This window comes from Hyperolius riggenbachi, chromosome 1 (assembly GCF_040937935.1).
Source record: "Hyperolius riggenbachi isolate aHypRig1 chromosome 1, aHypRig1.pri, whole genome shotgun sequence".
NCBI lineage: Eukaryota > Metazoa > Chordata > Amphibia > Anura > Hyperoliidae > Hyperolius > Hyperolius riggenbachi.
In genome coordinates, this window is record NC_090646.1 from 359,755,893 (window position 1) to 360,044,250 (window position 288,358).

At 42.8% G+C, this 288,358-nt stretch overlaps 3 protein-coding genes across 9 annotated transcripts in view; 1 reads left to right on the forward strand and 2 right to left on the reverse strand.

Moving 5' to 3' along the window:
* Positions 1 to 2,221: 2,221 nt before the first annotated feature.
* On the reverse strand, positions 2,222 to 4,642 carry LOC137550769 (uncharacterized). Its single transcript, XM_068271290.1, has 3 exons — positions 4,562 to 4,642; positions 4,331 to 4,432; positions 2,222 to 3,116 (listed from the first exon to the last, which is right to left on the reverse strand). The coding sequence occupies exons 1-3, from the start codon at positions 4,573 to 4,575 to the stop codon at positions 2,246 to 2,248; spliced, it is 987 nt and encodes a 328-aa protein (XP_068127391.1). The 5' UTR covers positions 4,576 to 4,642; the 3' UTR covers positions 2,222 to 2,245.
* A 108,607-nt stretch (positions 4,643 to 113,249) lies between these two features.
* TRABD2A (TraB domain containing 2A) lies at positions 113,250 to 229,813 on the forward strand. Of its 4 annotated transcripts, none has more exons than XM_068271291.1 (7): positions 113,250 to 113,773; positions 148,691 to 149,251; positions 193,580 to 193,726; positions 198,750 to 198,924; positions 206,909 to 206,999; positions 210,619 to 210,879; positions 229,479 to 229,813. In XM_068271291.1, exons 1-7 carry the CDS (start codon positions 113,534 to 113,536, stop codon positions 229,648 to 229,650), a joined length of 1,647 nt encoding a protein of 548 aa, XP_068127392.1. In that variant the 5' UTR covers positions 113,250 to 113,533; the 3' UTR covers positions 229,651 to 229,813. The 4 variants fall into 4 exon arrangements, with proteins under 4 accessions (XP_068127392.1, XP_068127393.1, XP_068127394.1 ...); XM_068271292.1 differs by having other exon boundaries at positions 210,622 to 210,879; XM_068271294.1 differs by lacking the exons at positions 113,250 to 113,773; positions 148,691 to 149,251 and adding an exon at positions 185,591 to 185,634.
* A 31,518-nt stretch (positions 229,814 to 261,331) lies between these two features.
* HOOK3 (hook microtubule tethering protein 3) overlaps positions 261,332 to 288,358 on the reverse strand; it is a 125,961-nt gene continuing 98,934 nt past the window's right edge. For 2 of the 4 annotated variants that reach the window (XM_068234215.1, XM_068234216.1), the window contains 3 exons: positions 286,902 to 286,973; positions 273,390 to 273,526; positions 261,332 to 266,023 (listed from right to left, as the gene is read on the reverse strand). In XM_068234215.1, coding sequence (XP_068090316.1) covers positions 266,008 to 266,023; positions 273,390 to 273,526; positions 286,902 to 286,973 — 225 coding nt within the window. In that variant the 3' untranslated portion in view covers positions 261,332 to 266,007. Of the gene's footprint in view, positions 266,024 to 270,995; positions 273,527 to 278,365; positions 278,632 to 286,901; positions 286,974 to 288,358 lie in introns of those variants that run through there. The other 2 variants (XM_068234217.1, XM_068234218.1) reach the window with 2 other exon arrangements.

Sequence of the window (288,358 nt, forward strand, 5' to 3'; positions counted from 1 at the left end):
GATTAATTCCAACATGTTCGACCGTGTTTCGATGGATACAGCCGTCGATTTTACATATGAAGTATGCATAATCGACGACTTTATCTATCGAAACACGCTTGAATATGTTCGAAATAATCGAATCGATGGAATAGATACTGCGATTCGCACGGGAAACCACAACGTGTGTATCCAACATTCCACTTTTTTTTGTTACATGTGGCAGAGACTAACGTCTCCCATTCTCTACCCAAGCGGTATGCTTCTGAAGTTAGGTGGCTTCACAGTCCCCCAAACTGTTCAAAACTCTATGTAGGCAGTAAGATCCAGTTCACATTTGCGTTTTATGTCAGTGAATGTGGTTTTGGATTAACTTGATCCGGATGGTATGTGGCCTGTTCACATACTGAAAACTGAGCAGATCATTCAATGATTGCATCCGTTTTCAGTAGACAAATTCATATCGTTAATTGTACAACAGGCAACGGAAGATGCTTCCTCGTCTTACACAGAGAGAACAAAGCGCATGGTATGTGAAAAATAGGGACTGTAGCAGTTTCAGGATTTGGGGGACTAGAACATATCTCTAACAATGGGTTTTTGTGAATAGATCCATTTGTTGAAAACACTTACTATTTAAAAACTGCAAATGTGAACTGGCCCTTACCGTAGCAAAGATATTTTAGACAGGTCATGATAACACCTTACCTGGTCTTTCAAACCTGTAGTGGTTGTTTTTTTTGTTTTTCAGTGCATTTGGATACAGCAATGTTAGAATCACACATGTCGGTTGATAATAAACATAGCTGCAGTGTGTTGTGGTTTAAAACTACATAGCAATCCCTTCACCGTCCGCCATTTGCTTCATATTCTTGCAGATGTACCGGTAACTTGCTTGTACCTCCACGGCCTGTGTGCGTAGTATGTCCTTCCCTCTTCACTTTTGGATGGCATGTAGCGATTGTCTCAGAAGCACGGTGCCTTATCTGCGCTTTGTGTGCGCTCCATTACACCAAACGTCAATTGATTGTCATGTGAGGCTTGATGAACTGGAGCGGACACGAATCACGGATTAGTCAGAGGGGTCAGCGTGCCCCTGAGCCGATCACTATTTGCCTGCCAGAAGTGAAGAGGGAAGGACGTACTTCGCACGCAGGGTGTATTTTGTCCGGGTCAAGGTCCAATCAAGTTGCTGGAACGCCGACATGAATATGACACAAACAGCAAAGGAAGGAGCAGGAGGATGTGTCGCTATGTAATTTAAGAGCCCCCCCCCAACACACACTATAGCTATATTTATGGTAATTTGTGGTATTGGTATGCTTTTATTGCTCTTTTCATTTAAAAGGTAGAGGGTACTCAATAAAAATGCCTACCTTGAATACTGAAAAATGTGTATATGTAGCACTTTCTTCAAAAAATTTTTGGCGTTATGCTAATTTGACATTGTGTTGTTATTTTTGTTATTGTGCTGTTTTTTGCAGCTGATGTTTGCATTTTAATAATGTTCGATACCTTACAGTACGTTACTGTACACTTTTGCACTGTTGCAGACACTATTTCAGTGTTTATTTCTCTAAATAAAAAAAAAAAATTTGCAAATTTTAACAAGCAAATAAAGAAAGGTTATGTTTACCCAAGTGTATTGTTTTTTTATATCCAATTGTTTACTTACAAATTGGAGAACAACATGTTAGATTTCCTTTTCGATCGTTTTCCGAGCATTTTCGGATCGATTTCCTATTACAGTGCATCGGAAAATGCTCAGAAAAAGATCGCAAAGCAAATTGGATATGTTGAAAATAATCGATATGACAGTGAATAGACCAGAAAATCTCCTAGTGTGTACCCAGCATAATGCTGTGTACACACGTTTCGATTTCCCCACTCGATTCGCATTATCGAATGGATAAGTCGATTATTTAAAACATGCTTAATTGCATTTCTATCATTCCTGACGTTGCTTTTGTATACTTATCATGCAAAATCGACGGCAGGACCGTTAGAAATAAAATCGAGCATGCTTGAAATAATCCAATTGACTCATTTGTTCACGCGAATGTAGCGGGGAAAATCAACGTGTGTGCGCAGCATAAAAATACAATATCACACATATGTACAACTTTTTCATACATGTTGTTGGTAGTAAGTAAGGAGGAAAAGTACAGAAAAATAAATGTAACTTCTTTTATTTCATATAATAACCAGAAATTTATTTTTTTATTGCAAAAAAACCCATGTAAACGTTTTCTGGACTTGTCAGTTTTTAGTCCTTGTACTGCCAACTACGTGGGTCATCATTGATGAAATAGAATAACAGCTCATCCCTCAAGTTCAGTGCTGAAGATGATCCTCTGGGGATTGGTCCTGCAATTTGTACCAACGGATGTTCAATAATCTCAGGCACAATCCCACCTTCCATGTCCCGCAAGTAGTTGTGCAGCACACATGCAGCTTTGACAACATGCACAGCGTTTTCTGGATGTAACTGCATGCTGGTGTGAAATACACGCCATTTATTGGAGAGTATACCAAAAGTGCACTCGACAACACGACGTGCATGGGTCAGTCTGTTATTGAAAGCAGTCTTGTGCAAGTTCATTTTTTTTTGAGAATATGGCCGCATGACATTCACACTCAACCCAAATCCTTCGTCAGCAACAAAAGTGAAAGGCTTCGGTTCGGTTCTTCCGGGCCAAGGTCTCGCTGGCGGAAGGTCCAACTTTCCGTCATTCAGACGTACACCCAGTTTACATCTTTCAAATATGCTTGCATCATTGCTGCTGCCGTAGTTTCCAACATCTATATATGTAAAGCGGTAGTCTGCATCTACGACAGCAAGCAGTGTTATCGAAAAGTATTTTTTGTAATTATGGTACTTACTACCACTGCAAGGGGGGCAAATCAACCGGACATGCTTACCATCGATTGCCCCAATGCAATTTGGGAAGCCGTGTTTAAGCCAGAAGTTATCGGCAATTTCTTGCCACTTTTGACTAGACGGGAATTTCAAGTGCCTTGGTTGTAAGACTGCCCAAATTATACGACAGGTGGAATTCACAATGCCTTGAATAGTTGAAATCCCCAATCTAAATTGATAGTGCAAAGAGGTGTAGCTGTTGCCAGTTGCCAAGAATCTAAAAATGAAATTAAAATACAAATCAACTCCAATTGCCCAAAAACAAATGTTACCAATACTACAGTTTACTGTCATGTACTATGTAGAGCACTGCTAACCACAGTTATGTGCTATACATAGTACATAACGGTTGTATGGGTTGAAGGTAAGTAACCAAAATCAAAAATACAACACACCCACAAGGGTTATGTACTATGTAGAGCACTGCCGACCACAGCTGTGCTATCCACAGTACATAACACTGGAGCACTCCTAACACACGGTTCTATGGGTTAAAGGTAAGTAAAAAAACAATCAAAAATACAACACACCCACAAATGTCATGTACTATGTAGAGCACTGCTAACCACAGTTATGTGCTATACATAGTACATAACGGTTGTATGGGTTGAAGGTAAGTAACCAAAATCAGAAATACAACACACCCACAAGGGTTATGTACTATGTAGAGCACTGCCGACCACAGCTGTGCTATCCACAGTACATAACACTGGAGCACTCCTAACACACGGTTCTATGGGTTGAAGGTAAGTAAAAAAACAATCAAAAATACAACACACCCACAAATGTCATGTACTATGTAGAGCACTGCTAACCACAGTTAGGTGCTATACATAGTACATAACGGTTGTATGGGTTGAAGGTAAGTAACCAAAATCAAAAATACAACACACCCACAAGGGTTATGTACTATGTAGAGCACTGCCGACCACAGCTGTGCTATCCATAGTACAAAACACTGGAGCACTACTAATACACACACACACAGTTCAATGGTTTGAAGCAAAAAAAAAAACAATACCATGTACATGTATGGAAATGAACACTTGCTTAAAGTGAACCTAAAGTCTGGCCAAAAAAAAAAGAGATGAACTCACCCGGGGCTTCCCTCAGCCCCCCCCCCCCAGCCGATCGTTGCCCTCGCAGCCCCGCTCCGATGGCCATGGACCCGCCGGCGAACACTTCCGGTTTGGCCGTCACCAGCAGACAGAAATTGGAAAGCGAGTGAGTGTTCGCGTTCCCAGCCTGTATATCGCCGCATATGCTGCTATTGCGGCCTCCTGGCGGGTCCTGGACCATAGGAGCGGGGCTGCGAGGACAATAATCGGCTGCAGGGGGCTGAGGGAAGCCCCGTGTGAGTTCATCTCATTTTTTTGGGCCAGACTTTAGGTTCACTTTAACATACAATAACACATTACATTACATACTCACCGCAATGTGATGACTAATCTCTCAACCGGTGATATTGGGTTCCGGAATGTAGTAGTCTGCTTTAATAGGTCACTGTGGCACATATCCAGAAGTGCATCAAAACTGTAATATAAAATGAAATTACAAAAATTATATAAACCTTTTTAACACACTACACACACACACACACACACACACACACACACACACACAAAAACATGGGCACATTACATTTTATGACATTAGGCTTACCTGGGTATTGTCATCCTGGTATAGTTGAAAAATTTTTCTGGATGGCTCCTGAGGTCAGCATACAGCACTCTGAAAGCACCCTTCTGTTGTCGCTCCATCAACAATGGATGCACCCAGTACCTCCCCCTTTGAGCTTTTCTTCTTAATTGCATAATAGCAATTATAAGGATTAAAGCTAAACCAACTTCAGCATACATTATCAGAAAGTACAAACTAACACAGCTGAAAGAACTGATTACTCCTCTACTACAAACCCACAAATGACTATGCAAGTAACTCTGCTTTATATACACTTCTCTACAACCAATCACTGGCATTCAAAATAATTAACCAATCATGTCACCAGAAAATGCATTTGTTAAAGTTAAAAAAACAAACCAAGATTTGTTTATTTTTTAAACCAATCACTGCCAGGCTAGTGTTTCTAGGCACCATACACTGAATGATATTCAAACAACCAATCATTTCTCTTTAATTTGCATTTCACACTATTCAAAATAGTAAAAAAAAAAACGCTGCGTTTTCATACTTGCGTTAACGCATTGAAAACGCACTAAAACGCATTCACTTGCGTTGAAAACGCAGCAAAACGCACAACAAAAAGTAGTAAAACGCAAACAGCAAAAAGGAGACTTTCAGCTTTTCTCAACGCACCCTGTGATGTGAAAGAGCCCTGAGTCTTTACAAGCTATGTGACTACACAGAGCCAGCCCCAACAACCAATCCACAGTTAGCCAATACAATGTAGTGGAAGCAATTTTTTTGGGGCCTTTAGCAGTGGTGGTTTGTAAGAAGGAGAGTTACAAGTTTGGATTTCTAGGCAAGTCTAGCTGTAATCTAACTGAGGTGCAGTTAGATGGGGCTGGGTTTCAGGTTTTTCTTTCTTAAAGCATGCCTGAAGTGAGAGGAATATGGACGCTGACATATTTATTTGCTTTTTAAAAATTGCAAATTGCCTGGCTTTCCTGCTGAGCTTCTGCCTCTAACACTTTTAAGCCATAGACCCTGAACAAGCATGCAGATCAGGTGCTCAGAATGAAGTCTGACTAGATTAGCCACATACCTGTTTAAGGTGTGTAATTCAGACCTACTACTGCAGCCACTGACAGGCAACTAGTATTGTTTTAAAAGAAATACATATGGCACCCTCCATTTTCTCTATGCTGTATTGTCTTAATAAAACACATTTCCCGCATTTGAACTCTGAAAAGAATGCTAACCTGTGTGACTTCTCTGATGTCTACAGGCTCAAACCCACTAGAAGCCTTTTCTAAGCGCTAGTGATTTGAAAAAGCTCTTGCTAATGCAATGCTATGGGGGATTTTTATAAAATCACATCACTCAAGTGGGATCACACCCATAGCATTACATTAGCAAGAGCTTTTCAAATCACTAAGCACTCCGAAAAGCACTCCTAGTGGGTTCCAGGCCTAGCATGGTTTACTGTATGACTGAAACATTTCTTACACTATGAACGTACACTTAGACTATAGATTTGCTATACACCAGCGGTTCTGGATGCGGGCCTGACTTAAAGGGGCAAAAATAAATAATTTGTATATTCAGTAGTGGTGCATTGTGGGTAACCACAAATTTTTCACTTATAGCTGAATTATTGCAAATTTCCTTTTGTTTTAACCTCCCTGGCGGTATGATTATTTCAAGATTTTAGGGTCTTTTCTGTACATTTCAGACCCTAAAATCAGGAAACAATCATGCTGCCAGGAAGCCAGCAGCAGCCCCTACTCTCACTCACCTCCTTGGGCTTCAGAGCTGCAATTTTACCTCCATCCACCAGGTGGCGCTGTAACACTTTAGTGAGATTAATGACGGTGATTTCACTAGAGTGACTCAGAGCCTCTGAGGACAGGAAATAGAACAGCTACCGATGTCTGGATCGCCCAGGAGGTATGTAAAAGCTCCCTGCTGCCTCCATTCAATTTCATTACGCCTCCGGCGGCTAGCCCGAGCTCAGCTCGGGATTATCGCCAGGGAGGTTAAGAAGGCAAATCACACTAAGCATTGCTTTTTAGTAGGAGGGCTTTTCGGACTCTTTATCCCCCTATACATTCCTAGTGGTTTGGGTCACCCCAAGCTGCTTGGTTACTTTGTTGTACAGGTCCAAGCCCTATCCCATAGAGCCACATCAAACCCTGCCATGTACTGATGAGGACCAAAAGTCTGAAGCAGGCTGTCTACATGTGTGTTTGAATTGGCTGTGTAAAATTTAAAGCTATTGGCTTGCTATACACCAGCGGTTCTGAATGCGGGCCTGGCTTACATGGGTGAAAAGAGATAATTTGCATATTCAGTAGTAGTGCATTGTGGGTAACCACAAATGTTTACTTATAGCCAAATTATTCCAAATTTATTTCTTTTTTAAGAAGGAAAATCACACCAAGCATTGCTTTTTAGTAGGATGGCATTTTGGTCTCTTTTATCCCCCTATACATTTCTAGTGGTTTGGGTCACCCCGGCTGCTTGGTTACTCTGTTACACTATGAACATAGAGAAGATGGCTTGCATGTAATAAAGGTTTACTCATGCAGATTTGTTATATTATTACAAGTCACATTACAACATACAGATAAAATAATTTTTATGCGTATAATAATTTTTTTTTATTTTGTGGGAACAGTTGCCAGGAACTGTGCATGGAAATCCATTAATAAAATGATGCAGAGGGGCCCTGTGACTGTTATAAATAAAACAGGGTTTTTTTTATTTTTTCTTTGTTATCCTGAATTGAGCTTTAAAGAGATTATACACATAGGTTTTGCATGGCAATATTTTTTGCTATTTAGCAAAGAAATAGTCTCCTATAAACCATAGGATAATGCTCAGATATGATGAGTTACAAATTATATAAGTGAACCACTAGATGGCAATAGAGAGCTCTATCAATTAATGTATAGCTTTATTGACAGAAAAACCTTAAAGCTTTATGATCAAAAAATAAATAAATAAAAAGCAAAGGTTTGAGCAATATTGTGGATTGAATGCTGCTTAATTAAAATTGCATGCTACACCTTAATGATATTTTTCTAATTAGTTTAAAGAAATCACAAAATCTCAGCATAAACTTTGTAAGACAAAAACAAGTTTCCAAAAGTAGTCTGCAATATATTATTATAATTATGCATTTATAAAGCACTGTCATCTTCCCCAACACTTCCAGAGTATATGGCCATCTCTCTTAGGGGTGCTCACAATTTAGTCCCTACCGTAGTCATAGTGCAATAACCCTTCCATAGTCTAAGATCAATTTTGGGTGAAAATCAGTTTAAGGGAAAATGAAGTGAGGATATGGAGGCTGGCATATTTATTTAATTTTAAACAAAGCACATTGCCTGGCTGTCCTGCTGATCTTCTGCCATTAATGCTTTTAGCCACAGACCCTGAACATGCAGATCAGATGTTTCTGAAAACAATCTGACTAGATTAGCTAAATGCTTGTTTCAGATGTGTGATTCACACACTGCTGATGCCAAAATTATCAGCAAGACTGCCAGGCAACTGGTATTGTTTAAAAGGAAACAAATATGGCAGCCGGTTTATATCTCTTGCCAGAGACAGATGAAGGAAAAATGGGGCCCTAGGCAAGTAACTACTTTGGACCCAAGGCTGATGGCCACTAGCTTTTTTCATAAGATTAGGTGGGGGCAAGTGTCAAACAGGCCCCTAGTTTCTCTCTCCTATCCTTAGGCACCTGTCTAACTTGTCTTGTGGATGATCTGGCTCTTAGTGATGAGCTCGAATTTTGCATAATCATAATTTTGCATCGTAATTGGCAATTATGATGCAAAATCGTAATGCAAAATTTCATCCATTATGATGCGTAATTACGTGAAATTTTGTGTCATTTCAAGCCGACTTTAGCGGAGATCATTGATTTTGAAAATGAAAATGAAAAATGTTTTTTAAACTCAGAAGAATAACATTTTAAAAATCCTTTTTCCTTTGCATTTTCAAAATCGATTATCTTAACCACTTAAGGACTACAGGCTTACACCCAGGGCCGGATTTAGGCCAAGGCCACGTAGGCCATGGCCTAGGGCACCACAGAAGCAAGGACACCAAAGCAGCAAGCTAAACTGGTGCAGGATTTGCAAGCTTGCAAATGCTACAGTGCAGGGAGATCAGGCAAGTGCCTGACTGCGGTACTCTGCTGCCAGCCGCCTGTGCAGCAGCCACCTTGCTCTCTGTGCCTCTGTGCACGTTTGCATTGTGGCTGCCGGCTATTGACTTGGGCAGCATTGCAGAGTTACAAGCGGAGGATGTACTATAGCAGCCGACAGTCGCTCACATCTCCGCTAGTCTTCAACCTAGAAGCTTCTTCTTCCCGTCTGACTCACTGGTAACATGCTGGAAAGGCACAAGTGAAAGATGCTGGTTGGAGGGACAGATGTACAGCAGTGGCTGATGGAGACGGAGGGGAAGAGGAAGCTTCTGTGCTGGAGACAAGCGCAAAGGTGACAATGATGGCTACTGTGGTGTGGAGGCTGGCTACCTATACTGAAAGGGGGTGGGGGAAGGAGGGATTAAGGGAGACATCTGGCTATCTATACTGGAGGGGGAGGGGTCATCAGCTACCTATACTAGAGGGAAAGGGGGAGGGGTCATCTGGCTACCTATGCTGAAGGGGGGCAGCTGGTGACAGTGGCCTTGGGCGGTAAAGAGTACAAATCCGGCCCTGCTTACACCCCCTAGTGACCAGGCTATTTTTTACAATTATGTGCTCTGCAGCTTTAATGGCACGTTGCAGACTCACACAACCAAGAGAACAAATGAATCCCCCCCCCCTTTTCTGCCCACCAACAGAGCTTTCTGTTGGTGGGCTCTGATCACTGCTGCATTGTTTATTTATTTTTTTATTTGTTTGTTTTTAAATAAATGTAACTATTTTTATGTTTATGTTTACAAATCCCCTCCCTCCCCCACCAGCGAATCACAGCATCAGCCTATGAGAGCCGATCGCTCTCTGAGTCTGTCAAGGGCACAGCTGAGTGACACGGCTGTCTCCAGTACAGCGCTGCCGTAGATCGCAGCACTGTGCAATGTAAATAGATGACGGTTTTGCCGTCTAGCAGTCTAACAGCGGTGATCGCCACTGTTTGATGATGGAGTGGAGCTCCGTCATTCAAGCGGGGATGCGCGCATATGCGCGCATCCCCTGCAACACCTTGCCCCAGGACTTGACGCCTTTTAGCCTTGGGCTTGAGTTAAAAACTACAAATTCTTTTTTTGATTTGTTCCCAAAATTCCCCTCAACATACGTAGCAATTTTGGTGATGATAGCATGTATGGGGGCCTTGCTATTAACCGCTAAAGTCAGCACTAAATTACACAAAATTTTGTGTAATTATTCAAAACTATAGATGGATTACGCAAAATAAATTGCATGTCCAAATCGTAATTACATATAATTGCAAAAAAGTATGTGAGATTTCATGTAATTGTAATTAGCAGACTTCACTACTAGCTCTGCCTCTTGTTTCAGGTTGCCTTTAACGTAAAGGACATCCAAGGTGACAGTAACATATTATGCTTTACTTGCCTGGGACTTCTTCCAGCTGTGTGATCCCTTGATGCAGTCCAACTCTCCTCCAGTGCACAGCTAGCCCCTCAGTAATGATCGCCAACCAACCGAGTTGGCAGTATGTTACTGTCACCTCGGATGGAAGCTGGATTGCCCAGAGGAAGCCTACACAATCGTAGTAGGAACATACAAACTCAAAAGAGATAGTTTAACCTCCCTGGTGGTGCATTTCTGTCTGGATTTATGGTTTTAAAAGCGATACATTTTTTTTTTCAAGAATTTTAGGCCTCAAATTCTTAAGTCTTAACTCACCAAAATATATCAGAATAAAGGCCTGGTAGACATCCTGCATATAAATAAAAGACTGGGACACAAAATTGTTGGAAATTATTAAATTTATAAAATAAACTGAAAAAAATTGGCAGTAGGCAGAGAGTAGTCAACAATCAGGCAGATGTCAGTCACAGTAAGACAGAAGCACTTAGCTCAGAAGCAGTTGGGAACCAAATGGCTATATTGTAAACATCATGTGCTTTCAAATGAACTTATCTGCCATGGCAGTTGGGTGGCACGGGGGAGAGATCGTATTACAACTTGTGATTAGAGACAAATGAGGAGGAAATAGACAGGCTAAACTCTCAACATACATACATGCACCATTTCTCTGTTTACCTTCTGTGCTGCACAGATCGGGTCCAGATGGGGGGGATTAGACAGGCTAAACTCTTATCATACATACTGGGTGCATTTCTCTCTGTTTTTCTTTTGTGCTGCACAGATTGGGTCCAGATGGGGGGATCAGACAGGCTAAACTCTCTCCATTCATACTGGGTGCATCTCTGTTTTACTTCTGTGCTGTGCTGCTTGGGTCCAGAGGGGATATTGACAGGCTAAACTCTCTCCATGCACGCAGTGTGCATTTCTCATTTTCATGCTGTCCTGTGCAAGAGTTCGTGACCACTTTAAAATTAGGCACCGCTCCGTCCCGTGCACCGCCGCTGATTGGCCACCGGGATCAAGGAAGAAGAGAGGAGATGGGGTGGCCGGCAATAGGAGCCTGGAGTCCCGGTGGACAGCGCCGATTGCGCGCAGGACCCAGTTCTGCGGCATTGATTTAAGCTACCCCGAGCTGAGCTCGGGATTACCGCTCCTGGCTAATTTTTCCTACCGCCAGTTAGGTTAGGTTAATGTCCAAGATTCAAACCTGGGATCCTAATACTGTAAAGCAGTACTATCCATAACACCACCACACTGCACAATTATTAATTTGGGAATGTCATATGACAGTAAAAACATTGGGCAGTATGAAAAAACTGAATATATAAAGTCAGCGCAGGTCTATAGTAATACAGCTTTCGTCATTTTCTGGTATACAGGATCTTCGAACAAAAAGGTAAAGAAGCAAGGCTTACCAGATTCCAACAACCCACATTATAAGGTTGTAAACGAGTTTGATAGATGGTCCGCAGAACTTTCAAATGGTGTCGTTTCACCAGCGATGTTGCACACCACAGATTCCTCTGGAATATATTAGATATCCTGAGGTCGCAGAGACTCGCCAAAGAGGAGTCCAGTAGGATAGTGACATGAAAGAGATGTACGGCACATCTAAGTGTAAACCGTCTTTATTACATAACAAGTAAAACAATTTAAAAACAAGGATAAAAGAAACTCACATATGGGGTCCGTGCACTGGGAACCCCGAAAAAGTAGCGCCCATAAAATGGTCAATAGAAGACCTCAAATAAAATGGTGCCACCTGACGCCTTCCCGGCACCATTTTATTTGAGGTCTTCTATTGACCATTTTATGTGCGCTACTTTTTCGGGGTTCCCAGTGCACGGGCCCCGTATGTGAGTTTCTTTTATCCTTGTTTTTAAATTGTTTTACTTGTTATGTAATAAAGACAGTTTACACTTAGATGTGCCGTACATCTCTTTCATGTCACTATCCTACTGGACTCCTCTTTGGCGAGTCTCTGCGACCTCAGGATATCTAATATATTCCGGAGGAATCTGTGGTGTGCAACATCGCTGGTGAAACGACACCATTTGAAAGTTCTGCGGACCATCTATCAAACTCGTTTACAACCTTATAATGTGGGTTGTTGGAATCTGGTAAGCCTTGCTTCTTTACCTTTTTGTTCGAAGATCCTGTATACCAGAAAATGACGAAAGCTGTATTACTATAGACCTGCGCTGACTTTATATATTCATTGCTTGTGTGGACTTTTGGACATTGTCCTTCTCGGCTGCGGTCGCCTTCTGCCTTGGCGCTGACACTTGTTTATTTCAGTATGAAAAAACTAACCAATCTGTAATGGTTTTCAGTGCATTTTGATCACTTAAACTACACAGGTGTCAGGCATGTCTGGTCAATAACCACAGTTCAGACTGTATGCCCATATGACTGACCCAGAGCCCAGCCCGTAACACCTGTGCAAACTCCTGCCTAACACAATAGTACAATACACCCTGCAGGTAGATGTAGCATTCAGTCTGACGAATAGCTAATTCACCAGATAATAACCTGATAAATTATGGGCACAATATATATATATATATATATATATATATATATATATATATATATATATGTAAGATAGTCACCTGAGACCTAGTGAGTGAGGCTATCCAGACGAGTGAATCAAGTGGCAGAAGAGCCAGGAGTTCCTGGTGACAGCGAAGGAGTCCAGATAGGAACTTTCCAGAGGCAGCGTAGTCAAGTCAAGCCGAAAGTCAGTCTAGGCTGGTTCATGCAAATCCATATCCAAGCAAAAGGTCAATTCAGGTGGCAAGGCAAAACGTAGTTGAGGTACAAGGCAAGGTTGGCAACAGGAATCCAACAGAGGTTAAGCATGGTCAATACAAGGCAGTAGTCTGTAACAGGAATCAAGCAGAGGTTAAGCGTGGTCAAGATACAAGGCAGTGGTCTTCAACAGGAATCAATAATGATAGTGAGCGCTACCCAGTAGCAAGCCAAAGCTAATGCTATCACGGGCGATGACTGGGGGCGTTCACCAGGTTTAAATACTAGAACTAACCAATCAACATAAAAATTGTTTTACCAAAAAGAACTAACCAATCAACAAAAACCTGAATTGAAAACAAACCAATAGCAATCGAGAGTGTCAGCTGGATCAGCTGACACGCAAGCATGAACGTCAGAGTTACTGCTTACATCTGCGGAGCGTGTACTGGGAACGCGTCCTCCGCCTATCCAATGAGGTCTGAGAAACCTCCTGCTTGCCGAGACCCGGAAGTTGGAGCTGCAGCCCTAGTCTCGGCATTCCGCCGCTGACCAGGCACAGCGGATCTTAAAACAGGGGACTATATAAAAATAAGCCAAATTGATCTCAAAATGTACGTAAAGCTGGGTTGACACAATGCTGTTGAGGCAGCATATCCATTTAGCACATGGAAAAGCATCCACTGTTCAAATACTATGGACAAACCTGAATGCTGTGGAGATGGGTGTGTTTGAACAGGTCTATGCTTTCCCATAGGAAACCATAGGTCTGTTCTACATGGTCCACTGCTGTCCCCTCAGGGAATCTATCATAACCTATCAATTTTAATAAACATATTATATTTGCAATATACAAAGTTTTATGCATTGTACTTAAACCATGTTTGCATTATTAATTGTTTATATCCTGGCAGGCCAGGCTTGAAATGTTGTCTCACTATGTCAGATGCAGCTTTCTTGAGACTACAACAAGTCTACGAGCCATCCATACTCGGGGTGGAGCTGGAAATGCACACAAGCTAGTATTTTCCTGTGGACACAGACTCCACCCATGCCAGCTTCTCCATGTCTTTTACAGGAGGAAGCAGAAGGAGGAGTGGGCTGGGTCAGGTGATTGTTCTGTGCTGGGTAAACAACTCCCACACTCTCGGCAGCAACATACTTTGAGCACACACACTGGATTGTACGACTGACTTTTCAGTGGGAATTTTTCTGAAGCAGCTGCATCAAATATGAAAATTACATAAATAATGATATTGCCAACCATTAATCTTTGATGAAAAATAAAGGAAGTATAGCTAAGGTTTTAAAGAGCATCAACACAGAGCCAGGGAAGTGGCATTTCTCACAGGAAGCCACCAATGGAATCCATATTTTTCTCATTTTAGATTTCTATGTCGCATTCTGTACATAATTTTGCAGTTCAGTTAGTTTCATTATAGGCTTAAAAGACCAGTATCGTGGAAAATTGTAAAATGTAAAATACATGTGTACACATACATACAAGAAATACATTGCTTCCAGAGTAAAATGCACTATAAATTTATTTTTTCCTGTGTCGCTGTCACACTTTGCTTGCAGAACTTCCTGATGACCCATCTGTTCTGTCAATGAATCAACAGGGATGTACAGCACATAAAGAAAAAGCTGCACCGCCAGATGTTTAGATGGAAATCACTGCAGCCATGTCAAGCAATATAGCAATGGCTGGAAGTTATATAGTGAATTCCCAAAGCGACATTTCAGGCTATAGGCACACTTATGGCACTTTTTGTTTAATAAGTCTATTATTGCAGTTTTTCTGAAGCTGTGGATCCACTCCTCTTTAATAACATCAAACAAAAGAATGTATGTGTTCTTATGTAGCAGAACACATGTAGAAGTTTATCATCAGTTTGATCAGGTGATAGATTTGTAGGGCTCTGATTTGTTGTGATCACTTCCTGATTTTGCCCACACAAGAACATGATCATAACAAGAAAATCAGAGAGAGAAGAGTAGTACTAATCTGCTGAGAAAATCCATCTAGTGCCTGAGACTTATTTATCTGAGGGTGCATCCAACTGTGGTTGCTGCTACAAATATTTCCTAAACTGACATTATGATCAATTATTTTACAACCAAATTAAAACCCATACAAATACCATATTTGCTTTTGTGCACAAATAATACTGTCTGACAACAAATTACAAATGATCTGCTCGGAAAGCTGCCATTGCATTTTTTTTGCATGGCTGCTGTATGTATATATTAAAATCTACCTAGTGATCACTTCTCAGCTGCACACATACTAGAAGCAGAGAGAGCTCAGTTTGGGCAGTTTGCTAATGTTTACAAAATATATCTGACAAAATAATGTAAATAAAAGATAATGTTATCACCTCTTCGGACATGGCCAGACGCTGCCCACTGAAGCAAGGAGCTTTCCACTGAAAAAAGTGCTGTGTTTAACTGTTTGAATGCTGTTCTGCTACTTTTTTGTGGCAGTAGATTTTATTCTATTCATCTGCCTCTCCACACTCACTTTTACCCTTCACTCCTTCCCAGAGTCCCCACACTCACTGTTACCCTTCCCTTCTACCCACACTCACTTTTACCCTTCCCTCCTCCCCACACTCACTTTTACCCTCTCATCCTCCCCACACGTTTAGCCTTTCATGCTTCCTACACTAACTTCATGGTTCAGCTGCTTACCTCACCTCCGTGCAGCAATTCAACTCTGTGGCTAGCAAGAGACCAGAGCGTCTCATCAATCCTCACTGCTGCCACCCAGTGTCTGTACAGACAGAAAGCATGCTGCATTACAAATTACAGACACCAGGTGGCAGCAGTAAGAAAGGCTGCAGAGGGCTATGCTTCTCTTCAGCATCCTGTTTAGTACAGTGACGCTACTCTCGGCGTCTCAAACTCTGTGCAGGCAGACGGGCACAGCACGGCTCAGCACAGCTGCCGACTGAGGGTTGGGGATCCCTGCATACAGTACAACACAATACCCAAGTTGCTCAGAGTGACTCAGAACCACTGTAAAGTAAACCCTTGACCCTGTAAATGTGAGCATGCAGTGCTAGCATATCTCTGCTTCCTGGAAAAGATAAAACCTTTTAGTGTCACACACAGACACACACACAAATTCATATATCATACAGGCAATGTACATATAATGTATATTTTTGTGTATTTACTGTATGTTCCATACACTGCCAGAATGTCAAATAACTATGCCATGTGTTGCAACATTCTTTATTAATTTGTATAACATGAACTCTATCATGGTAGCAGATTAATTTAATTACAAATCTCTTAGTAATGTTCTTGCAGCCCTGTTCTGAGTAGTGTTGGGCGAACAGTGTTCGCCACTGTTCGGGTTCTGCAGAACATCACCCTGTTCGGGTGATGTTCGAGTTCGGCCGAACACCTGATGGTGTTCGGCCAAACTGTTCGGCCATATGGCCGAACTAAGAGCGCATGGCCGAACGTTACCCGAACGTTCGGCTAGCGCTGTGATTGGCCGAACGGATCACATGTAGTGTTGGGCGAACATCTAGATGTTCGGGTTCGGGCCGAACATGGCCGCGATGTTCGGGTGTTCGAGCCAAACTCCGAACATAATGGAAGTCAATGGGGACCCGAACTTTCGTGCTTTGTAAAGCCTACTTATATGCTACATACCCCAAATTTACAGGGTATGTGCACCTTGGGAGTGGGTACAAGAGGAAAAACAAATTTAGCAAAAAGAGCTTATAGTTTTTGAGAAAATCGATTTTAAAGTTTCAAAGGGAAAACTGTCTTTTAAAGGCGGGAAATGTCTGTTTTCTTTGCACAGGTAACATGCTTTTTGTCGGCATGCAGTCATAAATGTAATACATATAAGAGGTTCCAGGAAAAGGGACCGGTAACGCTAACCCAGCAGCAGCACACGTGATGGAACAGGAGGAGGGTGGCGCAGGAGGAGAAGGCCACGCTTTGAGACACAACAACCCAGGCCTTGCATGAGGACAAGAAGCGTGCGGATAGTAATTTGCGTTTTGTCGCCATGCAGTCATAAATGTAATACAGATGAGAGGTTCAATAAACAGGGACCGGAAACGCTAACCCATCACAGATGTTCATTGTTCATGTTACTTGGTTGGGGTCCGGGAGTGTTGCGTAGTCGTTTCCAATCCAGGATTGATTCATTTTAATTTGAGTCAGACGGTCTGCATTTTCTGTGGAGAGGCGGATACGCCGATCTGTGACGATGCCTCCGGCAGCACTGAAACAGCGTTCCGACATAACGCTGGCTGCCGGGCAAGCCAGCACCTCTATTGCGTACATTGCCAGTTTGTGCCAGGTGTCTAGCTTCGATACCCAATAGTTGAAGGGTGCAGATGGATTGTTCAACACAGCTATGCCATCTGACATGTAGTCCTTGACCATCTTCTCCAGGCGATCGGTGTTGGAGGTGGATCTGCACGCCGGCTGTTCTGTGTGCTGCTGCATGGGTGTCAGAAAATTTTCCTACTCCAAGGACACTGCCGATACCATTCCCTTTTGGGCACTAGCTGCGGCTTGTGTTGTTTGCTGCCCTCCTGGTCGTCCTGGGTTTGCGGAAGTCAGTCTGTCGGCGTACAACTGGCTAGAGGAGGGGGAGGATGTCAATCTCCTCTTTAAAGTCTCCACAAGGGCCTGCTGGTATTCTTCCATTTTGACCTGTCGGACTCTTTCTTCAAGCAGTTTTGGAACATTGTGTTTGTACCGTGGATCCAGAAGGGTATAAACCCAGTAATTGGTGTTGTCCAGAATGCGCACAATGCGTGGGTCGCGTTCAATGCAGTCCTAGGCCGAAGAGGTCATAGCCTAGGGTCACAAAAACCTGTTTATTTGGGCTATTTCAATGGTAGTGATGGTGACGTACATAAATCTCAGCCATGGCCGTTAGCAACGTCTGAATTTCACGAAATGTCTCATGCAGGTAGAAGACATATTGTTAGACTTGGATTCCAAAGATGGGGTCCCTACATCTCTGCAAACCAGAGTTACAGGGGTCCAAAATTGGTAAAATCCCCCATAGGCTTTCATTGGGCCTCCTATTTACAGTTCCAAAATCTCACATCTTTTCAAAGGGCAATTGATCAGCAGTGGCAAATTTTCTAGCATTGTAGGGACCCTTAGGGGGAACATGACTGGTGAGTTTCGGGCCCCTAGGCCAAAGAGGTCATAGCCTAGGGTCACAAAAACCTGTTTATTTGGGCTATTTCAATGGTAGTGATGGTGACGTACATAAATCTCAGCCATGGCCGTTAGCAACGTCTGAATTTCACGAAATGTCTCATGCAGGTAGAAGACATATTGTTAGACTTGGATTCCAAAGATGGGGTCCCTACATCTCTGCAAACCAGAGTTACAGGGCTCCAAAATTGGTAAAATCCCCCATAGACTTTCATTGCCTCCCTATTTCACTTTCCAAAATCTCACATCTTTTCAAAGGGCAATGGCTCAGCAGTACCAAATTTTCTAGCATTGTAGGGACCCTTAGGGGGATCATGACTGGTGAGTTTTGCCACTGCTGAGCCATTGCCCTTTGAAATGGTGTGAGATTTTGGAACGGTAAATAGTAGGCCCAATGAAAGCCTATGGGGGATTTTACCAATTTTGGACCCCTGTAACTCTGGTTTGCAGAGATGTAGGGACCCCATCTTTGGAATCCAAGTCTAACAATATGTCTTCTACCTGCATGAGACATTTCGTGAAATTCAGACGTTGCTAACGGCCATAGCTGAGATTTATGTACGTCACCATCACTACCATTGAAATAGCCCAAATAAACAGGTTTTTGTGACCCTAGGCTATGACCTCTTTGGCCTAGGGGCCCGAAACTCACCAGTCATGTTCCCCCTAAGGGTCCCTACAATGCTAGAAAATTTGGTACTGCTGAGCCATTGCCCTTTGAAAAGATGTGAGATTTTGGAAAGTGAAATAGGGAGGCAATGAAAGTCTATGTGGGATTTTACCAATTTTGGACCCCTGTAACTCTGGTTTGCAGAGATGTAGGGACCCCATCTTTGGAATCCAAGTCTAACAATATGTCTTCTACCTGCATGAGACATTTCGTGAAATTCAGACGTTGCTAACGGCCATAGCTGAGATTTATGTACGTCACCATCACTACCATTGAAATAGCCCAAATAAACAGGTTTTTGTGACCCTAGGCTATGACCTCTTTGGCCTAGGGACCCGAAACTCACCAGTCATGTTCCCCCTAAGGGTCCCTACAATGCTAGAAAATTTGGTACTGCTGAGCCATTGCCCTTTGAAAAGATGTGAGATTTTGGAAAGTGAAATAGGGAGGCAATGAAAGTCTATGGGGGATTTTACCAATTTTGGACCCCTGTAACTCTGGTTTGCAGAGATGTAGGGACCCCATCTTTGGAATCCAAGTCTAACAATATGTATTCTACCTGCATGAGACATTTCGTGAAATTCAGTTGTTACTAACGGCCATAGCTGAGATTTATGTACGTCACCATCACTACCATTGAAATAGCCCAAATAAACAGGTTTTTGTGACCCTAGGCTATGACCTCTTTGGCCTAGGGGCCCGAAACTCACCAGTCATGTTCCCCCTAAGGGTCCCTACAATGCTAGAAAATTTGGTACTGCTGAGCCATTGCCCTTTGAAAAGGTGTGAGATTTTGGAAAGTGAAATAGGGAGGCAATGAAAGTCTATGGGGGATTTTACCAATTTTGGACCCCTGTAACTCTGGTTTGCAGAGATGTAGGGACCCCATCTTTGGAATCCAAGTCTAACAATATGTCTTCTACCTGCATGAGACATTTCGTGAAATTCAGACGTTGCTAACGGCCATAGCTGAGATTTATGTACGTCACCATCACTACCATTGAAATAGCCCAAATAAACAGGTTTTTGTGACCCTAGGCTATGACCTCTTTGGCCTAGGGGCCCGAAACTCACCAGTCATGTTCCCCCTAAGGGTCCCTACAATGCTAGAAAATTTGCCACTGCTGATCATTTGCCCTTTGAAAAGATGTGAGATTTTGGAACTGTAAATAGGAGGCCCAATGAAAGCCTATGGGGGATTTTACCAATTTTGGACCCCTGTAACTCTGGTTTGCAGAGATGTAGGGACCCCATCTTTGGAATCCAAGTCTAACAATATGTCTTCTACCTGCATGAGACATTTCGTGAAATTCAGACGTTGCTAACGGCCATGGCTGAGATTTATGTACGTCACCATCACTACCATTGAAATAGCCCAAATAAACAGGTTTTTGTGACCCTAGGCTATGACCTCTTTGGCCTAGGACTGCATTGAACACGACCCACGCATTGTGCGCATTCCGGACAACACCAATTACTGGGTTTATACCCTTCTGGATCCACGGTACAAACACAATGTTCCAAAACTGCTTGAAGAAAGAGTCCGACAGGTCAAAATGGAAGAATACCAGCAGGCCCTTGTGGAGACTTTAAAGAGGAGATTGACATCCTCCCCCTCCTCTAGCCAGTTGTACGACGACAGACTGACTTCCGCAAACCCAGGACGACCAGGAGGGCAGCAAACAACACAAGCCGCAGCTAGTGCCCAAAAGGGAATGGTATCGGCAGTGTCCTTGGAGTGGGAAAATTTTCTGACACCCATGCAGCAGCACACAGAACAGCAAGCGTGCAGATCCACCTCCAACACCGATCGCCTGGAGAAGATGGTCAAGGACTACATGTCAGATGGCATAGCTGTGTTGAACAATCCATCTGCACCCTTCAACTATTGGGTATCGAAGCTAGACACCTGGCACGAACTGGCAATGTACGCAATAGAGGTGCTGGCTTGCCCGGCAGCCAGCGTTATGTCGGAACGCTGTTTCAGTGCTTCCCGAGGCATCGTCACAGATCGGCGTATCCGCCTCTCCACAGAAAATGCAGACCGTCTGACTCAAATTAAAATGAATCAATCCTGGATTGGAAACGACTACGCAACACTCCCGGACCCCAACCAAGTAACATGAACAATGAACATCTGTGATGGGTTAGCGTTTTCGGTCCCTGTTTATTGAACCTCTCATCTGTATTAAATTTATGACTGCATGGCGACAAAATGCAAATTGCTATCCGCACGCTTCTTTTCCTCATGCAAGGCCTGGGTTGTTGTGTCTCAAAGCGTGGCCTTCTCCTCCTGCGCCACCCTCCTCCTGTTCCATCACGTGTGCTGCTGCTGGGTTAGCGTTACCGGACCCTTTTCCTGGAACCTCTTATATGTATTACATTTATGACTGCATGCCGACAAAAAGCATGTTACCTGTGCAAAGAAAACAGACATTTCCCGCATTTAAAAGACAGTTTTCCCTTTGAAATTTTAAAATCGATTTTCTCAAAAACTATAAGCTCTTTTTGCTAAAAAAAATTTCCTCTTGTACCCACTCCCAAGGTGCACATACCCTGCAAATTTGGGGTATGTAGCATGTAAGGAAGCTTTACAAAGCACGAAAGTTCGGGTCCCCATTGACTTCCATTATGTTCGGAGTTCGGGTCGAACACCCGAACATCGCGGCGATGTTCGGCGAACGTTCGCGAACCCGAACATCTAGGTGTTCGCCCAACACTAGTTCTGAGCCTGGCAACTCAGAGCAACTTTTTTAGCTTGGCTGCAAAAAAATACAGAAGAAGACCTTTGGCTTAGGGACTGCACCTAGGCCACAATTCACAACTGTTCATTAACCACTTGAGAACCACAGTCTTTTCGCCCCTTAAAGGGGAACTGAAGAGAGAGGTATATGGAGGCTGTCATGTTTATTTCCTTTTAGACAACACCAGTTGCCTGGCAGCCCTGCTGATCCTCTGCCTCTAATACTATTAGCCATAGCCCCTGAACAAGCATACAGCAGATCAGGTGTTTCAGTGGTTCAGACTTATAAGTCTGATCTGACAAGACTAGCTGCATGCTTGTTTCTGGTTTTCATCAGATACTACTGCAGAGAAATAGACCAGCAGGGCTGCCAGGCAACTGGTATTGATTAAAAGGAAATAAACATGACAGCCTCCATATACCTCTCTCTTCAGTTCCCCTTTAAGCACCAGAGCCTTTTTTTCCATTCAGACCACTGCAACTTTCACGGTTTATTGCTCGCTCATACAACCTACCACCTAAATGAATTTTACCTCCTTTTCTTGTCACTAATACAGCTTTCTTTTGGTGCTATTTGATTGCTGCTGCAAGTTTTAGTTTTTATTATATTCATCAAAAAAGACATGAATTTTGTCAAAAAAATGACTTTTTTAACTTTCTGTGCTGACATTTTTCAAATAAAGTAAAATTTCCTATACATTTGAGCACGAAAGTTATTCTGCTACATGTCTTTGATAAAAAAACAAACCCATTCAGTGCATATTTATTGGATTGGGTAAAAGGTATAGCGTTTACAAACTATGGTGCCAAAAGTGAATTTTCCCATTTTGAAGCATCTCTGACTTTCTGACCACCTGTCATGTTTCATGAGGTGCTAAAATTCCAGGATAGTATAAATACCCCCCAAATGTCCCCATTTTGGAAAGAAGACATCCCAAAGTATTCACAAAGAGGCATGATGAGTTCATAGAAGATTTTATTTTTTGTCACAAGTTAGCGGAAAATGACACTTTGTGACAAAAAAAAAAAAGTTTCCATTTCTTCTAACTTGCGACAAAAAAAAAATGAAATCTGCCACGGACTCACTATGCTCCTCTCTGAATACCTTGAAGTGTCTACTTTCCAAAATGGGGTCATTTGTGGGGTGTGTTCACTGTCCTGGCATTTTGGGGGGTGTCTAATTGTAAGCACCCCTGTAAAGCCTAAAGATGCTCATTGGACTTTGGGCCCCTTATCGCAGTTAGGCTGCAAAAAAGTGCTACACATGTGGTATTGCGGTACTCAGGAGAAGTAGTATAATGTGTTTTGGGGTGTATTTTTACACATACCCATGCTGGGTGGGAGAAATATCTCCGTAAATGACAATTTTTTGATTTTTTTACACACAATTGTCTATTTACAGAGATATTTCTCCCACTCAGCATGGGTATGTGTAAAAATACACCCCAAAACACATGATACTACTTCTCCTGAGTACGGCGATACCACATGTGTGGCACATTTTTGCACCCTTACTTAGAGTTGGGCCGAACGGTTCGCCGGCGAACGGGGTTCGCGCGAACTTAGGTGGTTCGCGTGCGGGTACCGCACGCGAACCTTTTGCGGAAGAAGTTCGGTTCGCCCCATAATGCACCTGAGGGTCAACTTTGACCCTCTACATCACAGTCAGCAGGCCCAGTGTAGCCAATTAGGCTACACTAGCCCCTGGAGCCCCACCCCCCCTTATATAAGGCAGGCAGCGGCGGCCATTACGGCCACTCGTGTGCCTGCATTAGTCAGAGTAGGGCGAGCTGCTGCAGACTGTCTCTCAGGGAAAGATTAGTTAGGCTTAACTTCTTCCTGGCTGCATACCTGTTCTGTTCAGTGAGCCCTCAGCCCACTGCATACCTGTACTGTGATCCTGCCACTGCATAGCTGTTCAGTGATCCTGCCACAGCATACCTGTTCTGTTCAGTGAGCCCTCAGCCCACTGCATACCTGTACTGTGATCCTGCCACTGCATAGCTGTTCAGTGATCCTGCCACAGCATACCTGTTCTGTTCAGTGAGCCCTCAGCCCACTGCATACCTGTACTGTGATCCTGCCACTGCATACCTGTTCAGTGATCCTGCCACAGCATACCTGTTCTGTTCAGTGAGCCCTCAGCCCACTGCATACCTGTACTGTGATCCTGCCACTGCATAGCTGTTCAGTGATCCTGCCACAGCATACCTGTTCTGTTCAGTGAGCCCCCAGCCCACTGCATACCTGTACTGTGATCCTGCCACTGCATACCTGTTCAGTGATCCTGCCACAGCATACCTGTTCTGTTCAGTGAGCCCTCAGCCCACTGCATACCTGTACTGTGATCCTGCCACTGCATACCTGTTCAGTGATCCTGCCACAGCATACCTGTTCTGTTCAGTGAGCCCTCAGCCCACTGCATACCTGTACTGTGATCCTGCCACTGCATAGCTGTTCAGTGATCCTGCCACAGCATACCTGTTCTGTTCAGTGAGCCCTCAGCCCACTGCATACCTGTACTGTGATCCTGCCACTGCATACCTGTTCAGTGATCCTGCCACAGCATACCTGTTCTGTTCAGTGAGCCCTCAGCCCACTGCATACCTGTACTGTGATACTGCCACTGCATACCTGTTCAGTGATCCTGCCACAGCATACCTGTTCTGTTCAGTGAGCCCTCAGCCCACTGCATACCTGTACTGTGATCCTGCCACTGCATACCTGTTCAGTGATCCTGCCACAGCATACCTGTTCTGTTCAGTGAGCCCCCAGCCCACTGCATACCTGTACTGTGATCCTGCCACTGCATACCTGTTCAGTGATCCTGCCACAGCATACCTGTTCTGTTCAGTGAGCCCTCAGCCCACTGCATACCTGTACTGTGATCCTGCCACTGCATAGCTGTTCAGTGATCCTGCCACAGCATACCTGTTCTGTTCAGTGAGCCCTCAGCCCACTGCATACCTGTACTGTGATCCTGCCACTGCATACCTGTTCAGTGATCCTGCCACTGTATACCTGTTCTGTGAACCCGCCACTGTATACCTGTTCTGTTCAGTGGACCCGCCACTGTATACCTGTTCTGTGAACCCGCCACTGTATACCTGTTCTGTTCAGTGGACCCGCCACTGTATACCTGTTCTGTGAACCCGCCACTGTATACCTGTTCTGTTCAGTGGACCCGCCACTGTATACCTGTTCTGTGAACCCGCCACTGTATACCTGTTCTGTTCAGTGGACCTGCCACTGTATACCTGTTTAGTGAACACGCCACTGCATACCTGTTGTGTTCAGTGAACCTGCCACTGCATACCTGTTCTGTGAACCCGCCACTGTATACCTGTTCTGTTCAGTGGACCCGCCACTGTATACCTGTTCTGTGAACCCGCCACTGTATACCTGTTCTGTTCAGTGGACCTGCCACTGTATACCTGTTTAGTGAACACGCCACTGCATACCTGTTGTGTTCAGTGAACCTGCCACTGCATACCTGTTCTGTGAACCCGCCACTGTATACCTGTTCTGTTCAGTGGACCCGCCACTGTATACCTGTTCTGTTCAGTGGACCTGCCACTGTATACCTGTTCTGTTCAGTGGACCTGCCACTGTATACCTGTTTAGTGAACACGCCACTGCATACCTGTTGTGTTCAGTGAACCCGCCACTGTATACCTGTACTGTTCAGTGAACCCACCGCATCAGTGCGCATACCTGTGCAGTTAAGTGAACCCACCTACCTACGTGAGTGCACGCAGTGTGATATACCACTCCGTGCATACCCGATATGGACAAAACAGGTAGAGGAAGAGGAAGAGGTAGTGGCAGAGGCAGAGGAAGGCCACCCGGCAGGTCTGCGCGAGGTCGTGTAAATGTAATTTCGTGTGGACCTGGCCCACAGTACAGTGCTCGGAAGAAGGCACGTCCCATCACCTCCCAAGATTGTCAGGACGTGGTTGAGTATTTAGCGACACAGAACACCTCATCTTGCTCAGCCACCAGCGCTACTACTAGCACCACTTCCGCTGCATTTGACACTTCGCAAGAATTATTTAGTGGTGGTGAAATCACTGATGCACAGCCATTGTTACAGCCAGATGAATTTTCACCAGCTCATATGTCTGCGTTACGCGACAACACTATGGATGTAACGTGTAAGGAGGATGAAGGACCTACACATTTGGATTTTTCTGAGGCAAGCGAAGCTGGGCAGGATGATTACGATGATGACGATGATAGGGATCCTCTGTATGTTCCCAATAGAGGAGATGAAGAGGGGGACAGTTCAGAGGGGGAGTCAGAGAGTAGTAGGAGGATAGAAGTTGCTGAAAGAAGCTGGGGCAGCTCTTCGTCAGAAACAGCTGGTGGCAGAGTCCGGCACCATGTATCGCCAGATTCGCCACCTATGTACAGCCAGCCAACTTGCCCTTCAGCATCAGCTGCTGAGGTGCCCACATCCCAGGGTGGCTCAGCGGTGTGGAAATTTTTTAATGTGTGTGCCTCAGATCGGACCAAAGCCATCTGTTCGCTCTGCCAACAAAAATTGAGCCGTGGAAAGGCCAACACTCACGTAGGGACAAGTGCCTTACGAAGGCACCTGCAGAAAAGGCACAAACAGCAATGGGATGGCCACCTGAGCAAAAGCAGCAGCAGCACACAAAAGCAAAGTCACCCTCCTTCTGCTCTTCCTCCTTCAGGTGCATCATCTGCTTATGCCGCTCTCTCCCTTGCACCTTCACAGGCACCCTCCTCCACTCCGCCTCTGCCCTTGAGCGGTTCCTGCTCCTCTGCCCACAGCAGCAGTCAGGTGTCCGTGAAGGAAATGTTTGAGCGGAAGAAGCCACTTTTGGCCAGTCACCCCCTTGCCCGGCGTCTGACAGCTGGCGTGGCGGAACTGTTAGCTCGCCAGCTGTTACCATACCGGCTGGTGGACTCTGAGGCCTTCCGTAAATTTGTGGCCATCGGAACACCGCAGTGGAAGATGCCAGGCCGCACTTATTTTTCCAGAAAGGCCATACCCCAACTGCACCGTGAAGTTGAGAGGCAAGTGGTGTCATCTCTTGCGAAGAGCGTTGGGTCAAGGGTACACCTGACCACGGATGCCTGGTCTGCCAAGCACGGGCAGGGCCGCTACATTACCTACACAGCCCATTGGGTGAACCTGGTGGTGAACGATGGCAAGCAGAAAGCGGCGGACCAAATTGTGACACCTCCACGGCTTGCAGGCAGGCCTCCTGCCACCTCCTCTCCTCCTGCTACATGCTCTTCGCTGTCCTCCTCCTCCTCCTTGGCTGAGTGGCAGTTCTCCTCTCCAGCTACACAGCCCCAGCTCCGCAGGGCCTATGCTGCATGCCAGGTACGACGGTGTCACGCCATCTTAGACATGGCTTGTCTCAAAGCGGAGAGTCACACTGGAGCAGCTCTCCTGGCTGCTCTTAAGAAACAGGTGGATGAGTGGCTGACCCCGCACCACCTGGAGATAGGCAACGTGGTGTGCGACAACGGCAGCAATCTGCTTGCCGCTTTGCATATGGGGAAGCTGACACACATACCCTGCATGGCACATGTCATGAATCTGGTGGTTCAAAGATTTGTGGCAAAGTACCCTGGCTTAGCGGATGTCCTGAAGCAGGCCAGGAAGTTCTGTGGGCATTTGAGGCGCTCTTACACAGCCATGGCACGATTTGCAGAAATTCAGCGTAAAAACAACATGCCGGTGAGACGCCTCATTTGCGATAGCCCCACTCGCTGGAACTCGACCCTCCTCATGTTCTCCCGCCTGCTAGAACAGAAGAAAGCCGTCACCCAGTACCTCTACAACTGGAGTAGAACGAAACAGTCTGGGAAGATGGGGATGTTCTGGCCCGACAACTGGACAATGATGAAAAATGCATGCAGGCTCATGCGGCCGTTTGAGGAGGTGACCAACCTGGTGAGCCGCAGTGAGGGCACCATCAGCGACTTAATTCCCTACGCGTACTTCTTGGAGCGTGCTGTGCGTAGAGTGGCGGATGAAGCTGCGAATGAGCGTGACCAGGAACCGTTACGGCAGGAACAGGCATGGGACCAATTTTCATCAGACCCAGCTGTTTCCTCAACACCTGCGGCAGCACAGAGGGGGGAGGAGGAGGAAGAAGAGAGGTCATGTGCAGAAGATGAGTCAGACTCAGAGGATGATGAGCAAGGTGTTTCTTTGGGGGAGGAGGAGGAGGAGGAGGGGACAGCGGCAGGAGAACAACCGCAGCAGGCGTCGCAGGGGGCTTGTGCTGCGCAACCTTCCCGTGGTATTGTTCGCGGCTGGGGGGAGGAGGTTGACTTACCTGACGTCACTGAGGAAGAGCAAGAGGAGATGGAGGGTACTGGATCCGACTTTGTGCAGATGTCGTCTTTTATGCTGTCCTGCCTGTTGAGGGACCCCCGTATAAAAAACCTCAAGGGGAATGAGCTGTACTGGGTGGCCACACTACTAGACCCTCGGTACAGGCACAAAGTGGCGGACCTGTTACCAACTCACCGGAAGGTGGAAAGGATGCAGCACATGCAGAACCAGCTGTCAACTATGCTTTACAATGCCTTTAAGGGTGATGTGACGGCACAACGCCAGCAAGGTACCACTGCCACTAATCCTCCTCCCGTGTCCACGCAGTCAAAGACAGGACGCTCCAGCGATCTCATGGTGATGTCGGACATGCGGACGTTCTTTAGTCCAACGCCTCGCCGTAGCCCTTCCGGATCCACCCTCCACCAACGCCTGGAACGGCAGGTAGCCGACTACCTGGCCTTAAGTGTGGATGTAGACACTGCTGTGAACAGCGATGAGGAACCCTTGAACTACTGGGTGCGCAGGCTTGACCTGTGGCCAGAGCTGTCCCAATTTGCCATCCAACTTCTCTCCTGCCCTGCCGCAAGCGTCCTCTCAGAAAGGACCTTCAGCGCAGCTGGAGGCATTGTCACAGAGAAGAGAAGTCGCCTAAGTCACAAAAGTGTTAAGTACCTCACCTTTATAAAAATGAATGAGGCATGGATCCCGGAGGGCTGCTGCCCGCCCCAAGACTAAGTCAGTCCCCGCACATACAGCATCTCTGCCTGCACGCCGTGTGACTGGCTGCCTGGCCTGCCCCAAGAAGACTAAGTCGCTCCCAGTCCCTCCACACAGCATGTCTGCCTGCAGGCCGCTTCACTACCTTCTCCGCCACCACCAACAGGGTCCGGGACTCCAGGCGGATTGCTGAATTTTTTAGGCCGCTGCTAGCAGCGGCCGCTGTAATAATTTTTCGGGTGCGTGTACATGACTGCCTAATTTTTCTGGCTGCACTGCGGGCAGCTGCAACAACAAAAGAAAAGGCATGAACATGCGCCCATTCCCCTTCGTGATCATTACCTTGCCGTGGTGAAGGGGCTTGCGTATCACAATGGAGCAATGACCGGCGCCTAGATGAGTGTCTCGGGGGGCACACCCACGATAATAAGGTCGTTGCCTCATTGTGGTCAGACCAAATTTGATCAGCTGGACAGTCACTGTTCTGTCATTCAGCTACATCAGCCAGGTGACTGACCATATGGGCTGTAAAGCCACCAAAACCTGCACTCTCGCCATGGTGCGCACCAGTCCAGCACGGCCGTCACTACACAAACAGCTGTTTGCGGTGCGTTACACGATGAGTTTGGTGCGTCAGTGTGAAGCAGTACCTTAATTACACTACCTGATTGATGTATACACATGCAAGATGTTTGAAAGCACTTTAGGCCTGTCATTTAACATTCAATGTGATTTCTGCCCTTAAAACGCTGCTTTGCGTCAAATCCAGATTTTTCCCGGGGACTTTTGGCATGTATCCCACTCCGCCATCCCCCCCTCCAGGTGTTAGACCCCTTGAAACATCTTTTCCATCACTTTTGTGGCCAGCATAATTAATTTTTTTTTTCAAAGTTCGCATCCCCATTGAAGTCTATTGCGGTTCGCGAACTTTAACGCGAACCGAACCTTTCGCGAAAGTTCGCGAACCCGGTTCGCGAACCGAAAATCGGAGGTTCGGCCCAACTCTGCCCTTACTGCGCTAAGGGGCCCAAAGTCCAATGAGTAGCTTTAGGACTTCACAGGTCATTTTGCGACATTTGGTTTCAAGACTACTTCTCACGGTTTAGGGCCCCTAAAATGCCAGGGCAGTATAGGAACCCCACAAATGACCCCATTTTAGAAAGAAGACACCCCAAGGGATTTCGTTAGGAGCATGGTGAGTTCATAGAAGATTTTTTTTTTTTGTCACAAGTTAGCGGAAATTGATTTTAATTGTTTTTTTTTCACAAAGTGTCATTTTCCGCTCACTTGTGACAAAAAATTAAATCTTCTATGAACTCACCATACTCCTAACAGAATACCTTGGGGTGTCTTCTTTTTAAAATGGGGTCATTTGTGGGGTTCCTATACTGCCCTGGCATTTTAGGGGCCCTAAACCGTGAGGAGTAGTCTTGAAACCAAATGTCGCAAAATGACCTGTGAAATCCCAAAGTAGTATAATGTGTTTTGTGGTGTATTTTTACACATACAGATGCTGGGTGGGAGAAATATCTCTGTAAATGACAATTATTTGATTTTTTTTTACACACAATTGTCCATTTACAGAGAGATTTCTCCCACCCAGCATGGGTATGTATAAAAATACACCCCAAAACACATTATACTACTTCTCCTGAGTACGGCGATACCACATGTGTTACACTTTTTTGCAACCTAGGTGCGCTGAGGGCTCTTTCACACTACAGGCAGCGGTGAAAGGCTAAAACGCTGCGTTTTGGCTGCAGGCGTTTTGAAGGCGTTTTAACGCCTCTACATTACAGTCAATTGTAATGAGAAACGCCGCGGTAGGCCCAGAAAAAGCGCCTGGGAGCGTTGAAACGCAACGCTCCAAAACGCAGCGTTTAGTGTGAATGGTAAAATGAAAGTCTATGGACTTTCTTTTACCTAGGAAAACGCCAACTTCGGCCGTGGCGTTAAAACGCCGAAAAAGCCCTCTGGTGTGAAAGGGCCCTAAGGGGCCTAACGTCCTATTCACAGGTCATTTTGAGGCATTTGTTTTCTAGACTACTCCTCACGGTTTAGGGCTCCTAAAATGCCAGGGCAGTATAGGAACCCCACAAGTGACCCCATTTTAGAAAGAAGGCCCCCCCAAGGTATTCTGTTAGGAGTATGGTGAGTTCATAGAAGATTTTTTTTTTGTCACAAGTTAGCGGAAAATGACACTTTGTGAAAAAAACCCCCAATACAAATCAATTTCCCCTAACTTGTGACAAAAAATAAAATCTTCTATGAACTCATCATACACCTAAGAGAATACCTTGGGGTGTCTTCTTTCTAAAATGGGGTCACTTGTGGGGTTCCTTTACTGCCCTGGCATTTTAGGGGTCCTAAACCGTGAGGAGTAGTCTTGAACCCAAATGTCTCAAAATGACCTATGAAATCCTAAAGGTACTCTTTGGACTTTGGGCCCCTTAGTACAGTTAGGCTGCAAAAAAGTGTCACACATGTGGTATCGCCGTACTCAGGAGAACTAGTATAATGTGTTTTGTGGTGTATTTTTACATATAACTATGCTGGGTGGGAGAAATATCTCTGTAAATGACACATTTTTGATTTTTTTACACACAATTGTCCATTTACAGAGAGATTTCTCCCACCCAGCATGGGTATGTGTAAAAATACACCACAAAACACATTATACTACTTCTCCTGAGTACGGCGATACCACATGTGTGACAATTTTTTGCAGCCTAGGTGCGCTAAGGGGCCCAATGTCCTATTCACAGGTCATTTTGAGGCATTTGTTTTCTAGACTACTCCTCACGGTTTAGGGCCCCTAAAATGCCAGGGCAGTATAGGAACCCCACAAGTGACCCCATTTTAGAAAGAAGACACCCCAAGGTATTCTATTAGGTGTATGGTGAGTTCATAGAAGATTTTATTTTTTGTCACAAGTTAGTGAAAAATGACACTTTGTGAAAAAAACTTTAAAAATCAATTTCCGCTAACTTTTGACAAAAAATAAAATCTTCTATGAATTCATCATACACCTAACAGAATACCTTGGGGTGTCTTCTTTCTAAAATGGGGCCACTTGTGGGGTTCCTATACTGCCCTGGCATTTTATGGGCCCAAAACCGTGAGTAGTCTGGAAACCAAATTTCTCAAAATGACTGTTCAGGGGTATAAGCATCTGCAGGTGGTCTATGAGGGGGCAAAATTTGTGGAACCGTTCATAAGCAGGGTGGCCTCTTAGATGACAGGTTGTATTGGGCCTGATCTGATGGATAGGAGTGCTAGGGGGGTGACAGGAGGTGATTGATGGATGTCTCAGGGAGTGGTTAGAGGGGAAAATAGATGCAATCAATGCACTAGGGAGGTGATCAGAAGGGAGTCTGAGGGGGATCTGAGGGTTTGGCCGAGTGATCAGGAGCCCACACGGGGCAAATTAGGGCCTGATCTGATGGGTAGGTGTGCTAGGGGGTGACAGGTGGTGACAGGATGTGATTGATGGGTGTCTCAAGGTGTGATTAGAGGGGGAAATAGATGCAAGCAATGCACTGGTGAGGTGATCAGGGCTGGTGTCTGAGGGCAATCTGAGCATGTGGGCGGGTGATTGGGTGCCTGCAAGGGGCAGATTAGGGTCTAATCTGATGGTTAACAGTGACAGGTGGTGATAAGGGGTGATTGATGGGTGATTGATGGGTAATTAGTAGGTGTTTAGGGTAGAGAACAGATGTAAACACTGCACTTGGGAAGTGATCTGATGTCGGATCTGCGGGCGATCTATTGGTGTGGGTGGGTAATCAGATTGCCTGCAAGGGGCAGGTTAGGGGCTGATTGATGGGTGGCAGTGACAGGGGGTGATTGATGGGTGGTAGTGACAGGGGGTGATTGATAGGTGATTGACAGGTGATCAGTGGGTTATTACAGGGAAGAACAGATGTAAATAATGCACTGGCGAATTGATAAGGGGGGGTCTGAGGGCAATCTGAGCGTGTGGGCGGGTGATTGGGTGCCCGCAAGGGGCAGATTAGGGTCTAATCTGATGGGTAACAGTGACAGGTGGTGATAGGGGGTGATTGATGGGTGATTGATGGGTAATTAGTGGGTGTTTAGAGGAGAGAACAGATGTAAACACTGCACTTGGAAGGTGATCTGATGTTGGATCTGCGGGTGATCTATTGGTGTGGGTGGGCTATCAGATTGCCTGCAAGGGGCAGGTTAGGGGCTGATTGATGGGTGGCAGTGACGGGGGGTGATTGATGGGTGATTGACAGGTGATCAGTGGGTTATTACAGGGGGGGATAGAGGCATACAGTACACAGGGGGGTGGTCTGGGGGGGGGGGGGGTCTGGGGAGAATCTGAGGGGTGGGGGGGGCGATCAGGAGAGAGCAGGGGGCAGTTTAGGGTTAAAAAAAATAGCGTTAACAGATAGTGACAGGGAGTGATTGATGGGTGATTAGGGGAGTGATTGGGTGTAAACATGGGTCTGGGAGGTGGGCGGGTCTGAGGGGTGCTGTGGGCGATCAGGGGGCAGGGGGGGAGATCAGTGTGCTTGGGTGCAGACTAGGGTGGCTGCAGCCTGCCCTGGTGGTCCCTCGGACACTGGGACCACCAGGGCAGGGAGCAGCCTGTATAATAGGCTTTGTATACATTACAAAGCCTATTATACATAGGGGCAGCAGCGATCCGGGTGCTAGTAACCCGCCGGCGCTTCCGAACGGCCGGCGGGTTACAGCACGAGGGGGCGGAGCCAGTCGCCGGCGGCTGATCGCGTCACGAATGACGCGATCGCCGCATAACCAGACCCGCAGCCGCCCCCGCCGATGGGCGTATTGCGGTCGTTTAGGCCCGGTCTTTGCCGCCACCCATCGGCTGGGGGCGGTCCTTAAGTGGTTAAATGAGATCTTAAGGTGGCCACACACCATACAATTAAAAGATCCAATTTTACACCAATTCGATAAATACTATCGGTTGTTCCAAAAAATCAAAAGGTTTTTTCTTAATCTGTTCAAGAAATCGGATTGAATTTCCCTTTTTATTCAAAAAAGAAGATCGGGAGTGTATTTTTCTGATCAATTTTTATCAAAATTGTATGGTGTGTGGTATATTGTCAATTACTCGATGTACAGACTCAAGCAATTTTTTCTGAGTTTTCAAACATTTTTTTTCATAATTGAGGAAAAATTTAACACACATTTGTGGAACATTGGTCAGATTTTGAAATTATACAATCAGTCAGAAAAAATTATTTCAATTCTTGAATTGAAAAGATATTTAAAAAATTGTATGGTGTGTGGCCACCTTAAGTCTTGTTCAATAATTGGAACTTTTACACCAGTTTAATAGAACTAATGTATTCGATCAAAGCACCGATCGCCACTGTAATAAATCAGATCCTTCTTTACATTCGCTGTTTCTTTTTAACTAGGTTCCTTGACAAGCAGTCAGTTTAGCCATATAATCTACTTAATAGCCAGGCACCTATAAGCAGCTTCATTTGAGAGGTCATCAATGGCAACAACGTACAAGTTGGTGTCATGACAGGTTCACTAGAAAAGATTGGTCATACATATGTGTCCTAGTTTCAATAAGGAAAAAAAAACACTTCCATTGAAGGAAACCAAGAAATACCTTGTTTCCTTCATAGCTGCTGTAGTTACCAAGGACACACAAGTACAAACACACAATACTGTTTCCTACCAGCTTTTAGACCAGCTGACGAGTGAAATATAGCACAATTATAGCCTTTATTCATTTCCTAAACACTGCACAGCTTGAACTGTTGTAGTCAATAGCACACCCCACGATCTGCTCAATTACTGTGCAAATATCCCAAGTAAGAAGGAGTACCAGCAAATGTATGTGCTAACAGATCATCTGTTTACTGTGGGATAAATAGATGGCTCTTTTAACACATCTTTAACAAGTTCATTATGAGGCAATCATTACCTTTTTAAGGTTAAATGGGAGAGCCATTCAAAAGAGGAAATCAGTTAATGAAATCATTTACTTACATGGATTTATACACCTCAGCTTATTTCCTTCCTGCAAGACCACTTGTTGCCCTAACTTTGCAAGTGTATGGCTTTTAATGGAGGATTAGGTGATACTAGCCAACATGTTGGTGCACTTCCTGTTAAAATCAAACCAAATAATGACTGCCTTCCTTTAGCCAGTGTTAACAGAAGATGTCAATTCCTTTAAAAATGTTGCTTGCTTAACTGTTGTAATGTAATGATCCTCGGCTTCTAAAGCTATGCACAGATGATCAATTTCTGTAAAGCCTAATGATTGTTCTGTTAGGGCCGCAGTTTTTGAAATGAGAGTGTACAGACAGTGGCGTAGCAATAGGGGTTGCAGAGGTCTCGGCCACATCGGGGCCCTTGGGCCAGAGGGACCCAGTAAGGCCCTCCCTCAACTGCAGTATTAGCTATTTATTGGTCCTGTGCTTGTAATAATCACTTCTCTAAATGCTTTGAATGGTATATATCATTAACAATCTGTTCCCCATCCTCTTCTTGCACCTCAGACACTGTGGCTGTCTTTTGGCAGGTTTTGGTGCGTCGCACCTATTAGAGCTTGATAGGGGCCCAAAGTAAAACTCGCACAGGGGCCCATAGTTCCTTAGCTACGCCACTGCGTACAGACATACTGCTCGGCTATAGCAGATCAGTCTGTTTCATTCTATGAAGGTGGAAGGGAAGCTAGTGGTAGACAAACAACCCGCGCCATGTGAAAGGAAGAACAAGACAGCAGCGCTGGTTTTCCATTTAGCAATCTGTCAGACAACATAAGAATGCTGTAATAGAGTTTTGCAAGAGACAATCATAATTATTATTATGTAGTATTTATATAGCGCCAAAATCTTCCGCACATCTTGCTGATCCCTGAATATCTAGAGCATCTCTGGGTACCAAAAAGAGTGTAGATGTGGTAGATGTAGTAAGAGTGGGTGTGGCCACAGAATTATGTCAACCTAGACTAGGTCTACGGTCTGCAGTAATGTGCCACACTCCCTTTACTCAGATATTACTGGACCACAAGCAAGCATCATTGACTGTCATTCCATGGTATCATAAATCAAGAGGTACATTTGTACAAACTTAAATAGTAGAATAAATAAAGACAGAAAGTAACTAACTTAGCAAGAACAACAGGCAAATTCCAATGATTTGAAGATACTAGCAATAACATATACTAATGACACACAGATATTATTGAGTTGAAAACCCTTAAAGGGAACCTAAACTGAGAGGGATATGGATGTTTCTTTTTAAACAATACCAATTGCCTGGCAGTCCTGTTGATCTCTTTGACTGCAGTAGAGGCTGAATCAAACACCTGAAGCAAGCATGCAGCTAATCCAGGCTGACTTCAGTCAGAGCACCTGATCTGCATGCCTGTTCAGGGGCTGTGTCTAAAAGTATTAGAGGCACAGGATCAGCAGGAGAGTCAGGCAACTGGTATTATTTTAAAAGGAAAATCAATATCTTTCTCAGTTTAGGTTCCCTTTAAAGGGTACCAAAAGTTAAAGAAGTGTGCTCAGTTTATCTTCCAGCTCCCTCTATACTGTAGTCCTTCTGTTCCCTCACTGTCATTCTGCTCTGTTCCTTTCAGCAGCTGTGCCCCTCTGAAAACTGTCTGACTGAGACAGTCACGTGCTACTGTGCTTGTGTGGCCCTGGCTGCATGCCTCCTTGATAGCCGACGCATGTGAAATTGCAATTTTTATGAATTGTGCAAGTGCAGAATGCTCTGCCTCTTGTCCATGGGAGCACAATTGAGGAGGGATTGGGTCACACATGCAGCTTTCAGAGGGGCAGACCTGCTGAACAATGACAGCAACAGGGACTACAAAGATTACAAAGGGCTGGAAGAAACCCCAGGTAAGGTAAACTGGAAACCGTTATTTAACTTTAGGTTCCCTTTAAGATAGAATATAGGCCAACTCACACATATATGCACAGTTCATGTTGCTTTCCCAATTCCCCAGTTGGTCAAAGTGAGTCAATATCTGGTTTCATGTCCTGGCTACTCATCTCCCAGCACAATGTGGCAATTACTACCACACACAGTGGCGTAGCAATAGGGGTTGCAGAGGTCTCGACCGCATCGGGGGTCTTGGGCTAGAGGGGCCCCGTAGGGCCCTCCCTCAACCGCAGTATTAGCTATTTATTGGTCCTGTGCTTGTAATAATCACTTCTATAAAAGCTTTGAATGGTAGATATCATTAACAAGCTGTTCCCCATCCCCTTCTTGCACCTCAGACACTGTGGTTGTCTTTTGGCAGGTTTTGGTGTGCTGCACCAATTGTATGTTTAGAGTGCTTGGTAGGGGCCCAATGTAAAACTCGCACAGGGGCCCATAGCTCAGCTACGCCACTGACCACACATAATAACTGATGTCACTGCAGAAACAGGTAGATTGATGTCATTGCCCAGGGACTTAGTTGTGTTCATTAATATTCATTTTAATGTGAAATCATCAAGAAGTTATGAGTGCTGCTTACGTGCCCCTGAGACATGAGTATTTAGATAATGGACTCATGCTAAGTCAGGAAGGAGAGTATCTGGCCAAAGCTACCCTGCAGTAGATTCAAGTGTAACTGTCAGGCACAAAATCAAAAATCAATTCTTTATTTTGATCTGATAAACAAGTAATAAGGATGCTAACCAGGCAATCCAAAAGTTAAAGATCACTCTTACTTTTCTTCTCCATAAAAGATAATTCCCTAGTTTCCCTGGCTCTTATTTGGTACATCTGCCACTCAAAGGAAGTTGCAGGGCATGCTGGGTTTTCTTTTTTCTCTTCTTTACTTTCCCCTTAGGCATAACTAATGCAGCCCGATTGGCTGAAGTCTCTGTCCCTCCCGTTTTCCCCTCCCACACCTCCGTTCCTCTCTGATTGGCCAATATTTCTCATGCTGAGACAATGCACTTTCTTTTGCAGAGCTGGGTGGAAGTGCCTGAAGACTGGGAGGAGGGCGGGCAATGATACACAAACAGAGTAAGGGATGAAAATGATGTTAGAATTGGCTTCAAGATAGACTCAGTCAAAATCCTAATTCTTAATATCTTAATAATCCTAATATCTTTTTTTACCATAGAATAATCAATAAAATCAAAATGTGGACAGTGCAATACATACCGTATTTTTCGGACTATAAGACGCTCCGGACTATAAGACGCAACTAGGTTTAGAGGGCAAGAACCAGGGAAAAAAACAAAAAACTAAACCAGCTGTGTCTATGGTCCAGGGGCGTCTTGTAGATGTTTTTCCCCTAATTGTGTCCTCCTCCTGTCCCCTTGGTGTCCTCCTAATGCCCCTTTATGTCTTTGTATCATCCTGATGTCCCTCTTTGTGTAGTCCTGATGTCCCCCTTTGTGTCCTTCTGATGTCCAACTTTCTGTCCTCCAAATGTCTCCCTTGTCATCCACATGTCCCCTTTATGTCCTCCTGTTGTCCCCTTCATGTCCTCCTGTTGTCCCCTTCATGTCCTCCTGATGTCCCCTTCATGTCCTCCTGATGTCCCCTTCATGTCCTCCTGATGTCCCCTTTGTCCTCATGTCCCCTTTGTCCTCATGTCCCCTTTATGTCCTCATGTCCCCTTTATGTCCCCATGTCCCCTTTGTCCTCCTGATGTCCCCTTTGTCCTCCTGATGTCCCCTTTGTCCTCCTGGTGTCCCCTTTGTCCTCCTGATGAGATGAGTGATGCCCGCGGCTGCCGCAGCTTCTTGTATTCACAGAGGGGGAATCCATCAGGACACCGGACACACATGGAGGACAACACCAAGGACGAGAGGGGGCCAGAAGCTCATCACCGCGGGCTCCAGCAATGAGGTGAGTGACAACGGCTGCCACTGCCGTTAATTACATTTATGCAGGGAAAGTTCAGGAGGACACTGAGAAGTGCAGGGAGTCCCCGACATTGCGGTTCATATCGGCGGGTGATCATTAAGTCGGGGACTCCCTGCCTTTGGACTATAAGACGCAGGGACTTTTTCTCCCTACTTTTGGGGGAGAAAAAGTGCGTCTTATAGTCCGATAAATACGGTATGTTATCGAAGTAGAGCAAGTATTTATCTACTTATATATGTTTTTTTTTCTTAGATAGTATGGCTAACAGCTCCCCTTTCATGTCCCAGCTAGCTGTGTCTCACTGCACCCAAATTTCAAACTGTGTGCATGAATTGCATGGTTGTATCTTGGTATGAGTGGACCAATCCAAAGTAGGGAACCTCGACAATTTAAGTGGGCTGGCTTAATTTGAGAATGCTGCAGCATTTTTGGAGAACTAAGATCCTTTTTTCTATTTGGCAGTGTTTGTTGCTGTGTGCTATGCATTGCTGCAAGTGCAAACTTGAGTCCAAGGGTTAATATTGATTTGCATTTGATTTAAATATTGATGGATATTGCATATTGATTTATGCTTTATTGCATTTGGGGTAAAACTCATCAACTATCTTAGACAAAATGAATAAATAAACTTGCATTTTTAGCTTAAAACACAATATAAGACTGTAGGATTCCAGGAAAGTACTATTTAAAAGTAGGACTGTAGATACAATTGTTTATCTTATCAGTTTATTTTCAGTACAGGTTTGCTTTAAAGGGAAATTTAAATTCTAGCATACAGCAAAGTCCCTTGGGAATATAATGCTGGTGTACACATTTCTGAGATCACTGTCGCCCTTATCTTCTAACCACAGAAACACACAGACTAATACTGGGAATACACAATGAGTTTTTTTTGGCAGATTTCCTTTCCGATCATTTTTCCGATTGATTTTCCAATCGTTTTTCTGATTCATTTCCATTCACTTCTATGAGTAAATCGTTTAGAAAAATTATCGAAATCAGATTGGGCCTATTAGAAATTATCTATCGAGCCCTCTATCTGCCAAAAAAAACTCATGGTGTTTTCCCAGCATAATGTCATGTTGGCCAGTGGACTTTGTTGTATGTTTCAACATCCATCAATATCCTTTAAGGTGACATTACTGAGAAGTTACAGGTGGCAAGTACCTGTCCCTAGTGCAATGAGATGTGAGTAACCAGGATGTGAAGCGAGATGCCAGAAACAGTGAATCAGGCATGAGAACTGCTGGCCAGAGCTCCCCTGCAGTGACTTTAGATTGAGTTGGGGAAGTGGGAAAGCAACATGAATAGAGATTTTTTTTTTTTAACACAGAGTCAGAGGTGCTAAAGTTTGAAAGTGATACAGACAGTACTTTGCTGCATCTGAAACAAGGATAAATGTGGGATATTAGTTTTTACCATTACCGACATATTACATTTCCAGATGACTTAACTGATATTATAGTTATCTCTTGGAAAATACTTTTTAATCCCATTTATCATTGCATGCAGAGATCTTTTTAATACTGTTATCTTGGAATATTTATGACAGACTGAATGTTTGTCTGATTAAAGGAACGGCACCCTGTATCCTTCTTATGATGCTATTTATAGAGTGCATATTAGAACATCTATTTTTAGGATACATTTATGGAGGACAAATATTTACAGTCTTATAGTTTTCTATAAATTAATTATTGAAGTATAATTTATGAACCAATAAAGAATTGTCTTTATAAAAGTATAATTTTTGTGTAGATTTGTTATAAACTGGATTATTAAATGTTAATTGGTGTTTACCTTTTTTACAATGAAGCTAGACAAGGATAACCTGTTATCTGTTAACAGAATACCCAAGCAGCTAGGGGTGACCCAAAACCACTAGGAAAGTAGAGGGGACTAAAAGAGACCGAAAAGCCCGCCTGCTAAAATGCAATGCTTAGTATGGTTTGTCTTCTTAAAACAGAAGGTATTTGCAATAATTCTGTCAGACCTGTAGGAATATCCACATACGAATCAGCTCCAATACCCCAATCTACCTCCACACGCTTCACCCTATGTGGCGCGTCCCCATATGAACAAGAGAAGAGAGACAACACCTACCCGACTTCGGTTACACCCAGGCCTTTAGTGTGCAAGGTATTGGAGCTGAATGCAAGGTGAGCAAATAAACTTTCAGGCCTAAACAAGAATACAGGGTAGCAAAGTCCAGCAACAGTCCAGGGTCATACACGGGTAAACAGATATATCGCAGTACAGGAGGACTAGGGAGGAGAAAGGTCAAAGAATGTATCCAAGGTCAAGGCAGGCAGCAGTCATAATGATAATCCAGGCAATTAATCGGTTCAGGCAGCAGACAAGGGGAATCCAGTAAACGGGCAGAGGTCAAAATCCAGATGATCCAATATAATAACAGCAGGTAAACAGAGCACCCAGCAACCAGCAAGCTAGAGCTAGCGCTATCAAGGGCAACATGCAACTGTCATAGCAAGGTTTAAATACTGACAGCATCCAATCAGTAGCCGGCCCCATGCACACAACAGCCAATCACATGCAGGCATTAATCTTGTTTAAGTAACAGCTGAGAGAGAGATCAGCTGACACAGGTGGCAACAGGCACGTGCAGAGGGGGGTGCTCTGGGTGCCCAGGCACCCCCCCTTTTTAAAATCAGCAAAAAAGGCCCCTCTGATCGCACAAAATAAGCCCCGCCCCCTACCGCGATAAGCCCCGCCCACCCGCGAGAAGCTCCGCCTCCGCCTGGGGCACTTTCAGGTGAAGAGGCCTGGATAGGAATCCTAGTGTGGCATACTGACCTCACCCTCCACCTAGGACCCATACTGACCTCTACCTCCCCAAGCACCCATAGTGACTTCTCCCTCACCCACAGGGACCTCTCCATCCACCTTGCACCCACAGTGACTTCTCCCTCCCCAGCACCCACAGTGACCTCTCCATCCACCTAGCACCCACAGTGACCTCTCCCTCCACCTAGCACCCACAGTGACCTCTCCCACCACCTAGCACCCACAGTGACCTCTCCCTCCACCTAGCACCCACAGTGACCTCTCCCTCCACCTAGCACCCACAGTGACCTCTCCCTCCACCTAGCACCCACAGTGACTTCTCCCTCCACAGCACCCGCAGTGACCTCTCCCTCCACCTAGCACCCACAGTGACCTCTCCCTCCCCAGCACCCACAGTGACCTCTCCCTCCACCTAGCACCCACAGTGACCTCTCCCTCCACCAGCACCCACAGTGACCTCTCCCTCCACCTAGCACCCACAGTGACCTCTCCCTCCACCAGCACCCACAGTGACCTCTCCCTCCACCTAGCACCCACAGTGACCTCTCCCTCCACCTAGCACCCACAGTGACCTCTCCCTCCACCTAGCACCCACAGTGACCTCTCCATCCACCTAGGACCCATACTGACCTCTCCCTCTCCAGTACCCACAGTGATATCTCCCATCACCTAGCACCCACAGTGACCTCTCCCAGCAGCACCCACAGTGACTTCTCCCTCCCCAGCACCCACAGTGATCTCTCCCTCCACCTAGCACCCACAGTGACCTCTCCCTCCACCTAGCACCCACAGTGACCTCTCCCTCCACCTAGCACCCACAGTGACCTCTCCCTCCACCTAGCACCCACAGTGACCTCTCCCTCCACCCAGCACCCACAGTGACCTCTCCCTCCACCTAGCACCCACAGTGACCTCTCCCTCCACCTAGCACCCACAGTGACCTCTCCCTCCACCTAGTACCCACAGTGACCTCTCCCTCCACCTAGCACCCACAGTGACCTCTACCTCCCACAGTGACCTCTCCCTTCACCTACCACCCACAAATACCTCTCCTTCCCCAAATCTAGCAGTGATCCTGCCTACCCCAGCACCCACAGTGATCTTTCCCTCCCCCAGAGGCTACCCTCCTGTCCCCTGCAGCACTTACAGGGACCTCCCATCCCAAAAGCAGCGCCCACACTGATCTCTCCCAACACACAGCATCCACAACTACTCCCTCCTCAAAAAAACTACAATGACCTCTCCTAGCACCCACAGTGACCGACCCTTCCACCAGCAACCACACTGACCTCTACCTCCCCTAGCAGCAACTATGCCATTCATAGCAGTACCCACAGTGATCTCCCACCCCCTGCACCCACAGCAATCCCCCCAATATTCAGCACCCACATTACACTCAACCAGTAACCCCCACTATAGCATGCACCCAGTACTTGCACCAAACAACTTTCACCCAATACTCACATCCGGCCTCAATATGGCACTTAGTACTTGCATCATTCACCCTATAGCTGGCACCCAGTACTCACACCCACTTGGCACAGTACTTGCACATTATCTGAACTCACATAAACCAGTACTAGCACCCGAAGTACCTGCACTCAGAATCCACATGACACACAATGCCCACCCATAGCTAGCACCCAATGCAGGCATGGCACCAAGTATTTGCACCTATGTGATACCCAGTACCTGCACCCAACACCCACATGTTTCATCTGCAGTAGTTCCAGTTGCACTAAGCCTCCACTTAGTGTCCAGTACAAACACCAAGCACTCACATATCACATCCAGTATTTGCACCCAGAACTCACAAGGGACTGAGTACCTGCAATCAACACCTTCATGATAGTTGATACACACCCATACAGCCAGAATCCACATGACACCCTGTGTCAGCACCCAGAACCCACATGGCACCCAGCATCTGCCTTTAGCACCCACATGACAACAAATACCCTACTATCCAGCATCCATCACCCATATGCCATGTACTCACTCCTAGTACCCACTTGGCACCCAGTATTTGTATCTAAGACCCACATACCCCCATAATCAACACCCACATGGCACAGTACTCGCATGTCACCAAGTTCCAAAGCCATTATATGCACCCAGTACCCGTCCATGGCCAGGACCCAAATAGCACCCAGTACCCATCCTTGGTCTGAACCCATATGGGAGAGTACTCTACCATGGCACACATCCATACCACACATGGCACTCTCTACTCACTCATGTACAACACTCACATGTCTCCCCGTACCAATTAACACTCACATGGCACCCACTATTGTTTATCACCATCTGCTACTCATTCAGCACCCAATACTGCATAGCACCCACTGCAAATAAACACCCAATACAAACTGGACCTTGGTACCCACAGCAGCTTGACACAGACTGTACTTTGGCATCTCATCACCCACTGCAACTTAACACAAAGGGAACCTTTGCATCTTACCACCCACTGTATATGGGCACCCGCTGCACCTTGGCACTTACTGCAGTTTTGCATCTACTAATGCTTAGCAACCACTGCATATTGGCAACCACTTCTTCTTTGCCTGAAAAGAAGCTTGGGTGCTGATCTAGAGGGACAGAGGTCCCAGTAATGAAAGGTGAATCCATGCCTACATCAGGCTCCACTGTGCCCACTCTAATAGTGCGCACCTATGACTGCTGATTTGAGGGTGGTGGCACCAAAGAAGTTAGTTGGAAGAAGACACAATGTATGCCTGATACTTCTATAAAGGTGTGTGTGTGTGTGTGTGTGTGTGTGTGTGTGTGTGTGTGTGTGTGTGTGTGTGCGCGCGTGCGTGCGTGCGTGCGCGTGTGTGTGTGTGTGGTGGGGGGGGGGGGTTAAGACTGCCTAGTGCTTTCTGGAGAAGGGGTATTACATACACAATTTAGCACGATTTATCGATTAGGGCCCCTTTTTCAAATTTGAGCACCCCCCCCTTGAGAATCCTCTGCACGGCCCTGGGTGGCAATACATGTCAGCTAAGTAACCAGCACTAACCAGCAAAACCTCCTGACTCTGTGTCAGCTATAGCATAGTGTCTAAGAGCATTGCCTCCGATATGAGAGACCAGAGTTCAATCCCAGCCAGGGTCAGCATCCATATCTTATTATTTAGTACATAAACCCCTGCCTACGTCTCAGCTGACTCTACCTCTGTCGCCGCCACAGACCATACTGCGGCCGAGAGGAGTGATCCCTTACAGTACTCCCCCCTGAGGAGTGGTCTCCAAACACTCCAACCTAGGTTTATCTGGAAATTTACCATAAAATTCCTCAATAAGACGGTTGGAATGCGCATGCCTGGCCAGAACCCATGACCTCTCCTCTGGTGCATACCCTTTCCAATCAATGAGAAACTGAAGAGAATTTCTTACTATACGAGAGTCAAGGATTCTTCCTACCTCAAATTCCTGTTCCCCATCTATCTCAACTGGAGTAGGTGGAGACTTGGAAATGTCAACATTAACCTCCTTGGCGGTAACCCCACGTGTGACACAGGGTAAGCCGCCGGAGGGTGCCGCTCAGGCCCTGCTGGGCCGATTTACATAATTTTTTTTTTCAAACACGTAGCTAGCACTTTGCTAGCTGCGTGTTTGGTTTGATTGCTGCCGCCCGCTGCCGATGCACCGCTACCCGCCGCGATACAGGCCCCCCCCCCCCGCATACCCCTTGCGCAGCCGGGCCAATCGCCGCCAGGCTGCGCTAAGGGGTGGATCGGGATTCCCTGTGACGTCATGACGGCGGCGTCGTCGCTGATGTAACTCCGTTCTTCGCCATGGCGACGGGGGAAGCCCTCAAGGAAATCCCGTTCAGAACGGGATTTCCTTATGGGCAAGCGCCGCCGGCGGCAATTGGCGAGTACGGGGGGGATGCCGCAGGGAGGGGGGAAGCATGAAGCTAGCGCACATATCATACCACCAGGGAGGTTAAAGGGACTTCGAGCTCTGGCTAAAATAAAAATTTTCACTTACCAGGGGCTTTCTGCAGCCCAGTGCTGGTCGGGACGTCCCACGCCGGCCTCCTGGCTCTTCTCCCCACGGCTGTCCATATAGGGCTGATCGGCGGCTCACCGGGCGACACTGGCTTAGTGTCAGGGCTCCTTCTTCCGCAAACCTCATCAATGACGTCGCACACCGGCCGTCTCGCGTCATCATGGCGGCCGGCGTGACAGCACGGCGCATGCGCGATTAAATCGCGCATGCACCGTACTGTCACGCCGGCCGCCGTGATGACACGAAGCGGCCGGCGTGCGACGTCATTGATGAGGTTTGCAGAAGAAGGAGCCCCGACACTCGGCCAGTGTCGCCCGGGGAGCCGCCGGACAGCCCTATATGGACAGCCGTGGGGAGAAGAGCCAGGAGGCCGGCGTGGGACGTCCCGACCAGCACTGGGCTGCAGAAAGCCCCTGGTAAGTGAAATTTTTTTTTAGCCAGAGCTCGGAGTCCCTTTAACTGCAGATTTCAATAATGAGATATGAAAAGTATCAACCCCTCTTACAGAAGATGGTAAGCCTGTGCTCAGGTCGGGCTGTCACAAATCTGCCTCCTGCTATGTTGAACTGGGTCTTGCGCATGATCAGCGCTGCCAGTGGGACCCAGGCTGCTCCCCGCAAACCTTTTTGGCCACTTTTTCGGCCGCTGGGATCCCCGCCGGCCAATCAGTAGACCTTAAGATGTTCAGGTCCAAAACTAGTGAGTATAAAAGAAAAGAGTGAAATCGCCCTGTGTATCGGCAAACATATATATATATATATATATATATATATATACATGTATAAGCATGTATATACATGCATATACATGCATGTATATATATGTATATGTATATATATATATATATGTATGTATATATATATATATATATATATATATATATATATATATATATATATATATATGAATATATATATTTATATATATTCATATATATATATATATATATATATATATATATATATATGTGGGTACATGTATGTATATGTATGTACATGTATGTATGTGTGTACATGTATGTATGTACATGTATATATAGAGAGAGAGTTAAGCCTCATTTGTCTCTAATCACAAGTTGTAATTTGATCTCTCCCCTGTCATCTGACTGCCATGGCAGAGATGGCAGAAAAGCTTATTTGAAAGCACAGGATGGTTGGTGGGGCTCGGGTGTATGTTCCCTATGGGCCCTGAGCCCTACCGAAAGTGCTCCTGATCTACTTAATGGAGTTATAAAGAAAGGTCTGATAGCTGTACACGTGGAAGTAACCACGTGTCTGTAAGTTTTCTTTTTTGGTGACCATGTTTTCAAGTATATATTCTCTTACCTGGAGTCTGTTGTGCATAACCTTACACTTCATAATGTGATGTGCATTATCTCGGTTGACACTGCTGGTAAACCGTAGATGATTCAATATCCCATTGTAACACATTGCGATGTCTTTACTCTATTCCCTGTTGTAAAACGTTATAAAATGCTTAAATAAAAAATCTTTAAAAAGAAAGCACAGGATGGTAACAATATAGCCATCTGGTTCCCAACTGCTTCTGAGCTAAGTGCTTCTGCCATACTGTTACCGATTTTTTTTCCCTGATTTTGACAACTTTCTGCCTGCCGCCTGCATCGACCTCTGCCCTGATTTTGACTACTCTCTTATTTCTACAGTTTCAACATTTTTAATGGTCTTCATAAATTTAATTAATTCACAAAATTTGTGTTCTAGTCTTTTATTTATATGCAGGTATGTCTACCAGGCTTTTATTCTGTCATATTTTGGTAAATTATGACTAAGAATTGGAGGCCAAAAATTCTAGAAAAAAATGTACCGCTTTTGACTCATAATTCCAGACACAAATGCACTGCCAGGGAGGTTAACCAGATTATTAGCTGCAAATTCAGCAAATGACAAATATTCTACCCAATTTTCTTGGCAGTCAGATACAAAACACATTAACTATTGCTCCAAAGTTTGGTTCATTCTTTCTGTCTGGCCATTAGTCTATGGATGAAAGCCAGAGGAAAAGGACAGAGATATTTCCAGACAGGAACAGAATGCATGCCAAAATTGGGAGACAAATTGTACACCACGATCAAATACCCCATTTTTTGGAATACCATGTAACCTGACAATATTATCAATGAAAATGTGAGCCAGTTCCTTGGCAAAGGGTAACTTACATAATAGAACAAAATGGGTCATCTTACTGAATCTATCAATAACCACGAAGATCACAGTGAATCCCTGAGAAACAGGTAGATCTACTACAAAATCCATGGCAATATGAGTCCACGGTTTCTCAGTAATAGGTAAAGGTTGGAGGAGACCCTGCGGTGACTTTTGTAGACACTTGCTACGGGCACAAACAGGACATGCTTTGATGAAGGCAATAGCATCATTGTTTAATGAAGGCCACCAGACCACCCGTCTGAGCAACTCTAAGGTCTTTTTCTCCCCGGCATGACCAACCGATTTGCTTTCGTGGAATTACTTCAAGACCGGTAATCTGAGGTGTAAAGGGGCAAATAATTGATTTGCGGGTTTGGCTGGAGGGGCCTCATCAACAACTGACTAGACAAATCAGGAGACAGATCACAAGTTACAACAGCTGCAGAAATGCATTTCTTGGGTAAAATGAACCCTGGACCTTCAGGATCAACTTGTTTCTCAAAGGACCATGACAAAGCATCAGCTTTAACATTTTTAGAACCTGGTTTATACGTTATGATGAAATTGAAATGAGAAAAGCAATGCCCACCTCGCCTGATGTGAATTTTATCATTTGGCATTCTCAATGTATTCTAAATTCTTGTGGTCAGTGTAAACAGTCACAGGATTAGTGGCTCCCTCCAACCAGTGCCTCTACTCTTCAAAAGCCAGTTTAACTGCTAAAAAGTTCCCTATTGCCGATGCCATCATTTTTTTCGCCTGAGGAGAACTTCCTGGAGAAGTAAGCACAGGGATGAAGTCGTTCAGTTAACCCAGCATACTGTGACAAGACTGCCCCCACCCCTGACTTGGAAGCATCAACAATAAAGGCTTTCTGGACGTCAGGATGTACCAAGATGGAAGCGGAACAGAAGGCTTGTTTAAGGGAATTAAACGCCTGGACAGCCTCACTGTTCCAAACAGAAGGATCAGCTCCCTTCTTGGTAAGATCTGTGAGTGGTGCCACAATAGAGGAAAAGTTCTTAATAAATTTCCTATAGAAGATGGCAAATCCAAAGAATCGTTGCAATGATTTTAGATCGGTGTGTTGGGACCAGTTAAGGACTGCAGTTAATTTGTTAGAATCCATAGCTAAACCTGAGACAGAAATTACATAACCCAGAAATGAGACTTCTTGAACTTAAAAATGTATTTTTCCAGTTTAGCATACAGACAATTTTCTCTCAATTTCTGCAGAACTTGTTTGACATGCAGCCGAAGTTGAGACAGAAAGGGAGAGAAAATCAAAATATCATCTAGATAAATAACCCCAAATTTATCAAGATAATCACGGAACACATCATTAACAAAATCCTGGAAGACAGCTGGGGCATTACAAAAATCCAAAAGGCATGACAAGATATTCATAATGCCCATCCTTAGTATTAAAAGCTGTCTTCCATTCATCTCCCTGTCTGATCCTGATTAAGTTGTAAGCCCCCCTGAGGTCAAGCTTGGTAAAGACTTTGGCACCTGCCACCTGTGAAAACAAATCATCAATTAAAGGCAGAAGGTTCTATTTTTCACTGTAATTTTGTTAAGACCCCTGTAATCAATACAAGGTCTAAGACTGCCATCTTTCTTTTCAACAAAGAAGATTCCTGCCCCTGCTGGGGAGGAAGATGGCCTAAAAGAGCCCTTTTCAAGATTTTCCTTGATATAATCCTTCTGTAACGATTGGTGTCAGCAAGAGGCACAAATATCTGATTAAGTGGTGATATACAGAATCACCACCAATGCAGATATGTTAGAGTGAAATAGTCAGTATCTTCCTGATGGTAAATCAGCGGAAGGCTCACTAACACGGTAAGTGCCTGAAATGATCTACTCAGACCAGTGTCACACCCCGAACCTTGATTATTGGGGATCCGCAGTATCGCCAATAATACAAGGATAGACCTGATTATATAGCAATCTGCGGAATTGCTAATAATGCGGGTAGAAGTAAAGCAGTGGACACACGAACAACATGGAAATAAACAAAGCAGTAAATATTCACAAGGTTGTGGAAATATCCACCACACGGCAATTCCTCAGAGGTGTGGTTACCTCTGAATGGGAACCCCGTGTGTGAGATCCCCCAAAGTGGCAGTGGAGGAATCTCGGCCTCTGGCAGTAACGGTCTGCTAGGGCCGGCGTCTCAGGGAGGCAAGCCTCAGATAATAAGCCAACAGTGGGAGACGTTCCACTGAAGGGAGCAAGGTCAGACAGAAAGAGGTTCGGCAACAGTACAGGCGGCAACAGTACAGAGACGTGAGACGAGAGAATAGTCAGGAACCAAGCCAATAGTCGTTAACGGTACGGGCTGGCAGAGTACAGAATCAGGAAGCAGAAGAGAAGTCAAGACAGGCACAGAATCATACACAGAGAATCAATAACAATAATAATCTCCTAGTCTAGGTGTGAAGTCCTTGGTTTCAACACCTGGGATCTAGTCTAAGGTCTGAGTGCTGACACAGGGTATCGCAAACACAGACGAAGTGTGACTGAAAAGCACTTCCTTATATACTGCCTGGGAGAGAAGTCTCCACCCCAGGCAGCAACCAATCAGAGCAGGCTAAAATGTCAGCTGACCTCCAGGTCAGCTGACACGCTTTCTAAGAGTATAAAGGCGTGTCTGGCGTGCGGCCGCACCCCCTAGAGGCAAGATGGCAGAACCCTGGTGAACAGCATGTTGGTGAGTTTGGAGCAGAGTGCTCGGATGGGTGTTCGCAGCGGATGCGGACGATTTTCCGCATCCCGCGTTGGAAGGTCCGCTTGCCGGACTGGATGCGACCATATTTTCGCAATCCATCCGGCGTTGCAGATTTTTCGTTACAGTACCCCTCCCTCTAGGCGTGGACTCCGGACACGTCCTACCTGGCCTGTCAGGATGGAGCTCATGGAACCGTCTCCTAAGATTATCAGCATGTAAATCACCTGCTTTGACCCAGGATCTTTCCTCTAGACCGTACCCTCTCCAATGCACCAAATACTGCACTGAACCCTGAACTCGTCTGGAGTCCAAGATCTCCTCAACCTCCCATTCAGGCTCACCATCAACCATGATAGGGTGAGGCGGGAGGGAGTCCACCTGAACAGCTGGTTTCAGGAGTGACACATGAAAGGCTTTCCCCACCTTTAGAGAATGCGGTAACCTGACTCTGTAAGTAACACGATTAACCCTTTCGGAAATTGGATATGGTCCAATATACCTGGGCCCCAGTTTCGCGGATGGCTGCCTCAGAGCTATATGACGAGTTGATACCCAAACCTTGTCTCCTGGTTTAAACTCCCACTCCGCAGAGCGTCTCTTATCTGCCTGCCTCTTCTGTATGATGAAAGCCTTTTTTAAATTTTCTCCGACATTAGCCCAAATCCTCTTGAAAGATTCCTGCCACTCCTCCAGGACAGGGAATGGAGAGGTCGACACTGGCAAAGGAGAAAATTTGGGAGATTTCCCATTGACAATTTGAAAAGGCGCATAACCAGAGGACTCATTCCTGAGATTGTTATGTGCGAACTCAGCAAATGGTAGAAACTCCGCCCACTGGTGTTGGGCGTCCGCCACATAACATCTCAGGAACTGTTCCAAAGATTGATTGGTCCTCTCTGTCTGGCCGTTGGTCTGTGGATGGTAACCTGATGAAAAGGACAACGACATACCCATCCCCTTACAGAAGGCCCGCCAGAACCTAGAGACAAACTGGACCCCTCTGTCTGAGACAACATTCTCTGGAATGCCGTGTAATTTTAAGATATTTTGAATGAAAAGATCTGCTAGTTTTTGAGCAGTAGGGAAACCACTCAAAGGCACAAAGTGGGCCATCTTACTGAATCTGTCTGTGACCACCCATATGACAGTCTTTCCATTGGAATCTGGAAGTTCTCCCACGAAGTCCATGGAAATATGTGTCCATGGCTCCTGAGGGGAGGGCAGAGACTGCAAAGTTCCAACTGGAGCCAGTCGGGAGGGTTTGCTCCTGGCACAGACGGTACAGGTCTTAACAAATTCCTTGCAATCTTGTTGTAGAGATGGCCACCAGACAGATCTACACAACAATTCTTGGGTTCGGGTAATGCCAGGGTGTCCAGCATTCTTGTGTCCATGAAACAACTGCAGCACTTTGGGACGTAAAGTACAAGGGACATAAAGAACCCCTCTTGGTTTCCCTTCTGGGACTTCTAATTGAAAAGGACTTAAGAGGCTAGGAAGGTCTTCAACTATCTCAGTGGCTGCCAGGATGATCTCTTTCGACAGAATACTTTCTGAGGAAGGGGATGGAGCAGTTTCAGGTTCAAAACAATGAGAAAGGGCGTCCGCTTTAACGTTCTTACTCCCTGGTGTGAATGTAATTATAAAATTAAAACGGCAGAAAAAGAGAGCCCATCTAGCCTGTCTGGGGGTGAGTCTTTTAGCTTTTTCAATGTACTGTAAATTTTTATGATCCGTGTACACAGTAATTACATGCTCCGCCCCCTCTAACCAGTGGCGCCACTCCTCAAAAGCAAGCTTGATGGCTAATAATTCCCTGTTTCCAACATCATAATTTCTCTGCGCAGGGGAGAATTTTCTGGAAAAAAAAGCACAGGGATGAAGCTTGCCCTGAAGTCCTGAATGTTGAGACAATACTGCTCCTACTCCAACCTCTGAGGCATCCACCTCCACTATAAATGGGTAAGCAACATCTACATGACGTAATATGGGAGCAGAACAGAATGCCTCTTTCAGAGAGGAAAATGCCACAACTGCTTCTTCTGACCAATGAGTGGCATCAGCCCCTTTTTTTGTCAAATTAGTAAGCGGAGACACCACCGAAGAGAACCCCTTGATAAATTTTCTATAATAATTTGCGAATCCCAAGAATCTCTGTAGTGCTTTAAGCCCAGATGGTTGTGGCCAATCCCTTACAGCAGAGACCTTCTTGGGATCCATGGACAACCCTGATGTAGAGATAATGTAACCAAGAAAGGCAATCTCCTTTACCTCGAAAACACATTTCTCTAATTTCGCAAACAATTGATTCTCCCTGAGTCTTTGTAACACATACTTCACATGTTGGCGGTGTTCCGTGATATTTTTAGAAAATATCAAGATATCATCTAAGTAGACGATTACAAAGTGACCCAGTACCTCTCTAAAAATCTCATTGACGAACTCCTGAAAAACTGCAGGAGCGTTACACAACCCAAAGGGCATCACCAAGTATTCGTAATGCCCCTTGGGAGTGTTGAATGCCGTCTTCCATTCATCTTCCTCCCTGATACGGATCAAATTGTAAGCCCCCCTTAGATCCAACTTAGTGAAAACAGAAGCCCCGGGAACCTGTGTAAATAAATCGTCGATTAGCGGTAGTGGATACCGATTCTTAATCGTGATCTTATTTAGACCCCTGTAGTCAATACAGGGGCGCAAACCACCATCTTTTTTCTGAACGAAAAAGAATCCCGCTCCTGCAGGAGATCTTGAAGGGCGGATGAAACCCTTCTGCAAATTTTCCTGAATGTACTCGTCCATGGCCAATTTTTCCGGGGACGAGAGGTTGTATAGGTGGCCCCTGGGTGGCATGGTTCCTGGTTTCAAATCTATTGGGCAATCAAAAGGTCTATGGGGGGGTAATTGATCTGCTGCCCTAGGACAAAAGACATCAGCATATTCCTGATATTGTGGAGGTACTCCTTCCACTTGAATCTTAGTAGAACACAAAACTACATTCTGTAAACAATGTTGTGTACAATAAGGTGACCAAGTAGTCAACTGCCCATTCCCCCAATCAAACTGAGGAGAATGTAATCGTAACCAGGGCAACCCTAGTATCACCGTAGAGGTAGACATCTTTAAAACGAAAAACTGTATGACCTCCCTGTGCAGAGCTCCCACTTGCAGCGAGAGGGGAGGTGTCTGACACAGTGGGGACTTTCCTTGCAAAGGAGTGTCATCAATCGCTGTAACATATAAGTGTCTTCCTACCGGAAGTACAGGGATATTTAAACTTAAAGCAAAGCTTAAATCTAAAAAGTTAGCTGTTGACCCGGAATCTACAAATGCTGTGGTAGGAAAGTTCTGCCCTTCCCAATTTAGGGAACAGGGCAATAAAATTTTTTCTTGTTTTGGAGGTAAAACAATTCCGCTTAGGGTGGTACCCCCTACCACACCTAAGCCGAGGAGTTTCCCGACTTCCTACCACAGTTTTGTGCAATGTGGCCCTTTTCCCCGCAGTACATGCAAAGACCCTCTCTGCGTCTTCTTGACCTTTCCGCCTCCATGAGGCGCCCGTGGCCTAACTGCATCGGCTCCTCAGTCTCAACTGCTGCCGAGCTACTGGCCCCAGAAGTCCTAGAGTACATGGGGTACCTGCCCTTCTTGTTGTACCTCAGACGCCTATCTATTTTAATAGACAGCGTAATAGCCTCATCTAGATCTTTGGGTTCCGGATGACTAACCATCACGTCAGTTACTGCTTCTGACAACCCATCTAGGTATCTATCCAAGAGTGCATATCGCTCTCATCTAGAGGACACAGCCCACTTCCTAAACTCTGACGCATACTCCTCAGCAGTACTGCGTTCTTGTCTAAGGTTTTTGAGCTTACGTTCGGCCGTGGCGGCACTATCTGGATCATCGTAGATGACCGCCATGGCCTTAAAAAACTCCTGGACAGAAGACAGAGCAGGATGCTCATCAGGTAAGCCATAAGCCCACGTCTGGGAATCTGCATGCAATAGAGTCTTGATAAGAGTGACCTTCTGAGCCTCGGTTCCCGAGGACACAGGTTTCATCTCAAAGTAAGACAGCACTCTGTGACGGAAATTCTGGAAATCTGACCTTGTGCCTGAAAATTTCTCAGGAATGTTCATTTTAGGCTCGCTAAGAGCCGGGGGAGGTAGAACGTTAAGTGGTGATTGCAACCTTTGGACAGTCTCATTTAACTGTGTAATCTGAGCCTGCTGTGCAGTTACAGTAATCTTCAGCTGTTCTAACTCTGCCCTTACAGTCTGAAGCTGGTTTATCACCCCCTCCATCTTACTTCTTTATGGTCTGTGTTTCTGTAACGATTGGTGTCAGCAAGAGGCACAAATATCTGATTAAGTGGTGATATACAGAATCACCACCAATGCAGATATGTTAGAGTGAAATAGTCAGTATCTTCCTGATGGTAAATCAGCGGAAGGCTCACTAACACGGTAAGTGCCTGAAATGATCTACTCAGACCAGTGTCACACCCCGAACCTTGATTATTGGGGATCCGCAGTATCGCCAATAATACAAGGATAGACCTGATTATATAGCAATCTGCGGAATTGCTAATAATGCGGGTAGAAGTAAAGCAGTGGACACACGAACAACATGGAAATAAACAAAGCAGCAAATATTCACAAGGTTGTGGAAATATCCACCACACGGCAATTCCTCAGAGGTGTGGTTACCTCTGAATGGGAACCCCGTGTGTGAGATCCCCCAAAGTGGCAGTGGAGGAATCTCGGCCTCTGGCAGTAACGGTCTGCTAGGGCCGGCGTCTCAGGAAGGCAAGCCTCAGATAATAAGCCAACAGTGGGAGACGTTCCACTGAAGGGAGCAAGGTCAGACAGAAAGAGGTTCGGCAACAGTACAGGCGGCAACAGTACAGAGACGTGAGACGAGAGAATAGTCAGGAACCAAGCCAATAGTCGTTAACGGTACGGGTTGGCAGAGTACAGAATCAGGAAGCAGAAGAGAAGTCAAGACAGGCACAGAATCATACACAGAGAATCAATAACAATAATAATCTCCTAGTCTAGGTGTAAAGTCCTTGGTTTCAACACCTGGGATCTAGTCTAAGGTCTGAGTGCTGACACAGGGTATCGCAAACACAGACGAAGTGTGACTGAAAAGCACTTCCTTATATACTGCCTGGGAGAGAAGTCTCCACCCCAGGCAGCAACCAATCAGAGCAGGCTAAAATGTCAGCTGACCTCCAGGTCAGCTGACACGCTTTCTAAGAGTATAAAGGCGTGTCTGGCGTGCGGCCGCACCCCCTAGAGGCAAGATGGCAGAACCCTGGTGAACAGCATGTTGGTGAGTTTGGAGCAGAGTGCTCGGACGGGTGTTCGCAGCGGATGCGGACGAATTTACGCATCCCGCGTTGGAAGGTCCGCTTGCCGGACTGGATGCGAGCATATTTCCGCAATCCATCCGGCGTTGCAGATTTTTCGTTACACCTTCATGGCCTTGTCTTCAGGAGCAGAAAGATTATATAACCGGCCACGGGGTGGCATAGTACCAGGTAACAGATGAATTGCGCAATCATATGGCCTATTACTTAGAACAAACTTCATTTAAATGTGGTTGATCTTGGTCTAACAATTCTCAGAATAGTAGGAGGACCATTTGATCAATTGTTTGGACTGCCAATCAATCAAAGGGTTATGCTTAACCAACCAAGGCCACTGGACAGGAGGGTATTTTCAGACAAAATAACTTTAATGACTCAGAATGCAACACACCTACATCAATCCTGAGTTCTGGGGTCTCAGTGATAGGGAGACAATCTTATAAAGGGGTATCGTCAATAGCTGTAATACAAATATGTTCAGATAACTTATAAGAAGTTACCCCCAATTGCTGAGCTAAAGGAATGTCTAAAAAGTTCCCAGCAGCCCCAGAATCAACAAAAGCAAAACAATTATGACTCTTCTTACCCTAATTAATTGTGATGGACAGTAAGAGACGTTCATTTTTTAGAGGAAATACCTGCTCGCTTAGGTGAGTTTCCTCGGCCTCACCTAAGCGCTGGAGTTTTCCGGCTTCTTTTTGGCGGAACAGGACTGAGCGTAATGACCAGGATTTCCACAATAGAAACAAAGTCCCTTAGTGCGTCTCCTTGCTTTTTCAGTAGAGGAAAGTCTTGAAGAACCAATCTGCATTGGCTCTTCTGTACTAGAAGTGAAGGATGGAGAACTGACTGGTGAAGAAGGCACTGGCATAGGTCTCCCTTGGCGTCTTTGGCAAACTCGCCTGTCGGTGCGAATGATCAAAGTGATGGCCTCCTCTAATGTGGCAGGAACTGGATGACTAAGCAGAATGTCCTTAATAACGTCTCCATAGAGACACCATAGAGAAACTTGTCAAGAAGCGCTGAATCATTCCATTTGGTATTTACATCCCATCTACGAAAGTCAGAAGCATATTCCTCTTCTGACCGTCGACCTTGTTGTAACTCACGTAATTTTTGCACTGCACTGGACGTGATATCAGATATTCAGAATAGATCACAGCCATGGCTTTAAAAAAATCTTCAACAGAAGAGAGAGCAGGATGATCTTGAGGGAGACCAAAGGCCCAGGACTGAGGGTCTCCTTGAAGCAGCGAAATAACAAGAGACACTCTCTGAGACTCAGAACCAGAGGCTAAAGGGCGAACTCAGAAGTACATCAGGCAATTATTCTTGAAGTTGTCAAAGTTACTTCTGGATCCAGAAAACTTCTGGGGTAGGGGTAGCTTGGGTTCCACAAATACAACAGGAGGCAGAGGACGAACTTGTGCATTACTGGAGACGTCAGCAGCATTAGCAGAGGCAGGAGGATGTTGAGAAGTGACCAGCTGGTTAACAGCTCCAGTCAACAGTTGTACTTGATGACGAAATTTATCCATAATGGGTTTTAGTAGGGCCCTTGATAATGTCAGACCTGTAGGAATATCCACTCGCGATTCAGCTCCAATACCCCAATCTATCTCCACACGCTTCACCCTATGTGGCGCGTCCCCACATGAACGAGAGGTGAGAGACAACAACTACCCGACTTCAGTTACACCCAGGCCTTTAGTGTGCAAGGTATTGGAGCTAAATGCAGGGTGAGCAAATAAACTTCCAGGCCTAAACAAGAATACAGGGTAGCAAAGTCCAGCAACAGTCCAAGGTCATACACGGGTAAACAGATATATCACAGTACAGGAGGGCTAGGCAGGAGAGAGGTCAAAGAACGTATCCGAGGTCAAGGCAGGCAGCAAACAGTCGTAGCGATAATCCAGGCAATTGGTTAGTTCAGGCAGCAGACAAGGGGAAGCCAGTAAACGAGCAGAGGTCAAAATCCAGATAATCCAATATAATAACAGCAGACAAACAGAGCATCCAGCAACCAGCAAGCTAGAGTTATCAAGGGCAACATGCAACTGTCCCAGCAAGGTTTAAATACTGACAGCATCCAATCAGTGGCTGGCCACATGCACACAACAGCCAATCACATGCAGGCATTAATCTTGTTTAAGTATCAGCTGAGAGAGAGATCATCTGACACGGGTGGCAATACATGTCAGCTGAGTAACCCGTACTAAACAGCAAAACAAGAGGGTTCAATCCCAGCCAGTGTTAGCATCCATATATTATTATTTATTACAAAAACCCCTGCCTAAGTGTCAGCTGTACCTACCTCTGTCGCCGCCTCAGACCATACTGTGGCCGAGAGGAGCGATCCCTTACAAATTCAGCTTTAAGTGAACTTCTGTGGTTACCCACAATGCACCGCTACTGAATATGCAAATTATCTGTTTATGCCCCTGAAGCTAGGCTTACATCCAGACCAAAACAAGAAACAGGCTGTCTGCATGTTGTGTTGATGTGGCTCTGTAAAATTTAAAGCACTAGGCGTGTTGTACACCAGCGATTCTGGATGTAAGCCTGGCTTCAGGGGCATAAAGAGAAAATTTGCATATTCAGTAGCGGTGCATTGTAGGTGACCACAGAAGTTCAATTAAAGCTAAATTATTGCAAATACCTTCTGTTTTAAGAAGGCAAACCAACCTGTATCTGTTGTTAATATACGCCCTAAATAGAACCAGAGTTGGGGTATATAGGAGAATACGATTTAGCGTTAAAAATAACATGGATATCTTTAGAAATATTGTACAGTACAGTTTATTAGATACATACACTGTACATAAAGTAGATATGACAGATTAAAATATAGCTAGATGCAGCTGAATTGATATACCGTAGTCAGTTGCGTTGCCTGACATACGTTTATAAGAGGTCACCATGTGCTTTAGTAATGCTCTATTGCCATGCCATTAAAATTCAGTTATACAACCTGTTCCAAATTTGCCCAATGCCCAAACAAACAAAGCTCACTGAAAACTCCCTGGTATCTAGCAAGTCACCGTGTTTTGTTTGTTTGGGCATACCTTGCCAGATATCCCATTGTCCACTATAAATGAGCCTCGCTCTTACAAACCAGTCCCAGTTTTTACTTTTACATCTGCTAAGCCAAGTGTACAGGTGTCCCCTAGGCCCATGTTTGCAAAGGAACTTGACATAGAGGCAGTGTCCCTTGTACCATGTCTAAAGTATAATCTCAGACACTATCTGATTTGTGAAACACAAACACTGGTGCGTATGACAGGCAGGGGCCTCAGGCTCTACCACCACCTCAAACCCCCACCCTAAACGCAACACCAAGGGGCAAGTGCCCCAATGCTCACACCACCAGGCAATCACCCACAACTGCCCCTCGATTGAAATCCAAACAGAAGAGAAGCAAATGCTCACTCCCAGACAGTACTATCTGATTTCTGCTGAATTGATGATAATGCTATAACACCTCATCATTCTGCTCAATAAGTTGTATGAACATGTGTATGATAAACTTAAAGGACCTCAGTCGTGAAAATCTTAAAATTTTAAATACATGCAAACATACCGTATATACTCGGATACAAGTCGACCCCGTGTATAAGTCGACCCCCAAAATTTGACCCTCACAAGGTGGATTTTTCCAATTATTCAAGTATAAGTCTATAGGTAAGTCTATAGAGTCTATAGGTAAGCCAGCCAGGTATCTGCCTCCAGTATAGGTAGCCAGCATAGGTAGGCAGCCAGGTATAGTTGCCCCCAGTATAGGTAGGTAGCCAGTATAGTTGCCAGTAGCATAGGTAGGTAGCCAGTATAGTTGCCAGTAGCATAGGTAGGTAGCCAGTATAGTTGCCATTAGCATAGGTAGGTAGCCAGTATAGTTGCCAGTAGCATAGGTAGGTAGCCAGTATAGTTGCCAGTAGCATAGGTAGGTAGCCAGTATAGTTGCCAGTAGCATAGGTAGGTAGCCAGTATAGTTGCCATTAGTATAGGTAGGTAGCCAGTATAGTTGCCAGTAGCATAGGTAGGTAGCCAGTATAGTTGCCATTAGTATAGGTAGGTAGCCAGTATAGTTGCCAGTAGCATAGGTAGGTAGCCAGTATAGTTGCCATTAGTATAGGTAGGTAGCCAGTATAGTTGCCAGTAGCATAGGTAGGTAGCCAGTATAGTTGCCAGTAGTATAGGTAGGTAGCCAGTATAGTTGCCAGCAGCATAGGTAGGTAGCCAGTACAGTTGCCCCCATGTATAGGCTGCAGCGGTGGGGAGAGTGGGCATGGAGGCAAACATCTCACCTTCTATCCTCCATCTACTTCCTCTCCCAGGCATCCCATGCATTGATACCAGCGTTTCCTGTGATGACATCATCACAGGAGACGCTGGTATCAGCACAAGGGGATGCGTGGGAGAGGAAGTAGATGGAGGATAGAGGCTGTGGAAGGTGGGATGTTTGCCTCCATGCCCGCTTTCCCCGCCGCTGCAGCAGTCTCCTCTCACCATCCACCGCTGGGCGCAGTCTCCTCTCTTCTGCTCGCTTCTCCTCCACTCGCGCGGTAACTTCCGGTCCCGACGTCATGTGACATCGGGAGCCGGACCATCTCTCTTAAGGGGGCAGACGCGCGAGTGAGGGAGAAGAGAGGAAAAGAGGACACTGCGCCCAGCGATGGATGGTGAGTAACCCCTCCACACACACACACCCCACATCCATAACACACACCCTCACCCCACTCAGGCTGTAAGTCGCAAAATTTAGGACTATGCGACTATAAGTCGACCCCCCCACTTTTTTACTTTGAATCAGTCCTAAATTTTGCGACTTATACCCGAGTATATACGGTATACAAATAAGAAGTACATTTCTTCCAGAGTAAAATGAGCCATACATAAATTAGTTTTCTTCTATGTTGCTGTCACTTACAGTAAGTAGTAGAAATCTGACATTACAGGTTTTGGGTTAGTCCATCTCTTCATGGGGGGTTCTCAGGGTTTTCTTTATTTTTAAAAGCACTTAGTGAATGGCAGTTGCTCCGTCCAACTGCCAAAAAATTGTGCATCGAGCAGGGAGGCTGGCCAGCATCTTTGTATAAATCTTTTTCAGGGTATGTCTTTATAAAGAATAAAGGCCATGCTGAGAATCCCCCATGAAGAGATGGACTAACCCAAAACATGTTGGTAATGTCAGATTTCTACTACCTACTGTAAGTGACAGCAACATAGGAGAAAAGTAATGTATGGCTCATTTTACTCTGGAAGAAATGTAATTCTTATTTGTATGTGTTTTAAATTTTAAGATTTTCGCAACAGTTCCTCTTTAAATATAAAGAATAGTATATTAAAGTGTCTCCTCTTTCTTAGACAGTATCAGATGTGTTATTCTAGATCAGTGGTTCCGAACCTTTTTCAGGTCATGACAGATCATGCCAAACATTTAGAACATTTGACAACATCACATACAGTATATATAACAGAAAAATATTAATAATAATCATGAAATCAATGAAAAGAGAGTGCAATTGCCCGAATACAATTGAAAATGAAGACTAGAACATTTCATGAATATGATTAAAAAGAATCAGTGGGTCAGCTGGGTCTGATAAGAAGTACACAATTTCTGTAACTGTGGCCTAACCTTAGACAAACACACTCATAACTCCATTTCGGTATCAATGAGTGGTGATCTAGTTTTGGAATTAATAATGTTAAGTGCCTACTGCTGCCACTGGTGAAATGTAACTCCTGCTGCTGGCACAATGTAACTACTGCTGCTGCTGGAAAAATGGAGAGGGCTGCAGGGACAATATGCTGCTTCTGGCACAATCATAGCTGCTGCCTACTGCGGAAATTCTTCTCTGTGTTTACAGACATAATCTAAAATGTCTGCCAAAGGAGGTTACTTCCTTTATATATAAAAAGGGTGAACTTCGTTCATCTGCCATTGGCCTATAACTTTTTGTCTCTTCCTCCACACTTCCTCCATCTGGGCAGGTTGGTTAGAATCGTGTCCCTGCTCTGTATTCCTCCCAGCTGCTCATTTGCCACTCCACCTCCACTATGCTTATAATTAGAGCAGGGCTACAAAAATGTCCGCTGATGTCCACAAATGGACTCTGGTGGGCATTTTCTTGTAGCCCTGCTCAAATTACAAATGGAGCAGAGGGGGAGTCAGAGCAGCAACTGGGCAGTTAGGAGGGAGCAAGAGAGAAGACACATACACGCAGAGCTGGGACAAGGTCTTCCAGCACCCAAGGCTGAGACACCAAAGTGCGCCCCTCCATCCCTACCACCCCAGCCGTCACACACTGATTGCTATTAGACTAAGAAGCGCCACAGGGCCCACAACCTCCCCAACACCTTAATATCTAGTTATCTGGCTTGCAGTCACTGCCATGTATCCCCTTTTCTTATTTCTTTCTGCTTCAAACACAATTAGGAATGACAGCTGAATGAATTGTGCGCCCCCTCCTACACTGCGCCCTGAGGCTGGAGCCTCTCCAGCCTATGCCTCGGCCCGGCCCTGCATACACGCAGCTGCTGCAACACATTCAGCAAACGGATTGGGAACCTTTGCTCTAGATTATGAAATGGGTGGAGAGCAGAGAAGTGATTAAGACAAAATGTGCAGAGTATCTAACAGTTCAAGATCCTTTTCATTTTATGCTGTATTGCATCCATGAACATTTGGCTCTGCCCCTGAGCAATTCAAGTCCAGATGGTAGGAAATGCCTCCCCCGCATTTGCAAATGACCTTTATCTAATGTTATGAACAAGAAGCTCATCCCACCTCCATTGGCCAGGAGAAGGGTACGAGACTTCTGCCTATGTAGACCAATGGGAATCACTAGCAGGAATTTCAAATAAGCCCCAAGGGAAGAGATTACATTTCCTTCTGAACATCTAGAATTTCCTTCCATGGGCTTCTTTAAATTTACCATAATTGAATAAACTAATGTGAAGCTCTGGCCAGAAATTCAAAATTCTGCACATTGGATTTCTGGTTAGTGTGTTGGAAGGATGTGCCAAGGACACATGGCAGGTGGCAGCCTGCAACCATGATAAAAGAACAAGAAAAAGAACAAAGGGGAAAACAGAACTACACAAGTTCTAAAGAAGAAAGAAAAGCAAAGAAGAAAAAGAAAGAAGTGTTTTGAAGAAATGAGAAAACAGGTCGAAGGCACACAGAAGAGGAATGGAAGAAGAAATACACAGATGAAAAAAAGAGCTACAGGAGAATACAGTTGAAAAACAGAAGATGTGTTTTATGTATTTTGATAAAACATTTTTGATTGTTTCCACAATAAAGTCCAACAATTGTTTTGAGGCTGTGCAGGGCCCCCCTTTATCAAGGCATGTGAATAGGGAACCAGCAAAGCATAGGTGGGGAGGAGTTATACTGTTTATGTTAAAATGAAATACAGTCTGTGCAAGTACGATGCCTTATACACCCAGGGGTTGTGGGGAGGTTAGAGTTAAGGTGGCCACACACGATACAATGAAATGATCCGATTTTACGGCAATTTAATAAAAAAAATCGGATTTCCCGAAATATCGAATTTTTTTTTTTTTTATTCGAGCAAAAAATCTGATCGGATTTCCCGTTTTTACAAGATAACAGTTGATCAGGAATGGTGGATTTTTCTGATCAATTTTTATGAAAATCGAATGGTGTGTGGTAGATTGTCAATTTATTAATATATACACCCTAACAATTTTCTCATAGTTTCCAATAATTTTTATCACAATTGAGGAAAAATTGAACATAGGTGTGTGGTACATTGATCAGATATTTGAAATGTTACCATCAGTCAGAAAAAATGATTGCAATCCTTGAATTGAACAGATATTTAAAAAATTGTATGGTATGTGGCCACCTTTAGGGTTTGGTAGAGCGATGGTTAGAGCGAGAAGAAGGTTAGTAAGTCATTGTATTGGGCGTGATAAGCTATGCTCAGATTGCATACTTTGCTTGTAATCATGGTGCTTTGTATGGCCAGTGATATACAGTGGGTTGCAAAAGTATTCGGCCCCCTTGAAGTTTTCCACGTTTTGTCACATTACTGCGGCAAACATGAATCAATTTTATTGGAATTTCACGTGAAAGACCAATACAAAGTGGTGTACATGTGAGAAGTAGATTGAAAATCATACATCATTCCAAACATTTTTTACAAATAAATAACTGCAAAGTGGGGTGTGCGTAATTATTCGGCCCCCTGAGTCAATACTTTGTAGAACCACCTTTTCCTGCAATTACAGCTGCCAGTCTTTTAGGGTATGTCTCTACCAGCTTTGCACATCCAGGGACTGAAATCCTTGCCTATTCTTCTTTGCAAAACAGCTCCAGCTCAGTCAGATTAGATGGACAGCGTTTGTGAACAGCAGTTTTCAGATCTTGCCACAGATTCTCGATTGGATTTAGATCTGGACTTTGACTGGGCCATTCTAACACATAGATATGTTTTGTTTTAAACCATTCCATTGTTGCCCTGGCTTTATGTGTAGGGTCATTGTCCAGCTGGAAGGTGAACCTCCGCCCCAGTCTCAAGTCTTGCAGTCTCCAAGAGGTTTTCTTCCAAGTTTGCCCTGTATTTGGCTCCATCCATCTTCCCATCAACTCTGACCAGCTTCCCTATCCCTGCTGAAGAGATGCACCCACCGAGCATGATGCTGCCACCACCATATTTGACAGTGGGGATGGTGTGTTCAGAGTGATGCGCAGTGTTAGTTTTCTGCCACACATAGCTTTTGCATTTTGGCCAAAAAGTTCCATTTTGGTCTCATCTGACCAGAGCACCTTCTTCCACATGGTTGCTGTGTCCCCCACATGGCTTGTGGCAAACTGCAAACGGGACTTCTTATGCTTTCTGTTAACAATGCCTTTCTTCTTGCCACTCTTCCATAAAGGCCAACTCTGTACAGTGCATGACTAATAGTTGTCCTATGGACAGAGTCTCCCACCTGAGCTGTAGATCTCTGCAGCTCGTCCAGAGTCACCATGGGCCTCTTGACTGCATTTCTGATCAGCGCTCTCCTTGTTCAGCCTGTGAGTTTAGGTGGATGGCCTTGTCTTAGTAGGTGTACAGTTGTGCCAAACTCCTTCCATTTCTGAATGATTGCTTGAACAGTGCTCCGTGGGATATTCAAGGCTTTGGAAATCTTTTTGTAGCCTAAGCCTGCTTTTAAATTTCTCAATAACTTGATCCCTGACTTGTCTTGTGTGTTCTTTGGACTTCACGGTGTTGTTGCTCCTAATATTCTCTTAGACAACCTCTGAGGCCCTCACAGAGCAGCTGTATTTGTACTGACATTAGATTACACACAGGTGCACTCTATTTAGTCATTAGCACTCATCAGGCAATGTCTATAGGCAACTGACTGCACTCAGATCAAAGGGGGCCGAATAATTATGCACACACCACTTTGCAGTTATTTATTTGTAAAAAATGTTTGGAATTATGTATGATTTTCGTTCCACTTCTCATGTGTACACCACTTTGTGTTGGTCTTTCATGTGGAATTCCAATAAAATTGATTCATGTTTGTGGCAGTGATATGACAAAATGTGGAAAACTTCAAGGGGGCTAAATACTTTTGCAACCCACTGTATTTAAGGATGCTTGAGCATGAACTGATGTGTGACATGATGAGATAAACATACGTATATAGGTACTCGGGCTCTATTCACAAAGCATTGCCGCATTCGGTAATGCTGAAAACAGCTGATTTTACCGCTCACCTTCCCTAATTACAATTCACTAAACTGATTACCACACAGAGAATTAAGATTACCAACTAGTGAGATAAATTACCGACTTGTGCGGTATTTGCCTCAAGAAATTGCAATTCACACAGATTTCGGCATTGTGTTTAATGGGCAAAAGTGTTTGGTATTTTTCTCCAGCTCACAGCAGCCGATAACTCGCTCTCCCCATGCTGTCTCTGTGCGGTAGATTTGACAGACAGCCTTTGAGGAGAGCCAGGCAGCCAAAAGGGATAGCCACACAGCGCTGCTTCTCGCTCTGATTTGATGCAATGGGGTATCAGGTGATCTTCCACTGTAGCAAAGCAGAGGAAGGTTACAGTTTTGAGGGCTTTTCTGCATCCCTTTAGATGTAAAAATCTGTATTCTGGTATGCAGAAGAGCTCCCCCTGGTGGCTGCTGTACCTCTAAAGCAGTGTTCCCCAACCCTGTCCTCAAGACCCACCAACAGTACATGTTTTGCAAGAAACCACCAACTTTCACAGGTGGGGTAATTAGTGTTGCAGCAGAGCTGATAAACTACCTCTGTGGATTCCTACAAAATATGCACTGTTGATGGGCCTTGAGGACAGGGTTGGGGAACACTGCTCTAAAGGGATGACAGGATGCATTGGACAGAAAGCCTCCGAGTCAGACACACAGCTCCCTGCCTGCCTGCTGCCCTGCTACACGCTGGTAAGCGACACTTACCGAGCAGGGGTTAGTGAATTGAGGCATGTTTGTTTGTTAAATTACCGAACGTCTACCTCACGCAGCAAAACTTTGGTGAATTTAGAAAAAAAGTGTAAAATACTGAATGAGGTATTTTACCAAACAAAATGATTTTACTGAACTGCCATTTGTGAATAGAGCCTCTAGTCCTTCTTTGTTTGAAACCTAGACATTGTCTGAAGTCCCTTTCTGGTTTCCTGTACAGCACGTGTGAAAATCTAGTTCTGTTATCTATGCAAAAGAGGCATTCAAATAAAAAGTTAAATTTAGCTGATGCACTGAAAAGTAAATAGAAGACCTTTATCTGACTGAGGAAACAATGTTGATAAGGTTTTAGTTCTGAAAAGTTCAAAGAGTCATTACTTCTGTTTGTTTTTCAACTAAATGAAACAGATTATACACCAGACTGTCATAGAATTAATTCTTACAAATTTGATAATAAATAAAAATATGAGACTATGTTCTGTTATATTCACCATTAGTTCTACACATATAACTAATTATCTCATACAATTATTTTCAGTTTAAACCCTCTCATATTTAGTAGGCATTTCACTTTAAAAATGCTTTACAGTAGTCTGCATGGCGCTTCCACTTGTGGAGCTGGGTCACTTTAAAGTTTTCTTTTAGAGTTCAATATAATGTTGAAGAAAATCAGGCCTAAAGGCAAAATGTGTTCTAAAGAGCTGTTTTAAAGCATAAAACATTCTGTCTATATCACTTTCTGTGTTGCCGGACTGTTTGAAAATCAAAGATTGGAAACACCAGTGTGGAAAGCAAGCAGTGTGAGGAGACAAGTCCGATAGGCATGAATGGCTATGTATAGCATATCTAATTCAAAGGATTCTAAATAATAAATAACATTCCAAAGTCAACAGGGATATCTTATAATAATAAAACATAGATGGATTCGTAGCTTGGGGCACAGGGATTCCCAATTTGTCTTGTCCCTTTTGGTCTAAGGATATATATGTTAGATTAAATCTGCCAGGAGGCAAGGAAGGGTCATTTTACCTCCGGCTCCTGCGTCCCTGTCTGAGGTATTCTAACAAAACATTAGAGCGAAAAGATTCATCCAGTCTCTAACCTAGTGTAAACAGACCAAGACTGCTCTTCTGTTTACTAGAAGATACATACATAAATCAAGAAATTTGAGAGGGCCATAAAAAAACGTTATCTGACCATTCATATTAAAACAATCAGCTCCTGCTTGCATTTTATTTCCCATAGGATAAAATATAATATGTGAAAAAAAAAGACATTGGAGAATTAGGGTTGCCACAGCTGTTGCTCTGTCATAAAGACGCACACACAAAGAGTGTTTGGAGATGGTAGACCACAATGAAAAACACATTAACATTCGCAGATATTTTTTTCAGACAATGTTTTCATTTGAGTAAAAATTTCTGGTTAAACTCAAATCTTTAAGTATGAGTAACGATGAGGAGGGGTGGATTTGAGTGCAAACAATACGTATAATGATTGTTTTTCATTTTGTTATATTTACTTATTATGTTTACTTCTTACAAAGTTTTTTATTTTTTTTACATTATAGTTTTCACATACACTATGAAAATGTATTTATTGCTCTACCTGCTGGTATGTTTGGATGCTTTGTGAGTTCAGAAAGGTCTTATTTTACTGTAAACTAGTAGAGAATACATAGCTCTATAGAGAACGAAAGGGCTTAGGGCCTATTTCCACTACATGCGGATTCTGGATGCAGAAAAACTGACTCCAATAAATGCCTATGGGCCCGTTTTCACTAAACGCATTTTTTCTGATGCAGATTTCCCATAGGCATTCATTGGAGTCAGTTTTCTGCATACAGAATCCGCGTGTAGTGGAAATAGGCCCTATGTGATTAATCACCAAATTCAGAGACTTTGCCTTTGAGTTTTTAGGGACTTTCCAGAAACAGTAAAACAACTCTCACCTTACCAAACATTGCTCCAAAATGTAAACCCAGATCTGTAATATTTTATCCTTTTGCAATGTATTTTAGTGTGCAAATATGAAATAAAATTAAGTAAAACAAAGTTAAAAATAAGCATTCCCCCAAATTGCTTTCTTTTTTTTGTTCCTAAAGCTTCAATAGTATTATCAGTATGGCTGTTTAGTTTGTCTTACCTATTTCAAAATAATTGTCATTGTTCAAATACATATTACCAAGTTAGAAATTAAAATACCACTCTATATAAAAATAATATAAAGTTAAAGTGAACCCAAGGTGAAAATAAACTCAAGAGATGAACAATTGTATTTATCCAACACGCGCTAAAAGCACAATAGTACCTTTATTAAAGGATTAAAAGGTCAGATAAATCGATCAAATGAGGTCACACTCTTGGTCCAATCAATCACTCTTGCAGTCCTTCACACACACCTACAAAAGGGCCCTTCTATACTTTGCTTATAAAGATGTGCACAGAAAAAAATAAAAAATGGATAAAAAATTCCAACAATTCCAATTTGAGGTATAAAGTTCATTTAGATCTGCCAGGAAGCGTTTCCGTTATGTCCCCTCATTAAATGATAGCTTTACAGTCATCTGTTCCGTAATTTTAAAACTTGGAATGTGTCTGAAAGGAAAACAGGGGTATATATGCACTTACAGGTCCGTCTTGACAGCTCCGCTGATATGATAGTTCTTACCACCGTAGAATATCTGGTAGTAAACAGCCTCGGCGTTGCTGTACACGCTAGTGGTTCAATGCGGCATACGTCACTTCCGTATGTCAGATGCACGGGTCCGCTCGCCGCACTTCCGCCCAGCTGGCTGTTCACACTCGGCTATGGGTGACGTCACCACTGGAGATCCCCGGACCTTCGTTTGCAGGCTGCCGTTGTGCGCTACGGCGACCCGCCTTGAGTCCGCGATCTCTGCCTTTCTTTTACAATTAACCCTTGCGTCTCAACGCGTTTCAGCCCAATAGCATGGGCCTTCTTCAGGAGAATTTGCTTGAGGTTATCTGGAGCCCGTATTGTGCATACTCCTTATATATTTATTCCTCATTTATTCCGCCCACCATCTTACTGGGGTCATAGGTCACAGTTCAAAACTAGAAAAATAAAAGAATAAAAAACAGACTCTTATTCTTTATAAGCAAAGTATAGAAGGGCCCTTCTATTGTAGGTGTGTGTGAAGGACTGTGAGAGTGATTGATTGGACCAAGAGTGTGACCTCATTTGATCGGTTTATCTGACCTTTTTATCCTTTAATAAAGGTACTATTGAGCTTTTAGCGCGTGTTGGGTCAATTTATAAATCTTTTAATACCTTCTGAGGGTTAAAGGGAGCCCCCAACCAACACGCTGCTGTATAGAATAGAGGACCCCTGGCGCTTGGTGACACATTTTTTATCTCTTTCTTAATTGTATTTATCCTCCTACTCCTAAAAATTACTTTTTGTAGATATTCCATGGTTTTGTTTTATATTTAAACATTTACAAAGTAGATTGAATGTTTTGTTGCCTCTGCTCAGTGGCAGCTTATGAAGTATGCCTATGAAAATACAATATATTAAAGTGGGTACACTTTAAAGAGAATCTGTATTGTGAAAATCTTACATAAATAAATGTACCAGCCTGTTTGTTGTCTTCTCCTAGCCCCTTCTGTGACATTTTCGCCGCTTCCTGCTGCTTTCTTGGTGATAAAATCACTATTGTTTTTGTAAACAATGAAGATGGCCACCAAACAGGAAATACATCATCAGAGCAGGTGCCTGTTTGCAGTGGCTCCTCTCAAGCCTGAATTGACTGCTGGAATGTTACTCCCAGTGTTGTCTTAGCTGCTTGGCTAGGCTTTGAGTGGATCTTTCTGCACTCACAGCTGTTCACAAGGTCACAGCTCCTGAGCCTGCAGATACGCTGGCTGTGAGCAGAGACCTTGCCTGTGACTCATACACACAGCACACAGGAGAGCAGAAGGAGGCGTGCATAACTTCTCCCTATCGCATCGGAGGCAGCACGTTCCTCCCTGGGTCAACAAATAAAAGAAAATTAGATATATTACAGAGACAGTGCAACTAGAAAAGGCTGCAGTAATTAGAACAGGTATAGGAACTTATAGGATAGAAGAAATAACTAAGGCTGAAAATTTTGTTACAGAGTCTCTTTAAAATATTTTCTTTTGTTCAGTTTTATGTTTATTTTTTACAATTAGCTAAAAAATAAGTTTTAGGAAGGAAATATTACAAATGGAAATTTGATATTTGTTTAACCCTTTGCCTACTGGTTAGACTGTAAAGTTATTTTAACCCTTAGCAACAGTCTAATCATATACTAACATCCAGTGCCTTATATTTTGTTTATGTACAGACCACAAACCACATACTTACACAGACCCTTGGGCCCATACGCAATTCCCCTTTTCTCCTAAGTTTTCTCCAAGGAGATCATTTTAATCATCTGTTTAAAATAAATTTTCAGCACTTTGTAATTGAAAAAAATACCAAAACGTAGGTGAAAAAGTACTGTAAGAATTATTCAGTGTATTTCCTTGCTTCTTGATGGCTTAAAAGGCATTTTATTCACACAATGTAAAAATATCAACTTGGAAAAATCTAAGGAGAAAATGTAATTGCATATGGGCCTTGGTGTCAGGCTTGCAGTGTAGAGTTCTGACGAACATTTTGATGCCTAGCGTGTGACCATTATCTGGCTATCTCTTATTAATCCTACAATAAGTAAAACACCTTTAAAAAGGCAGAAGAAAAAATGTATTTAACAATGATACACCATTTATTATTAAGCCATCAAACATAACCATTGCTTAGTAGTAGAGCAGAGAAAAATGAATGCAATTTATTCTACAAATACAAGTACTGGCGAATACAAAAGAAAAATGAATGCAAAAAAAGCATTACCTGAAAGCAGATTAGTCCTCACTCCTCACTTTCACAGGACCACTTTACAAACCATCACAATCTCTTTCTTTCTTTTTAAAAGCAGTTGTTCATAAACCTTAAGATTATAACCGGCTTATTTTTTTTTCATTAAGAAATAGGGACATGTTTAAAATGGTTCATGCAGTTTTTTTTTGTATAGTTAAAAATGTAATAAAACAGTTTTACTGATGTTTATGTGTTACTAACATTCCTATTTTATATACGGTAAGCATATTTTGTGGGTGTAAAGTAATATGTCCTAAATGTACTTCAGGTTGCATTCACAGTGGGACGTTATGGTCGCACGTTATAAAGTCTTATAACGCAGCTTACCGCACTGCAATGCTAATCTTATAGGCCGTTCGTAATATTGTCCACAAGAGTCCAGGAGCACACAACCGGCTTCGAAAGAAATGGTGTGCCCAGGTCCTCACCCCGGTACCAGGGGGTCACAATATAACGTCCACAGCAAAGGACCGGCACCACACAATGTGATTATAGCTCTTTGAAGTTTTATTTATAGCAGCATAGTAGCAACAGCATGATAGCAACAACAGACCGCTGTTTCGGCCTTCCTAGGCCTTTGTCAAGTTGCCTTGACTCGCGTTAAAAATTTTTGAGTTCTGGTAACTCACTGCTTGCAGTGCGTTACCTCTTAAAGCAGATACATTGCGACTTTAACGTCGCATTAAAACACAATGTCCCATTGTGAATACAGCCTTATACTTTTGGGATCACTATTTCTAAATATTCCTGTGAAAGAAAACAGATTGTATATTTACGGTATATCATTTTACTTATGAGTCAACTACCTATTTGTCAAGCAAAGCAAAACAAATGGATGTCGTATATAATAAAATGTTTACTGGCTAAACGTATCCAGTACTGGAATGAGACCTTTGGTCTGGTGCTGTAAAGGTAAAGCACAAGAGGTTTTTCTTTTACTATTATTATTATTATCATTGATTTATACAGCGCCAGCTATTGTGTTGTTAAGATGAAATAAGGCAATACATCATGTTATTACAGTGCTTTTTACACTATGTGTATTCTATGTTTATTGCAATTTGTAATTGCATATGTATTTTAAAAAACATAATGGCACGAAAAATGTGCATCTTTAATAGCTTTCACACTACAGCGCATGTAGCATTTGTGCTGGGTTCAGTTTATAGTTTATTAAACTTAAAGTGGATTTGAGATAAACTTACACATTTCATAATTGTGTCCCTTACATATATTTTATAGGGCACTCCTCAAGCCAAATACTTTTTTTTAGTTTTAATGCCCTAATTCCCTATAAACTAAACGAGCTGCACCCACAGCTCCTCCAGCACCTAGGCATTCTGAGTCCCATGTAGCAAATGCTCATGGGAACTCAGTCTGGGGAGGAGGAGGAGGCGTTAACAGCCGGTTGCTGCTGAGATTTCAGAGGCAAGGGGGTGGATAGGGGAGGAGGAGAGGGGAGTGGAGTTTTCACAGGCCGAGAGGAGGAGATTCAGAGCAGCTTGACTGTATAATAATGACAAGCAAAATATGGCTGCTCTCATTTGATCACGGGAAGAAATAATCATATACTGTTGAAGCTATTTGCATCTAGATTTACTGTGTAAACCATCTAAACTTTAGTTATGATATAGAAACAAGTTACCTGCATTATAAACCCCTCCCTCTCAAAAAAAATAAAATAAATAAAAATAAAATAAAACGTATTTTCAAACAAAAAAAATGTGAGGGGACCCAAAGTCAGGAGTCTTGCCTTCCTTAAAAAGGAACTGTCGCAAAGATCTTAAAATTTAAAACACATACAAATAAGAAGTACATTTCTTCCTGAGTAAAATTAGCCATAAATTACTTTTCTCCTATGTTGCTGTCACTTACTGCAAGTAGTGGAATCTGACGTTACCGACAGATTTTGGACTAGCCCATCTTCTCATAGGGGGTTCTCAGGGTTTTCTTTATTTTTAAAAGCACTTAGTGAATGGCAGTTGCTCCGTTCAACTGCCAAAATAGTGTGCAGCTAGCAGGGAGTTTGGCCAGCATCTTTATATAAATCTTTTTCAGGGAATGTCTTTATAAAGAATAAAGGCCATGCTGAGAATCCCCTATGGAGAGATGGACTAGCCCAAAACCTGTCGGTAATGTCAGATTTCTACTACCTACTGTAAGTGACAGCAACATAGGAAATAAGAAATGTATGGCTCATTTTACTCAGGAAGAAATGCACTTCTTATTTGTATGTGTTTTAAATTTTAAGATTTTCGCAAAAGTTCCTCTTTAACCACTTCAGTCTTCAGTCGTTTTCACTTTATGCATCCGAGCAATTTTCACCTCCCATTCATTAGCCTATAACTTTATCACTACTTATCACAATGAACAGATCTATATCTTGTTTTTTCCGCCACCAATTGGGCTTTCTTTGGGTGGTACATTTTGCTAAATGCCACTTTACTGTAAATGCATTTTAACAGGAAGAATAAGAAAAAAACGGAAAAAATTAATTATTTCTCAGTTTTCAGCCATTATAGTTTTAAAATAACACATGCCTCCATAATTAAAACTCACGTATTGTATTTGCCCATATGTCCCGGTTATTACACCGTTAAAATTATGTCCCTATCACAATGTATGGCGACAATATTTTATTTGGAAATAAAGGTGCATTTTTTTCCGTTTTGCATCTATCACTATTTAAAAGCTTAAAATAAAAAAAAATATAGAAATATTTCATCTTTACATTGATATTTAAAAAGTTTAGACCCTTAGGTAAATATTTACATGGTTTTTTTTATTGTAATTTTTTTTTTTTTTTATATTAAACATTTTATTTGGGTATTTTTTAGGAGGGTGGGATGTAAACAGTAGTCTTAGAGTGTAAAGGTGTGTTGAGTTTTATTTTTTTACTTTTAGTTGTAGTTTTACTTTTTGGCCACAAGATGGCGGCCATGAGTTTGTTTACATGACGTCACTCACTAAGCATAACATACGCTTAGAGAGATGCATGGGGGACGCAACAGCCAGAAAAAGCGCAGCTTCTGAGAGAAGCTGACGCTTTTTCTGCGGGGGAGAGCAATCACTGATCGGGCACCATAGCCCGATTCACTGATTGCCAGGCTAACGAACCGCGGCCGGGAGCGCGCGTGCACGCGCGCGATCGATCGGCCCGTGGGAGCGTGCAGACACGCACATGGCCTCCTGGGCGTAGCTAGTACGTCCAGGAGGCCAAAGTAGTTAATACAAGAGACATGTTTACTACAGCAGGAAAGCAAGACACTTATTTTCAAGTCATACAAACTGGTGGAACACCCAAATATAACCATTATTTATTTTTATTTTTAGCAAAAAATGAAATATGTATTGTACAGTAGTTTATTGCATTAGAAAACAGTGCAAACAAGCACTTACAAACTTTCATCTTTCTATACACACATAAATACCATACATATTTCTGGTACAAGAATTAGTCTAAACATAGATACAAGCAGTCAAATAGAATCAAATATACTGTACATCAGATCCAGCTACCTAAAACAGGCCTAAGTGCAAAAAATCAGAGCTTTATGGTGGTGTGTCAAGCACCGTAAGAAACCAGCACACAAGTGAAACCAGAGTAGAATGATCTTGTTGCCCATCTATTCCACATTAATTTAAACTTTTTCACAGTCCATTTTGGGCTAAATACTAGATTCTTATAGGGGAGTGATCGGTCAATCTTATTTTTCCAGGTTGGAATCTTTGGGGATTCAGCAAAGAGCCAAACCAATTTCTTGTCTGCATTGAATGGCCATCTATAAACTGTCCTACTGTTTCATTATCATCCATACAAAGTAGTCATGGAGGAGGAAACAGTAGCTATTCTTTTACTATGAACACAAAGAAGATCCTGCTCACCTCCTCTGTGCTGCTGTGATTAGTCCAGAATATGGATAGTACAGAGGCTCGCTTCCTGTATCTTTGTTAATTGTACCGTTCCAGTGCTGGGTCCTTCAATGTCTTTAGAGTGCAAGTATGGGCATGGACGAGCGTGCCCATACTGCCAATGGGTGAGAGGGAAAATCAGTGCACAAGTAAGTCCCTTCCATTCTACTGGGCCTGTGAGATCCGTACTTGTGCATGCGCAGTATGGATACACACATCCACGGCCACGCTTGCACACTGAAGAAACTTGTTTGACCCAGTTTAGAGGGGCAGTGCTGGAATCGTGAAATGTACAAAAATACGGGAAGCCTCTGCACTATCCAGAGGCTTCCCACTAACAAGACAATCTTTATGGCTTCAGGGTTACTTTATTTTTATTATTATTTAGTATTTATATAGCGCCAACATCTTCCGCAGCGCTGTATAGAATATACTGTCTTATCGCTTAACTGTCCCTCAGAGGGGCTCACACTCTAATCCCTACCATAGTCATATGTCTATGTATGTATCATGTAGTGTATGTATCGTAGACTAGGGCAAATTTTATGGGGGAACAAATTAACGGTATGTTTTTGGGATGTGGGAGGAAAGAGGCGTTTCTGGAGGAAACCTGCACATACACAGGGAGAGCATATAAACTCCGTGCAGATAGAGCCCTGGATGGGATCTAAACCGGGGACCCAGCGCTGCAAGGCGAGAGTGATAACCACTAAAGCAAATCTGTAGTGAAAATAAAAATAAGATACTTACCTATGGAGAGGGAAGGCTCTGTATCCTATAGAGCCTCCTATGCCTCTCATGGTACCTGCATTCAAGCGCTTTCCCTGGTTCATATTGCCACCCCAGGAGCCCTTGGTAGGCTCGGAGATGTGAGTGCTTCCGAAGCCTTTCAAGGATCCCTAAAGCTGTATTAGAACAGTTGTCGGATATGTGCAATGGAGTTGACAGTGTTGGAATAAGGGAACCATGAGAGGAACCGTAAGGCTCTATATGATCCAGAGCCTTTCCTCCCCATATCTGACTTTTTAAAAAAATTCTCTTCAGTTATACATGAAAAACATTTATGAAGCATAGGACGTTCTAGTTTATTTCCATCTACTTGCCCTTCAGATGCCTTCAGCATGCAACCCCAACACTTTTAAAAGGGCTCCATTCGGAATGTAGATGTTGGCTTTCCAGCAGTTTCAAGTTTGGCACACTGTTTTTATCTTCTGGGCCTTCTCATAATTCAGATAGCAGCAGATGGCGCTATAAGAGTGGCTCCTGCTGCATACTTGGTCTTCTCTGTCAGGGCTCAGGAATATTATTGCTTAGACCTCATATTAACATGAAAAGGTGAGCAATTGTTCTCCCATGTCTGACTTCCAAGTTACTTTTTGCTCTGCTCTGACATTTTTTTAAATATGTATATGGAGTGAGACTTCAACAAGAGTCATAAATTGTGTTAGCTCTGTCCTCACTGAGCTGCTCCCATTGGTTGACTGTCTCTTTCTCTAGTCAAGTGATAGTAGTTGTAGGTTAGTGGGCATCAATTTTAGCTTAACCACTTTGGATGTACGGACGTTGCTCCTATGTCCAAAAAGTATGCGCCTCAGGCCGCCAGGACACGTAAGTGCACGCACATGCCCGCTGCACTACTGACCAAGTGGTTTCTCTACCCGATCGGTGTCCACTGAACCAGCAATGATCGCTGTTACAGTGCTGTAATCATTGTTGTATCATTGTAAACCGCAGCATACAGGAAGTCATTACTTCCTGTAAAGTTCTGCAATGCAAGTGCGTGCGCACGTCATGCATGGGCATGTGACCCCTACACTGACTTGTCCAAGGAATCATGTGATCCCTTGACCCTTCAGGCTGCAGTAATTGGTCCAAGGGATCATGTGATCCCTTGGCCAATCAGTGTCCTCCCAGTCCTTCAATGAAAACTATCTCTGGTAGAGACAGTGTTCATTAATTAAAAATAAATAAATAACTTAAATTGTAGAAAAAAAGGTAAAAAAATAAAGAAAAAAAATGTTTTAATCTTAAAAATAAAACATTGTAAAAAAAAAGTGTTCATGTCCCTCCAAGACAATGATTGGTGCAAGGGATCATGAGGTCCCTGAATCACTGTGCCTGAAGGTCCATGCCCATGATGCAATGGTTGCGGCATTTTTTTTTTTTGCAACAGTCTTTTTCACAATAAATTACTGTTTTTGGGATATTGCGAATATATTTTAATGAAAATTAGTTAAACGATGTTTAGTGATGTGCTGTGTTTGCGACTGTTATGACAGATCACTGAGCGACCAATCGCTCAGATCCCTGTTGCCTGCCGTGATAATTTTATCCCGATTAAACGATCATTTGTACCTTTGTTACCATGGTAGTAAAGATTGATCGTTTAACGATTGCTGTTCGTTGCTGATCCCCGATCCATCTTCATATTGGTAGTTAGCTTATATAATAACAGTCTTAAGTCATAAAAACAAGTAACAATATTAGTTAAATTGTCAAGCTTTGTTAAAAAGCATGTGCGATTGTGCAAAATCGCATATAATGCTTTTAAATGGTGACGTGCTCATTCGTTTTCCGGGCTGCAGTTAAAAAAACTTGTGACACGCTTACAATTCCCATAGACTGCTAGCAGGTGCGGCATTTTCATGGGTGCCTATGACGACACCCATTAGTGGTAGATATAGATTGGGGAAGATTAGTGTTAGCAGTCTGTGTGGGGTGGCTGGGGTTAGGCATAGATAAGGGAAAGTTAGTGTTAAGCATAAACAGGGTGTATCTATAATTGCACCGTAAGGAAAAATTGGCGCAAAAATGACGGAAATGTGCATGAAATAACAGTAATAAATTATCTGTAATTTTTCTGATATTCTATTATCCAGTATAGTAGAATGTCTGTAATTTAATCGATATTCTGCTATCACCCACCATACCCCAACTCTCACCTGAACCCTCCATGAACTATACCTAACCCTAACCACCCCTCAATTACTCCTAACCCTAACCACCCACCACCTACTCCTAACACTAACCAGTCCTTATCTAAAAGAACGGCAAAAAAGCCATAGACGCACTTTGAGAATAGTGAATTGCTGTGCATCCAGTTTGTTATCAAATGACCTATATGTGACCTCATTTTAATCATCATGAGTTGTAGAATAAATTTTGATGTGTTGTTGTCATTTTCAAAATTATATTTAAACTTGACAAAGTTTCAGCAAAATGGGTCAGTAGCTTACAAAATACCCACTTTTGAATAGCCGAGGTTGTTAGCTTTCCACAATGATGACATGGGTGGCCTTTTTCTGATGTCCTGACTCTTCTGGGGCAATGCAAACAAACGATGGCGCTGTAACAATTAGTGCAAAAAAATGGCCTACAAAAAGAGCCATATACCTCGACAATAATGGATTGCTGTGCATCCAGTTTGTTAGTGACCTCATTTTAATCATAATGAGTTGTAGGATACATTTTGATGTGTCTTATAGCTTGAACCTGTCACATAAAAAATAGGTAGTGACAAACTCAATCCATTATGAAAAAAATGTCATTTTAAAAGTTATGATGACATTTGGGAAAGGTTTAGCAAGATTGCACGAGTTGATAGCTTACAAAACACCCACTTTTGAATAGCCCTGGTTGTTAGCTTTCCTTAATGGTGACATTTGTGGGCTTTTTCTGCTGTCCAGACTCTTCTGGGGCTATGCAAACAAAGTATGGCGCTAAAATACTTTGTGGGTTGCCAGTTCTATACGCCTCAACCCAGATATTCAGGGATATCGGATTGGTGATAGGGAATATAAATTGAGCTTATTCGCGGATGACGTGCTCCTGACACTGACTAACCCTGTGATCTCCATCCCACAACATCTAAATCAGAAGCAATGTTTAGTAATTTTCCTAAGGGAATGGGTAGCTACATTAGCAATATTTTCCACTTCAAATACCAGCCGCATTACCTTAAATATCTGGGCATTAAAATAACGGTAGACCCCCTACAATTATATCAATGGAACTACACCCCTCTCTATAAAGCCCTTTCAAAGCTAATTCAATCCTGGATGAACTATAATATCTCCTGGGCAGGCAGAGTTTCTGCAATTAAAATGACTTTATTGCCCAAAATATTATATTACTTCCGTACCCTCCCTATACCTGTACATAAGGAAGAGCTAGTGCCTCTACAAAAACAAATTTTTCAATTCATCTGGGCAGGAAAAAAGCCTAGAATTACTAGATCCAACATGATGCATCATAAAAAGGAAGGGGGTCTCTCTGTGCCAAATCTGTTTAAATACTACCAGGCCTCCCAGTTGTCTTTTATCCCAACAATCTACTCAGGTCAACACACACCACTTTGGATAAAAATGGAAAATGATTGTATGGCTCCCTTGTCCTGGAAAGGTATCTTATGGGCTAAAAAATGGAACAACCTGCTAATTAAGCAGCAATCACCTTTCTCCTACTACACAATAACAATCTGGAAAAGGGTGAGGTTTAAATACCGACTGCAGTCTGACCCTTCTAGGCTAGCTGAACTCCTACACAACCCTGAGTTTCCTGAGGGCCTAAAAGGTCTTAACTTTAAATGGTGGACTAATAACAATATAAGTTCTATAAAGCACCTACTACACGGCTGTAAGATCCCCTCTAAACAAACTATGGTGTCGGATTTTTCAGTTCCACCAACAGAATTCTTCCGATTACACCAATTACACCATTACCTGGTCTCACTGGCTAGAGAAGGCCAAAGAATCCCCCTATCGACATTTGAATCTATTTGTATATCAGACCCACTACGTAGAGGTATATTGTCCTTACTATATTCCACGTTGAACGTTAAACCTCAGGATTATAAATACTCCTATCAGCTGGCCTGGGAGGGAGACCTGCAGAAAACTCTGGTTGATGAAGACTGGGACCAGTGCTTTGATACACTCTCTAAAGGCAGTCTTTATGTAACCGATATGGAAGTTTCACTTCGACTCCTTCATATATCTTACATGGTTCCCGAGCGACTACATCGCATTTATGCTGACCAATCCAATCTCTGTTTCAGGGGATGTCCAGATGTGGGCTCATTATATCACATATGGTGGACCTGCCCGGAGGTAGCCTCTCTATGGCGAAAACTTACCCAAAAACTTAAAAATATATTACTGATCAATATAGATCAAGACCCTGCCATCTGCTTGCTAGGCCTGCAACCCAAACATGTCACATTTGCACAGCATAAACTTATACAGTTTGCCATGAATGCAGCCAAAACCTTCATAGCTTCGCAGTGGCGTCAACCTAAGCTACTCTTTAGTAGAGTATTATATCGTATACATATTACAATGCTGAATGAGAAAATTAAGGCAAACCTCCTGGACAGGACTGACCAATTTGATAGGATCTGGCTCCCCTGGATACAGAATGTATCCTCCCCCGGTGTGAGAAGCCAACTGGGAGTCTTTTAGACCCCACTTTGGGCATACTGGTCTCAACTATCTACCCGCACAAGATCTAAACTCTTCCTTCCTTCTCCTCCTCTATATATGATCTGGGATACTGGGGATCAGGTGACCAACAAGTTTAATCTTTCATTGTTTATGTTCTTTGTTGTTTTTGACCAGTACTACTGGTTAGTTGTTACTATATACTAGAAATAATAAGCTTTGGCTATCCTTACCCAAGTTTGTATTCATTCTAAATCTCAGGATAACCTTTAGGTAGCTCCAGAAACTGGCTTTTGTATTAATATAACATTCCAAGAGCACGTGATGACTTGTTTTAATGCATATTTTTGTATGATTTCACCCTGTACCTAACACAAATTGGCACTGTGTGCTCACTGACTGTTTATAAGTACTACTGAACGTATGTAACATCTATTTTTCTATGGCTACCCAATAAAAAAGAATTTGAAACTAAAATACTTTGTGGGAAAAAAATTGGTCTGTCCAAAGCCACATGGACGCTTTATTGTTAATGGCATGCTGGATGCCCAGATAGTTATATGATGACATATATGGGGTATCCTTTTAACTGTGACGAGTTATAGAATAGATTTTAGGGTTTTTTGGGTTGAGGCCTATGTCTTATGAATTGCTTTTAGTGACAAACGAATCCAAAAGCAATAATTTTTTTTATTTTCATATATTCAGTACCAAAATAAAACGTTTGTAAAAATAAAACAGAGTGACAGAATTTTAAACAGAATACATAAATCATTACTTCAGGGACTCAGCTTTTTTTAATATGTATGCCATGAGGGTATACTGTTATTTTTTGCAAATGAGGGCTTGTTATCATTGCTAGGGTACAATGTGAAAACAAGAAACACAGCACAGAAAAAATACTATATTATCCACATACAGTACATTGCACTACGGACATCATTTAAAAGTAGGGATTACCAGAACAAAGGGCCAAATGACATGTGTGTGTTTTATCTAGAATAGCATTGTTTATTTTAAAACTACAGGGGATAAAAGTGTATTTTTTATTGTTTCCCTTTGAAATGCATAGAAAATAAAGTAATTACTGAAAACAATTACCACCCTCAAAAAGCCTAATTGGTGGCGAAAAAAACCCAAAAACAGATATAGATCATTTAGATGTGATGAGTAGTGATAAAGTAATTGGTGAATGAATGGGAGAAACGCTGAAATGTAAAAATTGCTTGGATGCATAAAGTGAAAAAGCACTGAAGACTGAAGTGGTTAATATAGCTCTATTTGAGAAACAGAAAAAGAATGACACCTTCAGCCCAAGGACTTTATGTGTGGGAAGCATTCATATTAACCACCACAGGTCATTTCCCTTTAAACACCAGAGCAATTTTCACATTTCACGCTCCTCCCATTCATTCGCCAATAATGTTATCACAACTTATCACACCGAAATGACCTATACATTGTTTTTTTCACCACAGAATAGTATTTCTATAGGTAGTACTTTTTGCTAAGAATTTATTTTATATGAATTTTAAAGGGACTAAGAAGAAAAAAAAATTATTTCTGCATTATTTAATGTGCAAATATAGATAAAATTCCCACATTTTATTTGTTCATTCGTCCCAATTATTTATTTTTTTCAACAAAAAGAAGTTTATTGTAGCACTTTGATAAAATAACAGATAACCCCAATAAACATACAATAGTGATGTGCTTACCAATGGTTCATGGAGAACTGTAATGATAAGTCAGGTTAAGTGCAATACAGTACAGTAAATAGCAATCCATGAGGTACAGTTATATAGACTTAGGCAACATATGTCTCGATTATTACCGTACATTTAAATTGTGCCTCTATTACAATGTTTAGAAACAGTATTTTATTTGGAAATAATGGTGTATTTTTCCCGTTTTGTGCTTCCGTATATTATTTCAATAATTACAAGCTCTTATTTGCAAAAATAAATAGTAATATGAGCTCATGATATACATATTAAAAAGCTGAGTCCCTAAAGGTAACTATTTATGTATTTTTCTTAAATTCTATGTGAGTTATAAAATGGAATAATGAGTTAATGCTCATTAATTGTAATTTTTTGATTACCTTATCTTCACTGCAGTTCCTCTTTAAACTTTATTAACCAGTGAGGCTATGTTCACAGTGGCATGTTGCGTTGCCATGCAACGTTAAAGTTGCAACATAGCATTATAACGCAATGCATAAAAAGGGTGGTAACGTACATTAATGCTGCGTTACCGTCGCATACAGTAGATACAGTGGAGCATACGGGCAATGAAAAGTATGCTTCCCTGTATCTGTCTAAACGTCTGCGTTTAGTAGCAAGGCAATGCAGCAGTGCGCTACCATAATGCAACATTTACAACGCGACTTTAACGTTGCACTGTGAATGTCGCATAGGCTTAACATTGCAGTGCGGTAACGTGTATTATAATGACTTTATACCGCAGGACAATAACGTCCCACTGTGAACGTAGCCTGAATTCTAAATTACAGAAAATTATTTGCCTTCAGTATTATAAAACCACATCAAATCATGTATTGCTACCTTGTAAAGAGGATTAAAAGAAAGAGGATTTGATGCGCCAACATTAATCAGTGGCTGACCTCACGCGTGCATAAATCATGGGCACTGTACATAGCATATGCATCGCTACTCCTAAAAGAGCAGACCACTTCACAGGCATACATTGTACTGGGGTCTTTGTTTCAAAATTGATGCTGGTTAAAAGTTTGTTGCTACAACCTCATAGAGGTCAATGTAGTTGCTGTAACGAGAGGTCCCTTTAAGAGACAGTGAGTCTCTGCAGACAGTGAGAGAGGTCGGCCAGGCCGGGTCGGTAACACAAGAGCAGATAAGGTACAGAGACAGAAGACTGATTCGGTAACCAGGACAGGCAGGGTTGGCAACAAGTAATCAGATATGCGTAGGTACCAAATCAGCGAGCAGAAGGAGGGTCAGGAAAGCAATAGGTCATAACAGATATCAAGCATAGGCCTAATCTAGAGTGTGAAGTCCGTGTTCTCAACACCCAGGAACTGGTCTAAGAATAACACAGTAATGACACAGTATCCCTAGACTTGGGTGTGAGGTCCGTGGTCTCAACACCCTGGAACTAGTCTGAAGTATAACACAATAATAACACAGTATCCCTAGTCTTGGGTGTGAGGTCCGTGGTCTCAACACCCTGGAACTAGTCTGATGTATAACACAATGACAACACAGTATCCCTAGTCTTGGGTGTGAGGTCCGTGGTCTCAACACCCTGGAACTAGTCTGATGTTAAACACAATGATAACACAGTAATCTGGCTAAGTGTGGATTCCCAGGTCCACCTGGTTCAACCACACTGAAGGATCTGACTAAGGTCTGAGTGCTAACACGTAAGCATTCGCAACGGCAGACGACCGGCAACTGACAGGGAAGAAGTATATATAGCAGAGCGCTCCTCAGCGCCGCCCAGTCCCATTCAGCCAATCATCATCGTCCAGATCAGCTGATCCCTCTCCTATTGGCATAAAGGGCTTGTCTGTTAGCGCGTGCGCGCGTAGCTCTCCATCTGTCTGCACTACTAGGCTCAGACAAATCAGGCGCACGCTGCTGTTGCGGAGAAACCGCCGGTCTGAACGCGGCTCCAGCCGCCTCGCTGTCAGACCGCGCGGCGGTGTCTCCAACATCCATTACAGTACCCCCCCCCCCCCGAGGAGTGGACTCTGGACACTTCCCACCAGGCTTCCCAGGATGTAAGTCATGAAACTTCTTTTTTAACTCCTCCGCATGCATGTGGGAATCTGGCACCCAAGATCTTTCCTCTATGCCATATCCTTTCCAGTGGACCAAATACTGCACTGAGTTCTGCACTAAGCGAGAGTCCAGGATCTTTTCAATTTCATACTCTGGTTGATCATCCACTAACACAGGGGGGGGGGGGGGGGAGGAATCCACATGCACTGCTGGCTTCAAAAGAGACACATGGAATGATCTCACACCTCTCATACCGGCTGGGAGATCAATCGTGTAAGTGACATTATTGATTTTCTTGGCCACTGGAAATGGTCCTATAAATCTAGGGCCCAGTTTGGGTGACAGCTGTTTCAAGGCCAAATGTCGAGTGGATACCCACACCAAATCTCCTGGAGAGTACTTCCACTCTACGGACCGTCTTTTATCTGCCTGTCTTTTCTGGGTTTGAAAAGCTTTCCCCAGATTCCTCTTAACCATTCCCCAGATCTCCCTTAAAGCCCTCTGCCAATCCTCCAGAGCTGGGAACGGTGTGGATGCGACCGGCAAAGGAGCAAACTTAGGTGATCTTCCTGACACTACCTGAAATGGGGAAAATCCAGAAGAGGAGCTTTTCAGGTTGTTGTGCGCAAATTCCGCAAATGGCAAAAATTTTACCCACTCGGATTGCGCATCTGCAACATAACACCTGAGGAATTGTTCCAGAGATTGGTTAACTCTCTCGGTCTGGCCGTTGGTCTGTGGGTGGTAGCCTGATGAAAATGCGAGATCCATGTCTAACTGATGGCAGAAAGCCTTCCAAAACTTTGAAACAAATTGGACTCCCCGATCTGACACTATATTCCTCGGAATTCCATGCAGCCGGAAAATGTGCTGGATGAAGAGATCAGCCAATTCCTGGGCCGAGGGGAGTCCTTTCAAAGGGACAAAATGAGCCATCTTACTGAATCTGTCCACTACCACCCAAATGACCGTCTTGCCCTCAGACCGAGGTAGTTCGCCCACAAAATCCATGGAGATATGGGTCCATGGTTCACTCGGGACTGGCAAAGGCTGTAAGGTGCCAACAGGGGCCTGCCGAGAGGGTTTACTCCTTGCACACACTGCACACTCTCTCACAAATTCCTTACAATCTGTTGCTAGTGAAGGTCACCATGCACATCTGGCCAATAAATCCTGAGTTTTGGTGGCCCCGGGATGACCAGCATTCTTGTGAGAATGGAACAATTGCAAGAGTTGTAACCAGAAAGGCAGTGGCACAAACATGACCCCATCAGGCTTCCCCTCTGGAACATCCTGTTGATAAGGACTCAGAGTGACTGTCCAATCCCTCCAGGTCTAAGTGGCTGCCAGAACTACCTTCTGAAGTAGGATGGTCTCAGGGGCTGAGGGCTGTACTGTCTCAGGTTCAAAACACCTGGATAAGGCATCGGCTTTGATGTTTTTACTACCAGGGGTGTACGTAATTACAAATCTGAATCTTGCAAAGTAGAGGGACCACCTGGACTGGCGGGGACTAAGTCTCTTAGCACCCTCTATGTACTCCAGATTCTTATGATCTGTATAAACTGTGATGGTGTGTTCTGCACCTTCTAACCAGTGTCGCCATTCCTCAAAGGCTAATTTGATGGCCAAAAGCTCCCGATTGCCTATGTCGTAGTTTTTCTCTGCGGGTGAAACTCTACGGGAAAAGTAGGCACATGGGTGGAGTTTGCCCTGCAAGCCCGACCTCTGAGACAATACAGCTCCAACCCCCACCTCTGACGCATCAACCTCTACAATAAAGGGAAAGGTGACATCAACATGTCTCAATATAGGTGCTGAACAGAACAGTTTCTTTAGTGTGGAAAAAGCCGTATGAGCCTCAGTTGACCAGTGGTGAGTATCAGCCCCTTTCTTGGTGAGACTGGTGAGGGGCGAGATGATGGTAGAGTACCCCTTTATGAACCTTCTGTGGTAGTTGGCAAAGCCCAGAAATCTCTGGAGTGCCTTCAGTCCAACAGGCTGAGGCCACTCCAGGACAGCGGAAACCTTCCCTGGATCCATTGAGAGACCGGAAGTGGAGATAATGTACCCCAAGAAGGCAACCGAGGTTACTTCGAAGAGGCATTTCTCCAGTTTGGCGTAAAGCTGATTCTGTCTTAACTTTGCTAGCACAAACCTGACATGTCTGTGATGTTCAGAAAGATTGGACGAAAAGATCAGTATATCGTCCAGATAGACCAGGACAAACTTCCCCAACACTTCCCTGAATACCTCGTTAATTAACTCCTGGAAGACAGCCGGAGCATTACACAGCCCGAAGGGCAGCACTAGGTACTCGTAATGCCCGTCGGGCGTGTTAAAGGCTGTCTTCCATTCGTCACCATCTCTGATCCGCACCAGATTGTATGCACCTCTCAGATCTAGCTTTGAGAAAATCTTGGCGTTGGTCACCTGGGTGAACAAATCGTCAATTAAAGGTAAAGGGTATCGATTTTTCACCGTGATCTTGTTTAGACCTCAATAATCAATGCAAGGACGAAGGCCTCCATCTTTTTTCTTTACGAAAAAGAATCCTGCCCCTGCTGGTGAACGGGAGGGGTGGATGAACCCTTTAGCCAAGTTTTCTCTGATGTATTCCTGCATAGCTAGTTTCTCAGGCCCAGACAGATTATAGAGGTGACCCCTGGGAGGCATACAAAAAGATCTCAAATCAATGGGACAATCGAAGGTACGGTGGGGAGGAAGTTTATCTGCTGACTTGGGACAGAAAACGTCAGCAAATTCTGCGTATTGTTTTGGCACACCTTCAACCTGAATTCCGGTATTACCCATGGTTACTTTTGCTAAACAATGATGATAACAATGGGACGACCAGCTCGTTAGCTGACCTGAAACCCAGTCTATCTGAGGAGAGTGAAGTTGTAACCAGGGCATGCCAAGAATGATGGTGGAGGTTGCCATTCGCAAGACCAGAAATTGCAGATTCTCCTCATGCAGTACCCCAACACTGAATTTCAAATCTGGAGTATGGGACAAAGGATGTCTACTCTGCAGAGGAGAGTCATCTACAGCAGTGACCAAAATCAGTTGGTCCAATGGGAGTATAGGAATTCCCAATGTTTTTGCAAACTCGTAATCTATAAAGTTAGCCGCTGAACCAGAGTAAACGAAAGCTTCAGTGGTAACAGTCTGACCCTTCCATGTGACAGAACAAGGAAGGAGCAAACGATTGTTGTCTAGAGGTAAAGACTGCGCGCCTAGGGTATTACCTCTGACTACACCTAGGCGGCAGCGTTTCCCGACTTCTTGGGACAATTCTGCACTCTATGACCCTCCTCTGCACAGTATAAACAGAATTGTTCTGTTTTTCTGCGATTCCTCTCCATCCGTGTCAACTTGGACTGGCCAATTTGCATTGGTTCTGGCGGAGGTGAGACGGGTGGAGGAGAGGCGTAAGAGACATATTTGACCACGTTCTTACCACGGGTTTGCTTCTGATACCGTAAACGTCGATCAACCCATACTGCTAAAGAGATTGCCTCATCAATAGTTTTTGGTTCAGGGTGTCCCAACATCAACTCTGAGACTGCGCCTGATAAAAAACAATCTAACAGTGCAAAAGCCCCCCACCTAGCTGACACAGACCACTTTCTGAATTCAGCTGCATAAACCTCTACTGGATCCTTGCCTTGACGCAAGATTTTTAGCTTCCGCTCAGCAGTAGAGGCAATGTCCGGATCGTCATAAATTATGGCCATGGACTTAAAAAATTCCTCTACTGACGTCAGCGCCTCGTGCCCTGTCTGTAGGCTATATGCCCAAGTTTGAGCATCTCCTGACAACAAGGTCTTTATAAATGTAATGCTCTGTGCCTCTGTTCCTGACAAATTAGGTCTTAGTTCAAAATACGACATTATACGATTCTTAAAATTCTGAAAGTCAGATCTATGACCAGAAAACCTTTCGGGTACAGACATGCGTAAGTCTGTAACTGGAGGAGATCGCACTGAATTTACAGCCGTCTGAAGGACCTGTAAGGACCCAGATAAATCAGAGATCTGGGCCTGCTGACCGTCTAGCACTCTGATGAAATTTTCCACCGAGGTGGTGAGTGTATCAAGACGGCTGTTAAGTGCGTCCATTTTGTTTTTCGTGTCTGCCGTTCTGTAACGATCGGTGTCAGAACACAGAGAGAATCTGATTATTGGTGATCTGCAGTATCACCAAGAATACAGATATATACCTGATTATTGATGATCTGCAGAATCACCAATAATACAAGTATAACTAACCTCTGGACACCTGACAAAGTGTAAGTGTTTGGTGTGGCAGTATATGAGCCAGTGATTCCCTGACTGCTGGGAATCAGACTCTACTGCAGTCAAGAAACACCTAACAGATGGAGTCCCTGACTGGATTTGCGGAGAGGTCCCTTTAAGAGACAGTGAGTCTCTGCAGGCAGTGAGAGAGGTCGGCCAGGCCAGGTCGGTAACACACGAGCAGATAAAGTACAGAGACAGAAGACTGATTCGGTAACCAGGACAGGCAGGGTTGGCAACAAGTAATCAGATATACGTAGGTACCAAATCAGCGAGCAGAAGGAGGGTCAGGAAAGCAATAGGTCATAACAGATATCAAGCATAGGCCTAATCTAGAGTGTGAGGTCCGTGTTCTCAACACCCAGGAACTGGTCTAAGAATAACACAGTAATGACACAGTATCCCTAGACTTGGGTGTGAGGTCTGTGGTCTCAACTCCCTGGAACTAGTCTGAAGTATAACACAATAATAACACAGTATCCCTAGTCTTGGGTGTGAGGTCCGTGGTCTCAACACCCTGGAACTAGTCTGATGTATAACACAATGATAACACAGTATCCCTAGTCTTGGGTGTGAGGTCCGTGGTCTCAACACCCTGGAACTAGTCTGATGTATAACACAATGATAACACAGTAATCTGGCTAAGTGTGGATTCCCAGGTCCACCTGGTTTAACCACACTGAAGGATCTGACTAAGGTCTGAGTGCTAACAAGTAAGCATTCGCAATGGAAGACAACCGGCAACTGACAGGGAAGAAGTATATATAGCAGAGCGCTCCTCAGCACCGCCCAGTCCCATTCAGCCAATTACCTGCTGCGCTGGGATCAGCTGATCGTCCAGATCAGCTGATCCCTCTCCTATTGGCATAAAGGGCTTGTCTGTTAGCGCGCGCGCGCGTAGCTCTCCATCTGTGTGCACTACTAGGCTCAGACAAATCAGGCGCACGCTGCTGTTGCGGAGAAACCGCCGGTTTCGCTGTCAGACCGCGCGGCGGTGTCTCTGACATCCATTACAGTTGCACTAAATTATATAAATTCCTTTAGAATTGTGTTGACTATAAAGAGGAACTTTAACCAGCATAACTTCATCCCAATCAGTAGCTGATGCCCTCTTTCCCGTGAGAAATCTTTACCTTTTCTCAAATTAACATCAGGGGCTCTGTGTGGCTGATATTGTGGTGAAACCCCTCCCACAGTGTGACGTTGTCGCCATGGTCATGACAATTTCCTGTCTGTCAGCCTTGTTGCATTGTGGGAAGTAACAGCTGTTCTTAACTGCAAAGTCTGCTAGGAGTAAAGATGATAAGGTGTTGGCTCAAACAAAATGCAGAATTGCACGACAAATATCAATTACTACTGTATATTTGCTGCTGTAGAAGACACTTCGGAATATAAAACACTCCTAGGTTTAGTATAATATATATATATATATATATATATATATATATATATATATATATATATATATATATATATATATATAACACCTGGTGCGTCCATGTTCCAGGAGCGTCCAAATTCTCCTCCAATTGGTGTCCTCCTGTTTCCTCCATGTGTCCTCCTGTTTCCCCTGTGCGTCCCCTTCTCCCCCCCCCCCCCTTCTGTTCCGTGTGTGTCTGTTTCAGTGTGCCTGCTCTGACCCCCGTGTGTCTCCACTACCTTCATCTCTGTTTGTCCACTCTTTTCCCCCTCCATTAGTTCACTCTGTCCCCATATGTCTTCAAACCCCCCCCCCCCCCCGTTTGTCCGCTCCCACACGTGCCTCTTCTTTTACCCCCCCCCCCCCCCACGTCTCCTGCTCCATGGTGAGTAGAAGTATAGCGGCAGCTGTTTTACCTAGTCCAGCAGCTCCTGCGGAGATTGCCATGCTCTTCCCTTGGACACTTCTCCTCTACAAACGGCTATTGATGATCACCTCATCTGTAGAAACCATCACTATTGGGAGGGGCTCGGAAGGGAAGAGGTCGACGATCCCCACGGGAGCTGCTGGTTTAGATAAGACAGCTGCCGCTACACTTCTACTCACAGGGGAAGCAGGAGACGGAGGAGAAGTGGAGACATAAGGGGGAGCGGACAAACTGAGGGGGAGGGAGCTGAGACACATGGGGACAGAGCAGACAAATGGAGAGGGAGGGAGGGAGTGGAGACACACGAGGACAGAGTGGACAAAGGGGGGACAGAGCAGACATAGTGCAGGGAGACCCCGAAAATATAGTGTGTCTTGATATCTCTTCTATACTTTTACTTCTCACTTTGCATTGTACTGACTTTTTTCCCTCTACTATTATTTTTTGGGGTAAAGTTCCTCTTAAGCACTTGGTTATACACTACTGCTGTCAGCCAGAGCTGCCAGGGGACTTTTCTCATCCCCAGCCTCATTACGTCTGCTGCATGGTCTCTGTCTTCCTCCAGTTGGCCAATAAAGTCATGTCCATATAACCAGTCATACAGGGCTTGCTTTCAGCAGAGTCTTAAACAAAATGGATCAGTGTAACATTGAAGTGAAAATAAATTGCTGCACCTATAAGACATGATGCTACTGTCCCATTTTTTCTATTTTATTTTAGTAGCTACTGCCACCAGAAACCACTGAGAATGAGAAAGAAAGTTGCTCTATAGTCTCTCTACTGTCAGAACTTCTCTTCTGATACTGATGCACACAGGTAATACTAGCCTTTCTTCTGCACCTCAGTGGCTAAGAGTCCCCACACATTACTCGAATTTCAGCATCGATATCTGTCTGATTGGCTCATAATAATGGAATCTGGCAGATACACAAGCTGAGGATGGCGGAACACCGAAACTAGTCAGGATTGGAGAATGGGCACTTGTTTTGCATTTTTACACATGCAATAAGGGTGTACTGTACGTACACATAATGCTTGATATTCTTAAAGGGCCCCTGTCATAAGGCCCCGGGATGTATCACAATGGTTTTATGTTTTTTTTTATGAATAAAAGTTTATCACTTCTTTAAAGATATACTAAGCATCTGCCTTTATGTTTTTGGTTTTGGTAACCATGTTTGTTCCGAGCACTTGGTGACTACAGAGCAACCAAAAGTGGCAATAGTTTGGAACTTAGCGCTGAGGATTGAATTGATAACTTAGTAGTAGCTGCCACCCATGGCACTGGTACCCACTTAAACTAAAAAGGTACACACTGGTCGCCTGAACAGGCAAATACTATAGAAACTGCACTGTGATCGGGAACAGAAAGCAAATTCTCATGCTAATAGTAAAGTCTAAAGTAAAATTCATATTTAAGTAATTGCTTTGAACATACAGTCATGACCAAAAATATTGGCACCCTTGCATTTATGTAAGAAAACACACCATTTCTCCTAGAAAATTGTATCAATTACAAATCTATGGGACACAACACTATTTATGCACATGCAAGTCCATCATTTTCTATTCAACTGGCACTTTGATCTTAATGTCACCAATGCCTTTGCTGATATATATATATCGGTGACATTAAGATTAAAGTGCTAGTTGAATAGAAAATAGTGGACTTGCATATGCTTAAACAGTGTTGTATTGTGCTGTGAAGGATGTGCACTGGACTCCATTATAACAATATATTGTGAACTATTTGCCATACTCAAACAAGAGCGCAATCTAGGGGATTTCTTAAAGGGGCTGGAGTGCTTTGACATGTTGATAATGTACAAATCCTGCCTGGAGCAGCTGGAAAAGGAAGAGGGGTCCACAATTTCAGTAGAAAGATATAGATGCAGATTTTTACTAAGCGTGTTTGCCATCAGTTATTTCTTGCAAATGGTGTGCTACCAGGTATTAAAGAGCATGTACATTAAAATGACAGAACTCTGTCTTAATGATGACGGATTGGGCGGAAGGGGGTGTCACAGGCTTAAATTCTTACCTGATACGACTTCATAGGGGTCACAGGTGATGCTCTGCCCCCTTCCTCGGGAACATAGTTGCTGCCGTGTTCCGAAGACTGATGACAAAGCTCTTCAGGAAAACTCCACTTGCATTGCCGTGGCCCGCCCCCAGCTTGGCAGCCATCAATTAGGCAGTGGCTGCAGAGCTGGGGGCGGGCCATAGCTGGTGTGGGCGAAGAGGTTTAAGCATAAAATTGCTCAACACTTTAATCTGCCTTTATGAGAAATAAGATGCAAAGAGCCAGAGGGTGGCCCCTTGAGCGCGTCCTAGTGGCTGCAGCTCTTGAGCGCTTTGAGTCTGGCAGGAGAAAAGCGCTATATAAATGTCCGGATTATTATTCAGATTATTACACATATACACTAATTGACTAACTTGCCACAGTGGTAACAATTTCAGTCTACCAAATTAATTGCGGAATAGCTGTGATTTGTATGTACAAAAACAAAGTGAGGACGCTGAAATAATGTTTGCCATTAATCCTAGGAATGTGTAGAGCTAAACTAAAGTGGAGTAACACCGTAAAGGCCTGCATACTGCCTGTATGTTCTCTCTGTGTTTGGATTTGTTTCCTCTAGCTGTTCTGGCTTAATCTCTCTACAGAAAAACATACTTGAAGGTTAATTGGCTTCTTCCCCATAAAATGACCTCAGACTGTGGCAGGGCCATTAGAATGAGAGCCCTTTTCTGATGAACATTTTTAGTCTTGTGACTTGTTTGATGTATTCTGTAGAATTGTTGCAGTATACTTGTGCCAATACCATCTAATTGTGTAGTAGTAATGATAGCAGTACATGGACCCTGCAAGCACAATTATCTTTATTCTGCAGTCCTATCAGTCATTTTATGGCTTCCTTTATAAAATGGCCAGTTTAGTGTTGTTTTTTTTACAAAATCTAAATTAGCATACATTTAAAAACAGTGTACTTTGTGTAGCATTACCAGATAAGTGTTTGATCTCAGCTTTGCTGATGTGATCAGTTAAATGAACTGATTTCCTTTTTTTGAAACAATCTGTTTAATCAATGACCAGCCTATTATCTGTAACTACCTAAGGATGATGTACCCAACTTGCTTCCACAAGCAGCGCCCTATTAATTCAATCTTGCACTTACTTGTTTCCCTAATACCGTTTGATAGGGAGGATTGCCATGCCAATCAGTGTTATGCACAAAATAGATCAAAAGAACACTACAAACAGTTTAGATGATCAAAACCAAAAGCAAAACAAAAGAGGTGTGATTTTTTTTATCTGTTTCATGCTTTCCAGGAACTGCCTTTTTGATTTAGATATTCAAAACAATGGTGACAATAGCATATATTTGATTAAAGTCATCAAGTCATAAAAAGGGCAAAATACGTTAAAGCTGGGAACCTGAAGTGAGAGCAATATGGAGGCCGCCAACTTCATTCTCTAATAAATAATGCCAGCTGCCTAACTTCTGTGCTAATGCTTTGCCTCTAATACTCTAAAGAGCACCTGAAGCGTGCTCAATAAAACATGTAACATTTTTAACATTAAATATTAAAATTAATTGAATTGGCAATGAAATATGTATTTTATTCACCTGCTGGCATGCAATGTAGTTAAGCCTTGCTGAACCAGCACCCAGATTTGTGGCCAACCCCAGCACTGTTGCCGCGGCGCACTCCCAGCTTGGCTTGGCAGGGTGTGGCGTTTCTTTGTTACAATTAAGAAAAATCTTACAAAAATCCCTTCAGTATTTACTGCCTGGCATCCTGAGAGCAGAGAAAGGGTTAACCTCCTGTAATTACATATTAGCACACAAAACGGCAAAGCGCGGCACACCTGAAAGCCCCGGTGCGACTGATGTCACCTGTCGGGAATTGGGCAACATTACTGGGCTGGCCTGTACAGACACAGTTGGATGACGGAGGCTATTGGCTGAGGCGAGCATTATCAGCCGCCTCAGCCGACTTTAGTCATGCGTGTGTACGAGGCTTTACACTTCCTGATAAGGCCTAGCTCTCTAAAAACACACGCACTGAAGTTCTCAGCAACTATATTTGTTCACCTTGTCTGCAGTGCTACCGTTTAGGTCTGCTTTAACTACATTATCAGCAGGCAGGTGAGTAAAATGTATTTTTCATTGCCGATTCTATTTTAATATTTACCATTACAGCCTTGACATTTATTATTGAGCAGGTTTTAGGGGCTCTTTGTGTCACTGTCCCAAAACGAGATTAAAGTCAGCTACTTTGGCCTTCTTTTCCAACCAACAAGGATTAATGTGTTGCAAACTTATGCACTGCTTAATAAAAATATTCAAAGGATTGTTACTTAATATGCTAACAAAATACCTCAACCCATTTCATGCAGGCAGCTGCAGACGGTGAACCCACTGTCAGTCAGCTGCTCCAATATACCCGCTAGGCTCTGGGAAGCATTTAGTTGGGAGGTGTCCATCTCATGGAGGCACAATTGCAGGCAGAAGGCCCTCAGTCAGGGGCGTAGCAATAGGGGTTGCAGGGGTAGCGACCGCATCGGGGCCCTTGGGCCAGAGGGGCCCCAAATGGCCCTCCCTCAACTATAGTATTAGCTCTCTATTGGTCCTGTGCTCATAATAATCATTTCTATAGCTAATTTGAATAGTGGTAATCATTAACAAACTGTTCCCCATCCCCTTCTTGCATCTCTGATGCTGTAGCTGCCATTGGCAGGTTTTGCGCACGTATCATCAATTGTTATGTATAGAGTGCTTGGGGGGCCCCATTGTAAATCTTGCATCGGGGCCCACATCTCCTTAGCTACGCCACTGCCCTCAGTGGCTGTCCGTGTGAAAGACACATACTGCAAGTCACTCTCCCATTGGGCTGCTGCAGTATCTGGTTGCACTGGTTAAATAGGGTTGTTGATGAGCAAGTGTATTGCAGTGTGGCAAAATATATGTCAAGTCCCTTAAAGGACACCCGAAGCGAAAATAAACGAATGAAATAAACTATTGTATCTATCTTCCTTCTCCTAAAATGACTTTTTAAGATATTCCACAGTTGTATTTTATGTTTAAATCTCCATTCTAAGTTTTAACTGTTTTATTGTTTTTGCTCAATGACACATTCATTGACGTATGCCAGAGCTAAAATCTATGAACGATTGGCCCTATTTAGCTCTTTCCTGCTCTCAGAAGCCATTTTCTACTAGGAAAGTGTTTTATAGTTGGAATTTCTTATCAGTGACATTCACACTGTACTAACTTCCTGTCTGAGTCAGCCACTTACATACCTGATATGTAACTCTTTCATGCAGAGAAAGAAAAAAAGGAACACAGCATAGTTATTAGTGTGCTTGGCACTGTACATACCCATGTCTATCTCATCATGTCACACGTCACTTCGGGTATTCTTTAAAGAACAACTCAACCCATTGCTATATGATGGCGGCGTTTGCATGTATGAGAGTGATGCTTAGCTCCATGAAAAGACACGTATCATCTCTAACTTGCCCACCTCCATCCATGCCGTCATATGAAGTGGGAGTAGCAGAGCAGGATCATCCACCAGGCAACGTAGGCAGGTGCCTGGGGCCTAATGGGTGTCAAGGGGCCCACCAACCACCTTCTCTTACCTCTCTCCATTTGAGCTTACCAAATGGACCACAAGGGGGTGCCAAATCTAGTACGTTGCCTAGAGCCCCATTACATCTTCATCCATCTCTGGGGAGTAGAGTGCGCCTTTAAGTGTTAGCCAGTCTTAAAACAGACATACACTACTAATCTAACACTCCTTAAAAATGATATATAACTTTATTACAGCAAAGCTGAGCCAGAACACAGACATGGTCAGGATGCCCAAAATATACCGTACAGCAGGGGTGCCCATTGGGTAGATCAAGATCGTGATCTACCAGTAGATTTTGGGCAGATCCTACACCGACCGTCTGAGCAATGTGCATGTGCTGCAGTTGTGGCTTGCCTCTACAGGAAGATTCTACCTAGTAGATCATTTTCAATTCATCATTTTTGAAGTAGCTCGCAAGCTGAAAAAGTTTGGGGACCTCTGCCCTACAGGCACAGATTACAACAACAGATCAGATTAACCTATTGCGGACCGCCGCAGTGTAAATCTACGGCGGGCAGGGGGCGCTGCGGTTCTGACCAGACGTAATCTCTACGTCACATTGACCGCGCTCCTCGCCCATCCCTGCCGCTGTCCGCGCTCGATCTGCGACAAAATCAGCTGCCCTGCCGCCTCTATGGCGGCAGAGCACTGTGAGCCGGGCAGGAGCCGTTTTCATTGGCTCCTGGCCCTGTCATTCATGTAAGCCGTTCTCATTGGCTTACATGGAGTGATAGGGTCAGGAGCCAATGAAAGCGGCTCCTGACCGTCGCACAGCGCTCTGCCGTCCTACCGACGGCAGAGAAAGCAGCCTGCGGTGGGGACAGAGCGGCGTGACCGTCGGGAGCGGCGGATTTTAGCGGCGATTCGTCGGGAAATGGCGCTTTACTGGACCAGCACCCTCTGGTCCTTAAGGGGGCAGAGGGTGCTGGTCCCGAAGTGGTTAAGGTGAGAGAGGGATGTAGCAAAGGCTCTTCTTTTACCTCAAACTACCGTCACTAGTGTGTATTAGTGACAGGTGTGCTTTAAGAGAACAGTAAAACTAAGATCTGCTTAAAGAGACTCTGAAACAAATATTTCAGCCTTAGTTCTTCTATCCTATAAGTTCCTATGCCTGTTCTAATGTGCTCTGGCTTACTGCAGCCTTTCCTAATTGCACTGTCTCTGTAATAAATCTTATCTCCTTTCCTCTGTCGTGTCTGTTGGGCTAATGCTTGAATGTGTGGAATGTGCAGGGCTGCTTGTGATTGGATAGAAGTGACACACACCCTCTGCAGGCCCCCTGCACACTCTGCATGACTCACACACTCTGTTTATGTGAGCCTATCACAAGCTGGTTAGTTTGTAAACACTGCCTAAAACTGTTAATTACAAGCCAGGATTGCAGCAGGGAGTGGCAGAAACAGCACAGAGGGGCACAGGAGAAAATAAGGAATAGAATGGTATGCTTTTTAGTTTAAGAGTACAGATTCTCTTTAAGGGCTTATTCACAATGAGTGCACTGTGTGTAGTACACATAGCGTGCATCACACATTGGGGTTGATTCACAAAAGCGTGATAACTGCTATCACAGCAGTTATCACGCGATCTGCCCCGCGCGGCGCTTTGCACGCGGAAAGCATTACTCCGCGTGATAAATGAACGTGGATCTCATGATAACTGCTGTGATAGCAGTTATCACGCTATTGTAAATCAACCCCATAGTGTGCAAAAACATTTGCTTCGTATTGTGTGTGATTTCGCACAAAGCGAAATCACACAAAATGCTTTTTAATAGCGACACAAGTAATTACCATGATTTGCGTGTTTTCTGTGTACCACATAGAATCGTAAAGCGAGTGTGATCCCCATAAATTGCCAGCAGGCAGGCCCGTTTTTAGGGCCGTGCGGCCCGTGCCGCCGCCCTGGGCGCTGTTGTGAGGGGGGCACTGTAGAGGAGCAGGGAGCCGGAGCTGCGGGGAGGGCAGCCCGACCTCTCCTTCCCTCTCCCCGGGCCGCCCTCCGTGCTCCCCCCTCAGACGCAGAGTAATTACGCAGACGGAAGCGCTGTGCATAACTACTCACCTTCCTGCGTTCCACTCGCAGCTGATCTCCTCTCGTCATAGACAGTGATACACACGCTGCTTCCTAGTGACAAAGCTGTGATACCTGTCTTTATTGTATAACGGACATTTTGTTCTAAATTAGCTCCATTTGGTGATATATGAACAAAATGTGTTAGAAGAAGGCCACATGATGTGTACATGTTCAGGGACACTTGTTACTCTTGAATATGTCATAATTGTAGATTTACCGTTATTTTGCAATGTCCTAGCTTCCTTGACTTTTAGTGGAAAAGGGGCCCCACAGACAGATTTAGACAAGTGATGTGTTGTCCAGACTGAACCACTTCCCCTTGTGAGCTTAAACAGAAGGTTGAGTAAGAGAACAGTGGGTGGTGAAACTCATTATAATATGGGTGGAGAGTTCTAAGAATTAAATGTTAACTGCTTCATGTCTGCACTGATTATTGAACTGTGATTGGTTTTTGTAACACTGACAAATATCCTGGCCAGCCCCAGGGAGTGTATATTTTTGCATACTTGTAACCCTATAAAATCGGCTGTGTGCTAATGATCTGTAGCATTACTCTGATGATGCCTGTATCAACGGCCCTTGATGCATGAATAAATGTGTTGTCTATTTCACGAGGTGTGTCCGAGTCTTCCCTGTCCTTAAACATCTTGGACAGTTTTGGTGGAGAAACGCGGGCATTGAACGATTGACTTTGTGGCACACCTCTGGAGGGACCCTGGACATCTTGAGGAGCGGAACCTTGGAGAAACAGCCGTGGAGAGGTCCAGATATCAAATCCCTAAACAGCGCTGTACCAGGTGAGACTTGATCACCTACTTGATATTTGCACCTCCCTGCTGGTTGCAACCCTACTCCGCTCAGCAGGGTTTCCGTGAGGACCTCCCATGACAACGGTCTCCTGATATGTGGTATGTCATCTTCTATTTCTTACTCTGTACTCTGTATGCATACCGTCTTTTTCTTCTGAAGTAGTAACTTAATGCTTGAGATCTAACATATGTTATGTATGCCGTCTGTCTGCTGTGATTGACTTAGTGCATGGAATCTGACTTAGTTGCTATTGTATGGAGTATAGTGTTGTGTGAGTAACGAAAATTCATTACAATAGTATATGAATGTGGATTCATGTTGAGTAATGTCATATTTCTGAAGAGAACATTCTATGTTGGTATCTTGAGTATTGGGGGTCGACAGAGGAGAGCCAATCTAGATTACAAACTCTGTGAGTCAGCATACTATTGTGTGTATAGCCCTGTGGTGCTGCAACATGCAGCTATTACACAGGATACACACTGTGGAGAAAGTTTTCAGAAGGAAACCACAGGTTGAAAAACTATAGACCGTGGTCATAAATCACAGACAGAGGGGAGATTCGCTTCCTTCAAAGCAGAGAACTTGTGGGCTGGCTCTCCCCTGAGACAACATAACTTTGGATGGGATACTTGTAGCAGGGAGATTGAACATGTGTTTAAACTGATGGTGATGTGTAATGGTGTTTTATTGGCTGCAAGGTACCTAATGTGTGCAGCTCAGAGATAACTGTATTTGACTAAGTGTTCTCTTATATGTGTAGGCAACTGTCTTCTCCTTCCCAACAAACACCAAGGTGGAATACACATTAAATTACATCACACTACGTAAAGTCTAGTGGGGCTCATCAGTGGGGCCTACTTAATTGGTGTGTGGAAAGGAGAAAACTAAACTTGCCTGAACTGTGCTGTTTTTGTACTAACCTCTACAGACACTTTAGAGTGTGCCCAGAGTGTCTCACGTCATTGGAAAAAGTACCCAGTATAGTTGAATATTTGATCAGGAGGAGAGTGACCTGCGGCATCCCCAATACCTCTCTAGACAGATACAGGCCAATTGTAATAAGGCCCTATGTGCCACGCCTCCCAGGCAGCACTCAATTCCCCTTATAGTCAACACCCTGGGAGTGTGCAGAAGTGGGTCTTGAATACCAGCCAAAGCCTAAAATAGTCGCTCAGCATTATATTTTCTATCAAAAATTAGTCGCCCCCTTAGGACCTCCCAATCCCTCAACTATTAGAGAGGGTGGGGCAGGGACTAGACAACTTAGATGACTCAGAAAATTCTGAGGATCTGGAATTAATTGTCCAATCCCTCAGAATTGTGGAGAGGTTGGATCCACTACCTGAGGGTTCTAAGTGTTCAGATAACTCTGATGGCTCACATATCTGAGACAGTATAGCCTGTGTACACCCCTGGATGAGTGAGAGAGTGACCGCATGCTCAAAAGGTCTTATCCTGGTCAAATAAATATAAATTTCTCACAGTGTGCTGTTACTTGCCCTAAGAGGGATTGTGAGACACTGATTTATTGGCTCATTGCTACAGTTAGCAGTATAATCATTCTGATAGTCTAGTGGTGTTATATCTGGTGGAAGAATTTGTGTTGTCCTGATTTGGCTGATGAATATGAGACTCAAGCTGCCTTAAGAGGAGGTTTTGAGGTTTGGCTTTGAGGTTTGTCCACCTGGGGAGGAGCTTCCCGACCACGAGAGAGAAGTCTCCGCTCAGCCAGATCCAATTCATTGCCGATCAATAGATTACTGGATGTCACAGGGATTGTGATGCACACCAGACCATTGCCTGCTAGACACAACTGGGCGACCAGGTGAGCAGTACAGCCGAACTTAGGGTTTTGCTGTTCCCCAGGTCGCCCAAGCAGACAGGTGAGCCTTTGTGAAACCTCACTAGTACTGGTGTCTTGCGGGATAATCAGGCAGCAAGGTGGGAACTTTGTAAGCTCTCACTGGGGCTGGAGGGTCTAAGTGGGGCATTGCAGACTTTTGTGACTGTAGTCGGGACTTCACAGGGATTGTGATGCACACCGGACCACTGCCTGCTGGACATAATTGGGCGACCAGGTGAGCAGTATAGCCGAACTTGGGGTTTTGCTGTTCCCCGGGTCGCCCAAGCAGACAGGTGAGCCTTTGTGAAACCTCACTGGTACTGGTGTCTTGCAGGCTAACCAGGCAGCACAGTGAGAGCCTTATAAACTTCCACTGTGGCTGAAGGGGTCTAAGTGAGGCATCGCAAGCTATTGTGAAAGTCACTAGAAGATTGGCGGGATTGGCTGACCCTTGTGTCAATAAGTGTATTGCACAGAAGCAACACAGAGAGTGTTGCTCGAGTTGCTCCCACTGGGAACCAGAGGATTGGCCACCTTTGGTGTGAGAATTGCGTGGAATTCAGGGTGAACACATGGTCTTTGTTCGGGACTTCACAGGGATTGTGATGCACACCAGACCACTGCCTGCTAGACATAATTGGGCGACCAGGTGAGCAGTACAGCCGAACTTGGGGTTTTGCTGTTCCCCAGGTCGCCCAAGCAGACAGGTGAGCCTTTGTGAAACCTCGCTGGTACTGGTGTCTTGCAGGCTAACCAGGCAGCACAGTGAGAGCTTTATAAGCTTCCACTGTGGCTGAAGGGGTCTAAGTGAGGCATCGCAGGCTATTGTGAAAGTCACTACTGGATGTCACAGGGATTGTGATGCACACCGGACCATTGCCTGCTAGACACAACTGGGCGACCAGGTGAGCAGTACAGCCGAACTTAGGGTTTTGCTGTTCCCCAGGTCGCCCAAGCAGACAGGTGAGCCTTTGTGAAACCTCACTAGTACTGGTGTCTTGCAGGATAATCAGGCAGCAAGGTGGGAACTTTGTAAGCTCTCACTGGGGCTGGAGGGTCTAAGTGGGGCATTGCAGACTTTTGTGACTGTAGTACAGATATGGACTATGGGTTTCACGGTATTTGGAGGAGTGGGAGCGGTGGACGAACCATAAATTTGCTAAAAAGGGTACCTTTAAGCCAAAAATTTGGGAAAATCTGTGGGAAACACACAAAATGAGAATGAATCGTCCTAATGAAAGAAAGGCATGGAGTAGATGGATGAAGGAGTCCATCCAGAAATCAGAGGATGTGAACATATTGACAGTGACACAATCTGCAACTGTCACAGGTGAGATGAGACCTACAACTGCAAGCACTGAACAATTGTATGGGTCAGAGGATGAGCAAATAGAGGAGAAGGAGGTAATGGAGATGGGAGCATACCAAGCTTGGTCTGCAATCATGTCCAGGGAGCTGCATGAGTCATTTAATAGAACTGTGTCACAGGACGTGAGCAATAAAGCTGCTGCAGAACCTCTTACAAGAGGCAGTGCTGCAACACAGCCTCTCATTGACCTCACTGAAACAGAGGAAGTACAGTTTCACATAGATCAGAGGCAGAGACAGGATGTGCCAGAGTCAGCAAGCCTAGGAGCTCACAGGGGAAGAGGGGAGCTAGGGAAACTGCGTCATCCCACTATATATCCTCAGCTAACTACTGAAGTAAGGACGCCAACTACCCTAGCACAGTTAAGGGAAGAATCACCACCTGCATACGGAACAGGGAGAGTGTCAGAATACACTCCCCTCAACTATGCTCTGAATACAAATGATGGGATGTACCCCCTCCAACCAATGATGACGGGCACACCTCACTGCTCCCCTTATGAAGTAATCCCTACTCATCTTAGTAATATAAGCAACTACGTAACACACTATATGCAGCCTTCCCCCTTCATGGATCACCCATTATTATCTCAAAGCTGAGTCAGAGAGAGCATTGAGGTTCGGTTTTGGTATCAGGGCATCAGGAGAGCAAACTTAGTGCCACTTCAGAGAAGAGCCCAATCAGTTAGACTCGGTCAGTTGCCATTCAATAGAGATTGTAGATGGTGGTGTCGAGGTTAGTCCATCGGGAGGGGACCCTCTATCAGACCAAGCCAGTGAAGGGTCCACTCAGCCAGATCTAAGTGTTTGTCACCCGCACAATTATTGCAGTTTGGATTTCACAGGGTTGGCAATGTTCACCAGACCAATGCCTACTGGGCAACAGTAAAGGATCGGGTGACCTGTTGGGCAGCAAGGACAAACATAACTGTTTGCCAGACCACGTGAGACAGTGTGACTATTGTGACTCCCTCTACTATGTGCTGGAGTGAGCACAATATTGCCAGACCACGTGAGACAGTGTGATTATTGTGACTCCCTCTACTGTGTGCTGGAGTGAGCACAATATTGCTGAATAACAAACATAAAACCTTGCTGTTTGCCAGACCACGTGAGACAGTGTAACTATTGTGACTCCCTCTACTGTGTGCTGGAGTGAGCACAATATTGCCAGACCACGTGAGACAGTGTGATTATTGTGACTCCCTCTACTGTGTGCTGGAGTGAGCACAATATTGCTGAATAACCTTGCTGTTTGCCAGACCACGTGAGACAGTGTAATTATTGTGACTCCCTCTACTGTGTGCTGGAGTGAGCACAATATTGCCAGACCACGTGAGACAGTGTGATTATTGTGACTCCCTCTACTGTGTGCTGGAGTGAGCACAATATTGCTGAATAACAAACATAAAACCTTGCTGTTTGCCAGACCACGTGAGACAGTGTAATTATTGTGACTCCCTCTACTGTGTGCTGGAGTGAGCACAATATTGCCAGACCACGTGAGACAGTGTGATTATTGTGACTCCCTCTACTGTGTGCTGGAGTGAGCACAATATTGCTGAATAACAAACATAAAACCTTGCTGTTTGCCAGACCACGTGAGACAGTGTAATTATTGTGACTCCCTCTACTGTGTGCTGGAGTGAGCACAATATTGCCAGACCACGTGAGACAGTGTGATTATTGTGACTCCCTCTACTGTGTGCTGGAGTGAGCACAATATTGCTGAATAACAAACATAAAACCTTGCTGTTTGCCAGACCACGTGAGACAGTGTGACTATTGTGACTCCCTCTACTGTGTGCTGGAGTGAGCACAATGTTGCCAGACCACGTGAGACAGTGTGACTATTGTGACTCCCTCTACTATGTGCTGGAGTGAGCACAATAGTGCTGAATAACATCAGTAAAACCTTGCTGACCCTTGTGAAAATCAACAGAGGGGTGACGGGATTGGCTGACTCCAGTGTGCTTAGTGGTTCACACGGTAGCAACAGGGAGAGAACCTGTTGCTCAAGTTGCTCCCAGGCGAAACCAGAGATTGGCCATCTCTGGTGTGAGAATTGCTTGGAATTCAAGGGGAACACATAGTCCATATTATGGGGACAATTGCTCAGAAGCGAGCGTCAAATCGCGGTGAGCCGCAGCATTTGACGCCGCGAGAAGAGATGTGTAGCAAGTATGGACCGTGGGTCTCCCGATACTTGGAGGACTGGGAGCGATGGACTAACCAGAAATATGCCAGAAAGGGAACTTTTAAACCAAAGGTGTGGGAAAATTTGTGGGATGTCCACAGGGTAAGGATGACTCGCCCAAACGAGCGAGAAGCATGGAGTAGGTGGATGATGGAGGCGATTCGCCGATCCGAAGACGTCACCATCATGACAGTAAAACAATCAGGCACAGGAGGGTCACCACAGCTAGAAGATGAGGGGACTGAAGACACTGATGTGCTGGATATGGGAGCACACCAGGCTTGGACAGCACTTATGTCCGGGTCTTCTCGTAGGCAGACTGACAAGGCCGTGTCTCAGCATGTGAAACACAGAGCTGCTGCAGAAGCTCTTGATGACAGTGCTGACACATAGCCACCAGTTGATCTCACTAAGAAAGAGGAAGTACAGGCACACAGCGACAACAGACAGCTAACGCAGACCTCATTAGAGACAACACACAGTAGCAGTGACAGGCTGGCCCACATACAACCTGACAGGGAGAGAGATGACTCTACATCTGTATGCCAATCCTCGTTGTATTCAGGACTGACTAATGAGTTAAACAAACCCACAGCTCCTACACAGCTAAGGGAGGAAACACCAACAGCCAGCCATGCAGGGTAAGTGACACTAACCCTTTTAAAAATGACATAAGTCTCCTTAATCAACCACAGATACAGCAAACTTCAAGTAGGCCAAGGAGCACTAACCTGTCACGATCTCCTGCTGCTCCTAGTTGGGAAGAGGGTCCTCAGTCACCTGAGCTTTTATTCCCTGTTAGAGAGCAAGTGCTATCAGATAATCAGGGTAACCAGACAGGTACTGTTAGACACCATATACCCTGGACTCCCGCAGAAATGAAGGGACTCCTGAGTACCATACCCCATCCAAGAACTGACCCTGCCAAATTTGCAAAGGGAATAATAGATACACAGACGTGCTACAAGGCCACATGGGGAGACATGTTTCGACTTATCAAAAGGGTGTGTGGGGAGAGGGACCTGAAAGAAATAGTCAGCAAGACATTTATACCGAGGGATGTGTCACAGGACTCCAGTGAAAAGGGATATTTTTGGACAAACGCTTTGGCAAACCAACTCAAAATTGTCTATCCACCTAGACCTCGTAGGCGAGGTTTGAGGGTATGTTACAGATGTGGAAGCCCAGGGCATTTCATCAAACAGTGTAGCTACACACCTCAGTCTAACTATAACTCAACACAGACAGATAGGGACACGGAGGCTGAGTTATCTGACTCTTCATCTGACTCTCCATCTGACTAATATGATTAGCTTTCAAAGGCAGGGGTCCTCCCATGATGGAAGGGCCCTCAACAGGTGCTTGTCAGTTTCTATGTATGAACTTCCTAGACCTGAATTGAAGGGCTGGACCTCCAGCCTTTCACAGATATTTATACAGCTTCAGTTATGTCAGGAATAGAGAGGGTAAGGACAAACTATGCATTAAACATTAGAGATGTGTGTATAATCATTACATAACCCATGTATACAAATTGCATGGACAAGTTGTCTCCTCTATTTCAGGTTCTAAATTCGGTGACAACTGGAGGGGAAAGGTTCTCTGGATCCATGCATCTCATTGCAAAAGAATACAGGAAAATAATTAAGGCAACTATGCCAACAGGGGCATTTATGTTAGTCTGTATGTTATGTCGTTTGTAAAGTGAATCCACAGGGACTGATAGTTAGCATGTCCCAAATCACCATCAGGAACCTTGGGTTCCACCCAAATCTTATGAAATATGGGGAATAAAAACCAAAAGGATGGGATCCATCCCACCTTCACAGGATAGAGTATAAACATGGGAAATTAGTGCCAAGATACACTGAATGGCATATCCTAGATGAACTTTGTGGCATTGCAGAATGATTCCCCCTTTCCAGGAGTATCCAAAACAGAAGTTGCAGGGAAGACCTGAGATTATTTTCTTTTTGACATATGTCCACGACAAAAATATACTTGACTGTGAGGGACATGAGGACCCTGAAGTAGACATATGTACCATGCTAGAAATTTTTTTATTACAGACCCAAATGACATAGATGACGACTCGAGCCACTTGACAGTGAAGATCTGAGGGACTTATCCAATTTAAACAATAGAACCTCAGTTGACCCATTGCCAGTAAGAAGTGACAAAGGAAAATTATATCCTGAAGACCCGACAAGAGGAGGGTATGACGACTGGAACATTATGTACATGGTATATAATGTTGGAGAGACAGGACAGTATAGGAAAATATTCTATGACCAACCCAAACCGGTGCAAGGTACTTTGTTAAATAAGTGTCATAACCTAGCAGATGGGATTATGGAGTTCCGAGTACATTGGAACTGTAAACCCTCTGACATACTTGACTCAAGAAAGAATTATGGTTGGACTGAACTGTAGTGTAGTCAAACAAGTCGCCTAGTATGAAGACACTGAAAAAGTCAGACTTGGTGCCTATTTTAGCACCCTGGTATTGCATGTACAAACAGATGCGGAAAGTAAGTCATTTGAACACACCACACCTAAAGAAGGTATAACAGTACGTCAGTATATGGTCAGAATTATGAGAGAGGCCTGTACATCAGACATTGAAGGTCATTGTATTATTGACACAGCGTACTGGTCATCAAATCAGTATCTCTCCTTCAATGGACCAAACCCTTGGAGGTGGGATGTGCTGTGCAATGGGATAGATGCACCAAAGGTAAATGAATGGATGTATGGGATTCCCATGTCTGAGGGATTGAGGGGAGTGTATCATACCACGGACTGGAAAGATTCTCATGGATGGGGAGAGTCCAGTTCCTGGTATGAGCAACCTGTCGATAAATAAAAAGGGATGGTACACATGGGAAGGAAAAGATAAAGTATGTGTAACTGTAGTTCAAGTAGAATGGGAAAAGGATGTTGTGGTCCATGATAAGGTGAGTTCAGACACATGTGAGGTCCCAGCTGTTAAAGCGGCGGATCTAATTGTTCCCCAATTAGCCGCACCACGGGCAGTGTTGGTGGGTACTCAGTTTGTTCTGTACACATGGAGAGTAACCCTAACTGACTTTAGGGTGAGTGCATGAGACAGGAGGTGTGGTGGGTATGTCAAAAATCAGATATACATGCTGAAAGGGTGGTTGGAATCAGGATATAGTCACAATAAAGTAAAAAGGGATTTGATGGGTACAGCACTAGGGGCTGGGGGTCTCGGTTTGGGAGCTTTTTGAACACTATGGATTTAGAGGGGCTACAAAATAAACTTGGAGGGTTGGCTCAGCATGTAGGGGAGGGAGTGAAGACCCATTTTGATATAAATCATCTATTGGAGAATTTACAATATGACCACATTGATGCTACAGCATCACTGTCAGAAGTAATGAAGAAGAAGTTCAAGGGTTTAATTGCAGGTCTGTTTAAACATTCAGAAGACGTCCAGTTGGCATTATCATGTACGCAGGTTCAATCTGAACTTTCACAAGATTTAAAGCTAATGATAACCTCGCTGCACACTGGCCATTTTCCTATAAATTTACGTAAACAGGCTGAAAGATCTGTCCTTGATTTTGCAAGACACATGAAAAATGGTGGCTTACTCAGTTCCATGGGTGTCAGAGCCTCACAGGCACTATTTCCTTAGTGCCTGTTGCTGGCAAAGAATACCAAGCTTATGCAGTGGTAAATCTGGGTTCTATTCTATCTGAAGGTGCGGGTTTTGCACTCCTGGGTTAACCATGAAATTTAGTGCTGTATGAAGAAGGGGAGCCCAGATTAGTAGATACATATGGGCACTGGAAAAAGGAAAAATGTTCTCTTATGTCAAGGACAACAAAATATAATTTTGAGACAGCAACGCTGGGACAAGGAAGGATAATGTTTGATGGACGCAAAAAAAAAGGTGCCGAGCAAGATGAAATGTCTGGGACAGGGTTATTGGTGCTGGTATCAGATGGAGAATGTCACTTCTTATGCAGTGTACACATTGAATTGTACTCAAGGTAGAACACTGACCCGAGGGGTGTACTGCACCATTGGCCCAGTCCTAGGGATAGATCTGGCACAGCCAGAAGGGCGAACACCCATAACACCTGAAAAGAGACTCGACATCAAACCTGATACACCTATCTATTTACAAAAGATTCCTTTAGGGTGTGGAGCAGAATTGAAAGGGTGGTTATTGGATTTTGGGAAAAAGGATGAGATCATACAAACTCTCGGAGCTTCAGAAAGGCAAGCAACTGTGCTCCTGGAGCATAATCGTGAGAAACTGTTACAGGTCTCACATGCCCTTGAGCAAGATGCTAGTGTGTCCTGGTGGGAAAGCTTATTCGGGTATAGTCCAAAAGCAAGTGCCTTTCTGAATCTCATGCTCAACCCAGTAGTGGTACTAATAGCCCTTACCGTATTGTTTGACCTTTTTCAGTTATTCATGTTTTGTAAAATGAAGAGGTTGAGCCCAAGGATAAATAAGAAATAAAAAAGAAATTCAGGGATGTTTTAGTGGTGGTATCCCCGGATGACGAATATGGATAAATGTTGTGTAATCATGGTAATTTTACCCCAATCCCTTGTAGTTAAATAGTGTGAATGGACACGAGTGACTGGAAATCGTAGGGTCCTCCAGCGATGGAGAAAACAAGTTAACATAGGTATGAATGAAACTGATAATTATACAGACTCTTCTTGAACCGGAAGCCAGCGGTCAGACTGCTGAGCTAGGGGCGGGAGGAGTCTGTTAGAAGTGAGAGGGTAGATTTATTAGGCATTGTAATCCCCTATGTGTTATTATTGAACAAATATGATGTGGCTCTATTTAAAAAAAAAAAAAAAAAAAAAAAAAAAAAGAGGAAGGGGCCACAGACACCTGGGGCTTGGTACTGGGACTTTAAAAAAAAAAAAAAAAAAAAAAAAAAAAAAACTTTTTCCTCTGTCCTGCAGACATGTTCTTGTGTTTTCCTTGTGCACCTAGGCAACAACCACATCAATCACCCTCTAGTTCTACCTTAAGATCTACCTCAGAAGACTTAAAGGGGTCCTGGCTTATCACCAAGAAGACACCTAAGAGACTTGTTGTCCATAAATGTGGCACCTACCTCATGATTTCAACTCTACCTCATGTGTCATCATATAACCTGTTATTCTACAAACCAGTGGCAAGAGGTCCCAAGGATGTGAGGAAAGAAACCCCAGCTGGACAGGTGACAGCAGCTGAATCCTTGGTAAGACATCGCTCCACATCAAAAAGGAGCACTCTTCATCCTGGTATGACACTTTGCTTCAATGGAGGACCTCAAGGAACCTTTTCTGACTCACCCTGAGGAGAGACACAATAATGCTCTCCCAGGGTGCACCACCCAACTCAGAGTTTTGGCTAAGGGTGCGGCTCTGGGGAGGGAGAAGATACTACAATGCCATCCGGTGATATCAGCTGGGGCCCCCCACCAAAGGACCAAGGAAAAACTTTTGATATAAGTAGTTCACAGGGATGAACTAGAGGAGGGAGTGACAAAGCTGTGATACCTGTCTTTATTGTATAACGGACATTTTGTTCTAAATTAGCTCCATTTGGTGATATATGAACAAAATGTGTTAGAAGAAGGCCACATGATGTGTACGTGTTCAGGGACACTTGTTACTCTTGAATATGTCATAATTGTAGATTTACCGTTATTTTGCAATGTCCTAGCTTCCTTGACTTTTAGTGGAAAAGGGGCCCCACAGACAGATTTAGACAAGTGATGTGTTGTCCAGACTGAACCACTTCCCCTTGTGAGCTTAAACAGAAGGTTGAGTAAGAGAACAGTGGGTGGTGAAACTCATTATAATATGGGTGGAGAGTTCTAAGAATTAAATGTTAACTGCTTCATGTCTGCACTGATTATTGAACTGTGATTGGTTTTTGTAACACTGACAAATATCCTGGCCAGCCCCAGGGAGTGTATATTTTTGCATACTTGTAACCCTATAAAATCGGCTGTGTGCTAATGATCTGTAGCATTACTCTGATGATGCCTGTATCAACGGCCCTTGATGCATGAATAAATGTGTTGTCTATTTCACGAGGTGTGTCCGAGTCTTCCCTGTCCTTAAACATCTTGGACACTGTTTAGCCGGAAGCAGCGTGTGTATCACTGTCTATGACGAGAGGAGATCAGCTGCGAGTGGAACGCAGGAAGGTGAGTAGTTATGCACAGCGCTTCCTGCTGCGTAATTATTCTGCAGTCGGAGGGGGGAGCACGGAGGGCGGCCCGGGGAGAGGGAGGGAGAGGTCGGGCTGCCCTCCCCGCAGCTCCGGCTCCCCCCTCCATTATGGGGGGGTGGACCTACCTAACCTATACTGGGGGAACCTGCCTATCTAACCTAAACTGGGGGCACCTACCTAATCTAACCTATACTGGGGGGCACCTACCTATCTAACCTATCCTGGGGGGCACCTACCTATCTAACCTATACTGGGGGGGCACCTACCTATCTAACTTATACTGGGGGGTAGCTACCGAATCTAACCTATACTGGGGGGGGGCACCTACTTAATCTAACCTATACTGGGGAGCACCTACCTATCTAACCTATTCTGGGGGGCACCTACCTATCTAACTTATACTGGGGGGCAGCTACCTAATCTAACCTATACTGGGGGGCACCTACCTAATCTAACCTATACTGGGGGGCACCTACCTAATCTAACCTATACTGGGGGCACCTACCTATCTAATCTAAACTGGGGGGCAGCTAACTATCTAACCTATAGTGGGGGGCACCTACCTATCTAACCTATACTGGGGGGCAGCTACCTAATTAACCTATAATGGGGGCACCTACCTAATCTAACCTATACTGGGGGGCAGCTACCTATCTAACCTATATGGGGGGAACCTACCTTATCTAACCTATACTGGGGGAACCTACCTTATCTAACCTATACTGGGGGGCACCTACCTATCTAACCTATACTGGGGGCACCTACCTATCTAACCTATACTGGGAGCACCTACCTATCTAACCTATACTGTAGGGCACCTACCTATCAAACCTATACTGGGGGCACTTACTTATCTAACCTGTATTGGGGGCACCTACCTACCTAGCTAGCCTATACAGGTGGCAACTATACTGGCTACCTATATTGCAGGCACCTACCTAACTATCCTTTACTGGGGGCATCTACCTATCTAACCTATGCTGGGGGCAACTATTCTGGCTACCTTTATTAGAGGCACCCACCTAGCTGACCTGTAATGGGGCACCTACCTATCTAACTTATACCGGGGGCGCCTGCCTATCTAACCTATACTGGGGGCAACTATACTGGCTACCTATACTTGAGGCACCTACCTGGCAAACCTATACCGGGGCAACTATACTGGCTCACCTATGCCTGGCTACCTATACTGGGGGGACCTATAGCTGGCTACCTATACTGGATTACCTATTCTTGGCTACCTATACTGGGGGGACCTATACTGAGTGCAACTAGACCTGGCTAACCTATACCGGGGGCAACTATACTGGCTCACCTATGCCTGGCTACCTATACTGGGGGCCTATAGCTGGCTACCTATACTGGATTACCTATTCTTGGCTACCTATACTGGGGGGACCTATACTGAGTGCAACTAGACCTGGCCAACCTATATTGCGGGCGCCCATACCTTGCTGGGGGGGGGGCGCAATTTTTACACCCTCGCCCTTGGTGCATTTTAGCCTAGAAACTGCACTGCCAGCAGGTGCCAGCAGTCTGTGGTGGGTCAGGCGTGCATTAAAACGCACACCAAATGCAAAAAATCGTCCGCAGTTTTACCAGAAACACAACTGTGGTCCCTCTTTAAAATTAGGCAAACAATAAGCAGGCCATACGTGATTATCTCAATAATTTAGATTTAGAGATAAATTTAGAGGATATTTTTTGTCAAATCCATATTGCAATAAACCAGAAAGGTGTCTTGAATTTTGTTCAGCTATGCACTGAATAAAGATAAAATTACGCCTGTCCTATGCATCTTGTGCTGACATACTTGATGTGTAATAGACTGATTTTTGTGTAGTAAAATCTGTAAAGCAGTAATTTCCTAATGAGCTATTGGAAAAGAACAGAATTCTTTGAAATATCTATGTAAATAACAAGCTGAAATAAAGGATCAGGATTTGGGCTATCTATTGGAGTCAGTTTATGTTTAGCAACTAGTTTGACCTGGGGAAAAAGTACCTAAGGGGTGGCTCTTGGCCTGGCTACCTCATTCTCATCAGACATGATGCAGATAGAGGAAGCATGCTCATGGAGTTCTTATTTATAATTCCCCTTTTTCAGGGTGTAACAGTTGCAATACAAAACTACAGATACACCCATGATACCTGATGCCTCCCAACTTTTTGAGATGAGAAAGAGGGACACTTAAGCCACACCCTGGATTACGCCCCCATCACACCCCTAGTCACGCATACCATAAAGATGTCATTAGAAACATATGTTGTTTTATAATTCAAACCACAATGGTCCTTTCTATCCTGGTTCATTTTCCTTCATATTAACATTTTAAAATTAGGAATATATAATTTTAAAGGATGGGAATAAAGTTTAGAGTCAATCAAACACATGTTTTAGAAGAGAAATATATATATATATATATATATATATATATATACTTAGAAAGAGGGACAAAGTCCTGAAAGAGGGACAAATGAGGAGGAAAGAGGGACAGAGGGACAGGGCTTCCAAAGAGGGACTGTCCGTCCAAAATAGGTACAGTTGGGAGCTATGCATGATACAAAACTATTAATCCTATTGCTTTCTACACCAACTGAGCCCTTGAAATAAGTAATAAAACAATGAAATGAATTCTGGGGAAATCAGTAGGTCAGTTAATAATGTTTTCTTGCAATAATAAAAAAAAAAAAGTGCTACAGCAGAGAAAGTGATATGGACAATCTCCCAGATTTTCTGAGTGACTGGTATATTAGTGCAAAGTGCCCTGCAGCTATAGCTGTTCCATATTCTGGAGCATTAGTACAACCAGTGTCTATTCTTGTATTGAGATTGGCATATAGCTGTTCCCGGGAAAGTGAGCTCGCACTCTGCTTTGTGACTGGGAACAAGCAGACAGGCAGGGTACCTGATAGCAGCACGCAACTAGCATCCTACAAATAACAGGCATGGGCACTCAGACTTTGAGGGGGGAGGAGGAATAGCCTGGAGGAGGGGACGTTACATGAGGAGAAAAGCAAATGTAGCACAGGGAAGGAATAAGGAGTTCCTTACACCTCCCACAACTTTCTACTTCACACTGAGATTGTGAATGTCCTTCCTCACATTTCCCAATATCAGTGCGGGAGAGCTGAGTGACATTTGAACTGACTATGGCAATCACTGCAGAATAAACAAAAGTGTAGCGGCTGGCATGAAACCAGCATGGCACGTTGGATGAGAGCCTTCCCTATTGGCTTATTCACGGAGAAGATTAAACCCAACAACATAAACTCAAGTCCGCTTTGAGAGCTAGATGCTCTCTCTATTCATCTTCCTACTTTGTTTCATAAGCCTGTGCAGAGCTGGGCACCGCTGGCAGTACATCATAATAACTCTTTTCCTTTCCGATCCTACTTCGTCCCGCGGTATTTGGAGCATTGAAGCTAGGATGGTAATCATTTGGAATGTATTTATACAAGCGTTTTTGCTGGCATTGGTCAAAGCCAATCACAGGAGCTCCAGGGACTCGGCAAACTGCAAGCTCAACAAGAAAGTAAGTGGAAACTTGTGCAGCACTTGGGGGGAAAGGGAGCTGTGCTTATCCAGGGTATTGTGTGCACATACCTTATTGCAATACCTTCTGTGATGCCATCCAAGATCAGCATTACCTTTCTTTTAAAAGGCTCGAGGTATTCATTGCTAGTCATAGTTATGTATGTACACCTCCATCCACTATTAATATAGTTCACAGGTGTGTTTAAATCAGAATATACAGTATTTAAAGACACTAACTAGCACAATAGTAATTATAGTAATCATTACAATACCTCATTATTATATTGTCAGTATTTGCCCTCTGCCTGTCTACAACACCATTTACTGTATATACTATATTAAGTCAACTAATATACTATATTCATAGTACATTTGGTGCTATGCAACTCGAGTGTCATTTGATTGTTGTTACAACAAATTATATCAATAATTCAAAATTGTAGCACTTTTTTTGTATTATTATCCATAATGCTATGGTGTTTTTAGGAGGGTGAATGTATAAATTTCAGTATTTTTATATGACACAATTGACATACTTGATGTGTAATAGACTGATGAATGATTAAGTTACAACAATCGCTAGCATTACAGACTCATAATTCTCTAACATATTGAAATACATATTCACATGATTTAATTAAGAAATTTGTACTGGGCAAAAATTAGAAAATTATACTCTCTGCAACGTCTTTTTTAAGATATGTGCTTTTTTTCCTGTTCTAACTAGTGAGCTTAGGCTGTGTTCTCAGTGGTGAGTTGTGTTGCGTCACCTGTAAAAATAAGGACGCAACAGAGGGGAAAAGTCTATGCATGCAGTGAGATGCATACAGTGAAGCATGCACAGAAAGCATGCTTTACTGCCACTGTTATTGCAAGCGTTATGCAGCAACTCACTCCATGTATCCCGTTATGCCTGATGGATATGTCGCACTGCCAACCCGCCGATGTGAACATACCATTACAATATAATTGTATCACGGTAGCAATGAAATTATATTGTCCAGCGCAATGCACCACAATGCCCCACTATTTCGTTGCCTTACGCTGGGAATACACCATGAGTTTATTTGGCAGATAGATGGCTCGATAGATAATTTCCAACAAGTCCAACCTGATTTCGATCGTTTTTCTGAATGATTTTTTAATAGAATTAAATGGAAATAGTTCCGAAAAAACGATTGCAAAAATCGATTGGAAACTCGATCGGCCAGTTAATCTGCCGAAAAAAACTCATTGTGTATTCCCAGCATTAGATGCGGGAGGCATTTTTTAAAGTAAATAATGAGGGGTGTTAACTGCCTAACTTTCCACCTGCTCTACCCAAGTGGTAAGCCATATTACTGAGCTTCAAATGGTGCATATATATATATATATATATATATATATATATTTTACATTTGTATTAAAAATAAAAACAAGGTCGCTCCTCAAGTCTTTTTTAAACATTGTATCTCTCATACAAGATGGTATTGGCAGAACAGCTGAGCCCACAGGCATGGGGCTCCATCATCTGAACAAAACCACGTGGTTCCTGTCATTGGTAACTTTGCAACAGAGATGCTGACATCTTTCCCACCTCTTACAAAGCCCCTTTGTCCAAATCAAGGGCAAGAGGGTTCGTTGATACTGTGCTGCAATACCCGCAACAAGTAGTGTGCCGGATTTACTGTACTTGCTCCTGTGATCTGGTGGAGGTGCTCCCACTGTCAATGTATTAGAAGTGTGTCCTTGTTTGCTAATCATCGTGCAAGTCAGGAATGTCCATTTTATTGCAATGGATATTCACAGATCTAGTGAAAATAATGTATGTGAATGGGCTAATCAGGAAAACAAGGGTACAGTCTACATGTCTGTTGATCCACCGCTACTCACTCAAAAAAATGGCCCGGCAGCAGGCCTAGTATGAACCGACCCTAATGTGCAGTCTGTTATGCTACCCATATAATAATATAGCAAGTGATTCACAGCCCCCCTCCCCTTAATCCACCCCGGCAAACTCTGAATGGATAGTAGTGATCAAGTCTACTACTCTCAACTAGACTTCAGTCAAAATCAAATGAAGATTTGATTAATCCACTAGCATTGTCCTACTTGATCCATTATCACACTATGCAGCCTTTGATTTCTCTCCATTCCTCACCCTGCCCATTTAGAGATTCATGATTGATAAACTGCCCAAATGAATGTAACGTGAATGGTTGGGCTCAGGCAAATTTACCTTTTCTCCTAAGTTATCTTCTAGGAGATAATTTTTCATCTTCTGTTTAAGAAGTTTACAGAAAGAGTACCAAAAAGTAGGTAATAAAGTACTCTATTTACTTGCTGGCTAGTTACTTAAAGTAATTGGGAATTGCTAAAAAAAATAATACAAAAATGAAGCAGATACTTACCTGAGGAGAAGGAAGGCTCTGGGTCCTATAGAGCCTTCCCTCTCCTCTCCCGGTCCCCTCGATTAAGCAATGGCACCCCCTTTTAAATCCCACACCACGGGGGACTTAGAAAGTGTTCAGGAGCCGAGTGCTCCTGAAGTCAGGTGGCCCATCTTCAGGAGCACTCGGGGGGGGGGGGGGGGGGGGGGGGGCTTCCTAAGACTTCTGAAGCCTCCTTCGCGGCAGAGAGAGAACAGTATTTGACCAAATTGGTCATATACTGCTACCGGGGGGCCAGCGCTGGAATGGGGACTGAGAGAGGAGCAGGAATGCTCTATAGGAGCCTTCCCGCTCCTTAGGTAAGTATCTGCTTTATTTTTTTTTTACTAGTTCCCAATGACTTTAAAAATGTTATTGATATGTAAAGATATCCCATAGGTAAAAACTTAGGAGAAAAAGTGAATTGGACTGGGCCCATGAGATCCCAGCCAAATTTGTTCAAAGCAGTTGAATCAGCTGAAAAAAAAAATCATACGTTTATTGTCAGTATTTGTGACTTATATGAACCATTCTGTGGACTGTTGTGCGCGTTTCACACTACATACATTGTGTTGCACACCCTAAAAAATAGAATGGTAATGCAACGGTAATGTAAAGCTGCATTGCAGCCTACAGCTGTGATGCAAGCCCTACAGTGCAGAATACAGTCCATAGACTTTTACACCAGGTACTGCATGCTGAGCATTATCCCATTGGAAATCTTTGCACCGCAAAAGCATGGAAATCCCCATTGGTATACAATTACATCACGTTGTGATGGTTGCAATTCGGTTGTCCATTAAGGCCCATACACACGTCGGATTTTTCTGAACGACGGGTCGTTTGAACGTCCCGTCGTTCAGTCGTTCGCACGCGGAATCAGACGTGTGTACGGACTATCGTTCGCGTGATAAGACTGGTTTCCAGCGATCCGCCCGGCGGATCGCTGGAAACCAGTCTTATCACCCGAACGATAGTCTGTACACACGTCGGATTTGACGTGCGAACGACTGAACGACGGAACGTTCAAACGACGGGCCGGTCAGAAAAATCCAACGTGTGTATGGGCCATTACACCCAGAAGCAATGGATTTTGTGTGAAAGCACCATTACGTTCAGTGCTAAATTACTTATTAATTACTTATTAACCATGAAAAAAGTATGAACTGAATTCAGAGTTTTTAGTTTGCTGTCCATCCAGTGTTAAAAAGTTGAGGCAACAAATTGTTTAGATGTTTATTTCACAACTTTCAATCAATTACAGGTCAGAGTAGATTAGGATTCAAGGGGATTTGCTCACAGTTTGATACCTATCCCTTTTCCTAGCAGTGGTATAAAACACCCCTGCAGCCATGGTAAGCACTCAAGTGAAAAATATAATATACAATGCTTGATTAGTGTAAGAGCTGTTTGCCAAGTAATATCATGAAAATTAAATTTGGACCATATGTTAAAAACGTACTTGACTAATTCATTAACCAGGTAGAAAGTTGGAATGTACATCAATGTTAACCACACTTATTTGATTGCTTATCATATTCATATTGAGTGTGTAAAATGAACAGTCTACTTTAAAGCCAAAGTCGTTCATACAATTGTTTTATACATCTATGTATCTTTGTATCTATAGCCTACTTGTTCCTAAATTATCTACACAGCTGACATTCTTTGTTCATTTAGAGCATGATCATTTTACATATCTTTTTTCAACTCAGTGCTGTGTGTCTGTCTATGTGTTTTTCAATTCAGCTGGACATTGAAAAAAGGCACTTTCAGTTTTGAGGCCATGTAGGTGGTGCTGTCGTCATACAGTGGTCAAAGCCTTGCCACCTTTTATGATCCAACTGGATACATTGGTCTGCAGAAACTGCCATTTTGGACAACCATCTGATGAAGAAATGGTTGTTCTTTACAACAATCGACTATTCTTGTCCAAAAATAACCTCTACCATCTGGGATGGAGTGTTTGAGTTAAATAATTCTGTCACCACTCCATCAGTGCAACACCGGACATAGTTTGTCAGTGGAAACAGGGTCAGTAGTCCTTGTTTCTGACAACTACCTGCCAGATGATGGTCTTTCTGTAGATGCTTGCCTGCCTCTTATCCTATTAAGAAAGTTGCTTATCTGTGGCTATTTAATAAGTGCTATATTATACACCATCCTTAGGCTTGGTTCACATAGAGCCTGATCATGAAAGGCCAAGTGGAAGGGGCAGTGCAGTTTACGTTCTGAAGGTGCATTGTGGTCTGGTTGGAGTCCAGAGCAGATGTGTTTCCAACACAGGCTTCTGTGGGAAATGCATGTGCTGTTCAGAGTTATTGTGCAGGTTGGGAGTTTGTGTTATGGTTGGATCTGGTGCAGACTGACAAGGATGAATAGGTCCTATTAATAGGTTCAGTTCCACTGTCAGTTTGTCTGGGATCTGGCAACATTGACAAAAAAATGATGATATCCTTTGAAGTGTGAATCGGGCCTAACAGACATCCTCCACATCTAGAACAAGGGAGAGATAGAGGGAAAAACCTTCTCTGGAATGCACTTCTCCAGATGTCTTCCCTGCTACTGTCCTTACAGTGGCTCTGCTCTCCCATATGTGAAGTGTGTGTGATGAAGGCAAAACAGAAAATAAAACTGTGGGATTTTCATCAAGTCATTTTAGAAATAGGAGGCTATGTATAATTGTTTATCTCATTAGTGTATTTTCAGTTCAGGTTCCCTTTAAAGTAGACCAGTCTGTGTAAAATATAAAATATCATTTTAAAATGACAAAAGTAAAATGTAAACATAGACGTACGTGTTAAGCTAATCACATATGCATGCGGTTTGTGACTGAACTGGCAAATATACTGTAGAATGGGTATTTCTTAGAAAATGCATAAGTTTAAATGATATTGAATAGACGGGGCAGAAATTGAATGCAACACATACTAGCTGTACTGAAATGACACCTGCATTTATGCAAGTTAATGAAGAGATGTCTTCTCCACTCCCCTGTATTTCTCATAGCAGAAATCATCCAAGTCTTCTGCTGAATACCAACATCTTGGAGGACAACATTGCCTGGATGTGCCAGTGGTACCTGTACCTAACCTGGCCTCTTTGCTGAAGATTACATGACACTCTGAGTATGGGAGAATACCCAGGAAACCTGGGCTTTGGGGAACAACATTTTGGCACAGTTTAAATAAGACCAGCTGTAGTCCTGCTATAATAGTTATTGATCATACGTCAGACAGGATAGAAGGGCAATGGTGACTTCAGCAACCACTGAGGAAGAGTACCTGCAAGAGCAGCACTAGAGAAATGCAAAGCCTTGCACTTTAAACATGCCTACCTGTTTGAGATACAGGTGTATTTACTCTATATTTTTGTTTTTTAATTCATGATTTTGCCTCCTTCCTGTCAAATAAACATCCCCTCCCCCATACTCCCCCTTCCCAGTAAAAAAATTACATATTACCAAATCATTACCTTCCTGCTTGTTGTTACCCAGCAGAGAGGACATAGCTATAATTGCAATTCTCCACTCTTACATTCTTCCCTATGGAAGGAAGGAGGTGTGGTGTTCCCAATTGTATCAGTGACTAATGTAAAATGATGGACTTCAGCTCTGCTTCTAGGTCAGTAGGGATGATCAATAAGATGCAAATACTTCCAAGTTTATGCAAGTTGATTGGTCCATTTAAAAGCTGCATATAGTTGCATACAAATGTATATAAATTTGCATCAACTCGGAAACATTTGCATATCACTGATCATTCCTATAGGTCAGGGAAAGGAGGTGAGGGAGAAAACCCAATTCAGACATCAAGAACCCACCTGAGATTCTAGACAATATTTTAGCTGGTCTTTCCAAATTGCAGTCATGGGTTATTTCTCATGTTTCCTCATAAAATCCTGTATGTACTTGGTTAATGGATGGTAGAGACTGGAGGAGACCTCCGGGTTATGTTAAAGCAGACTTGTGACTTTCATGGACAAAAAAGTTAGATACCTACCTCGGTTGAAGGGATCCTCACTATTGCAACATCCAGCTGAGCTGTTTTGCAAACTGACATCCATATATCATTTAATATGTGTTTTAGTACGTTACAAAAGAGTAATCATTTTTATATGAGCTGTAATTAGTTGATTGAGTGTATTGAGTGCATTTGAGTGTTAAAAGTATGTAACATAAAAGACATTTCATCACTGCCAAAGCTTGGAAATGTTAAAGCTATATTAAGATGACATCTGCTTTTGGGAACAAAAAGCTCCTGACCAGGAAACTGACACTCAAGCCTGTCGGTCATCCCATTCATGTAGGTTAGGTACAGGAGCTGCCACTAGATTACATTTCTGAAACACTTAAGCAGCCAAGAAACAGTGAAAGACAGCTTGAGATAAGGTTCTACTGCAGGATTCAAACGTTCAAAGGGTCATTATTCCTGCTTTATTTTACATCTTAAAGCAGCAGGGTCAGCCATACTATGCCAGGAAAAAAACCTTACATATATAAATAGATAACTACTTGTAATACTTACATAACATATGTTATATAGTAAATAAAGAGAATTCTGTTCCTTGCATTTGCCAAATTGGATTCCCTCTGACTGAAGGCAATCCTGATGTAATTTCCTCCTCCAATCTGCAGTATCATAGCTAGGTTGCTTGTAAACACGTGTGAGCCAAGCAGGGGCGTACCTAGAAATCCCCGGGCCCCCCTGCAAAAAGAAAAAATCTGTCCTCCCCCCCCCCCCCCTCAGGGACTTTTGGGGGGCAGGAGCGGTCGCAGCATAATAGGAGAGCGTGGCCGCAAATCGGTGGGGAGGGGGGACATTCTCCCCCCCCCCCCCTCACCTCGGGCTCTCCTCTCAGCGCTCCCCTCCTGCAATCATTGGTGGCGGTGGCGGCAAGATGACACATTACCTCCTTCTCGCAGGAGGTCTTCCGCTCTTAGAGAACGGAAGACCTCCAGCGAGAAGGAGGTAATGTGTTATCTTGCCGCCACCGCCGCTGCCCGCTGCCATAAATGATTGTAGGAGGGGGAGCACTGAGAGGAGTGCCCGAGGTGAGGGGGGGGGGAATGTCCCCCCTCCCCACCGATCTGAGAGCCACAGCTCTCCTCTTATGCTGCGACCCCTCCTGCCCCCAAAAAGTACCTGAGCGGGCCCTAGGGGGCCCCCCCCCCACTACGGCAGGGGTCGCATCCCCTATTGTTACGCCAGGGGAGCAGAGCATCAGGTTTCAGCTCAGCAGCTTCACACTGAAGTGCCCTCAACCAATCAGTGAGGAGCAGGAATGTGGGAGGGATGCAATGTAAGATGAGATTTCAGGCTGCATAATTTACACATTGCAGTGGGTAAATGGAATCGGATTTTGTGGCTGACAATCCCTCTTTAAAAGACAGAGTGTGGTTTGTAAACTGCAAATATGACAGAATGATTCAATGTTGCAAATGATGACAAAAAGCTATATAACTGGAAAAAAAAATAAGAGTCGGAGTTGGAGTTGGTGGAATCATAATTAAAGGACACCTGAAGTGAGAGGGATATGAGGGCTGCCATATGTATTTCCTTTACCTGACTGTCCTGCTGATCTTTTGCCTTTAAACACCGAACAAGCTTGCAGATCAAGTGCTCTGGCTGAAGTTTGACTAGATTAGCTGTTCCAGGTGTGTGATTCAGACACTACTGCAACCAAAGCGTTCAGCAAGACTGTCAGATAACTGGTACAGTTGAAAAGGAAATGAATATGGCAGCCACCATATGTCTCTCACTTCGGGTTCCCTGTTTCGCAGGTCTGAGTCTGACCTTATAAAGATAGCTTAGTGTTGCCTGGAGCTTTCAAGCACCATAAAAGACAGTCTGCACATTTCAGTCATGCTACAGCATGGTATTAACGTATACAGTCATCCAGATTACTAGAAACTATGTTAAAAGATGGAATTTTCACAATGGAACATAGTAACATCAAACCTTAGAATACATAAGGGAACCACAGTTTGGATCTCGGATAGTTTCTTTATGCACCGTAGAGTTTTGCACAGAGAATAAAATGAGTGTATACATAGACCAAGCACATGTCTCGTACTGCTGAGAAAGCATTTTCAGTACAGTAGTATACGCCGATATTGGTTCTACTCTGAAAAGCACGTTGACTCAGTAGTGTGATTAGTTATGGATCCAGGGGGCCTGTTGAGAATTTTGCTGCTACCTCGTCTTTTGTAGTTACGCCCTGCTGGTCTCATCCCGTGCATAAATCACACAATGAATAGCCAGCAGTAGAAACTTCAGTCAAGCAGAGGGAATTGAATTGCCCACCTTGTAGTTTCTGCTCAGTGATGCCTCCAGGTGCTGCAACTTTCTCTGGAAGATGAATGTTTATTTCTGTGATTTGTTGTGAAACGCCTGTATACCCTTTATTTTACTTAATGAGAGTTGCGGTATTTCTCTTTACGTAATGATTGACAGACTATAGAACCCTCTTTACCATAGTAATGGTTTCACAGTCACAAATGATATCATATTAGAATAGTAAGCAAATTGAAACTCAGGCAGAGAACTTTAGCTATGTATTGACAGATCGACTATGAGATATCTTCCTGATCTTTTGCCTGCCCATACACTGCAGACCCATTCCCCATAGATTTCAGCATGATATCTATCAGGAATGAGCCTAGTAGGCCTCCACTGCCTGCCTGGCCGCCTTCTAAGTGTAAAATGACCCCCCCCCCTCCCCCGCTCTGAAAATTCTCACCTGTCCTGCTGGCTCGACCCCCCCCCCCCCCCCCTGCTGTCACCCCTGTTACTGCAAGTGCTGTGCCATGTGGCAGGTGTACCTGGTGCCGCGTGGTGCAGGCACTCGTAGCAACAGGGATGTCAGCGGAGGACGCCAGGAGTCAGGTGAGAATTTACAGAGCACAGGGACTGGTAGGGAGTGAGAAAGATGGATATAGAGAAGGAATTGAGACGTGTTGAGACAATGTGGATCTACAGACTAAATACTCTGATACCAAATGGCTTAAATTCAGAGATTGATTTTTCAATCTATTTAGAATAATTGTATTATAATAATAAATATCGTAACCTACAGTGTATTTTGTCTTTGAGATCAATTCCTTATCTTTCCTCTCCTCTCCCTTCAAAAATTATGTATACACAATATGTCATCACAAGCACTTTTCTCTTAAGAAATCCATCTATGTGTGAAAAACAATGAGAGGTGTTTGTCTCTAACCCTATTTGAAGGTGGACACACCTTGTATGTTCTATACATACGGTGTGTGCCTAACAACCTGCTCTAGTTAATTTATGAAGATATTTCCCTTTAAGAGATTATGGTATGGGTGAAGCAAAAGGGTCCTGTGTGGATGTTTGCAGGGATTATTATTATTATTATTATTTAGTATTTATATAGCGCCGACATATTACGCAGCGCTGCACAGTGTATATATATATATATCTTGTCGCTAACTGTCCCTCAAAGGAGCTCACAATCTAATCCCTACCATTGCCATATGGCTATATTATGTAGTGTATGTATTGTAGTCTAGGGCCAATTTTAGGGGGAGCCAATTAACTTATCCGTATGTTTTTGGAATGTGGGAGGAAACCAGAGTGCCCAGAGGAAACCCACGCAGACACGGAGAGAACATACAAACTCTTTGCAGATAGTGCCCTGGCTGGGATTCGAACCAGGGACCCAGCGCTGCAAGGCGAGAGCGCTAACCACTACACCACCGTGCTGCCCATGTAGGCATATTACGCCGCCTGCAATTAGTACAGAATGCCGCCGCAAGCCTGTTAACGAGCCAACCCCGCCATTGCCACATAACACCAACCCTGAGCTCACTCCACTGGCTACCGATAAAATGGAGAATTTTGTTTAAGATTGGCTTACTGACATTCAAATCCTTGCACAGTCTGGGCCCTGGATACCTGAAGGACTTGTTGCAACTACATCACACCCCCCACAATCTTAGATCAAAAGGACGTAACACCTTGGTCACCCCCAGAGTCCACCTCAAAACCTTTGGAGACAGAGTCTTTTGTCATGCTGCCCCTACACTTTGGAACTCCCTGCCACACCCAATCAGGACAGCCCCATCCCTGGAAGCATTTAAGTCTAAACTGAAAACCTACCTTTTCAGTCTGGCATTCATGAACATCTGACTATCTCCTCTGTAACACAACCCAGCCTGAAACCCTGTATTAATCTGAGACACAGCTATGCGCTTTGAGTCCTATGGGAGAAAAGCGCTTTACAAATGTTATTGTATTATTGTATATGTGTGTATATATGCCATGTGATGAATGTCGTCTAAAGTACCTTCAAAATGATGCACGGAAACACTGACTGATATCATATCGCTGGTAGTCCAAATTCCTTTATTTTAGAATGCTGGCTAAAATGAGCAGGAAGCTAGTGTGGTATCCTGTTATCTTTGGGTGAACTCTGTAAGAGAATCCCTCTCGTTCTACATGATACACTTTACGTGAGAAGGGCAATCATACCAATATCAAAGATGGCGCTTTTGCAGTAATCATGTGACCTCTATGATGACCATATAAGAGACTGGGAAATTCTTCATCCACGCCCTACACCCTGAGGAAGGCCGTGATTGGCCGAAACATGTAGGTGGGCGGAACTAAAGACGCCAGACCTACCCACAGCAGTGTCCCACGCTGATCTCCGCTGAGAAGCCGCTGGAACGCGGATAGATCGCGGGATGAAGCACCGCCACTCATAGGGGATCCCCTACCCGACCATAACAGCCAGCAGGCACACTTGGAAGCGTGAGTACGCATAGATCAAGGCATTTATTGAAGTGTGGTGAGCGGGTAAAAAACGGGGCAGCATTGCCCGCTCAAGCAATGATGGTTGATTCAAGCCTTTCTGCCATGCTTACAATACAATACAATACAATAACATTTGTAAAGCGCTTTTCTCCCATAGGACTCAAAGCGCATAGCTGTGTCTCAGATTAATACAGGGTTTCAGGCTGGGTTGTGTTACAGAGGAGATAGTCAGATGTTCATGAATGCCAGACTGAAAAGGTAGGTTTTCAGTTTAGACTTAAATGTTTCCAGGGATGGGGCTGTCCTGATTGGGTGTGGCAGGGAGTTCCAAAGTGTAGGGGCAGCATGACAAAAGGCTCTGTCTCCAAAGGTTTTGAGGTGGACTCTGGGGGTGACCAAGGTGTTACGTCCTTTTGATCTAAGGTTGTGGGGGGTGTGATGTAGTTGCAACAAGTCCTTCAGGTATCCAGGGTCCAGATTGTGCAAGGATTTGAATGTCAGTAAGCCAATCTTAAACAGAATTCTCCATTTTATCGGTAGCCAGTGGAGTGAGCTCAGGGTTGGTGTTATGTGGCAATGGCGGGGTTGGCTCGTTAACAGCCTTGCGGCGGCATTCTGTACTAATTGCAGGCGGCGTAAGTCTTTCTTATGCAGGCCTGTGTAGAGGACGTTGCAGTAGTCTAACCTTGATGTGACGAAGGCATGAACTAGGGTTGGAAGATCCTCTGAAGGAATTAGGTGTTTAATCCTTGCAATATTCCTTAGGTGAAAGAAGGAATGTTTCACAACAGCTGAGATTTGATTCCTGAAGCTTAATTTCTGCTTCTGTTATGTCATGCTTCTGTTATGTCTGCTGCTGTATGCTACTATATCTCATTAATGCTCATGGGTTTATCGATGGATGTCAATCCAAATTGACGTGCAACTATTACCTAACATCTGCGGGAATATTGGCACAACTCCTTGCTTACTAATACCTGCTTCAACATGCATACTAACATCTATTGACTGAACTGGTCGTAATGCTTAAGAGTGATATTGGAATATGAGAAGTGCCTATTGGAATATATGCAAGGACTGCATGCTTTTTTCTTGATCCCAATGACTTGGAATATACATGCTATATACCCAGCGCTGAGAGATTTTTTGCTTGCAAGCAGTTTTTGATATCTAGGTCTGTGCAGCTCATTAGCAACCTATTGTGCAATATATTGCTGGTGTGTGAAGGGGTGTATGGAGGACCCCAGAGTGAGAATGGTGGAGGTCTGGATGAGCTTTAACCCTTTGATTTTAGTACTTTTTTAATTAGTGTGGTTTGATGTCAATTTGAAGGTTCAATAAAGCTGTTTTCTAATTTTTGAACTTGAGGTCTTTAAGCATCTTCTTTTCCTCTTCCCATAAACAGTTTATATTACTAGTTGGAGACCCAAGAACAAGTGTATCGTGTGGTAGCAGGGGTGTATAACACCCATGTACCCACGTGAACGCCATTTGTACTCAAAATAAAGAGGACTGTGTTTCTTTCATAAATTTGTACCATGTGGCAGGTGTACCTGGTGCCGCGTGGTGCAGGCACTCGTAGCAACAGGGATGTCAGCGGAGGACGCCAAGAGTCAGGTGAGAATTTACAGAGCACAGGGACTGGTAGGGAGCGGACCTTTTATACTTGGGGGCCGTGGCAAGGGGGTGGTTGCATATGTCAGTCATCACAATATTGAACGCTGTTACCGCCGTGCACCTAATCAAACACTTTCAACTGAGATTTTCCAGCATATCTGATCAATGCATTTGACCGATTTCAATCCAAAAATAGTTTTAAACATTAGTTGGACGGAAATGTTGCAGCACCGATTTTCATCCGATTCAATTAAATTATTGCATCAGATGGTCGATCGGGCCGCAAAATGGTTAGATGTATGGCTACATTAACATACCTAAGTCGAGCAAAGAGATCCATATGTATAAAAGGATCCTTGATGTCACTTGTTGCCATTGTTTATATGAACAGTCTAAGGCTCAACACACACCATACAATCTTGGTTGCTCAATCTTACCACTTTCATGTAGTATAAGAGCTTATCCAATCAGTCATTCAAGGTATTTTCAATCTGTTGGCTCTTATACTACAAAGATTTGGTAAATCTGTACAACCAAGATTGTATGGTGTGTGTTGAGCTTTAGTCTGCTTTCACACCAAGCCAGAGCGATATTGCACTTTTGAAAGGGTTTGCTGCAAGGCCTGCATTCACCCCTAAGTGAAACTGTGCTTTTGATCAAATGAATAGTAATGCAATCTGCTGTCTGTAAAAATGCATGCAGGTTTTTCTGTGGACTCAAATGGAATGGATCGATGAGACCAATAGAAAATCATTGCAGCCTGTGAACCATCTATTTTGAATTTGCTACCAGGTCTATCAAAACGCACAGCTGTGAACATAGTGAGATCCAATGGTTTAATGCTTAATACAAACGGTTCGTTCCCGCATCGAATGCGCCGCTCGATTCCCGACGAATCGATTATTCCCGAACATTTCTGAGCGCATTTCGATGATTTTTAGGTCGATTGCCATGTAAAGTATGGCAAATCGACCTAACGATCCATCGAAACGCGAATCGGACATGTCGGAAATAAACAAATCGACGGGAATCGAGCGGCACATCGACGGGAATCAAGTGCGGGAACGAACCGTGTGTATCCAGCATAAGATTGCACTATGCTATGTAAGGTTTGTAATACATTATACATTTAATTTAAACAACCCAATTGAATGAAAATCAGGTCCTCAGTTGATCAATTATTAACAGAAAACTCAATTGTAAAAGGTGGTGACATCAACATCCAAATAGCTTTATAATGCATCGAATGGTACAAATCAAGTAGTGGTGGTAATTTCACAAACTTTCAAATGGAGATCTGTTGATATGTGATTGATATCTGCCAGTGCTCTTTCTTGATATTGATTATTTGCCAGTTTGGGTGCTCATTGCATAATGTAGTATATAACTGGCATTATTCTGTGGAGAGTGAGGAGGGGCTAAATGCACTTGTTAAAAGTCCAGTTCTGGACAGTGCCGTAGTGGGTAGCACTCTTTCTTTGCAGTGCTAGGTCCCTGTTTGAATCTGGACCAGGACACTGCCTGCATGAAGCGTGTACAGTATGTTCTTCCTGTGTTTACATGGGTTTCCTTTGGGCACGCTAGTCTCCTCCAACCTCAAAAACTTACAAATAAGATAACTGACTTCCCCCAACATATTAACAATAGATTATGATGGACATATGACTATGGTGGGGACTAGATTGTGAGCCCCTCTGAGGAACAGTTAGGGCTGGTGCACACCAGAGCGGTTCTGGAGCGTTTCTTAAAATGCTTGCAGAGGGAAAACCACTTGGCTAATGAAAGTGAATGGGCTGGTGCACATCAGAGCAGTTCGTTTTTTCCACAAACGCAAACTCGGGGGCTGCAGCATTTTTTAGATTTCTGAGGCGTTTCTGCCTCAATGTTAAAGTATAGGAAAGTGGAAAACCTCTCTGAAAAACGCTAGATTAGAGCGGTTTTCCAGGCGTTTTTGTTACAGAAGCTGTTCAGTAACAGCTTTACTGTAACAATACTTGAAATATGCTACACAAAAATTCTCCAAAAAACGCTAGGCATGTTTAGAAAACCTCTCTAAACATGCCTAGAATCGCTCTGAAATCTGCTTCAAAAACCTCTAGTATTTTGTGGATCTGCTAGAGGTTTTTGGTGTGCACCGGCCCTTAGTGCCAATAGTATATACTCTGTAAAGTGTTGTGGAAGATCTCAGTGCTGTAGAAATACTCTCTCTGTCTTCCTTCTACATAAGATAAGTGTCAGCACTTGTCTGGTCATGTTTACTGTATGTTGCTTTGCAGAGGCCAGCCCCATTTCTATGGGCTTGCAAATAGTGCAATTACCCAGGGAGCCAGATTGAGTGGCAAGGAGGGGGGCGCAACGGCGGGGGGAGCGGGCATAGCGTAGTTATGGAATGTTTAAACCCTCGCCCTGGGTGCAATTTAGCCTAGAAACTGCCCTGGCAGAGGCAGATACATTTTTTTTTTGTTTCAATGTTTTCTATTGAAGTTTTGAAACAATAGTTAACAAGCGATTACTTATAGTCATAAGGGCCCTTTTCCACTAGCAATCGCTAGCGTTCACGCTGAACGCTAGCGATTGCTGAATCGCAATTACCGGCGATTCCCCGACGTTCGCGGCCGCGATTTTGCTATGCTATGCACTGCATAGCAAAATCGCGGCAAATATCGCTCCGCCGCGCGTTCGCGTTCCCGTCAAAAACGAATCGCGGTAGTGGAAATGACCTACTGCGATTCCTATGTTAAAAAGCAAACCGTAGCGATTGTAAAATCGCTAGCGGTTTGCGTTTTTGCGATTCAGCCAGCGCAAACGCGCTGGTGGAAAAGGGCCCTAAAAGCGGTTACAATAAACACAGATATAAAATAGTAACACATGGCAGAGGACAGAACATAGTCCTGCTGTTTAACTGATCAACTGTATGCAGAATTAAACATGGGTATATCAATAACGGAGAATACAGAGCTAGTGTCACTAGGGTAAACCACTTGAAATATATGCCGATTTTAATCAACCTAGATGGTATAGTTGATGGGCTGTACCAAAACGTGTCTTGTGGGATTTGACACGAATGACAGCGGGGTAAGTTTGTTCTATCTAATCCAGACGGGGAGGGGGTGGGTGGTCAAGTGGGAGAAGGGGGGGGGGGTGGGGTCGTTAGGGGATAGAGAGAGGAGGGCCAGAACTGGGTTTTAGAGTTGGCTACCAAGTTAAAGGGAGTATTAATTAAATAATAGTTGTGGGGTGATTTTATCCCAGGGAACTCTAAGGTGATCTACTGATCTCCCTGGAAGGGAGCGTTTAAGGAACAGAGCTTCCATGTTTAAGTTTAGGTCTACCTGGCTTCGGAGCTGAGTTAACGTGGGTATCTGGTTGTGACCCCAATTAGATAGGATCAGCTGACGAGCAGCATAAATAATGTGGGGTATTATTGGTCTGTGAGGGGTCTGAAATGATTCCAGACCCACTAGTAAGAGTCCAAGTACAAAGTTAGGGGGAGTGTTTTGTCCTGATATTAAGGATATTATTTTAAAAATTTCGGACCAAAATACTTTAATAAGGGGGCATTCCCAAAGAATGTGGAGTGATGAGCCCAACGAGTTACAGTTCCTCCAACATAGTGGGGAGTGTTGGGAAGAGAATTTGGACAGTTTTAAGGGGGTTATATACCAGTTGAACAATATTTTTTTTGAGGTTCTAAAAGGATTATGCATTTTGAGTAGCGTTTTAAGTCTGATCAGGCTCTTTGGAGGTGATCTACTGTTAAAGGGGTATGGACATCTATATCCCAGGATTGTACTGAGCGTTGGAGAGGGTTATCGGAGGGGGAGATTAACAGTTTATACCAAACTGATATTTGACAGAGGCAGATAAATTTAAAGCCGGACATAGTTATTGCTTAATTTACTGAGGTTAGGTCACTTTCAGTATAATGATTAGGCTTTATGGCCCATATTCAATTCACCTTTTCTCCTGAGTTTTTTCCTAGGTGATATTTTCACAACTTGTCATAAAATGCCTCTTAAGCCACCAGCAAGCAAGAAAACACTCAAAATAAATGTTTTTCACCAATTTTGGGTACTCTTTTAATTGTAAAAGTGCTGAAAAGTTAGTTTAAAGAAAAGATGAAAGTGATCTCCTAGGAGATAACTCAAGTGAAAAAGCCTAAATGTATGTTTGGTGCCTAAACTTCTAACTGCTAGTGTATCTATCCATGCATGTGCAGTTCTGTATAGGACCTTGCATACTAAAACAATCCAAAAAAGTGTCCTAAAGGTAAAAAAAAAAACTTGCAGTATAATTTTGCACACTGTGTGCATTTTCTAATTTCCTTTTTAACCAATACCAGTTACCTGGCAATCCTGCTGATCTCTTTCAGTGCAGTAGTATCTGGATCACACACCTGAAACAAGCATGGAGCTATTCTAGTAAGACCTTAGTCAGAAACATCTGATCTGCATGCTTGTTCAGGGTCTATGGTTAGAAGTATTAGAGGCAGATGATCAGCAGGGCAGCCAGGCAACTAGTATTGCTTAAAAGGAAATAACTATGTCAGCCACTCAGATCAGACATACTTTAAAGGGAGTCTGAAGCGAATCTGGAAAAATACCCCAGATACCTAAGGAGAGGGAAGACTCTGGGTCATATAGTGCCTTCCGTGAACCCTGCCTCAATGATTCTATTGAATCTGATGTCTAATCTTTTAAAAAATAAGGCAAAGTTTATGTCAGTATTGAGCTTCATCCCCATCAGTACCTGATACCCACTTTCCCACATGAAATCTTTACCTTTCCTTGAATAGATCATCAGGGACATCTGTATGGCTGATATTGTGGTGTAATGTGATGTCAGAGCCATGGCCCTGACAGATTCCTGTCTGTGAACTGCATTGGATTGTGGAAAATAACGGTTGTTTCCAACTGTCAAGCATGCAGCATCTCCCTCTGTGCATAGAACTCTCAGTAAACAAACATTCCACAGAGATCAACTGACAGGACTACATCAGAAAGATTTTACAATGGGAAAACACTAAATTATTTATAAATGAATATTGCATAAATATTGTAAAAAAAAGTAGGCATTTTTATTATGATCAGTTCCTCTTTAAGGGTGGTTGCATGCCTATGGGCGGCTTTAGAATGCAGTAAATGAGATCCTTTGGCTCAGTAAAAGTCATCTGGAGTGTGTGAGGCTTTTGTTTGCATTTTGTCTTGCTCTGCACTGAATTGTTTATTTTATCCCAACTCTCATGCCTTTGCCAAGCACCCGATTCACTGCAACCTGACCCTTCCTTGCTGCAGCCAGTGATCACATGAGGCTAGTGTCTCTAGACATAACCAGCACTGCTTCATTAGCTTCCCCTATTCCATCTCCTGTTCCCATTATTGCAATCCAATTTGCATTTTAATTAGGTAAGATTCACAGTGTGCTCTACCTTTCTTATACAAATCACACAATTAAGGTTAGAGGATCTTCTTTAACATGCAGCATCCTTTACATAGCATTTCAATAGCGTGGTTTTCCAATAGCATCTTAGCACTTCTTGTTGCACAGGTGATGCATGCAAATGTTACGTGTTTCCACTTTCACTGTGCATTTCCCTTCACAGCCTTTGATGAAAAGTCCTGTATCACTTGTGTCACAGAAAATCTTCCATTTCTCATTAAAAAGCTTTTCCTTTGTATTTATTACATGATAGCTGGATGTTAGGACATCTTCTCTCCTCCCTTACATATTGTGAAAGACACTTCCATTATCTTTTACACTCAGACCTTCTGCATTCCAGATTATTACAGGGCCAGCCAATGCTCCCATCAACCCATCTTTTGTAACCAATTTCCCCTCTCTCTTCATCTCTTTCAGTTGTCTCTCCTGTATGTTTGATGTACAGATATATATAAGGAATCTTTTTATCAGCTAAAAATAGTGGTAAGCTTTATGACCTCTGAATTTGTACCCTGCTGATTTTCAAATGCTTATTTATGGTAGTGTAGTAATAATCGGGAAAACGAACTTACCTGAAAATTTTAAAACAAAGTGGCTAGTTCGATTCTGGGCTCCTCAGTAAGCCAGTAACTATTCAGTGAATAGCCCTTGGGCAAGACTTCCTTAGGACTGGGACTCACTAGAAGCACTTTTGCTGCACATGCTGAACACCAACGTGCGTTGAAGTGCTACTCCAGTGGCACTCCACAAGCAGCAACAGGCTGCTTACATGATTTTTGGAGGGTTCCCGGAGCAATAGCATCAGTGGCTATAGTATCTATCGCGGTCACTCTGGGAATCGTAGTGAGATCACGGCACTGCCATTTCACTCAGTCTCGGGTGCTTTGCGATTGGTGGATAGCGCCCGTAGTGGGTCCCAGCCCTAACACTGCAGGGTGGCCTACTAAGCGCGCCCTTAGTGGCTGCAGCTCTTGAGTGCTTTGAGTCAGACAGGAGAAAAGTGCTATACGAATGTTAGAATTTCTACTATTATTTTAAAACTATGTTACCTGTTGGATAACTATTCATAGTACGGTATAGTCTTGTTATAATAAACTCTGATATAGTAGAATTTTGGGCATAGTAAACTAAATGCAGTAAATGTAGTGCTGTATCTTCATAAATGGCACATATAGTAAATACACTCCAATCTCCTTTGCTGCTTTTTGTTGGGTATCTTCCTCTCCCTTGCTGTCACCTCCAGCCTCATAGGTTCTCACATACGGGAATATATAAACAAAAGAGGGACAACCTCAGTGCCAAGCAAGGTATTTACTGTGACATTTGCCCAAATTTTTTTGTGATGAAAAATGCTATTTCTGATTTTATTAAGTTGGAGGTTTGTTGTGCACCAGCAGATAATGAATTGCCTGTTGGCATTTCTCCTTCACAGTATACGTCCTTTATTACTGTAGAAAACGTGTGGAAAATTGCTAAAAAGTGTACCCGAGGCGACGTGATATGATGAGATAAAGATGTGTATGTACAATGCAAAATATATTAATAACCAGGCTGTTTACTTGTTTTATTTTACTGCCTGAAAGAGTTAATTTCTACCTATGGAAGTGACAGCTTCTATCTTGTTGGGACCTTGTCGGGAATATAGTAAGCATCACTGATAAGCAAATTACAGCCATAAAAGTTTTCGTGGCAGAATACAACTTCTGAGCTCAGACGAGAGATTTAAAAATATCAATAGTTCATGTATTTTAAGCCTGGGACACTTAATAGGCTGCCACTGATTAGAGACAGTAAAACATTTAACCTACTTTGTAAATGTTTAAATATAAAAAAAACAACCCCTGGGATACTTAAAAGAGTCATTTTTAGGAGTAGGAGGATACATTATTATTCTTTTTTATTATTATTATTTAGTATTTATATAGCGCCGACATCGTAACGCAGCGCTGTACAGAGTAAATTGTCACCTAACTGTCTCTCAGTGGGACTCACAATCTAATCCCTACCATAGTCATATGTCTATGTATGTATCATGTAGTGTATGTACCTTAGTCTTGGGCCAATTTAGGGGGAAGCCAATTAACTTATCTGTATGTTTTTGGGATGTGGGAGGAAACCTGGGTGCCTGGAGGAAACCCACACAGACACAGGGAGAACAGAACATACAAACTCCTTGCAGATGTTGACCTGGCTGGGATTCAAACCAGGGACCCAGCATTGCAAGCCAAGAGCGCTAACCACTACGCCACCAGATAAATAAAATTGTTTATCTCATCAGTTTATTTTCAGCTCGGGTTCACTTTAACCACTTGACGACCGCAATGTTTACCCTCCCCTAACGACCGGGGTCTTTTTTGTTGCGCTGGGCTGTGCAGGCTTTTCAGCCTCCTGCACAGCCCAGCTATGGATCTTAGCGATCGGACTCACCTTCTTTTTTTGTCCCTAAGGGGAGATGCCGCCGGAGGGGTCCGATCGCTGTGGCCGTTTTTTTTTCCCCAGCCTCTATGAGGCTCTCTCTACCTCTCTCCCTCCCTCCCTCCCTCCTCCTCTCCGTGAACAGACTTGAACAGTACGGCGATCCGTCCTGTTCCGCCTCTCATAGGCATCAGCCTATGAGAGGACGGCGCCGGGGACCGCATCGCTGTACGGATGTAAACAAAGGGGATTTCTTTCCCTTTCGTTTACAAACAGCCTGCTAGCAGCGATCGGCGGCTAGCAGGATAATCACGGAACTCCGTTCCGTGAAGTGGCAGGGAACGATCGCGCATGCGCACAGCCATTCCCTGGGAAACTGCAGCCCCAGGACTTGACGCCAATTGCCGTTAGACGGTCCTGGGGCTGCCGCTGCGGCCATGCCCATCGGCGTTAGGCGGTCCCCAGGTAGTTAAGGTATGTAGAAACAAAACATATATTTTGATAAATAAAAGTTTTTTGAATATTGTAATATTTTCATATTGATTGAGGTTTTTTATTGTTGCTTGGGGTATATATATCGCATTTAGGCCTCCTACAGGTTTTTCTAAAACATATAGAAACGTGGCACTGCTCCTGCCTATAATGTAATTTGCAGTAATGTTCATGTCAGGACCACTTCTATGTCTCCTAGGCAGGAAAGCAAAATTGTAGTTGGCACAGTTTTTTTCAGTAGGGAATTTTGGTTTCCTGTCCTTGTTTTCCAGGAAGTTGGCTATTATGAACTCTACCACATCTTGTGAAGAAAACCCATTCTTCTTGTAGTTGTTTTTACATGTGTAGAAATTCCTTGATTAACTGATACCAGATAATTTCCTTTTGATTGGACCTTTTAGTGGATCCACTCATATGAATCCTTTTACGGTATAGGTGTTCCATTTTACCATAAGCTTAATTGCAAAGCGTGATAATCGAACAATGTGACCCATCACAACAAAGAGATACGGTGGGAGTTAAGCCTGATTCGCTCCGTCTCGGGGGGCAGCAGATATGCACTGAATTTGTGCATGTGCACATCTATGCTTTCACATGGACAATTCCACTTACTGTATATCCATTGTGGTTCTGTGCATTGCAGTACAACACAACCATGCACATTTATCCAGGAAAGTATTACCATTGATCATGATAAATAGAATGATTTATTGGTTAGAATCAAAAGGCTTGGTCTATGCTTTGTTTAGGGGGTTCAGTAAGGTTTAGGTTCCAATTTAAGGTACCAGGTTAGGGCTAGCCATCAGTAAATGGTGTGTTTAGGTAAAGCTGAAATTGTGGGAATTCAGTTTGTGTCAGCACTAGGTGACATATGGGGTAGAACTGCAAAAATTGGCAATGAAAACACAATCATTTCGATGAGAGCTTCAACAAAAAAAAAACCTATGTAGCCAATACTGGTGGTTGGTTGCACACATCAGTCTCAGTACCAGACCTGCTATAGCTGATTTTCTATTTAAATGCTGATGGTCTTGTCATGCTGATTCTCTGGCTCAAAGACTAGGTTCAGACTATGGCCCGTATGCAATTTCTCCTGACTTTTCTCATAGGTGATATTTTCAAACTTGTCAATAAAATGCCTTTTAAATCACCAGCAAGCAAAAGAATTGTAAAAATAATTTTGATAGTACTTTTTTTTACCTACATTTGGTATTTTTTGATTTGCAGAGTGCTGAAAAGTTATTCTAAATCAAAAAAGAAAAATTATCTCCTAGGAGAAAACTTAGGGGAAAACATGAATCGCATATGGGCCTAGGGCTCATATGTACCGTAATTCAGTGTTCCCCAACCCTGTCCTCAAGGCCCACCAACAGTGCATGTTTTGTGGAAATCCACACAGGTAGTTAATCAGCTCTACTGAGATACTAATTAGCCCACCTGTGCATCTTTGTGGTTTTCTGCAAAACATGCACTGTTGGTGGGCCTTGAGGACAGGGTTGGGGAGCTCTGCCGTAATTCACTTCATCACCTGAGTTTTCTCCTAGGTAATGTTTTTCACAAGTTGTAAATAAAATGCATTTTAAATCACCAGCAGGCAAAAAAATACTTGCAAACTGCTGAAAAGTTATTTTAAATAAAAGATAAAACTTTTCTCCTAGGAGAAAACTCAGCAGAAAAAGTTAATTGCATATGGACCTATGTGCGTTATAAGCATGTCTATACAGTTGTCCTATATGCATACTGCAATGCAAATGCGCCATAATTGTGTCTAAACATGGCACATCTAAATTAGCAGTTAATTAGTAGATCTCTTTGTCCCATATTGAGTGGAGCACAATGAAAAATTTGACTTAGAACAAGTTAAAAAAATGCAAAATTAATATGTATTTAAGCAGCCATCCTAGGAAGATTCGTTTGAATTTGTGGCGACTGATGACATGGTGCTATTGACTTCATTTATACCAATGCAACATTCAGATCAATTATATAATTCGACTTTTGCATGTATGGCCAGCATTAGATCTTCTGAGTCACTGACCTAGAATAAGAATGCAGATCAGGAATTTTGACTTCACCCTGGCTTCACTGGCTGTATGCCTGTTCCAGGCTTGTCATTCAGAAAATACTGAAGGCGGGAGATCAGCATGACAGCCAGGCAACTGGTAATTTTTTTAATTGAGAATCAAGATACCAGATTCCATATTTTTCTCACTGTTGCTAACTTGAGATGACAAAGAGTGGGCCCAAAGGTGGTTACCAGGATTGGCCACTTTCCCCACCACTAAAGATGTAAGGAAAGGGGGTGGAGCTTGAAGGAAAAGATTTACTTATGTAAAAATGAGTTTTTTAATGTAAACATTTTACCTTGTCAGTGCCTCACCAGGTATCTAAATGTATAATGTTAACTATGTAAGTTAAATTTTAAGAACACCGTTGCCTTTAAACTGCTTTTAGCTAGAGATGCTCAAGAAAATACTAATACTTTCAAATTGAGAATTTGATTAGTCCAATTCCAAACTGTGAAAATTTGCATGCATTTAACATAAAATGTGCATCTTCTCAAAATGATTACCATCTAAATGGGAATATACCACTTTTTTTCTTTATGGTTGGTTGTAAAAAAATTAGCACATTCTGCCAGTTTGTAATTAAATGTAGAAGTTGGAAAAAGCATAATTCTAGAATTAATAATCTTTTTCAACTTCTAAATTTAATCACAAATTAGCAAAATGTGCTATTTTTTTTACAACCAACCATAAAGAAAAAAGGTGGTATGCTCCCATTTACGTCATACCACTTCAGACTTCGAATGTTAGCTACTTACAAAATTCTCATTGCTTATAAATTATTTAACTGCAGAATTCTCAGAAGTAAGTGGTAGTGCCTCACTGCTATTTTACACATTAAATCTTCTTTTAAAACAATGTCTTTGGTCCAAGACTGAACAAAGTCAAACAATCTTCTCATTGCTGTTTGCCAACAGCTGGTTAAATACCAAAGATGAAAAAAGTTAAAGTAGACATTTGAACATAATTTAGTTTGACCCTAGAAAAAGTTTAACCAAAGCCCTGAGCGTCTGTTCTGCTTGGAATACCAATTTTATATTAGTTACACCTGGTGAGTAAGTAAACAGACAGCATAGATTGGGACCATATGGAAATGCTGATTAACCAGTAATATGGAGCAAGACTGGGGCTTCACAATGCAAGTGCATAGTTTGGTTTTACAAACTGGACATGACTAATTCTCTTGTAATCTCTACTTATGCCTTATTATCTTTTATGAATAAAACACTAACATACATAACATATGTAGTCCTGTGCAGCAAATACTGGATGTTGGTTACTAAGTCAAAATGAATGTTGTAATAAAAATTATAATAAATTGTTGACAATTAAGCACCCAGTCCATTGTAATCTGCAACATACAAAATCTTGGTGAAAAAAGAAAACTTAAAAAAAAAAATCAAATAAAAGTTATATGACTGTTCCAAACAACTTAATCACAACCTTCCCAATTTACAGTGCTGTACTACCCCCCTCTCCACAACTCTTTGATGCTTGAACACAGTTGTATTAAATTTATAAATGATCATCCAAAGCACATGTCGTTGTAATAATTAATCCTGTGACAGCAATGAAGAGCCGATGCAGTGTCTAGGTAGGCCTCTGCAGCAGGGGCTGGGTGCAGTCTCCTCCTCTATGCCCCTGAATACTACATATAGCCAAAGGAAGCATCCTCAGTTGTCACATGACTGCCACGTACAATAAGAGCAACACTGAGGCAATCACAGGGAGTAAACCTAGAACATATGATGACAAAACTGCATAAGCTGAGGATATCTACTGTGTAAAACCACATGTTATCATATACAACAGTTTTAGTGGATTAAACAGATGTAATAAAGCAAACTGGTACTGAGCATCACTATTAAGGTCAGTGAAGCCAACTATCCTATTATAGGACCAAAAGGGAGCAAAAAGAAGGCTTGAAAGGTTATCAGGGAAGGACTTCCTTTTGACACAAAGGGACTGTTTCCACAACTGTACTTATTTGCAAATCATTTTCTATGGAATATCTTTGGAGAAAAAAACAATTTTCTGTGCAGTTTTCACTGAAGGCAACCACTGATCATTCACTTTATCAACATATGTTCAGTTTAATTGCCCACTTCAAGGTCACAGCAAATTCACCCCACAGGGCCCCCAAGGTTGAGTTGCAGGTGAGTTGCAATGCTGCCAAAAACTCTGCAGGAGTCCAAGGACAACTAAAATGCTGAGGGGAGACCTTAAGGGATATGTGGCAGTGCTCAGGGGCCCTGGGGCAATTGCCCAGTTTTCCCCTATGGAAGCACTTGCCCTGGCTGAGAATCTTAAGTCTAACAACACATGATCTTCTCAGAATGCAGTATTGCAGACTACACTGACTATATTGAGCAGCCAGCATTTCCTGTCCAGCACTATTTCACATCCCATTTTCTTATCTATGAAGCTGAGGTGGCAGCCTTGTTAAGTGTATGGATGCTGACCCTGGCTGGGATTGAGCTTTGGTATCTCACGTCAGAGGCAGTGCTCTAAAGCTACATACACACGGGGAACAATTGTCCCCCGTTGCATGCGCGCACGCGACCAGGGAGCGACAGCTCCCTGCCGGCAACAGCTGTCCCACACGTCTCGCCAGAAAGGCAGAGACGCGGCGGAAGCGGTTTGTGAATGGAGCATCCCCCCGGCCGGATGCTCCATTCACTCGCGTAGGTCTCCTGTCGCTAGCCCGCATACACACGCAGGACTAGCGACAGTTCCGGCGAAGTTGCTGCGACAGCTGTAGCCGGCGATTGAACATGTCAATCGCCTGGCGACAGCTCCGACGGGCAACGGTTCGGGGTGCGCGCGTCATACACACGGGCGACCTGACACTGCAACATGCGCGTGCCACGTGGTTGCGGCGACGGCTGTACCCCGTGTGTATGAGCCTTTAGCCACTATGCTATAGCTGAGACACAATGTATGGATGCTGACCCTGGCTGGGATTGAGCCCTGGTCTCTCACGTCAGAGGCAGTGCTCTTAGCCACTATGCTTTAGCTGAGCTGAGCTGTTTCTCAGCCTTGTTAAGTGCTCTGTAGTACTGTGAAGATTTGGGGATGGCTTATCAAGACCAGTGTAAAGAAAACTGAAATAAAAGTGAAGCAGCTAGCCAGAGCAAAATCCTTCATTGAAATGTGATCACCTGCTCTTGGCAACCACACCACTTTTGGCCCATTTTTCTTTGTACCTGTCTTGATGAATGGTCCATACTTGTATGTTTGACCCCACTGAAATGTCTTTGGCCACCTTTAATTTTGTTTGACCTCATTAACCTTTCCCACAATTTGGCTTGCCTTAGACTGGCTTTGCAGATGTCTCACTAGAACAACAAGTGTTGGAAAAATCTGGTTGTGATTTAATGTATTGCCTTGGCACTAGGCTCTCCGTTCATGCTCTCAAGGACTCCATATTGCTTCTCAGGCTCACTTAAAACAAAGGTCTTGACTTCTGTGACATGGAGATATGCCATGCTTCTTCCTGCTTTCCACCCTAGTGTAGGTAGAGGTGTTCTCACTGGTCGCCTATATCATGAAGGAGTAGGGCAGAGATCTGAATCAAAAAAGTACAAAACTTTTGTTTTTGTCCAACACTCTAGATATAACAAAAAAGGATATGGAGCAGCTGGCACTGTGCTAGCTGCACAAGGTATATGGGCTATTTCCTCTGGAAATGTTTTATTTGACAAAATGTCACAGGCATAGTGTACCTAATGGCAATCAGCAAAAAATGTGTTTAATTTCGCTAGTACAGCCCTCTAGCACTCTCAAGAATGGTGATATGGCCCTTGGCCTGAAACGTTTGGACACCCCTGATGTACTCTATATAGTACAGCGTCAGCGTGATATGTTGGCATTGTATCAATATGAAAAAAAATAGATGATTTTGGCATAAGTCATATACTGCTGCCTTTGCACATGAAATCTCATAGCTGCAGTAAAGCCTTTATGCAATCAGTATACTGCTCAACATAGCCAAAGAACTGTCCTTTATAACATTTTTGACAGATGCAATGCTAGAAATTGTATATCATTTGTGCATGCTTACAGACAAATATGTATCTATGGTAACTTAGTCCTGTCAAGGGCATCTTGACTCCAGATGTCTATTTCTGACATTTTAAATCCAAATCATTGTTCAGCTACCTAACTTACCTGTACACGTATATCAGTGCCTGTGACATTTGGATCCAATTACCCACGATGCTTACATGAACTAGGCCCTGCAGCTATCTTTGTGAAGATTACATATTTTGATAAAATTACTTTCAGATTTAGTATGGAAAATGCTTGTACTCAGTTTTCAGTTTAAAGTTTAACCTGGGCCCAGGCAAGATGTCTGAGATAATACCTATACAGCGGCTCCTAGTTACATGCCTTGGAATAATAGCACAATTTGCACTCTAGAATCATTTGGAATGTTTCGCCCTCTGGCTTTAGAAGGCTAGGCCATTATTGGTTGGGAGCTAGCGGTAAATGGCTTGTTCGTTATTTCAAGTTAGCCAGCTTCAGATATATTTTAGTTCACTCATTAAAGCAAGGAATGATTCAGAAGGTCTGTTTATGGTTCAGAAGTCAGAAATGAATACGGTAATCTGCATTGGGAATGGGAAAGTCCTAATTTAACTTTTTTTAAAATGTATTTTTAATCATAGACAAAAAGTTTAGTGTCTGTTGAGCAGCCCATTCTGTCTTATGGAGAAGCAAGAGATAAGGATAAAAGGAAGTGTGTTGAAATGTATAAAGTGTGTTGAAATGTATCTTTAATCATAGACAAAAAGTTTGGTGTCAGCATTTCAAAACTGTTGAAACCAACCCACTCAAACCTATCTTTAGTGGTGACTTGACTGGTGACTGTTGTTAAGTAGCTTTTATGGAGAAGCAAGGGATAAGGATGAAAGCAAGTGTGTTGCTCTCGTCTGTAGTGGGAAATACATTGAGGCTACATTCACAGTGGGACGTTAAGTTGTGTTCCCTGTATAATAGGAATGCAACGAAACAAAAAAGTAGTATTATGGCCATGTTCTGTCGCATACAGTGAAGCACACAAAAATGAAAAGTATGCTTCACTGTACCTGTTAATGTGCGCTTTTAGCAGTGAGGCACTGCATGCAGTGTTACCATACCGCAAGCCATTTTACCGCAACCCTACCGCCGCACTGTAAACATTGCATAGGTGGTGCTTTGCAGCGCATTACAAAGCAGCCATTAGGCCTCTTGCACACTACATGTGATTCTGAATTTTAATCGTTACTGCATGCTGCGTTTTTGTTTTGATAGGATCCAGGGCAAATCAAAATCGCAAATCGGAATCGTAAATTGGAATCGCAAATCAGATTTGCAGTGTGCAGGGGGCCTTACACTGTACTGCAGCACCTCACTGTGAACAGGGCATGATGGTTGCCAAAGCCACATCTCTCAGGAGATCAGTAAACAGGAGACTGCCTGTGTGGGGGACACCTTTACTCACACTAGTATACTTGTTATAACTTGGCCAGCTAGCACTACTGTATATTGGTGCCAGCGTGGAGCTCTATAGGTATACCTGTCTTCCATCTAAAGATAATCTTAATTTAGTGTAGAAACATAGGGGAGCCTGAATATACTTTTAGTTTTTTCTTAAAGTGGACCTGAACTCAGGACCTCCTCTCTGCTCTAAAAAATAAGCAACAGCATAAAAACCTTTAAAGAAAAAATATTTCTGTGTTACAGCTTACAGAACTCTTGCATTATATCTGCAATGTGTCTACTTCCTGCTTTCATAGAAGCAGAGAAAGGGTTAACATCCTCTGTCTACATATTAGCTGTGTCTGCCGAGGACTGACAAATTTCTGTGCTGACACAGCTGAGAGATCGAATTACACATGATTATTTGAAGTTAAGGGGGAATGAGACAGGGTATTCTCTCTAAAAACACAGAGTGCATTTCTCTCTATTTTCCTTGTGTCCTGAGCAAGAGTTCAGGTCCACTTTAACACTTAAAGTCCTGGGAGCTCTGATATGCAAGTTTTGATGCTAGACTTGAGAAAATAATTTTCCATATCAGAGCACCTTAGCTTTATGGACTTTTAGTCAGCAATGTTTATAATGAAAACGTTAAGGTAAAATTCCATTTTGCAAGAAAAAAAACAGCCCCTTCTGTTACTGCAAGCATACATAAAAAGCATTGTTCCACATTGCTTACCTTGTTTTGGAACTGAGCAAAGGGTACCCATACATGTGTAAAGGTAAGGTTAAATGAAGATGTATCTTTGCAAAATCAGCTACACAGAAATGTTTGTACAAACATCACTGCACATGTTACTGGATCCAATTGTTATGTTTTTTTTTATGGGTGGGTGGGTGGGGGGGGGGGGGGTTTGGGGTAGACAGCAATCTAGTGTCTGTACAAGGCTTTACTGGTTGTGCAGTGTCCGGTCATTAGCAGCGGGGGGGGGGGGGGGGGGTTGCTTTGACCATAATCTGTTGTTGGACTCTATGGAGATGAAGAGGGAGTGCACATATCTGCTTATGCTGCCTGTGCTGTGTTTCTGCACTCTGTGAGTTTGCCTGACACAATTACTGGTCTGGACTTAATAGTGGTCAATGACCCCATTACAAACATAATTTCACGCCCAATATTCACGCTTTAACTTCTATCTCGGACATATAACTGACATTACAGAATGATTTTTTTTTATGTAAGATTTGGCTTTTTTTTTGGCCATGCAGTTTTTCAGATACATATAGTAGAGATGTAGTGATATGTGATACTGTCTATCATATTTATCAATATTACATCAGAATTTAGGCAAAAAGGGGCAACCAGTTTTGTAGAAATTGGTTCTGTAGTAAAAATTCTGTAACAGCAAGCATCCATTTTTCCACGCAGAACCAGTCATTTGGGGAATAATGAAGTTGCGCAACTTTCCCTCTGGGTGGGACCATTTGAATATGTATGTGCAAAAGGATTGGCCATCAGTGTGCTGGTTGACTAGAATTCTTTCCTTTTTTGTGGTGGTTAGGCAGTGGCGTGTGTACCTCTGATGGTTCACCCTTTTGAAATATAAAGGTTCTTCATATAAGGCAGGGATGTCAAACCGGTCCTACGAGGGCCGAGATCCTCACACATTTTTGATATAGCTCAAATTAATTGATGGTACTGAATCAGGAAAGGTGTGGTCCATCAGGTAGAACACATTCCTTTTTTTCTCAGTCCATCCTAAACACTGGCATAGATCTGGACCTCCAGGCCTGGAGATTGACACCTGTGATATAAGGTATTAAAGACTTGGGACTACTGTCATACTTGTGATATCAGCGTTTTTGTTATGAGGCTCAAATCTGCACCTCTCTAGCTTATTGCAAGTTTAACAGCTTCGGGCCAGATGGCAGTGAATGGTCGGAATTTTTGTGATCATCCCAAACTGCATGACCCTCCATGTAAAAACAAAAAAACATAGAAAATTATAATAATTATTATTATACCTGCTTTAATTTACAAGAGGCCTAGACACTATTTAGGCACTATTTTTATTGTTGTGTTAAAGGTTAACAATGATATAACAGCAAATCTAAAAGTCCCCTACCCCCCACCTTATAACATCTAACATGTCCCTTGGTATAACAGAGACTCCAACCCACCAGTATAATCACTGTCACCTAATTATGACAAGTTTGGAGTACAGTAACAGAGCATTAGTTTCCATTTTATGTATCACAAGTAGCGTACCCTTGTGTATCATGTTTTTCTTTGTAGTTGAGCCATTTGTATTGATTTATGAATTAGTTGAATTCAATGTGAAGTAGAGGGCATAGGATCTTTTGACCACTTGAGAAGGATTGCTTTCCCAGAATAGAAACAGAGGATTTTGAATAACAGCAGGAGGTTAGAACTAAGTGAAGTATCTGCATCTACTCCCAATAACACAGTGTTTGAGTCAGTCACTACTCAGTCTTCTACTATGTTTAACAGGGCACTACCTACTTGTTCCAAGCATCAGAATATGAGTGGACACTTCAAAGTAAATAATAGTATGATCTGATTCAGACTAGTTTTTGTTGTGTTTAGTGGCCCTGTAAATATAATTTTCAGTTAAAGGAGATTATCTTTTGCCAGTACCAGACCAGCATTAAAACATTCCAAAGTTTCTGATCACTCTTCTTCTGTCAAGCCTATAATATCCGCAGACTATCGCCTGTAAGCTTTGTCTAGTCATTGTGAAATATGTGGGAGCAATTCTGCTACACTTCTAACAGATGTATGGCTAGATACTGATGAATAAGGATGCCTTCTAAATTCTAAATGCTTGTTTCTAGAAACTGCGGCAACCTGCATGGCATGTGCATTTCTAGGAATGGAAAATATATGCTATTAGGTAAACTACATTTCTGTTTTAATTAGTCATGTATTAACAGTTTCCCATTAGGGGGTATGTGTTTTATTTTTTTATTTCCATGCCCAGTCCAGATTTGAGGGTCATATACCGTTAGCAGATGCATGAGGTTATGGTTACTCCATAGTGGTGTGAAAAGTAATATAGTATGTGCTTTATGGGCTCTTTTTTTTCTTTTTTGATATATCTCAGACCCTGAATAATGTTTTTATGATTTGTAATAGTACCCCCTTTATACGTAGCCAAAGGTCTCCCCCTCCTGCTCAGTATAGATGTCAGTTTGCTTCCAGAGCAAAGGGGATAAGCAAGTCCATGTTCGTTTAGAACAGTCTCTCTACTCTCTAACACCTTATTCTACCACCTTCAGTCTTGATTACACCCTGTATTGACACTGAAACAGCTCTCATATAAGTTGTCATTGATCTCCTGACTGCAAAAATGAAAGTCCGTTTCACCTTATTCAACTTACTTGAGTTTTCTTTGGCCTGTGACATGGTTGATCATGCTTGATTGCTCCAGACTCCCTTATCTCTAAGCATTAAAAGCTCATTCTTCTTGAACCTCAAGCTATCTGTTGGAGTATTCTTTTAGACTCTCCTGCTATATATTTTTTTTAAATTTGCCGATAAAAAACAAAGTTCTATAGTGTATAGCCAGCTTAACTCTGATCCATGCCTACTGTATGTTGGGTTACTTCAAGGTTCTGTTCTTAGACCTCTTCTTTTCTTTATCTACATACATAAGGTGTGCCTGTCACATTCTCTAACTTAACATGAGTGTAATTCACCTTCTTAAAACAGAAGATATTTGCGATAATTCAGCTTCATTTAAGCAACTGTGTTTTCCGACAATGTATTACTCCTTGACATAAGTAAAACAGAAATCAAGGTGTTTCCACCAGCTCATTTGTTCAGCTGCCTCTTATCAATTGTTTTTGGCGGTTCTCTGAGCCCTCTTCTGTTTTAGCCATAACACACTTCCACAGCCCTATATTGTGAAGGTCAGGCGTCCTATAAGGTAGGGTCTTCCATACTCATACCTTTACTATCACGCCATTGATTGAAACATCTCACTCTATTTTCCCTTTGAAATTAACTGATGGGCTAGTAGAGTGTAACATATTTCTGCTACATGCAAATGTGGACCATTAAACATTTTGGAAATGGATTGTTCTCATTAGTTTAATTGTGCTGTCATCTAGATTAGGAATTATGTGGGGGAGAAAAAACAGTCAAAACTTAGATAAGAGTTATGCATACATACTGAAAATGTAAAAGGGTTAACAGAGCTTGAAAGCCAGTGTATAATGTATACATATTTTAAAAGTGTGAACTATAGTTTTGCATTGTAATAAAAAAAAAAAAAACACCTGGCATTCTTTTTGTAGTTGTCTGCGACTCATTTTTTGCATTCTCTGTGACTCATTTTGAGCATCAAATTGCATCTCATTGTGTAAGAATGAAGTCTATTCAAGTTTATTGGGTCAAAGAACAGATTAAGCTGGCCATACACTAGGCCGATTCCCGCCAGATCGACAGCAGATTTGATCACTGGGATCGAATCTGCTGTCACATCGTTCCCGCAACACGCCGAATTTCGATCCATTTCGTCCGATCCCGTCGATCGCTCCATGCGGAAAATTACCGTCGATCGCCCGCGGGTAGGGAGCGCGTCGCTAGCGGTGCTCGAGTACCCGACGACCGACGCAATAGAGCCCGCATACATTATCTGCTCCGTTGGCACGACTGCCCCCGGTCACCGCTGCTCCGTCTCCGCGCTGGTCTGGTCTCCGGGTCCGGCATGCTTCACTTCTTCTAGCCCGGCAGGAAGTTTAAACAGTAGAGGGCGCTCTACTGTTTAAACTTCCTGCCGGGCAGGAAGAAGCAAAGCATGCCAGACCTGGAGACCAGAACGGAGACGGAGCAGCGGTGACCGGGGGCAGTCGCGCTGGCGGAGCAGGTAATGTATGCGGCGGGGGCGGGCGGAGCGGCGGCAGCAGCACCACCACAACAGATTGTGAACGGTTTCAGGCTGAAATCGGTTCACAATCTGTTTGCAGTAAAGGTAGCCATACAATCCCTCTCTGATCAGATTCGATCAGAGAGGGATCTATCTGTTGGTCGAATCTGATGGCAAATCGACCAGTGTATGGCTACCTTTATGCTGTGTGTGGTGTGCACAACCCCTTCTCTCAGTAAGCTACTGGGCACCAGTCATGGTTTTTGCTTTCAATCAAGGGGCGAGATATTATCTTACTCACTCAATGGTCAGTGAGTCATGTGACCTGTTACAGCTAATCAGAAACTGGCAACCGGAGCAAAAGCACTGCTGCACATTGTAGTGGTGAATGATTATTACATAAAATGTTGACCTTTTGTAAGTCACATAAAGTTATTCTAGTAATGTGCAGAGATGTGAGGCAAAGTGTAAAGTGGCTATCTATCACTGCTATATATACAAGGGTCCTAAGCAACCTAAAAACAAATAATAAGTGTAAAGCATATATTTAAGCACTTCAGGAACACTCCTGTAAAATCCTACCTAATAAAAACTAAGTGTCGCTGCGTCCAGCAGTTTTGTCCCTGTGTCCCAGGATTTTTGTTACTGCGCATGTGCGCAGTAACGGACAGCTGGGACCAGGGAGCTGGAAGGGCGAGCGAGGTGGGCGGGAGCGAGGTGGGTGGGTGTGGGTGCGCGCTCGGCGGTTGCGTGCACAGCATGCGCGCGCACTGGCGGCGGCGGCCGTAGACCTAGAGCCCGTTTTTAAACGGGCTGGGTCTACTAGTTACTCAATAAAGCATTTGTGCAGAAACAGCAATTAATAAGCATTGATAGAGACATTATAGACATGCCTAATTTGACAAACATTTTAGTGATTATTTAATGACCTTGATCTATAAAGCTGACCGAGCTTTCTCTCAAAGCTGAACCTTCACCTAACCTTCAATACTAGATCGTGAGTTGTCACGTTTGTTTTTGAAATAAATGAAATAGAAGCAGAGTTCAAAGACTTAAAAAAAGAACACTAGATGAAGCCAGCTAATTCAGAATAATCAGGGATTTGGCATTCTCTTCCAATGCGCACATGCTAATCATGAAGACCTCGTTTTATTGCATTTATATTGTAGTGATTGCATTCAACTTGTTGAGATTTTTGTATATACAGTACATTAACATACGTGATGTGATGGTATGTCTGCATAAATGGCTCTCTGTTTCCTCACGATTATGATAATGTGAAACAGAAAGGTTAATCATAAATGTCTTTTAATTTACGTGATCTTTGTTTTTCTTTCTTTCTTCAGCAAAGCCAATTGAACTCTTTTCTTTGGACCATCAAACGAGATCCTCCTTCATACTTCTTTGGCACTATTCATGTCCCATATACCAGAGTGTGGGATTTTATTCCAGAAAACTCAAAGAAAGCTTTCCAGCAGAGCAATATTGTGTATTTTGAGCTTGATTTGACGGACCCCTTCACAATTTCTGCTCTCACCAGTTGCCAAATGTTGCCTCAGGGTGAGAATCTACAAAGTGTTCTTCCAAGGGACATTTACCGCAGACTAAAGCGCCATTTGGAATACGTTAAACTCATGATGCCCTCATGGATGACTCCAGATCAAAAAGGGAAAGGGCTTTATGCTGACTACTTATTCAATGCAATAGCAGGCAACTGGGAAAGAAAGAAACCAGTGTGGGTGATGCTGATGGTAAATTCTTTGACAGAGATTGATATAAGATCAAGGGGAGTGCCAGTCCTGGATTTATATCTTGCCCAGGAAGCTGAGCGTCTAAAAAAGAGGACTGGAGCAGTGGAGAAAGTAGAGGAACAGTGTCATCCACTTAATGGACTAAACTTCTCGCAGGTAAGACAGGGGATATGCCACACTGTGACGTATACAGAAAAAAATACCAAGTTAAAATGGAAACCCAGACTATGGGTCTGTTTTTCACTACACGTGGTGCAATGGCTGCACCCAATCGCATTGAAACTGCATCCAGTGTTTGTCAATGGGACTGTTTCCATTGACGCGATCTTCCTGTCACGACAGGATGCGGTGTGGCAGAATTTATGGATTGCATACTGCAGTTTCCTGCAGTCCGTATGTGGGTCCCTTAGGGATAGTAATAAGTGACATTGCAGCGCAACCAGAAGTAGGTACATCTGTATGCAGTGCAGTGTGGCGATTGCTCCGCCAGTGGCCAGTGGAAGCAGGCCCTAAATGCGGCCAGTGGAAGCCGGCCCTAAATGTTCTTTCTTTTGTTTTAGGAGAGATTTAGGACCTCAGTCAGATTTTTGCTGTTTTTTTTGTTGAGATTTCCCTGGGCTTTCTCTACCAGGGCCAAAATATATGAACATGAAGCTATGCCGAAGCAGCTCCAATGTGCTTCCTTGTTCCTGCTATGCATCTGCATACCTCCTAGGTCCATCCAACGTGTTTCATCAGGATATGACTTGCCAGAGTTCCTGACAGAAATGTGTCAGGTTGATCTAGGAGTTATAAGCATTACCTTACTTGGATTATATTGCGGCACATCCCATCTGGAGTGTTTTGTACATGGCAGTGTATATGATGTATATCCAGTCTCAGGCACTATGTGCGGTTTATTCTGATTGCATTTCAGGGTGATCCCATGGTACTCTTGTTTGCTTTCTATCAATAGTCCAAACTGGAGAGGATAGGGTCTTGTACAATTGTGTGTCGTAAAGAACTGGTGATTCTTTTGGAGGTAGTGAACCCTTGACATTGTATATCTGTTCCAGTGGAGCGCAGTTTTTGACTTGTAATTTTGTTGCTTTCAAGTAATATCACTGCTGGCATCTGATCTAAAATCGAGTGATTCAACATAACAGACTAGGGAAACAATCCATACAAGGAAATTATTGATCATTTTTCTATCTACTACATTGTGATTATTGTATGGCCAGCTTCAAGCTGTCCACAAAGGTAAGATATCAGTGCTCCAGTCTGATCATTTTTATCAGTGAAGATCTCACATGGGTGGATGTAGCAGGTACCTCAACAAGACAAATGATCGTGGGATAACAATTCATCAGCCAATTTTTAAACCTGTTCTTATTACTGTTATTTCCCATTGATATATGCAGTACTCTGAATGTTAGCAGTTCAAATCCCCCCTGCCCTTTACTCCCTCTTCACATGCTAAGCCATGTATTTTTATGAGCCATTTAGCTTGCCAGACTAGCCTCTGGGCACACACATCATGTTTGGGTAGCTTCACTACCTCACATCCAAAAGTACCCGTTTATTTTGCCTGTTCATGACAAAAGGTCAGAGAATTGTTCAAGGTCAGGGCATCTTCTACTCCAAACTTGATTGCCGTTCTGAATGGTGCTTTCTTGGATATCTTTTATACACTGATAAGCTAAAAACAGTAAAACCCCTGTCTAATATTGTGTAGGTCCTGTTTATAATGATACATGTACAGCACACACCCTCTGAGGGTTGGGTTATCTGGTACCAAGTTGTTAGCAGCAGTTCCTTTGAGTGCCTCAAGTTGTGAGGTGGAAGATCCATGGTTCAGTGTACTTTTCCAGCACATGACACATATGCTTGATTGGACTGAGATCTGTGGCATTAAAAGGCCAAAGAAAATGTGATTCGCAAGGCCAGACCACCTTCTGTGGTTCTTGTTCAAGATCTATGGCAAACTGTATTGCTATATAATCTTCTTTTAATGCTGATGTCCATTGTGAGCTCTTTAGTCTCTGGCTATGCAGCACCTTACCCCATGCTCTCATGTCCAGCATTCAGCTTTTCAGCAATTTTGCTACTGTAGCTTTGCTGTGGGACTGGGCCAGAAGGAATAGCCTCATTATGACAACTGTGAATAAATATACATGGCAAAAGAAATAGCTGAATTGGTTACTGCTGATTTTCAAATATTTTTAGAAATTCAGTTCTTGTTATTGCCAAATTCAAAAATCAAGACTTTAACTGAAATATTACAAGTAGGCATTATCAAGGAGCCCACTAACCACACAGTTAGTGTACAGTCTGCTGTACATGGGAGAGGAGGGCCGCTGTATATGAGAGAGGGGGGCTGCTGTACATAGGAGAGGAGGACTGCTGTATATGAGAGAGGGTGACTGATGTACATAAGAGAGGAGGGCTGCTGTATATGAGAGAGGGGGGCTGCTGAACATGGGAGAGGAGGACTGCTTTATATATGAGAGAGGGGGACTGCTGTACATGGGAGAGGAGGACTGTTGTATACGAGGGAGGGGGATTACTGTACATAGGAGAGAAGGGTTTCTGTATATGAGAGAGGGGGGCTGCTGTACATAGGAGAGGAGGACTGCTGTATATGAGAGAGGGTGACTGATGTACATAAGAGAGGAGGACCGCTGTATATGAGAGAGGGGGGCTGCTGTACATGGGAGAGGAAGGCTGCTGTATATGAGAGAGGGGGACTGCTGTACATGGGAGAGGAGGACTGTTGTATACATGAGAGAGGGGGACTGCTGTACATGGGAGAGGAGGACTGTTGTATATGAGTGAGGGGGATTACTGTACATAGGAGACAAGGGTTTCTGTATATGAGAGAGGGTGACTGCTATACATAGGAGAGGAGGACTGCTGTATATGAGAGAGGTGGGCTGCTGTACATGGGAGAGGAAGGCTGCTGTATATGAAAGAGGGGGCTGCTGAACATGGGAGAGGAGGACTGCTGTACAGTATATATGAGAGAGGGGGACTGCTGTACATGGGAGAGGAGGACTGTTGTATATGAGGGAGGGGGATTACTGTACATAGGAGAGAAGGGTTTCTGTATATGAGAGAGGGTGACTGCTGTACTCAGAAGAGGAGGACTGCTGTATAGGGGGGGGGGGGGGGGGGCTGCTGTATATGGGTGAGGAGGACTGCTGTATGTGAGACAGGGAGACTGTTGTACATGGGAGAGGAGGACTGCTGTATTTGATTGAGAGGAACTGTTATGCATGGGGGGGGGGCTATTGTACATTAAATTGGAACTACTGTATATGAAAGGGATGGTTTGTGTATTGTGTTCAACCACAAAATATGGTACAACACTAGCCTGCACCATATATAGTGCATCCAGAAAGTATTCACAACGCATCACTTTTTACACATGTTACAGCCTCATTCCAAAATGGAATCAAATTCATTTTTTCCTCAAAATTCTATACAAAAAAGCCCATAATGACAACGTAAAAAAAAAAAAAGTCTTGAGGTTTTGGCAAATGTATGAAAAATGTAAAAAAAATTGAGGAAGCATACGTATATAAATATTTACAGCCTTTGCAGTGAAGCCTAAAATTGAGCTCAGGCGCATCCTGTTTCCCCTGATCATCCTTGAAATGTTTCTGCAGCTTAATTGGAATCCACTTGTGGTAAATTCAGTTGATTGTACATGATTTGGAAAGGTCTGTCTATATAAAGTCCCACAGTTGACAGTTCATGCCAGAGCACAAACCAAGCATGAAGTCAAAGGAATTGTCAGTATATTTTCTCGAGGCACAAATCTGGGGAAGGTTACAGAAACATTTCTGCTGCTTTGAGGGTCCCAAAGAGCATAGTGGCCTCCATCATCCGTAATTGGAAGAAGTTCTAAACCACCAGGACCCTTCCTAGAGGTGGGCGGCCATCTAAAGACACATGACAGCAAACCTGGAGTTTGCCAAAAGGTACCTGAAAAACTCTCAGATCATGAGGAACAAAATTCCTTTGTCATGTTTGGAGTAAACTAGGTAGCGCTCATCACCAGGCCAATACCATCCCTACAGTGAAGCATGGTGGTGGCAACATCATGCTGTAAGGAGGTTCTTTAGAGGCAGGGACTGGGAGACTACTCAGGATAAAGGGAAAGACGACTGCAGCAATGTACAGAGACATGATTTACCTATGTACAATTTTAGGAGCACAATTGTTTATACAGAATGGTATAGGTAGAAAAAACGTTTTATTTTTTATTATATATATATATATATACATTTACATTTATTATTATATACAGAATGGAAAATGTAGTGGGGTGGGGATCTACCATGAAGTCCTTCGCAATCTACCGGTAGATCACGATCTACCTAATGCTAGGCATACACCGTTAGATAGTTCTTATCAATCGAGCCGCTGATGGCTCGATTGATAAGATCCAACCTGTCCAATCACCGCAGCAGATTGATACCACGCTCGATCCACGGTGACGAGCGGGAAGCCATCCGCTCTCACGCGTGGACGAACGGTGACGCACTGGCTCGATACCGGCGCATAAACGAAGCATGTATGCCCAGCATAATGTGCATCCCCGTCCTAGATCAGTGTTTCTCAACATTTTATCGGTATGTACCCCTTTTAGAACCCTGTACTCGCCAAGTACCCCCTAGCATAGTAAACATTATAACAAGTACCCGTTGACAAATATATATTTAAATGTAGTACACTATAATTAGTTCTAAACTATTTCCAAGCATTTACTATTGCTTTTAATTAGTTAAAACACTAACTTGGTGTTGTTTTAATAAGATTTATCATTTTCTGCAACTCTAAATTTGTTATTCTTGGTTAAGTATATCAAGCCCGAGTACCCCCTGGAACCATCAGAAGTACCCCCTGGGGTACGCGTACCACACGTTGAGAACCTAGGTCCTAGATGACCCAGAAGGCTCTTGAACTCAGACTGGGGTGACAGTAATCTTTCAGCAGGACAACTACTCTAAGCACACAGCCAATATATCAAAGGATTGGCTCCAGGAAAATTCAGTGAATGTCCTTAAATGACATAGCCGGAGCTCAGACTTTAATCCAATTGAACAACAACAGATTTTAAAATGGCTGTGCACTGATGCTTCCTATCCAACCTGACTGAGCTTCAGAGGTGCTGCACAGAGGAAGGGGCAAAACTGGCCAAGGATAGCTGTGGCAAGCTTGTGGCAGCATATTCAAAAAGACTTGAGGCTGTAATTGCTGCCAAAGGTACATTGACAAAGTATTCTGCAAAGGCTGTGAATACTTATGTATATGTGATTTCTCTCTCTTTTTTTTTTTTTATATAAATTTGTCAAAACCTCAAGTAAACTTTTTTCATGTTGTAATTATGGGGTGTTGTGTGTAGAATTCTGAGGGAAAAAAATAATTTAATCCATTTTGGAATAAAGCTGTAACATAACGAAATGTGGAAAAAGTGATACACTGTGAATACTTTCTGGATGCACTGTATGTAGCCTAGGGGAGTAAAAGTATAAATACAACCCTAATTAAACTAATTTTTTGCTTGAGACTTTCTGTGAAGATAACCTCTTATTATGCATTGTTATTAAATTATGTGTTGATTTTTATTGCAGCATTTTTTTAGGCCTACTTTGTTTTATGGATTTGATCATTTGGTAAATGTATTAGTTCTAAGTACACTTCAGCATTACATTTACTAAAGAATCCTTAGATTATATTGCAGAATAGATGTAACTGTGTTTTCTTCATTTTTCATGGGTTTACTTAATTGAATCACCTGTTTCCACAGTGTTATCAGTGGTGGGCTAAGCACAGCCATCAGTTATGTAGAGATCCTAGTGTGACAGTTTGCCTAGAAGATTAAATATCCCTGATCCCCGATACCTTATCTACAAAAGGATGGTGTCACCACCTACCTCTGCACATTATCACTGGGCAGAAAGATCCACAAGACTCCTGGTGAATAGTGACAGCTGTAAAAATATTTGACTCAGCAAGGAACCTAGAAGAGCTCATCAATGGAACAGATAGGGCTGGACATTTGTGGGAAGAATAACATGGATCTCAGGCGGATGACTGAAAGCCACATACTGTACAAAATCTCTATTCAGTTTCCAAAAATCTTCTTGCTGGGTGGACTTCTCAGTAATTAGGCACTGTAGGACTGAGAGACTAAACAAACAGAAGCTCAGGGAAATGATAAAAGTGTTTGGAGCAGCAGTCTTCCTACTCATTTGAAACGCAAAGCCTGATAAAAGGTTAAACTTTTTTTCTCTAAACACAAATACATCATTTTTATTGTTCATGTGAAATAAAATGACTCTTGTCAGAATTAAAATTTTATTGTAAATGTGTCAGTAGGGCTTATGAATACATAGAGGTAACCTGTCTGATTTTTGTCATGTACTACCAGGTGGATGTACTTACAAATGAACAGCTATCACTTCAAGGTCTAATCTATATTCAGAGGAAAATGAATAGTACATATATTTGGGGTCTCTAGTCTGTAGCAGTCACTAACTAATTAAATTGCTTGGGAAGAACATGATACAATAAAAAATAAACAAATGGATTGGATTGCATTAGAGTCTGCTAACTGTCTATAGCAGGGGTCAGGAACCTTTGTGGCTGAGAGAGCCATGAACACCACATATTTTAAAATATAATTCCCTGAGAGCCATTCAATATGTTTCAAACTAAATATAAGTACAATTGGAGCGGCCGTTAGTTTTGGAGGGAGCGCAAGTCATTTAGTAGTGCATGCTACAGTAGTAGCGTGCCTACTTTGGAAAATTTTACTCACGCTGCCACACTAAGCTGCGCTTCTTGAGCGGCGCTGCTTAGTGAATCAACCTCTACTGATTTGTCTGTGAGCCAGATGCAGCCATCAAAAGAGCCACATCTGGCTCCCGAGCCATAGGTTCCCTATCCCTGGCAATATAGGAATGTAGAATTTCAAAAGTTTTATTTGATAACTTAGCTTTCTATTAACAAGATGTTTGCAATAGACCATTGTCACCAGAAATGATCAGTAATAGCGAATATTTCTGCGCATGGTACTAGAACAGGGACTGCACTTGTAAAAAATTGAAGGTGATATCGCATAGAATCGCTGCCCCGGTAAACAATTGAAAACGATCAGTTGTGCCACACTAATGGTGGAACTCCCGCTAGCCAATTCAATCAGATTAATGGAATAAATCGGTTTTTCGTATTGATCAGGTTAGCAGGAATTCAGCTGTTAATAGGCATGACCAATCTTCTCCGACCAATTACCGCACTTATCAGAAATGATCGATCGGCCACTGAATTGTACTATTAATGGGCACCTTATGGGTGCATACACACATCTGCTTTTTAATGGCAAATGATTGGCCAATTTGAACACTTCCATGAAGTATAAGAGCTTACCTAAATGACCTGTGCATAGTATTCAAACTCTTTTGGCCCTCATAAAGGTTATTATGCTGTTGTGTATCTTTTAGAGCAGAGAGGACATTCTGAGTTCAGGTCCGTATTAACCACTTAAAGACAACTGGACAGATATATTTGTCCAGTGTAGTTGTGGAGAGTGCACCACCAGTTTGTTACTAAATGAGACACGTGGTATAATTTCAAACGTTATGAGTTGTAGAATACATTTTGGTGTGTCTTAAAACTTGGACCCACGTCACATAAAAAGGTAGGTAGGGACAAACTCAATCCAACATGAAAAAGTCATTTTCAAAATTATGATCAGACTTGGGAAAGTCTTAGCAAAACTAAAAGAGACATATGTGGTAACATTTTAACCAAGATAAGTAGTAGAATAGAGTTTAGAAAGTTTTAGGGTTGAAGCCCATGTCTTGTGTATTCTTTTTAGTCACAAAACTAAATCAAAAGCAATTCAATTTTCGCAAATTCTCTACTGGAATAAAAGACTTGTAAAATGAAAATAAAGTGACAGAATATAAAAGAAAATACATATATTGTTACCTTAGGAACTTGGCTTTTTAGATATGAATGCCATGAGGGTATATTACTAATATTTTTGCAAATAAGGTTTTGTAATCATCTATAGTGTACAACAGGAGCAAAAAAACACAAAACAGAAAAAAAGACACCTTCATTTCCAAATACAATGTTGTCACCATACATTGTACTTGGAACATCATCTAAATGTTGTAATAAGCAGGATGGATAAGCAAATAAAATTTGAGGGTTTTAATTTATAATTAGCACTATTTATTGTAAAGCTATAATGTATGTAAATGGAGAACTCGTGTGGTTATTTTTTTCAATTTTTCCCCTCATTTTCCCTTTAAAATGCATAGAAACTAAGGTAATTACTAAACAAAATTTTCACACACTAAAGCCTAATTTGTCCTGAAAAAAACAATATGTAGATTTTTTAGGTGCGATAAGTAGTAATAAAGTTATTGGCAAATGAATGGGAGCAGCGCTGATAAGTGAAAATTGCTCTTGTCCTGAAGTGGTTAAGGAACTGCCTAAAGTATTAATTTAGGAACTGCCTAAAGTAATCATTCAATATATTCATTCAGTTTACCTTTCTTTACCTTTCTACTTCATAGATTTGGTAAGATTGGAAAAAAATATTAGATCATTAGTGGCCACCATTTAATCCTTGTACATACTTTCAATTATGATTGGCCAATCACTGACCCATTTTACCACCTCCATAGTATACAAAATCTGATGACCCTCATATTACATGGACACAGAGGAGCAAAGGGATGGACGGAGGAACTGGAAGGCTTTCTACCATTTAAAACCTTCCCTCTTCTTAGAGAAGTATGAAGCCTGGACTCACACCATTTGGAATACATCAAAACATAAAACATATATTAAGAAGGGTACATTTCTGTTAGCTGGGTGCAACCGCTAGGTGGCGCTAATTACTATCCCCCCCCCCCCGCAGGCCGCCATGGATAGTAGGGAAAGATAGCGATCGCTGAGGTGGCGGTAATTACTATTCCCCCTCCAGACCGCCATGGATAGTAGGGAAATATGTAACTCTGTTGCCAGCGATCGCTGGAGTTGCATCTTTCCCTACTATCCATGGCGGCCTGGAGGGGGAATAGTAATTAACGCCACCTAGCGGTTGCGCCCGGCTAACGGAAAAGTACCTTAAGAAGCAATACAAACTATCCGCTGTCGCTTTTTATATACCACCTATCCTTCACCTGGCACGCCAACCTGCTAATTCCGCTGTGTGGATAATGTCAATAATTTGACATCTCAAATGTGCAGTCTAATATCGGTTTATCATTGCAATTGTGAGTAGATGTACCCTACAAACCATGCAGTGAGTGTGCAGCCAGAGAAATGTGAGTGAAATCCCTGTATATTATAATGGGACATATCACATAGGCACTATGAGGTAGAATTTTCTTAGCCACCCTTTTAAAAATACATTGAGTGAAGCTTTATTGCTAGCTGTCAGCTGTCGCTCAGGTTACTATTAAGTGAATGGGAATGCCTGCCAGACACTTAAAAACGCTTATATGGCAGGTGTTTAGAAAGTGAAGGTTTTCTTCTTATGACTGATATATCCTTAGAATTTGGGAGTCTAAACAAGTGCTAGGAAGAGTGATAAAAACTCATTCCAATGCCAAGAAATACACTAAAAAATGCTTGGCATATTTTTTATGGCATTTGACTTGAATGTTTGTTTGCTGAAGCCCTAATGAGGCACGCAGGGTACATACACTGGTCCTTTGGGCTGTTTCCATTTAAAATGTGTGGCAAGTTTCTGTTGGATTCAGTGACCATTACATGTAAGGCGGCTGTAGCACCTGTTTATCCTACAGCCCACATTGATGGACATTCAACTGTTCTTTGTGCTTGTCTCCTAGACAACTGGCATACACAGTATGTGCAGTTCAGTGGAGAGGTAAGGAAACATGAGGGGGGAGCTGAATGCATGTGCTGGTTTTCTGTAGGGAGAAAAATAGAAATTGGACATCTGCTGACAGATTCTTCCCACTGACAGTGTGGTCATGCAGATACAGATCTATAGACCTTAGGTCATCTAACCTGGCTAAATAGTTGAATGAGATATTTTCACCCTATGTCTATTGGTTCATGCAAGAAAACCAGTGTAATGAGTGCTGTTTCCCAAGCATTGATAAGATGGTTGTGAGGCAACTAATCAAGGCATTTAGCCACTCCCACCATTAGGTACATGTAATAACCATGTATGGAAATTTTTTGTGCATGGTAAAACCAAATTTTCTTTTCGTGCCCCGGATGTGCCTGATCGTAGAATATTGATAAGGTTACGAATATTCTACTATCGCCGGATGAATTTGATAGTGGAATAACGGTAATGCTACTAACATTCTAGTTGACCTATCGTAACCTAGCTCTCAAATTAAAGGCGCGTACACACGCCATACTGCCGCCAACGACGGGTCTGTCAAACCCTCCCGCTGGGCGGACGTTCAGCCGACAGTAGCACATGTGTATGCGGCAGACTGATAAGGCTGTTTCTGAACGATCCATTCAGTGGATGATTCAGAAACAGCCTTATCAGTCTGCCGACAGCGCATACACACGTGCTACTGTCGGCTGAACGTTCCGCCCAGCGGGAGGGTCTGACGGACCCCACCCTTCGGGCATGGATCAAACACTTCCTAACAAACAGAACGCAACAGGTGAGGCTGGGAAACTGCTACTCCAGCGGCAGAACCACCAATACAGGGGCTCCACAAGGCTGCGTCCTATCACCTCTACTGTTCTCTCTCTATACAAACAATTGTATCTCATCCGCTGACTCTGTGAAGGTCATCAAATTTGCGGACGACACCACCATAATCGGCCTAATTGGCAGCAACGGAGACCAGGAATACCGCGGCGAAGTCGAGAGCATCTGCAACTGGTGCAGGGACAACAACCTGGTACTCAACACAGCTAAGACAGTTGAGTTAGTCGTTGACTTCAGGAGGAACCCTCCCCCCCTCACCCCCGTCCTCATTGGGGGAAACGAAGTCTCCAGGGTGTCATCTGTACGGTTTCTAGGCACGACCCTCACAAACAACCTGAAATGGGGACAAAACACCATCAGAATCCAGAAGAAATCTCAGGAGAGGCTATTCTTCCTGCGACAACTGAAGCGATTCGGCATGCCCCGGAAACTGCTTACCAGCTTCTATTCCGCCACCATAGAATCCATCCTCTGCTCCTCAGTCATTGTCTGGTACGCGGGTGCAACGGCCAGCGACAAACTCAAACTGCAGAGGGTCATATCTGACGCAGAGAAGATCATCGGGTCTCCTCTTCCACATCTTGATCTCCTTCACTCCGCTAGGATGATGAAGAGAGCCACCATGATCTCCTGGGATCCCTCCCACCCAGGCAATTGCAATGCAATGGAGGGGGGAAGTTGCATTATGCGCTACACATACAGTACATAAAAAGTATGCTTCACTGCAACTTAAAACACACATTGTCCGGTAACGAACAGCATGCATCTCAACTTGTCCGACAATTGTGCGGTTTAGTCTTCCATTTGAAAGAGGCCAGAACTGTGTCCTTGTCGCGCAGTTCAGCCAGTGGCAGCATTTGTAACTCCACCGCTGGTTAACACCACCGTGTGTCAAATGATGACACATGGCAGTGTTACCAAGCGGTACAAAAATGCGACATGTCATGTCTGAACACAACTAAAATACTTTTAATCCCACTGCAAGGAAAATACGGTACTCAAAATTTTTTATTTTTTAATTGCTAGGTGCTTAAAAGTTGTTTTGTAGGTAAGGTGAGAAAACTCAGGAAAAAGTTAATTGATGAAAAACTATATGTGTACCTGAGGATGCGTGATTTTGTAGTTTTGTAGTGATTTTGTAGTTGTAAGACCTCAAACCTACTAACAGGTAACAGCATAGCTAATACTGTCCCTCTTTCGAAGAGACAGGCCCTCTTTGGCAACACTTTCCCTCTGATCTCCTCATGTTTCCCTCTTTCAGGACTGATATACAGATCTGTGTAAATATATTTTTTTCTCTACTCAAAAATGTGTTTTTATTGATTATAAACTGTATTCCCATCTTTTAAATTGATATACTTCTTATTTCCAAAACCTAATATGAAGAAAAATGAACCAGGATAGAAAAGACCAGTGTGGTTTGAATTATAAAACAACATATTTTTCTTATGAAATCTTTATGGCATGCGTGAGTAGGGGTGTGTCAAAAGGGAGATTGGGGGTGTGGCTTAAGTGTCCCTCTTTCTTCTCTCAAAAAGTTGGGCTGTATGGGTCACAGGCAGGAAAAATGTTAAAGTGATCCTGTAATGATAGAGGTATGAAGGCTTCACTGTTTATTTCCTTTTAAACAATTCCCGATGCCTGTCTGTCCTGCTGATCCTCTCCGCCTGCAATACTTTTAGCCACTGTCCAGAATGAGTATGGAGATGAGACTATTTGCATGGTTTATAAGGAAATTAAAGGACTACTACAGCGAAAAAGTAAGCAATTAAAATCTGACATGTCCAACACATTTTGGACTAGTTAATCTCCTCATGGGGGATTTTCAGGGTTTTCAAAATAATTTCCTGAACAGCAGTTCAGGAAATGTAAGATGCCAGCCTCCGCTTTCACACTATTTTAGCAGTTAGACTTAGCAACAGAAGTTCAGGGAATACTTTTAAAAACTAAGAAAAACCCAGAGAATCCCATGTGAGGAAATTAGTCCCAAATCTGTTGGTTCTGTCAGATTTTAACTGCTTACTTTTTTAGCTGTAGTGGTCCTTTAATGTAGCAGTTTCCCTACCCCTCTCGCTTTAAGGTTACCTTCACAGTGGGGGGTTGCAGTGTGTTGCATCATACAGTATAGTCAGTTACCGTACATTGTAATGGTACGTTATCATCGATGTATAAGCAATGCAGTATGATGGAATTTGTTAGAATAACAGTAGACAGGCTGCACATTACTGGACAATAGTGTTGCCGCGGTATGGCGTTATACCGCGGTTTCATTTTGCATGGTAATCATACCATGCACAATCCCGTTTTACAAGTTTTAGGGGAAGGGGGGGGGGGGCGGGAGTGGCGCATTGGCGGTGGCAAAACAGCCACATCGACGGGGAGAGTGGATGCATTGGCGGGAGAGCACAGACAGAAACTACTCACCTTCCTTTGGCCACACGCGGCTACAATCTACTTCCTCCCAGGCATCATTGCGTTGGCAACAGCGCTCCCTGTGATAACGTAGCCGCGCATGTCATCACAGGGGGCACGGTTATTAAAGTGACCACACCTGGGAGGAACAAGTTAGATGCCGTGTGTGGCTAGCTGAAGGAAAGTGAGTAGGTTCTGCCTATCTATACTGGGAGGCACCTATACTGGGGGCAACTATACTAGCTATCTGTACTGGGAGGCACCTATACTGGGGCAACTATACTAGCTATCTATACTGGGAGGCACCTATACATATACTGGGGGCAACTATACTAGCTAGCTATCTATATTGGGAGGGACCTATACCATTTACTGGGGCAACTATACTAGCTGTCTATACTGGGGGCAACTATACTAGCTATCTATAGTGGGAGGCACCTATACTGGGGGCAACTATACTAGCTACCTATACTGGAGACACCTATACCTATACTGGGGAAACTATACTAGCTACCTATACCGGGGGAACTATACTAGCTACCTATACTGGAGGCACCTATACCAATACTGGAGCAACTATACTGGCTACCTATACTGGATGCACCAAGTTGGCTAACCTATCCTGGGGGCAACTATACTGGCTACTAGTACTGAAGGCACCTACCGGGCTAACCTATACTGGGGGGCACCAATAGCTGGCCAGTTTGAGTATTGGCCGGACAGATCCTGAAATTTTCGGGTTCTGGCCTTAACATACTTTAACTTTAAAGTGTGCCCGAGCCAAAGCTCGGCTGCAAAATCAGATACCTACCTTTAGAGAGGGAAGCCTCAGGATCCTATTGAGGCTTCCCATTGTCCCCCGTCATTGAGGGCGCCCCCGAAAGATTAGCAACAAGGAAATAATTGTGTAATACCATATACCGTGATACCGTCATACCATGATATTTTTTGAGACGGTTATCATATCGTCAGATTTCATACCGTTGCATCCCTATTGAAAAACATAACAGTGGCAGTGAAGCATACTTTGTATTTACGGTTTGCTTCACTCTATGCAATGTGACTTTCCCCCTCCATTGGGTTGCAGTCTTGTTTTATAGTATATGCACCACAATGTGTCACTGTAAATGTATCTTTAGTGTACATTGATAGGTGCACAGCTACAGGCAATAAAAGCTACACAATGGATTTTTAAACGTAAAAAGTCTAGTTTCAGTGGTAATATTTATAATGTGCACTAATCAACACAAAGATTTGGGAAATTTGAATTGTTCTAAGTTAGGTTTAAATGGCCTTTAGGCCTGGAACCCACTAGCAGCACTTTTCTATGTGGATAAGATTTGTAAAGCTCTTGCTAATGTAATGCCATAAAAATCACATCGCTTCAGTGAGAACACACAAATAGCATTACATGAACAAGAGCTTTTCAAATCACAAGCGCTTAGAAAAGTACTGTTAGGCCTAGTGCACACCAGAGCGGTTCGGCAGCGTTTTCAGATCCGATTGCGGATGTGGTAACGCTAGGGTAATGTATTTCAATGGGGTGGTGCACACCAGAGCGGGAGGCGTTTTGCAGAAACGCATACTCCCGGGCTGCTGCAGATTTTGGATTGCGGGGGCGTTTCTGCCTCCAATGTAAAGTATAGGAAAACCGCAAACCGCTCTGAAAAACGGCACTTCAGAGCCATTTTGCAGGCGTTTTTGTTACAGAAGCTGTTCAGTAACAGCTTTACTGTAACAATATATGAAATCTACTACACCAAAAACGCTTCCTAAAACCGCAAAATGCTAGCTGAAACGCTTCAGAAAAATAAGAAAAAACGTTTCAAAATCTGCTAGCATTTTGCGGATCTGCTAGCGGTTTTTGGTGTGCACCAGGCCTGAGTGGGTCCCAGGCCTTCAATTTTAGAACCTCTTTAAGCAGACAAATTGGGATCTCCTATGGAAAACTGGCATACAAGAGAGCTGCACCATAGAACTTCCTGCTTAGTACAACTTTGTATATTTTAATTGGAGCGTGAGATATAATGAGAAAACTATAAGTGTTTGAAGAGTTATTTTATCCAGCTGATTAATCAGTGTACGATCAGCCTGTTAACTGCTTTCTCATCACTTTATTACACCATAACCAGTGATTGGTGTCTGGCAGAGGATAAATATGACAGCGTGATGGATAGGCCCCGATGTCACACACAGGATGGTTATATCCCTGTTCATCTTTTATTTGCCTCCACTTTTTATGCATTATTGCTATTTTCAAAGGTTTTGAGCGATAATTCTTCATGTTCATTGCTTCCGAGGAATGCTGTCCTGAGCCTGCTTGTGCTTGTTGGTAATGTCTGCCTCTGAGGTTACACTCATTTTCCCTTGTTTGATATGTGATAACATTAGACTTTAGGAGGAAAGGTCCAAACAATTTCCTAGAGGCATTTGTCATTTCTGACTTAGGTTTTTTTTTCTTAAAAAGCAGACTTCTACTGTCAGCTGACGTGGTTTTTATTTCCATAGGTTACAATTGCACACAAAATTGTCATCCAATCCTGTCACATGCTAGCTACTGGAATGCAGACACTACACCTTAATGCCACTTTTCCCGAAACGTCACAAAGTACCTTTTTATCACCGTGCAGCTTTAATGTCATAGTTGGGCTTTACTGCCACTCACGGCTGAAAATAACAAGCAGATGGACAGTCATTATGCCAGAACTATCTGTAAGGAAGAATGACAACATGAGCATGCTTTTCAGGTCACATAGAAGCACTGGTGAGAGCCTAATCTGTATCATTTACATTGACAGAGATTATTGAAATAGTCTGAATAGTTCAGAAAAGCTGGTCACCATTTTCCATCCATCATACAAAAAGACCACTATTGCGTAATACTTCAAATGCATCTGTTTGCAGATGTACTGTATAAACTGTACATTTGTTCCATAGTAAAATGCACTATACATTCATTTGTTCATATGTTGCTGTCACTTACATTAGGTTGTAAAAATATGGTTTTGGAGTAGTCTATCTCCTTAAAGCGGACCCAAACCAAACATTTTTTTAATTAAAAATATTTAGTTGCACCACTCTGACACATACAAAGATAAATAAACACTCCTTCAAGCCTATGAGCATTTTAGTGCATGCTTTTCACCCTTCTCTTTTCATAGCTAGGGTTATACTGGGGGCAGCCATTAGCAATTCCTCCATTGCCAGACACCACCTACTCCAGCATTTTGCCGGATTCTGTCCCGGCAATGTGAAAGGAAGGTAGGGGTTCCTCCAATAAATGTAAAATGTTTTATATTTGTCATCATGCAGCTGAAAAAAGGCTGCTATTTATTATTATAATTTAGAAAATAGATTTTATTTCTGAAATCTTGTATTTTTAATTTGGGTTCACTTTCACCTATTCTAGACCGCCGCATGTAAATCCCACTCCGCACTTGTAGCTGTCAAAGCCTGATGCGGCGTAGGATTTACGCCGCCTGCCGTTTCTACTCCCGTCGCAATCGTACGCAATCGTACGCACCTGAGAGGAGATTAAGCTGTCATATGACAGCTGACATCTTCCCTCAGTGATCAGTGGCTCCTGATCACTACGATCGCCGGCGGATTGTAGTGATCACCTTTAGAGCTGCGGCACTCTGAGGGGAAGAAGAGGATCACTTTCCTGATGTTCCCCCGGCGATCGGTGCTCCCCTCCACTCTGGCCGGCATCCCTGCTCGCTCTGACGTAAGTGTCGGGTCCTGGCTTGATGACATCATCAAGCTGCGACCCGGAACTTAACGTCAGTGCGAGTGAGGATGCTGGCGAGTGCGGAGGGGGCTAGAGCTGCTCATCGCTGGAGTCTGGGAGGTGAGCAAAGGCTGCTGGCTACAGGGGGGACACTTGGCTACAAGGGGGTCACCATGCCCAGCAAAGCTGTGGATCCGGCTGTCTGACCCCCCCCCCCAAATGCTCCCCCCCCCACATGTAAAATGACGTAGTCCTTAAGGGGGTTAGGCAGCCGGTTCCCAAAGGGTTAAAGAGGATCTTTAACACAGGATTGAACTTCATTCCAGTCAGTAGCGGATACTTCCTCTCCCACAAGAAACTTACTTTTTCTCGAATAGATCATCATGGGGGTCTGTATGGCTGATATTGTGGTAAAACCCCTCCCACAGTGTGATATCATGAAATCAGGAAGAGGAAAGATTTTACAATGGGCAAACACTGACTAATTAATAATTTACACATGAATATTGTACAAAAATAAGCAATTTTATTAATTATGTTACTTTCACTACAGTTCCTCTTTAAAGGGAACCTGAACCAAGTAAAATAGTTTAAAATAAACACACGATGTACCTGCAAATGCATATTACATACTTACCTCACCATCAGTTTCTCTCAGAAGCTCAGCATTTTCTTCTTACAACAATTCTTTCCAGTTCTGATAAGATTTTGTTAGAAATGAAATCTATCAGTTGCTGTCAGTTATATATCAGTTGTTGTCAGTTATAACTGAAAGGACAACTGATGAGCAAGGTAATGTCCATGTTTCCCTATGGCTCAAATGGGTGATATTACAGTTTAGCAGTGTGCTGACCAGGAAGCAGTTATGGTGTGATGACCATTATCAAAATGGAGGACGGAGAATTCCATTGATCACAGTGGACAAAAAGGATGCAGGAGAGGAGAAAGAGATTGATGAGTAGACTATGTGGGAGGCCAGAATGACGTGTGTGTTTATTTTGACATCTAATTTTCAGTTCAGGTTTGCTTTAAGGGTGATTTTTAAGTTCTTAGGTTAAGTACTTAGTGAACAAAAGTTGCTCAGTTCAACTGCCACAATAGTGTGCAAGCAAGAAGGGAGTTTTTGTAAAGAAGAAAGGAAATACTGAGGATATCCCCTGAGCAGGTGGACTTGTCCAAACCCTGTCAGATTTGTCAGAGTTTTATTACTTACTGTGACTAAGTGACAGCAACATAGGAGAAAAGTAATTGTTAGTGCATTTTAGGCCTCTTTCACAGTGCGACGTTAAAGTCGCACGTTAAAACAACATTTAACGCAGAATAACTCACTGCAATGAAAAATCAATGCCCCATTCACAGTGCACACGTTGCGTTGGTGTCTAACGTGCTGCATGCAGTGCGTTATACACGTTATTAGCGGTGTTGGACTGTTTGCACATGCTCAGTAATGACTTGGAAGCATACTTTTCATTGCCTTTATGCTCTACTGTATGCGACGATAACGGGGCATTAAGTTGCGTTGCGACTTTTTTGGGGCGTTGCGTTGTAGTTTGCGTGGCGACATTACGGTTGCTTCAAAACGCAACGTCCTAGTTTTTTTTTTTAAATCTTTTTGAAGGATTTAACAGTAGCACAGGGAATCTAGACCTGTTTGGCTATTTATCAATGTATACAGGTAGCAAGAGCCTTTCTTAAAGGTCTCTTTCACAGTAGGACGTTGCGTTTTGTAGCAACGTTAGTCGCAACGCAAACTACAACGCAACGCCCCAAAAAAGTTGCAACGCAACTTAATGCCCCGTTATCGTCGCATACAGTAAAGCATACAGGCAATGAAAAGTATATTTCCAAGTCATTGCTGAGCATGTGCAAACAGTCCAACACCGCTAATAACGTGTATAACGCACTGCATGCTGTAATTTCACTTACCGTGCAGCGTTAGACACCAACGCAACGTGTGCACTGTGAATGGGGCATTGATTTTTCATTGCAGTGAGTTATTCTGCGTTAAATGGTGTTTTAACGTGCGCACTGTGAAAGAGGCCTAAATGTTGGTAAAGTGTATACGTAAGATTGTAACCTCGTAAGGGGGCATTCACCCATTGTTTTTACTGTACTGATTCTACCAAATCATCATGTATTTGTATTGTTGGTTTATTGCAGTTAAGCTGTACATGAGCTAAGTATATACTGTGTTCTCCCCAGAATTTTTTTCCAGCCGGGTGGCATGAAATAGTAGCCGGGTGGCATGAAAAAGTAGCCGGGTGGATCGAGATGAAAATGCAGGGCAACTCTGCTTTCAGCATAGGAGGTGGTGAGCCGATGACAGCTGGGTGGTCACCAAATCTAGCCGGGTGGAGAACCCGGCTAAAAGAGCCTGGGGAGAACACTGATATATCACCCACAACCACTATTGTTTATACTGCATGCAAAATATGATTGCTGTAATAAATAAAAAACGTAATAATACACAGTATAGGAACTACAATGGACTGCTATGAAGGCAGTTTACATATTTTACATTTTATTTGTATTGTCTTAGATTGGCAGAATGCTAGTCACCAGAATATTGACTTGGTGGAGTGTAAGAGGACAGATCGGATTTATCATTTTTCCATTGACTCTGCAAAGAGTATGTTGTGGAATATACCATACATAAATCATATGCGATTTCTCTGCTTTGTTTGCCTTAGTCAACATGAAATGATGCCATAGAATGGCTGATGGTGACAGGCCTTCATAACTGCTGGCTTTGAAGGCTGTTAAATGAAGGATTTCTTAGGTGGCCTCTGTGCTTGAAGGACATGTCCAGCTGTCAGCTTCAATATTATCACAGGACCTAAATCAAGGCAAGTGTATGTTACTGCTTGGTCAGGGGTCTCTCTTTTTTTCTCCTCAGCGACATTAGCATGACAGAGTCAGATTATTGACTTTCAGGGCTATTGTCCTTGCAATTCAGCTTTGTTGTGGAACACAGGGAGACCTTCATCTCAGGTAGCAGACATTTTAGGCTTGGCTAGCTATTGTCCTGCCAGCATAACTTCCCAACTGTGAGGATGAATATGAAGAAAAAGTTATTTACTTTCATCACTTTCTCCTAATACGTTTTTACAAGGTTCACCTTGTGTCTGTAACACCTAATTACAAAAGTTAAGTGGCTTTCAGCCCTTTGGCGAGTAGAGCATAGGGACAAGCGATTACGCAGATGTGAGAGTTCAGTCACTTGTATAGATCTGAGTACTGGCAGGGTGGTGATTGGTTAATTTGATTGCTTAATACTATAATGCTTTCATATGCAAAGTGAGCTTTGATCCGAGTTGGATGAAAGTTCTGAAAAGTGAAGATGGTGGCAGTGGGCCTTTTATCTGTGACAAAAAGGCATCTGTTGTACTTTCATTCTCTTCTCCATTGCCTCCCTTCCCCCTTAACTTGAGCACCCACCAGTAACTGCAAGGAACAGGGGCCAGTGTGTTGTCACTCTATAGCTAGTATATAGTATTAGTGATAAACAGATCACTTGCTATTTTTACATGATTTGCATGTTTTAATAATATTTTTAATATATTTATGATTACTTTGGTTGATCTAAAAATCCTTTACCAATATCATTATCATCATGCATGTATATGGCTTTAACATTTTCTGCAACACTTTACAGAATACAGTGGATATGTCACAAACTGTTCCTGTAATGAATGGTGTCAACACGCAGAGAGAATCCGATTATTGGCGATCTGCAGAATCACCAGTAATACAGATATACACCAGATTATGGATAATCTGCAGCATCACCAATAATCCAGGTATGTCTAACCTCTGGACACCTGAGATATGTGAGTATGATGTAACAGTACCACTTTGAGTAAGAACCACCAGAGGGGCTGGAGGTAATAATGAAGGGAATTCACCCCAGACTGTGGGTGAATCCCTGTAGCCTAAGCTCCCTAGGAGAGGGACCTAGGCTAGGTTGCAGGATGCCCTGCTGCTAAGGAGAACAGTCTTGCCCTAACTGGGTGTGAGATCCTAGCTCTCTACACCCTGGAACCGGGCTAACGAAATACAAGTACACAATGCTAGTCTTGGGTGTGCAGTCCGTAGTCACCGCACCCTGGAACTAGCCTGTAACATAACATAGTATTGACATAGTTTCCTAGGCTTGGGTGTGAGGTCCGTAGTCACAACACCCTGGAACTAGTCTATAGCATAACATAGCATTGACACAGTTTCCTAAGCTTGGGTGTGAGGTCCGTAGTCACAACACCCTGGAACTAGTCTATAGCATAACATAGCATTGACACAGTTTCCTAAGTTTGGGTGTGAGGTCCGTAGTCACAACACCCTGGAACTAGTCTATAGCATAACATGGCATTGACACAGTTTCCTAAGCTTGGGTGTGAGGTCCGTAGTCACAACACCCTGGAACTAGTCTATAGCATAACATAGCATTGACACAGTTTCCTAAGCTTGGGTGTGAGGTCCGTAGTCACAACACCCTGGAACTAGTCTATAGCATAACATAGCATTGACATAGTATGCGAGAGTAATCTAGCTCAGTGTAAATTCCCAGGGCCTCCTGGTTCTAACACACTGTAGGATCTGACTGAGGTCTGTGTGCTAAAACGTAAAGCATTTGCAACGGCAGACAACATGAGACTGAGAGGCGAGTGGTTATATAGTGTAGCGCTGATCAGCGCCGCCCCAGCCCCTCCAGCCAATGCGCATACATCCTGGGATCAGCTGATCCCTCTCTGTTTCCCATAAAGCTTCTGTCTCTCCGCGCGCGCGTGTATTCCTCAGCCTATGTGCACAGGAAGGCTGTATCACATCAGACACATGTCGCCGCACGTAAACCGCCGGGCTGGACGCGGAACTAGCCGCCACGCTGTCCGAGCATGCGGCAGCCATTCCGCAATCCTTTACAGTTCCTCAGAGGAACTCACAGTGTAATGTACCCACTGTAGGCGTAGTGCAGGCGTTCTCAACCTGGGTTCCCTGGAACCCCAGGTTTTTTTGAGGTCTTTGCAGGGTTTCCCTGGCATTTTACTCTCCTGTTACCAAGGTGGATTGAGAAAGTTTCAAAAGTACCACTGACTTCTCAGTGTCCTCTTCCCTCATTGTATGCTCACTGCGATTGAGGTGGGGGTGGAGTATAATAGAGCAGGGCTTTTCAACCCGTGGTATGCCTACCACCGGTGGTACTTTGCAGTTGGCCAGGTGGTAAGCGCCGGGTTTGCTCGCTTGGCTGCCGGCGCCGCTTGTCCTGGTCTCATCCTGTACTGCTTCTCCTCCATAAAGTTTGTCTCTCCCTCGCTCATGGCATACTTCAGACCTCAGATCAGCTGTAACCTGGCTGCAGTGAAGTGACAGCCAGGCAAACGGGGCACAATGGCAGCGCGTATATAGGAAGTGACATCACTGCTCCCTTCCTACACTTGAAGTATATGCACCGTCACTGTGCACTGTTCGCCTTGCTGTCTCTTCACAATGGCTGGTTTATAGCTGATCTGAGCTCTTAACTATTCTGCAGGGCAGCACAGCGAGGCGCGAGAGACAGGGTTTTGAACTTTGTGGTCAGTCCCTGCCCAGCTCTCTGGTAGTGGGTGGAGGCTACCTACAGTGGTGTGGAAAACTATTTGCCCCCTTCCTGATTTCTTATTCTTTTGCATGTTTGTCACACTTAAATGTTTCTGCTCATCCAAAACCATTAACTATTAGTCAAAGATAACATAATTGAACACAAAATGCAGTTTTAAATGATAGTTTTTATTATTTAGTGAGAAAAAAAACTCCAAATCTACATGGCCCTGTGTGAAAAAGTGATTGCCCCCCTTGTTAAAAAATAACTTAACTGTGGTTTATCACACCTGAGTTCAATTTCTGTAGTCACCCCCAGGCCTGATTACTGCCACACCTGTTTCAATCAAGAAATCACTTAAATAGGAGCTATCTGACACAGAGAAGTAGGCCAAAAGCACCTCAAAAGCTAGACATGCCAAGATCCAAAGAAATTCAGGAACAAATGAGAACAAAAGTACTGTAATTGAGATCTATCAGTCTGGTAAAGGTTATAAAGCCATTTCTAAAGCTTTGGGACTCCAGTGAACCACAGTGAGAGCCATTATCCACAAATGGCAAAAACATGGAACAGTGATGAACCTTCCCAGGAGTGGCCGGCCGACCAAAATTACCCCAAGAGCGCAGAGAAAACTCATCCGAGAGGCCACAAAACACCCCAGGACAACATCTAAAGAACTGCAGGCCTCACTTGCCTCAATTAAGGTCAGTGTTCACGACTCCACCATAAGAAAGAGACTGGGCAAAAATGGCCTGCATGGCAGATATCCAAGGCGCAAACCACTTTTAAGCAAAAAGAACATTAAGGCTCGTCTCAATTTTGCTGAAAAACATCTCAATGATTGCCAAGACTTTTGGGAAAATACCTTGTGGACCGACGAGACAAAAGTTGAACTTTTTGGAAGGTACGTGTCCCGTTACATCTGGCGTAGAAGTAACACAGCATTTCAGCAAAAGAACATCATACCAACAGTAAATTATGGTGGTGGTAGTGTTATGGTCTGGGGTTGTTTTGCTGCTTCAGGACCTGGAAGGCTTGCTGTGATAGATGGAACCATGAATTCTACTGTCTACCAAAAAATCCTGAAGGAGAATGTCCGGCCATCTGTTCGTCAACTCAAGCTGAATCGATCTTGGGTGCTGCAGCAGGACAATGACCCAAAACGCACCAGCAAATCCACCTCTGAATGGCTGAAGAAAAACAAAATGAAGACTTTGGAGTGGCCTAGTCAAAGTCCAGACCTGAATCCTATTGAGATGTTGTGGCATGACCTTAAAAAGGTGGTTCATGCTAGAAAACCCTCAAATAAAGCTGAATTACAAAAATTCTGCAAAGATGAGTGGGCCAAAATTCCTCCAGAGTGCTGTAAAAGACTTGTTGCAAGTTATTGCAAACGCTTGATTGCAGTTACTGCTGCTAAGGGTGGCCCAACCAGTTATTAGGTTCAGGGGGCAATTTCTTTTTCACACAGGGCCATGTAGGTTTTGAGGTTTTTTTCTCACTAAATAATAAAAACCATCATTTAAAACTGCATTTTGTGTTCAATTATGTTATCTTTGACCAATAGTTATCGGTTTTTGATGAGCAGAAACATTTAAGTGTGACAAACATGCAAAAGAATAAGAAATCAGGAAGGGGGCAAATAGTTTTCCACACCACTGTATATTGAAGCGGGTGGTGGGGAGAGGAACTTGAAAAACTAGCTATATTGGCAATCTGTAGGCTAGCTAGCTATCTAATTCTAATCCTTTTCCCCACCATGCCTCCTGCTTGTCCCCTCCCATATGCCCCCCCTTTTCTTAAGGTGTACCCAAGTCATAAAGAGTAGTAGCATTTATACTTACCTGGGGCTTCCTCCAGCCCCGTGACCACCATTGCCTTCCTCGCCGTCCTCCCTGGCCACTCCATTCGTCTGTAGTGATAGGCAAACATTGCAATCAATAGTTTGTAAATGTTTCATGAACAATCGTTTGCAGTGGCCGCCATTAAAGTCAATGCATCTGCCTGGTGGTAGTTGAACATTTTCATGTGATAAACATGATACAATGTGTAAGAAGGTTGAAGCCCTGTAATAGAGCACAGTGAGGCAAAGTAGAAAATGTTCTGTTGTTTGACAAATCAATATTTGAAATTCATTTTGGAAATCATGGATGCCTCCGGGTTGCCCAGCCGCGCCAGTGCTGATGTCATCAGCGGCGCTCTGGCGGGGAGACACGTGTTCGCAGACCAGCTTGGAAAGGAGGGAGGGCGTGCGTGCGGACAGTGTCGCGCTCCTTATACACTCAGGAAGCGTGTCAGCTGATCGGCTGTCAGCTGACACGCATGGAGCCACCCCCGGATCCTGATTCGATGGGCTGCTGGGGGGCGTGGCTGTCATGTCATCCCAGGCTTCTTTAGCCTCGTGCTGTCAGTCTCTCGTTGTCTGTTCTAGCTAACACAACCTTGTGGAGGCTCCAGACCTTAGTCAGTCCGTGTGTGCTTTGAACCGGCAGGATACCGGGGATTTCACACTAGCCCAGGCTTTATACTGTTGTTATTACTTGTTGCCGACCTTGCCTGATTACTTACTCTGATTCTGTCTCCCGATTCTGTACTTTCGCCGATCTGATCTGTTGCCAACTTTGCCTGAACACTCACTCCGATTTTGCCTACTGTATCTGTACCATGTATGCCTGATCTGTTGCCGACTCGATTGCCTGACCATTCTTTGTATCATATAGCAGTGTCAGTTCTGCCTTCAGCTGTCACTGTCTGTAAGACATTTCCCTTTCAGGGAACGTCTGATAGTTGTCTGTCTGCTAGTGCCCCTTATACACTAGCAGATTGTTACATTAGAACAGACCATATTATGGAGGAACTTTGCAAACAGGTCCAAAACCTCACTACGGCTGTTGCTAATCTGAGTAACACGGTAGCCGCGCAACAGCAGCAATTGGACGGGTTGTCGCAGGTTGTCCGCTCCTTACAACCAACAGGCAGTCCAAGTGGTTCCACCCATTCCAACGGTGGTAGAACCCAAGATGCCTTTACCCGAGAAATTCTCAGGGCCTAGGAGTGATTTCAGTAATTTTAAAAATCGTTGTCTGTCATATTTTGAAATGAGGCCTATTTCCTTAGGCAGTGAGCTTCAGCGAATCACCCTGATCACCCTAAAACTCTTACAGGGTGATTCCCAAACTTGGACATATAATCTGCCTCCCCAGCATGAAGCCCTTAAGTCTGTTAAAGACTTCTTTGACGCCATGGCAATAATTTATGATGACCCAGATATGGCCGCTACCGCTGCGTGTAAACTTCGTAGTCTCCGTTAGGGACGTAACACTGCTGAAGACTACGCAGCGGAATTTAGGAAATGGGCAAGTGCTTTTAGATGGAAAAATTATGCTTTGCTCGACCAGTTTTTAATGGGCTTGTCCGACAAAGTTTCTGAACTGTTAATTGGCCATCCTGAGCCTCGTTCGTTAGACGGGGCTATTTCTCTGGCTATAAAAGTTGACCGTAGAATTCGCTATCATCATCAGAGCAGGTCTCGGTCCTTTCCACACAGTTCCATCGTTACCCCCACTGCAAATCCTATGCATGCTGATGAACCTATGCAGTTAGGTCATGCTAAACTATCTGATGTAGAGAAACAAAGACGGAGACAGGAGGGTTTGTGTTTATATTGTGGGGAGAAAGGGCATGTTGTGCAGAATTGTGCCAAAAAGTCGGGAAACTCCTCCGCCTAGGTTCTGTCAGGGGTGTACCCCTAGACGAGCTTCAAACACCCCAAAATTTTTATAAATTGCTGCTACCCATTAGAGTCTCGTTAAAGGATTCTGAGTTCTCCTCACAAGCCTTTATAGACTCGGGTGCCGCAGGGAATTTTATCGACCTTGATCTTGTAGAGAGTTGGAATATTCCTTTAATACCTATGCAGCAAAAAATGTATGTTACGGGAATGACGACTGTCCTTTACAGGATAAGCAATCTCTTTCCCAGACCGCACCATTCACCTGTCAGATTGGTCTCTTTCATGTTGAGGAGATGCAGTTTTATGTTCTTAAAATGTCTTCCTGATCTATTGTTTTAGGTCTTCCTTGGTTGCAGAAGCATTCTCCTCATTTTGATTGGAGGTCAGGGCAACTCACGTCCTGGTCTCCTTTTTGTCAAAAAAATTGTCTGCAAAATATGCCTCTTCTTTCAGTTCAGTTGGGTTTAGGAGGTGTGCTTACGCAGTATGTTGACTATTTTGATGTATTCTCACCTCAATCTGCCGATAAACTCCCTCCACATAGACCCTTCGATTGTCCCATTGAGTTACGACCTGGCACCATGCCTCCTAGGGGTCATATCTATCCCGTCTGGTCCTGAAAAAACTGCCGTGAAAGAGTACATTAAGGAAAATTTAGAGAATGGTTTTATCCCGCTTCCTAACTCTCCAGCAGGAGCAGGGTTTTTCTTTGTACAGAAAAAAGATGGTGGTCTGCGACCTTGTATTGACTATAGGGTTCTGAATAACATTACTATTAAAAACAGGTACCCCCTACCTCTCATTAGGGATCTGTTTCCTCAAGTTACTGGAGCACAGATTTTCTCAAAACTAGATCTCCGAGGGGCGTACAATTTAATCAGGATCAGACAGGGGGATGAGTGGAAGACGGCCTTTAATACTCAAGATGGCTGGGGGGCGTGGCTGTCCTGTCATCCCAGGCTTCTTTAGCCTCGTGCTGTGAGTTTCTCATTGTCTGTTCTAGCTAACACAACCTTGTGGAGGCTCCAGACCTTAGTCAGTCCGTGTGTGCTTTGAACCGGCAGGACCCCGGGGATTTCACACTAGCCCAGGCTTTATACTATTGTTATTACTTGTTGCCGACCTTGCCTGATTACTTACTCTGATTCTGTCTCCCGATTCTGTACTTTCGCCAATCTGATCTGTTGGCATCCTTGCCTGATTACCTACTCTGATACTTGATCCTGATTTTGTACCTCTGCCGATCTGATCTGTTGCCTGGACACTCACTCCGATTTTGCCTACTGTATCTGTACCATGTATGCCTGATCTGTTGCCGACTCGATTGCCTGACCATTCTTTGTATCATATAGCAGTGTCAGTTCTGCCTTCAGCTGTCACTGTTTGCAAGACATTTCCCTTTCAGGGAACGTCTGATAGTTGTCTGTCTGCTAGTGTCCCTCATACACTAGCAGATTGTTACAACAATGCCAAACCACATCCTGTATCTATTACAACAGTATGGGCTCTTTCCCAACGGGCGGCAAGGGGCATCGTGGTGTGTTATAGCACAGACTTTGTGGGCAGCAACACAGTAGAACATGATGGGAAATCTCATGCATTGTGCAATAAAATGTTCTGCGCGCATTACATCGAAACACATAGAAACACAGCTGTACTTTGAAGGGTAACATGAAAGTCTATGGACTTTCATGTTACCATGCAAATTGCACTCTGTGTGCAGTGCGTCATAATGGACATCACTGCACACAGAGTGAATTAGCCCATAGATTATGTTGCAAAACCATTTTAATACTGTACCTTGTTTATATGCAAGCGGTTCCGGATACCTAAGTTGGCTGCAAGGGCGTAAAAGAATAAATGTGCATGCAGCAGCAATGGATTCTGAATAACTAATGCTGACTTCCTTGTGGTGGTTAATAGAATCTTCTAGTTCTATAAGCAACACCAGATTAACGTACATTTATTCCTGTACTCCATATATTACTGCTGCACTAATGATGTGTATGTGCATAAATCAGTAGTAATAAAGTAGTTGTGAGAGGGGGTCTCCTTTCTATCATATATTTAAAACAATTGATGTGCTATTTAATATTAAACATAGATCTAGCATTACTAGATGGAAGAATGATAACAAACGTTTTACATAGATGGTTTGAAAATGATTTTCACGCCAACTCTTACTTCACTTTAATATAAGTCCTCATGTGTGCCAATCTTTTACTTTACATTTCTTTGATATGTCTGCACAAATTGCACTTGTCAGAAGTGACATTTACATCTGTTTTGCTCATGAACTAGTATACGGCATTGACGCCATTGGTAATACAAATGCCCAGCAATCACAGAATAATGCACTTTCTCCCAAGCAGAAAGAAAAGGTGTTATAGACATATGTGACAGGTAAATGAATTTCATTACCCACTATGCTTCAGAAATCTTTTTAGAATGTTCAGGCACAGGGAAATAAGAAAGGAACAATGATGTAGAAGAAAATGTCCTTAAAAAGAATTGTTCATGTTCGATCTTTATTTAAAAATAAATAAATAAATAGAGTGGCCTCTATCAGCCTAGTGTAATTATCCCCCCAGTGTGGGAGTTGGTGTCATAGCTTTCATTTACAGCACACTTACATGCAATTGCTGTCGGGTCATAAGTGAAAATGGTTGTAGTAACTGGCCTAAGGACATGGACGTGACTGTGCAGCTTTGATTTATGGCCAAGGACTAGCCAGACCTGGAAATTACAGAGGAAAGTTGTTTGGTTTAAGGGTTGGATTTCTGGAAAGGCCACAGAGGCCTGGGCCTTGGATGACTACTGCCCCAGGGGGTGTCTTGACAGGGAAATGGGGTGCTGAATATGGAAGACAAGTCTGCAAACGGGAAGCAACATATGGAATAGGAGGGACGCTGCTAAAGGGAGCTGCACATGAACAGAGGGACTGTTGTGCATGGATATTACATACAGGAGAAGGGGCTCAACATGGAATGTATTCACTTCCCTAACCCATCTAGTGAATACACACACACACACACACACACACACACACACACACACACACACACACACACACACACACACACACACACACACACACACACATATTAATTTTGAAGATGGGTTTTCACAGGCATATAGGAATACTCTGCAGTGAATTATATGCTATTGTCTAAGAAACTAGCTTCCCTTTAGTGCGTAGACATCTGTAAAAAGTTTTGAATTCTTGTCTTCTGGTCAGAAATAGTTCATGTTTCAGGGTTTTTATCATACTTTCGGTACTCCCAGAATTCAGTGCACATGGGGGTTATTTTGGTATATCTGTAGTGTGTCATATTTTGCCACCTAAATGTACTACCAAAAACACAAAAATAGCAAGGAAAACACCTGAACAAATGTGTTTAGCCTTTTTATGCACGTTTCAGATATTTAGGCTAGGTTCACAGTAAGATGTTGCGTTGTGATGCAACGTTAAAGTCGCAATGCAGCATTACACCGCAACACACCAAAAAAGTGGTAGCGCACATTAACACTGCGTTACCATCACTTTAATTAGGTACTGTGAAGCGTACAGGCAATGAAAAGTATGCTTTCCTGTACCTGGTCACTTGTGCATTTAGAGGTAACGTACTGCAGCAGTGTGTTACCATAGCGCACACGTTACAATGCAATGCTAATGCCGCGCTGTGAACGTTGCATGCACATTTCATTGCAGTGTGGTAAGCTGCATTATAATGCAGCTCCGCAACATCCTACTGTGAACCCAGCCTTAAACAAATGTGTAAATGATGCCTTCAGGTTCTTTAGTTTCAAAGGTTTTTATTGGGTATACAAACAGTTTACAAAAACGAAATAAAGAGTCTTCACTTAGGGAGATACTAATACCATGGACATACATTCTTTACAGTTGTGGAAATGGGGATCTTTACAATTAGAATACAATAAAGCAAAACATTTATAAAACCAAAGTACACAAGGTAATTTAACTTGGATATTTCTATACAATTTTCTGGTATTGCGTTCTCTTGCCTTACAGCAGTAAAGTCTTGGGATCGCATCTCATCCAGAAGACTATCTGCATTCTTGTCTATCCCTTAAAGGATACCTGACCTGAGGCAAAGCCACCCGTGAGCACAGAAGTATGTTCAAGCTGGATCCATGTAGATCTGTGCATGGATTGTTCCTCACAATCACACCTTGAAAAATGTGACTTTTGGATAAAGTCAAATTCCATACAGGAAGAGGCAGGTTTACTGCGATGTTCCTTCTTATCAGCCTTTTATTTTCTCTTCTTTAGGGGAGTGAATGGGGTGGGGAAGGGGAGTGAATGGGGTGGGGAAGTGGAGGGAATGGGAGGGTGATTTTTCCTGCCTGAAAATTTGACTTTAGCCAAAAGTCAAATTTTTTCAAGGAGTGATTATGGGGGTCAAAGGGAACAAGATCAAGAACAGACAATGCACAGATCCAGCATGAACATACCTCTATGTAGCTTTGTCTTGGGCCATGTGTGCTTTAAAATTGGCCCTAGACTGCAGTCCTTCCATTAGATGTTGAGCCCCCCTGAGGAACAGTGATTTGACTTGTTCAATGTACTCTAAAAAATGCATCAGCACAGTTTAAATGTATAAAAACAATCAGGTATAAGGGAGCGCAGAGTCCCTAACCCTCACAGGTTTGTATGTTATTTGTGATGTATTACCTACATCTCTGCAAAGAAAATTGCTTCCTAATGACGCTCCTTTAGATAGTCGTCTTAATTTTTTTTTGTATTTAGTTCAAGTGGATTTCCATCTTGTTAAATGTCAAACACTAGTTCAGATCGTATGGTCCAGAACATTTTGTATTGTGCTGTATTATCCACCTTTTATAGAAATAACTGCTTTTTATCATAAATGCCTTCTGGTATAAAACAGTCATATATCTCAGGCACACTGGCTCAGGAACAGGCTGACATTTTATAAATAACTTAGAAGGACTGTTCAAGCTGAAGGAAGGTAGAGAGAGAGACATGCAAGAGGCTTGGAATGCATATCAGCTTCTAAGTCCAAATTGCCAGAGATCGTTAACACTGATGAATATGCAATTAATCAGCCAGGAAAGTAATAAAGTACTGTAATTCTTCACTTTACACAAGCCTGATTTAGCTCCTGAACACACAGAAATGAAGCCAATGCATCACTGATAGACACCACTCAGGCAGTTAGCGGCTGGCATCATTAATAGTGCAGTTGCTGTGATTAGAAAAAGATATATGAAAAAAAACAGCTCCTAGGGTAATTTTAATATGAAATGTTAAGTTTGCAGTTGATATGTAAATTTACCTTTAAGGAAAAAAGTTACCATGAATTAATGCATTAACACCAGGTATCATGTTTTTAAGATACAATCCTGAATCTGAATCAGTTGGCGAATAAAATCGATTCTGATTCTGTCAGACATGAAAATGTTTCACTTTATTTTCACCTATAAGACACCACCCATATGTGTTATGTTCCTGGCACATTGCTTAGAAGTCACAAGGCTCTGGTGAGGCATTCTCTCACAACCTACTTAGTTACTAGGCTTAGTGAGTGTCTTATAGTTACTAAGATTCCTCTCAGAGTGAAGAAAGAGTAGTAAATTAGTGTGTTGGTGCCATTGTAGTTACTTCTTTTCCTGTCCTGGAGTTGTGTGGAGAAGATCAGAACAGGTTTTTTTGCAGCAAAAGGAAGGGTTCTACTGTGGCGTACAATAGAAAGGAATATGACTACCGTATATAGGCAGTGGCGTCAGTACAGCACCAGAAACACTCAAAAGACTACTCATATAAAACTTGACACTGGGTACCAAAACCTGCTTTCCAGGAACAGCCACAGTGATAGATAGATGTAAGCATTAAATTGTTAATGATCACCACTATTCTGGACACACAAAGAGGTGATTATTACCATTTTAACACCAGTGAATGCATCTAAATGAAGGATTGAAGTGCGGTCACCAGAACAGGGACAAGGTCCTCCAGCACCCAAGGCTGAGACACCAAAGTGCGCCCCTCCATCCCTCCCACCCCAGCCGTCACACACTGATTGCTATTAGACTAAGAGGGCCACAGGGCCCACAACCTCCCCAACACCTTAATATCTAGTTATATGGCTTGCAGTCACTGCTATGTATCCCCTTTTCTTATTTCTTTCTGCTTAAGGGAATACTTAAGGCTCTCCTCAGCCCCCTGCAGCTGAACGGTGCCCTCGCCGTGTCCCTCCGATGCGCCTGGACTCGCCGGCGGGCACTTCCGGTTTGGCCGTCACCGGCCGACAGGCTGGGAACACGGCTTATTAGCGCCATCTATAATGCTATTGCGGCCAGGAACGCGGCTAATAAGCCACGTTCCCAGCCTGTCGGCCGGTGACGGCCAAACCGGAAGTGCCCGCCGGCGAGTCCAGGCGCATCGGAGGGACATGGCAAGGGCACCGTTCAGCTGCAGGGGGCTGAGGAGAGCCCCGGGTGAGTAGAAGTCCTTTTTTTTGATGACTTAAGTATTCCTTTAATACACAAATTAGGAATGACAGCTGAATGAATTGTGCGCCCCCTCCTACACTGCGCCCTGAGGCTGGAGCCTCTCCAGCCTATGCCTCGGCCCGGCCCTGGCGGTCACAAGCCTCTGAATTACCTATCGCCATGCCACTGTTACAGTCCTATGCTGCAGAGCTTCACTTTCTGTGATGGCCTGTCCTCATTTCACCCTAAAGTGTCAGAAATGGTGCTGGATGACTTAGCACCTGTACTCACATGTGGGAAAAGTGAGGAACAATAGTATGTATAGGAATACTACTTCATTTGGGTCTTAGATAGTGCTAAATGCAGATGAGCAGTATCTTGTGTTAGCCAATCACATTTTGTAAAAGGAAGCAGTGTAAAAAATTTAAGTAAATATTTTTTGATGACTAGAAGTTGTATCAAACTGGTATAAAAAGCTTTATTAGGAAGCTTGGTAAAAGCTGTTCATAACCTTTAGAGAGATTATCACTAAAAGAGGTGAACAGGGTTTTTACTGGCTTCAGTATATAGAATGTGACACCCGTGTATTGTTCTCGAATAATGCACAGCTTGTAAATTTGTTCAGAAGGGCCATTCATAATTACAGAGTGTAAGCTTACCTTGTGGAAGCAAGTGCCAGGCTGGGCTGAAAGGAGGCTGTGTAGAGTCATATGGTCCAGTAAAGTACTACTCCCACTGGGCTCTGGCTACAGGAGGGGGGGGGGCGAAGAACTATCTCTCACTTTACGTTTTTCACTTTATCTATAGAAACCTTTAAAGCACACAGCAAGCAAAAACAAGTAAAAAATAATGCTAGAAAAGTAAATGTAAAAGTCAGTTTAAACGAGCATAACTTATTTTGAGTGATTTATTTATTTCGCTTTGAAGGGGCTGAAAAGTTATTTTGTAGATAAAGTGAGGAATAGATAGGAGATAATACATGATATTTAGTTTGTGAATCAACCCTGGTAACATTTCACTTTCAATGCTACAGAGATGGGTCTCCTCGGTTTTTAAACACTCAGTGTGGTTGGAAGTTGAGGTGATGCAATACAATGGTAGACATGCCACTAAAGTTGGTTTACAATATTTTTAAGTCAATCAGTCTGTTTAATCCAATTTCAGTTCATTGCTTGACTGTGAAGCTGATAAGTTTCTGAGTGTTGTCAGATCCATAATTTCTTGTGGTTTTTAAGGAATGATCAAAGTCAGTCCTGAGGTGTCACGCTAATAGTGCTTGTAGTAGACACTCGGTTAATTATTACCTGTTATTACTCGGGTTAAAGGACACACAAGGCAAAAATAAACGAATGAAATAAACTATTGTATCTATCTTCCTTCTCCTAAAAATGACTTTTTAGGATATCCCACAGTTTTATTTTATGTTTAAATCTACTTTTTAAGTTATAACTGTTTTATTGTTTTTGCTGAATAACACATTTATTGAAGTATGCCAGAGCTAAAATCTATGAACTATTGATCCTTTTTATCTCTTTCCTGCTCTCAGAAGCCATTTTCTGCTAGGAAATTGTTTTATAGTTTGAATTTCATGTCAGTAAGGGTCCTTTTACACTTAATCAGTTGCTTTCAGTTAAAACGGAAAGAAAACTGATTTTCAAAGTAAGTTCCATTTTTCCTATGGCACCTTTCACACAACGCGTTTTAACTGAAATCTTCTTCCCAATGCACTGCTATGGAAAAAACGCGTACTAACGCATACTAACTGATTAAGTGTAAACGGGGCCTGAGGGTCACACTGTAGTCACTTCCTGTCTGTGTCAGGACTGAGCCAGCCACTTATATACCTGATATTTCACTCTTTCAGGCAGAGAAATAAAAAAAAAAAAAGGAACACAGCCTAGTTATTTGTGTGCTATGCACTGTACATACCCATGTCTATCTCATCTGTCCCATGTCACTTGCGTTGCGTTTGATGCGACGTTAAAGTTGCACAACGTGCTCCTAACGCAGCGCATGTAGGTTATGACATTGGACGTTATTTTGCACTGCGTTATGTGTCTCTTGGTCCGCCGTTTTCGCCGCATACTGATGGAACGAAAACCGCGCATGCGTTACATTTTAAGGAAAAAAAAACATTTCTGAGCCTGTGCAACACACATAACGTAGCAAATTTATTGCTAAACGCACAGCATGCAGCACTTTCTAAATATTGCTACACGTTACACACAACGCAACGTGTGCACTGTGAATGTCGCACAGACTATTGCTGTGCGTTAGTCTGCGTTATAATTTTTTATAACATGCGACTTTATTGTCCCACTGTGAAAGAGGTCTTAAGGAGCACACTTGACAATGCGTTTCCACTGTTCGCTCTGCTATTGCAGTTTCCCACTTTCCTTCGTGCTTTTTTGGAAGTGGCGGAATACATTGTAATTGCAAACAGAGCCAGATTAAGGCTAAAAGGGGCCCTAAGCAAAGTAACTGATTTGGGCCCCCCACCCCCATATTAGAATGGGAAGATGCAGCTGCTGTGTGCACAGTAACATGCCGGACACACTGGGGCAGCCGCTCTACTGGTTGCTATGGGCAACAGCCCGCTTTCCTCTGCACAATGCACGGAATAGCAGTGCCAACATGCAGAGGGAGAGATGATTGGCCGGGACGTTGTCACTCGGGGCACCCCTGTAAAGAGGGCGCCAGATATCACAGCAGCAGCACTTTCCCCCTGCATCTCCAGCCTGGCAATAACAGAAAGCTCTGGACACCGCCAACCCGGAAGCCGTTCCCCAGACAGAATTACATAACTACCTCCACCATCACCGAACAACCAATTTCCTCCCAAACTAGATAGCCACATCCACCATGCAGCCTCCACCCCCGTGAATACAGTAGTCCTGCAGAGAAGGGCAGCCGCAGTGGGGTAAAATGACAGCACCAGATGACTCACATTCACCTATTGCGATCCAAGCAATAGAGGTTCCGTCATCCGTAGCCCATCTGTCTCCACTAGAGTGCCGCTGCTCTGTTACTACTATTATTACTACTTCCTACTTCCTGTCTGTTCTGAGAATCAGGAAGTTCAGAGCAAGTGGCGGCACCGTAGAGGAGACAGATGGGTTTCGGATGATGGGACCACTATTGCTTGTATCGCGGATAGGTGAGTGGGCGTTTGTCATCTGCTGCTATCATTCCTGCCCGCTGCAGGTATGGTTCTCTGTGGGAAGGAAGGGAGGAGTGGGCAGCGCACAGTAGCAGAAGAAGGACCCAGGAGAAGAGCCTGGCTCTGAAGACAGTCAGCAGTGGGCGGCGTCCTTTGACAGGATGGGGAGGGCTGGATTATGTGCTGATGGGGCCCCTATGACTCTGAATGGAGGCCCCAAGCGACTGCTTCTGTTGCCTGGTCGGTAATCCGGCCTTGATTGCAAACACATGAATTGTGTAGAAAAAAATCGATTCCCGTGCGGGCCATTAACTATAATGGCCATTGTGGCAGTGCCCTTCTTGCCATGCGCAGCATAATGCACACAAATCAGAGTCCTTCCTTCCTAAAGTTTGACCCTTTTAAAATGAAATTTCAACTCGCAGTGCCAAAGCAAAATTTGGCTGACTCAGAGCTAAGGAGAGAAAATGTACTGAAATAATAAATACAATAAAACTAATGAAGACAACCATGATTGATGTATTCATCTCTTGAGAACAAAACAAGGTGGATGATCATTCACTATAATACTTTTATGAAATATTTGCCATTTTTCAGATGCAGAAGCCAGTACATCAGCTCTCTCTCTCTCTCTTTCATCTGCAGGGGACTCCAGCTCACTGTGGGCCTTGGTGTCATCACATTTTCTTTTACCCACTTGCAGAAGAGAGAGACAGTAGATGGAATGGCATCTAGAACTGCAATATGGTAAGTTTTCTATGCTTACATTTTGATCCGTTTTTTTCAGTCAACAGCTACTTAGAATTTTAGCACTGCAAAACTAACGAGGCAAAACAAAGAGTGAAATGCATTAAAGTGCATCAGAGATACAATAAACAGGCATTCAGATATAAAGACCTGAAATACAGTGTGCTGTATGGTGAAGCAATGAAATGTGCCACTGTTCATCTGGGAGCAGAGGGCCAGGAAACCTACTAGAGCTGATCTTACAGGTTTCTGCAGTTTGTCTTGGTTGTTAAGAACTTCATTTGACAATACTAGTAACAATTGCTAAGCAACATTTGGCCTTACAGAAAATGCATGACTACTAGTAACAAAGACCAACACAAATAAACCTGGAGAAAAAAAATACAAAATTGCCTGAAAAGTTTTTTTTTTTTGTATACAAAAGTCCCAAGGGTACCGCTGGTAAGCCCTTCACTTTCTTTTAAATTTCATTCATGAGCTGTATTGTATGGCACAGTGTGTTTTTCTTGTTATTTTAACTAAATCCCAGCTGCCAAGTATTGCAAACCAGGGCTGTGTCAGTATTTTGCCCAGACAGCTGCATTGAGCAACAGCTCTGACTCACAGAAGCCTTCAGTATTTGCAGGAACCCTCTGAAGAACCTGCAGGCAGTAACCAGAATCACCTGTCTGCATGAAAGGTCTAATAACAATTAAAGTGATTGGGTCATACTAGTTAACTTCACATTATTTTTATGCACCTTTAGTGCCATGGCAACAAACAGGAGGTACAGGAAGGACATTAGACCAGAAAAACATCAAAGCTTTGCTGCATACTTTCAAAAGGAAAGTGAGGAAAGCAGGAAAAATGGTGGAAGAAGTAGGTTCATATAAAAAATTGGCTTGGGGTAGGACTTTGGAAAAGCACTTAGTTTGAGCACCACTCCAAGACAGCTGAAGTATTGTGCGATTCTCTATACTGATGTGGATTGATGGTTTTGAGGGTTGTTATTGTGGTTGGGTCCACTGCCACTCCAGAGCAGAGGCATTGCTGCTCATCTGATGGATGGCAACAGATATAAGATGAATTAGCCAATAGGAAATCATTGAAGACTTCAGCTTGTTCCCTCAAATTAAAGAGCAACAGACATGGTGTAAACCACGCCTTAAGGTTAGGTTAGGATAGGCTAGGATAGGGGATAGTCAGAGTTTGGTGATAGAATCCAGTTAGGTGTGAGAAAACGCGGAAAAGCCGCTTCGTGTACTGGCGGCAAGGCGGCTGATTCCGCGTCCAGCGCTGTGGTTTGTCCGCAGCAGCGTGCGTCTGGTGTGGCTGGGTCTGTTAGTTCACACAGGTTGAGGAGCTGCGCGCGCCAGAAGTCAGACCTTTTATACCAGCAGGAGATGTATCAGCTGATCAGGACGATCAGCTGATTCCTGCTGGACTCCTGATTGGCTGAGTGGCTCGGGCGGGGCGGCAGAGTCCTGCAACTATATATTCAGGTTGCTTGTCAGTTGCTGGTTGTCTGCCATTGCGAATACCTATGTGTTAGCAATCAGACCTTAGTCAGATCCTTCAGTGTGGTGGAACCAGGTGGACCTGGGAATCCACACTTAGCCAGTTCACTGTATTATTATCTGTGTTATTGCTTAGACCAGTTCCAGGGTGTAGAGACCACGGACCTTACACCCCAGACTAGGAATACTGTGTATCATCTGTGTTATTCCTTAGACCAGTTCCAGGGTGTAGAGAGCACGGACCTCACACCCCAGACTAGGAATACTGTGTATCATCTGTGTTATTCCTTTGACCAGTTCCAGGGTGTAGAGACCACGGACCTAACACCCAAGACTAGGGAACTTGTGTTATCATTCTGTTATACTCCAGACTAGTTCCAGGGTGTAGAGACCATCGGACCTCACACCCAAGACTAGGCATTGTTTGATATCTGTTATGACCTATTGCATTTCTGACTTTCCCTCTGCTTTCTGATTCGGTACCTCGCATATCTGATTACCTGTTGCCAAACCCTGCTCGCTTAGGATACCGAATCAGTCTTCTGTCTTTGTAACCTTATCTGTCTGTGTGTTGCCGACCTGGCTTGCCCGACCTCGAGAGCTATCTCTCTCGTTAGAGATAGTCTCCAGACCTGGTAGTGACTACCACCCTCAGGTGTCACTCACTCACAGGTTCAGCCTACCTTACCCTGAAACTCCACCCCTTTGGAGTTCTCAGGCTACTGGAAGGTCTCTGTTCCTACCAAAAGGCAGTATCGCCCATACTGCCAAAGACTACCTGCTCCTCGGGTGGTCTTACTCAAAGTCATTACAGTTGCAACAAACACTCTCACTATAAAGGTGTCCAGAGGTTAGTTATACTTGGATTATCGGCGATTCTGCAGATCATCAATAATCAGGTATAATCTGTATTCTTGGTGATACTGCAGATCACCAATAATCAGATTCTCTCTGTGTGCTGACACCGATCGTTACATTAGGTTAAAGAGAAACCGTAACCAAGAATTAAACTTTATCTCAGTCAGTAGCTGATACCCTCTTTCACATGAGAAATCTATTCCTTTTCACAAACAGATCATCAGGGGGCTCTGTATGGCTGATATTGTGGTGAAACCCCACCCACAGGACACTGTGAGGACCATGGTCCTCGCAGTTTCCTGTCTGTGAACCTCGTTGCATTGTGGGAAATAGCTGTTTACTGCGGTTTCCAACTGCCAAAAAAGCAAGCAGCATCTCCTTCCAGTGACATCACCTGCCAGCAGTAAAAATGTCACCATGTGATAAATGTCAGAATGTAAATCAGGGAGAGGAAAGCTTTTACAATGGGCAAACACTGACTAAATCATTTATACATAATTATTGTAAAAATGAAGCACTTTTTTTATTACATTATTTTCGCTGGAGTTCCTCTTTAAGGTCAACAATAATGCAACGGATAGGTTATTGTTTGGGTTTTCTAGAGAGTTAGACTTACAGTGAAGTTCAATGTTATAGTTTTGGTAGAGAGAGAATTAGGGTTAAACTGTGTTAGGGCTATTGAGGCATAAAGGTTAGTTAGGGGCTCAGGTTAGTGCTCCGTAAAACAAAACTGGGATAGGGTTATGTAAAAGACATGAGGGGAGGGATAAGTTATATTGAAGAATTAGGGTACGTTGGGAAAGTCCTACACTGTTCTATGCTGTGGTCATTTCAGAGCAAAGGTTTGGCACTCCGATCACATAGTTCTCAAATAACAGGCTCTGAAATCATGGATTTGTTGACCAGTCTGTAGGTTTGGAAAAGACAGCTTTATACTGTGGTATTAAAAAAATGAAATAAATAAAAAGACGAAACCTTTTTGTACTGATCATGTTTCTATAGAGTCTCACTATCACTAGTAATGTGGAAAACAAGGGGCACAATCATGCAAGAATAGCGTGGGATGCATTTTCATACATAATATACTGCACGCCAAATTTGTACACTGTCAGATTTTTGGCACTGCATAAATAATTTTTGGTGTGTTTCTGCAGAATTTCCTTGGACAATCAACAGTTCTGAGACTATTAATTATTTGGCAAACAAACAGCATTAGAAAGTAAATGTCAGCCAAATAAACACTGGAAGTTGGCACTGTTTTTGTTTCGAAGAGGCACACTAATTAAAGCAATAAAATTACACTAAATAAGAAATTAAGGTGGGAGTTTTATGCGTGTTGATTTATGGACATGTACTTCTTGCATTATGATTTTCTCCTTTTTTCAACTATATTAAACATAAGATTTTGCCATACAGTATTTACTTTAAATGGAATGTTTATGCTACATGGTACAACAATTCAGATACTGAATTACTGCATTTGGAATATTTCATTATTTAAAAAAATTATGTGGGTTATGAAAAAGACCAGGAATTTATATAGTCAGCTGAAAGGAACTAAAAATGCCTTTAGGGAAGTATGCTGCAATTGGAAGACAGTTGGATAGAGGTGGAGGGGCACTGGAGAGGCTGTACACTTGCTTTTGTGTTATACAAAAAAGGATGACACTCATAGCTTGTTTTATGAAGGTTGGACTGTATGATGATACTTCAATAGTCCTCAGTTCAATATGAGAGCATTTCAGCTGAACTGGGCAAACTAATCTTGTGTCAGCAGGACCTAAATCCAAACCCTGGTGAAATCAATGGAGATGACAATTGAATGGGCATTCAGGGGTTGATTCTGAGATCATCATAATAATCACAAACACTGGTCCACATGACAGCCCAGGGGCCCCAGGTCTCTCTCACTCACTGGGGCCCCCAAACCACCATGCGACACCTAGAGGGAAGTGCGGGCAAGCCCTGGACCTCTCACCTCCAGGGAACTCACCCCACCACCTCTAAACTGAATGCCAACTGCAACAAACACAATTGCTAACTTCCAGCCAGAGCAATATCCTGCCTCTATCTGGCCAGTCAGCCAATCAGGTGCACTGTCATACACCCTTTGCCTGCTGTACCATACCTAGCAGGAATTACATAGATTAGCATTCAGGTGGGAGGCTTCGGTTGGACGCAATCGTGAATTGCGTTGTTTACAGGGACGCCCCGTGTAGGCACATCTTCCACACGGTCCCCTCCCTAACCACTCACCTGTCAACCGCATCCTAGAAGCTGCAAAAAATAAATTTAAAATCACAAACACTGGTCCACATGACAGCCCAGGGGCCCCAGGTCTCTCTCACTCACTGGGGCCCCCAAACCACCATGCGACACCTAGAGGGAAGTGCGGGCAAGCCCTGGACCTCTCGCCCCCAGGGGTCCAGGGCTTGCCCGCACTTCCCTCTAGGTGTCGCATGGTGGTTTGGGAGCCCCAGTGAGTGAGAGAGACCTGGGGCCCCTGGGCTGTCATGTGGACCAGTGTTTGTGATTTTAAATTTATTTTTTGCAGCTTCTAGGATGCGGTTGACAGGTGAGTGGTTAGGGAGGGGACCGTGTGGGAGATGTGCCTACACGGGGCGTCCCTGTAAACAACGCAATTAACGATTGCGTCCAACCGAAGCCTCCCACCTGAATGCTAATCTATGTAATTCCTGCTAGGTATGGTACAGCAGGCAAAGGGTGTATGACAGTGCACCTGATTGGCTGACTGGCGTCTGCTGGCCAGATAGAGGCAGGATATTGCTCTGGCTGGAAGTTAGCAATTGTGTTTGTTGCAATCATCATAATAATCTCTGCAAGCTTCACCAACCAGCTTGCACATACAAGTGTTAAGAACCATGTGGTAAGGTATTGCTCCAAAACAGTCTATAGCTTGCCATCAGTCTTCTGTACATTGTTGAGTTGTTATGTATTCTTTATTCTCCACCACTCTGCTGGTAGTTACGATCTCGGCCTGGTGTGGTTTAGAGTTTAATAACACAGCTACACTTTGTTTTTTTTACTCTGTTACTGTGGGTCATCATATGGGGGGAGTCTGATACTGGGGTCTCTCATAGGATGATATGTGTTACAAGGATTTGTCATAGTGGCTTTCTTTTACTGGGGGGTTGTCTGTTACTGGAGTCTGTCATTAAAGGGGATCCGAGATGAAAAACTAACTATAACAAGTAACTTGTCTATACAGCATATCTTATCTAACATTTAGATAGTTTACAAAGCAAATCTAGCTGCAAACAGCTTCAACAGTTTATGATTATTTATTCCTGTGATACAACGAGAGCGGCCATGTTCTGTTTGTCACATTACACACAGGCAAGCTGATCTGTATTTCCAGCCCTCAGCCTGTGAAAACTTCACTCCCCTCTCCTCCTAGATAGTGCTTGTGCATTTTGAAAGACCATCATGACAGATTAAATGTAATCAATGTGTTCCGTGTCCACCTTTAGCAGATCTTTCTGCTAAAATCTATGCATCCTTCTTTATTTAACGATCCCATCGCTAAAGATCGTGGAAACTTCATTCATCAGAAGTTTCTAGCAATTCAGTCTTGCTTTGGGTACTTAAACTAACTCAAAATATAGAAGGATTAAAAAAAAAATCACAATATCAACCAGGCAACAGGTAATTTAGTTAGTAGCCTGCATATTCCTTTCACTACAGATTTCCTTTAAACGGATTAGGATGCTCTGTCTGCAGCCATGAGTTGTATATGAGTTTGGAGTAATGTTCCTGGCATCATTCCACTGGTATGCCCTGTGCCCTACTCATTTCATCAAGCATCTAATTTGCTTAGGCAGCTTAGTCTTATGCAGCATCCTAATCAGCTCTATGCTCCTGTACTTTCATCAGCTTTTGGTATATCTATACTGTATATGCTGCAAGGCATGGCCCCAGTCTCAGTTTGTTCGGGGATATGTACTTTGTATTTTATCTGTTGAGTACATTTTGTATGTTTATATTTATCATCAGACCAGTTTTCAGGTCCATTGCAAGCCAGCTATTCCTGGATTTTGATTTCACTGAAAAATGGCAATTTGAACTTTCAGTTCCCCCTATGTGACATTCGCAGGGCTGAAGCAGAGGGTACACGGATAAGCTATTTCTGGTGTCCTTGGTTTGAATTGACTATGCTCTACTAATGAGACAGACTGGATGAGTCAGTGTTTTCTAACCAATGCACACAGGTTTCCGTGACCTTTCAGAGGAACCTGTGTGAACTGTCTGGAAAGAGAAACCAAACATTACTGGGTGCCCTCTGGTTGTATTTCTGCAGCTGTCACGCTTTCTGCAGTCATAGCTAAGCCCATATTAGCTGAAGAGGGTGGGAGAAGAGGGGCCTGTCAGACATTGGATTCTTTTATTTATTTATTTTTAACACAAAAGGACCCCCCCTCCTGCCTTTCTCTTTTGTCCTTGTGTGATCAAAGGGGTATTCTGCATATGAAAGGATTATAGTATTATGCAACTTAAATTAGCCAATCACCACCCTAGACCTTAACAAAAGCACTCACATCTGTTCAATCAGTTGCCCTATCTTCTCTGTTTTTCTTTTCTCAGCTCAGCATGTCAAGTCAATGCCTTCATTAGATTGTAGTTCAGAAAGTCATTCTCAGTCTTTCACAAAAAAGATCTTGGACTCATTGGAACGGATTTAATAAGGGGGATGGCAGTGAAGTTTCACTCGGCTAACTGCGATCACGCAGTTACATGTACAGGAATTTGAAATAAGCAGGAACTTCTCTGCATGATTAGTTGTTTCAAGTGATCACTGATGTTTACTATTCACCATGAGGAAAAGTGAGGCAACATCACACGGAGGATGGAGGGTGGGCAGCAATGTGCGACATTTACTGGCCTCAGCATGATCAATATTTAGTAGTATGACATGTTAACATGGTGTCAATAATTTTTGTGCATGCACGACCATTAGAGCTAGTCAATGAGATGTAGAAGTCCGCACCGCCTCTTGCGTTACCAGTTACAATAAACTAAAGTAACTCCCGAGGTGATGTGAACTTCTACATAGCTTCTACTCCAATCAAAGGACAAACATAATACAGGTAGTCCCTAGGTTAACAAATGAGATAGGTCCCTTCTGAACCTGAATCTGTTCTTAAGTCAGAACACAGTGCAATCTCTGTCCCCTGTACCCCCCCTGTGTCACCTCTGCCCCCATACCGGCTTATAAAAGTTTAAAAGCCATTTTTTCTTCAATTTTTTTTTCCAATTTGAAACTTGACAATTTGACTTGTCCCCACAGAATCTATGCTGTCCTTATCGTTCGTAAGTAGGGTCATTCGCAAGTCTGTACTTCAGTTGAGTATTATTGTCACCTGTATTTCAACCCATTTTATGGACATGCTCATGAAAAAAGCCAGTCGCACTCTTAGCATGCTGGTTTTTTTTGGACTCCTGAATTTGCCCTTGAATAATAATACTATCGTTCCTCTACACGGACTCTCACTAAGCTCATTAAAATATCCATACAAGTCTGTCAATTCTTTATTTTAAATCTCTAATATTTTATATTATTTTTATTTCCACAGGTTATATTTGCATTAAACCAGACCCTTCTGCAACAGGAAAGCCTTAGAGCAGGCAGCATGCAAGCTCCATACACAACTGATGACCTTATCAAGCATTACAACTGTGGAGACCTAAACTCCATAATATTTAACAAAGACTCTTCACAAGTATGTTTGTCCAGTTATTTCATACATATTGCTTCACATATTATCTGATCTCTAGCATGTTTAAAGCACTATTCAAAATAAGAAATATGGAGCTGTCTGAACATCGTTTTCAGTTTACCACAGTTAATTAAAAAAAAAAAAAAAAAAGCTTAAAAGTACAACGTAACTTTTTTTTTTTTTTTTGCAGATACGTGATACAGAGGCGCCAAAAAGGATAAAAACGTTTTAAAATCCGTTTAAAAGGGGAAAGTTGATGGACTTTCCTCCCTCGGAGAAACAAAACGGACTGAGACATTACTAATAATCACAGTAACATTTATTAGAAACTCCAAAAGTGCAACGCGTTTCGCTGGTCACTATCCCGCTTCATCAGGCAGTGAATGGAGGATACAGTGTCGGGTCTGTAGCGTGGCTGAGTGCCTCTGTGCCATGCTACAGACCCGACACTGCATCCTCCATTCACTGCCTGATGAAGCGGGATAGTAATAAATGTTACTGTGATTATTAGTAACGTCTCATAGTCCGTTTTTTTCTACGAGGGAGGTAAGTCCACCAACTTCCCCCTTTTAAACAGATTTTAAAACATTTTTATCCTTGTTGGCACCTCTGTACTACATATCTGCAAATATCTAGTCCACCCTTGGTGGAGGGGTGTCTCACCACCTTCTTCCTGTCTACAGAGAGTGACTTCTTAATACCTGAGTGAGGTCAGGTCCTAATTCTCCCCACCTGCCTTTCCAGTGGTTGTCTTTGTGGCAACCCATGTTTGTGAGTATAACCATTGTGCTTCTAATATACTACCACTACTGACTGAAATACTACACTATATTGGGCTCTCGGTTTTCTTGTTTTTATATCAATCCCCCCCTTTTTTAGTTTTGCATATAATAGAATCTCTGCATATTCTACTTAACTTCCTGCCCCAGTGATAGGGTCTCACATCTCTCCAGTGGGTACACAGCAATAAAAACATCAGCATGCTTCCTTGAGATGACTCTCTTCTCACTTCCTGAACAAAATCAAAATCACCTGCACTTCCTGAATCAAAAAAAAATCTGTGAGGTGTCTATAGCAGTTTGTGTCTCTACAATGGAGAGATGCACAGTTAGAAAAGCCACACACTTTTTCTAATCTTTCTATCCACATCTAAAAACAAGGATGTGAGTTTTACTAAGGACACAATTTACTACATTAGCTTCACACTAGGTCATTACATACCTAATATGCTGTGGCTAAAAGAATAGCTAGTTGCGTGTGAAGTATGTGTCTAGCAAACTGTGTGCCTCCTAATGCACAGCATTGTATTTATAGCGTATTCGCTCATCAGTCAGAGGTTTACCTCCACATAGAAATGTTTTCTGTGACCAATAATGTATTTTAAAATGTCATGCACAAATGCGTATTATCAGTCAGATGCTAAATACCATGACTCTAGTGAAAGGATTAGTGCGCATCAGTCCTCAGTTTAACTTAGGATAGCTTTTCCTGTGAGAGGCATAAGACTACTGTGCCAAGCCTCAATGTGTGGGAAGAATTTGTGCTTATTGCCCATAGCAACCAGTCATTTATTTTTGCATTTGCAAAGAAATCAGCAGTGTAAAATACCAACTGGAAGCATGATAAATATTTCAAGGGAACAAATCATTTTCACATAATTATTATTATTATTACATACACTTAAGAAGGCAAATGTGGGCACAGGCTCCCCAAGTTAATGTTTGCATGAGATATTGAAAACACTAATGGAAATATCTACAGACTTCAAACAGGAAAACAGATAGCTGCCAAGTCCTTATTAGCATCCATTACATCTGTACATGCATTCAACACTGGTACAGTTTTTCTGTAGTGTACATGAGGCAGATGGGGGGTGTCAGTTGGGACACACAGACACGTGTCCTGCTCCATGCCATGCCTCTGTGTCCTCTCTGCACTGCTCTCCCCCCCCTCCTCCGTGCGAAGACCCCCTGAATCTAACGATAGCCAGCCTATCGGTAGACTAACGGGGAAGGGGCGTCCCTCAGTGGTGCATCTGGAAGGGTGCACAGGCATGGCTTGTGCCATGGGTGCCAAGACTGCCTCTGTGCTGCACCGCCATGCCTGCCCCATGCCTCTCCGTCTCTCAGACCTCAGATCAGATTTTTCTGTTATCTGGGGAACATGGCTACTTTATTTATGCATGTAGGGTGCACTTGGCTATTTAATTATTTTATCTCAACGCACCTGGCTATTTAATTTATCATGAGGCACCTGGCTTCCTGTGACTACTTAAAGGGAACCCAAGGTGAGAGGGATATGGAGGCTGCCATATTTATTTCCTTGTAAACAATGCCAGTTGCCTGGCAGCCCCGTTGATCTTCTGGCATAAGTAGTGTGAGTCAAAACCTTGAAACAAGCATATGGCTAAAGCAGTAAAACCCGAGTCAGCTGAGTCAGAGTACCTGATCTGCTGCATGCTTGTTTAGGGTCTATGGCTAAAAGTATTACAGACACAGGATCAGGATGAGTGCCAGGCAACTGGTATTGTTTAACTACTTGCCAACTGCTCCATGCCAATTGGCGTGAGCAGTGCGGCAGCCCCAGGACCGCCCCACGCCAATTGGCGTGAACGGCCATCTATAGGGCTAGCAGGAGATCTTGCGCAGGCTGCGCGCGCATCTCCTGCTTAGAAGGAGACTGTTACACGGCGAAACCCCGGTCTAATTGCTTTGTACAGCGCTGCGATCCGCAGCAGCGCTGTACTGGGGACAGCCGTGCCCCACTGGAGATGTGGAAGTGATCCGCTGTCATAGGCTGAAGCCTATGACAGCCAATCACGCTGGTGGGGGGAGGGAGCGGGGTAAAGTTAAAAAAAAAAAAAAAGAAAGAAATGTATTTAAAAAATAATAAAATAAATATTTATATAAAATAACAAACACTGGTGGAGCGATCACACCCCACCAACAGAGAGCTCTGTTGGTGGGGAGAAAAGGGAGGAGGAATTACTTGTGTGCTGTGTTGTGCGGCCCTGCAGCTTGGCCCTAAAGCTGCAGTGGCCAATTTTAAGAAAAAGTGCCTGGTCTTTAGGGGGGTTAACACTGAGGTCCTCAAGTGGTTAAAAGGAAATAAATGTGGAAGCCACCATATACTTCTCACCTCGGGTTCTCTTAAACATTTTTATTAGGGGTCATGTGACTACTTGATTCTTTTATCTGGAAGCATGGAAATATTTGATTCTCTTATCTGTAACCGTGTGACTATTTATGTATTTAATTGTTAGGCACATGGCTACTTAATTCTAATATCTAGGGGACAATGGCTTATCAATTTATGCATATAGGGGCAGAGTAAACTCTGGTATTTGGGTAACCCAGCAGCTTAATTCTGGTTTTACAACAGTAGTGCGGCCTACAGATAAAAGTTAAACTGCTTCTCCAACAGTATTGAATTATGGCCTCCCAATGCTTGTTGGACTAAGATCTTCCGACTTGCCTTAACCCCCTTTCAACCAATAAACAGGGAGAGCAGGGGAAAGGGGGGGGCAGAACATATTTGGTCTTCTTGGGGCCTTTTATGGTCTTAATCTGTAGCCAGTGCTCAAACTAATTAGCTGTAATTATGTGGGGAAAGGTTAGTGTTAGGAGTGGGGAGGTTAGTGTTAAGGCCCGTACTCACGGGCTGCAAATGTTGCCTGTCGCCAGCACACGTGAGCGTGTGGGCGACAGGCCGGCGACAGCTCCTCGCCAGGTCCCTCTGCGTACACACGCGGAAGAGGGACCAGCGGCGAGACGGAAGCTGTCGCCGACAAAAGCTGTCGCCGACGGAAGCTGTCGTTGCGGCGACAAAAGTCCCTCGTGAGTATGGGCCATTAGGAGTGGAGAGGTCAGTGTTAGGAGTAAGAGGGGAAGGTTACAACTGTAGTGGGAGGTTAGTGTTAGAGTTCAGAGAGGGAATAAAAAGACAGATTTCAAAAAAAAGAAACTGTGGCAATATCCTGAAAAAAACAAAGGCAACCACAACAAATGTAAGCGAGAAAGCTTGCTGTTTTTAGAGGGGAAGGCTGGGGTGGAGTGGGGGAGCAATTTCAATGTTTGCCATAGGTGGCTCCCCTGGCGTCCCTTGCAGGAGAGGCACTCCGGCATTAAAAAACGCCACTTCCTATTTCTTCCGCTCTTTCCATGTCTCTCTCCGACTCTCTGAGCTCTGTGCTCTTGGATGGGAGCATCAAGCTCTGTATTCAGCATTGTGACCCAGTGGTCGCAGGCATTTTATTTTACTAATCGAAAAATGAAACCAAGCCATTAAAGGCTGCAGGAGCAACATGGAGCGCCAGTAATGGGCGCTAACTGATCTGGCTTGCCCCAGGATAACGCTGGCTCAGGTGCTCTTAAATACGAACACATAGGCTCATTTAACAGCACCATGAAAGTTGTCATAGCTGACAATATTTAATCAGGTTTCTTTGTTCAATTCAGATCAGTAAAAATTATGTCCTCCCTAGTTGCTGCATTTTACATACCATCATTTAATTCTGCACTGCACTGATTCAGCAACTTTTTACCCATCCTCCCTCTATAGTTGTCTAAAGCTATGTTCACATTTAGCAGTCTTATCATCATGTGAGGTGTCAACATGCCAGTGCTCCTGCCAAAAACATTACTCTGTACTGAGCAGCAGGTGTTGTCCTATAGTGACTGCAGTGTAAGTAGGACTAGTACACCCGATTCTGTGGGAGAATACAGTAGCAATCAGTTTAATTAAGATCATACAGCCAACTGCTGAACAAGGGGATGTCAGTATGGGCTTCAGACCATCACCCATGACAACCATGTAGGTTTAGATGGCTTTGTGGCAGTAATATTAAAGTGTAGCGAGCAGGATTTCATAAAAAATAGTCAAGTCATGGGTTGGAAGCTTGGACTTGCAGACATCATGGGTTCTGGCTGAAGGTTTGCTGCATAAAGATCTGTATCAGGTAATCAGATTAAATCATTCAGAACATTGGTGTGATTGTTACTACTGTAACAATGCATTCTTATTGTAGGTGCCTCATTTTATCAATGCCACACTACCTCCTCACGACCGAACAACTGCACAAGAAATTGATAGCTATTTCCGCCAAGAGCTCATCTACAAGAGGAACGAGCGCATGGGGAAGAGAGTGAAAGATCTGCTAGAGCAGTTTCCAGAACAAAGCTTTTTCTTTGCTTTTGGAGCAGGTAAGGAGTGATCAAGCAAAGCTGTTCTTGAATGTGATCTGATCTCTTCCTTCGGCTTAGATTTTGTGCACCCTGTCAAGAAGCTGGTGGCTGGGGATGCATGTTCTGTGTCCTATCACATTATAGGGGTGTTTAGAATAGTGCAGTGAGTCTAAAGTGGAGCAGAGAGGCTAATAATTCTGAATTGCATGCAGATCTCATGCAAATTGCGTACAGCTTGGACCTGGTCCAATCAAATGTACTTTTTGCTGATTTGGTTTGGTCCAGCTCCATAGCATTTGCATAAAATGTTCATGTAAGACAGAATTACTAGCAGGTTAGACTGGTTTCTTGGGTTTCAAAGGGTGCAAAAGATGGGGGATGATTGTACAGAGAACAAAATGATAACTAAACTGAACATAAGTTCACTAACTTTCTGTAAAAACATTCAACCTAAACGTATTTCATGAGATAATTGGAATTACCTGTTTCAACAAGAGCGGAGTGCATACATACATCCAATTTTGATCAGCCGATGATTGCCCAGTTTTACCACTTTTATGCAGTATGAAAGCTTAAAGGGATACTGTAGGGGGGTCAGGGGAAAATGAGCTGAACTTACCCGGGGCTTCTAATGGTCCCCCGCAGACATCCTGTGTTGGCGCAGCCACTCCCCAATGCTCCGGCCCCGCCTCCGGTTCACTTCTGAAATTTCTGACTTTAAAGTCAGAAAACCACTGCGCCTGCGTTGCCGTGTCCTCGATCCGTGAAGTGAGAGGTATATGGAGGTAGGGTGACCAGGCGTCCTCTTTTGCCCTGACAGGTCCACTTTTTCCGACCTGTCCGGGGCGTCCTGGCGGGTTTTAGAAATGTCTGGGTAGTGAAGAGCCATTTGGGAGCCGAACGAGCCGGCTCGGGCCAAGCCTTAGTCTAGTGATGGGAATTCCGGCTCTTTAAGCATCTGCTCTTCTGGCTCGGCCACTCAGTTCCCAAAGAGCCGGCTCGTTCGGCTCCGAAAACGGCTCTTCATCACCGCTAACACACATCAGATCAGCGGTGAGCAGGAGATGGGAACCAGCGCATAGCAGCCGCACGGTGGACTTTAAATGCTGGACATAACCAATGATGTCACTTCCTGCATTTGAGTTCACCAGCGCATGGCTGGTGTGGCTGACTCCTATCTCCTGCTCACCGCCGATCTTAGGTATGTTAGCGGTGGCAGCTACACCGCAGGGGAGAATGAGGGACGTATATTTAGGCAGCCGCACGCAGCATGGGGGAAAGAGCATTTTGTGGGGAAATCTGCTGCGAATAAGATTGCATTTGTGGGAAAATCTGCTGCCAATAAGATTGCATTTGTGGGGAAATGTGCTGCCAATAAGATTGCATTTGTGGGGAAATGTGCTGCCAATAAGATTGCATTTGTGGGGAAATGTGCTGCCAATAAGATTGCATTTGTGGGGAAATGTGCTGCCAATAAGATTGCATTTGTGGGGAAATGTGCTGCCAATAAGATTGCATTTGTGGGGAAATGTGCTGCCAATAAGATTGCATTTGTGGGGAAATGTGCTGCCAATAAGATTGCATTTGTGGGGAAATGTGCTGCCAATAAGATTGCATTTGTGGGGAAATGTGCTGCCAATCTCATTGCATTTGTGGGGAAATCTGCTGCCAATCTAATTCCATTTGTGGGGAAATCTGCTGCCAATCTGATTCCATTTGTGGGGAAATCTGTTGCCAATCTCATTGCATTTTGTGGGGAAGTCTTCTGCGAATCTGATTGCATTTTGTGGTCGGCCACCCTCCACCATGTGGTCCGGAAAAAAAAAATGGCCCTCCATGCCTGCGAAGTTAGACAGCACACAGCTAAGGTCTTGTATATTTGGCCTCACCCATGACCACGCCCACATGCTGTTGTGATCGTCCTCTTTTTTGGAAATCAAAATATGGTCACCCTAATGGAGGTTGCCATATTTATTTCCTTTTACGCAATACCAGTTGCCTGGCAGCCCTGCTGCAGTGGTGACTGAATCACACCAGAAACAAGCATGCAGCTAAATATTGTAAGATCTGAAAATAATGTCAGAAACATCTGATCTGCTGCATGCTTGTTCAGGGCTATGGCTACAAGTATTAGAGGCAGAGGAACAGCCAGGCAACTAGTATTTCTTAAAAGGAATTGAATATGGCAGCCTCCATGTCCCTTTCCCTTCAGTTGTCCTTTAAGGGGGCTACACATCTCTCAACTTGGCGGCCGATCGAACATCCGAGTCGATAATTATCGAATTGGATGAAAATCATTTTCGTCAAGAGCATGCCCGATCGACGATGTGGCCAATTTCGGGGTAAAATTGATCGCATGTATTGGCTGCACATGCTGCAAGATGTCGGGCCGTCGTGGTCGATCTGGTGCGCAGCATGATCGAATCAGCCAGATATTGATAAAAAAAAATCAACCACTGTAAGGCCAGCTTAACTGGAAGTGGGAAAATTGGTCAATCAAAATTGGATGGGTGTATGCACCCTTAATTAATTAAATAGAGAGGTGATGGTGCCTTGTATATTGGTTAATGTCCCCGTATGATACAGGGTGGGGCCAACCCGAGGATTGACAGGTATATAACTATTTAGCAAAGAAAGGTCATAAGGCCACCATAATTATACCAATATGCAAAATCAGTTTATTACAGTAAGATACACTACAATACAAAGCACAATCCCTTAAATAGTCCCTCGAATAGTCTCAAAAACCCTCCCCACATTTAAAAACAGACCATGCAGAGCCTGTATCATGCATGAGTGGTCCACTGCTTGTGTCTTAAATACAGATCAACAATCATGAGTTTAAGCCTAAAGGCTATATGTTCACCTCACAATCGCCCGCGCATGCATTCACCTTCCAAACTGCCACCATGTCCCAATGTATAACGGGGGCCCCCCTCTCACTCTCTTTTCGCCCGTTATGAGCAGTGGAGAATGTGATTTCCAACTTTCAAATGATAAGTTCCGCTATAAGGAATCAAAGTCTCCGGATATCTTATCACCTCACAACTTTAGGTGTAATACTTTTAGGAAGTATGGATGGGTCTCACCCGTGCACTGTTTCCTTTTCCGTATATTCAGTACCGCTTGTTCCATTCAGTATATTGAGGCCATGTACATGGTAACTCCAGTATCCGCACAGATCACCGGTATAGATGACTCCATTGCGTGTATAATCAACACGCGGACCACGCCAGCCACGCTGGTACTGGATACAGGATGGAGGCGGCCGCCAGAGGTGAAGTCACTGGTATGCAACCACTCAGCCAAACGGAGCTCCGCCCACCGACGCGTTCCACGCCCACATTGGGCGTTTCATCACACCCTGATGAAACGCCCAATGTGGGTGAACATATAGCCTTTAGGCTTAAACTCATGATTGTTGATCTGTATTTAAGACACAAGCAGTGGACCACTCATGCATGATACAGGCTCTGCATGGTCTGTTTTTAAATGTGGGGAGGGTTTTTGAGACTATTCGAGGGACTATTTAAGGGATTGTGCTTTATATTGTAGTGTATCTTACTGTAATAAACTGATTTTGCATATTGGTATAATTATGGTGGCCTTATGACCTTTCTTTGCTAAATAGTTATATACCTGTATGCACCCTTAAGCCTGGTTCATATATCCAATTTTGATTGGCCAATGATTGATCAATTTTACCACTTCCATGTATTATCAGAGCTTACCGTGGCAAATGAAGAAAAAGATCCGCACCACCTTAAGAAAAGCTTAGTCTGTTTTATTGGAAAAAAACATACAAATTTAAAAAGAACTTTAAGGCAGGACAGTCCACTGTTTCGGGCTCCTGCCCATCTTCATGCTGGCAGCATGAAGATGGGCAGGAGCCCGAAACAGTGGACTGTCCTGCCTTAAAGTTCTTTTTAAATTTGTATGTTTTTTTCCAATAAAACAGACTAAGCTTTTCTTAAGGTGGTGCGGATCTTTTTCTTCATTTGCCACAGTTTGAGTCCCATGGTGTCCGGGACTATTAGATCTGCACACCTGACCATCTGAAATTGATGGAAGCCAAGCAAGTGCGACTCCACACTCAAAATTATCAGAGCTTACCTACACGATCAGGTCCAATCTGATTTCCTATCTTTTAATCAATTATCTGATCATTCCTATACAGAAAAATCATAAATCAGATTGGACTTGTTGGAAATATTAGATTCGACCCGTCTGCAGGGAAATTGCATGGCGTGTACCAGGCATAAGACCCTAATCTTTCAGCAGTATTCAACTTTTGCCTTATTTTAAACACTTATTTTAAAAAAAATCTAGTCCAGGTTTGTCATGTTTACTAGTTTTTTTCCCACTATTTTCCAAATTTGCCAACTGTCATCTGAAGCACTCACTAAATCTTGTTGGATGACTTTATTTATTGTGTTTACATAGCTTTATAAACTGAATCTTACAAATTCCTGTGTGTAATTGCTGGGGATACACGGTACGTTTCTGTACCGTGTATCGACCAGCTGATCCGACCAGCTGATAATATTCAGCTGGCCCGATCAAGCCGCTCGACCCGCGCCCGCTCGATTCCCGCCTGCGGACAGTGGCAGGGAATCGAGCAGCTGATAAGGAAGCACCGGCGGGGGTGAGCGGTAATCAATCCACACGGACGAGCGGGGACGCGGCTGGGGTCGATACAGCGGCTAATCGAGCCGCCGATCGACCCGTGTATCCCCAGCATAAGAGCTTCAGTTTCTTCCAATTCCTGTGAACAAGACATGAATAAGTTGACGCACAATTTTGAGTAACTTTGCAGGATATCACTAAACACACACAAAATAGTTGTTACATAGAATATTCACTTTGCATTAGGTCAGTAAACCTCCCAAGTATCAGCATTTTTTTTATTAATTGAGCTATTTCCCACAGCCATAAATCTGATCCTTACTTGCAGGGTATGTCTGAATGACTGTCTGAGAGAATGCTGACGCATCAAGTATTTAATGGCCAGTATTCTAGTGATTTAAATCCTGACATATTATAGTCACTTTAAAGCAGATTGCCTTACATTCTTCCAGAGGTAGTCATGTACCATACACATTTTCAGAAGTATCAGTCAACATGCTATGTCATTTTTTTCTTTATGTCATCTACATAGACTTCTAAGTCAATCTCTAAGGCATCTTTCACATCATACGCGCTGCCTTGCGCATATGGTGTGCGACACGCAAGAAGGGCAGAAGTGCATAGACAGCACTTCTGCCATTCACATCATATGCACTGCGCAGTGGTGATCGCACTGCTGCATACGTTTTTCTGAAGTGCAGTGCTGACCCATTCAATGTAGTGAGTGGAGCCAGCAACACAGCGCATAGCGAAGCAGATGGCATGCGATCGTGTGTGCTGCGGTCCAATCGCACTGCCATCAATGATGGGAATGAGCCCTAAATCTCATCTCTGGGAATCCCAGCAATTGACATTGGCAGTGCAAACAGTGCTTTGTATGCCCCCAACTGACTGTTGACCTTGAGTGGAGTCAGTTTTGTTAACTGTGTTAGTTGTAATTTAGTCTGCTCCTTGGCCAAAATCATTCCTGTAATAATGCCTTGGGGAGGTCTTCCCAACAAAAGAGAAGAGACAGCGACAGAACAGAGACAGAAGGCCCTTAAAGAGGAACTGTCACAAAAAAATCTTAAAATTTAAAACACATACAAATAAGTACATTTCTTCCTGAGTAAAATGAGACAAACATTACTTTTCTCCTATGTTGCGGTCACTTACAGTAAGTAGTAGAAATCTGACATTACCGACAGGTTTTGGGCTAGTCCATCTCTCCATAGGGGATTCTCAGCATGGCCTTTATTCTTTATGAAGACAATCCCTGAAAAATATTTATACAGAGATGCTGGCCAGCCTCCCTGCTCACCGCACACTTTTTTGGCAGTTGGATGGAGCGACTGCCATTCATTAAGTGCATTTTGAAAATACAGAATCCCTGTGAACCCCCCATGAGGAGATGGACTAATTCAACACCTGTTGGTTCTGTCAGAATTCTACAACCTACTGTAACTGACAGCAACATAGGTAAAAAGTAATGTATGGCTCATTTTACTCGGTAAGAAACGTACTTCTTAATTGTATAAGTTTACATATTTTTACATTTTAAGATTTTCGTGACAGAAGTCCTTTGAAGAGATCTTCCCCAACACTACCACAATTTGTGAAGGAAATGGGGTTTCTACAAGCAGGCCACATTAAGGCAAAGAGGAGGTACCATGGTAAGGTAATGGTCAGCACTGTAGACACTTGTTGCTATTAGCATAGACATGAGACAGTGGCAGAAAATCCTTGGTGGAGTCTTTCCATAGACTACACACAGACACCTGCTTTTTCACCAGTGATGGCAAGCAATGGACCACATTAAAGCAAAATAGAGGATCCATGCAGGGGATAACAAAGTGAGCAACTGTTTGTCTAATGTGAATAGCAGACATAGAAGGTCTTTGGAGGGGTCTTCCCAAAAACTGCTAGGCCTTAAGCTGGCCATACACTAGGCCGATTCCCGCCAGATCGACAGCAGATTCGATCACTGGGATCGAATCTGCTGTCACATCGTTCCCGCTACACGCCGAATTTCGATCCATTTCGTCCGATCCCGTCGATCGCTCCGTGTGGAAAATTACCATCGATCGCCCGCGGGTAGGGAGCACGTCGCTAGCGGCGTTCGAGTGCCCGACGACCGACGCAATAGAGCCCGCATACATTACCTGCTCCGCCGGCGCGACTGCCCCCGGTCACCGCTGCTCCATCTCCGCTCTGGTCTCCGGGTCCGGCATGCCTCACTTTCTCCTGGCCGGCAGGAAGTTTAAACAGTAGAGGGCGCTCTACTGTTTAAACTTCCTGCCGGGCAGGAAGAAGTAAAGCATGCCGGACCTGGAGACCAGAGCGGAGACGGAGCAGCGGTGACCAGGGGCAGTCGCGCCGGCGGAGCAGGTAATGTATGCGGCGGGGGAGCGTCGGCGACAGCACCACCACCACAACAGATTGTGAACGGTTTCAGGCTGAAATTGGTTCACAATCTGTTTGCAGTAAAGGTAGCCATACGATCCCTCTCTGATCAGATTCGATCAGAGAGGGAACTATCTGTTGGTCGAACCTGATGGCAAATCGACCAGTGTATGGCTACCTTTAGTGTGAAAGCTGTTTTATTTGTAGGAAAACTTCTCAATGGGCCTTCATTCAGATTTTGCTCCGTTTTATTCATGGTATTCTCACATTTAGTAAGGCTGGAACCAGAACCATGAATTAACAAATCAGGATTATTCATATAATCTTTAGTGAGAATATAGTCCCAGCTATGACAGTAGCAGCATCACTTAAAGCACTGGAGCCCAAGCTGCTGCCATAAGGCTGTATTCTGCCCTTCAGTGCCTAGTATATGGCCCCTGGACTGATTCACCAATGAGAAAAATTTCCAGTATTAACTAGTTACACTATCAGTTTTGGAAACACATAGCTCACTCGTATGTTCATTTCTTCCCTTATTTAATAACATGCATCAGTAATGTAAATATGTTTAGTAACATGCAGGTCTCATATCTTATCAAGATGAACATTTTTGTTCCACGTGTATTGAAATGATGTAACATACAGTACATAATAACAATAATACTTAAATACAGCTTTTCTCCAAGTGACCTCATTTAGGGCAAGGTGTTATTGAAGGAACATGGGAGATAGCTGCTGATACAACTCCACTGACATGTTACACCATTGCTGATACTGTGCAGTTTACAACCTGCAGATATACCACCACCATTACATTAAACCTTGCATATAATCCCAATCTGCTACTTGGCATTGTGCTAATATAGAATTGTGAGAAAAAAAACAAACATGTTTGGAAACAGTTATTCTAACTGAGTGGGCTTGTATGAAAGTATGTCTAATCCTTCCCCATTCTATATATAAAAAATAAAAAAATGATGTTTTAATCTCATAGGCCATTTTATGGGTAACAATACCGTCATCGATGTATTAAAAAGATACGGCTATGATGTGTATCACACTCCTGCTGGGCGGTCCATCACAAGGTAAGTGCACACAATCACACAAAAATACACATCAGACCTGTTGTACTTTATAAAGGTTATTAGGGCTGGAGAACACGGAAGTGAATAAATAATCTTTCAGCCATAATCCAAATTTATTTAAAAATATGTGTGGTAGTACAGTGGATCATATCAAACCAAAAAATGAGGGATGTTAAAAGTATCTGTGCAACTACAGTCATTCAGTGAGATCTTTATTTAAATGAATCCACAACAGTTTAAAGGACGACTGAAGTGAGAGAGATATGGAGGTGGCCATATTTGTTTTCTTTTATACAATATCAGTTGCCTTGGCAGCCCTGCTGATCTATTTAGCTGCAGTAGTGTCTGGGTAACACCAGAAACAAGCATGCAGCTAATCTTGTCTGATCTGACAATGTCAGAAACACCTGATCTGTATGTATATGTTTGTTCAAGGTCTATGACTAAACGTATTAGACACAGAGGATCAGCAGGATAGCCAGGCAACTGGTATTGCTTAAAAGGAAATATATAGCTCAAAATCCCTATCGCTTCAGTTGTCCTTTAATCACACAAATGCCAATTTAGTCACCTTTGCCATATCAGACTAGTGCAGCATATTGAAATCTACGCCCTATTTGGTGATTCTTATGTCAGCCAGGGCACAGGTTACAGTGTCCCCACTCAGCTGTCCAGTGACAGGTGAGCTCCATGCACTGGTCCTGTCAGCCAATCACAGTAATCACTTAATTAAAAATAGGCTCTGGTCCTTAAAGGACCATTATCGCAAAAAAAGTAGGCTGTCAAAATCTGACAACCAACAGGTTTTAGGCCAGTCCATCTCCTCATGAGGGATTCTCAGGGTTTTCTTTGTTTTCAACAGCATTTTCTGAACAGCAGTTTAACTGCCAAAACCGTAAGATACCAGCCGGCCTCCCTATTCACTTGCACACTATTTTGTCAGTTAGACTTTGCAACTGCTGTTCATGAAATGCTGTTGAAAACAAAGAAAACCATGAGAATCTCCCATGAGGGGATGGACTGGCCTTAAACCTGTCGGTTCTGTCAGATTTTAACTGTCTACTTTTTTTGCGATAGTGGTCCTTTAAGAGGTAAGAGCCAGAATTGTTCAAATGCAATCTGAGACAGTATCTGTTTTACAATCAAATACATTTTTTTTACAATATTAAAATAGATTATAATTACTGTATAACAATAGAAAAAGTTTATAATTTAACTACACACACATGGCCTGTTGCCTCTTGCCAAAGGAGATTGGAGACCACCATGAAAAAGAAAAAGAAAAAAATCCTGAGGATTTTCAGACAACTCTGGATTTGGACAAAGTATTAACTATGTATTTTGGTTTAGCACAAATGGACATAGCGCTCAATGCTGTAAATACAGAAATGAGGAGAAGAATCCACTGGAGAACAAGTCTCTCAAATTCAGTTTTCAGCGTATCTAGAGAACACCGTGACACCCGTGAGATCTCTTCAATTCGAGTGAGCACCACCACCTCACTGCCAGAAGGGGGCGCTCACCCTTTCAAGATGACCCTCTATGAAATTGGGTCTTATGCGCCTGCAGGGTCATTTAAAGCGGAATATAACCCTGCATTTCAACTTTGCTCTAAAACATTATTTACAGCATATTATATGCAAAAAGCATTTTTTTTTTCTAGACCAGCATTGGAAGGGTTAAACACAGGTTTTAACTTCTATTTAGTTATATGTCTCTATTTAGAAATGTTACACACTCTTTGGCTGTCCTCCAACTCCTTCTCAGTGAGAGAGATGAGTCACATTCACCACTTAGATACATTTATGTAAACAAAATGTATCTATGTCAAGTTCGGATGCGTCTGCAGAAATCTCCAGGAACTTTAAAGCACTGTGTAACCCTTCCAATGCTGGTCTAGTAAAAAAAAAAAAATGCTGGTTGCATATAATATACTATAAATAATGTTTTAGAGCAAAGTTGAAATGCAGGGTTATATTCCGCTTTAATTAAGGAAACCGTCTGCCTGCCATGATCCTCCAATACGATGATCTCCTCCACACACTTTCAGCATACAACACCTCATAGATAAAAAAAACACATCCCTCCATAGCGTAAAACCATTCACCGATTTATTATATGTTAAAAACGGCCACTCACATGTTAAAAACTTGATTTACAAGCATGTAGTTTATAGGGCTCTCCCCCTTAGCATTGGTTGCCTGGCTCACTTTGCCATCAGGCAGAAGAATTGTGTCTGGATAAGCATCCCTTGAGGAGGAAACTCATAGGCCCCTGATGAGACATATACTGTCAAAACTAGTAGGGAGGGACTATATGCGGAAACAAGGTCAGGTGGCATGGAGAACTAGAGGAGCAATCACAAGTTGGCCAGGCACCCAATGCTAATGGAGAGCCCTATAAACTCATGGCAGGTGGAGAGTGGCTTTTAATGACCCTGCAGGCGCATAAGACTCAATCTTACAGAGGGTCATCTTAAAAGGGTGAGTGCCCCCTTCTGGGGGTGAGGTGGTGGTGCTCACTCGAATTAAAGAGATCACACGGGTGTCATGGTGTTCTCAAGATACGTTGAAAACTTAATTTGAGAGACTTGTTCTTAGTGAAATCTTCTTCTCATTTCTGTATTTACAGCATTGAGCTCTATATCCCTTTGTGCTAAATGAAGTTACTATACTGTATAGGAAGAGCGCCACAAGATATACTCCATTATTTCTTTGTAGCCAGCGCAGTGTTTTGGATTGGATTTTGATGTATTTTGGTTGTTTCAATGTGCTTTTAAAGTGTTTTGAACTACTTATAACAGTGTATAAAATACTGTAACATTTAACAACACAAATATATAAAAGAAACAGTATTATACATTTTGATACATGATGAAAACTTTGTATCTCTGAAATGTTGTAACTCGAGTCATTTATAAGTGTATATCCCATTAAATCGGATCCGAGATGAAAAACTAACTATAACAACGTGTCTATATATCTTATCTAAAATTTAGATAGTTTGCACAGCAAATCTAGCTGCAAACAACTTCAACAGTATATGATTATTTCTTCCTGTGATACGACAGCAGCCATGTTCTGCTTGTCACATTACACACAGGCAAGCTGATAGCATATCCAGCCCTCAGCTTGTGAAAAGTCCACTCCCCTCTCCTCCTCCCCTCTGCCTCTGAAATCTATGGCTAGTAACACATCCTCGTCCTGCCCAGACTGAGCTCCCATAAGCCCTTGCTACATGGCTCTAAGAGTGCCAAGGCACAAAAAGAGCTGTGGGCGAGGCTTGTTTACTTAATAAGGAATTAGAGTATTAAAACAAAAACAAAAAAAAAGTATTTGGCTTGAGGAATGCCCCATAAACGGAACACAATTATGAAAAGTTTATCTCGGATCCACATTAAGCACCAATAATAAAAAGGTAACACATATTTCCCTCACTGAGTCAATTTTTAATTCAAATAATATTATTGAGTGTATGCATGATAATGATATTCATTGATGTGTTCATGATCAAATTGTATTTCAGCGTTACTTTTACAAATGTGATTTTATAAGACAAAAAAAGAAAGAAAATTACTTTTAGATGATGTGTTCTTACATATTATTATTTTATTTTAAAGCAGTAAAAATAAAAAGACACCATCTCCCTCCAAGTTTTCATCCTCTCCGTTATTACCTGGCCTGTCAACACCACCCTATACGAAGAGCTCAAAGTTAAAGCAGCCCATAAAGATGCACAGAGACAAGGAGCTGTTACCAGATCTACTGATATCCGACAATGTAGACCTGCTGGATAAAGCTGACAGGAAATACAAAAAAAAGAAGCAGCGTAAAGGAAAACACCGCCACTTTAGTGACCTCTGGGTTCGCATTCAAGACAGGTAGGATTTGGCTTCTGAAGTGACTCAGGGTTTGGGTTGTTTGTAAAAAAACAAAAACAAAACAAAAAAAAACACTACTGCCTACTATTATCTAGCGGTAATGTATTGCACACCTGTCATTTTCACTGCTTGGCGGATGCTTGCCCGGCATTCCGGTCGAAAAGCTTTTCTGCAAGTGCGCAGGAAAACATTTGAAAGCTTTTGCCGGTGGTCAGCATTTTTCATCTCCGCAGAGGGACACTGAAGCGCTGCGCTAAACGACTGTTTCCAGGGTTGGTATTAATGACAGGAAAATAGGGCTAAATACGTGACGTTTGCACAAATGATGGTAAACGGTGGGAAACATTGGCACAGTCACTGCCCATACACTTGAGAATAGGCAGTGCTTAACGACAAGTGCCGCAGCCAGTGATAAAGGATGTGCAAGCGTCCGTGTGAACCAAGCCTTAGTCTCAGGTGTAAACATAAAACTATACACATTAAGGCTGCTTCCACACAGGGACGTTACAGGCGCACGTTAGTGCAGCCTGTAACGCTCTCCAACTCACAGCAATACAAAGTCAATGGGGCTTGTTCACACTGCCCACGTTGCGTTACATGTAATGCTGCACGTTCTTCAGAACGTGCAGCATACTACAGCGTTCCAACGGCTTAAGCTGCGTTAGACTGTTTGCACATGCTCAGTGTTGGGGTGGAGAGGAGGCGGGGAGAGGCCGCTACGTAGCTGCGCACATGGCTACTCAATATGCACTGCACTGGTGGCCGCTGATTGGCTGGCGGTACCACGTGATGCGGAGTGTTTCACTCCGCATCACGTGGTCCCGCTGGCCAATCAGCGCCACTCTCACTGCCCTAATGCAGAAAGAGCCGCTTAACGCGGCTCACTCAATGTCCTCTACCAACACCGGCAGGCGTTGCGTTAGGGGATGTTATGCGACCATAACGTCCACTATAACGCAACGTCCCGGTGTGTAACTAGCCTTAACCTCCCTGGCGGTAAGCCCGAGCTGAGCTCGGGCTATGCCGCGCAGGAGGATTTCTCAGGGTCTGCTGGGGCGATTCGCCCCATTCAAAGTGCTGTGCGCAGAGCCAGCACTTTACTAGCCGCGCGCAGAGCTCGATCGCCGTCGCTCTGCGGCGATCGCCCGCACGCAGCGGCGGAAGAGGGCCCCCCCCCAGAGCCCTGCCCTGCCCGGATCAATGAGTTCCGGGCAGCGCTATGGGCTGGATCGAGTGCGCATGACGTCAGGACGTCGGCTGACGTCCATGACGTCATGCCGATCGTCGCCATGGCGACAGGAGAAGCCAAACAGGGGAACGCGTTATATACGCGTTCCCCTGTTTGCTATTGATGCCGGCGACGATCGCACTAGAGGGCCACATGCGCCCTCTAGTGGTGTTTCATGTAGCTACCACTCTGGTAGCTTTACATGAAACAAAAAAAAAATCAAAAAAAAAAAAAAGGATTTTTGGCCATTTTGAAAAATAAATTAACCGCCAGGGAGGTTAAGCAAACCCAAAGCCTAGAAGCTCTTCCTACTCTGTACAGCAAACACAGTACAGGCCATATACACATACTATGCCCCTTATCCCATCCTAGATTACCAGTTTCGTTCACTTTAACTGCAGTGCCAGGTGGTGGACTCTGCTTTCCAATACCCCAAACTGATGCTGGCATGCTTTTCCATAAACTCTGTAGTGCCCATTCAAAGCAATGGTATCATTTTGGTGTGATGAATACATACACCTTTTGCAGGTGTAATGGGTGGGGCTATTCCACACTGCACAGCATGGTGGCCAGAGGCAGATTGGGTACGGCATCAGACGTTTTGTACTGCTCAGCATTTCCTCGTGTGAAAGAGCACTATGACTAGTAATGAAAATAAAATGTATTTTTCATTCTCCAGACCCCTTTGAAAGAAATGTACTAAAACCAAGGAGCCCAGAGAAACTAATTTATCAAGGCAAAACAAGTAGTGATGGGACTGCACACATACCTCTTGAGGGATAATGTCTTGATACATGCCAGGGTATGGCAATACACCAAAAGCAGTATAAAAAAAATATCACCCCATATGGAAGAAAGCTTTTGCTGTCTCCCAGCTTAATATTGTAATTAGAAGTTGCTTAACCACTTGATGACCCAGCCTTTACCCCCCCCCCCCCACCCCCCTTAAGGACCAGCGCTGATCTCGCTGATCTGTGCTGGGTGGGCTCTACAGCCCCCAGGCAGAGTGACCAGATCGCCCCCCTTTTTTCCCCACTATGGGGATGATGTGCTGGGGGGGGTCTGATCGCTCCTGCCTGCGTGTGGCTGGCGGGGGGGGGGGCACCTCAAAGCCCCCTCCACCGCAGGATTCCCCCTCTCCCTCTCCTCCCTCCCTGCCCCGGAGATCGGAGGCTGCACAGGAACGGATTTGTCCTGTGCAGCCTCTAACAGGCTCCTGCCTGTAATGTGACAGCGATCCCCGGCCGCTGATTGGCCGGGGATCGCTGATCTAGTACAACGCTGCTACTGTTAGCAGCGTTGTACAAATGTAAACAAAGCGGATTATTTCCGCTTGTGTTTACATTTAGCCTGAGAGCCGCGATCGGCGGCCCGCAGGCTATTCACGGAGCCCCCCATCGTGAATTGACAGGAAGCAGCCGCTCGCGCGAGTGGCTGTTTCCTGATTAATTAGCCTGCAGCCGGCAACGCAGATCTGCGTCGCTGGTCCTGCAGCTGCCACTTTGCCGACGCGCGTTATGAGTGCGCGGTCGGCAAGTGGTTAAAGTGTATCTGAGGTGACATGATGTGAGATAAACATGTGTATGTACAGAGAACAACATATTAATAACCAGGTTGTTTTACTTGTTTTATTTTGCTGACAGAAAGAGTTAATTTTTGGCATGGAAGTGACAGTTTTTGTCTAGTCGGTGCCTTCTTGGGAATATAGTAAAAATCACTGATAAGCAAATTGCAGCTATAAAAGTTTTCCTGGCAGAATACAACTTCTGAGAGCAGGGAGAGATAGAAAAGGGTCAATATATTTTAATTTAGGGACACTTAATAGACTGCCACTGAGCAGAGACAACAAAACATTTAATCTACTGTTTAAATATAAAATAAAACCATGGGAGATCTAAAAAAAAAAAGGCACTTTTAGGAGTAGAATGATAAATACAATTGTTTATCTCATCAGTTTATTTTCAGCTCGGGTTCACTTTAACTCGTAAAAGGTTGTATGTTATGAATCGTCGAGAAGACCCTTATTGTTCCTGCTGTCAAAGGAATCATAAAGATTTGATTCATATGCTGTGGCACTGTCCCAAGTTGTATAGGTACTCTATATTGAATATGGTGGATAAGGCTTATGGCGTATCTATCCCATGGGCTGTGCAGGTCTGTATACTAATGGAGTGTACACACTTGAAAGATTAATAAAAGATCTTAGACCAATTTTACCACCATCCATGTAGTACGAGAGCCATATTCTACACAGTCTATTCTATTGAGCTGAACTCCTCATCAGATAAAAAGCTTTGCAAGATGCTGCACACAAAGATGCTGTACACATTCAAAAGATCAGTATCTGCAAAAGATCTGTTCCTGCAAAATGCATTCATAGTCTATATGATATCTGCAGAGCCTCATACCCACCTTGTTTAACAGACATTCATCTGCATATCTGACAATCATCTGCAGATCCATCCTGGTAGATCTGATCTGCAGATGAATGTCTGTTACACAAGGTGTGTATGAGGATCTGCAGATACCATAGACTTATGGTGTGTACACACTTGAAAGATAAATGAAAGATCTTAGACCAATTTTACCACCTTCCATGTAGTATGAGAGCCATACCTACACAGTCTATTCTATGGAGCTGAACTTCCCATCAGATAAAAACTCTTTGCAAGATGCTGCACACAAAGATGCTGTACACATTCAAAGATCAGTATTTGCAAAAGATCTGTTCCTGCAAAATGCATTCATAGTCTATGATATCTGCAGATCCTCATACACACCTTGTTTAACAGACATTCATCTGCAGATCAGATCCACCAGGATGGATTTTTAGATCTGCAGATGATTGTCAGATATGCAGATGAAGTCTGTTAAAACAAGGTGTGTATGAGCATCTGCAGATCTCATAGACTATGAATGCATTTTGCAGGAACGGATCTTTTGCAGGAACAGATCTTTTGCAGATACTGATCTTTTGAATGTGTACAGCATCTTTGTGCACAGCATCTTGCAAAGATTTTATCTGATGGGGAGTTCAGCTCAATAGAATAGACTGTGTAGAGCAGGCTTTCTCAACCAGGGTTCCCAGGAACTCCAGGGTTCCTTGAAGACTTTGCAGGGGTTCCTTGGCATTTTGCCCCCATCGTGGGTGAATTATAATAGAGCACATTATAATAGTGCTTACTGTAAAAAGAAGCACTACATTGGGGATCAGAATAATAATGAGCACAGGTGATGAGTGGCAGTGTAATAGGAGGTAGTGAAATTAACAGCCTCAGCTACTTTTAAAGACCACGCCTCCGGAAAAATAAATGCAGGGGTTCCTCAAGATTAAAAAAATGTTTTTTGCAGGTGTTCCTTGAGATCCAAAAGTTATTTGCAGGGTTCAAAGGTTAAGAAAGGCTGGTGTAGAGTATGGCTCTCATACTACATGGAAGGGGGTAAAATTACCTTTCATTTATCTTTCAAGTGTGTACACACCATAAGTCTGCTAAATGTGGTAGATGCGACAGAGCCTGTGTAGATCATTATCCAGCGCTTATTATTATTATTATTTAGTATTTATATAGCGCCGACATATTACGCAGCGCTGTACATTATATATATATATATCTTGTCACTAACTGTCCCTCAAAGGAGCTCACAATCTAATCCCTACCATTGCCATATGTCTATATTATGTAAGTACTGTAGTCTAGGGCCAATTTTAGAGGGAGCCAATTAACTTATCCATATGTTTTTGGAATGTGGGAGGAAACCGGAGTGCCCGGAGGAAACCCACGCAGACACGGAGAGAACATACAAACTCTTTGCAGATAGTGCCCTGGCTGGGATTCGAACCAGGGACCCAGCGCTGCAAGGCGAGAGAGCTAACCACTACGCCACCGTGCTGCCCTCCTGACGTCAATCGTGGCGCATCGCCGTCTCTCCCCGCCCCTCTCTGTGAAGGAAGAGTGAGAGGGGTGGACAGAGGCGGCAATCCGTGCGGCGATTGACATCAGGAGGGGCAGAGCTGAAGCTGAAAGCTCTGCCCCTTACAGGAAATGCCGGCGGATTGCCCCCCGGGCGATTTGGGGGCTCTGCAGCCCTAGTTTAGCGGCGGGGATGCGGCGGATTACTTGGGAGCACTGAAGCGAACTATAAGGAAGCTTTTGCCGGTGCGGGCCACAAAATATTGTATCGAGGGCCGCAAATGGCCCGCGAGTTTGAGACCCCTGCACTAGAGAAACTGATTTATGCCCATGGAGGAGTGCCACACAAGTTTGAAATGTCCCGGGGTTGGCAGATTTTGAGTTAATAAGGGACAGGCTGTTTGGTAGAAGTCAAATGGATTGCAAGGGTATGTATTGATAACCAACATCACTGCTGCTGTCAGACATCAAGTCGGACACGCCGGAGGGCCTTGTGGAGTCCATTATGTGTGGAGCGATGGATAATGGGCGACTTTATTTCCATGTGATAATTCACTCCTGGGGTTTTATGCATTGTTTTGTTATAATATTCTGACCAACAAACACACTGCTGCATGTTAGCTGTACTGTTATCTTGATATAATGTTTTAATAAAGGCTGATTAAAAAGCAAACGAAAAAACAACTTTTGCTTGAACTTTGAACAAGCCTGAATGCGCTAGCCTTACTATACTACTATTTAAATGAGGTGCAAAGAAAAAGTGGAGCAGGTGCCCAGAGGAGCCAGTCAGATTGCAGCTACTAAAATAAACAGTTCTGATTTTATTACACTAAATTAACCCTCTGCACTCCAGAACGTTTTAGCTAACATCTCCTTGTTACAACAGGGACTGCCTAAACTTTTTTTTTACCAAAAACAAGGATTTTAGTCTATATTGGGCTAGTCAGAGGGTCCCCACATTAAGGGCTGGTTCACAATGGGGTGATTTTTCAGCGCTTTGCTGATGTATCCCTATGGATACATTCACACTGCATCGGTTGTGATTTTGATTAATTGAAAACAGGCTGCATGCAACGTTTTGGGGTGATTGCTCTGTGATTCTCGTTCTATTGAACGGGAATTACAAGCGCAAATCGCACTGAATCACAACAAATCACAAGATTTGGGCAGCTGAATCGCGGACGCAAACGCTATCGCGGTAAAGCGCCCAATGTGAACCAGCCCTAACTCTTGTCCAGGGGTCCCATTTTATCTAGCGCTATGGAACATGCTGGCACTATATAAATGAATAATAATTATCTAGAACCTGCCCTGCACATAAGCTCACCAATGGCAATGATAAACAGATTCTGACTGAGGGCCAGTGCACGCCAAACACCGCTAGCATATCCACAAACGCTAGCGGTTTTTGAAGCGGTTTTTCAGAGAGATTCTAGGCATGTTTGTAGCGATTTTGTAAACAAGCCTAGCAATTTTTGGAGTGTTTTTGTGTAGTTTTTTTATATTTTGTTACAGTACAGCTGTAACTGAGCAGCTACTGTAACAAAAACATTTAGGGCTCTTTCACATTAGGGCAGATTTTCTGCGTTTCAACGCAAAGGGTAAAGTTTGCGTTACCCAAGGTGAAATGAAAGTCCATAGACTTTCATTTTAGCTTTCACATATAACGCAGCCTTTTTGTGCGTTGCGTTACACTGCACCCAGGCGCAGTTTTTCGGCCGACGCTAGCTTTATGCGTTACAATGTTAGTCAATGTAAAACGCACACTATGCGCGTTTTTAATCCGTTAACGCAGGCAATCAGTCCCAGAATGCAACAGAGGAACAATGTAGAAAGTTGAAAACTAAAAGAAAAAAAATTACCTGCGTTTTTCTATGTGCTGTAACGCATTGAAAACGGATTAAAAACGCACACTGCAGTGCAACGCATATCAAAACGCATTAAAAGCATACAACAAAACGTATGCTTTGAGCGTTCTCCAACGCAAGCTCTGATATGAAAGAGCCCTTAGACAACTGCTCTGATCTAGCGTTTTTCAGAGCGGTTTTCTACTTTCCTATACTTTAACATTGAGGCTGAATCACCTCAGGAATCAGCAAAAATGCTGCAGTACCCGCTCTGTGTGCACCATCCCAAATCCCAATGCAATACATTAGCCAAGAGGTTTTCAACCCGCAAGAATTTTTAAAAACACTCAGAACCGCTCTTGGTGTGCACCAGTCCTGTTAGAGATTTATTAATGTTTCTCCAGTTTTCTTTGCTGCTGTGTTTTTCCCACCATAGAGGATAGTAGAGGTAAGGCCTGGAACCCACTAGCAGTGCTTTTCTAAGCCTTTTCTGAACACTGGTGCTTTCAAAAGCTCTTGCTAATGTAATGCTACGTGTGCGATTCCACTTGAGGGATGTGATTTTTTTTAAACCTCCCATAGCATTGTATTAGCAAGAGCTTTTCAATTCTCAAGCACTTAAGGCTCATACACACATCAGACCATAGTCTTTTGAAAATGAAAGATCACAGACCAATTTTACCCCCTTCCATGTAGTATGAGAGCCATACCTACACAGTCTATTCTATGGAGCTGAACTCCCCATCAGACAGAAATCTTTGCAAGACGCTGCACACAAACATGCTGTACAGACACAAAAGATCATTATCTGCAAAAGCTCTGTTCCTGCCAAAAATCCATTCCTGCAAATTGCAATGATAGTCTATGAGATCTGCAGATCATCATACACACATGATTTAAATGACATTCATCCAAGTGGAATAGCCTCAGAAGAAGCACCGCCGTGCGAAACGGCCGTTAGGCTGCCCGATTTGCACCCTGCACCCGCTGCCACACACCCACGGTAGGACTGTATCGTTTGCCATTTATTTGCTGACAAGTACATTGTATGCATCTTTATGATCACAGTCTGAACAAAATAAAAGCACAATACGTTTACTGCAGTGCCGGATGTTTCTCCTTTCTTCCTTAAGCCTACAAGATTATCTCATGTACATATCCTGAGCACGCAGTTTACTACCGTGGGATTGTCTTTCAAGGGGTATCTTGCCGACCCACCCAGAATTAGCCGTGTGTAGTGCCGACCCTCTCTGAACCTCCCTCATCTGCATATAATTATTTGAAGCTTGACTTTTTTTGTTTTAAAAACACTTTTCTTTTATTGGTCGGATGAAATATGCTAATTTTTTGAGATAGAAAAATTGGGTTTTCATGAGCTGTATGCCAAAATCATCAATATTAAAACAATAAAAGGCTTGGACTACTTCAGTTGTGTGTATATGAATCTAAAATATATGAAAGTCTAATGTTTGTCAGTACATTACAGAAAATAATGAACTTTATCACAATATGCTAATTTTTTGAGAAGATCCTATATATATATATATATCTGCACACCTTGGACACCTTGGTGATGCTTTTGCATTTCAGTGAAAGTTACTAGACAAATAAACTGAGATGAAACAAAGTGCACTATAATAACTAAACCACATTACATATACCCTGTAATTACCATTTCCATTATTCCTTGCTCAAGGCTATACGCTAAACTATGCTTTAGAATTCAGCAATATATATTGCTTAAATTTGATTAGCATCACATAGAACCAGCAGGAACCTGTATAAGCCTGTTCTGAGAATCATGTGCATGTGTCACTTTGAAGCAGTTGGGGCATTCCACCTGGGATATATGCCATTACATTCACATAACTGCTGGAATTTTATCAATAAGGTAAAGAGCAATGTGAACCGTATAGTTGTCTACTGGACAAGATATCAGTTTTCCTGACTGCTTTGAACTGAAGAAGGTTGAAATATCATTGGTTACCAGGGGTTACTGAACTTTTACATCATCACCTGCTAATTTCACAGGACACACATGACAAAGCAAACAGAAAACCTTCAGCACCCAGGTGTGAAATACCCCAACAGCAAAGCAGCTAATTCTATTACTGACTAGTGTATGGCTATGTGTGTGTTTTGTGACATAATACCTTGGTGTCAATTGCAGCTGTCCATCTACTGGACCAAATAATATTTGCTGCTTTTCAAAATGCCACAAAATAATAGCACTAGAAGCAAAGAGGACATATGCTATGTGTAATACTTCTGAGATTTTTTAAAAATGATTTGTAGTAACATTAATTGAATGAAGTGCGTCTATACAATGCTAAAACAGAACTTTAGGATGAATTGCAATTTAGATTAATGCTATTTCATATTATTATTATATAGCACTAATATTTTTGCAGCTCTCTGTAATTACAGATATAAATAGCAGCAAATACCAAGGCGTTCTACAACTGGGGTAGCACAGCCAAAGTATGCATACAATTACAAAATACAACCTAGGGTAGTATGGATACTACACTGTCATATAGCATGTCCAGGAAGAGGTTCATACCAGAAAATGCAAGGCAATGACTGAGGGATGGCTCTGCCCATAACAACTTGCTGTCTAAGGTGAACAGGAGGTGAAGGGAGCTGTGGTGACCTGACTTGGCATTTGAGAACGCGACTAAGCTTGATCTGTAACTACCATGGCCTAGGTCAGGTTATAGGTTTGCTTGAGGATGTGAGGTTAAAGGTTGCATAAGATGATCATGAGACTTTGTGAGTGCCAAATGTATTGTGAAAAGGAATTCCAGAGGAAAACAGAAGCTCACCAGAAGTCCTGAATGCAAGTTTTGGAGGAAATTACTAGTGAAGAGAGAGAGAAAAAAAGGTAATTTCCAAAGTGAAAATAGATTTTGAGTAAGAGTAGTTCAGCAATGCACGAATGGGCTGCATTGTTAAGAACTTTATAGGTTATTGTTGAAAACTTGACCTGGGCTAATTGTGTGACAGGCAGGTAATGGAGAGAATGACAGAGGGGAGCAGCATTTAAAGAGGAACTCCAGTGAAAATAATGTAATAAAAAGTGCTTAATTTTTACAATAATTATGTTTACGTTTTTTTCAACGAGAATCTCTTTTTTGAGCTCGAGCTGTATTTTACCTCATGTTGTTACCTCATGTTGTGACACCCAACATTACAGTAATGAAAAATGTTTTCTTTCAGTACAAACATGCCTGTACTCTAGCCATCTTCTACATCTTCTTCACGACATACAGGTCCTTCTAAAAAAATTAGCATATTGTGATAAAGTTCATTATTTTCTGTAATGTACTGATAAGCATTAGACTTTCATATATTTTAGATTCATTACACACAACTGAAGTAGTTCAAGCCTTTTATTGTTTTAATATTGATCATTTTGGCATACAGCTCATGAAAACCCAAAACTCCTATAAAAAAATTAGCATATTTCATCCGACTAATAAAAGAAAAGTGTTTTTAAAACAAAAAAAAAGTCAACCTTCAAATAATTATGTTCAGTTATGCACTCAATACTTGGTCGGGAATCCTTTTGCAGAAATGACTGCTTCAATGCGGCGCAGTGTTGCCAACTCATCCCTTTAATTACTGACACATATGAATTATACAGGTTTTGTGGCTAGGTAGATGCAGTTAAGGCACTGATTATGTGCAAATAGCCCCAGAACCTGTATAACTTAGATGTGTCAGTAATTAAAGGGATGAGTTGGCAACACTGATGCGGCGTGGCATGGAGGCAATCAGCCTGTGGCACTGCTCAGGTGTTATGGAGGCCCAGGATGCTTCGATAGCGGCCTTAAGCTCATCCAGAGTGTTGGGTCTTGCGTCTCTCAACTTTCTCTTCACAATATGCAACAGATTCTCTATGGGGTTCAGGTCAGGAGAGTTGGCAGGCCAATTGAGCACAGTAATACCATGGTCAGTAAACCATTTACCAGTGTTTTTGGCACTGTGAGCAGGTGCCAGGTCGTGCTGAAAAATGAAATCTTCATTTCCATAAAGCTTTTCAGCAGATGGAAGCATGAAGCGCTCCAAAATCTCCTGATAGCTAGCTGCATTGACCCTGCCCTTGATAAAACACAGGGGACCAACACCAGCAGCTGACATGGCACCCCAGACCATCACTGACTGTGGGTACTTGACACTGGACTTCTTTAAAATATATGAAAGTCTTATGTTTATTATTATTATTGATTTATAAAGCGCCAACATATTCTGTGGCGCTGTACAAAGTAAATCAGTACATTACAGAAAATAATGAACTTTATCACAATATGCTAGTTTTTTTGAGAAGGACCTGTACAACATGCACCATGGCAAAGATAATATATTGTACATTGCAACATGCAGCAGACAAACTTAACAGGAATTGTTACAATCATTCACAAAAGTATGTACACCACTGGCAGAAAGGTGCCATAGAGGCCACATAGAAAGACTGGTACAGAGACATTCCTAAAGGAAAATAAGTGAACACAAAAAAAAACATAAGCTGTCACAGAGAGAGAGACAAAGCGCACACAAACAAACACAGATCGACCACAAATACATAAAAACTTATAGCAACACACACAGCAGACAGAAACAGAGAGTACAAGAGAATGCACATAAAAGGACCATAGGGGGAAAACAAAGACATCCACAGGATAATCAGAGATAGAACCAGAAGGGGAAAATAGAGACTACAAGGGAACCCATTGAGAGACACAGACTAAAAGAAGACACACAGAGGTGGAGACAGATTTTTTTCCCCCCATAATAAGCCTTTCTATGAAAAATATTTATTTGCTATACAAACACAATTTTTGGTACAAAAAAACAAACAAAACAAAAACCACTACAATGATTGCAACAAAGAAATAAGCATTGAGGGCTTTTTCACACCAGAGCCCTTTTACAGCGTTTTAATGCAAAGTCTATACTTTGCGTTAACCAAGGTAAAAGGAAAGTCCATAGACTTTAATTTTACCTTTCTCACCCAACGCTACGTTTCGATGCATTGCTGTACGACGCACCCGGGCACATTTTATCGTCGGGAATCGGCGTTTCCCCGTCGGGTTAATTGATACTACCGCCGCTATTCAGCGTCGCACCGCAGATTCCCAACGACAGCCGCAGGCTAGTCAACGCGTGCAGGAGAACGGCTCCTGCACGCATTGTTAGATGTGAAACGAGCCTAAATCTTCAATCATGTTTTTTTTTACAATACAAATAAAGATAAGAAAACTTTGAAACATTTTTTACAATTTAACCTCTTAAGACCCGCAGTCTTAACCCCCTAAAGACCAGGCCATTTTTCTGCTAATTGGCCACTGCAGCTTTAAGGTCAAGCTGCAGGGTCGCACAACACAGCACACAAGTGATCCCCCCCCCCCCCCCTTTTCACCCCACCAACAGGGCTCTCTGTTTATTTTATTTTTTTATAAATATTTATGTTTTTTTTTATATATTTTTACTATATATCTTATTTTTTCTAAACCCCTCCCTCCCCCCCAGCCAGCCAATCTTGGTGATTGGCTGTCATAGGCTTCTGCCTATGAGAGCCGATCGCTCTCTTCTGCACCAGGGGGACAGCAGTGTCACACGGCTGTCCCCAGTACAGTGCTGCTGCTGATAGAAGCCCTGTACTAACTGTAAAGACGACGGTTTCGCCGTCTAACAGTCGGAGACTGAAGGCGGGGCGGAGCTCCGCCCCTCAAGCAAGAGATGCGCGCGATCTCCTACAAACTACAGCCCCTGGACTTGACGCTAATTGGCGTTAGGCGGTGCTGGGGCTGCTGCCGCGGCCACGCCCATGGGCGTGGAGCAGTTTTTAGGTAGTTGAATCTAAAAGATCTTTTCATACAATTTAACATACATGATACAATTACAATACACAATCATCAAAGATTTTCCAGCATGTCCGATCAGATTTTTCTCAAAAAACGGGATAATCATTCAAATTTCTTGATTGAAAAAAATAAATATATATTTTAGACTTTCGATTCGATCGTTCAGATTGAAAAAACTGGAAAATCAAACTTATTTATTGTACCTTGTATGAGCACCATTATTTACATTCAGACATTTATCACATGGTCACATTTTTTACTGCTGGCAGGTGATGTCACTGGAAGGAGATGCTGCTTGCTTTTTAGGCAGTTATGTCAGTACCTAAGTGCTGTGAGGCACTGACATCACACTGTGGGAGGGGTTTCACCACAAATCAGCCATACAGAGCCCCCTGATGATCCGCTTGAGAAAAGGAATAGATTTCTCATGGGAAAGGGGGTATCAGCTACTGATTGGGATGAAGTTCAATTCATGGCTACAGTTTCTCTCTATAAAGAGTGAGGATAAAGGTGGACAAGCCCCACAGAAGATTCCAGGAATTAATAAAACTGCCAGTTTTTGTTTTCTTGGCAGGCTGCATAGGTTGGTGCTACACAAATTATACAGGATACAAGTGCAGGCACTAACATTTGTATTGTATCCTACACAAGCGAAGGATAAAACACTTAATAGAAGAGCTAAGCAAGGTGGGGTCAACAATATATAAAGTATCATTAAGATAGTACAAAAGGTAATAATGAAAGATATCTGGGTAGGAAATAGAGTGCTGAGTGCAAATGATCTAAATTTGACAATTCCAATATGAAGTTTACATAATGATAAAGCAGTGGGGATCAAAGATCAAAACAAAACAATAGTAAGTGATAAAAATCAAAGGGTGGTGGATTAGCTGAACAGTGTCAAGTAAATGCAAGATCATGCAGTGACGCAGTAAGGGCTGGTTCAGACGGACGTTTGCAGAGCGTTTACAGCCAGCGTTCAGGGCTTGGTGTTAAACGCTCCCATTCAAGTGAATGGGAGCGTTTGTACCAAGCTTTCAAGCGCGTTTACACAAACGCGGCGTTTGGGTCCCGATTTTCCCTGGCGTTCAAGGAGCCCCTGGAAGCTACATGTAGCTTCCAGGGGAGGTTAACCGCGACGGCTAATGTCCCCCTAGGGGAAGAAAAAACGCGACCGCATCCAAACGCACACGAACGCTGCTAAACGCGACGCCAACGAACGCAACGCCTCCAAACGTCCATCTGAACCAGCCCTAAAACAGACCAATGAAAAAAATCTCCATTAAGAGTGTGTGCCTGAGAACAGTGGGGGAAAATAAGATAAACCACCAGGATTCCAACATAAATAACCAGTGGTAAGGTGCTATTGCCCATAAAGTGCTAGGTATGGAAAGAGTATTCCTATCAAAGTAAAAGAAAGCAAAAACACAATCGAGAGCCCCAATAGTGTATTATTGATGATAAAAGAATGCCAAGGTAGCAGCAATAAGAAATATACTCACAAGTATGGGTTGCCGGGTTCAGGCAACCACCAAGCACTTATGGGGATATTAGGCCTGTCCCCACTCAGGCTAAAAAGTCGAAGGGGTGTTTACTCATCCACCAGGTGGATAACAAGAATTGCAATGGAAACAGAGGCGCCAGCAGAGTAAAAACTGATCATAGGTAAAAACAGACAAAAGTTGGTGGGCAAGGGTAGACTTACCTCCCCAAAACCAAACACAACCACTATGTATGGTCTAAATAAGATTTAATTCGTACTCCAGAACAAATGCAACGCGTTTCACGGGTCTCTAGCCCGCTTCCTCAGGCAATAATAAAGATAGGAGTAACTCAGAAGTTGTGTAGCCAAGTCAAAGGCGCTGTACTTGGCTACACAACTTCTGAGTTACTCCTATCTTTATTATTGCCTGAGGAAGCAAGCTAGAGACCCGCAAAATGCATTGCATTTGTTCTGGAGTACGAATTAAATCTTATTTAAACCATACATAGTGGTTGTGTTTTGGTTTGGGGAGGTAAGTCCACCCTTGCCCCCCAACTTTTATCTGTTTTTACCTATGATCAATTTTTACTCTGCTGGCGCCTCTGTTTCCATTCCTATCAAAGTAAGGATGGGATCCATTCAGGTCCCTGCCGCTGATCAGTGACGATTCACCAGGCTGGGCTTCCTCAACAATAGCTCTTAAGGTGCCATTGCCCGGTTAAATAATGAATGCTGGCTGAAAAACGATTGAAGGGGACGGGAGTGCATAGAGCGGCGTGGCTATGCTGCTGCCTATATCATGCTGCGTTGCTTAGCAACACAGACACGAGGCAGACAAACAAGAGTATGGTGTCCTAATTGGGCCAAATGGGAAGGAAAAGCAGGTCCTGGCTGTGCTAGGCAGCGATGGGTGGAAGTAAATAAAAGAGCATTAAGTGAATGAGGAATACGAGATACAAGTGCATCTTTTTGAGCACAAGTTTTGTGTGTGGCAGCTGCAATGCTTCCGGTGCATTTCATTGAATCACGGCAGGTATGACATGTCCCGTAGACTTTCATTGCTTTAGCATCACACTGTGGTAAAATCGGGTAAAGCAACATGATGAAAACCTCCTAGTGTGAAAGGGGCCTCAATCTTTTAATATGTACTGTAGTTTATTAAATCGGCAAAATCTTTTCCATTTTATGATGAGCTTTCTCTTAAATGTTCTGAAATAGTTATGTTATTTGCCTGTGCAATATTCCTCAGAGTGGTGTACCGCTTTCCATCTTTAATTCTAAGAGACTTTGCAGAGCTCTTTTTTTATATAACCAATCATCTTTCTGATCTGTTGCCAATTAACCTACCGGTAATTAGTTGTGAGAAGTTCCATCATGCTTTTTTTCCCCCAGTAGTTTGTCGATACATCCCAATTGTTTTGAAACATGTTGGTGTTATCAAATTCTGTGAAAAAGTGACCATTTAAAAAAAAAAAAAAAAACCTTTAAAACTACTGTTTCAATGTTTTTGATTTATTGCCTACTATTTTGAATTAAAAATACTGATATTGCCAAAAGTATTGAGATGCTTGCCTTTACACTTATATGGACTTAAATGGCATCCCATTTTTTTTTTCATGTAGCTAGCCTGGCGCTAGCTACATGATTTCCCCCTACTTGCACCATCCCTCCCACCCCTCCGATCGCCGCCGGCGCAAAGACACGTCCGGAAATCCCGTTCTGAACGGGATTTCCATGAGGGCTTCCCCCGTCGCCATGGGGACGGGAACGTCGTGACGTCACAGGGAGTCCCGATCCACCCCTCAGCGCTGCCTGGCACTGATTGGCCAGACAGCGCATGGGGTCTCGGGGGGGGGGGGGGGCCTGTATAGTGGCGGGTAGCAGCGGATCGGCGGCGATCAGGTAGGACACGCAGCAAGCGAAGTGCTTGCTGCGTGTTTAAAAAAAAAAAATTATTCAAAATCGGCCCAGCGGGGACTGAGCGGTGACCTCCGGCGTCTCTGGACGAGCCTAGCTCGTCCAGAACGCCAGAGAGGTTAATATGGAGTTGCCCCACCATTAGCAGCTATAACAACTTCATCTCTTCTTGGAAGGCTTTCCATGAGGTGTAGGAATGTCTTTTTGGGAATATTTGATCATTCTTCCAGAAAAGCATTTGTGAGGTCAGGCACAGATGTTGGACGAGAAGGTCTGATACGCAGACTCCACTTTGATTCATTCCAAAGATGTTGTAGCAGGTTGAACTCAAGGTTCTGTGGATAACAGACAAGTTTCTCCTTTTCATTTTAAACAACATTGCAACTTTTTGGAACTTGTTATTTGCTGGAGGTGGTGGCAGCAATTCAGTGTAAGGTGGTTGTAGGCCACTTTAGGCAACCATAGATTCCTAGCAGGGCAATCCTGTTCCATTCTAATCAGAACATCATAATTTGATAATGTTCTGAATACGGTAGATGTAAATACTGGATGTTAGAAATGCATAGAAGTGAAACAAATGGAGACCCAGCAATTTTACTGAATCATTACAACAGGATATTTATTAAGAAAGGTGCAACATTGGAGTTATCAGGGAGATGCAGCATATGACAATTATATGTAGTTTATTTATTTTAGTCTGAAGACTTCAGTTTAGCTTTACCTATATGTATAAACACAACATAACAGTTGCACAATGCTCAATCCAGGAAAATTATGATCTCATGATAATTGCCAGGTGTGACACAACCAGCAAAGGTTTTAGTGTAAATAATGGTTGTTCACATTCAATTGTTCTTGTTTCTCCTGAGGCAATCCAGGAAGTGGCTGTGTGTGGCTTTCTGTACCCTTACGTTATGATAAATATCTATTCATGTCAAGCTTACATGTTTATGCATTTTCTGGCAGATCGTCTTTCCTGAGGGTGGTTTGAATGTGCTTGGATATCTGTACAACAGCTATAGCCAATGGCCACCCTTAGATGGTAGATTAAGCAAGAATGATCCGGTCTCTCTTACAACATGTAATTTATAGGCAGAGAAAATGGGTCTCTGTTTGCTTTTACTATAGAGTAGAGGGGGTCTATTAACCTCTTGCCGACCGCGTCACGCCAGTAGGCGTGGCCGCGGCGGCAGCCCCAGGACCGCCTAACGCCAATTGGCGTAAAGTCCTGGGGCTCTGTTTTGCAGGAGATCGCGCGCAGGCTGCGCGCGCATCTCCTGCTTGGGGGGCGGAGCTCCGCCCCGCCTTCAGTCTCCGAGCGGCTATTGCCGCTCGGGAGACCGGTAGACGGCGTGATCGCCGTCTATTTACTTTGTGCAGCGCTGCGATCAGCAGCAGCGCTGCACTGGGGACAGCCGTGTGACACGGCTGTCCCCCTGGGGGACAAGAGAGCGATCGGCTCTCATAGGCAGAAGCCTATGACAGCCGATCGCCGTAATTGGCCGGCTGTGGGGAGGGAGGGAGCGAGGGAGGGAAGGGGTTTAAAGGAAGAGGGTTTTTTTTTTAAAAAAAGGCAACACAAATATTTATTTAAACAAAAATAAACATGGGGGGAGCGATCAGACCCCACCAACAGAGAGCTCTGTTGGTGGGGAGAAAAGGGGGGGGGGATCACTCGTGTGCTATGTTGTGCGGCCCTGCAGCTTGGCCTTAAAGCTGCAGTGACCCTTTAAACTAAAAATTGCCTGGTCACTAGGGGGGTTTAGCCCTGCAGTCCTCAAGAGGTTAAGCCACTCAGATGTGGTTGGTGCTGAGGTATAGGTAGGTTAGACAATAGTGATCAGATGAGGTTCTCTGACTTGACCTATTGCTTGTTCCCTAATGTCACTTAGCTGTTCGTGCCTGTACAACATCCACAATAACATGAGAATTAAGCTTATTGGGCAACTGTCATTTGATAATTGATTAATTGTAGAGATTATTGTTGAACTGTGAAAAGGGCATAGCGTGTTTAGTAGGCCTTACATGAAATAACACACAAAGAAAAAAACCCTTATTATTGATTTATAAAGCGCCAACATATTTCGCGACGCAACAATGTGTGAGGCAAACGTAGTGAAGATTTAACATGTTCCTTTGATATTTGACAACAAAGAGGTTTCAAACTTAGCAAGTTTGAGTGCATCTTTTTGTTCCTCTACAAGGGAGGAGACCAAGTAAAGCTGAAGGGGTTAATAACAATTCTATATTTTTATTGTCCATGTAATCTACACATTTGTGCTCATGATGGTGTTATGTATCATTTTTATTTATCTGTGAAAATTAAGTTTTCCTTTCTTTTACCAGTGTCACAGAACCATTTCCACAAACTGGAGTTAATGGATACATCACAGTGGGAGTACAGCCCAGAGCACTTGGAAATGTACAGACAGCCTACAGCAGCTCAGCCATTAGACCACTTCTACCTCACCTGGTGTTCTTACTTTGCCAGTTACATCGACTGCTTCTACTTCAATGAAGACCTGAAATATGCAACCGGGCATAAACCATCATGACAGGGCAAACTTGCTAATGGACGATACACGGACTACTTCCTTTGCGTGTGTCTTGTTAGTGCTGCCCTAAGAACTTTACTTTGTACTGGACCTTTCAAATTAACGTACTGAAAAAAAAATGCCTTTCTATTGGAAAAGTTTTTATATTTTTTATCTTCTGTTGAGGAAGAATGATTCCATATTAATCCCATAATGCACTTGGGAAATGTAAAATTCTACTGTTACACAGATTTACTTTAGATTTATAAAACATTATTAAAATTATTTTGATTTTTTTTAAGTTATTTGTGAAAGGACGTTTTCTTCTCATTTTCCTTACTATGGAACTAAACTCAGAACTTCCGCTCTGCTTTAAAAGATTAGCCACAGCATGATAACAATTAGGGGAAAAACAACTTCATAACAGTTTATGGAAATCCTAAAAAGGACTTTTAAGTTTTGCTTGGATTCACTTTACTAGAAGCATTGAAAGGGTTACACCTGTGTTTACAGCCTTGGCACAGCTATAATTCACAGCTGTTGATTACAGCTAATTGACACCCTGATCTAGCTCAACAAACACAGAGTAGAGTCCAGTGAATTTATTCAGCAACCATATGTAAAATAAAGATTTTTCATTGTGTGCTGTAGTTACATAGTTATTTGGGTTGAAAAAAGACATACGTCCATCGAGTTCAACCAGAAAACAAAGTACAACACCAGCCTGCTCCCTCACATATCCCAGTTGATCCAGAGGTAGGCGAAAAAACCCTTACAAGGCATGGTCTAATTAGCCCCAAAAGGGAAAAAAATCCTTCCCGACTCCAGATGGCAATCAGATAAAATCCCTGGATCAACACTACTGGGAAATACCTAGTAATTATAGCTATGGATGTCTTTCAATGCAAGGAAAGTATCTAAGCCCCCTTTAAATGCAGATATAGAATTTGTCATAACTACTTCCTTTGGCAATGCATTCCACATCTTAATTACTCTTACTGTAAAGAACCCTTTCCTAAATAAATGGCTAAAACGTTTTTCCTCCATGCGCAGATCATGTCCTCTAGTCCTTTGTGAAGGCCTAGGGACAAAAAGCTCATCCGCCAAGCTTTTATATTGCCCTCTGATGTATTTATCCATGTTAATTAGATCCCCTCTAAGGCGTCTTTTCTTAGACTAAATAAACCCAGTTTATCTAACCTTTCTTGGTAAGTGAGACCTTCCGTCCCACGTATCAATTTTGTTGCTCGTCTCTGCACCTACACTAAAACTGCAATATCTTTCCTGTAATGTGGTGCCCAGAACTGAATTCCATATTCCAGATGTGGCCTTAGTAGAGAGTTAAACAGGGGCAATATTATGCTAGCATCTCGAGTTTTTATTTCCCTTTTAATGCATCCCAAAATTTTATTAGATTTAGCTGCAGCGGCTTGGCATTGAATATGATTATTTAACTTGTTGTCGATGAGTACTTCTAAGTCCTTCTCCAAGTTTGATGTCCCCATCTGTATCCCATTTATTATGTATGGTGCTAGACCATTGATACGACCAAAATGCATGACTTCACATTTTTCAACACTAAATTTCATCTGCCATTTATGTGCTCATATAGCCATCCTATCCAGATCCTGTTGCAATATGTCACTATCTTCCTGAGAGTTGATGATTCTGCACAATTTTGTATCATCTGCAAAAATAGCAACATTGCTTTTTACTGCATCTACTAGGTCATTAATAAATAAACTGAAGAGCACTGGACCCAGTACAGACCCCTGTGGGACCCCACTGCTAACAGCCACCTATTTTGAATATGATCCCTTGACCACAACTCTTTGTTTTCTGTCCATTAGTCAGTTCCCTATCCATGCACACAGACTCTTCCCCAGTCCTTGCATCCTCAACTTTTGCACCAGACTTTTGTGGGTAACAGTGTTGAAGGCCTTAGCAAAGTCCAAGTGTATCACATCTACAGGGTTTCCAATATCCACGTTAGCGTTCACTATCTCATAAAAGCTGAGCATGTTAGTCAAACAGGACCTGTCTTTATTAAACCCATGCTGATGCTGAGAAATAAGATTATTGTCTAGTATGAAGTCTTGTATAGTATCTCTTAGTAACCCCTCAAATAGTTTGCATACAACTGATGGGTCTGTAATTTCCTGGATCTGATTTTTTGCCCTTCTTAAATAATGGGAAAACGTGGGCTGTACACCAATCTACTGGAACTCTGCCAGTTGAAAGAGAGTCACAGAAGATAAGATAAAGGGGTTTATCGATAACTGAACTTAATTCCCTTAGGACCCGAGGATGCATGCCATCCGTGCCAGGTGCCTTGTCTATTTTTAATTTATTTAGTCTTGCCTTCACTTCTTCCTGTGTTAAGTATTCAACATTACAATTGGAAGATTAAGACTCTTCCACATCTGTAATTTGCAACAGTGATGTTTCCCTTGTGAAGACAGAAGCAAAGAAAGCATTTAATAACTCTGCCTTACCTTGGTCATCCACCTCATCCTTTAGGAGTCCAATACAGTCAACATTTTTTTTTTTACTTGTTTCTTTTTTTTTTAGAGTGGATGTACTTGTAAAACCTCTTTGGGTTAGATTTGATACCCATAGCGATTTGATTTTCAGCTTCAATCTTTGCCAGCCTAATTTCTTTTTTACAACTTTTATTGCACTCCTTATAATTGCTTAGTGCAGCCTCAGTCCCCTCCTGTTTTAGGACCTTGTAGGCATTCTTTTTCCCCTTCATTTTATCTCCAACCTTTCTATTCATCCATAGAGGCCTTTTTTTTTTATTCCTAGACGTTTTGTTTCCATATGGGATATATATAATACAATATTGATTGAGAATAAGTTTAACCTCTTTCCGACCGCGTCACGCCGACGGGCGTGGCCGCGGCGGCAGCCCCGGGACCGCCTAACGCCGATTGGCGTAAAGTTCTGGGGCTCCGTTTTGCAGGAGATCGCGTGCAGGCTGCGCGCGCATCTCCTGCTTGGGGGGCAGAGCTCCGCCCCGCCTTCAGTCTCCGAGCGGCACGGTTAGACGGCGTGATCGCCATCTATTTCTATGCACAGCGCTGCGATCGGCAGCAGCGCTGTATTGGGGACAGCCGTGTCACACGGCTGTCCCCCTGGGGGACAAGAGAGCGATCGGCTCTCATAGGCAGATGCCTATGACAGCCGATCGCCGTAATTGGCTGACTGTGGGGAGGGAGGGAAAGGATTTAAAGGAACAGTTTTTTTTTTTTTTTAAAAGCTGCAACAATAATATTAAAAAAAAATAAACATGGGGGAGTGATCAGACCCCACCAACAGAGAGCTCTGTTGGTGGGGAGAAAAGGGGGGGGGGGGGGAAATCACTTGTGTGCTGTGTTGTGCGGCCCTGCAGCTTAAAGATACTTATTTATTCTATCCTATAAGTTCCTATACCTGTTCTAATGTGGTCTGGCTTACTGCAGCCTTTTCTAGTTGCACTGTCTCTGTAATAAATCTTATCTTCTTTCCTGTGTCGGCTCTGTCGGGCTCAGGCTGGAATGTGTGGAATGTGCAGCACTGCTTGTGATAGGCAGAAGCTTTACACACCCTCTCCAAGCTCTCCTCTCAGCCTATCACACTCTGGTGCAGCCATGTCTTTTGTTTGTAAACACTGCCTAAAACTGGCAATTACAAGCCAGGATTGCAGCAGGGAGTGGCATAAAAAGCACAGAGGGGCCCAGGAGAACATAATGTATAGAATGGTATGCTTTTTATTGTAAGATTTTTAGAGTACAGATTCTCTTTAAAGCTGCAGTGGCCAATTTTACTAATAATGGCCTGGTGACTAGGGGAGTTTAGCCCTGCAGTCCTCAAGAGGTTAAAACTTGCCATTTCCCTTCAGTATCCTTCCCTTGTAGTACATTATCCCAGTTCACTAAACCTAGTGCATCCCTGAGTGGATTGAACTTTGCTTTTCTAAAATTCATAGTTTTAGTTGTACCGCTGCCCCTGCTGCCTATCAGTCACCAGATCAAACGTTATTTTGTGATCACTATTTCCCAAATGTTCTTGAACCTGCACATTTGATACATTGTCCGGTCTATTTGAAATGAGCAAATCCAGTAACGTATTCCCCCTTGTTTGTTCCGTTACCATTTGAGTAAGGTAACTGTCCTGCAGTGTTGCCAGAAATCTGCCGCTTTTACCAGAATGGGTAGCCTCAATACTCCAGTACTAGAGTTTGGGTCTGCTTTGAGCAGGACTGAAATATCACCCAACCCTCAAGAATAAAAAAAATGGTATGAAGTTCATTTTCATATTATCCATTTCAGCAGAAGCACTAAAACTCCACTGATAGCCAGAATGCATACAACTTGCTCATGGTTTAGCTTTCCATCTTCACTAAAGCCAACAATCTCACAACAGAAAAGTCGCCAAGTAATAACCCATAACGTGATTGGTTTGATCACATAATAAAATGCATCTGCTGCTAAGGAGTCTATCACAGTACCAGCTTTACTCAGTTTGGCCAAAATACAAGGCTTACTATATACTTACCACATATGCAAAAATAAAAACAATAGGGAATTTAGAGTTTTTCCATTTTTTTAAGTTGTTTATTAGGTTTAGCAAAACAAAAAAAATTCGTAATGATGTTTTAAAATAATTTTTAATTTTTGGTTTAATTTTTGGTACAATATATAGTAACCTCTTTCCAACCGCTGGACAGTATGTACGCCCCTGTATACTTCACTTAACAACCAAAGGCATTCTATTCACTCGCAACGCATGCGCGCAGCGCCCCCCCCAGGAAAGTAGTGATCGGTGAATGGGAATTTGTTTTCCCAAAGCTGATCAAAGTACCCGCAATGATGATCACCGGCATCAACAAAATGCCGGTGGTCATTAACACAATGAAAGTACAACAACACTCTTACGTATTATGTCCTGTGTACTGTGTAGTACTCAGGAATAAAATGCGTCAACATCTAGAGGCTAAAACATAAAAACCACAATATATTAATTAGAATAAGTAAAAAACCAAATTACAATTTATTTATTAACCCATTATGCCCCCCCCCCCCCCCCCCCCCCCCAGTTACCACCATAAAACATTAAAAAAAAAAAAAAAAAAAAAAGTTACCTTAGGGAATATGCATATCATCATCATATTACTGTTAATTTTGCAAATATAATGATTGAAATAGTATATGGAATCACAAAATGGAAAAAAATATACCTTTTATTCCAAATACAATATTGTCGCCATACATTGTGCTAGGGACACAATTTAAGCACTTAAAGCGGAATGAAGTCCAGCATTTCTTCTTTGCTCTAATAGATTATTTACAGCATATTATATACAACCAGCATTTTTTTTTTACTAGAACAGCATTCAAAGGGTTAAACACAGGCCTTAGAAGCTTCCCTGCAGGGAAAGCTGGATGAATCTGAACTAGAGATAATGTTATGTTGTGTTAATTGTATCAAGTGAGGAATGTAAACAAACCCTTCTCTGACACTACAGACTCTCCTGATGACAGTGAGACAATCAGAAAGCATTTCTGCTTAAGTTAGAAGATAAATCAAGCAGTTCTGAATAAAATGCAAAGTCTGCTCTCAGAGCAAAAAAAGTGTACTTTGGGAACGTATAATTTCTAAATGAATAATACTACTTGTGCACAAAAGTAAATATGATAACTGTATGGAATATAAAAAGTAGGAAAACATGTTTTTATTGAATGTCTAACAACTTAGCGCACAAAAGAATCCCCCCCTTTTTTGCCTACCAACAGAGCTTTCTGTTGGTGGGCTCTGATCGCTGCTGCAGGGTTTTTATTTGTGTTTTTTTTTTTAATCAATTTGTAATTTAATTTTACATAAAATTGTATTTTTTTAAAATGTATTTTCTCCCCTTCGTCCCCCTGTCAGCCAATCAGAGCAATCCTCTCTCATAGGCATCAGCCTATGAGAGGGGATCGCGATCAGAGTGTCTCCAGGGGACAGCCAAGTCACAGGGCTGACCCCAGTACAGCGCTGCATTAGATTGCAGCGCTGTACAACATAAATGGCCATTTGTTTGTTTTACAGTCTGCTAGCAGCGATCGCCACTGGCAGACTGTTGAAGGAGCGGAGCTCCACCACTCAAGCGGAGATGCGTACATCATCCCCTGCAAACCACTCCCCCAGGACTTATCGGCGTTAGGCGGTCCTGGGGCAGCCATCTTGCTGCCACCTTTCAGCGTTAGGTGGTCGTAAGGTGGTTAAACATTGTAATAACCGAGACAAATGGGCAAATGAAATGTGTGGGTTTAATCTATAGTAGCACATTTTATTTTAAAACTATAATAGCTGAAATAATGCATTTTTTCACTTTTTTTCATTATTCCCTTTAAAATACATGAAAAATAAAATTCTTAGCAAAGAGTACCACTCAAAGAAAGCCTAATCTATGGCGCAAAAAACAATGTATAGGTAATCTCGGTGGGACAAATTTATTGCCAAATGAATGGCAGGAGCATAAAATGTGAAAATTGCTTATGTTTTTAAGGTTAAATAACCTGTGGTGGGGAAGTGGTTAAAAAAATATACCAAATTAAAATTGGTATGATTAACCAGATGTGTAAGTTCAAGAAAGTCCTCGTTTGGTTTGTAAGAAACATCTATTAAAAAAAAAAATAGAATCTAGCAATTCATCTCAAGGGAGGATCAACAATAATTTCTCTATGCATTCAAATTTCATATGTTATGCAAATTGAACTTAGACCAATAAAAAAATGACAGGAAGTAATCCGATTTGTCCAGTTTCAATCTGCATATAATTTACAAGAAATTTGAACACAAGAAGAAATTCTTTGCAATTCATTGATCATACCCACTAGTCACAACCTCTGGAGAATTTGCTTTTGTAATGGCTGAAACTTTTGTGTTGTGTTGTAGTTTGCTATCAATTAGATAAAAAAGGAAGTAGTTTGTTAACCCCCTTGGCGGTACAATAAATCCGCCAGGGGGCAGCGCAGCACTTTTTTTTTTTTTTTAAAGTATGTAGCTAGCCTAGCGCTAGCTACATGCTTCCCCCTCCCTCCGCTATCCCTCCCACCCCTCCGATCGCCGCCGGCGCTTTTACTCTGCAGGGAATCCCGTTCTGAATGGGATTCCCTGTATGGGCTTCCCCGTCGCCATGGCGACGATCACGATGACGTCAGCGGGTGTCCCGATCCACCCCTCAGCGCTGCCTGGCACTGATTGGCCAGACAGCGCAGGGGTCTCGTGGTGGTGGGGGGGGGGGCGGCGCGGCGGATAGCGGCACTCGTTATGCACACGCAGCTAGCAAAGTGCTAGCTGTGTGTATCAAAAAAAAAAATTATGTAAATCGGCCCAGCAGGGCCTGAACGGCACCCTCCGGCAGCACGGGGTTACCGCTAAGGAGGTTAATTATTGGACATGGAGTAATGCCCGATGAGGACACCTTAACCACTTGAGGACCTAGGGCTTTACCCCCTTTAAGGACCAGCCACTTTTTTTCCATTCAGACCACTGCAGCTTTCACGGTTTATTGCTCGCTCATACAACCTACCACCTAAATGAATTTTGGCTCCTTTTCTTCTCACTAATAAAGCTTTCTTTTGGTGCTATTTGATTGCTGATGCGATTTTTACTTTTTATTATATTCATCAAAAAAGACATGAATTTTGGCAAAAAAATGATTTTTTTAACTTTCTGTGCTGACATTTTTCAAATAAAGTAAAATTTCTGTATACATGCAGCGCGAAAAATGTGGACAAACATGTTTTTGATTAAAAAAAACCCATTCAGCCTATATTTATTGGTTTGGGTAAAAGTTATAGCGTTTACAAACTATGGTGCAAAAAGTGAATTTTCCCATTTTCCAGCATCTCTGCCTTTTCTGACCACCTGTCATGTTTCATGAGGGGCTAGAATTCCAGGATATTATAAATACCCCCCAAATGACCCCATTTTGAAAAGAAGACATCCCAAAGTATTCACTGAGAGGCATAGTGAGTTCATAGAAGATATTATATTTTGTCACAAGTAAGCGGAAAATGACACTGTGACAAAAAAAAAAAAAAGTTTCCATTTCTTCTAACTTGCGACAAAAAAAAAAATGAAACCTGCCACGGACTCACTATGCTCCTCTCTGAATACCTTGAAGTGTCTACTTTCCAAAATGGGGTCATTTGTGGGGTGTGTTTACTGTCCTGACATTTTGGGGGGTGCTAAATTGTAAGCACCCCTGTAAAGCCTAAAGGTGCTCATTGGACTTTGGGCCCCTTAGCGCAGTTAGGCTGCAAAAAAGTGCCACACATGTGGTATTGCCGTACTCAGGAGAAGTAGTATAATGTGTTTTGGGGTGTATTTTTACACATACCCATGCTGGGTGGGAGAAATATCTCTGTAAATGACAATTGTTTGATTTTTTTTACACACAATTGTCCATTTACAATTGTCCAAAATACAAAGTCCAATGATTACCTTTAGGATTTCACAGGTCATTTTGAGAAATTTCGTTTCAAGACTACTCCTCACGGTTTAGGGCCCCTAAAATGCCAGGACAGTATAGGAACCCCACAAATGACCCCATTTTAGAAGGAAGACACCCCAAGGTATTCCGTTAGGAGTATGGTGAGTTCATAGAAGATTTTATTTTTTGTCACAAGTTAGCGGAAAATGACACTTTGTGAAACCAAACAATAAAAATCAATTTCCGCTAACTTGTGACAAAAAATAAAAACTTCTATGAACTCACCGTACTACTAACAGAATATCTTGGGGTGTCTTCTTTCTAAAATGGAGTCATTTGTGGGGTTCCTATACTGTCCTGGCATTTTAGGGGCCCTAAACCGTGAGGAGTAGTCTTGAAACGAAATTTCTCAAAATGACCTGTGAAATCCTAAAGGTAATATAGTAGTATAATGTGTTTTGGGGTGTATTTTTACACATACCCATGCTGGGTGGGAGAAATCTCTCTGTAAATGGACAATTGTGTGTAAAAAAAATCAAACAATTGTCATTTACAGAGATATTTCTCCCACCCAGCATGGGTATGTGTAAAAATACACCCCAAAACACATTATACTACTTCTCCCGAGTACGGCGATACCACATGTGTGGCACTTTTTTGCGCCCTAACTGCGCTAAGGGGCCCAAAGTCCAATGAGTACCTTTAGGATTTCACAGGTCATTTTTGTTTCAAGACTACTCCTCACGGTTTAGGGCCCCTAAAATGCCAGGGCAGTATAGGAACCCCACTAATGACCTCATTTTAGAAAGAAGACACCCCAAGGTATTCCGTTAGGAGTATGGTGAGTTCATAGAAGTTTTTATTTTTTTGTCACAAGTTAGCAGAAATTGATTTTAATTGTTTTTTTTCACAAAGTGTCATTTTCCGCTAACTTGTGACAAAAAATAAAATCTTCTATGAACTCACCATACTCCTAACGGAATACCTTTGGGTGTCTTCTTTCTAGAATGGGGTCATTTGTGGGGTTCCTATACTGCCCTGGCATTTTAGGGGCCCTAAACCGTGAGGAGTAGTCTTGAAACCAAATGTCGCAAAACGACCTGTGAAATCCTAAAGGTACTCATTGGACTTTGGGCCCCTTAGCGTACTTGGGGTGTAAAAAAGTGGCACACATGTGGTACCGCCGTACTCAGGAGAAGTAGTATAATGTGTTTTGGGGTGTATTTTTACACATACCCATGCTGGGTGGGAGAAATATCTCTGTAAATGACAATTGTTTGATTTTTTTTTACACACAATTGTCCATTTACAGAGAGATTTCTCCCACCCAGCATGGGTATGTGTAAAAATACACCCCAAAACACATTATACTACTTTTCCTGAGTACGGCGGTACCACATGTGTGACACTTTTTTGCAGCCTAGGTGCGCTAAGGGGCCCAACGTCCTATTCACAGGTAATTTTTAGGCATTTGTTTTCTAGGCTACTCCTCACGGTTTAGGGCCCCTAAAATGCCAGAGCAGTATAGGAACCCCACAAGTGACCCCATTTTAGAAAGAAGACACCCCAAGGTATTCCGTTAGGTGTATGGCGAGTTCATAGAAGATTTTATTTTTTGTCACAAGTTAGTGAAAAATGAAAAACAATAAAAATCAATTTCCGCTAACTTTTGACAAAAAATAAATTCTATGAACTCGTCATACACCTAACAGAATACCTTGGGGGGGCCTTTTTTCTAAAATGGGGTCACTTGTGGGGTTCCTATACCGCCCTGGCATTTTACGGGCCTAAAACCGTGAGTAGTCTGGAAACCAAATGTCTCAAAATGACTGTTCAGGGGTATAAGCATCTGCAAATTTTGATGACAGGTGGTCTATGAGGGGGCGAATTTTGTGGAACCGGTCATAAGCAGGGTGGCCTTTTAGATGACAGGTTGTATTGGGCCTGATCTGATGGATAGGAGTGCTAGGGGGGTGACAGGAGGTGATTGAGGGTGTCTCAGGGGGTGGTTAGAGGGGAAAATAGATGCAATCAATGCACTGGGGAGGTGATCGGAAGGGGGTCTGAGGGGGATCTAAGGGTTTGGCCGAGTGATCAGGAGCCCACACGGGGCAAATTAGGGCCTGATCTGATGGGTAGGTGTGCTAGGGGGTGACAGGAGGTGATTGATGGGTGTCTCAAGGTGTGATTAGAGGGGGGAATAGATGCAAGCAATGCACTGGCGAGGTGATCAGGGCTGGGGTCTGAGGGCGTTCTAAGGGTGTGGGCGGGTGATTGAGTGCCCTAGGGGCAGATAGGGGTCTAATCTGATAGGTAGCAGTGACAGGGGGTGATTGATGGGTAATTAGTGGGTGTTTAGGGTAGAGAACAGATATAAACACTGCACTTGGGAGGTGATCGGACGTCGGATCTGCGGGCGGTCTATTGGTGTGGGTGGGTGATCAGATTGCCCGCTAGGGGCAGGTTAGGGGCTGATTGATGGGTGGCAGTGACAGGGGGTGATTGATGGGTGGCAGTGACAGGGGGTGATTGATGGGTGATTGACAGGTAATCAGTGGGTTATTACAGGGAAGAAGAGATGTAAATATTGCACTGGCGAATTGATAAGGGGGGGTCTGAGGGCAATCTGAGCGTGTAGGCGGGTGATTGGGTGCCCGCAAGGGGCAGATTAGGGTCTGATCTGATGGGTAACAGTGACAGGTGGTGATAGGGGGTGATTGATGGGTAATTAGTGGGTGTTTAGAGGAGAGAATATATGTAAACACTGCGCTTGGGTGGTGATCTGATGTCGGATCTGCGGGCGATCTATTGGTGTGGGTGGGTGATCAGATTGCCCGCAAGGGGCAGGTTAGGGGCTGATTGATGGGTGGCAGTGACAGGGGGTGATTGATGGGTGGCAGTGACAGGGGATGATTGATGGGTGATTGACAGGTGATCAGTGGGTTATTACAGGGAAGGACAGATGTAAATAATGCCCTGGCGAATTGATAAGGGGGGGTCTGAGGGCAATCTGAGCGTGTAGGCGGGTGATTGGGTGCCCGCAAGGGGCAGATTAGGGTCTGATCTGATGGGTAACAGTGACAGGTGGTGATAGGGGGTGATTGATGGGTAATTAGTGGGTGTTTAGAGGAGAGTATAGATGTAAACACTGCGCTTGGGTGGTGATCTGATGTCGGATCTGCGGGCGATCTATTGGTGTGGGTGGGTGATCAGATTGCCCGCAAGGGGCAGGTTAGGGGCTGATTGATGGGTGGCAGTGACAGGGGGTGATTGATGGGTGGCAGTGACAGGGGGTGATTGACAGGTGATCAGTGGGTTATTACAGGGAAGGACAGATGTAAATAATGCCCTGGCGAATTGATAAGGGGGGGTCTGAGGGCAATCTGAGCGTGTAGGCGGGTGATTGGGTGCCCGCAAGGGGCAGATTAGGGTCTGATCTGATGGGTAACAGTGACAGGTGGTGATAGGGGCTGATTGATGGGTGGCAGTGACAGGGGGTAATTGATGGGTGATTGACAGGTGATCAGGGGGGATAGATGCATACAGTACATGGGGGGGGGGTCTGGGGAGAATCTGAGGGGTGGGGGGGGTAAACAGGAGGGGGCAGGGGGGGGGGGGATAAAAAAAAATAGCGTTGACAGATAGTGACAGGGAGTGATTGATGGGTGATTAGGGGGGTGATTGGGTGCAAACAGGGGTCTGGGGGGTGGGCAGGGGGGGTCTGAGGGGTGCTGTTGGCGATCAGGGGGCCGGGAAATCAGTGTGCTTGGTGCAGACTAGGGTGGCTGCAGCCTGCCCTGGTGGTCCCTCGGACACTGGGACCACCAGGGCAGGAGGCAGCCTGTATAATACACTTTGTAAACATTACAAAGTGTATTATACACTTTGTATGCGGCGATCGTTATGTTAACATCCCGCCGGCGCTTCCGTATGGCCGGCGGGATGTTGCGGCGGGTGAGCGGCGTCAGGCGGAGGATCGCGTCACGGATGACGCGATCGCTCCGCCCATGCCCCTACAAGGACCGCCGCCTTTGGGCATGAGCTGGTCCTTGTGGGGTCCACTTCCCGGCCGCCTCTGTGCGTTAGGCGGTCGGGAAGTGGTTAAAGCAGACCTAAGCTCAGAACTTCATCTCTGCTCTAAAAGATAAGCACCAGTGTAATAACCTTTAAAGAAAAAACGTTTGTTGTAGCTTACAAAACCTCTGCAATACATCTGCAGTGTGTCTACTTCCTGCTTTCATGGAAGCAGGCAAAGGGTTAACATCCTGCGTTTACATATTAGCTGTGTCTGCCGAGGATTGGCCAATTTCTATGCTGACACAGCTGAGATCAAATTACATTTGTGATTATTTTAAGATGAGGGGGCATTAGACAGGCTCTTCTCTTTAAAAACACACAGGGTGCATTTCTCTCTGTTTTCCTTGTGACTTGTGCAAGAGTTCAGGTCTTGAAAGCTTGCTATTTGAATCTAATCATGTTGGTAGTAAATGGTATTGTTCAATTCTAGATTTTTCTGCTTCTCCTGCAGCAGTGAAGAAACACTATTTTGCTTATGAACCTTTAGCAGTCAAATCCGCACATGAGCTAAAAAAAGAAATGAAATATTTGTAATATTTTATGTTTCTAATGATTAAAATACTTGACAATGTTTATATTTTAGTGCTAAACACAATGGCCCATATGCAACTAACTTTATTTTTTCAACTTCTTTTTAAAATAACCTTTTAGCACTTTGCAAGTGAAAAATTACCAAAAATTTGGTGAAAAAGTACTGTCAAAAATATTTTGAGTATTTTTCTTGCTTGCTGGTGAAAATATCACCTTGGAGAAAATACAAGAGAAAAAGGTAATGACATACAGGCCAATAAATAAAACTAACAGGCTAAAAAGTACATTCACTCTGGGCAGGTATGACAGCTTTTGAACACACAAACACCTGTCCTCCAAAATTATGCACTTTAGATATGACACTTTGGGGTTGATTCACAAGCACAAACATTTTCTAGTGAATTATTACTCTATGGCCCCTTCTCAATTAACTTTTCTCCTTTCCTACGATATAATTTTTCATTTTATCTAAAAAATAACTTTAGTACCTAGTATTTGAAAAAAGTATTACAAAGTAGTATAAATGTACTATCAAACCTATTCGGAGTTTCTCCTTGCTTGCTGGGTGATGAAAATGTATTTTATCATTAAAGAGACTCTGTAACAAGTTTTTCAGCCTTAGTTCTTCTATCCTATGAGTTCCTATGCCTGTTCTAATGTGCTGGGGCTTACTGTAGCTCTTCCTAATTACACTGTCTCTGTAATAAATCAATGTATCTTTCCTCTGTCCTGTTTGTCGGGCTAAAGCTTTGATTGTGTGGAATGTGCAGGGCTGCTTGTGATTGGTAGAAGCGATACACACCCTCTGCAGGCCCCCTGCATACTCACACACTATGCTTAGCTGAGCCTATTAGAAGCTGGTTAGCTTGTTTGTAAACATTGCCTAAAACTGTTAATTACAAGCCAGGATTGCAGCAGAGAGTGGCAGAAACAGCACAGAGGGGCACAGGAGAAAATAAGGAATAGAATGGTATGCTTTTTAGTGTAAGAATATTAGAGTACAGATTCTCTTTAAGGCGTGAAGAGATCTTCAGTGAGAAAACTCAGGAGAAAAGTTAATTGAATAAGTACCCTTATCTGTTTTATATAAAACCTTTTAAGCACCTGGAAAGCAAAAAAAAAAAAAAAGTTTTCAAAATAAAGTGGGGCAATATTATAGAAGTTAATCAGGAGCATCTCATTTCAAATGATGAGCTCACCCTGGACCAGATGTATTTAGATCAAGGAGACTATGACCAGGTCATAAACACATTTTGGCTTGCAAACTGGCTCAGGAAGCCAGGCAGGAAGGCATAAGCTTGTCACAGTCAAGATAAGACATGTCACAATTACTCAGTGTTAACACCCCTAACAGAGCCCTCCCCCCATGGTGGGGCCTATTATTCCAGCAGATGCGACAAACCATCTGAAAAGGATTGCTGATCTGTGTGAATCATCACATCAGGCCTTGTTTCAGATCTCTGCTTCACAGTATTCAGAGTAACAAAAGAGGGCCTAGGTTTTGAAAAATCAGGGATTTTTGCTTACTGAAGGAGATATAGACAAAACAGAACCTGATTATAATCTACCATAGATGCAGTGCCATGGTACAAATCCCTCTCTTTGAAGCTAAAAATGAAAAGAAGTTTTGAAGAATTCTCAGAAAATTTAGGGAACATGGCTGAGCCACCATACAAGAAAGAATAGTTACTGAAATAAAACCAGTCCATTTCTGAGCTCATTGGGTGGGTGGAATCTGTGGAACTAGACATGAAAACATTGGGAGAAGTTGCAAAGGATATGTCAGTTCTTCTTTTGCATTTTGTTTTTAAGTTTCTTGCTCTCCAGTTTTGTTATGTGAATATTGCTGAGCCATACATGCGTAGAGAATAGGACTTTATTTTGGATGGTGCTCTTTCCAAACTTCTTGAGTTGCATGCAGCTAAGACTGTTAGTCTCAAAGCAGATTACTAGTAGAACAGAGCCAGAAGGAACAACATAAAATCCAGGTGAGTTCCAACCCTTAAGCTGGCCACTAACGGTCCAATTTCTAGTGAAAAATCGTTCGAGCGATCAGAAATTCTGATCGGATTGGTTGTAAATAATCTCTATTGATGGATACAATCGATTATGAACGAGTGAAAAAAATGTCGCCCGAATGAATTTTCGTCGAACGAAAAATTTGGATTTTCTTGGTGGTCGTGATAGATAGGAAGCAATGATTAGTTAGTTGATGGTGTAGTTAACGATTTTTCGTCCGATCAGAATTTCTGATCGCTCGAACGATTTTTCGCTAGAAATTGGACCATTAGTGACCATCTTTAGACCAGAGGGAAACATAATGGAACTAGTTAAAAGTCTGTTCAAACTTATTCTGGAGGAAGAAGCACCCAGCAGAAAAGAGATTGACCACATACGGTACTCAAGATTGACAGAGCAAGAAATATACCACATGGGACGAGTACATACTGTATGTTCTCTGTCAGGTGTTTTTCTATCAAATGCAGGCATCAATTTGAGCAAGGGATAAATGGACACTTCAGTTTACATACTTTCAAATGGAGCTGTTATGAGGATGTCTCTAAATGGACGGCCTACTAACATATCCCCTGCTTAATATTTTAGGTATAGGTGTGAGCATCTTTTATTATCAAATTAAATGGACAAAGCTATGTTCCCAAAGATGGTGAAGTATTCTCTCTTTTTTTGCATGAGCTTAAAGGATACCCCAACTGAAATGTGACATAATGAGATAGACATGTGTATGTACAGTGCCTAGTACACAAATAACTACACTGTGTTCCTTTTTTTCTTTCTCTGCCTGAAAGAGTTAAATATAAGGTATGCAAGTGGCTGACTTAGTCCTGACTCAGACAGGAAGTGACTACAGTGTGACCCTCACTGATAAGAAATTACAACTATAAAACACTTTTCTAGCAGAAAATGGCTTCTGAGAGCAAGAAAGAGAAAAAGAGGGGGGATTTCTTATCAGTGAGGGTCACACTGTAGTCACTTCCTGTCTGAGTCAGGACTGAGTCAGCCACTTACATACCTGATATTTAACTCTTTCAGGCAGAGAAAGAAAAAAAGGAACACAGCATGGTTATTTGTGTACTAGGCACTGTACATACACATGTCTATCTCATTATGTCACATTTCAGTTGGGGTATCCTTTAAATTTGCCCAAAATGCATACAGAAGGCTAGCAACTCTGCACCCCCTTCTCCCCCCCATGCACCAGGCATTTGGAAGCCAACAAATGCTACGAAATATGTGAATGTGCGAGACGCAAGTTGGACAAACCACAAAAGCATTTAGCACCTTCCGATGGCGTTTAGGGATTGGCACAACAGTAAGAATGCTGATTGTGAACATGTGTGTGAAATGTTTCGGGTTTTTTTGTCCTAATACAGATGTCAAGGGTTTTGTGTCTAGAGGTATAGCATGCTGGGCTAGAAGTTCCTATTAGAATAAATGATCCTAGCCATGTATGCTATACCTCCAGACATATTGACCCGAGGAAGCGGGAGTTTACCCGTGAAATGCGTCTCAATAGACTACCCCCTTTTTTTTAATTTATGGTTTTACAGAATACCATTTTCTAAACTTTTTTAATTTGTATTCTATACAAATCCACATCTGAGGGCATACCAAAAATGCATATACTATGAATTATACTAAAATTTTTGTTAAAGTGTGGAAATTTGTTGAAAACCTTGGACCATCCTTTTCTTAATAGTATAAGAAATGAAATCATGTGATTGTTCAAGAGCTGCTATTCTTGATGTAAAACATCCCAATCTAATCAGCAATAGCTTGGTTTATACCCTGCTCGAAGCCATTTCAAGAATTTATTCGGAATGACAAACAATCATATTCTACCTAAAAATAAAAGATCAGGTGGCCTAGTGGCACCCAATATACACTACTATACACTACTATACAATTATTATAATTATTTATTTATAAAGAAACAAACATGGGGTACATAATACAGACAATGGTGTACACCAATATACAAGATACATAATTAGTGACAAAATACAAAGAATGATACAAAATACAAATTATACAATTGGTATGACAGTGATAAAATTAACATAATGAATAAAATGTATAGTGGTTACCAAGACACAAAAGGGGGAGAGAGCCCTGCCCTTGCGAGCTTACAATCTAAAGGGAATGGGGGGGGGGGGGGGGACAGGAGGAGGGGTAGTATGCAGCAAATATATAGAGGCTTTGCGTTTTAGGATACCTAGTAGGAGTGCAATTTGGTCTTAGTACAAAGGGAAGTGGCCTAAGGTAGCGCATATGCTTGTCTGAACAAGTGTGTTTTTAGAGAGAGTTTAAAGGTAACAAAGGTTGGCGAGTGACGGATGTGTTGTGGGAGAGCATTCCAGGGGAGGGGTGAAGCGCGTGCGAAGTCTTGTAAACGTGAATGTGAGGAGTGGATTCTAGAGGAGGACAACAGAAGCTCATGTGCCGATCTGAGATTGCGATTGGGTTTGTATCTGGAGATTAGTGAGGATATGTACAGGGGAGAGAGATTGTGGATTGTATACAAAATAGCACTGCTTTTGTGTAGGTTTTTCGGAATGAAGGATGAAGGAGCTGTCAAAGGTATTGATGATATGAAACAATTATGAATTGAGGACAGTCTGGAGTTCTCCTGGAATTATAAAGTAACTAAAATACTAGCTAGACCTAACTACCACCCACTCACTAAGCCCAGTCTGAGCATTCTCTATAAATTTATTAAAACTTCACCCTCCTGTGTTACTTATCCTTAGAGATAAGCAGGCTAGGAGATTGCTTATAAATAGAATAGAGCTTACAGATGTTGAGAAATTTATAATGGAATTAACTAAACAAAAAATAAACATGATCTTGGTTGAACAACTATTTAGGCTGATCATAAATTACAAGGAGAGAGCAAGAAAAATGTGCACCAATACGTCCTTGAGGCTTATTACCAACCATTGCCTCTGTAGGCTTACATTTAAGGTGCATCCTTGAGCGCTGTCACTTTTTTGTCTGTTTTTTTCTATGAAATGTGTATACCATTTATTTGGTAAGCAGCACGAGGATTATTATGTTTTTATTGTTAGTGTTAGGTCTTCCCCGAGGGGGTACGTCACCGCCCTGGGGAAGTCTATTAGCTAATAATTTGTGCACACATTATCACTGAAGCTAACTCCCCCCTTTGCCTGCAGCGAGTGCTAGGTGTGTAATGTAGTCCAGTTATTGGAGCTCTGCACATCAATGCAGATAAATCATTCAGGTATAAGTTTTGTTTGAAAGTGCTGCCATGTTTCCCACTGTGAAAATTGAATGTAAGTATACTTGTGGCTAGCTGCATTCACTGCTTCACATTCACTTTCAAAATTTTAGACTAGAATTAGAACATAATTTGCATCTGTTTTGTATTCAAGGCATGTATTTAGTTCCAGAGGGGCTCTGCACTGCCTCTGTAGGCTTACATTTCAGGTGCATCCTTGAGCGCTGTCACTTTTTTGTCTATTTTGTTATATGTATGCATGCCTTTGATGACGCAATAAACTGAAATGCATAAGGACGGATTTGGTGCATGTTTTTCTTGCTCTTTCCTTGTAATTGATGATACTTCCTTCCATTGGTTTGTACGGAGCACACCTCCAGCATCCAGGTCGGGAATCACTGCAGCAGTGGAGAGAACATTGGTTTAGCTACTTCACAACTGAGGGGTTTTCCCCCTTGAGCACCATAGCAACTTTCACCTTTCAGTGCTCCTTTCATTCATTTGCCTATAACTTTATCACTACTTATCACAATGAAATGAACTATATCTTGTTTTTTTCACCACCAATTAGGCTTTCTTTGGGTGGTACATTATGCCAAGAATTATTTTATTCTAAATGTTTAACGGGAAAATAAGAAAAAAAAAATAGGAAAATATTTTTTGGCCATTATACTTTTTAAATAATTCATGTTACCGTAATTTAAATCCACGTAATTTATTTTCCCATTTATTATACCGTTTAAATTTTGGCCCTATCACAATGTATGGTGCCAATATTTTATTTGGAAATAAAGGTGTATTTTTTCCGTTTTGCGTCCATCACTATTTACAAGCACATGATTTAAAAAATAACAGTAATGTACCCTCTTAAAGCGGATCCGAGATGAAAAACTAAATATAACAAGTGACTTGTCTATATATCTTATCTAAAGTTTAGATAGTTTACACAGCAAATCTATCTTCAAACAGCTTCAACAGTATATTAATATTTTTTCCTGTGATACAATGGGAGCAGACATGTTTTCTGCTTGTCACTATTACACAATTACACACACAGGCAAGCTTATCTGTATCTAGGCATGCTAATCTGCATATTCTGTGAAAACTCCACTTTTATCTCCTCCATTACACAGGCAACTGATCTGTATCTGCACTGCAGCTCTCAGATTGTGAAAACTCTGCCTCTGAAATTTATAGCTAGCAACACCTTTTTCACCTGCCCAGACTGAAATCCCACAATCCTTTGCAAGCGCCAAGGCACTCTGGAGAAGCTGTGGGTGTGGTTTGTTTAGTTTTTAGGAAATTAGGGTATTAAAACAAAACAAAACAAGTATTTGGCTTGAGGAATGCCCTATAAACTATATGTAAGGAACACAATTATGCAAGGAGTAAAAGTTCATCTCGGATCCACTTTAACATACATATTTAAATAGTTTAGTTCCTAAGATAACTGTTTTTTTTGTCAATTTTTTTTTTAATTATAAAAAAAAAAAATACCTTGGGGTGAGAGTGGGAGGAAAATAGTTAATTTTAAATGAAAAAAAAATGCTTGTAATGTAAAAAAAAGTGTATTGAGGTAAATTTTACTAGTCATTTTTTTGGAATGCGTCCTGTAAGCATGCATAGTATGCTTACAGAAAGTGCACTGTCAATGGGACACTTTTTTTCACACTGATCACGCGGCTTCTCATAGAAGCCACAGATCATTGCTTCTGGGACATAGAGCAATGAATTCACATTCATTGATTTCCAGGCGAGCGGGTGGCAACGTGAGCGAGCGCGGGAGCACACGCATGAGCGAGGGGGTGCGCGGACAGCAGCGAGCGTACATTTATCTACGCTCCGGGCGGTGAAGTAAAGTTTAAAGGGGCGTAGATGTACTGTACCCGGGCGGGGAACAGGTTAAATTACTTATTCACTTTATACTGCTTATATCAAAGGGGGTGCCACACATTGTTGAACCTCTCTTTTACGCTATTTAGGCAGATCAAAGTATTTCTCTCATAAGATCTGCTCAATGTGTGAATTGAACAGAACTAGGGATAAAGATAGAGGATACTACTTAACTCAGAAATCTCAGGAATATCTGTTCTCTCAGGATGGGAAGTGTGGTGGGGAATCAGAGGGCAACACATGCTGGAGACTTTCAGCATATATGGTGGTGCTGCCAACTCATTAAAAATCTATGGGTGGAATTCTGTCAGAGAGTTTGGGTATTCACTTCTCATTTGATAAACATATGGCACTGTTTGGGTTCGGAAATGTGATTAACCACTTCACCACTGAGGGGTTTTACCCCCTGACCACCAGAGCAATTTTCACCTTTCAGCGCTCCTTCCATTTATTCGTCTATAACTTTATCATTACTTATCGCAATGACATGAACTATATCTTGTTTTTTCCGCCACCAATTAGGCTTTCTTTAGGTGGGACATTATGCCAAGAATTATTTTATTCTAAATGTGTTTTAATGGGAAAATAGGAAAAAATGTGGGAAAAAATTATTATTTTTCAGTTTTCAGCCATTATAGTTTTTAAATAATGCATGCTACTGTAATTAAAACCCATGAAATGTATTTGCCCTTTTGTCCCGGTTATAAAAACGTTTAAATTATGTCCCTATCACAATGTTTGGCACCAATATTTTATTTGGAAATAAAGGTGCATTTTTTTCAGTTTTGCATCCATCCCTAATTACAAGCCTATAGTTTATAAAGTAACAGTGTTGTACCCTCCTGACATAAATATTTAAAAAGTTCAGTCCCTAAGGTAACTATTTATGTATTTTTTTTTATTGTACATTTTTTAATTTTTTTTTAATTACAAAAAAAAAAAAAAAATTGGGAGTGTGGGAGGTAATGAGTTATTTTTTTGTGTAAAAGTAATTTATTTGTATGTGAAAAATGTTTACGGTGTAGTTTTACTATTTGGCCACAAGATGGCCACAGTAACTTTTTGCTTTAATGCGACCAAGCGTCCTTCCGCACTCTTGGAGGAAGTACTTGGAGGCTGGGTAAGTGTGTTTTTTTTCACAATGATCGCGCTGCTCATCGGAGAGCAGTGGATCATTGCAGGGCTTAGATCAACGTACGGAATGGATTTTCCCGTTCATTGATCTCCGGGCGAGCAGCGGGCGGCGTGTTTACGAGCGGCCGGCGGCGGGTTTACGAGCGGGAGCGCGGGCAGCGGCAGGAGTGCGTAAAGTACGGATTTCTCCGTCCCTGGGGGTTAAAGGATGGAAAAAGGGACGGAGAAATCCGTACGGGCAGGGGTAAAGTGGTTAAAGAACCACTATCGCGAGAATCGTAAAATATATGTAAACACGTAGAAATAAGAAGTAGGTTTCCTCCAAAGTAAAATGAGCCATAAATTACTTTTCTCCTATGTTGCTGTTACTTCCAGTAAGTAGTAGAAATTGGATAGAACCGAAAAGTTTTCAACTAGCTCATCTCCTCATAGGGGATTCTCAGGTTTTTGTTTTCAAAAGCATTACGTGAATGGCAGTTGCTCTGTCCAGCTTCCAGAAAAAAGTGTGCAGTGAGCAGGGAAGCTGGCCAGCATCATTGTATAAATCCTTTTCAGGGAATGTCTTTATAAAGAATAAGAGCCTTGCTGAGAATCCCCCATGAAGAGATGGACCAGTTCAAAACCTGGTCGGATCTGTCAGATGTGACAGCATCCAAATGCTGCATTAGCTCTTTGGTAATCAACAAACCATTCTTTATCTGCTTACTCATCTCATCCGGAAATCCAGTTTTGATGGTTTGTACCATTTTACACACCATGCTGGGGGAGGGCAATGCAAAATGTGCACTGGGTCCAATAGCTCTGTAGCTAGCCATCTGGATGAAGATTGAAATACTTTCAAGCTAAAAGGTGTCTGTTCCTTTTTTCTTATTACAAAAAAGTTACATGGTACATCAATGCAGATATTCTAGTGTGGCCTTCTTACCCTTGCTAGAAAGGGTGTCAAGGCCTCATACAGGCAGAATCACATCCATGGTGAAGTACCAGATTAATACAAATGTAGGTTTTTATCAGGGAATTCACATTGCATCTACCTACTGCTGGCAATTTTAGCTTTCTGTTCATGAGAATCCTGCCACCCTGTGGTGCTGAAAAAAATGGCACTGCATCATGCTCTTCTAACAATTTATATATTTTAGAAACCTGTCAAAATGTTATACCCGAATATGTGATTTATGTTGGAAACACATCATACAAAGTTTATATAGCTTTACTGGATCTGTGTATTACAAGGTTCTACCTAAACAACCCATCCAAATGACATCCATTTAGTCGTTACACTGCTGCATAGATGCTCGCTGGTACATATAGCGTTTGCGGCTAGTCTAAAACTCCAGTCTGTTTAGTTACTTAGTCCATGTTTTATGGTTTGCAGCCTTCCCTATCTATACAATACCACAACTTTCTGTTTTTATCACTATCACTCTGCTTTGTTAGCAAACACATTTCAGTTTACAGCCAGAAGCTTTTACAACCCTGCGACCATTGGACAGGTTCCATGTACAGGATATGGCGTTTACTCCACTTAAATAATGCAACATGAAGTATACACATCATAACTTAGTGAATTCATCTACTAAATCGTGTAACACTGAATTCTGAGTTTTACAGCATCTATAATACAGCTTCGTAAGGCGCTCAGAGGATGGCTGGAGCCAAAAATTCTAACAGCAAGAAGCTAATATGGAATGTATCCAGCCAGCAAATGCACACCATTTTTAGATGACGTTCGCTATTAAAGTGGTATGGAACTCAGCATTTTCTCGTTGCTCTGAAAGATTATTTACAGCATAAAATCTACCACCACAATACAAAACAATTGTAGCTGAACAGCATTCAAATAGTTAAACACAGCACTTTGTTCTTCAGTGCAAAGCTCATTGTCAGTGGGCAACTTCTGGCCACATCCAAAGAGGTGATAACATCTTTTGGATACATTCCTTTGTCAGCTACATTCAGTAAACATTAGCAAACTGGAAACTGAGCTGTACAGAGCAGAGAAGCAGAAAGAGCTGAGAAGTGATGACTACATGGATTTTAATATATAAATACAGCAGCTATGCAATATAATGAAATGGCAGTTTTCAGAGCAGATAAACTGTACTTTGGGAATTTGTAATTTGCATAAACAAAATTACTTGTGCACAAAGCAAATACAGTGGTTTGCAAAAGTATTCGGCCCCTTTAAGTTCTCCACATTTTGTCATATTACTGCCAGAAACATGAATCCATTTTATTGGAATTCCACGTGAAAGATCAATACAAAGTGGTGTACAAGTGAGAAGTGGAACAAAAATCATACACGATTCCAAAAACATAAAAAAAAAAAAATAACTGCAAAGTGGGGTGTGCGTAATTATTCAGCCCGAGTCTTTGTAGAACCACCTTTTGCTGCAATTACAGCTGCCAGTCTTTTAGGGTATGTCTCTACCAGCTTTGCACATCTAGAGATTGAAATCCTGCCCATTCTTCTTTGCAAAACAGCTCCAGCTTAGTCAGATTAGATGGACAGCAGTTTTCAGATCTTGCCACAGATTCTCGATTGGATTTAGATCTGGACTTTGACTGGGCCATTCTAATACATGGATATGTTTTGTTTTAAACCATTCCATTGTTGCCCTGGCTTTATGTTTAGGGTCGTTGTCCTGCTGGAAGGTAAAACCTCCGCCCCAGTCTCAAGTCTTTTGAAGACTCCAAGAGGTTTTCTTCCAAGATTGCCCTGTTTTTGGCTTCATCCATCTTCCCATCAACTATGACCAGCTTCCCTGTCCCTGCTGAAGAGAAGCACCCCCACAGCATGATGCTGCCACCACCATATTTGACAGTGGGGATGGTGTGTTCAGAGTGATGTGCACTGTTAGTTTTTCGCCACACATAGCGTTTTGCATTTTGGCCAAAAAGTTCCATTTTGGTCTCATCTGACCAGAGCACCTTCTTCCACATGTTCGCTGTGTCCCCCACATGGCTTGTGGCAAACTGCAAACGGGACTTCTTATGCTTTTCTGTTAACAATGGCTTTCTTCTTGCCACTCTTCCATAAAGGCCAACTTTGTGCAGTGCACGACTAATAGTTGTCCTATGGACAGAGTCTCCCACCTGAGCTGTAGATCTCTGCAGCTCGTCCAGAGTCGCCATGGGCCTCTTCACTGCATTTTTGATCAGCGCTCTCCTTCGGCCTGTGAGTTTAGGTGTACGGCCTTGTCTTGGTAGGTTTACAGTTGTGCCATAATGCTTCCATTTCTGAATCATCGCTTGAACAGTGCTCCGTGGGATGTTCAAGGCTTTGGAAATCTTTTAGTAGCCTAAGCCTGCTTTAAATGTCTCAATAACTTTATCCCTGACCTGTCTGGTGTGTTCTTTGGACTTCATGGTGTTGTTGCTCTCAATATTCTCTTAGACAACCTCTGAGGTTGTCACAGAGCAGCTGTATTTGTACTGACATTAGCTTACACACAGGTGCAATCTATTTGGTCATTAGCACTCATCAGGCAATGTCTATGGGCAACTGACTGCACTCAAACCAAAGGGGGCTGAATAATTACGCACACCCCACTTTGCAGCTATTTATTTGTAAAAAATGTTTGGAATCATGTATGATTTTCGTTTCACTTCTCACGTGTACACCACTTTGTATTGGTCTTTCACGTGGAATTCCAATAAAATTGACTCATGTTTGTGGCAGTAATATGACAAAATGTGGAAAACTTGAAGGGGGCCGAATACTTTTGCAAACCACTGTATAACTGTATGGGTAATGAAAAGTAGGAAAACACATTTTGATTGTTATGTCAGGGTTTTATCCTACTTTAAGGATGTGTTCTGCTGCCAATAATTATGTGACTAATCGGTGCTTATATGTCCCATCAGCTGTGTACACAATTCCCCTAAAGCCCCATACTCACGGGGGACGGCCGTCGCCGCAACCGCGTGGCACGCGCATGTTGCGGCGACAGTTCGCCCGTGTGTATGACGCGCGCGCCCCGAACCGTCGCCCGTCTGAGCTGTTGCCAGGCGATTGACATGTTCAATCGCCGGCTACAGCCGTCGCCGCAACCTCGCCGGAACTGTCGCTAGCCCCGCATGTGTATGCGGGCTAGCGACAGCTACCCACAGACAGTACATGGAGCATCCGGCGGGGGGGAGGAACCTCGGCGACAGCTTCCGCCGCATCGCTAATCCCTCTGCTGCCGTGTGTATGCAGAGGGACTTGGCGACGAGCTGTCGCCGAACTGTCTCCGAACTGTCGCGCACACGCTCCCGTGTGCAGCGACAGCTACAATTGTCCCCCCGTGAGTACTTAGCTTTAAGGCCCAGGGTAACTGTTCTCACCTGAATGAATCCCCACATACCAGGCCAAACTTGTGACAGCAGCTTTGTTTATTTACTTGCCACACCACTGCTCCCTCTAGGCAACACTAACAACTGCAATATGGATAGCATATGACCTCTCCACTGTGTAAAAAGCATTAACGAGCGACCAAAAGTAGCCACGATGTAGTAGGTAAATTACTCCTGAACCAGCTGACGTCAGGACCAAGTTCCTGGAATACCTGTGGGTAAGGAAAGGTGGTACCGTGTACCAGGGGCATTCGGGAGGTACAAGCCTCTAGACTCCTGTTAGCAACTAAGGTCTTCAAAACTGATTGGTACCTGCTTCATATGACTGCAAGTCCCACCTTCTTATACAGACATGGTAGATATACCATGCACCAGTACATGGTTTCTGCTGTAATACAGTTTTCTATCTACCACGTTTCTATGGAGTCCCATACCCACTAAAGGTGTAACTTCAAGCCAAAGAAAAGGAAAGACTGGGTCTCAACCTAATTTATTACAAGTGCCACAGTATAAAGCACAGATTGAGACCCAGTCTTTCCTTTTCTTTGGCTTGATAAAAACAGTGGACCAACAACAGCTGATGACATGGCTCCCCAAATCATCACTGACTGTAGAAATGTTACAATGGACCTCAAGCAACTTGAATTATGTGCCTCCCCTCTCTTCCTCCAGACTCGGGTACCTTGATTTTTAAATAAAATGCAACATTTACTGAATGGAGGTCTTTGGATCACTGAAAACAGTCCGGTCTTACGCTGAATACACACGTTGAGATTTCCTGTTCGATTCCCGGGATCGAACGAATCTAATCAATTATTTCCAACATGCTCGATTCAGATTTCGATCGTTTCTGCCATCGATTTGCATGTTAAGTATGCCAAATCGACGGCAGAAATCCAAATCGAGCATGTTGGAAATAATCGATTCGATCCCGGGAATCGAACGGGAAATCTCAACGTGTGTATTCAGCATTACAGGTAAGACGCTTTTCATGTCCTGTCTGGTTCAGAAGTGTCTTGACACGAGGAATGCAACATTTGTACCCCATGTCCCAGGTATGTTTGTGTGTGGTGGATCTTGAAGCACTGATTCCGCCTGCAGTCCACTCCTTTTGAATCTCTCACAAATTCTTGAATGGGCTGTGCTTCACAATCCTCAAGTCTCAACTTAAACTTTCCATTAATATGCTTTGATACAGGACTTTGAACAGACAGCCTATTTAGCAAAGTACCTTTTGTGGAGGATGTCAATGACCGTCTTCAGGAAAACTGTCAAGTCAGCAGTCTTCTCCATGGTCCAGTGGCCTACTGAACCAGAGATCATTTAAAGGTTCAGGACACCCATTTTGGGTTAATTAGTAGAATGAGACTGGACACTAATCTTTTGTTTAAAATATTTCAGCACTCTGCAACTGAAAAAGTACAAACAAGTAGGTGAAAGAGTACTGTCAAAAATATTTTATTGCTTGCTGGTGGCTTAAGAAGTCTTTTTTTGATATGTTGGTAAAAGGCGTTTACAATATTGAACTTTTTTATATTCAAATTTTATGAGATACAGAGTTTGGGGTTTTAATTACCTGTAGGCTATAATCAGGAAAATATGGAAAAAAAATAAGCACTTAAAGGGAAGGTTCAAGCAAAATAAAAAAATGAGTTTCACTTACCGGGGGCTTCTACCAGCCCCATGCAGCCATCCTGTGCCCTCGTAGTCTCTCACTGCTGTTCCAGTCCCCCGCTGGCAGCTTCCTGACCTCGGAGGTCGGTGGGACGCATTGCGTACATTTTTACGCATTCCCGATAGTGCAGGAACATTAACGCATACATTTTTACGCGTTACTGGTTCAATGCGTAAATTTTTACGCATTGAACCAGTAATGCGTAAAAATGTATGTATTAATGTTCCTGCACTAGCGGAAATGCGTAAAAATGTACGCAATGCGTCCCGCCGACCTTCGAGGTCGGCAAGCTGCCAGCTGGGGACTGGAGCAACAGTGAGCGACTACGAGGGCACAGGATGGCTGCATGGGGCTGGTAGAAGCCCCCGGTAAGTGAAACTCATTTTTTTATTTTGCTTGGACATTCCCTTTAAATTGTATGACAGTTATTAAATCTTTATAATATAGGAGATTCACTGGCTTGAATTAATTACTGAAATAAAATAACTTTTTGATGGTATTCAAATTTATTGAGGTGCACTAGTATATGCCCTTGTAATTAATTTACTTAAGCTTTTATTGGTTTTAATGTAGAGAGCGATTAGTGTATATGTATATGTTAAGGTTCATATAGCATTTTAATGTACAGTAACCTAATTGGCCTTTTCCCGTTGTTCCATAGTTACTTTGTTGCCAAGTGAAAAGGCTTTTCTCTATGCAGTCATGGGTTAAGAATATATTCAGTGGGGACAATCAGTCAAAACATTTTTTTAATAGATGCTGCACTATGATCTCATATTGGTCAGAATGCCATCAACTAAACAGCAGAGGTCCTCACCTTCCCTTTATTTTATCGCAGAATTTCAAGCTAATTAGTTATTGTCACTCACTACTTTGAGTGGGCAGTTCAACATGCAATGCTAGTGTGAACCTGTTTAACATTTGTTATATTGATTGGCCAATTGTTTTGAGCAGTTGCAGTACAAGATCATTATTACTTAAAACTCAATTTCCACATTGATTCACTAATAATTAGTATTATGTAAAGTGTTTTGTGGTAAACTGAACTTCCTTCAAAACTTCAGCTCAAAGGTTTCACTGCACAGAAACATTTTCATAGGAAAAGGACTTGACCCAATATGCTCTCCATGGTGCCGATGCTGGGTTTTTAGAGAATCAGCATTAGTGTGTTTTACTTTTTTGCTTTTAGTTTTCTTATTATTAACCTGGAGGGGGTGGACCAATCAGCCTGGTAAACCAAGAATGAGTGGTGGTGGATCATAAAAGAAGCAAACATGCACCCATGCTATAATGAAACCATCCCACATCGCCTTCAGCATTGGAGAGGTTTTGAGAGATTACCACAAAAGGATGACTCCAGTATCCTGCTTGGCACCAGTTTAGAGCATTTCTTCTTTTAAATGCCAAGGTGAGGTTTGCGAGCAATGCAATTCCTCTGATGATGCTCTGTCACTACAAAGCACACAGCCGCTATATATATATCTTAGTAAGTGAGGCACTGGCAATTCAGCTGAGCTAGCACCATTTAACAGTGTGAGAGGTGAAGCTGTGAGATTGTGGAAGAAAGCCATTCACATCAGTCACTTCTAGCAGTGGAAACAGACATTTCTTCATTTGTGGATTTCTCAGTTCTGGAGGATTTGTATGCAGTATTCTGAAGCATGATTAGTTACAGGTTTACTAAAGCTCTGTAAAATTCTGTTCGTCAGATAAGGTGGCCATACATCTAACGATTTTGTGGCTCAATCAACCTTTCTATCTGATATTTTTATTGAATCGAATGAGAATCGTAGCCACAACTAGAATGCCCGACCAATGGTTTGATCAATTTCAGGCTGAAATTGGTGGAATGTATCGATTGAGCATGCTGGAAAATCTTGGTTAGCTGTGGTAGTTTGGAAGCGTGACGGTAACGTTGTGCAATATCGCGACGACAGACAATGTGACAAACCCAAGGCCCACACACCTTGACACCAACGGATTTTATTGGCTACTAAAGGCAGCCATCTTGACCTGCAATTAGTTTGCTTGTAAATTAGTGGGTGTTTATAAAAGGTCAATTGCTTTCTGGACTCCTGGCAGACCATTCCGTCTTTCATCCAGTGCTGCACTGATGTTTTTTGGATTGTCATGTGGCCAGTAAAGGAAATGACAAAGGATCTGCGGGAAAAGTTAATTAAAGGAATACCATCGATTCACATATTTTTTTCAATTGACACAGGAATTGTTTGGGAAGTGCTGCTAAGTACTGGTGTATACTGTACATTTTAGTAGCAACGTCTTTGTTCACTGTTAGCAAAATACTTTCAAAGTTTACTGACGCCAAAACTGAAGGCTGACTGAGCCATGAGGAGAGGGGAAATTCCCATCACACTTCATCAGTTAACTCTATGTGTAGCTCTGTGTGTGACAGAGAAGAGAGCTCCCAACAGCTGCAGCTCCTGTGTCCTGTGTTTCTGACTGACGTGTCTGAAGAGAGCAGAGTTTGATATGTTTGATATTTGCTTTCTGTAGTCTGATATGCAACTCTGACTGTGCATTGAAGCAGACACCCCTTCTGCAATTGATTTGTCCCAATATAGCTAAATCCTATCCTCAATAAATTACAGTTTTTGCCTCTGATATTTAACATGAAAAGTAGGAAAAATGTTTACACAGCTACATTATTTGCACACTGTCATTTTAGAACACTTGGGTATCGATAGTATTCCTTTAAGAAATGTAAAAACGAATTAAGAAGTGGAAAATTATAAGTTCTGTTGAAACCAAACCACAGTCAGGTAGGCCAATTAGAAGTTTAGTCACAACTGCAACAAAAATTGCTCAGGATGCAAGGAAAAACTCACCAATAACTGCAGGTGAAATACAGGTGATGTAAAAATTACTGCTTTGTGTGTAACTCATTAACTGTGCTCTTAAAAGAAATAAGAGTAAATAAACTGACTTCAGTCCCAATTTAAATATGAATTTTGCATGTAGGAAAAAATGTACATACTGCTGCATAATGTCGCACGCCATGTGCTTTTTCTAATTAGTAGTCATTAGGTGCTGTGTAATGCAGACAAATTTGCGTAGGGTCATAAAGTTTAGGTGCATAAAAACTATTGCTTTTTCCACACGGACCAGTGTGAACCCTGCTGCCTACGTTTGTTCTGATAATTACCTTCTAGAACAAAGTGAAAGAAAAATGTATTCTGGATTTGACTGAAAATATCCTAAATAGGAGCAGAAAAACACAAAATTGTGATTCTGGGCAACCAGGATAATTTGACTATTTCTTTTGTTTCCTCAGAAATCATTTACTTAATTGCCTTATGCAATGGTAAGAATGCACGTGAGTAAATGATTTGGGAAACTACATACACATAAAACCTGTATATGCTGTGGTTTTTATTTTTCCTTTTTTTAAACTTAATTTTTCTTTTACAGGAGAAAAATATGAAATTTCAAGTGTGTTCTTAAAGAGAATCTGTATTGTTAAAATCGCACAAAAGTAAACATACCAGTGTGTTAGGGGACATCTCCTATTACTCTCTGACACAATTTCGCAGCTCCCTGCCGCATTAAAAGTGGTTAAAAACAGTTTTAAAAAGTTTGTTTATAAACAAACAAAATGGCCACCAAAACAGGAAGTAGGTTGATGTACAGTATGTCCACACATACAAAATACATCCATACACAAGCAGGCTGTATACACCCTTCCTTTTGAATCTCAAGAGATCATTTGTGTGTTTCTTTCCCCCTGCATCTCTCATGCACTGAAGTTTCAGGCTGCTCTTTTCTTCCTGCAAACAGCTTTGCCCTTGTCTGAATTTCCTCAGTATGTGAAAGCCCAGCCAGTTCAGAGGACGATTTATCCAGCTTGTAAAAGATAAGAGAGCAGAGAGAAGCTGCTCTAATCTAAATATCACACAGGCAGTGTGCAGAGAGGGGCCTGGAAGGGGGAGTTCATAGCAGAACCACAACAGTGAAGAACTTGGCAGCCTTCCAGACACAGGCTGACAAGTCTGACAGGGGAAAGATACATTGATTTATTACAGAGACTGTGATAGCAGAAAGTGCTGCAGTAAGCCAGAACACATTAGAATAGCTTTTGGAACTTGTAGGATGATAAAAAACAGGATGCAATTTTTGCTACGGAGTCTCTTTAATCAAATTTGAATGCAAGTCTTCACTGTGGGTTTGGGCAACTGCCTTGTTATGTATATGACCATCACAAACGCTGTGTAAGTAAAAAAAACAAAAACCAAGAAAACCCCAAACATTCTTTCTAATAAGAAGCAGACTCCAGGTGTCTTTCTTTTAAAATAGTTTATTTACAAGTTCCTTAACAAAAGTACACTTCTGTTTACACTGGAAGAATTGCGTGAACAATGTACATTTCATGTTCAAAATGATAACCATTCATCATATATACAGGAGTCCTGTCACCGCTGATTCCAGCATCCCTGCTATGCACCACTGAGGCAGAATGGCAGATTTATAGAAACGGAATCCTAATACTATTTCTCTAGATAGTACTCAGTCTGAAAGTAGCTAGAGAACCAAGGTACAATATAAACTAGGCAACCCTAATCCATCATGTTTACTATGTATGGCATTAAAACAATAATGCTCTAAGCATCCCTTAGTGGACGGATGTTGCAGCTACAGGTCCCTAAAGACCAAAGTCGTGTTTAAAATGTTTTCATCTAAAAATCTAAGGGTGTGAAGGTCAGTGATGCGTATGCCTCTTGATATGCGCTATGTTCACATCAGTTTACACTTTACAAAATCTGAAGAGCGGTAATATTCCCCATGGAAGCTATACAGTACAATGTTTCATTTGTATCTAGCTATCCATAGTGATTTTTCAGACTTGAGCTACATAAGTGGAACATGACTGCAGGATTAGAACATGCATTTTATTCACTAATGTAGTGAATCCTACTCTTGTTTAAACTCGAACTCTGGGTGTTTCATAGAAATAACTTAATTATAGGAAATATTTCCTATAATGCAACTCTCTGATCTAGCCATAACAGGCTACCAAGGCCCAGTGAGCTATATTCTAGCAAATAGGACTGCCAGATCATTGCTTTTCCAGCTACCTGGTAATCAATTATAGGGCAGCAGCTTTATCTGACAGAACTGCTTACCTTACCTACAGCTGCCCAGTGCCAGGATGAGGAGAGACCTTTCGGCTAAATATGCTGAATTATCTGGCGCAGGGATGTCAGTAGCAGACAGCACAGGACTGCAGGGAGGAGAGGTGTGGGATTAGGCATAAGAGAGAGTCAGCAGTACCCCTACCAGAGACTATAGATGTGTAAACTATTTACAGGGAAATTACTAAGAAAAAACACCCCATGTCTACGTTAATCAAGATTTTGGGCCCATTCCCACCTAAAATCGCTAAACGCTAACGCTAAGCGATTTTCTGGCGTTTTTTCCTAGCATTTCCCAGTGATTTTTCACTGTATAGAAAGCGTTTTTCCAGCGATTAGCGTTTTGTGATTTCAAGTTCAATTTAGCCTGCAGAATCGTTCCAGAATCGCTCAGAAAAGGCTGCCGGCAACGCGTTTGCATTTCAGCAAATCGCTTAGATGAGAACACCTCCATATACTTTCAATGTACACACGTTTTTCAAATCGCTAGCGATTTTCAGCAATGCTGAAATTGCGCTGAAAACGCACAAGTGTGAATGGGCCCTTTGAGGCTGTTGTATTTTTAAGCCAGTGTACAATGGTTATGTTCTTTTTATCTGCATTAGAAAGACAATGGGATTCTTTGGCATAAGTAAATATAAAATTCTGCATTTGACTCTTTCATATTTACCAAGTTTAGAAGTTGGTGTGTTCCTTCACGGTTCAGTGCATCTACAACTACTTGCTTTGTGACATTTTGTACAATTAACAGAAACTAATGATAGCTGGAATGACTTATTAGCCTGAGTGCCAGACAACTGGATTTCACAGTAGGCTGGAAATTTGTTTACTAGTTTTCACTTTGGTATATTTAAAGGTCCATTTGCTGGCTACTTGTGATGAATATGAAAAACTCCTAGATACTGAATACTGTCCTAACTAAAGAGAAAAAAAAACATTGGAGCAGGATTTTTTAACCTATACTTCTATCCTGATATTCCAGTTCTGCAACCAATGAAAGAAACAAATCACCCATCTCCCTCAAATTTATCTACAGGGTTTTCAATCTCATTGGACACTTAACATCCCCCTTAAGCAACGGGCATCAGCCTGCACTTAACGGTAGCCTGGTAGCTCCAACTCTAAAGTGTCCCTCAAGCTGCACATCTTCTCAATTGCCAGCATTAAAGGAAGAACAATCTATAGCCACACACCCCTCCCAGGAGGTACTGCAGGAAAGCAGTCAAATGGCATATCTACAGTATTTGACAGTGCAAAGATGGGCAGTTACCTAAATGGAATTGATTTTTGAACAAAGTCATCATTTTGATCAAATTTGCCTGGATTATGTCCGATTACTTTCAACGACAATGGATTTGTACTGCATCAAACCGTAAAATACCATGAAAGGCATTAGCTTTGACAGAGTTCAATCAGCATTTGTCAGAAGGCTGAATTAAACAGAGGCTGCAGAGAGTTGCACTGAAACATACTCCTGATTAATATGTTAACAATGTTTTAAGGAGCCAATGATTTGGTTGCCACTAGGACACCTTTTATCAAGGTAGTGCTAAGGCTAACAACAGTCATTTTGATGCTGTTAATACTATCAGTGCCCTGATAAAGGGGTCCTGGTGACCCCGAAATGTTGGCTCCTGTAAGTATTTTACGGATTAGACTCCATTCTCCATATGCATCTTCTGGCTTTTGGGATTCTTTTGCTGGTTTAAGTGCCTCTTTCAGCTGAGCAACCACCTGATTCCTAGAAGAGGTATCTGGGCACCTATATTGTCACAACAGGTACTCCATATTCAGACTGTAACACAGACCAACATTAGTTTTGAGTCCCAGAGTGTTCCATCCATGTAGCTCAAGCCTTAAGGTACGTACACACATCCTGAATTTCCGGCCAACTTGTCGTCCGACTTGTCGTTTGAAAGACAAGTTGAATTGTGTATGCGCAGTCGAGCAACTGATAACAGCTGGTTTGCCGGATCCGCTTGGCAGATCAGGTGCATTAACTGTCGTTCAAATGACTGTCAGGTCCGCACGTGTGTACAAACGACTTCTAGTCGTTTGTCCAACTAATAGACGTTCAAACATAAAGTTGTTTGATCAGTCGTTTAATTTAGTCCATTGTTCATTATCAAGTTGGTTCAACGACATGTAAATTAGGATATCAGCCGCTTTGTTGCTCAGTGTGCACAGGACGTCTGAATGACTTGTTGTTTGCACTTCAAGGCGTTCAGATGACCAGTTTAAACAACAATCGGGCGTAAAGTTGGACTTGCGTACGTACCTTTAGAGTACAATCAGATTAAAGCTGAAATAAAACAGCCCAAATCAAACAATATCCTCATCTTCATAAACTTATGCAACATAATAAAAATAATGTAACAGTAAACGTCATGGTTCATGTAATACTGCTGTAAAAATCGGCATCAAACTACATAATAAAATGGGCGATATTGGAGCCGATGGCTCTGAGTTTAAATACAAATTCGCAGATATAAATATATTATGTGTAAGTAGAAATACAATTTAAAGTATGAGCACAGTTTATTTAAATAAATGCTAAGGCAGCCAGTATATGCAAATTAATTACATAGAAAGTATATTGGAAAATCAATATCTTGCTATAATAACATACAATAAGCAATGTCACATAATTTAACATAAAATCTTGTTTTTAAGAGAAGCTAATATGTAAACAAAATATTTTGCAACAGATATACGCACGTAAAGTGCAAGCCAAAAGTAAGAAGGTATTATGCAGCAGGAAGTGTAGTTTAGGATTTGTTAATACCTGTATAAACCTTCAGCTTGTTTTGGATGACTTATTGTAAAGTGGTTATATATACAATCCATGCTTCAAAACTGTAAACAGTTGTGGGCATGAACCACTGGAGTCCATATGCAACAGATGCTAACAGGACTAAGGAGATATAGTTTTTTTTATGTTGAGATCTCAAGGAAGATCTTTCCGTCAGAGTTTCTGATCCACTCTAAAGCTTCTTAGAAGTATTCAATACCTGTCACTTGACCTGGCAGTTTTAGGTGGGACTGGGTAATGACTGCAATTCTGAAATGGCATGCAGCCTCTTTCTGGCCGGCCTTCTCGACATTGCTCGGGGAAAAACAATGACCAACGGGGAAAAACAACGACCAGCGGGGAAAAACAACAACCAGCTGACCACCCGACTCCCCCCCCAACGATCCTCCTTATATGCATATTTGCTGGAGCCAAGTGTGCAGATTATATAGAGATCTTTCTTTAGAACATGCACTAACTACATTTGGCAGGCAGCTAACCACTGACTCACCCCTTGCTCTCTAAAGCAATCATTGTCATATTAGTTAGAATAAAACTCCCAACAAGCAAACTATGGACCTCAGTATGGCCAGAGTAAGTAGACAGACCCATGAACTCAGTTATTGAGATCTTGCAGCTGCAGCCCCTTATGGGACGATTCCATCTACCATCAAACATCAATTTAGGGCGGTCTGTTTCTTTGGGGTGTTAGTAGCACACTTGGAACACTGGAAAGCAAAAGCAAGGAAAACACTTTATAAACCAACCCCTTAATCACCTAGACACAGGCTCATGTCACGAAAACGTTTGTTAGTCATCAGCTGTTATTAGTAATTAAAATGCAAACGTCAAATACACAATACCTGCAAATGAAGGTGTGAGAGCAGTATGGTGGTGCTCGGTGTAGAAACATTACAATGAAGCAAGCACAGTTAAACCAGAGCCCCTAAAGAAGATGGTTAGTCTGCAGGTTAGGCCGTCCAAACATAATTTTCATGCAACGGGCAGTATTTGACTGCAAAACCATGCCGCGATCATGCAATCACATCACTGCAAATAAACAGCAAGGAAAACGTGTTAATATCATGGAAGCAAAAGAAATCCTTAATAAATAAAGTTCTTAGTGTATCTTCTATTATAACTCCGGGAAGGAAAAGGGTACCCTTATTAAACTAATATAGTACTCATTTTGTTCATATATCAGCTGGTCTCATCATTTATTTACTTGATACTCCTCATCTTTCTTACTGTTTCCTATTCATTTTTCTACTTTAGACATTACACTTTGCCATGAATTCATGTCCTCACTATGGTCACTTTCGACAATACTTTTTTAAAAAAAAGAAGACCAACGTGACAAACCAGCATTAACCTCCTTAGCGGTAACCCCGTGTGTGACACGGGGTAAGCCGCCGGAGGGTGCCGCTCAGGCCCTGCTGGGCCGATTTAAATAATTTTTGCTAGCTGCGCCAGCACCCCGATCGCCGCCGCCGCGCGCCCGATCGCCGCTATCCGGTGCGGCGCGCCCCCCCCCAGACCCCTGCGCTGCCTGGCCAATCAGTGCCAGGCAGCGCCAAGGGGTGGATCGGGTCTCCCAATAACGTCCCGACGTCACTGACGTCGGTGACGTCATCCCGCCCCGTCGCCATTGCGATGGGGGAAGCCCTCCAGGAAATCCCGTTCTTTGAACGGGATTTCCTGATCGCCTATCGCCGGAGGCGATCGGCGGGGCTGGGGGGATGCCGCTGAGCAGCGGCTATCATGTAGCGAGCCCTGGGCTCGCTACATGATTTAAAAAAATAAAATAAAAAAAAAACTGCTGCGCTGCCCCCTGGCGGTATTTTTCATACCGCCAAGGGGGTTAATATTCACAGGGCTAAGGACTCTTTCACACTACAGCCCTTTTAAAGCAATTCAACGCAAAGTCGAAGCTTTGCGTTGACCAAGGTAAAATAAAAGTCCATAGACTTTCATTTTACCTTTCCCACCCGAAGCTGCATTTCAATGCGTTGCGGTACGACACACCCGGGAGCATTTTAACGCCGGGAATTAGCATTTCCCCGTCGGGTTAATTACTACCGCTGCAACTCAGTGTCTCACCGCAGATTCCCAACGACACGCCGCAGCCTATTCAACACGTGCAGGAGAACGGCTCCTGCACGCGTTGTAATGTGAAAGAGGCCTAAGCCATAGTAAAATGCTATACTGTATCTCTGTTGTACAGGAAAAAAAAATATACTGCTAATATAGAAACACATCAAATTAGTAATAAGTGGCTATATCAGGAAAAATTATCATGCCCCTTTGACTAGGCAAGAAGTATAATTATCGCTATCTATGGAGCCCTACTATTTTCTTTCACAAATCTTAGACCAAAAACACTGCTGTCTACTTTTATCAGGAAGCATTTTATTCAATTTTACAAAAACTGGTCTAAAAAAAAAAAAAAAAAAATCTTTAATATTCCTATAACTACCTACTCAGCTCTCTGAACAGGTTTGCTGGAATAAGACTAATGAAATTAAATGCCTGACAGAAAGCTCCAGAAAGAAAAGCATAGACAACAGATTGGATGGGTTCTGACTTGGAAAAATTGCTCATCAGTGCTGACACAAGAGACAAGGCACAAGCAAGAACCAGGACACAATTACTACAATGCCAAAATAGGCTTGAATTTTTGTTTGTTTAATTTCTGAAAGTAGATTGCAAACAAGAGGAAAAGCTATTTAAAAAATATTTAAAATAAGCAATTTCAGGGGTATTTATTATGAATGCACTGTGAAGGAGTTCTTATCTATTGTGCTTTGTAAATCCCAGTGAAAACACTACAGTACTGTATTTTTCTTTCTTCTATTAAACTATGAATGAGTTAGTACATGTAAATATAGCTCATGTTCCCTTTGGATTTTCCTGCTGTGGAAATAACACATCTCCATGCATTTTGGATTAACCAGATATCACCAGTGAAGAGAACATGCTGCCTGGCATAAACCATTATGACAACATTCATAGCTTTAGTATAGAGGGATGGAAAACTTTGACTTTTTTGTTCTTAAAGATGCAGTGCAAATACAGACTTTACAAAAGGATTTCCATCCCAGTTTACACATAATCAGTATTTAAAATTTAAATGGGTTCAACTCTGCCTCAAAAAAGATGATCCACCAACACTGAATGTGGGAATACATGGCCCAAGTGTTATAAAAGGAGACAGCCACCCATACTGCCCTGTTCGCTACAATGGTGAAGGAGCACACAAGCTAATAGAAATGCATTGTGTTACTGTACCACAACACATTTAGGCCTCTATCCACGGACGGCTGAACTGCATGTAAGGGACAATCTGAGACCTCACTTGAAGCACGTAACACTCCCACTGCAGTCTTCAGCCAGACAGGGACAAAGGCCATTAGCAGTTCCAACACAACATTCTGCACTCAAAACTATCCTGGTGCAAGATTACAGTTGTAATAAAATGACATCTACATCTGAAAGATAAAATTGTTTTTTTGGCCAAATTTATACTCAGCTTTGTGTTACTCCCCATGGAGTTTCTGTATAACATACAGAAGAGTATGATACTGTATGTGAAAAAGAAAAAGTTACTCCTAGGATATTACCCTGTGCATTAAGGGCCATTTTCCACAACATCCAGATCCAGGCCAAATATGCAGCATTTCCATTATACACAAATGGAAAGGGGAAATGCCGCCTATCTCTGTAATGGCTTGCTGTCCAGACTAGCCGTGCATGATTCGGGCTGCAGCTTCGCAGCAGTACAGGAGACGTGGCTGAAGCAGAAATAGACCCTTTGTCACTCACGTGTTTCACATAGGTTCCAAGAGAGTGGATAAGATTAGCCCCACTGACTTGCAGCTGGCACACAACATGCAGGTCAAGCAATGAGTGCTTCCAGGAGACCCGACCCACTAAAACAGCTGAAAATCTTGGATACTCTGTAGGATATTTTATACAGTATTCATGCACCAAGGAACACATATGCAAGGTAACTGCTTGGCAGTGTGAGTGCAAAGACATGCATTAGGATGCTATTTTATTGCCTCATGAGTAAAAGCATGTTTTTGACTTAGAATTGGAATAAAAATAAATAAAAAAAAAAAAAGACATAAAAACGGGTAAATTAAAAATGTACAAGAAACAGAAACAAACGGACATCTTCTTAATGCAGATATGAATAAGTAAAGAAGCCTTTCCCCTTATGTCACCTGTAGACTATGCCATCGGTTTTCCTGCACACAGCAAAGCATCATGTGCTCGGTTGTATTAGTTAGACTGAATGATATTGCAGTCGGTAAGTTCTAGATATCCCTGACTACTTAAGACCTGACTGCCTGGATCACATGAACTGTTTTTCAACATGCAAGCTGATGGGCGAGGTGGGGGTGGGGCGGTGAGGGTGGTTTTTGGCGTGCAGAGTTTTTCCTGCCTTATTTTCTACATTACTCTTCCAACTCACTCATTTGTAACACTTCCAGTTTTAGACTTCCATTAAACCCCCCCCCCCCCCAAAAAAAAAATCACCTTCTAATAAACAATTTGCAGGCCTTTAAGTTATTGGTTTAGTCCGTTACACCAAAAACAAATAAAATATTCAACTTAAAGTAACCAAATGTACAAAGCATTCAACCATTTACAACTTAATGCAGCTGAAAAACAAGTAAGAACATTCAACCATGTAAAGTGCTACTTCAACATTTATAAAATCTTACTATGGCAGATAGTGGCACTAATATTCACAATTACATAAGAAACTAATGGAGAAAATAAAAATATGCAAAGGTAATCTCTTCTACTCATTCTATACTTAAATGTTTTGTAAAAAGATTCATCACATCCTTTGTTTGGAACAAGTCTTTCCTAAGGGCACATTAACTCCAAATGTGAGTAGCAGTGTAATGGCTTGCAGTGTGTTGCCCTATGGCACTCTGAGGCCCCATTTGATTTAAGTGAATGGAGGTAAATGCAACAATGCAACTGAGTGAAGCACTCAAGGCATTTTTCTTCTTTATTGGCTGTGTCACAGCACACTGGAGGTGTGCACGGAGATGGGACTAATACCGTAGTAATGCGGAAAGGAGTAGAGTTGTGCATGTTGACAGTGGTAATCCTGCTATTGTGGTATTACTGTCACAGCTCTGCTTCATAACACATATTACTATGGCAATGACCCCATCCCCATGCACAACTCTGCAGCAAAGCACAAAGGTGATAACTACTACTAAAGGAAAGCCTAGTGTGCTGTATTTTAGGCACCTTTCAGTAACATACTTAGAATGGGAGTAATGGAAAAGTGGTTACAAAATTTATATTGGATTCCAATATGGAAATCTAAAAAAAGCAGATGATCAAGGCAATTGTGCTGTATAGTAAAAAGTGGTATTTAAATAGTCGTACAATACACTTGACCAAGTTGCTGCTGCAATGGGCAGTTCCCCAGTTATTTCAAATACAGAACTTTAAAGAAAACCAATCATGGTTTGAAATGTTCTTTAAATATATATCGTTTTTAAATAGTATAACCAAGCACCTTTGTATCCTGAAGATTCACATTTGCTACCTCCATTCGTTTTTTTTTTTATTTTCACTTTGTGTCAAAGCAGCGGAAAGTTGCCTGCTTGACAACTGCTGCCCTTTCAACTGCATCAATTGCATCCTTGTTCAGGGTCTAGGTCTAAAAAAAATCATTAGCAGGAGAGGTTCAGCAGGACAGCCAGGTAATCTGCATTGTTTAAAAGCAAAAAAAAAAAAAAAAAAATAGGTCAGCCTCTATATCACTCACTTCAGTTTCCCTTTATAATTTCAGGTAGTATGAGACAGTATTTTTCCAGATTGTAAGCACAGGGCTTTCTTGCAATTGCTGTATTTTAATTTTGTTAAACAACGGTTTGTATTAAGGTTGCCATACATGATACAATCAAATCTATCGAATACAAAATATTGTAAATATTTTTACGTTTAAGAAAAAAGAATACATTTTTCAAATTTTTTCAATAAAAATTTGATTGAATGTCTTAGAAAAAGTCAGACAGAAAAAAAAGAAAGTGTGTTTTATTTTCTTTTAAAATTTGCGGGAAAAATTGCATATGGTATATTAGTTCAATTTGTCAAATAATTTGAACAAGCAGTCAAGAAAAAAAATTAAATCATGTATGGTCGTATGGTCGCCTTTAGCCACTGTCAAATCATCGTTTTTATTTTTTACCTCCATATTATGAAATGAACTTCCTGTTCTAATTAGTACAGCACCACGACAATAATAATGGTAATTTATAGGCATGGAGTCCGAATACTTGATGGGCAGCATATGTTTTAGCCAACAAGACTCATGGGCCCATATGCAATTCACTTTTTCTCCTAGGTGATATTATCACAACTTGTCATAAGTTGTCTTTTAAAGGGACTCCGAGCAGTGCAGAAACTATGGAAAGTTGCATACCATTTTGAAGCTCTCTTTCTCCTCTTTCCAACGATATAGAAACTGCCGCCCTACGCCTTTTAGTTTTCGCAATTTTCGCGATCAAAGTCGCGGCAAATGTGATTTTGATCGTGAAAATAATGAAAACTAAAAGGCGTAGGGCGGTGGTTTCTGCACTGCTCAGAGTCCCTTTAAGCCACCAACAAGCAAGAAAATACTCAGAATAAATTTGATAGTACTTTTTCACCAACTTTTGGGTACTTTTTCAATTGTAAAATGCTGAAAAGTTAGTCTAAAGAGAAGATGAAAATTTTCTCCTAGGAGAGAACTCAGGTGAAAATGTTAATTGCATAAGGGCCATGGTATGTTCCAGATTTGTCCTAAGCAAATTAAAACTCTAGTACAAGTTTCTGTTTTTTAATGCATACTCTGTGGGATATATCATGTGTGTCAATGCACAAAGCTTTGACCATTCCACATAAATCATTTTTGCATTCTTTTTTTCCTAATTACCTGGCTAAGTGGATTTGTAATGAAGACTTCCACTGAGAATGTCATGCAATGCTTGCCTGTGTTCAGTCCAAACTCCTTCCTCTGGCCAAACATCAGCCACAGGACTTAGTCAAGGAAAATCTGTGAGGGAACATCAGCCACACTTTTCCTATGAACACAGAGCTAGCCCTGCCTACTAGAGGAGGGTGGAAGTCTGTAAAGAAGAAGAAACTCCCACTCTGCTTTCAACTCTATACACTGATTCTGAGTCGAGCTGCTTAGAAATCTGGAACGGTAAACTAGGCCTTTAAAGTAAACAATGTGTTGAACAGATTTTTCTTGGGTAAGTGTGCACACCTATAATAACACAGAGACGAACTCCACAAAATGATACAAAAGAGCTGAGTACACCCAACAGTCTGAAAATGGCTGAAAATCATGTGCTGCACAATCAACAGATCATCATGTTAACATGCCACTTGCCTTTGACCTCAAGAATATGTCACTATAGGTCCATAACCCAAACATGACAACCTCAGCCCAAGGAAGTCAGGACATGCATCAAGCGAACTGCAGTCAGCCAGACATCCTTGTGACTACTGAAGCATGTCTGCATTTTTTTTTTAATTTATCAGTATTGAAATTCTTTCATGGCTCAGCCGAGGCTGGTTGTCTTATTCATGAAAATACCCACTTCCTGCATATAAAGGGCAGTTCTGGATGCGGTTTAACTGGTCAAAGCATTTCCCAAAATTAAGAGACACAAAGATGACTAGGACCATACCTGCATATAGTTATAATAGGAAGGAGAATGTGTACAGAACAAATATTTGAAGATGTTGGTCAGTGACCACTACGTATGGAATCAGCCATGACAATTTTATAACATACCGTCATGGCTGTATGGAGACAAAACCTTACAGAACCGAGAATGCCTTTCAAGTGAAGTCACAATGCTTGGATTACCAATTATGACAATTCTTGTCATGTGCGACTATTGCTGCATCCAGCTGCTCTGTGCAAAACTGGCTTAGCCAGGAGGTTGTAAATTAACAGTAATTGTCCTCATAGCACTGTGGTGTTTGTTCAAAGTATACATTACACATAAAGATCTCCACATAGGCATGTTGTACCACCAAATCATATTGTTCAGAAAATTACATAAAAAGACGAGTCAAAATAGATTTTGTTCTTAACAAAAATGGTTTTTTGCTCTTAACTTAAAAGTTTTCTTAAGAAAAAAAACCTTGTCATTCTGATCTTGGAGGGATGGGGAATTGAGAGGGGGGTGCACTCTATTAGAGCACACACACAAGACTTTTGGCACAGTCAAAATAAGGTAATTTAAAATTGTTACACTAATAAGACGAAAAAAAAGTAACAATGTTTTAGGAGGGAAAACAAAAGATTAAAAGCACACTGGTGACATTTCCTGAAATGCAGTTATGTGCAATACAAGAGTGTGATGCAGAAATCCCAGCCTTCTACCTCGCTGTGGCTGGCTGTACGTGCCCTGGATAAGACCTCCTTGAACTTGTGGCTTGCCGCTGCCGTGCAAGAAACGACTGTCCTGATCCTGTGCTTGCCAATCTGTCCTCGGCAGCTTTTTTATGTAAGGCCATACCCTGTGGTAAAACAAAAATAGCAGAACAAAATGAAACTGGAGTCTGAAAGTAATCTGCATGCAACACTGAGCTTTACTAACAAAATAAACGTTGAAAGAACCATTACTGCCTTTTTGCTTTAAGGTAAAAATACATTCTAAACATCCTAAAACTATTGCGCGGATCTTGCCAACTTGAAGTGGAATAATGAATAAATACTGAATAAATGATGAATAAACCTTGAAGAGAGAAAATTTTACATGTCTTTCATTTAATCAGAATCCATCTCCTCAGAAGTTCTCCTTTTCTGCAGGTTGCCGCAATGACCTATCAATTTATGCCAGACAGAAATCCTTTACTAATGAGGCCTCTGTCATCTGTTCCACCTGGACACAATGCATTCAAGAAGGCAATGGAAACGACTAACAAAGCTGGCACCCTCAAGCCAGAGCTGCAGGAAGGGTGGTTCCTGGCAGCTGTATTTCTAAAGCATCTATTACTGGTGACCAGCAGTACAGCAGCTTTGGTTCCCAGAAAAGAGTTATTGTTTGGTAAAGAAAATGTAGTGAATACTTTAAAAATAAACTTGTGTCTTTACAAGGTTTTATTTTATCCATTCTTGAATAGAGATTTAATAATAATTCCAATATTTGTATAGCACTTTTCTCCTGTCGGACTCTAAGCGCTTGCGAGCAGCCTCTAGAGCGCACTCAGTAGGCAGCGTTAGGGAGTCTTGCCCAAGAAAGCCTACTGAATATGTGCTGGCTTACTGAATAGGAAAAACTGAGATTTGAACCCTGGTCTCCTGTGTCCGAGGCAAAGCTCCACTTACCCTACAATGGAAAATAAAAGGTTGATTCTTCTTGACAATGTGAACATATTTACCTGTGTTTGGTGTTCTCAAGGGTAAGATAAACACATTTCAATAATAGCTAGAATCTCCACTGACAAAAGAATCCTAACAACATTTGTGACAATGTTAGTGTGACTCAGCAAAGGGTTATGTACATAACAAAATTATCCCCCGGTCAGGATTCTTTACTACTGTATTAGTATTATTATTTATACAGCACCAACATAATCTGTGTAAGTGCAAACCATAAGATCAACGTCATTCCCTTCACACGACAGAATATGGGGTGGGGTGGATGGTTTAATGGTTGCAACCACTACAGCTTTCTTGCAACAGCATGCAGAGAAAGGGGAAGGGGCTCATGTGGCACGACTTGAGGTCTAGAAGGCATCAGGGCTTAAATCTACAGTTATAATGAAGTCAATAACAAGGAGTTCACTATCTGGGGGCAGGAAAGGGCTTATTTTGCAGATGATGTGCAGGTGGAAATGACAGGTCTAAAGGTGGGTACACACGTCAGATAAAAGTCTTTGGAAAATGAAAGATCACAGACCAATTTTACCCCCTTTCATGTAGTATGAGAGCCATACTCTACACAGTCTATTCTATGGAGCTGAACTCCCCATCAGATAAAAATCTTTGCAAGATGCTGCACACACAGATGCTGTACACATTCAAAAGATCAGTATCTGCAAAAGATCAATCCCTGCAAAAGATCCATTCCTGCAAAATGCATTCATAGTCTATGACATCTGCAGATCTCATACACACCTTGTTTAATGGACATTCATCTGCAGATCAGACAATTATCTGCCGATCTGAAGATCCAACCTGGTGGATCTGATCTACAGATGAATGTCTGTTAAACAAGGTGTGTATGAGGATCTGCAGATCTCAGACTATGCATGCATTTTGCAGGAACGGATCTTTTGCAGATACTGATCTGTTGCATGTGTACAGCATGTTTGTGTGCAGCATCTTGCAAAGATTTTTTTCTGATGGGGAGTTCAGCTCCATAGAATAGACTGTGTAGAGTATGGCTCTCATACTACATGGAAGGGGGTAAAATTGGTCTGTGATCTTTCATTTTCCAAAGACTTTTATCTGACGTGTGTATCCACCTTGACATTCTGGATGTGGACAGTGAAGGAGAGGGCAGATTTAAGTGACAGCAGATCTGTAGGGTAGGGATAATGTCTTTGCTATAGCACTATCTGGGAAAGGTTTGAGGAATGACTATTTAAAAACACAAGTATACTCTGCCTCACTAAAATGCTTCTTAAAAGAAAACCTGTAGGGGAAAAAAAATTGCCCCAAAGGTGTACTAATCTCAATAGAGGGAGCCTCTGGATCCTCCTCCTCCTTTCCTGTCTTCCTCAGACAAGCCATTACAATGATGCCCCCTCCACAAAAGCGCGTATGCACAGTAGCACAGATCCGATCAGGCTCGAGGTAAGTATTTAGCTTTTTAGTTTTTGAAGATAAGTGCAGCTGCTTACCCAGATTTCCTAATATCCTGACTGAGGTTCTGTGGAATAGTTCCCTGTCTAGAAGAAATGCAGAGCAACAGAATAAAATACATTTAACAGCTCTGCTACCACCTAACACCAATGGGCAGTCGCAGAGTGGCTCCCCAAGGACCACCTAACGCCGATCGGCGCCAAGAGCGGTGGGCGGAGATTAGCAGGGAATGCGCAAGTGGATGTGCGCGCATCCCCGCTGAGTTACAGCCTGCCAGCTATGATCGGAGCTGGTAGGCTGGCAGAGATAAAAAAAACAGTTATTTTAGTTTGTACAGCGAGGCGATGTAGCGCAGCGCTGTACAGGGGACAGCTTTGACACAAAGCTGTCCCTCAAGCGGCTCACAATCTGATTCCTCTCATAGGCCGATGCCTATGAGAGGTGACCGCAGTCATTGGATCTCGGGAGGAGGGAGGGAATGTGTGAGGGATAAATAAAAAAAATAGTTTTTAACCACTTGAGGACCGCAGTGTTAAACTCCCCTAAAGACCAGGCCATTTGTCTGTAAATAGGCCACTGCAGCTTTAAGGCCTAGCTGCAGGGCCGCACAACTCAGCACACAAGTGATCCCCCCCCTTTCTACCCACCAACAGAGAGCTCTGTTGGTGGGGAGAAAAGGAGGGGGGGCCTCACTTGTGTGCTGATCGCTCCCCCAATGTTTATTTTTTTTGTGCAATTATTTGTTTTATTAAAATAAATTTGACTTTTTTTTTTTTACATTTTTTTTCCCAGCCCTCCAGCCAATCCCCGTGATCAGCTGTCATAGGTTCAGCCTATGACAGTCAATCACTTCCTGCACTACAGAGGGGACAGCCGTGTCAAACAGCTGTTCCTAGTACAGCACTGCCTTAGATCACAGCGCTGTACAGCCCAATTAGACGCCGTCTAACAGTTTCCGAGTGGCGATGGCTGCTGGGAGACTTAAGGCAGAGCAAGCGGAGATGCGTGCGCGATCTCCTGCTAGCCCCATTGACAGCCGTTCACGCCAATCAGCATGGAGGGGTCCTGGGGCTGCCACTGTGTTCACGCCAATCGGCGTGGAGCGATCGGCAAGTAGTTAATAAAAAACAAAACTAAAATTTATAAAATAAATAAATAAAAATCACAGCAGCAATCAGATCCCACCAATAGAAAGCTCTGTTAGTGGGCAGAAAAGGAGGCAAGATTAATTTGGCTGCTAAGTTGCATGGCCGAGCAATAAACCGTTAAAGTTGCAGTTTGCTGAATTGTAAAAAATTGCCTGGTCACCAGGGGGGTGTAAACCTGTGGCCCTCAAGAGGGTAAAGAGACCATTTAAAGTATGCTTACCAATCAAAGAGCTAAAGAGGACCTGAGATCTTCACTATCGTTATATTAATACTTGCCTGGTGCTTCCTTCAGCCCCATGAGGTGCGTGGACTCCCTCGCCCTCCTCTCCATTAATCTGGCCAGTCGCGCCCTCCTGCACATGTATGGCCCGGCCATGCGCACGCCCGTCTTGAACCTGCAAGCATTTTGCACCTTGCGCAGTACAACGCGGCGCAGACACACACACGGACGGACATGCGCAGAAGAGTGAGGCTGGCTAGATTAGGCTAGATAAATACTATAGTGAAGATCTCAGGTTTTCAGGTTTCCTTTAACCTCCCTAGCGGTAAGCCCGTGCTGAGATTTCTCAGGCCCTGCTGGGCCGATTTGCATAATTTTTTTTTTTCAACACGCAGCTAGCACTTTGCTAGCTGCGTGTGCACTCCGATCGCCGCCGCTCCACGCCGATTAGCTGCCGCTCGCCGCGGCCCCCATGGCGACGGGGGAAGCCCTCCAGGAAATCCCATTCTTTGAACGGCATTTCCTGATCGCAGATTGCCGGAGGCGATCGAAGCGGGTGGGGGGATGCCGCTGCACAGCGGCTACACGATTAAAAAACAAACAAAAAAAAAACCTGCTGTGCTGCCCCCTGGCGGTTTTTAATAGACTGCCAGGAGGGTTAAAGGACTTCCGAGGTGAGAAACATAAAAAAAAAAGTTAAATACCTATGCTGCTTTATCATCCTTAGGGGATGGCATTTGCGCCCCCCGCCTCATTCCGCCGTGTTTTTTTAAAATCACCGGCTCCAGTGGGGTCCCTCGGGTCGTCTTCATATTCCCTTATTAAAATGGACGCCAGGTCCTGCCATGCCTGCGCAGTTCTCATAGCCGCAAGTGCGGCTACGCAGCTCTGATTCCTGCGGTCTCATGGACGTAAAGCCCCCGAGACTGCATAGGTATTTAACTTTCTTTATGTTTCTCACCTCGGAAGTCCTGTAAGTATGTATATCAATGTGGTAAAATTCCCCACAATTTCTTAGGTTTGTTCACAATGTGTTAGGTCTCTGGGAGTCTTTTGGGGATAAGGAATATCAGTTAAGTAACAAATTAAGATCATATGTCATTCCTTAGTAGTGAATCCATAACAAATTTTATTGAAACATCTTAAAACGGTTCAGTAGGACAACACTAGTTAAAATATCCATAACAGATATATGCCATTGTCTATACAGACATCATCATGTAGAATTACAATATTACAAACTACATATGGGTAAGATAATTTAACTTTGGGTGGCTTGGGAAATTCCTTAGGGTCCCAAAATATTCCACCAAGAGTACAAGCCTATATCATTTAAACTTGTAAGGGTACAGTGTCAAGTTCTAGGCTCAATACATTTCATGAAACTTTGTTCACTTCTTCAGGAGGTGTTCGGCCCTACAATGGGCGTTAATAGTAGACATGCCTAGAATAAAATATACATACATATCACACACCAGTATCAGGAACATGAGGGGTGTCTAGGCACCAACAGGAAAAGAACCCTCAAAAGGTGTCACACCCTCTGGCTACAGCATACATGCAAGATACCCTTTGAGGTAAAATGGCTACAAAAGACCCATGGCATCACCAGAGTGCAAGAACCGTAACCCTAGTACAGAAATTCATATCATACCAAGTGACCACAGACTGAAGAAAGATTAAAAAAAAATACTTCTAAGTGTTGCAAATTGACCCATAGGATCACCAAAGTGCCAAATATGTTTCCCAGATATCTAACCACAAACATATACCTACCTAAAATAGTCAATAGAGTTCAAAGACTCAAATTGGTGTAGAGAACTGTATATTTTGTTCACTAGAAAAGATTATATAGTTGATTAGTTCCCAGACAGATCTGACTTATTTAACAAGTGCAAGATGATTGACAAACTGGGTAATCTCCCTGGTAACCAAGACGGCTAAGCTCTAAATGCAATAGAAGAAGATAGTGAATATAAGCGTTCCGTCACATGATCACAATAATAATAGTGGACTGATAAATGTCACACAATACCCATCCAACATGTATTGTAATGGAATGGGGCCTAAAAAGACAATATGAGCAATCCATTAGTGTTGAGGATGCGGTAAGCGTTTAATATTACCATCAGATAGTGCATTTCTGTAGTGTCCAGCAGGTGTCTCTATGAGGTGATAAGAACGGTAGTACGCCTACCCAGTTTTGGAGAAGCTGACAGTCCAGCTGGAGCGCTTGTTAGGATTGACAGGGACAGCTTGGCGTGTCAAATTGCCATTTGCTGTTCCTTGAATGCATTTCTGCTGATGATGTCAACTCTATTATTCAAATAGGTGGAGCGCAATGAGCCAATTTGGGACTCTCGTTGCATGCGTATCAACGAAAGTTGCTGGAGCACGTGTCTGCATGTAGAGCTCCCACTGAGTGCTGGAGGGCATATTCTCATTAAATTATTTCTAAAACAGCACCATCTTGTGGTAAAAAAACAAACTGAAAATTCAATGTCAAATACAGAATTTTTTTGAATAAGTAGGGTATTAAAGATGTATGTGGTGGAAATCGTGAATTTGTCACCTTAGACAGTTCAAACACCTAAAGTGCAAATATATCCGAGACAGAAGTGAAATGGGGAGAGGAGGGGAATTGGAAAGAAGTGAGGAGTATGATCCAAACCTATTCGAAGCACATCCGCCCCGCGGATCCCCACAAATCTGTAATGATAATAAATGGAATAGAATAAAACAAAACAATGATTAAACAATGTATTAAAAATGACATATGACACTTTTTTGTTTGCTCCTCACTTCTTTGCACTCCCAATTCCCCTCCCATTAACGGCCCCATTCTCTACTTGGCAACGAACTCCTTTCCCATTTTACTTCTGTCTTGGATATATTTGCACTTTAGGTGTATAAATTGTCTAAGCTGACAAACTCATTACTGTAAACATACTAAATTATCTATGCATTGCACAGCACATACATATACTAATAAACACACTGGACAGTTTAGGTCTGTTTCAATATGAAGTGTATTGCAAAAATTGCATTTAAACACCCTAGAAACCCCCCCCCCCCCCCCCACCATCCACTTCTATTGCACACGCCCTATTTTTACCCCTGTGGACGGAACTAGCATGGTTAAATCCGCAAGAAGTCCTCTTTATACCATTTTCCAATAATTGCTCTTAAAATGCACTGTCCCTTTAACAGGCTCTGTGATTTGTTAGCACTAAAATCGCTTGCTGAACTCGCAAAGACTCTTGCCCATAGTCCATATTTTATTTAACTTTGTCTATTCCAGCTATCCTTCAGGGTTTTAATGATAGTGTCCAAAAAATGTATCGTAGTATAAAATTGATTACGGCCGGCAGTAAGGCATTTGCAGGTATTCTAAAGTTCTCTGTTCAACGTTCTGATAGCCACGAGCACATATTAGAACAGTCTTACCGATCCTTAAGATTTTCCCGGACGAAGATAGGCACGTGGGCGTCCCCACTTACTTCGTTGATCCTCCAGCCCCGCAATGATTACTAAGGCTTCGGTCTCCGTGGCTTCAGGACTAGCGCTGCACCGCTATTAAAACGGCCGGCAGTGTTGCGCAACTTCTCCGGCTGCTGACGCCGCTTCTCGAACTTCCCTGTTGCCTACTGCAGTAACCTGCGTGGTCCAAACTTAGCCGACGCGTTTCACTCGTTTACACAAGTTTTTTCAAGGCATTGACTCTGTATCCGATTTCCTGCTCCCTCTAGTGGGCATAAATAGGTTCAACTCAAACATAGTAAAATTGTCGTTATCAACACCATCTTGTGGATTTTTCAGCAATTGCAATTCTCTTTTATAGATTTGTTTACTTCCTTGTTAAATTCAACTTGATCTTTTGTTATTATTTATTTCTTAATGCAATTAACCCTTCTACCACCATTGCAACTTCCTTAAGTCGACAAACTGTATGAATTTACCTAAATGCTACGATAGTATTCTCAAGAACAATAGTATACAACTATAGATTCACCTTCCTATCTTTCTGACCGGTTATTATCCAATACATTACAAAACAAGTGTCAGCGCCAAGGCAGAAGGCGACCGCAGCCGAGAGGGACAATGTGCAAAGGTCCACACAAGCAATGAATATATAAAGTCAGCGCAGGTCTATAGTAATGCAGCTTTCATCATTTTCTGGTATACAGGCGGCACCATTTTATTTGAGGTCTTCTATTGACCAATTTATGCGCGCTACTTTTTCGGAGTTCCCAGTGCACGGGCCCCGATATCTACTATATTCCGGAGGAATCTGTGGTGTGCAACATCGCTGGTGAAACGACACCATTTGAGAGTTCTGCGGACCATCTATCAAACTCGTTTACAACCTTATAATGTGGGTTGTTGGAATCTGGTAACCCTTGCTTCTTTACCTTTTTGTTCGAAGATTCTGTATACCAGAAAATGATGAAAGCTGTATTACTATAGACCTGCGCTGACTTTATATATCCAATACATTATGGACTTTAGCACAGTGTCGAGGGGGGACCCAGGAGACACCCCCCACCTAATAATGGGGAATAGAGTCCCCACCAGATGAGAACCCAGTAAATCTGCTCCAAACATATATCCAAAGCCACTAACATGGAGAGAGGGGAAGAGTATTATCCATCAATTATAATCATAAAAATACCCCTAAATTGAAATCTGCATTTATTCCTAGTGGAGTCATTGTGTTACATTTGTAAATCCACATACACTCCTTCTGGAGCAATATCCTATCAAAATCCCCCTTCTGAATTTGAGACCCCTATTATTTCCCCCTTGGCACTCATTAAAATGAACTGCCACTGCACTGTCAATTTTTTGTTATTTTTTTTGTTATTTAAATGTTCTCCTATCCAAGTTCCTAGATCTCTTCCCGTCTTTCCAATGTATATTTTGCCACACGGGCATAGAATCTGATAAATCAATTAGTTGTGGCACACGTGATGTAATCTCTAATTCTAAATTCCTTACTACCTGAACTATTAAAGAAAGTTTCTCCTTCCACTACATATCTGCAGTGTGAGCAATTTTGACATTTAAACATGCCTTTACGTCTTATATTCGATTTTTTCGTTTTCACCAATTCACTTGGCACCAGCATGTCTTTTAAATTGCTACTGCATTTAGCCGTCACTATTGAGGCAATTTCTTTATCCAGTGTCAACACCCCCCAATTTTTTTCCAAAACTTTCTGTAGCTCATCGCAATGATCTCCATATCTTGTCACTAATCTAGTAACTTCTTTTTTCACATCTTTTTTGTCTCTTTTTTTCTAACAGCTCTTCACGTTCAGTTTTTAAGCCCCTTATATATGCTTTGCTTCTTAGTCTAGAGGAATATCCCTTTTCTTTCAATCGATTTCTCATTACTGTCACTATATCAATCTACTCACTTCACCACATACATCTTTACCACCCTACCTCTAATGCTGGGCATACACGGCTCATTTTTGCCGCTCGACTCTCCCATTCGATTGTTTCGCTGCTCGATTCTGCAGTCGATTCTCTTATCTTCCACTCGTTTTTCTTATCCTTTTTCATTCACTGCTATCCCAAATTGAGCGTCGAAACGATCGAGCTGGGGATCGGACACGTCGGAAATTATCTTTCGAGCCATCTAAATGCCTCAAAAACGACCCGTGTATTCCCAGCATTAAATAAATAAATAATCAGTATTTTACATTGATTTTTCAATCCAAAGCTAAATGGAAACGCAGCCCATCTGTTTACCACAAGATGGTGCTATTTTAGAAATAAATGATTTCATGAGAATATGCTCTCTAGCGCTGTGAGGGAGCTCTATGGAGTCCCATTTCATCTTTACTCTTGTATGAAATGTGATATCCATTGGGTATGCACACGCACTCCACTGACTATAGTTGATACACAATGGCAGATTGCATAACATCTATTTGAATAGATGCGGCAAACTGTGCTTCACATAATTGAGATATGCATGCAACCAGGAGATATCCCGAGCTGTGCACGCAACCAGGAAGTATTTCCTTAGCTGACATCAGCAGAGACACATTTAAAGAACGGCAAGCAGCGATGTCCCTGCAAATCCTAACATGCTCTCTAACAGGACTGTCCGCTTCTGTGAAACTGGTCAACTACCAGTTTTATCACCTCATAGAGAACTGCTGGATACTGCAGTGGTGACCTATCTGATGGTATTATTTAACGCGTATCACATCCCCCTCACTAATGCATGGCCCATATTGTGGTTAGATATCTGGGACACATATTTGGCATTTTTGTGATCCTGTTGGTCAATTTGCAACACTTTATACTTTTGTGAGTGTTTTATACCTTTATGAGCATTTTGTATCTTTTTTCAGTCTGGTCACTTGGTGTAATATGAATTTCTTCAGTAGAGATACAGGTCTTGCTCTTTGTTGATACAATGGGTCTTATTGTAGCACCATTATATCTTAAAAGGGTATCTTACATTTCTGCATGCTGTAATCACACGATGCAACACTTTTCGATTACCTTCACTTTTAAAGGGACTCCGAGCTGTAAATAGAATCAAAATCTGAACTTACCTGGGGCATTCTCCAGCCCACGGTAGGTCGGGAGGTCCCTCGGCATCCTTCTGGCTCTTCTCCCAGGCCTTCGCTCAGAAATGGCCGAGTGTCGGGCTCCTTCTTTCTGATAGATGACGTCAGTCGTCACCACGCCGGCTGCCTCGCGTCATCACGGCGGCCGGCGTGACAGTACGGCGTATGTGCGACTAAACCGCACATGTGCCGTACTGTCACGCCGGCCCAGTGTCGCCGGGAGCCATTTCTGAGCGAAGGCCTGGGAGAGGAGCCAGAAGGACGTAGAGGGACCTCCCGACCTACGGTGGGCTGGAGAAAGCCCAAGGTCAGTTCAGACTTTGATTTTTACAGCTTGGAGTCCCTTTAAAGACCCCTCTCCCTCCCCAACCTCTCATCTTTGCCCCCTTTCCAAACCCCTTTCTTCCCTTCCTTTTCCCACACTTCATCTTTGCTCCCCAATGATGTTTTCTTGTTGGTGCCAAGACTGACATAATGTACCTGATACCAGTGTGTGAAATACAGGGGTTGGAAACACCTTAAAAATCAACAAAATATATTTTAATATGGTGTAGGTCCACCTTTTGCGGCAATTACAGCCAAATGTTTGAGGATTGTTGTTCTATAAATACAAAATAATAATAGTGTGGGGGCCAACAGATTGTAAATACTATTAACAGATTGTGTAGGTATGCCCTCTCACTACATGAGGCTTTAAATGCAGAAAATTCGTAGGACAGAAAAAAAATCTATATCCCACTCACTTCAAGTTCCCTTTAAGAAGTACTCATGGAGGCAAATGCATAACTACTGTATATCTATGTTTGTGTATACCTGTCATTTATAAAAAAAAAAAAAAAAGCAGAGGGAGGAGAGAAAAGTTTAGTTTTACTTACCTGGGGCTTCTTTCAGCCCCTATCTTATCAGGTCCCTCTGAGTCCTCCTAGTCCCCTCCTTTGTGATGCTGTACCTCTCCGAAAGAGCACCAACTGTGCATGCACGGAATGTACCACGTGACTAACCAATCGCTCTCCCCTCACGGGAGCATTCTACACATGAGCAATGTGCGCAGAACACTCCCAATCATGAAAATATGATCGAGGCGGTGCACAGCCGAGGCCACTCATGTCCATAACAACACCACATGTGTGATATTTATGATAAGGTGGCCAGAAGGCAGTGTGAAACTTTTATAGGGTAGACTACTAGTCATTATTGGCCTAGTGCCCATATACCACACAAAACGTAATCTCCACTCTTGAAATGATCTCCCTCTCGTCATCTCTAGAGACATCCTGTGGAACAATCTTACACAAGCCATTCATGATTCTCCATCACTCATGATCTTTTTAACATAACCTCAAAACTTAACTCGTTAAGCAAACATATAACCTGATGAGTCATGAGACAGTGATGAAATCGATCGGGCGGAGGCTGGATGCACTGGTAATTGCGGGGACTACAAGCGAGGAGTACGCGCTATACTTACATCTATAGGAGAGGAAACATGCTGCCAAGCCCTGCATAGGCCACGGGGGAGAGCCCGTATAAAAACTCTGTGCCTGAACTAAAGTCTACCTCATGTGAGTGCAATTTTTTAATAAAGATATTGTTTTTAAACGGAATTACGCTATATGAGGCTTGTTCTTTGAGACAATGCAAAGCAAAATTGGCAAGCTTGAAGATTCAATGCTTCATTAACTAAAGTGGCAAAAGTCTGTAATAGGACCTGAAGGCACCGAGGCACCCTAAATGTGTGCATATTTGACCAGTCTAATAGTGGTCAGATTTATCTGGTGAGTGTTTTAATTTGGGTGATCCTGGTGGAGGAAAGAAAGAAAATTGGAACTGTCTATTTCATCAAGCCCTGTACCATGTATATGGGATAACTAAAAAAATGTTGGTGGGACATTTACCAATCGATGGTGCACATGGAATATCTTATGTGAACTTGTAGTTTATGTGTATGCATATGAATTTTTGTTTTACGCTTCAACACATTTGTATAAGCATATAACCTGACCTAGGACATACTACCTAACCAATGCCCCAGCATTGATCTCATTCTCTCTCCCTAATCAAGGCACCACGGCTTACAGAGCTTCCAGACTCCCTTCAGCTTTTGTTTCACCACTATTTCCTTTAACTGTAAGCTCCTTTGGGCAGGGCTACAAATGTGTCAAGATACGGCTGTAAATGACCCTTCCATCAATATGTACCTCCTAACATATACATGCATGATCTGTACTAACGCTGTCTATTTCAGCCAGTGATATGTGAAGATAAAACGTTTATGTACAGTCCTAAACCTACTTAGAACCAGGATGTGTTCTCTTTTTCTCAATGTAAACCCTTGTACATACACACACACGAGATAGAACTTGGCTATGGTGGCTGTTCGGGCTTAAAATCTAGCATGTGTGCAGGTTTTCCACAATGTCTCTGCCTCAGATCAACAGATCATTTTTTTTCCTATTATGTAATTTTTTTTCTACTTCTTACCACATATTGTAGGTCCTGAATAATTTTTTTTTTAACATTTAGCTATGTATCATGTGTTTTTGTGGGGACAGATAGACACTAGATGACTCTAGTGGCCACAGTGCCCCTATTGTCTGTTATTTGCATTACATCTCACATGCTCCCAGGGACATGGAAGTGAAGATGACAGAACAGCTGCTGGTTAGAAGCAGATACTTGGATCACATGGCGGAAAGGTAAGAACCATGGGGGGACTGGGACCGGGCAGGCACAAAGATTTTTAGATTCCATGCTGAAATCGATTAAAAAACTGTGTTTCAAGGAGTACAAAAATATTTTATCAGTAAACTCCCCCCCCCCCCCCCCCCCCCCCACCCAGCATAAGCCTTAAAAATCTAAACTCAACGTTTTCAATCTCTCATATACAGGAGGGTAGTTTTAATTATGAGTTTTCAATAAAGTACTATTCAGGATTAAGACTATAGATACAATCGCTTTTCTCATCTGTTTATCATTTTACTCCAGGTTGCTGTAACTGCAATTGTAAACTTCCATGAAATATTCAGGTGCTATATGTACACACATCTACAATAATAATAATAAAAATTATTATAAAATACAATGATAAACACATTTATACATCGTCTCAAAGGCAAAAATCTTACCATGTTGTACCAGGCACTGACGATAAGTTTTTCTTCCTGATCCCTCTGTGACTTTGTTTTCTCAAATTCTTTCTAAAATAGACCAAATATTTGTTTATGTAGGTTTCATTATTTGCATATATACATATAGCACAGGTTTTTGTGCATGCAGATCTCATCTAATTATTATGCACAGATATAGCAATGACACATTTTCCTGAAGGTAATGTAAAGTAAATGACTCATGTAATGTCCCAATATGAATTTGAGATGTGAGAAGAATTAAGAGTACATGGAGGAAGCCCACACAAATGCAGGGAGAACATATAAACGCTATACAGATACTCCTAGCCAGAAATTGGATCTGAAACTGTATTGTTGCAAGATGACAAACTATATGCAAAAAAACCCACCCCCTGAAATCCCCATTAAATCCAGTGCTAAGTAACAGTTTACAAACATCCATCTAAAATACTTGATCCTGTCTAAATGTTTACTTACCGTATATAAAACTATACACAGCAAAGTTGTAGACAAATGGCTGGAAGGCAACCAGGGTTGCTGCAGAGTAATGCAAGTTTAGCATGCCAAGCTCAATTATCAGACGGGAAAACAGAATAACTACTATCCAATCAGCAGGCTGGAGGAAGGGTCCTTGCTGCATTGCACAGCTGTAGAGGGGAGACTAGGGAGGGTATAGAGCTGGTTTGTGCTCTGTTTTTGGAATATTTTTGAGATAAACATGGTGGTGAATGAAAGACTGTCCTCGTTGCCTGCCACAAGCACAAGTATACAGGCAGACATTTAGGTAAAGCTCTCATCTGAGAGCAAATCCAAGCGACAAAGGCTTTAATAAAGCTGGGTGGACACACAAAGCAAGGATAGAGCAAGAGGCACACGGGGAGCAGGCAGCGTCAGCCTGTAAACTCGCACTTGTGGCAGGCAGGCTGGGCCAGTTTTACAAGCACCACCCTGTATAAATCACAGCACTTGCTAAACAGAATTCCAAATCTTTTGCCACACAAAACACTTCAAGTATACTGTATAAAAGATGTGAATTGAGTTTTTGCCTAGATGTACACTCATCTTAAGTATTATTAGGAACACCTGTTCAATTTCTCATAAATGCAATTATCTAATCAACCAATCACATGGCACTTGCTTCAATGCATTTAGGGGTGTGGTCTTGATCAAGACAATCTCCTGAACTCCAAACAATGTCAGAATGGGAATGAAAGGCGATTTAAGCAATTCTGAGCGTGGCATGGTTGTTGGTGCCAGATGGGCCGGTCTGAGTATTTCACAATCTGTACAGTTACTAGGATTTTCACACACAACCATTTCTAGGGTTTACAAAGAATGGTGTGAAAAGGGAAAAACATCCAGTATGCAGCAGTCCTGTGGGCAAAAATGTCTTGTTGATGCTAGAGGTCAGAGGAGAATGGGCCAACTGATTCAAGCTGATAGAAGTGCAATGT

Excerpts from the sequence above, each read along its gene's own strand:
- TRABD2A (XM_068271291.1), top strand. The coding sequence starts at position 113,534 with ATGCTCTCTCTATTCATCTTCCTACTTTGTTTCATAAGCCTGTGCAGA. Across the intron at positions 207,000-210,618 it reads GCTGGGCGGTCCATCACAAG|CAGTAAAAATAAAAAGACAC; the intron begins GTAAGTGCACAC and ends TTTATTTTAAAG. Across the intron at positions 210,880-229,478 it reads TGGGTTCGCATTCAAGACAG|TGTCACAGAACCATTTCCAC; the intron begins GTAGGATTTGGC and ends TTCTTTTACCAG.
- LOC137550769 (XM_068271290.1), bottom strand. Across the intron at positions 3,117-4,330 it reads AGATTAGTCATCACATTGCG|ATTCTTGGCAACTGGCAACA; the intron begins GTGAGTATGTAA and ends TTTCATTTTTAG.